The sequence below is a fragment of the Epinephelus lanceolatus genome, chromosome 12 (genome assembly GCF_041903045.1).
Source record: "Epinephelus lanceolatus isolate andai-2023 chromosome 12, ASM4190304v1, whole genome shotgun sequence".
Classification (NCBI taxonomy): domain Eukaryota; kingdom Metazoa; phylum Chordata; class Actinopteri; order Perciformes; family Serranidae; genus Epinephelus; species Epinephelus lanceolatus.
Genome location: NC_135745.1, coordinates 40,696,296 through 40,925,023, shown reverse-complemented (window position 1 = coordinate 40,925,023; position 228,728 = coordinate 40,696,296). Strand labels below are relative to the sequence as shown.

General features: G+C 42.0%; 1 protein-coding gene across 2 annotated transcripts; it reads left to right on the top strand.

Annotated features, from left to right (window-relative positions):
* Positions 1-73,711: 73,711 nt before the first annotated feature.
* On the top strand, positions 73,712-225,460 carry adcy8 (adenylate cyclase 8 (brain)). 2 transcript variants are annotated; one of them, XM_033650784.2, is made up of 18 exons: positions 73,712-75,950; positions 135,532-135,681; positions 148,210-148,340; positions 151,128-151,239; positions 152,699-152,826; positions 159,500-159,658; positions 162,496-162,766; positions 180,849-181,046; positions 184,968-185,068; positions 187,293-187,494; positions 191,405-191,494; positions 192,191-192,363; positions 195,776-195,854; positions 204,409-204,567; positions 216,902-217,048; positions 222,768-222,860; positions 223,760-223,874; positions 224,205-225,460. In XM_033650784.2, exons 1-18 carry the CDS (start codon positions 75,045-75,047, stop codon positions 224,702-224,704), a joined length of 3,714 nt encoding a protein of 1,237 aa, XP_033506675.1. In that variant the 5' UTR covers positions 73,712-75,044; the 3' UTR covers positions 224,705-225,460. The 2 variants fall into 2 exon arrangements, with proteins under 2 accessions (XP_033506675.1, XP_033506676.1); XM_033650785.2 differs by lacking the exon at positions 180,849-181,046 and having other exon boundaries at positions 73,715-75,950.
* Positions 225,461-228,728: the final 3,268 nt, after the last annotated feature.

Genomic DNA, 228,728 nt, shown 5'->3' with positions numbered 1-228,728 from the left:
ACACAAAATGACAGCAAAGAGACACAAATCAACTTCAAAGAGACACAAAATGACCACAAAGAGACACAAACCAACTTCAAAGAGACACAAAATGACCACAAAGAGACACAAATCAACTTCAAAGAGACACAAAATGACCACAAAGAGACACAAAACATCTATAAAGAGAGACAAAACAACTTCAAAGAGACACAAAACATCTATAAAGAGATACAAAACAACTTCAAAGAGACACAAAGAGACACAAAACATCTATAAAGAGACACAAAACAACTTCAAAGAGACACAAAATGACTACAGAGGAACAAAATGGCCATAAAGTGACACTAAATGACTACTAAGAAACAGAAAGCATCTACAAAGAGACACAAAACAACTACAAAGAGGCATAAACATCTATAAAGACAGACAAAACAACTACAAAGAGACACAAAACAACTACAAAGAGGCACAAAACAACTACAAAGAGGCACAAAACATCCATAAAGAGAGACAAAACAACTACAAAGAGACACAAAACATCTACAGAGACACAAAATGACCACAAAGAGACACAAAATGACTACTAAGAGATAGAAAGCATCTACAAGGAGACACAAAATGACTACAGAGGAACAAAATGGCCATAAAGTGACACTAAATGACTACTAAGAGACAGAAAGCATCTACAAAGAGACACAAAACATCTATAAAGAGAGACAAAACAACTTCAAAGAGACACAAAACATCTATAAAGAGATACAAAACAACTTCAAAGAGACACAAAGAGACACAAAACATCTATAAAGAGACACAAAACAACTTCAAAGAGACACAAAGAGACACAAAACATCTATAAAGAGACACAAAATGACCACAAAGAGACACAAAACATCTATAAAGAGACACAAAACAACTTCAGAGACACAAAATGACTACAGAGGAACAAAATGGCCATAAAGTGACACTAAATGACTACTAAGAGACAGAAAGCATCTACAAAGAGACACAAAACAACTACAAAGAGGCATAAACATCTATAAAGAGAGACAAAACAACTACAAAGAGACACAAAACATCTATAAAGAGAGACAAAACAACTTCAAAGAGACACAAAGAGACACAAAACATCTATAAAGAGACACAAAACAACTTCAAAGAGACACAAAGAGACACAAAACATCTATAAAGAGACACAAAATGACCACAAAGAGACACAAAACATCTATAAAGAGACACAAAACAACTTCAGAGACACAAAATGACTACAGAGGAACAAAATGGCCATAAAGTGACACTAAATGACTACTAAGAGACAGAAAGCATCTACAAAGAGACACAAAACAACTACAAAGAGGCACAAAACATCTATAAAGAGAGGCAAAACAACTACAAAGAGGCACAAAACATCTATAAAGAGAGGCAAAACAACTACAAAGAGACACAAAACAACTACAAAGAGGCACAAAACATCCATAAAGAGAGACAAAACAACTACAAAGAGACACAAAACATCTACAAAGAGACACAAAACGACCACAAAGAGACACAAAATGACTACTAAGAGATAGAAAGCATCTACAAAGAGACACAAAACAACTACAGAGATGCATAAAATGACCACAAAGAGACACAAAACAACTACAAAGAGACATAAAATGACCACAGAGAGATACAAATCAATTACAGAGGAACAAAATGACCACAAAGAGACACTAATGACTACTAAGAGACAGAAAGCATCAACAAAGAGACACAAAACAACTTCAAGGAGACACAAAATGACCACAAAGAGACACTAAATGGCCATAAAGATTAGCAAAGCAACTACAAAGAGACAAAATTAGAAAGTGACACAAAACTATAAACAGATAATGACTACAAAGACACACAAAACAACAACAAAAAACTAAACAACTATAAAGTCTCCGTGTCTAGCTCCTATGTGGAAGAGGTCGGGGGGGCTTGTGCATGTCTTTGCCCAGGGGCCCACTGCCTCATTGTCCACCCATGGGTACAAGTATTCAGATCATTCTTACATTAAGGTTTTGTCTTCTCGGCCAACAAGTATTGATTATGTGGTTTTTACCCTCAGTGCTGGTTGGGACGGCCGTGCGATAATAACGTTTTGTGCGGGGAGCTCATTGCTGGTAACTGATTGTGTGATTTTCATGCCCGGTCAGCAGTAGAAAACCCTGATTGATCCGTTAGTGATTGACTGATAGAGCTGCACAAAGATAATAAGAGGGTGTTAGAGTAAAAATCAATATCGTTTAGGTTCATTTACTGCTGTGTTTTCTGCTGATAGATGGACAGACCTGCATGAGGTCACGAGCTCAATCCCCACTGCGCCTCTTTCTGTCACTGCATGGCAACACAATGTGTTTAAGAAAATCTTTTGGCAGTGATGTAAAAGCTGTGATATGCACCCGATGCTCTTGTTTTCCTGCAGCTGCCCCGCATTTCTGCCGTCGTCTCCAGCCAACCGTGCGCTCTGCGAATCTGTCCACATACATTTTGCTCTGGTTGGAGTCAAACTGTGGCGGAGGCAGCGAGCAGGTGGCTGATTGTCAAACAGATGAAGGCGACAGGCTGCATGGCGATGAAGTGGGAAGACGGGCTTCTGGAGCAAATAATTAAGGACTCGCCGTGTATATAAAAAAAAGCAAACACTTGTGTTTAAATTCTACTTACGCATCAATCCTCCGCAAATCCCCTCCACGCTCCGCCAATGGCAGCATTTCTGCGGGTGGAAGTCAAAGCAAGAATAGTAGGAGGGAAACACACGAGGCAGTGATTTTAAATAGAATATTAATATGGTCGTTTTGACTCTGGATGATTGTCAAACTGCAGCTGAGAGTGTCCAGTTCTATTTTCTCTATAACAAGATGCAGATTTGTGTAAACAGTAAAAGCCTACACGGATCCAGTCCCTTCTGGACCAGATGAACACATGAGGACAGTTAAAGACAACCCGGGGGAGTTAAATTAATGTTACAGAATTATCTTTGGTGCATCAGAGAGAGTTGACAAAACTAATACCTGCACACAAACAGAAAAGAGCTGTAAAACTCACAGAGGAGGAGAAGTCCGGTATTTTGCACTTTGAGCCCCATTTCTGGGTTGTTTATGATGAAATAGAGTGGCTAAGACCAAAATAGTGACTATTGCTCATTTTCTGAGAATTTGTCTTTCCCCTGCCTGGCTTAACACTGCTGCCTATGGCCATGTGTGGTCCTGTCCTAAAACCACCCTGAACGTTTGTTTTCAAAGCCATGAAACTCACTGAGTGGTCAGTGGTGTTCGTTGATGTTCTGACATAAAAATCGTAGCAAACTGTGGTGTCAGTGATGATTTATTTGACATTTTGTGTAATCCATTGGTTTTCTATAGAAGCCTCATTGTCCGTTGGTAGTAAACTGCCACTGGAAACAGAAAGGGCGTTGTTTACGACAAGGTTGTAGTCATTGTAGCGTTTTAGCTCAGCGAGTACCGGCTCAACAGTGCTGTGTGCACTCCTGGAGGAAGAACGAGAACGAACGAAAAAGTTTTGTAATAAGTTTAAACAACTGCACAATGGATTACTCGCTTGTAAACAATCTTCGCAGTACGATGCCTTTGAACACAACGCCAACCTTCTGCTTCTTCTCTGTGTTCCATTACATTGCAATGGTTTCCTGCCGGTTGGCGACACCCACGTAAAGGAGCATTATCGCCATCAGGTGGGCTGGAGTGTGTAACGCTTCAGGGTCAAACGTACGATCAAGCACAAGTTTACACACGGGTGTGAGGCAGCTGAAAAAATAGTTCCACAATCGAGATAAAGAGCGAAAACACGGATGGAAACCACAGTTTGCTACGATTTTTATGTCAGAACATCAACAAACACCACTGACCACTTGGTGAGTTTCATGGCTTTGAAAACAAACGTTCAGGGTGGTTTTAGAACAGGTTCACACATGGCCATAGGCAGCAGTGTTAAGCCAGGCAGGTCTGAGTCACTCTATTTCATCATAAACAACCCAGAAATGGGGCTCAAAGTGCAAAATACTGGACTTCTCCTTTAAGAGGAAACATTAATTTGAAGAAACAATGTGTTTGTACAACCAAGAAGAGTCTGTGTATTTCAGTGTGTGAGGTAGAATGGGCTGCGTGATGAGTTGAAACAAATAATCAATTTAAAAAACTATACAAAAGATGTTTTTGGCAGATATATAGACACGGAAAGTTTGTGTTAGGGGAGTGCAAATTTATTTTGTAACACTGGGTCATGTATGTGTTGATCTCTCCCCTCAAGAGGTACAGGTGGTTAGATGATGGATGTACAGATGTCTGGATATCCATCAGAGATAGATCCATTAACAGTAGCACCCTATAGTACATAGATAGAACTGTACTGAATTAATTGCGTTAAACAACCCCACCCATGTTGTAACATTTCACTGTCATGTCGTCTCGGTACAGTTGAAAAAGAAAGTGAGTTCTAGAAAAAAACAGCAGCTGTTGATTTGTAGCAGAGATGTTCATGTTGTTGGAATAAAACAAATAAATAATACATCTCAAACAGTTTTAATAACATTTAGCCAAAACTAAAATGTGCTGGTTGTGCCTCGTCCTCATGAGCTAACTTAAGTGTTAAGAAATATTTTGTTCATGTTTCTACATTTAAAAGTCTGGTGGATCAATTTGTTGTGTTTTTTTTATTTTGTAAAATCCAATGAATAAAAAACGTTGGATTTTTTTTTATTTTTTTAATATTTTTAGAAATTTTCAAGGTTTATTGATTTCCAAAACTTTCAACTTTAAATTGTACATTTTTAAAAAATGTAAAGCATTTGAAGATTCTCCAACAAATGACGTTCAAATGAGTTCAAAGGGTCAAAGTGCTGCGGTTCTGCTGTTGCTCCAGTTACTGTGCACGTGTTGAGGACAGAGTTTCAAACCACAGCAGTAAACCAAGAGTTATCCAGGCTCAGTGAGGGTACATTACGTATGTTGTCAGTGGGAAAACCATATCTGTTCACATTATAGTAAAGTCGCATCAAATCCTGAGCTTAAGGGAAATTTGATCCCGGCCACCGCTCGCCTGTTCCCACCCAGCTCGAGTGTTAAAGATGGATTAAAGACACACATGCTATCTGCAAAGTGAGATTAAAATCATATATGCTCAGCAAAATGAGATTCATGTTGTGGCTGACAAACTGTTTCCCTGCAGTAAATCTGCCCTGTGTGTTATATACGCTCCGTCTCGCACATGTCCTGTTCATCGATGCAGATCAGCCACGCCGAGTGTGTGCGGCGGCTGCTGACACTCCCATCGCCGTTTCAGTGATTTACGGTGCAGATGTTTTGTTTTCGGCCTCAGTGTCACGTTCTGGTGTTCCATCCGTCACATTTCCGACAGCGTTTACGGGGCAGCAGGTAGCAGAGCTGCAGCGTGAGACACCAGCCATTTTAATTATGTGGGCCAATAAATCTGCTCTCAAGGAAATGTCAGTGAACAAAAGATGTGGATGGCTGTAGAGTCTGAGGCGGAGGAGATATATGGTTTGAAAAACAAGAGTTCGATAAGGTAGAGAGGGTCTTCTGATGCAGGGAGGAAAGGGTACTCGACCTGTTTTGCTCCTGGGACTGGCAAACAAACCCAAACTGATACGAAGGGTACGGCAATTTTTTTAATCTTCATGCCATCTGTGTTCAGTATTTAAACGAGGTAAATAAATCCTGCCAGCAGCTGACAACAAAAAGAACACAGAATAGATAAAAATAAACTAATATGTTTAACAGTTTATTTTTGGTCATTTGTGTTCTGACAGTTACACCTGTCGTTAATGTTACAGCAGCATAGCATCATGGGAGAGACAGAGAGTATGGCTGCCTCTTTTCAAAGAAATAGTTTGACATTTGGACTTCACACCTCTTTGCTTTCTTGCTAGGACTAGGATAAGAAGATCAATATCAATCTTGTATCTGCATCATAGACTGAAAAGCATATGGACTCAAGTTCAGCATTTTTGCCGGCGCCATCTTGGTTTTTTGGAGCCGGGCGCAACCGTATTTGGACAAGAACCTGCAGCTGTGAAGGAACGAGGGGTGGATCTGACTGAGAAGCTGAGGACACTACAAGCAGACAGTGTCTCACTCAAAGTGCCCTGCACCTTAATTATGCGTAACTTTAAGCCTCAATAAAATATAGACAGGTGTTGAAATTAGCTACAGAGACCAAAACAATTTTTGTAACAGACTGTAAACATATTTATTTCTGCTGTAAAGTTGGGCACTTTAACGCAGGGGTCTGTGGGGACTGACTGGCTTTTGGAACCAGCCTCAAGTGGCCATTCGAGGAACTGCAGTTTTTGAAACTTAAGTGTTGGCTTAATTTTTCAGCCTTGAAGGTTGCTGCTGAATCTGGACAGTGAGTACTGACCTAATTAGCTTAGCTTAGCTTAGCTTAGCATATACAGACTGAAAACACAGGAAACAGCTGGCTAGGACCCCCCCCCCCCCCCCGAAAAAAACTCAAAACAAAACAACAACAAAAATCAAACAAAATCTCTAAAGCCTGAGGTGACGTGTATCTCATTTGTGTATCAAACAGTCCCTCAGAATCGGATTTCAACTCTTTGCAGATGATGTGGTCCTGTTGGGTTCATCACACCGTGACCTCCAGCATGCACTGGGGCAGTTGGGATGAGAGTCAGCACCTCCAAATCTAAGGTCATGGTTCTCTGCTGGAAAAGAGTAGATTGCTCCCTCTGGGTTGGGAGAGAGTTACTGCCTCAAGCGAAGAAGTTCATGTATCTCAGGGTCCTGTTCATGGGTGAGGGTAGAATGGAGCGTGAGATGGATCGGCGGTGTACGGTGGTGACAGGAGTGATGCGGATGTTGCACCAGACTGTTGTGGTGAAGAGGGAGCTGAGCTGGAAGGGAACACTCTTGGATTCTCACTGAGGTCACGAGCTCTGGGTAGTGATCACAAGAATTAGCTCCAGATACAAGCGTCTGAATTGAGCTCCTCCTGTAGGGTGTCTGGGCTCAGCCTTAGAGAAAGGTGAGGTGCTCAGACATCCGGAGAGCTGCTGCTCCTTTGCGTTAAAAGGTGCCAGCTGTGGTTTTTCAGTCATCTGATCAGGATCCTCCTTGGCCCCTCCTGTTAGAGGTTTTCTGGGCACATCCCACCGGTAGGAGGCCCTGGGGCAGACCCAGAACACACTGGAGGGATTACATATCTTGTCTGGCCTGGGAACGCCTTGGGATCCCCAAAAGGAGCTGGAAAGGACCGCTGGGGAGAGGGACGTCTAGAGTAGACGTCTCAGCCTGCTGCCCCTGCAACCCGGCACCAGATAAGCGGATGAAAATGGATGGATAGATGAAAAGCATTACAGAGCAGCCCACTCTGTAGACTACATTAGATTATAAACAATTGCTTGGTACTTGGATGAGTTGGTGTACCTGTCCCTGCAGGGTGGTCCGACAAGACAGCTGAACCTGCTATAACTTGTGCTGCAATGCTTCATGAGTTCATTGTGTTGGCCACTGCATATTTTTGAAAGGTAACTTTATAATGCAAATGAGGTATTCTACTCTTTACCAAGTCATCAGTGGAGGATGGATGATAAAACAGTTGTCATACCATCCACAGTCTACAAATGGTCGACATCTGCCTTTACAATGTCATATTTACCGAACAACATCGCTCATCCATCTAAATTAAAACAGTTTCATGTTCTGAATTTTGGCAGCGTTGCTCAATCAGACAGTTCCAGTAAATGTAATGTTTGTCTCATCACCATCAGACCTGTGTAAAGAATCTTTGTTTTTTTAGGCGACTGACTCTCCTTCAGTTTGGTTCTGACCTGAATTCAGGGCAGTGAAGACAACTGGAGCAAACTGAAGCTCTTCCTGCTCTTCATGACCTCTCGCCGCTGCAATTCTGCTAAAAGCCTCCAAATCCCACCATCATTAGCAAAGCTCCGAGCTCTCCTCTGATTGTTTTTGTGTCTAGAAATGGAAGAGGTTTATTTCATAATATAATCTCTATTTTTGGAGAAAAGGTCCACAAGTTTAAAATAGCAGCCCTCCCTTGATTAATTATAGGATATAAAAACATGTCTGACTTCTGTTTCTCCAGCCAAAAAAAATTCTGTCAGACAGTTTGTTGGACTTGAGGCTGCTGCTCCATCAGTGCTGACATGCAGCAGGTATATTTCACCTTTGGCAGTATCAGCTGATCTGCCATCAGAAAATTGAAGCCAACAACAAGCATGAGTTGGGTGATCCAGTCTCGTAACACCACCATCAACATCTTTGCTTCTTTAAACATTTTTGCAGACACAGCTGACACAGGAGGAATGAAGCAAAGGTGCAGACTATGACAATCTGAGATTTTATGTTTGCACATTTATTAAAGTAAACAGTTGTGACCAATGTTTGAGGGAATAAATTATTTTCCCTGTGTGAAATGTGACCCTATGTTTTCCATTTTATGAAACTCTGACATGATAATGAAAACTTTCGGATTTCAGATTGTCGACCTCGTCAGATATCGACATTTGGTCACAGACTTTCGTGCAAGGTACCCTGAGTGCATTGGTTGTTGACCAAGTTCTGCCTGTTACATGCATTGTCTTCTTTCAAAATACACTTCAGTTTTCACAGCAAATGTACAGTTTACATACAGTCTCTTTCAAAATAAAAGCATCACATTGGTACCTCGAACTGATGTTTTTCCTTCAACAACAAACACGTGTGGTTATGTTTTGCCAGCACACACACGTTGTTGGGTTTAGGAAAATAAAACAGTTTGGCTTTACAATCTTACGAGAAGTGAACACCAGTCTCCTGGGAGAAGTCGGTGGTTGCTGGAACCCTCCCACCCAGTTAACCATAATGGCGACCTGCTGCATATCATGCCAACGTGAAAGGACGACTTTTTACATTTGTGTCTGACACCAGAGAGCCAGGTGTCACTCCAAAGTTGTCGAAATCTGGTGCTTGGGTAGTGACTTGTGGTGTCAGAAACCAACAAAAAAAAGGCATCCTTTAACATCAGCATGCTGCGTGAATGGATGTCCTTATGGTTTAATGGCGCCTGACGGCATCAGGCGGAAACACAGCAGGACAAGGATGAAAGTTAAGCTGGCGAAAGTCCGACTAGTGGGCAGGAGGGGTGGCGGATGGGTCCAATTGAGACTTTTACCTACGTACCATAAGATTCTAATGCCAATCCTTGTTCTTTTTTCCTAAACCCAACTGTGTTTGTTGTTGAAGGAAAAAAACGTCAATTCACGGTGTTGCATTGCGTAGAAAATTAACCGTTTACATACAGTCAACTGAAGTTCTATTATCCTCCAACAACTAACAGAGCAGTTAGGTATAGGCAACAAAAACACTTTGTTAGGATTAGGAAAAAAGAACAGGGTTTGGCTTTATAATATTACGGGACACAAGTGAACACCGCTCTTTTGCCACCTTAACTTTAGTTCTTGTCCTGCTGTGTTTCCCCCTCACGCTGCCGAGCACTGTTAAACTATAACGGCCACTCGCTGAGTATCATGCCGACTTTAAAAGGATGGCTTTTTTCGCCAGTGTCTGACGCCACAAGTCACTGCCTAAGTGCCAGATTTCAACGACTTCGGAGTGATGCCGGGTTGTTTGAGCATACATAAGCCGCAATTCGGCAGTGTCAGCCTGTTCTTATTTTGAAGTCGTCACATTGCTGGCTAGTGAAACATTCTGGCGCAGACTATTGACTGGAGTTCACCAGCCTGTCGCTCATGTGGCATTTAAAGATAATTACAAACACGGTCGTTCTCAGTTTTCTATGTCCAATAGTCCACCATGAACATTTCCGTCATGTCTCGTCAGTGAAAAGTAAACTTTTCGTCTTATTTTTCATGATCAAGATCTGTTTTAATCTTGTCATCATCTTCTTTTCATTATTGAAAAACAGATGTTGATGAAAAATTTTGCCACAGTTTCGTCAACCAAATGAATGCTGGTGTTGAAACACAAAGAGGGTTTGTTGTACTAAAAGGAATGTGAGTTTTAAAGATACGAACTTGATTTGTCTAAATTTTGTCTAACTTCACATCCAGTATGGGCAGGAGGAGTACAGCCATCAAATGCATGTGAGTGTTGTACAAGGACTGACTTGACATGAAAGAGAAACTACACTTTAACTAAACCCTGGTGTGGATGACAGCTCATGAAGATAAGCGACAGGTGATGGGGCTGGACGGGACTAACAATAAGTTAAACTCAAGGTGAGAAGCATGAACAAAATAAAGGCAGACCAGAGTTTAGCTGCATTTATGTCACAGCCAGTACATTGTGCTTCCTGCCTGAATGAATGTCGATGCTAACAACCAATCAGTCTGAACATAAAGTGACGCTTTGCTTTCACAGCATCAGTTTTATGTTCTGAATTCAAACTGCAAATTACTGGTTGCGCTCTCTGCTGAATACTGTGAAAACAGCTTCTATTCTGTTTGTTCCACAGCTGTGCCAGTCTCTGCTTCACCACAGTCTGACAGTGTGATGTATGCGTCTCTTTTTTCTCAGTATTTTGTATATTTGCAGAGGAAATGTTTGGATTATAGAGAACACTGTTACACTGACATTCAGACCATATAGACCCTGTGTAGGCCACCTGTTTTGTCTCGTTAATTACACCACGAACCAACTTCCTCTCGAAACCCCTTGAGATGTCCACTTTTGAACTTTTGCAATTTGCTCATTGGGATTCAATTCAGACGTGTTGGAGGGTGAGAGGCAGGATTTTACAGCTTCCCTAAAGTGACCGACTTTTTCCATTTCGCTGATTTAGTGCCACTCGTATCCACGGGAGACGAGGGACCACACCACAGACACCGCTGCCTCATTAAGAATGCTGGTGGGTCTGATCAAAGGAGAAAATACTGTTATCCAGCAGACTTGTTCAGCTGAGAGCTAACCTCTGCAGGCTAAACGCACACTGATGTAGTGAATCAGATGTATGCCATGTGACAGACTTTATCATAACTGAGGGTGAAACTACACCCTCACACTTTTTAAGGAACAGTTCAAATGATCCACATTCACATTTTCCCTTAACTGAAATCTAAATGTGACATTATGATCAGCCATCACTTCCAGTCTTTTTATTTTGATGCCGTTAAAGGGTTCTTTACATCTGTTTTTCTGCAACGTGTTAAAACAACAAAATTATCTCCAAGTGCTGATTTATTTCATCAGCATCTATAAACTGTTAGATTATGCACATTGAGTACCCTGCAAGCATGATTTTTGTTGAAAAGACATTAAAAAAAAATTCAATATAGACTTTCTGTAACAGGTTCAATGATACTGCAGTAATATGTGTAACAAAGTCAAATGTACATGTCACACAGTGGTGTGCAGTTCTTAATTATTCCACCAATAAAATATTTCCACTGTTAGAAAGATGACTCCAAGGGTGGCTTTAAGTAATCTCTTCAAAACCAATAAAATCACAGCATTGACTAATGCAGAGATGGGACAGTCACTGAAAAGGTCAAAATATAATAATTAAAATGGGCGATTTAAAATGGCTGAGAGAAATATGAATACGTCCAAATAAAGTCAGACAGAACGCCCAATAAAAGGCCGTCTTTAAAGAGTCCCAGAATGTTTGTGATGCATGTAAAATCATTCAGGAAGGGGAAACTTTTACTTATTGTTTTCAAATGTTCGTCTTCCAGCCGTTTCTTTCGGTCTCCCCGCGTCTCCTCTCCACGCAGTTCTGCTGCCCTTCCTCCCTCAGGCTGCTGTGTAGTGATGTGATGTTCACGAACGAGCCGAGTCTTTGAACCGACTCTTTGAAGTGAACGAGTGAACCGGCTCTTTCGAGTGAACGAGCCAGTTCCTAATTCACGTCGTGTTGATGACCCCCCTCGGTTAGAAACGAACGGCAGGAAGCTAACCCACTATCTGCTAGCATTTGCTTGTATTGACAGGCTTGTTGTTCATAAAGGGCGTTGCTATGGCTACACGAAACTTTATGTGTGCGGAGTCTATTCTGGGTCCATGTTACAATATCCAGATCACGTGATGCGATAAATCCCCCCCCCCCCCCACACACACACACACACACAGCGAAAAAAAACAAAACAAAAAAATGAACGAACGAACCGCATCTTTGAACCGGCTCTTTAAAGTGAACGAGAAATCCCATCACTACTGCTGTGTGAGCCCAGTCTCACTCTGAAGTAATCCAAATCTGGTGCTCAGGCAGTGACTGGCGGCATCGGAAACCAACGACAAAAGGCATCCAAAGATATCCACGGTCTGGGTCTCTTCAACACAACACAGACAACACCAGAGTCCATCAGTTACATTTCAAGTGAGAATCGGGATGCGATTTCTTAATTAGGCTCCAAAATGATGATAGACTTTTATGTGCCCACTGTAGAGGATGAAAAGGTTGGAAAGAATAAGGAGAGAGCAACTGTCTGTGGCCACCCCATTTATAACCATTCCCTTTTGGGGAGCTGTCTTGCTTTTGTCTCTCCATTGCACCTGCTGTCACTTTGAAACTGATTCACGATCACTTGTGCTTCCTAAATGGACAGATTGAAATCCCTGAAGTTCAACTGACCTGGTGTCATACTGTGACCGTTAAGTGTTCCCTTACTTTTTAAGGAGTGTATTTAGCTTTGTACATTACATTCATTTGGTAGATGTCGACTCACATTTTGTTCTAATGAATGCAAACTCTTGCAGGGCCCTGCCACGCTCATTGGGAGCTCTGTGGGGTTCAATGTCCTGCTCAAGGACATGTGGACAGAAGGGAGAGATTGCACCACCAACTCTATTAATGGCTACAGCCACTTTGTACCACCAGCAGTTGAGTTTAACTGTGCTCATGGTTTCTGCTCTTTAGGTCAGTATAGAAATACTTCACCAGACCGCAGTGGTACATACCATAGAAAACAGTTCCTGCACTGTGAGCACGCTTCAGTACCCGGTTCCGCCTGCAGAGACTGTTCATCAGTTCAGCTACTGAAAAACAATCAGTCACTCCGGAGAGCTGCCTCACTGGATAATTCATTCATCATATGCATGCCAATCAAGAATCTTGTTCTTCTCTACATATTAATTCCACAACTTTAATAACAAGGTCACTGGCAACAGCCGTGACGGAGAGCTTTGTGCATTCACAGAGAGCGGCTGAATCAGTGTGACTGTAATGGTTCGATGAGATGAATGTAAAGGGATTGTTGCGTGTAGCATCACATTGACATTAGACATGGAGTATATAGTACGTTAGCATTAAATCAGGGAGACGTTGGCTGAGAACACGGAGGCAAAAAAGCACCCACAGTGTGTGATCATGAAAAGACAATTATGTTTTCATAAAAGCAAAAAAATTGACTATTAAATTGCAAATATTTTAGTTTGTACGATGTTAACGATATTCAGGCTTCGTGACAAAATAATACTGAAAAGCTAACAAACATTTTTGTTCCTCAAACCTGACCAGCTGACTTAAAACGATGAATAATAATGATATTCAAAAATTTGTCCAAGGGCTAGAATCTTTCTCAGCAGACACTGTGGGGGCCAGACTTTAAAATTATACATACGCTCACCGGCCACTTTATTAGGTACACCTTGCTAGCACCAGGTTGGACCCCTTTTGCCTTCAGAACTGCCTTCATTCTTCTTGGCATGGATTCAACAAGGTGCTGGAAACTTTCCTCAGAGATTTTGGTCCATATTGACATGATGACATCACACAGTTGCTGCAGATTTGTCGGCTGCACATCCATGATGAGAATCTCCCGTTCCACTGCGCCAGAGCTAGAGACAGAGAAAACCAGGGTAGTTGCCTTCACTGTCGCAGTTAAGATGTGTGAAGTGATTTCCACCCCCAAATCCAGAGGTAGTAGCCTAGCTTATTTTAGAAGTGAAAAGCACAACAATGCTTTGATGTTTTTCTAGAAAGCTTACCCGGACCCACCGCATCACTTACATTAATAATATGCTGACAGACGGATTTATAAAATCATTCGTACTTTACTTTTTTTGATTGATTGATTTTTATTTTCTCAGAAGAGTGTCGTGCACTGAATTTAGGTGCCCAGCCCACATGGACTTATAAGACACTACAAAAACAAAACAGGTTCAAAACAGGAGACATACATACATAAATGGCTCAAAACATTTGACCACAGCGATGAAGACAAAAGGACTAGAGTCTTTAACGTCTTTAAACATAAAGAGTCTTCTTGCGCAATTGGAAGGCATTCAGGATAAATTGAGCTAGATGGAAAAACCTTGTTTGTAAACAAAAAATGAAGCCTTGACTCATCGGACATAAGAAATAAATCAGGACATTTGGCCGCAATTTTACAAAAAATGCATGTCTAAGATCATGGTATAATGGACAGTAAAACAAAAAATGCATTTCATCCTCAACGACCCCCAGATCACATAGTTGACACTTCCTATCTTCTTCTGGAACAGAATAAAAACGACCAAATTTGTCTAGTGACTCCACTATCAGGCATGCTAATTAATCTATTCCACAGCTGCACCATATCCCCCTTACGCCGCACCTCACCTGGTTCCCAACCCATATCTCCACATACTGCGAGATCGGGGGCCAGTTTATGTACACCAAGAAAACAGCACATAGCTCTGTTCTGAACATATCTGGGGTTGGTAAATCATTCCTAATAAAAATATTTCCATTTCAATATAATATTGGAAAAAATAATGCTAGATATCCTAATTACTGTAATGCATGTTTTCCCTCTCACATTTTCTGAATTAATAAACATCCTGTGGGCCCACAGTCGCCAGTTGATGATCGCTGCTCAAAACTATTGTGAGTTAATTTCTGTTCACAAATAAATCAACTTTTTTTTCAGCATTTGTAAGGAAGAAAAATAGGATTTAGGCTGCATAGATTACAGTCAAAAGATTGTGAACAAATGACATGTTAGTCTGATTTCATTTTAAGTGTATTTCTTGAGAAAGTGACGGCAGCCGGACACGACAAATATTGATCTCTTCATCTCTCTCTCGGAGAGAAAGAAAATAATTGTTTCACCACATGCCGTTGCAGAATCAGATCTGCAGACATCAATGCTAACCCTTATCAGCTGTTCCCATGCACATCTTTCCTCCCTTCCCTGTCAGCAGAACGATTGTGGAAGTGTTCACTAATAAAGATGGAGCGGAAGAACAATAATTGTTTGTGACGTTTAATTACTCATCAGGGAGGTCGGAAAACACAGTGTGAAACAAACCTGATAGGAGCGAGTGATGGCAGACAACATGCAGGAGAGTAGCGAGCAGATAGCAGGTCACTGGAGGCAGCTGTCCTGATTAGATCTTCATCCTCACTACATTGTTTTGGTGTCTCTAATTAAAGAAGTGACATTTGAAACAAGCCTGGGGTTGCTGGAGACTCTCCTTCTCTATCTCGTCCTCGTCTTCACTGGCCCCTCTTTCTCCATGTGGCCGATGTTAACAGTGTGTATCAATCACTGTCCCCAACCTCCGGTCTTCCCCTGGGTCCTCCGTGGCAGCCTGATGTTGAATGTCAGACGGTCTGGTAATGAGTTGTTATTGTGTGAGGATAATGTATCATTGATTGCGTGATCAATGGCTCATATGGGGAGCCCAGGGAGTCGTTGCAGGGCATTTAGTCAAGAGTTGAAGCCCACCGTTGTGTTTGTAATGTCCTCACAGCCTGTGGGAGGCATACCAAGTGTGACATTGACCTCTTTATCAGTGGGTGACTGGATAAAACACAACATGTTCTCAATCATACATTAGCAGTGGTGGACAAAGTACACAACTCTATTACTTGAGTCAAAGTATACACTCACCAGCCACATATTGACATGATGACATCACACAGTTGCTGCAGATTTGTCAGCTGCACATCCATGATGAGAATCTCCCGTTCCAGCACATCCCAAAGGTGCTCTATTGGACTGAGATCTGGTGACTGTGGAGGCCATTGGAGTACAGTGAACTCATTGTCATGTTTGAGATGATGTGAGCTTTGTGACATGGTGCGTTATCCTGCTGGAAGTAGCCATCAGAAGATGGGTACACTGTGGTCATAAAGGGATGGACACGCTCAGCAACAATACTCAGGTAGGCTGTGGTGTTTAAACCATGCTCAGTTGGTACTAAGAAAATCTCCCCCACACCATTACACCACCAGCAGCAGCCTGAAGCGTTGATACAAGGCAGGATGGATCCATGCTTCCATCTGAATGTGGTTTTTCCGACCTTCTATTGTCCAGTTTTGGTGAGAAAACCCGTGTGAATTGTAGCCTCAGTTTCCTGTTGTTAGCTGACAGGAGTGGCACCTGGTGTGGTCTTCTGCTGCTGTAGCCCATCTGCTTCAAGGTTGGACAAGGTGTTGTTGCTTCAGAGATGCTCTTCTGCACACCTTGGTTGGAACCAGTGCTTATTTGACTTCCTGTTGCCTTTCTATCATCTTGAACCAGTCTGGCCATTCTCCTCTGACCTCTGGCATCAACAAGGCATTTTGGCTCACTGGATATTTTCTCTTTTTGGGACCATCCTCTGTAAACCCTAGAGATGGTTGTGCTGAAAATCCCAGTAAATACTCAGACCAGCCCGCCTGGCACCAACAACGATGCCACGTTCAAAGTCACTTAAATCACCTTTCTTCATCATTCTGATGCTCTGTTTGAACTTCTGCTGCCATGTGACTGGCTCATTAACCATTTGTGTTAACGAGCAGTTCAACAGATGTACCTATTAAAGTGGCCAGTGAGTATTACTCCAATACAAGTGAAAGTTGCTGAGTCAGATTTTTACTTGAGTTAAGACTGATTTATGCTTGTTCGTGTGACACTTTTGGAGAGTGTCGCTTGACAGAAATTAAACAGTCGAGAGATGTACATATTTAAATTTATGCTTCAGCAAAAGGTTTCAGTCGTCTCCATGGTAACCACGTAAACCAGTAGAAACTCTGAATAAAGCAGTTTCACATTTACAAAAAAATCTGTTTTTCTGATGTGTTTTGTTGCAGAAAGGCTGCTCACTACAGTGGCTGACATGGAAAGGTAAAAATGCAAATGTCTCTATTAGGGTTGGGATCCGGATCCGGTTCTTTTTTGGAACCGGGTCCAAAGTTCCGGTTCCGGAACCGGTTCCATCACATTTGGAGTAACGGTTCCTGCAAACGGTTCCTAGATTGTAAAAAAAAGGTCACATGCATTTCCATTAGAGTGCGGCACGGGCCGCATATTTCTGTCCGAACCCGACCGAGCCCGACATTATTTAATTACTAAAGCACTGAGTTCGTGTCACACAGTTGTTATGGTTACAGGCTATTTAACAAGCCGGGCGTGCGCCGTGGGTGCTCCGCGGAGAGGGAGACCTCCGTGTTTGAGACGGGAGCAGGTGGTGGAAGGTCCGAGGCTTCCAGCGAGGGGAGCGGTAGAAACAAACAGCCAATGTGTGTGTGTGTTCTGTTTAGGTGTTGTCACGTAAATAACAGTGCCCAAGCATGAATGCATATAAGTATTTTTTATGACATTCCTGTGGTTAATTTGAGGTAATTGTGTTACTGTAGAAATCAGAGAATCACTTTTTGTTGTTATATATTCTCAGGGAGATGATACAAGCTCTAAATCTGAAATACACACCACACACAAATGTGTATTTTCATCCAAGTGTACTGTGCAACAGTTAGAATAAAGTTTTTATATTTGTATGATTGCATTTGTGTTTATTATATACTTGTTTAAGTATAGCAAGTATAATGAATATAATGTAGGAATCGGTAAGAGGAATCGGACCGTTAAGAAGGAATCTGTAAGGAATCGGAATCGTTAAAATCCTAACGAGTCCCAACCCTAGTCTCTATCTAGAGCCAGTGTTTGGTTTGTCCATTCTGGGCTACTGTAGAAACATGGCGGTGCAACATGGCAATCTCTGTAGATGAGGAACCGCTCCCTATGTAGATATAAACAACTAATTCTAAGATAACAAAACCACAATGCTTTTCATTTTAAGGTGGTTATACACTGAAGAAAACAGACCTTTTATATTATATACTATTTCTGCCAGTAGACCCTCTTACTGTAAATCCTACACACTGTACCTTTAAGTTTCGTACTGTAGAGCCCTCTGCCGCATCCCGTCCATCACTCTGTCATGAAAATATGAAAGTCAACAGACAGCAGGAAACTGTACCGTGTTGAAGAGGCAGATTGAGTGCAGCAGTCAGCTGCAGGAAAACATCACGTTCTGCCAACACGCTTGTTTCCTGCCCAGCGTAATTCAAAAGGGAAAGGTCACGGCCATCTTATTTAACCTCCTGTCAGTGACTCACTGGATGGCTCTGTGTGTGTGCAGAGAGCTTGTCCTCACTGCCACGCACACACACACACACACACACACACACACTCACACAGATATTTACTCAGCAAAGGGGAGCAGTGAAAGAAGCGAAGACAAACTGTGGATGTCAGTATCACAAGGACAGTATGTTTAAACTGAATTTTATGTTATTTAATAATGAGTGTATATTTAATCTTAACTTTAGGTAGATGTAATACGGCATCATTGTTTAAATACAACTAATTTTCTTCTACTGTAACCATAACTGGGGCAGAGACGAACAACAGCACAACAGAAGATTCTTTAGTCTTTACAAGTTTTTCTTTAAGAAGTTAAGTCCTGGCAGACATTCAGATTATATTGGTTCTGTTTTCATGCCGTGATGCTGCCTCAGATGTGGGATATGTATTTCTCTGCAGGATCCAGCTGATCGATGTTGTACCCCACCAGGAGCTGACACTCGGCTCCACAACAGAGCATCAAGTTGAAAGATCTGTGGTGGGAAATATTAGCGTTCTGATAAACGGCTGAGTGCAGATGACTGAGCTCCGTGTCCTTCCTCTCTGCACTCAACCCTTTTTATCAACGGTACTAATTTGTTCATTTTCTGACAAGAGATCTACGAGCTGATGTTGACCTTTTTGTCATTTGAAAAATGCGATTGCAGCTGAACTTTTGAGCTGCATCAGCAAACAGCTGAACAGGTAATTTGCCAGAGTTTTAAACATTCAAAAATATCACTCACATTATACTTGAAGTGTAAAATTACCATAAACAAATGAGACCTTTTCTGAAGAGCCCCTGGCCTTTTGTAGATTTTTCCCCCTGAATTTGTTCCCTTAGTTAATGAAAACAGGAATTCCTCAGTAGAGAACTAAATTAAAATCAGCAAAATTTGAAATCTGATAATACAAATACAAGCACAGAAACTTTAACAGACGTTCTGCCTTTTGCTCTTCAGTGTGTTCAGTGGTGCATATGCCACTGCTGTGCATACTAGAGTTTTTAACTGTGTTATGGTGGCTATGGAGGGTCAATTACAGATGCATTTATATTCAGGCTTGTGAGCTGTGGGATGACCCTGACATGTTTAAGCTCCAGTCTGGGTTTTGTTGTCATACTGCAATGTTCACATGTTCACCATAGACTGTAAAAAAATGGACGTAGCTACTGTGATGTCATCGTATGGTTTGTAGACTCCCATTTTGAAGCCTGGAGTTTGGCAATTTGGCGGTTGCCATCTTGTGGCCATATCTTGGCGAGAGGCTGGAGCTGATTGACAGTCGAGGACACTGTCGGCAGACAGATTGTCACTCAAAGCGGCCGCCCTTTAAGATGCGTAACTTTAAGTCTTAATAAAATGTAAAGAGGTGAGACACCGTAAAACTTCATTTAGTAGCCTGGGCATTTATTTGATTAAATCACTGAACTCAACAGGCTTATATCTGGGACAGGCTTTTAATTCCTTTCACACAAAAACCTTTGTTCAACAAAGATCAGAAATACAATGAAATTGTTTATTTTAACTAGTATGAATATTACTTTTTTAAAAATTAGGCTTTGATGACATCAATTATGTCTTATATTATGATACTTGTGTCATGGCACTCTAGGACTACAGCAACACAACACCACTTCATCCTGTTAAATAAATAATCATGACTTTAATGAACTCATATTAATGTGTGTTTAATGTATGTATAAAGTGTGTTTAATGTGTGTGTATTGTGTGTTTAATGAGTGTTTAATGTGTGTGTATTGTGTGTTTAATGAGTGTTTAATGTGTGTGTATTGTATGTTTAATGTGTTTAATGAGTGTTTAATGCGTGTGTATTGTATGTTTAATGAGTGTTTAATGTGTGTGTATTGTGTGTTTAATGAGTGTTTAATGTGTGTGTATTGTATGTTTAATGTGTGTTTAACATGTGTTTAATGAGTGTTTAATGTGTGTGTATTGTGTGTTTAATGAGTGTTTAATGTGTGTGTATTGTGTGTTTAATGAGTGTTTAATGTGTGTGTAATGTGTGTTTAATGAGTGTTTAATGTGTGTTTGATGCGTTGAATGTGTGTTTTGGGTGTTTTGAATCAACTACACTTTACAGCACTTCACAGAAACCTCCACCGTTGACTAGTTTTTTAGAGGTGTGTGACTCAGCAAATTTGTCAAGTTGAACTTTATCTGGTAATAAACCAGTTAAATAAACACAAACAGCCCACTGCGTTGTGAAATACCTGCTGCTTATCTGGATTGTTCAGGTGTGTGTCCTTTGTCAAAGTCTGAATAAATCACATTTCACCTGTAAAAGTTTGATTTTGACCAGAAATTACAGATTTAAAGATCTATGTATCATCAAAAGTAGGTTTTACATTTGACTAGTGAAAATGTTTCTGCCTGAGTCATCGTCTTGTTTTCCTCATGGAAAAAAGCTCATCGACAGAAAACTATTGGCCATGATACGGTGCTTGTTGAGGTTGCTTAGCAACCACAGACGCAACCTGAAAGCTGGCACAGAAAAGGAACAAGAGTAGCGCCCGACCTTGTGTTTTCCAGGTGGTTAAAGACGCGACATGTGTACGTCCTCTTATAGTTAGATAAAGGTCTGTTTTTAAAGTCACCATTTTCTTATAAATATAGTAATAATAAACTCTATAGATATTGCACCTTTCCAAACACAGTTACAAAGTGCTGCACAATAAAACACAAGGGGAATGAAACATTCTCTGAAACACTGATCAGTTTCATTGATCAGTTTCAGAGGTGTTTAAACCATAACTTCTTACACTTTTTACCTTCCATAATGTCATAACATTGTATTTATGCAGTTTGTTTTCATTCAAAGACACAGAAACACTGAACTCCAATTTGATGTCACTTTATTAGGACTAATGATGGTATAGTCTAATGTGATTGACATTGGCGGGAAAACCTGAGTACCAGGAGAAAACCCGTGAGTAGATAATCATAATCTACGGAAGCTGTCAGTGCTATATCGTAGGCAAATGGATTTGCCTGTGTCCCTTTGCCTACAATATAGCACTTATGAGTACCATTACCTGGAGGACACAGACATCTCTGGGAGGCAATTGTTGCCCAGCCTGAGCTGAGCAACAATTGCCTCCTCCTCTACCTCCTTCTTCTAGTCTGCTCTAGTTTGTTCTTCCTTCTAGAGCATTTTTTTTTAAATGTCATTGACATTGACGGGCGAACCTGAGCACCAGGAGAAAACTCTCTGTGGAAGCTGTCAGTGCTATATCGTAGGAAAATGGATTTGCCTACGATATAGCACTTATGAGTACCATGACCTGGATGACTGAGACACAGACATTTCTGGGAGGCAATTGTTGCCCAGCCTGAGCTGAGCAACAATTGCCTCCTCCTCTACCTCCTTCTTCTCGTCCGCTCTTTCTAGAGCATTTTTTTTTCAATGTGATTAACACTGACGGGTGAACCTGAGCACCAGGAGAAAACCCCACATAAATGGAAGAAGCTATGGGAGCTACTGATGCCCAGCCTGAGCTGAACAATCAGCAGCCTCCATTTCTTCCTCCATCTTCTCATCTACTCTTGCTTTTGCTGCCTTCTGCTGCATTTTGGTTTTCAACTTCTGCAGCTGGGTCTCTCTGTCGTCAGAAGACCTCCTTGGGAACAGCAAGAAGTGTTTCCTCTTATTGTTGAGATACAAGCAGAGGTCCTCCAGTTCTGCCTTGTCGGCGTTCAGCTGCGCCACCTCTCTTTCCCAGGTCTGCTGTTTCTGAGCCATGTGCTTTGTGATGTTCTCCAGAACGGCGCTCTTATCCTGCCAGAATGTCTGGCTCTGGAGGAGTTGGGTATCTTTAACGGTCAGCTCTTCTGCTGTCTCACACAGCTTTTGAACGAGGCTAACTTTGTCTTCGGTGAGACGGAGGATCTCAACGTCTCTCTGGTTGATTTCTGCCTCAAATTTGGCAGTCATAGTCAACAGAGACTCCCAGCTCTGTTGACTTTCTTCAACCTCTTTGTAGAAGTTGTCCTTCAGAGTCTTGAGTTCCTCCTCCGAGGACGTCTGGCTCTGGAGGAGTTCAGCAGTTCTACAGGTCAGCTCTTGTGCTGTCTCTGCAAGTTTTTCAATGAGACAGTTGTTGTCTTTGGTGAGACGGAGGATCTCAACATCTCTCTGTTGGATTTCTGCCTCGACCTTGACCCTACCTTGAGTCTGCTGTGACTCCCAGCTCTGTCGTTTTTTCTTCAACCTCTTTGTAGAGGTTGTCCTTCAGAGTCTGGAGTTTCTCCTCCCAGGCTGTCTGGCTCTGGAGGAGTTCAGAAGCTGTAGAGGTCACCTCTTGCGTTGTCTCTGCGAGTTTTTCAATGAGACAGTTGTTATCCTCGGTGAGACGGAGGATCTCAAGGTCTCTCTGATGGATTTGCTCTTCCATCAGAGAGACCTTGATGGTGAATTCATTCTCCTGTGTTTCCCATTTCTTGTTTTTTTCTTCCATGTCCGTTGTGAGTTTCTCACTCAGAGCCTCATATTTCGCCTGCCAGGCTTCCTCACTCTGCTGGAGAGCAGCATCTTTGCTGGTAATCGCTGTGTGTGCGTCTGCCAGCGTCAGAAGGAGACCCTGTTGCTCCTCGCGGATTTTCAGGAGGTCAGTGCCCATCTGATGTATTTTCTTTTCCATCTGGGCTTCCTTCTCCTGGTATACACTCTGTATTTGGCTCTCGATCTCCTGCCTCAAAACTTGGTTGATTTGGTTTGAGGCAGTTTGTCTTTCGGCCTCATACTTTGCAACCATCTCCTCAAATCGCTGCTTGCTCTCCTTCTCTTGGCGTTGGAGAGCCAATGTGAGGTCGTAGTTCTCTGTTTCGAGGTTACAGACTTTCTCAGCTTGTTTTTTGAATTCAGAGCTGAACCCCTTGTCTCTGGCCTCGAGCAGCTCCTCCAGACGCTTGATTTGATCCTTCTTCTTCTTGATGATGTGGCAGAACCTCATGTGTTCCGGTTCATCAAGGTCTCCCCAAGAGGCATTGTTGTGCTGATGGTGGTGATGTTGGGGAGGTCTACGACGGCCCGCAGCATCACCAGCTGGTCTCTGTCTGTTGTTCGTTCTTCTGTCCATCGTTGTCTATATTGATGGCCAACAGACTCAGACTCAACTTGTCTCAGGAATAGTCACTGTGTGTGTAAGATCGTCTGTGTAATAGACTCAGTACGCGACACGAATGTGTGACTGAAATAATATGTGATCTCATGGGCTACTTACCAATTTCAGTTCCTTTGATCTTTTAAACCCTTTGTGACACTTCGTCGCACGGAACACTGATGCCCCTCCCCCCCAACCACTCCACATAGAATTTAAAAGTGGGTGGGGCTATTCCAGGGAGGGCCCCGCCCCCTCCATCCCCTCCACATAGAATTTAAAAGTGGGCGGGGCTATTCCAGGGAGGGTTCCCACAGGTCCTGACAGTTCTTTCAAATTTTTTAATTTGAAGAGAAAGAAATTAAGGTCTTGAAAGGTTTATATAAATAAACACAAATAGACATCTGGTTACTGAAAGTGCTTGAATTCATATATTTGTGCAAAACAACAAATTGGAGTTTTAATATTGTCAGCCATCACTGTGACACATTGATAATCGTTGTCTGTGAGCTCCTGTAAAGCTGCTAGTTCTCATTATAAAAATTCCCAGATATTGTTTTTGAGGCTAAACGCCAACAAAATGGACTGAAGCTGAATATTTTGTCCAATAAAAACATAACATCCATCTTTTTTTAATAACTTTTGAATTTTGGGCTTAACAATAATTTGGACTTAAATGTTTCACTTCACAGTGACGCAGACCTCCTGTCTGTTTCTGTAAGCTGAAACCATTTCCCTCAGTGCAAACAAAGCTTTGATTTACTTTAACTTCACAGATAAGAAACAATAAATTGTGAAGACAATAAAGCCTCCACTAAAATAGCATTTTAAGTCTTGTGTGTGATTTATCCTGGCTTCATATGAGCAGAGGAAATCTCTGCTCGTTGCTAGGCTAATTTATACAATGTAAAATGCCATAGGCTTGTGCTAATAACGTTAGCATGTTGTATTTGTTTGTGAGACGTGTTAACTATACGACAGTTGTTTTGTAGGTGAACCATGTGAGCTCTTTTTAGAGCATTTTGCACTCCGCTATTGCCCACCTGTGGTGCTTGTATAGTAAGAGCAATATGCTGGCATGAGACTGTTTCTAAAACTTCCACAATGGTGCAGTGCCAGCCAAATGTTTGTAAGTGTTGGTGTGCCTACTTGTCCTCTTTAATATGAAAGCTTATATATCGATATATGTGCAGCGCTCTGTCTCAGAGAATAGTGTCATTCAGGCTTCGGTCGACCCTGAGCTGAGCTCAGTCATGTTTTCATCCAGACTGTGGGGCCACTGGCACTCCAGCTTGTTTGTGGGTTTCTTGGACTCTGTCCATTTTCATGAATTTTTATAATGATGTACTGGGTATTTCTTGTCTTTTTTTAAAAAAGATATTTTTATATATTGTATTTATTATATTTTATTTTTTGTACATAGATGATTGTTTGTTTTGTGTGGTGTGCTATGGACCTCCCTGTGTGTCCTTAATAAAGTCATTATTATTATTGCTCCACTGTCTCGCAGGTTAACTTCTATCACAGCGGTGCCTAGTGTGACGTGTGATGTTGTGCTGCTGCTGTGATGTCAAATGCCTCCTGCTGATTCTGTTATCATTAGTATGTATACTATCAGATATTAATATATACTTTCAACATACTGTACCACAATAGCCAGAATTATGACTATAATATTATTACTTTCAATAATGTTGTTGTAAGCTACTGTCATTACCGTCTGTCCTGCATCTCCCTCTGTCTCCCCTTCTGTCTCATTGGGTCCTGAGGACAGAGGGATGTTGTATGCTGTAAAGCCCTGTGAGGCAAATTGTGATTTGTGAGATTGATTGATTGATTGATTGATTGATTGATATCCTCGTCAGTAGTTTGGTTTTCAGAAGCCATCAAAGTTCTACTCCCAAGTCATGGGTTCATTGGCAAAAAATGACCTTGCGTTCTATTGACATTGCTTGTTTTATCGACATTTCGACTCCTACGAATAGGTTAATTCACACTGTCTATGTGAGCTGGAGGCCGACAGCGAGGGTCCGAGGTCCCGCCCAACGCTGCTTGCAGCTTTAATTATTATTAAATGCTGCTGTTGTCCCTGGCTTTTTATAAGTAGAGGAAACAATAAATTGTGAAGACAATAAAGCCTCCACAAAAATAGCATTTTAAGTCTTTTGTGTGATTTATCCTGGCTTCATATGAGCAGAGCTGTTTAGTGTAAGACAGGTGTTTTGTCAGTGAACCTTGTGAGTTGTAATGAGCCCAATTTTGTAATGTTACCTTTGTTACATGTTGCTGTTGTCCCGGGCTTCATATGAGTAGAGGAAAAGATTAATAGCTGCTAAGCTAGTTTTTACAATGTAAAATGCCATAGGCTTGTGCTAATAATGTTAGCATGTTGTATTTGGGGGATGTGTCCAGGTAAAGAATGTCTGTGAATGCTGCGAGTTATAGTGAAGCTGATTTGTTTACTTGTGTTTGAAACTGTCTCTGTTAAGCCATGTTTAATGTGTGTTTAATGAGTGTTTAATGTGTGTATTGTGTGTTTAATGACTGTTTAAAGCCACTTTTGATTCTTTTGATCTGAGGACCCTTACAGACTAAATGAATATGAGTAACTTACAGGGTTATCGAGGAATGGACACATATTGTGAATAATGACAGCTTCAGAGGAAGGGAGTCACCACTTATTTTTCGTCATGCCGGTAAATCTGAATAAATCAGGGTCTTCGGATATTGATCTTACCTGTTTTACTGTATATGTTTATTAATGTTTAATAATGTTTCAGATTCAGTGAACCCGAACTCAAACCCTGCGGTAAACTGCATGTATATTTATACGACTTTTATGTTAATGCACACAACAAAGCAAGAGTGGAAAAGAAAACGGTAGATGCACTAGATGTGTTCAGGACAGTCTTACTCTTGAAATACTAATAGTACAACGTAGAATAAAGAATCTGATCCATATCGTAGTTCAGCCAGGAGAGACAGAAGAATAAAGTAAAGATATTATTCAATACAGAATATGAGTTCACAGATTAACAGATGATTTGTGCTGATTAAGATTTAACAGAAGTGTTTGGTGCTTGGACACCAGAGGGAGTCCAGACACTGGTGGTGGTGGAGGTGGCTGATGAACCCAAGGCTGATGGCTGATGAGGCTGATGACTCTGTGTAGACAAGGTGGAGATGGAGAGGTGCAGGGCGCAAAAGTCTGCAGCAAGTGAGCCATGTTTAAAATGTGGAGCAGTTAGATGATAGGCTGACGGAGAATGTGTGTCGCTGTGCTATTGGTTGATTGTGGATTAGCTGAAGAACAGCTGATGACTCAGTTGGCCCTGGACAATGACAGCTAGAGAACGCTAGAAAATGAGAACATAGTATCTGTAGTGCTGATATTTTGGTATCAAGTCCACCTCTCCAAATTCCTGGCCTTATATGAAAACTGATTTCTGGGAGACAGGGTTTTCAAAGAGACTGAAAAAACAAGTCAGCTAAAAAATTCATTTATATACTGTATGGAGCCATAACAAATAATTAATAACCGCTCCTTCCTCCTCCGTCTTGATTCTGTGTGATCTTTTTATCCAAACATACATTCATGTTCATCCAGCAGTCGCAGTGAGTCATCTCTGCCCTCGCTGCTGTTTCAGCTCAGATTTAACAGCGTTGTTAGCGTGTGAGGGGTTTTCCTCACACTGCAGCAACACTTTTACAGCCACGGAGAAACAAATGACCTCACTGCTCGGTTTTAACCATCCGTGGAGCATAGTCATATATTTCAGTGGTTATTCAGCGAAACAAAAAGGTAAACGTGAAATGAAATAATCAATTCTGAAATAACAGAGATAACTGAATAAGCACAGAAAAGGCTGGGATACAGTTTACAGGTTAATATAGTTTAATATGAGTACTTTGATTTTCTTGTCTTCTGCCTCCTTTCATGACGTCTCTATGTAATTGTTTAACTGAAATACAGGACTGTTACAATGCCAAACCTAATACTACTAACACCTTTTCAAATGTTGTATTCTTGTGCAAACTAACCTGTATTTATGTTTATTTGGTGCGATAATGTCATGATCATGTAATAATTTTATGTGTAGCTCAGCAGCCTGGTAATGACTGCTGGTCAACAATTCAATTCAATTTTATTTATAAAGCCCAATATCACAAATCACAGTTTGCGTCAGATGGCTTTACAGCATACGACATCCCTCTGTCCTTGGACCTTGGATACTTATCCTTGGATGAGTATTTATCAGCCTTGATCAAGTTTCATACTTGTGCAAATATGATAAATTAAAACAGCTGTACATGAATTTGGCCATCAAAGTTGTGTTTTACTTTTGTACTTTCATATAGCCTGCTTTTATTTTGGTGCTGTGACGTATCAAATTAAAGTTTATCTGAGACTCTGCTGTGTATGGATGTGTTTTAAATGGGCACACACGTTTATGGTGATGGAGGTGCTGAGGAGGTGATAATGAGGATGAGTTTATTCTGGGTAAGTAGGTGGTGGTGGTGGGGGTGGGGGTGGATGTGGGGAGGTGGAGGTTGTTCCCGTCAGGTCCTGGAAAGTAACTGGGGTGTGAAACAGAATTACAGAATCAGTTCTGCTAATGCATCAATCAGAATTAATGACTGGCGTTCAGGTTTGTTGAGTTTACAGGTGCTAAATAAAAAGGTTTCCTTATTAAATCAGAAGTTGTTTTTACCATTCATGGAGATAAATAGCACTTTTAGAAAAAGGAGAGTTGGTTAGCCTAATTTTCTGGGAAGGCAGTAATTTTTCCTCCTCTATGTCCATCAAGCAACTTGTGCATTAAAGGGCCAGTGTGTAATATTTGGCATGGTTTATTGTCAAATCTGAAACTGAATCTGAATATTCTACCCTTTAATATGTTTATGTGTATAATCGCTATAAAATAAAATTTGTTTGGTTCTCGTAGCCTTATAATTATGCTTTTTTTTATATATATATATATATATATATATATATAGCAAGGGCCTTGCTTTAGAGAGGTCGCCATCTTGCGCCGCAATGTATTTACGGCAGCCCGAGCAGACAATCCAGCCAGCCAGAGAACGCGTTTCGCGAAGACAGCGGAAGGAAGGAAGAAGGAGGAGGAAACAGCAGAGAGTGTTAGTAGTTCGTCGATAGAGAGTAGTGAAAAGTTTTTTTTAGTTATAAAGTTTGCAAATGGACCACACTTACCACGCAACAGGAGAGAATGAATCGAACCATCATCTGCGAGGAAAAGAAGACGTAACTTCACTCCTTGTGATGCACTCTCTGCTGCGCTTTTCCTCCTGATGAAATATCTCCCCAAAGATGGTAGCAGTAGCACCGAATCCCATTCTGTGCAGCAAAATGGGAGCGGAGGATTCAGCCTCTCGTCTCGTCCGCTCAGCATCCAAGTTCCTCATCTGTATGCTCCGGCTCAAACAGGTATGGCTCTGGATCTGTGTCCGCTACAAGAAACTCTTCAAAATTGCGTTCAAAGTCGTCCATTGCAGCTACTATAGTCCGGAGATATTGCTAGGCTAAATAAACAGCTGAGTTTTGTTTACCAGCTACTCTGTCAGTCAGTGTGCGGGCTGGAGATTGGTGGAGCAGAGAGGGGAGGGGGGTCCCCGCTGGGTACTGCAAGTGAGTATGTGTATATGGAGTGTGTGTGTTACGCTAGAAGAGTCAGAGTTTGGGACAGAGTCTTTTACCCCCTGGAGTGTTACCGGAGTTTTTGGAGTGCTCAAATAAACGGGCCTTTTTCCCGAACGCTCCTCTGGTCTCCTGCTCGTGAGGGATTCATTACAATATCGTAACATGGTTTAGATTTCTAAATAAACATTCACCTCGTCGCTAGATAGAACTACTCCTGAAAAACTTGTGTCTGCGCAAGGCTTTTTGTCACTACAAGGCCACCGTCATTTACCCGACGGGAGGGGTGAGCGAGTGAGCCCTGCAATCTAGAATTTGACCACTGATGTCACTGTTTTCAACAGTTTTCAACCCATTTTACACACTGGCAATTTAAATGGTTTGTTTGATATGTTACGAATTAGCTGCCCAAGAATGACGCAGCATATTTAAAGTTTCACTGAGTAGGATTTAGGAGAATATATTGGCAGAAATACCATTCAATATAACAAGTGCATTTTCTTTAGTGAATATTCACCTGAAAATAAGAATTCACCCTTTGTTGGCCTTCTGATTGGTCTGCTGACCCACCAACCAGAGTGCTTCTACCCATAGCAACAGTTGCTAACGTACTGGGGTTCGCCAAACATTGCCCCAGGCTGTGTTCTCCCAGGCTCGTTGTTAAGGGGGTCACGGTGAAACGCAGAGCTTTCTAGCTGGCAAGCGCGGATAAATCAGTGATTTATATTATTTTAACATGGTTAAAAGGTGTGCTTGGGCTGTCTGCAACAGTGACTTGAGATATCCAGAACGTATTTCCGGAGCAGTTTTTATTCCATTCCCAGAACCTAAGGGAAATCACGAGAAATGTCTCCTTTGGATTCAGCTCTGTGGACGACCACACTGGCAGTTCAACACATCAACTATCGATAAGCATACTTACATATGCTCGAAGGTAAGAGAAGCAATGTGGTTTTCATACTTTATAATAGGTGATGCGATCCAACAATGTTACGCTAGCCACAGACTGTTTTTAGCTCGCTATGCTAACCTGTTGGACAGGCCTCAGTAGGGTTGGGACTTGTTAGGATTTTAACGATTCCGATTCCTTACAGATTCCTTCTTAACGGTCCGATTCCTTACCAATTCCTACATTATATTCATTATACTTGCTATACTTAAACAAGTATATAATAAACACAAATGCAATCATACAAATACAAAAACTTTATTCTAACTGTTGCACAGTACACTTGGATGAAAATACACATTTGTGTGTGGTGTGTATTTCAGATTTAGAGCTTGTATCATCTCCCTGAGAATATATAACAACAAAAAGTGATACTCTGATTTCTACAGTAACACTATTACCTCAAATTAACCACAGCAATGTAATAAAAAATACTTATATGCATTCATGCTTGGGCACTGTTATTTACGTGACAACACCTAAAGAGAACACACACACACATTGGCTGTTTGTTTCTACCGCTCCCCTCGCTGGAAGCCTCGGACCTCCCGCCGCCTGCTCCCGTCTCAAACACGGAGGTCTCCCTCTCCGCGGAGCACCCACAGTGCATGTCCGGCTTGTTAAATAGCCTGTAACCATAACAACTGTGTGACACGAACTCAGTGCTTTAGTCATTAAATAATGTCAGGCTTGGTCGGGTTTGGACAGAAATATGTGGCCCGTGCCATACTCTAATGGAAACGCACATGAGTTTTTGTTTTTTTTTTACAATCTAGGAACCGTTTGCAGGAACCGTTACTCCAAATGTGATGGAACCGGTTCCGGAACCGGAACTTTGGACCCAGTTCCAAAAAAGAACCGGACCCGGATCCCAACCCTAGGCCTCAGACAGGCCCGGCTTGTATTAAACGTTAACTTGCTGGCAATGTTAACGTTTGTAGAGGACAACATTGCTATTTATACAACATCAGCTAACTACTACTGTGGTGTTAATCTTGTAAACACTCTCATTATAACGTTAACGTCGGGCGAGAGAGCTAGCAACCGCGGGGGGTACAGCTCACGTTAGCAGCCATGGCTACCGTCAGACATCGGGACAAAACAACGATTTTCACCAGTTTTCCAATATGTTATGTAATGCCCGTTCACTCAACTGTAGCCACGATTGTTCTCTATTCACTGACACTGCGTTTTGGACAGAATGGTCAATTAAATTCAAATTACGAGAAAGGTAAATTTCCCGGTATTTTCCATTGTCTCCAATGGGAATGAACCCCTGCGAGACTAGATTTGTCGAACCCAGCAACAGTAACCAAGGAGGGCGGGACCATGGGCAGGTCTTGACAAAGGGTGAATTGTTTTTTACTTACCTTAGAATGAGCCGTTTATATCTGCATAGGGAGCAGGTCCTCATCTACAGAGATCTGCATGTTGCTCTGCCATGTTTCTACAGTAAACACTGAATCTATATTTTGCATCAACCACCATAGTTAGCAGGCCCTCCACAATGAGCAATGTTGGGAAAACACAATTTTTTTTTTTAATGTGACAATACTTTCTTGTGTTTTTAACAGTTTTAATCACCTGGTCTGTTTGTTTTGGAGAGGAAGAGACCTCTGTGGGTAATTCAGTTTCGGGTAAAAACGTCCTGAACATCTGCTACGTTGGCAGCTTATCTCCAACATGTCAAACAGCATTAAAGAAACATTAATTTGTAGCATGAAACTGCTTTGTCCAGTGTTGTGAGCACACATTAGCAGGTGCCGCGTAAGCAGTTCATCTGTGGTGTGTCTAACAGGGTACAAGAAACATGATTTGTAGCATTAAACTGCTTTATTCAGTGCTTATACTGGTTATAATCACCTGGGGCCAGTAGCACAAAGCACCTTAAGTTTACTCCTGAGGTATGACACCTAAGATTACTCTGCAGAGCAATCATTAATTATAACGTGGCTGGGAGAGCACAGCTTTTGAATGTTGAGTGATCTAACCCCAGACGGTTTTAATCATAAATTGACTTCTGGTAAAAAAAATTTAAGCACAAAATCAATTGTTCATCATTAAGCGTGTCCATCAGGTTTTCCTGGTTGTGGAACACTCTTCTTGGGATGCCACATTGCTGTTAAGATGCAGTCAGAGGTGCTTCATGTTCTTGTCCTTACTTTGGTTGCTAAGGTCCTCTGTGCACGGTTTAACAACTTTAAGCAGTTCCTTAAGTATAAGACCAAATAAGGAGAAAAACTTAAAGCCATAGGTAAACATTTTAAGGAAACCTTAAGGAGAAGACTTGAAGATGTTTTGCACAACCGATTTTTTTCAAGGAAACTTAACTTAAGGTGCTTTGTGCAACCGGCCCCTGGTCCCTTTATTTTGAAACAGAAGAGACCTCTGCAGAAAATTCAGCTCCCAGTAAAAACCTCCTGAACAATGATCTTCTCAGTCATCCAGGTCATGGTAATTGTAAGTGCTAATAGAGTAGGCAACTGGACTTGCTTGCGTTTCTTGACCCTAACGACTCACATGGTGGCCAGGTGGGTCAACGACTCACATTGTGACCTTAACGACTTTGAAACTAAGAGCTCACGTGACTCCTACGACTCTGCAAGGGTTCCCACCCACACAGGCTTTATAGCCTGCAACTTTGTGCCAGTCATTTAGAACTGAAGAAGCTTCTTGGATGAGAGACGAAACGTCTTCAAGAAACGCAAGCAAGTCCAGTTGCCTACACTAGCAGCACTTATGAATATGTAACCATGTACGTTTGTCACTGTGTTGTACCGTTGTAGTGCTTTTACTTTGAAAGAGACTGTATGCAAACTGTCCATTTCCTGTGAAAACAGAAGTGTATTCTGAAAACAGACAATGCATGTAACAGGCTGAAGTTGACATGGCGTCCCAGAACGTCAACAACCAACACACCCAGGGTACCTTGGACGTCATATGAGGATGTGGAAAGTCGATGACCAATATCGATATGTGACGCAGTCAGAGAGAGAATGTGTTGTGATTGATCCATTCACCACCACCTGCTTCCTTATGAGGACTTTAGGTCTACTTGCTTCTTTACTCCCATCAGCATATTAGTCACATGATCGCAGCCTTCCTGTTTATGTGGGTTTTTTACAGATTGTGGTGCATTACTTTTCATACATACAAAGAGTGCATGACAACAGCAAGCGCTGTGACAGTAGGTTGGTTCAAGATGAGCTCAGTCTGTGCAGAATTGAAGATCACCGCCCACAGCAGTCAGATTTCTGTCTGCCTTGAACCCAACTGTTTCTGATGTCATGTGAACAGTAGCAACAATGACCTCACAACATCAAGGCACCACAGCTGCTTCCCACCAACTCTACAACTCTCATGATAAACAGGAACAAATCAGAAAACAGGTTCTTTGTAATAAAAGAAAAGCTCTGCTTATTATTTGACAATTCTTGGTAAATCAAACTATTATTTAGAAATGTATTAACCTTTATACAAACGTTACTGAACGAGTCCTGTGTTCAAATATTGTAATTTATTTTTAAAGATTAGAAATGAACTCATAAACTCAGCAGGTAAGAGTCAGTCGCTGTGTCAATTTGCTCTTCATAAATGTAATGTACTGAACTGCTGACTGGTTTGATAAGACGAGTGTTGGCCAAATCCCTGATGCTGCAGTCTGTGTGTTATCTGGACAGAGATACACCAGGTCACTGTGTATTTCTGTACACAGCACCAGAGCTGCATGTCTAGACATTACAGTGACCCCGCTGCTTCAACTCTTCCTGGGCAAAACTTGAATCTTACCTCTACCGCTCATTCACATTTTTAGTGTTAGTCTGAAAATGGAGAGATAATTTTTTTTACCTGTATGTAATTCATGTGGAAATAATGACTGTCTTCATGTAATTTGCCTATTCTTTTCTTTGTGTTTGTTTCTCCTTCTCAGAAGTTGAGAATCAGTTTCCACTCAAAATAAATGATTATCCATCATATCATCTTCACTTCGGTATACAGATATTGCACACGAGTGATGATTGATTATCCATAGTTTTAGTCTGTGTGGTCCTCTGGGAGCAGTGCTGGTTGTAAAGTCTGACACCAGCAGGAAGCAAGGACCTGCGGTATCTCTTCTTCAGACACCATAGGTGAAGCAGTGTTGTCAAAGTGTCCTGCATTGGGCTGGGACATGTTGTCCATAAGGGATGATAGCTTGACTATCATTCTCCTTTCTCCCACCACCTCCAGCAGGCCGAGGGAACCTCCCAGGACAGAGCTGACCTTCTTTATCAGTCTGTTGAGTCTCTTCCTGTCAGTTGTAGAGACACTGCTGCCCCAACAAACCAATCCATAGAAGAAGGTCAAAGAAGGTCCTCCAAAGAACCTGAGTCTCCCCAGCAGATAGAGTCTCTGTCCTGCCTTGTATAGTGCATTAGTGTTGTCTGTCCAGTCCAGTTTATTGCTCAGGTCCAGGTCTTTGTAAAGCCCAGTTCAGACCAAAGATTCGCAATGAGACATGTTGAAACGTGCAAGTGCTTGCAATGCGCCGTTCTGCAACGTTCTGGTTCACACTGATACAACTAGATGAGACGGTGTATCTTCTCTAGTCAACAACTCTCTGTACTTCCGTTCTGATTTGCAGCTTTTCAGACTTATTTTGTGGCTGAATATAATTTGTAGCTTCTTAAAATCATAAGCACATACAGCGAGCAGCAGCAGCAACCCAACGTCTGACACCGGCACACCATGAGGATGGAAACAGAGGGCTCGGCGGGGACGGAGCTCTTTGGTTTTTCCTGCATTGATCTGGAGGTGGTTCCTCTGGTACCAGCCCACAACGCCCTGGATCAGTTCTCTGTATTCCCTGTCGTCCCCGTCTGTGATGAGGCTGACAACTGTGGAATCGTCAAAAAACTTTTGTAGATATAGATATTTCTTAATGTCTGTGACAGAAATAGACATCGACACTGCAGCAAAAGGTGGTCTAATGTCAATATGAACATAAAAAGACCAAAAATAATGTACACACAGTGCGTACAGAATTATGGCTGCCGGCACCACTGCACTGACCAACATTTGAGGCTGTGGTTTGTAATTGTCATTCTGATGTAGCTAAGGTGTGGTCTGTTGAACAATGAAACACAAACCAGGGCCTGTCCATTGTGTATCATTGTGTAGAGTTTTATTGTTGTTGTCCTAGGATAAATATTTTTGCATGTAGGCCTGTGCAGTTATGTATACACCTAAATGTGTTCCAAGGTGTAGATTGGTACCGGTCTGTCTTCTGTCTGTCTCCGGATGACTGGGCGTTATCTACGCTGTACTTGATATTCAGGTTTTAGTCTCTAACTTCAGCAAACACTGCCTTTTAAAAGTTGTTCTCTGTAGAGGAAATGAAGGCAGGTGATGAACCAGTGAGGCAGACAGATCACATTTTAATTCATTAAACTGATGATTAAAGCTGCATTAGGACACAGTCGGCTGCTCTTCTTAACCTCACAGAAATCCTGTAAAGTGACTTCAGTCAGCTGCACTCAACACACCTGTCTGTGATCGCACATAGAGCCAAGGCATGCTCTGCTAGAGGAGAGCACATGTTGTACACTGGAGACTGAACAATATGTACTTTTTCTTCTTCCTGTCTGCGGTTTAACCGTGAAGTGAAGCAGTGGTTAACATTGTGCAGTGACAGCTGGCTGGGAAACCTGTCCAGGGCCAGAGACAATATTTACAGGTGTGACCTTGGTGTGTGTGTAGATTTATTCAGCAGAGGACTGACTCAGTGTGTGCTGCATAACAAGACACAGCTCTGAAGGAAGGCACTAACAAGGACTGGGGAAGGGGTTTTATTTCCTGCAGAACCAGGGACTTGTGATACATTCAACCATCATCTGCTTAATTTCTTTACTTCATGTCTTTAGACATAAAAAATAAATTATTCATATCCTGAATTTTTGTATGGATGGTAATGATTGTTCCCTCTTGTCCAGAAATGTCACACGTATACTGGATGGATGACATTCATGGTCCCCAGAGGATGAACCTGACTGACTTTTGTCTATAGCGCCACCAGCGGGTTCCTGTCAAGATACCTTTAACATTAGAGCTCTTTGCAGAGCCTACGACGTAACCTGCGCATGTAACCTACGCTGTTGTGAGCATTTATATTTGTCACTAGTCGGCGATGGGGTTTCTGTGAAGTGCTGTAAAGTTTAGTTGATGCAAAACACAGCTCTAACTGTCTCTCTGTGCTCACTAGGTGCGCTTGCGCGAGACCGTGGGACATGGCCACCGCCTTCATGTGTGTTCACGTGCTTTCGTTGATCTCACGTGCAAGCGTGCACACGTGAGTGCGGTGCACAGAGAGGCAGTCAGAGCTACAGGCTACAATGAGGCTAAAAACAGAGTTCAAATGATGTTTTTCCAAACAACTTTTTATGTCGGGGCTTCAGGACACTTGGATCACTACGGACGAGCAGTATGGAGATATTTTGTGGTTTCAATTATGTGTTTTTGGACGTTTGAATCTGGGGCGCCGTCCGCCTCCATTAGGTGGAGTTGTGTTGCTACCTCCTCTCCTCTTGGATCTCTGCAAGTGTTGTGAGGACTCTAAAACTTCACCTGAGCCTCCCTCGGCATATGGGTGAGTAGATAATGGCTGAATTTTCATTTTTGGGTGCACTATCCCTTTAAAACATGACTGAGATGGATTTGGCATTATGAGCCATATTACTAGTTTATTCCAGTGGACATGTGCAAAACTGCTGCACAAAACTTTCCTATAGCACAAAGATATTTTCTGTAGACAGCAATTATAAAAGACTGTGAAACAGTTGACAGGACAGCACAGACTACGAGACTAAAAACTATAGATTTTTATGTGAAGTTTGTGGCTGGAGACGTGGATGAAATGTGGCTCTGTGAGTGACTCTCTGTCTGTCAAGCAGATCTTTGGGAAAATATCCATCAAAGGCAACTGAAGATCCCCAGATTAAAAAAAATAACCATTTGCATGCTATCTAGCCGTTGCTACACTCACCATTGATTACCCTGACATTCACATAGAGGCACACATCTGAATTTGGGCGATATGCAATTACCAGTTTATGGGTGTATCTGAAAAGTGATATAAAGAGTAGTGTAAAGAATTACTGTTGGCAGGGAGTCATTTTGAAAAGAGTAATGAGTAATATATTACATTTTCAGAGTAGCAAGCCCAACACTGCTGATCTTGTGCCGAAGGTGTGAGAGTTGACAACTCTGGTTGCTAAATGTCAACCTGTTAACATAATTATGGCTCTAGTTGAAATTCATCATGGATATCATGGTCATGAATGATATCAAAAACAGATACTTTATTTAATACAGAGTTCATCATCTTCCACTTGAACTGCCTTTGATTAAATCAATAAAACAACTTCTGCCTCAAAGAAACACTTGCAGAAGTACACACTCAATCAAATAGATAAAAAGCAACGATGTATTTTATGAGTTACACATAATGAGTAACCTTGTGTGACCAGGTTTTTTTCAACCAAGTGATTAAACATGACCAAAATAGGTTTTATTCACAAGTGTAATATTGAAGAAATAAAAAGGCTCTTTCCTTTCCATCGGTGCTGTTTATATCAGTCTACTTTTCAGGTAGTCAGTTAATTTTTCAGTCACATTATTTAAATTGTTCAGGTGTAGGAGTCAGACTGAGGTGATGCCTGTCTTCTGTTGAGCTGCCGGTGATGCTGGTGCAGATCCTCGGCTCAATCAGTGAGACTGGAAACAGGTGTGCATCATTAGGTCCTCTGAGTTGAGTCAGGTGGTGGAGTGAAAACTGAGCCGCAGTCTGTGACCTTTATTGCATATTTAATACTTTTATCAGTCATTTTTTTTAAGAGACACCTGTCGACTGTTTTGTTTTATTCAACATATCATTTATTTGCACATACATGTATAGACAATACAAATTATGAGAGATGTACAATTTACAAAAAAACCCAAACAGAATCAGTGAAGTGTTAAGAGCAAATTAGAGTCCTTTCAGATGTTTTTTGAATAAATTCACTAGATATTTATTAAAAGAAGTCGGACGATATGGACGATAAAAGTTCTCAGAGTGTCTTTATGGATATGAGTGAATGTCCGTGGAAGATTTAAAAAAGTTTGCTCGGAAAGTCATTAATGAGCTGTACATATTTATACATAAATGCACAAGTCTGGTTTGTGTGAACAATAAAAATTGTTATCCAGAGCAGCGCACTCTCAGAGTGGCAGAGCGCACTCTGGACACTCTGTCTGTGGAGACGGAGCAGCAGAGCGCCGAGCGGAGTGAATGTGTGACTAACTTAACCGTTGGTTCATTCATGTAGAAATATAATGCTCCGTTTCTTCCACCAACAGGGCTCTCATTTTAGTGTAGAGCGTCAGACTGAATTTACCAACGCACCATGTCAGGTCACTCACTCTCTGGGACCGCCAGTGTTACTTGAATAAGTAAACACTGACCAACGGGACCAGACTGGCCGACCCGTATGCTCTCACTCAGTGGATGGATGATGTCACAGGAAGCCAATCTTACAAAGGAGGACCACACTTGTTTGTTTTGCTATGGAAGCTAACGTTAGCTAATGTGCTAAAAAGTTAGCGTTGCAGAGAAATCCAATCTTCCTCTTAATCCCTCCCCAGTTTCTGATGAGGTGGACATGATAACCCTTAATACACATAACCTTATTCATCCCTACAACAGGAAATACTTTTTCCCTAACCTGATATGAAGTGTGCGCTGCACATGTGAGCATTTTTGATGATGGCCTCCGTCCAGTCCTTTGGTCTTATCACATTTAACCATCTTTGTTTTTGTTGACGGGCAGTGGCGGCTGGTTTTGAGCCATGACTCCTTCTATTCTGGCTCCCAATAACACAACAAGACAAACACATTTTAACACTCCTATGGAGCCTACAGCCCTGTGGGGGAGTCTTGTTTTGCCCCAGGTAATAAACTCATTGGGACGTCAGCCCTAAAAGAGTCTATTAAAGTTGAAATACAGGAATGATTGACCAATGAACAAAGTCTGCTTAAGATACCAATCGACTTCCTTTTACAGAAAAGTTCATTATGGTATTTCCAGGTTAGTTTTTTTATCTACTATGACCCCTAGAAATTTGAAATTCGATGTTGTCTATGAAAACAGTGGCTTTATCTTTGTGATATTTTTCTTACAAAATATCATGAAGTTCGATTTTTCTATGTTGAGAGTTTGTTCATCTGAAACCATTTAGAAATAGATGATAGCTCTTCATTTGCTTCTCGAATGACTCTGCTAAAATTTTCATGTGAATACCAGACATGTATCATCAGCAGACCCTATAGCTCAAGAGCAAGAGAGGTTTTCGAGAGCTAAATAGCATCCACTGCTTGATTAAAAAAGAAGGAGGCTCATAAAGTCTTTGACTCTCAAACTTCCGGGTGGAGGACCCCTGTACTCTGCACTTCAAATGTGTTGAAATGAAACTTACACAAACATTGCACAGATTGTTCTGGTGAAAACTGAACTCTAGGTGGCATTACTGCACATTTACTCCCAAACACATTTTCCTAGTGCAGAAAACAGATTTAAAACAACAGCGAGCCCAAAGCAGTTTCTTTCTCAGCGACATCAGGCTGCTGACTGTGTGTCTGATTCCCTCTCAGCTGCTCTGGCACATTGTTCCTCGCGCAGCCCAAGCCGTTAATTATGGCAGCCAGTTCACAGTTTCGATAGCAGTGCTTTGGCGCTCCGCGACATCCCAACTGTCAGTTTAATCATAGAGCGGGGTCGACGACACCGACCACGCCGGGCTGGCTCTGCCTCGCCTGGGCCCACGCTGCAAAAAATATCTGTTAGGAAAAGTCACTGCACTCTTCAGCTCCTGTGGATCTATAACAAGAGTCAAATCCAAAAACTTTTTTTGTGCATTTTGCTTAATGCCTCATGTTCTGCAAAACCAAACCATGTGGCACTTATTAAATGTATTCAGTCTGAAATGTCCTAATTTTTTTATTACCTGAATCATTTACCTGGTTTCTAGAATCTTACTTTGAGAGCGTAGGGCAGGTCTCTGCACAAGAATAAAAAAAAACAACCGCAACTTGACTTTAGAAAGTAGTTGAAATATTCTTAGAGCGCCAGTTCCTCATTTGATCAAACTTCACAGTCTCAAATGCAAATTTTAAAAAAAGGAGACTCGATGAGGAGAATTTGCTCGATATCTTTTTTATAGCACTTGGAGCTGGTTAGCCTGAAAAGATCTCAGCTATATAAAGATGATTTTAAAAGGAGAGTTCAGATTCGTTTTTAAGTGGGGTTGTATGAGGTACTTATTTATGAATCCGTGTATAAGTCTGTTACGTACAGTAGATGACAGTCAGTGTGCCTTGAGTTTGGAGAACCAGACAGAATACCGACATGGAAGCTAAGCAGTGTACTGCTGCAGACGGAGGCAGCAGCAAAACGTATTTAGCCACCTCCAAAATGTCCCACCTAAGAAAAACAATCAGTGCTGGTTAAAGTTTATGCTACATTAGGACTATTTTCACCGCCTTACCTTGCCATCAGACAGCCACTGTGTCTGCTTTGTGGCTTTTTATATCATGTTACCTGACTTTGTGGTCTAAACATTTTTCCTCCTAAAATTACGAGTTTAATCTCAACGTATTTTGACTTTAATCTCATAGATTTACAACTTTATTCTCGTAATATTGACTTTATTCTTGTAGATTTGCAACTGTATTGCCCAGACACACAAAAAAGTCTCCGCCACCAATGGTCAACTCCAAACAGGAAGTCACCCATTTTGATATAAACTTTTCATTTTGGTAGCGATTTTTTTTATTTTCACAATTTTGTATTTTAACAAACTCCTCCTACAGATTTTGTACAATCAACTTCAGATTTGGTACAGATCATCCTGAGACCATGCTGATCAAAAGTTATTAAAAGCTTTTCTCTATGTCAAGGGGCGTGGCTGCTATGGCACCTCCCTTGCCACCAAATACGTTTGGCTTCTTGATGGCTTCAGCGATCTCATATCCTCATGAAAATTGATACACAGGTCAAGAATGGCGAGCTCTTACATCTGACAGGGGCATCGCCCATGGGAGGACAAAATGCCCCTTGAAATTTTCAAAAAAAAAACCTCCCCATAGGGGATTTTTTGGAATAGGAAGATGAAACGTCACACCACGTCAGGGTTAATTTACTCTGAGTTTTCATATAACCGCTTCAGTGATGCGTGCTGCTGGCCCCCTGCAATGGCGCGAGAGAGCGAGGGCCCGATCACAGCTGCTTGCAGCTTTAATATGACTTTATTCTTGTAGATTTGCGACTTTATTGTCATAATATTACAACTTTATTCTCAAAATCAATTTTTTTTCTTTTTCTTTCCTAAACCTAACCAAAGGAATTTTACCTTCGTAAACCCAACATCCGTAACTGTACTTTAATTACGGAGCTTTATGTTCAGGGCAAATTGTCATTCGGGGGGCGCTAATTTGTAGGATATCTTACGTGTGTGCATTGTTGTAGGATATCATACAAGTCGTATGAGTATACGCTGCTAAAGAACATTTTTCTGCTGCAGTACATTGCTTAGCTTCCATGTCAGTACTCCTGTCTGCTTCTCCAAACTGGTTGCACACTGACTTTCATCTGCTATATGTAATATTTTTGTCTGTGGACAAATACCTCATGTGACCCTACTACAAAAAAAATTCAAACTATCCCTTTAAGATCTCTGGTTGAATTTGACTTTCTTTACAGTGTGGAAGAGGACTGGCTTGGGAGCCGAAATGTCATTTCATGTGGTGGTGTTCAACCTTTATGCTTCGTGGTTTCCAAAAACAAACACGCAGTACTGTATAGCACGACACAGAGCGCAGCGTGATCCAGTGTGGGCAGACTGTAAACACAGAGATATGATTAAATTTGCTAAAAAAAAAAAGCATCAGATCAGATCATTAACCTCCACAGCTGCTTTTGATTTGCAACCAGCTATATTTGATTCTTGTCACTGAGCAGCACTGATCGATATGCATGTGTCTGTTAAAACCGAGCTAATATTGGTCCTAAAGTAAACATATTTTAGATGTGTAGTTATATAACTGCTGTTTATACAGCCAATTAATTAATCATAAGATGTCTAGAACAACCTTTGATTTTTAGTCATGCTCGCAGCACGACAGCAGGGACAGAGGGTGGTCTCAAACCAAAATATATTTAAAAACTTGGATTGTTTTTACATGTTTTTCTGGACAGCTGACTGTACAGTATGTTTGGAAGTGTTTTTCTTCTCCTGTCGAGATGTGAGTAAAGATACTACAATTATCTCAGAACATTGTGTGATTTCAGGCTGCAGCTCTTAATTTGCAGCAAAGCCTGTTTGCTTTTGTAAATTACTGCTGGTGTTCAAAGACCGCTTGCTGTTCCTGGAGGGTTTTACACTGAGACTTTCTCACACACACGCACACACACACACACACACACACAGCATGCCCAGTGACACATCAGAAGTGCTGTCTGAATTTCGAAGGCTCATTAATGGTCCATTTCTGTCTGTGTTGATTTGATGTGTGCCTCCCATCACCGCATAGTCACGGCAAATACGACATCCTGTCCTGGAGAGGGTCGAAAATAGCTGCTCATTAACTGGCTTCTCCTCCGCACACACACTGTATGTACACACACACACACAAAAAGAAAACTAGGCATACATGTCAACACACAGACTCAAATGATAAAGATTTTCATCTTAAGCAGCGAACACACACATGCTTCTACATGCACATGGATTCACGAACACATCCCTACGATTTGTGTCCATGCAGATGTGACTCCTCATTCACTGACAGGGAAACTTGACATGTCAATAACCAGCACACACACACACACACACACACACGTTTTTCTATCTTGGTTAATTAAATTAATTAAAAGTTCATTTCAGCCTGTTTTCATCATAACTCTTCACATATTGCCACTTGGTCAATGCTGTTTACGTCTATATGTTACGTGCTAGATATCCTCTTGCTCCAGCTGTTGCCGTTCCGGGACACCGCAACCAACGCTGAGACGTCATCAAAAGCACATGGTTAGGTTTATAAAAAAAAAAAAAACCCTCATTTTTTATCTTTACATCCATACAGGAAGTAAACAGCGGCCTCCTGAGTGAAAGTCCGGAGTTTGTTGGACCCATCAACCACCCCTCCCACCTGACCTATAGGGAATTCCCAGCTCCTTGTATTACGTCATTTCCAGCAGTATTTTAAACTGACGCTGACCAGTGGTGTGTCATACCACCATGACACCATGGCAGCATATCATGACACTGTGAAAGGTTCCGTCCAGCCTCGTTACAAAGTGATGCCTCCTGGCAGTGTGCACTGCATTCTGTCATACCTCTCAGTGTGAATGCACGTATGCACTCAAAATAGCAAGTATATGTGCAGAAGTATATTAGATAAACAGTTGTGACTGACCGGATCAGGCCCACTGGAAATCTGTCCACAGAGGAGGCGGAGGAGCTTGCAGGTTGATCAGATTCACACCCCAACATATCCTTACTTACAAATCACGTTAATTTTTTGTCACTAGCAACCTCATACTGACAGATACATAGGGTTAATCTGGATTAAAAAGAGCACCGTCCTTTACTGCCACATCATTAATCATTTTAGAAAACTGAGCATGAAAAACAGACTGATGTTGGGAACAAAAGTTAATCAACAGCACATAAATATAAAAAGTCAACATCTCTCAAATCTAAAATATCAAATCTGCACTTAAAGAGGAAGTGTCTTTTCTATACATGTAAACTGATCAGATATTTATTCAGAGCAGCTGAGTCTGTGATGTTGGAGTAAATCTCCATGCACTGATTTGGCAGCAGGAGCCTGCAGACCAGCAGTGAAGCACAGCGACAGGCGAGGACACTGATGTCGTTTTGGGAAGCGACATGTTTTGTCAGCTGCGGCGGTCAGAGGGGAAGAGGCTTCAGTGTTTGGCAACAGTCCAGACACACGACATGTGACACAGCGTGTGAACACCCAGTGACGCTATACATCAACCTGACAGCATCCAGCCTGGACCCTGACAACTGCTGCCTCTGTGTTCAGTCAGAAAAGACTGGGGAAAAAGATGAAGCAGATAGCACAAACATGGGAGGAAATGCAATTCATTTAAAAATGTGTTTACAAAATGATTACAGAATGGTGAAATATATCAGGAGGAGATAAAAGACCAAACTACAGATGAGATAAATAAGGAAAAAATAATAAAACATTTGATGAACAAATAAGGTACAAACCTTTTGAAAATCAATGTAAAAAGGTTCATCAACCATTTTGATCTCTGCACTTGGACAGTTGGGTCACCTGGAGCGAAGGACAGATAGAGTTGGGTATCATCTGCAAACAAATGGTAAGAGAAACCTTGAGAGCAAATAATCCCAGAAAGAGAAGTGTTTGTATAGAGAACAGAAGGGGTTCTAGCACAGAGCCTTGTGGTACCCCAATACTGATTTAAAACAACAAGGTCAAGCAGTAGTTACCTTCAAATAAAGAGTGAAAACTTCTGAATTAAAACAGTTGTGACAGAAAACAGATCAAAATCAAGCATAAGAGTTTGTCCGAGGTGCATTAACAAGTTGTTTTGTTCATTGTAGATCTTTACAGTAATTCACCAAAAGAACAAAGCAGGCATGTCTTAAAGCACGATCCAAGTCTTATTCAAAACTTGACATTTTCAGCGTGTAGGTAGTTACTGCAGAAGTCATTGCTGTTTCCTGTAGTGAAGGGGATTAAACAGTCAATTGCAGATGTAGCCACGTCCTCTCACGTGACCTCCGCCTGTCATGCTTAGTGTAGGTTATGATGAATGTGGCTTACTAGCAAGGCTGTTATTCTGTCTCCCACTGCCTATGTCAGCTTGCTTGAATTAGAAAAATAAAGAAAGAAAAAAATAAAAAGTTGATGTCCAACTTGAAAGAAATGAGGCGATATCTCTGGTCGTGGCTCTAAAACGGCAGTCCTACGTCACACAGTGAGAGAGGTTCAAGGATGGCCACTGTCACAGTCTGCGATTAAAGACAGGCTGGGATAGAATTCTGACAGTGTCAGAAATTTGGGATGATCATCTCACTGTGTGACTGCTGTTACAACATACATCTGCTCACTAACCAATAGAAATGCAGCATTAAATGACGCACTGGTGCTAAACCCAAACAGACAGGTTGATAGCAGCTTGCACTATAAGATTGCTAAAATCTGACAGTCTGCAGGAGGCTTTATAGACATGTCAAAAGACATTAATTTCCCTCAAAATATTATAATTTTAAGCCTCTTGCATGAGTAATATTTCCTATGTACAAACGCTGTGTGGGAGTCAAACACATTAGCCATTCAGAGTGCCCAGTTGTTGTGTGCTGTAAGTGAAGGTCAGTGGAGTAATACAGTAGAGCCAATTCAATCACATGTTTGAGTATCTGAAGGCCACCATATCTGCTGTCAGCTGAGTTATGTATAGAGAATCAACACTGACACGGAACACACAAATACAGTACAGGCCAAAAGTTTGGACACACCTTCTCATTCAATGCGTTTTCTTTATTTTCATGACTATTTACATTGTAGATTCTCACTGAAGGCATCAAAACTATGAATGAACACATGTGGAGTTATGTACTTAACAAAAAAAGGTGAAATAACTGAAAACATGTTTTATATTCTAGTTTCTTCAAAATAGCCACCCTTTGCTCTGATTACTGCTTTGCACACTCTTGGCATTCTCTCCATGAGCTTCAAGAGGTAGTCACCTGAAATGGTTTCCACTTCACAGGTGTGCCTTATCAGGGTTAATTAGTGGAATTTCTTGCTTTATCAATGGGGTTGGGACCATCAGTTGTGTTGTGCAGAAGTCAGGTTAATACACAGCTGACAGCCCTATTGGACAACTGTTAAAATTCATATTATGGCAAGAACCAATCAGCTAACTAAAGAAAAACGAGTGGCCATCATTACTTTAAGAAATGAAGGTCAGTCAGTCCAGAAAATTGCAAAAACTTTAAATGTGTCCCCAAGTGGAGTCGCAAAAACCATCAAGCGCTACAACGAAACTGGCACCGAGGACCGACCCAGGAAAGGAAGACCAAGAGTCACCTCTGCTTCTGAGGATAAGTTCATCCGAGTCACCAGCCTCAGAAATCACAAGTTAACAGCAGCTCAGATCAGAGACCAGATGAATGCCACACAGAGTTCTAGCAGCAGACCCATCTCTAGAACAACTGTTAAGAGGAGACTGCGCCAATCAGGCCTTCATGGTCAAATAGCTGCTAGGAAACCACTGCTAAGGAGAGGCAACAAGCAGAAGAGATTTGTTTGGGCCAAGAAACACAAGGAATGGACATTAGACCAGTGGAAATCTGTGCTTTGGTCTGATGAGTCCAAATTTGAGATCTTTGGTTCCAACCGCCGTGTCTTTGTGAGACGCAGAAAAGGTGAACGGATGGATTCCACATGCCTGGTTCCCACTGTGAAGCATGGAGGAGGAGGTGTGATGGTGTGGGGGTGTTTTGCTGGTGACACTGTTGGGGATTTATTCAAAATTGAAGGCACACTGAACCAGCATGGCTACCACAGCATCCTGCAGCGACATGCCATCCCATCCGGTTTGCGTTTAGTTGGACGATCATTTATTTTTCAACAGGACAATGACCCCAAACACACCTCCAGGCTGTGTAAGGGCTATCTGACCAAGAAGGAGAGTGATGGAGTGCTGTGGCAGATGACCTGGCCTCCACAGTCACCGGACCTGAACCCAGTCGAGATGGTTTGGGGTGAGCTGGACCGCAGAGTGAAGGCAAAGGGGCCAACAAGTGCTAAACACCTCTGGGAACTCCTTCAAGACTGTTGGAAAACCATTTCAGGTGACTACCTCTTGAAGCTCATGGAGAGAATGCCAAGAGTGTGCAAAGCAGTAATCAGAGCAAAGGGTGGCTATTTTGAAGAAACTAGAATATAAAACATGTTTTCAGTTATTTCACCTTTTTTTGTTAAGTACATAACTCCACATGTGTTCATTCATAGTTTTGATGCCTTCAGTGAGAATCTACAATGTAAATAGTCATGAAAATAAAGAAAACGCATTGAATGAGAAGGTGTGTCCAAACTTTTGGCCTGTACTGTACATGCTAAGCAGGGGATTAATGAGGTGGTTAACATCTGCAGTGATACAAACACACAAAGTAAATGTCTTCAGAGCTCCGCCCACACTGAGTGATTGACAGGTGATCTATGGGAAGTAGAAGAACAAAAATGTAAGAAAGATTGATCGTAAACAAAGTGAGACTCTCTTAAATTTCCACTTGATTTCATTTGAGCTGAACCAATGTGAGCTGAGCGAAACTAAATGATAACAAAGTGGACTGTCCAGCTGTGTGATCGGTAAATTAAACGTCTCCACAGGCAGCGTGGACACTGCATTGAGGCTGATGAGCAGAGTGTCGAGGTAATTTGTGTTGCCTGTAAAAAAGCAGTGACCCGTGGGAAACAGAGGTGAAGGTGGTGCTGATAGACATCATTATACAACCGACCAGCAGCAGCCTGGTTTTAATAAATCACACAGGAGGGACTCCTCTGAATGTCTGCTGCATTCTGATGCCCTCTGTACACATATACATACATTATTAAAAAGTGGATATTTCCCTCCATGTTTTGGTCAACACAAACGTCTTCTAAGGAGCAAATGTTTCATATTAATCTCAATTTGCAGATTGTCATTGTTGCTTCATGTAATGAGCTCCAGAAACAACAAACAACAACATCGGTCTACTGGTTTGTGTCTTGTCGGCACTGTTTGGTCTAATGACTGCTTCACACTTAAATTTAGTATCGCTGCACCACTTCCTGGACAAGTCTTCCCTGACAACGCTTCCCTGCCATTGACGAGAGTCCGTGTTTTCACTGTTATAAGATGGGTGGCGCTGTTACACATCTTGTGACGTAGAACAGCACTGCCATGTCCAAAAACAAATGAAGAGGACGATCCGCTGGAAACCGGAGGAAGATGATGGCTGTGTCCGAAACCACTCCCTACTCACTATATAGTCCACTACATAGTGAGTTCGCCATTTTGTCATGCTGTCCGAATGTACAGTGGAAATTAATATACCCTATATAGTGGAACAATTTCAAGGGGGAGATTTGTTGTAAATGAGGAATGGAGGGAACGTTCACATGTCCAGAGCATCATCCGTATCTTTTAGAGGGCTCCTTTGTTTTTATACTGAAGGGGAATCAATGGTGATGAGATCTCTAAGTTAATTTTGAAATGTAGCCTGTACACTTTACAACCTTCGCATCAAGGGGAGACTGTTGATGACAGCCAACGCCAGCAAGCGCTTTTGTGTTCTCATGGGGTGATATTTTGTATTTCTCCAGTCACCTTGAGGCGTCCTGTTCTACATATCTACCAAGTTTAGTAAAAATCCATATGGCGGTTAGGCCTAGATAAGAAAAGAGCTCTCTAGCGCCCCCATTTTGTTTGATGGGGTCAATAATGGAGGGGTCCCCTCAGATTATGTGTGGTCATATGCCTACAAAGTTGCGTGGTGATGGGTGAAACCCTTGAGATGTTATACACCTTTATGTGATGAGCCACGCCCTCCACAATATTCATTGCCTTATAGAAGCTCAGTTTTAGTAAGTTTTCCAACTTTTGCCAAGAGGGAACTTTAGATATTGGTCCCTAGATTATGTTCACCCAGTTTCATGCAGATCGCTCAAACTTCCTGGGAAGAGATCCATTTGAAGTGTTTTTCAAAAAATTCAAAATGGTGGAAAATCTATATAAGCGGAAGTTATGGGTTCTTGAGGCAAATGTGTTCCTCATGAGGAGAGGCATCTCTGTGCAAAGTTTCATGTCTCTACGACATACGGGGCATGAGATATGCCCATTCAAAGTTTGACATTTCAATTGGTTGCTATAGCGCCCCCCTTTGGCCAATTGATGTAATATTGCTTCATTGGCATCCTCCCATGACCCTCTACCACTGCGCCAAATTTCACATGGATTGACCAAGTCAGTGAGGAGAAAAACGTGGAACACACACACACAGAGTTTGTGTGGACTAGGCCTGAGACCTGAATTGTCTTCTTAAACTTAAAACTTTACATGTGTAGTTACAGTGACGGTGTGCTGGGTACTGAGCGCTGCCAAAATCAGGTGACCTCCCCTCAATACTGTGCCTGAGCTGCTGCAGCTGCTCTGTTGATGTGTTTGTAGCCCTGCATGGTGTAACCACCAATTCATCTCGTGTCACACTGTCACTGTGAACACAGTACGTACTCAAGACCGGATTATAACTAATTTGGAATTGGGTCACAGCTCCAGATTTGCAATATGTGGCTAATTGAAGTGAACTGAGGATGTTTCCTGGATCACTGTTGACTTACTGTTCCTGTGATATGTTAAAGCAAAAAGACATCACAATGTTGTTTTTCTGTCTCTTTAAAACTGACCAAAAAAAACAGGATTTTCTTTTGGGGTGATAATGTATTTTTCCTTATTCAGGATAAATAATTTTATCTCCTTTTGCACCTTTTATGTCATTAAACGTGTTTCAGTGTTTCACAAAAGATGTAAAATCTCCAAAACGCATCAGCCCTTGAGAAAGATCTGGAATCACTGAATATCTTCCTGCTATAGGGAAGAAAAAAAACAAAACACTGTGGCTTGTTTTAATTTCTCTAAATCAATCACAGTCTTCATTTGTCACTGTGTGATTCAGCTTTTAGTGATGGAAAAGACGAGCATAGTTCACTAGACCCGATAAAACCACAGATGATTTGGTGGCTGTATGTGACTCTAGCAGAACATTATTACAAGGATATAACAAGCTCATGTGAAGTGGAACAGATGGGTACATTAGTGAGGTTAATGTCACTGGTGCATGTTGCTGCCAGAGTTAAAAGATGTGACAAATTTAACTCCGACAAGTTGTTTTATTCGTTGTAGATCTTTACAACAATTCACTGAAAGAACAAAGCAGGCACATCTTATTGCCTGATTCAAATCTAAATCAAAACTCGCAATTTTCAGCATGTATGTCGTCATCTTGGAGGCAGTTTCCCATACTGAAGGGGATTTGAAGATGGTAACACACAGATAGAGGGACAAAGGGAGAATGCAGGCTGAGATCAGCCACCGAATGGCAGGTTTATACCCTCAGTGTACATCTGGTGAGTCAAAGAAAAATTACTATGGTGAGATTTCGGAAAAGAAACACGGTGGCGACGTACCTTAAACTGACTCAGAGTCCACTCAAAATTCACGTGGTTTTCAAGGAGGTCTCCTGTGAAAAGACTGAGGGAAAGTCCTGTGCCTCCTTAAAGGGATAGTGCACCCAAAAATGAAAATTCAGCCATTATCTACTCACCCATATGCCGAGGGAGGCTCAGGTGAAGTTTTAGAGTCCTCACAACACTTGTGGAGATCCAAGGGGAGAGGAGGTAGCAACACAACACAACAGCTTGCGCGTGAGACCAGTGAAAGCACAGGAACACACATGAACATGGTGCCCATGTCTCACGGTTTTGCGTACACATGAGCGCGGTGCACAGAGAGCAGTCAGAGCTACAGGCTACAATGAGGCTAAAAACAGTTCAAATGACGTTTTTCCAAACAGCTTTTTATGTCGAGGCTTCAGGACACTTGGATCACTACAGACGAGCAGTATGGAGATATTTTGTGGTTCCAATTATGTGTTTTTGGACGTTTGAATCTGGGGCGCCGTCAGCCTCCATTAGGTGGAGTTGTGTTGCTACCTCCTCTCCCCTTGGATCTCCACAAGTGATGTGAGGACTCTAAAATTTCACCTGAGCCTCCATCGGCATATGGGTGAGTAGATAATGGCTGAAGTTTCATTTTTGGATGCATTATCCCTTTAAGAGGACTGCTTCCTTCTTAACTCCCATCAGCACACTGATCATGTGCTTGCAGCCCTCCCAAATATGTTGGTTATGCACAAAGTACTGGCTCATGACGACATAGGATATGTATGAATTTTGGTGCATTACTTTTCATAGCAAAATATACAAACAGTGCGTAACAACAGCATGGCTTTTCATAAGCTGTGTGTTCCAACACCCACACTACCATACTGTATAGAATGCTAGATAAAGATTTAGTATGCTCCAATACACAGTATGTCAAATGCAGTATGCCAAAAATACCAGGACGTTCTACTACATCTGATCCAGTTTTGCAGGTTGCAAGCCAGCATGCTTTTCTGGCCGTTCTGACCCACAATCCTCTGCACAGCGGATGATATGGCCTATCAGCTGGGCCACCAACAGATGACTGCTTGCTGACAGCCGCAAAGATGGCTGAATTAAAGTAACTGATGACCAGTCGTATAGTCAGAATTGGAATATTAATTGTTTAAATGAACAAAATAATTAAAAGGACATCTCAGAAAATAACAATGTCAGATAATGCAGATGTAATTTTATTGTGGTGAGTATGAATGTACCGTGTATGCAGTTATAACTTCAAAGTTAAACATTGCAAAGTAACAACAGCAGACCTCCGTCTCTGGTGAGCTCGGTGAACGGCATTTTTTTTATGTCCAATATAACAAATATATAAATAACAGGGTCAAAGGCCAGTGCGTTATGTTATAAGACAGAAGAATTTACTGTACTGTACAGTGCGCACCTTTTAAGGGCAGCTGCAGCACCTACTAAAAGGAAAAAGGATGCGATTCAGAATGCACCCAAGGACTTCTTAACAAGGATGAACATGTCTGCTGGTGTGGACATGGAGACATGGGATTCTCCCATCAGGCTTTGCTGCTGTCCTGCGACACTTTGCTTCTTGAAAACGCAGCTAGTTTGTCTTTTGTGAGATGGAAATCAGCTTTTTAAATAAAGTGTCTCCTTCAAAAATCCTCATACAAGAGGAAATGATTTGTTCTTCAGCGCAAACAATAAGAATCATCTGTGTTACTGAAAAATCTAATTATGAATTTCAAGTGAGCCATTTAAACACCAGCAAAGAAAACGGCCTAAATGTGGAGTTTAATTTAGTAATGAATGCAGATGACTTTGTGAGAAATCACAATCATGAATTAAATTTTTTGCTTCCTGCACATCAGCATCTTCACTGTCTTCAGCTCAAGTGGACAATCAGAGAAATGTTTCCGCATTGATCATATTCCAGGATTCTCTGATTACCGACATGATTACAGATGATTAATGCTGCGGCTCGACGCCAAACAACCAGAACCAGCAGCCAAATGGACGACGAGCTGAGCGCAGCAGATTACAAGCCAGAGACTGGAGGAATGAAGAGGAGGAGGAGTAGGAGGAGGAAAAGAGAGAAAGAAAGTCCTCTGGATGACTCATCCCCTCAGGCTGCCTCTCTGATATGATGCCAGCACAGTCGATTATTTGCAGCAGGCTCAAACTGCCGCGTTACCCTCAAACATGATCATTTCCAGAGCCGGCCTCAGTCTCCGTGACTCCCCGACATCATCAGAGTGCAAGAAAAATATCAATGAGTTCTTTAATCTTGTACAGGGGATTAAAAACTTATATCACTTGGAACACATGAAGATGATTTCTGTGTGTTTTCACTGCAGATCAGCTTCTTTCAAGTCTTTTTTTATTAGGTTATGTAAATGTTCATACTAGTAAAGTATAGGATTACTAGGGACATATTTTAGGCTGCTCAGACTTCCACGTTAACATCCTGCTCAGCGAAGATACAGAGCTGATGACGTAAAATGAGTGCGTTTCAGTGGGAATTGATTTTTCTTCTTTTGCATCTCTATTTAAAGGACCAGTGGGTTTGCATGTAGTTAGTGTTGAGGACACTCAGGTCATCTAATCTGTATTATCTGGGGGGATTTGGGGGTTTAGTTAAAAACTCTAAGCTGTTTTTGGTATTTTTAAACCCAATAACTTTAAATTTGACTACTTTTAGGGCCAAAACAATGAGTGAGTTACAAAAGGATTCAGCCTTTATTCAAATGAAATGTTTCCCTGAGAGCAGAGAGGCCTTTGAAACAACATTCAGACCATCATGTTGGGAAATCAAATGGTAGTGCTTCATTTTTACCAACGCTGCCTCCCAGTAATGATGTTTATACGACTCATTTGTTGTTTTGCTGATTATGTTTTCACAGGAAACTTTATCACCGCATGGATGATGTTTATCCAATGGTTTTGTGCAGCAGAGTTGTGTGGTCGGTCAGGTGGGTGTGGGTGCACAAAGTCCTGTGTGTTGCTGGGTTTAGGTAACAGACGCACAATAGTTAAGATTAGGAAAATGTAGTTTAGTTGACTGCTCCTTTCACGTCAGCATGACACGCGGCTCATCGCTGTGATTATTTACCAGTGTCAGGGGACAACGTGGCAGAACAACAATGAGTGCGTTTACATGGACAGTTTAATTCCCTTTTCATTCGGAATGAAAGTTCATTCCTATTAAAAGTGATCCTGTAAACACCTAATTCAGAATGAAAATGGCCAATGTGATTGAAATTCAATCCGATGTAAGGGGCTGGAATATTCCGATTGTAATTCCGAATGAAAGAATTTCTCGCACTTGTATACACTCATTCCTCTTTAAGTTCATTCCGGTCTTTCTGCACATGCTCGTTTCCTTGCCATTCTGGCGCGATGACGTATATAGCGCACATAGCAACGGGCTGAGATAGAGCAGTCAGACTCGTTGCACTCACCGGTTTCCATTCGCCACAGCACGGTCTTCTATCTCCCTTCTTCAACCTTCTACCTCCCTCCTCCTCCTCAACAGACGAAGCATTAGCAGAACAAGGTTGTCGTCGTACTGCTGCTTCAAGAATATAAGCAAAACAAGCCCGAAAAAGGCACTAAGAACGGCGTCGTCAAGCATCTTGTTATCCGGAGCGAGGACTACAGTGTTTTCTTCTGGTAAACGTAAACATGTAACATCCGCCCCGCCCCCTATCCAATCAGAAACCTTCCCTGCCCCAAACCTTGCACGGACCCGAATACAGGCGATTAAACTGATTTCCGTGTAAACCTTCATTGGGAATGAATATTTCCCATGTAAACTACCTGGAAAGACTTTAATTCCGAATGATTTCATTCAGATTTATTTCATTCTGAATGAGAAGCCATCATGTAACCACACCCAATGAAAGTTAAAGGGGCGGAAGTCTGAGTAGGTCGGGCGGGAGGGGTAGTGGATGGAACCAGCAGCCACCGACTTTACCCTGGGAGACCAGTGTTTGCCTCCAGTTTAAATGTAAAGCCAATACCTGTTCTATTTTTCCTAAACCCAACCATGTGTGTTTGTTGTTGAAAAAAAGAAACACGTCAGTTCACGGTGTTGTACCGATGTAGTGTGTTTATTTTGAAAGAGACTGTATCATACTGTACATTTCCTGTGAAAACATAAGTGTATTTTGAAAACAGACAATGCATGTAACAGGCTGAAGTTGACACGGCATCCAAGAATGTCAACAACCAACATACCCAGGGTTCCTTGCACGTCGCATCTTGACTTGGAAAGTCCATGTCTGATATGTGACAAGGTCAGAGTGAGAATGTGTTGCCAGTGTGTAGGATTTAGGGGGATATATTCGCAGAAATATTATATAATAAGCATGTTTTCTTTAGTGTATAATCACCTGAAAAAAAGAATTGTTGTGTTTTGGTTACCTTAGAATGAGCAATTTGTATCTACACAGGGAGCAGGTCCTCGTCTTAGGAGATCGCCATGTTGCACTGACATGTTTCTACAGTAGCCCAGAATACCCAAACCAACACTGGTTGTAGATTGGGACATTAGCATTATGCATCAGCAACTGTAGTTAACAGCTCCTCCCTGACGAGCAGTGATGGAAAAAGACAGATTCTTAACATGAAACTGCTTCACTCAGTGTTTTTACAGTGATCTGAAGCAACAGTGGTCATAATCAACAATCATCAATATACCATCATCATCATCAACATCATCACCATCACTCATCACATGATTACAAGAGTAATAACCAGCTTAAAGAGGTGCCTCAGTGCTAAGTTTCACTTTCCCACTGCCCTGCATTCAAATCAGAATAATAATCAATAAAGGAGTGCTTGTATCTGTTACAACTACCACGAAGGAAACTCATTTTTGGCTGCTTGTATCTGCAGTCGCGTTTTTCTTCAGTTACTACCCAGAGCTCATGACCATAGGTGAGGGCGGGGATGTCGATGGACTAGTAAATCTAAAGCTTTGCCTTTTGGGTCAGTTCTCTCTTCACCACAGCAGTGCGGTGTAGCACCCACATAACTGAAAACGCCGTGCCAAACCGCTGACTCGTCTCACTGGCCATTCTACCCTCACTGGTGAATAAGACCCCGAGATACTTGAATCATGGCCTCAGATTTGGAGGTGCTGACTCTCATCCCGACCACTTCACACTCGGCCACAAACCACCCCAGTGCACGCTGGAGGTCACGGTGTGATGAAGCCAAAAGAACCACATTATCTGCAAAAAGCAGAGGTGCAACTTTGAGGTCATCAAACCCGACCCCTCTCCTCCCCCGGCTGCACCTTGAGATCCTGTCCTTAAATATGACAAACAGAATCTGAGACAAGAAACAACCCTGGCGGAGGCCAACACTCACTGAGAACATGTTTGACTTTGTGCTGAGTATGTGGACTCAGCTCTCACTTTGATTATACAAGGACCCGATAGCTTGTGGCAGCGACCCTGGTACCCCATATTCCCGCAGTATCCCCCACAAGACTCCCCGCAGGACGTAGTCGTAAGCCTTCTCCAATTCCACAAAACACATGTAGACTGGACGGGCAAATTCCCATGACACCTCCAGCAGCCCTGCGAGGGTAAAGAGCTGGTCCACTGTTTCACAACCAGGACAGAATCTGCATTGATCCTCCTGAATCTGAGGTTGGACAATCGGAGCCTCCTTTTCAGCACGTTGATATAATGTAGATATCATTTTGTTGAATATGATTTTATACAAATGTTTTATTTAAAGGTATTTTAGTTATTTTGAATGAATTTTACCAACTTGACTTTGGAGGAACGTGTTGACCTTTTCCCACGTTGTAACAAAACTTATTTGACATTTTCAGTGATGATATTATTTAAACTACTGAGTATACATCATTCAGCAGAGTGGCTTTGGTCAGTCATGAGGCTTCATTCAATGGAGTCAGTTTTTCCTGTACGTATATCCGTATATGATCCGAGATGTTTAACAAAGGCTTTGCTGAAGTTTGATTTGGTCTCTCCACTTTAATTAAATCTGATTGCATTTTGGCCGAGATGGATCTGGAAAATCTCAACTCAGCAGGTTTGAATTAAAGGAGCTGCTGCTGTCGGCCAATCACAGAGCAGCAGAGGACTTAACTGTCCAAAAATATACAATAAAGACCTTTTAAACTAAACTGCAGAGAATTATCCAGAACCAGAGGCAGAGCTGGATTAACCCTCCACCTGAGTCAGAACTGGGGGAAAAACAACCTCAGACACGGAAAAGCGCAACAGAACGTCATTAAAGTCGGATTTCCAAAACCCACGCCAGATCCACTGAGCTCGAGTTTGCCAACATAAACACTCCTGACGTCACAGCAACATATTTCTCACACTTGTAACACATCACCGGCCTGCTGATGGCCGTTTGACTCATCAATGGTGACGTGTGAAGTGCAGGTGAGCGTGGCTGGAGAAGTATGAAGGCAGCAGTGTGTGTGTGACGATCAGACACCTGCAGCCTCTCACCTCCCAGCCTGCCTCTGATCCGTCAGATAAACTGCAGCTGAGTTAAAACCTGCTCGACATCCAGGGAAGCTGCATCCTGTCATCACACACAGGGCGATGACACAGAGCTGAGGTCAGAGGGAAATGTATTCTCATAAAACGGTTTGTATGGTATCTTATGAATTAGCACCCCACGAATGACGTTATGTCCTTAACGTAAAGCTACGTAATTAACGTAAGGGAGTTACAACGGTGCACGCTATTATAACGAGCCCAAAGGCACGATAGTTGCTTGTTATGCACTTAAACAAGCTACTGCATAATACTATCATCACATGATCAAACAGAGACTCAACACTGGATAACACCAACATACATATCACCCAGAAATCATCACCGCATATATGTGTAGGACAAAAATACCAAAGAAAAATTATCAATTGAAAAGTTTTTTACACCTAATTTAAATCTTTATGTAGAGTACGTATATATTTTATATTTTATAGCATATTTTGTTTTAGATTGCTACCGGCTATTTTACAAAAAAAAAAAAAAATCCCTCAAGGCCTTTTTGAGATATTGCATTTACGAGAATTAGACAGACAAGGTCACAGTGACCTTGACATTTGACCTCTGACCACCAAAATGTAACCAGTTCATTGTCTAGTGAACATTTGGTTATCGCTGGCACGGAGCAGCTGACCATTGTGCTAGATTTAAAGCCCCTGAAAAGTTGGCATCAAAAAGTAAAATAAAACAACAAGTTGTTCATGATGTTCATGTTCATTTAGAACTTTTGCTATCTGTCTATATCTGTTTAGTATTTTTGTATTTAACATTGTTGAATATGGTGGAAAAAATGTGATGATGCCATGTGATTGGCTGTTGCTCCTGACAGCGTTTGGTTTAAAGGTTTTTATTTATTGAAGGCCTCAATTGTTCAGGTGTGTGACAGAGGTGTGGCCCATATAACAGATCAGTGTACCTGTGTCTCAGTGTGCTTGTTGATGTTGAAGAAGGCCCAAAGGCCACAATGTCATCAAAATAAAAGAAATGCATGTGGAGCCAGAGAGTGCAACACTTGTTTTCTACAATCAAGTCTACTGCCAGTGATCAGCACCTCATTAAAATTTTTGGTGCATGTTACTTTTATATTCTAAATAAAGTAAACAAACAAACAAAACTGCTACCTGAAAAAGAGTGCAACTCAAGACATGTTGAAAAGTGGATGTGAATACTTGATACTGATGGACAAAAATGAACAAATCTTTTTGAACGACTAGTTTTAGGGCCTGTTTATACGGTTCCATATATGTCTGAAAGCGGGTATTTATCTTTTCATTTACACGTAACCTGCATTTTTCTCGACACGGCTTCCAAAGTGAAAGTTTTTAAAAATATCCGTTTCTATGGAGATGTGTAAACAGGATAGATGGAGATTTTGGCAAACGATGACATTGCAACCCAGTTCGTGCATGCCCATTAGGCGCCCGGTTACCACAACAACAATGGCGTATATATGCCGGGTTGTTTACATTTTGTTAGCACTTTTGGGACTACTTACGAGCTTACAATAAACTTAGCACTGCTGCATCAACATCACCGCTACTTCGGTGCACAAAGACGTTTGCTGTGCCAAATATTAGTAAGTGCATAGCAGCTAACTATGCTACATAATGTTAAAATGTAGTTTATCATTGTTTTTATCACTAGCGCCAAGAGAAAAACAAGTTACTGTGATGTGCAGAACGTTCTTCTATGGTGTTTGACATAGCGTATCGCCACCTAATGGCCTGGCATGCTAATTGCAGCAAAAAGCTGCCATTTTTGTGTTTTCGTGTAAACAGGGATATCGTTTTCACAACTGATTTTGTAAACCCGGATGTTTTTTATACACGGGATAAATAATAAAAAAAACAGTTTTGATTTGTATCGGTATCCGTGTAAACAAGGCCTTAGTGCCCAGCATGTACCGGATTAGCCTGTCAAACACTGAGTGCTTATGAATCCCAGACTTTTTTCAGACTAATTTCCTGATATTTGTCATGGTACAGATGTAACCGGCGGACTTTAGTGATGTCTGCGTTGCGCAGATATGAAGAGGCCCAGACCGTAGACATCTTTGGAGGCGATCTCTGTTTATTTCTGACAAGAGGTGGTAAAAACAAAACACAAAACAAAATACACAACCACACAAACTCCAACCCCTACACAAACTAAGTGACACACAATTATGTTAGCATAGAATTAACTTATAAACAGCTTAACTGCACTAAACACTGAAATTACCATGAGAGCAATGTGGCTTACCTCTCCCACGGAGCAAAACAACAAAAGAGGAGATGCAAGGTGGGAGACCCCTCTTTATAGGTGGGGTACCCCCAAAGGGGAACATAGGGGTACAAAAACTGGTTATCAAACGTTCCACATATTGTGTACAGAGGCCTAAGCATGTCAGGTTATAACAACTGAACCAAATTTTGTGGAATTATAATACTCAACATTACAAATGTGCATTCATCTTGTCATACATATTACTGCAGTATAGTTGACCCTGTTTTACAGAAGTTACTCTTTGTTTGTTTTTTGTCTGTTGCCAGACAATGAACAGCAGAAACCCCTTTGGAGTGATGTATATTTCTTTTTCAAAGTAGTTGAGTAGTTTGTTGGACTATGAACCAAAACTGTACCTCTGTCCTTATGTCAGTGCATTTTCTCTGTGCTGTAAAAAGGGTTGTGTTCACTGTCTTTTTGCTGCTTGTTTTACTTTGAAGGCGTTTGTCTTGGCTGATATTTGGAGTGTGTGACTATAACTCTTTATGCACCCCATAAAATAAAACAGTAGTTGCAGACAAAAGCGTCACAAAACTACTCTCATTTTACATCTAATGCTACAAACATCCCTGGTGTTCAGTCCAGCCCAGAAGGCCTCTGATCAGCTCGGCTGTTTCAGAGGTCTGGAAGCAGGATAACAACATTAGAAATTCAATTCAGCGTCTTTGCAATCCATCAATCTGTTGATCCTCTGCCTGATCCAATGAGCTGAGGTTCGAGTCACTGTGTTCTTCATCTGTTCATCTGCAGTATTTTCTGTGTACAGTCTAAGTTTCCTTGTCGGGGAAAGAGGGAGTCTTACTCTTGGATCATTTGTGACCCACATTCAAAGTCAGTCAGCACAGAACAGAAGCAAAATTAAACAAGACCTCTATTCTTTGGCTGCTTCTCTTTGTTCCATCCACTGATGAGCAGTGATCCTACAGGGAATGAAGTCTGCAGTTCCTCTGCCAGACTGAGCTTCCACACGCTCCATTATTTGCCTTAATAAAAGTCTGTTTTGTTGCAGAGCCTCAGAGTTTAACCCTGCAGGGTCCAGAGCACTGGAGGAGCATTTATCTGTGTAATTATTAACCTTTATTTAACTAGAGAGGGGTGACTGAGCTTTTACACTCTTTTTCCACCTACTCCCTCCTTCAGTCGTACATTAACACATGGCAGCGGGCCAGTACAATCACAGTTCATGAGCTGGAGAGGTTTAGAAAAGCTGATTTTCAAATCTCTTTATTCACATTGAAGCCGTGTAAAAGTGCAGAATTAACAGCTATGGAAAGGAAAATGTAACCTGGTCGGCCACCTCTGTGGTTCAGATCTGGTTAAAGCATAGACTACATAAAATAATGCACGAAGCTACTCGATGTCACCCATTGATTTGTGGAGTGCCACCTTGTCTTTTTTGTAGACAAAAGTGACCATATTTGGACAAGAGGTAGGAGCTGTGGAGGAGTGAGGGATGCATAGACTGACACTCTGCATTTAAACGACCTGCCCTTAAATATCTATCCATCCGTTTTCATCCGCTTATCCAGGGCCAGGTCACGGGGGCAGCAGGCCAAGCAAAGCACCTCAGATATCCCTCTCCCCAGCAACACTTTCCAGCTCCTCCTGGGGGACCCCGAGGTGTTCCCATGTCAGATATGTAATTCCTCCAGCGTGTCCTGGGTCGGCCCCGGGGCCTCCTACCAGTGGGACGTGCCTGGAACACCTCTAAGAGGAGTTCTGAGTTTCGATTCCAATTTCTTTAAAAAAAAAAAAAAAATGGAGGGATATCAATAAGACTTTATTGATACCAATGCCTTGTCTTGATTCTGCTAATCCGTTCAGGTCTTTATCGATTCCATTCTTGATTCTGAACACAGTCTACATTGTATAAACACCATAGAAAAACGACATGGTCCCTTTCTTTCTTTCCGCCATGACTCCATGTTGTTGCAACTTTTCAGTAGCAGAGACATTTGAGGTTTTGCAATGTGTAATTTTCAGAGGGTCAGGGTCAATAATGGAGGGGTCCCCTCAGATTATGTGTGGTCATATGCCTACAAAGTTGCGTGGTGATGGGTGAAACCCTTGAGATGTTATACACCTTTATGTGATGAGCCACGCCCTCCGCAATATTCATTGCCTTATAGAAGCTCAGTTTTAGTAAGTTTTCCAACTTTTGCCAAGAGGGAACTTTAGATATTGGTCCCTAGATTATGTTCACCCAGTTTCATGCAGATCGCTCAAACTTCCTAGGAAGAGATCCATTTGAAGTGTTTTTCAAAAAATTCAAAATGGCGGAAAATCTATATAAGCAGAAGTTATGGGTTCTTGAGGCAAATGTGTTCCTCATGAGGAGAGGCATCTCTGTGCAAAGTTTCATGTCTCTACGACATACGGGGCATGAGATATGCCCATTCAAAGTTTGACATTTCAATGGGTTGCTATAGCGCCCCCCTTTGGCCAATTGATGTAATATTGCTTCATTGGCATCCTCCCATGACCCTCTACCACTGTGCCAAATTTCACATGGGTTGACCAAGTCAGTGAGGAGAAAAACGTGGAACAGACACACACACAGAGTTTTCGTCATATAGTAGGATATGATGTAGTGTGGCAGTGTTTGTTATGGGAAGCGAGACTCTCCTGCATGCGTGTGTAGGAAGGTACAGTAACCAGGCCGGCAAGTGCAACAGAGACAGTGAAGCACATGATTTTGAAATAAAAATCTTATTATTTAAAAAAATGCATGGAAAAGTTTTGAAATTTTATCCATGAAAATGTTAAGGAACCCTGAAAGGAACGACTCCTGTAATGCAGTTTCCTCCTCACTGAGTATATCTGCTCATGATCGACTGCAAGCAATCCAGAATGCTGCTGCAAGATTACTAACTAGATCAAATAGACAGTATCATGTAACCCCTATACTAAAATCTCCTCTGGCTCGTGACACGTGGTGATCGAGCCTTTGCGGTGTAGCACCTACATTTTGGGATGCTCTCCCTGCTCCCTTACGGTCTGCTGACTCAGTGGTTTCTTGTAGTTCATCACTCAAACACTCTGCTGTGTGGCTGTGATTTAACTGACACTAAACACCTGACCAACTGGCATCAAGCTGATTGGTGTCACAGCTCAAGTTTCTTAGTTTCTGTCTTCTATTTTATTCATTCATGTTGTTTCCTGTTTTACTTTGAAACTCACATCTCCTCTTGTGTCAGATCACTTCACTTCGTGCCCCTGTGTGTTTTCCCTCCCTTCTGATGACTTCACCTGTGGCTGATTGTCTGTCCCGCCCTGATCAGCCTCACCTGTGTCTCGTTATCCTTCCTCTCACCACAGTATTTAGTGTGTCTTGTTTTCTCTCAGTGCCAGTTCTTCTTAGCTCCTTGTGTGTCTAGTAATAATAATAATAATAATAATTGATGCGTTGTTTTATGGGAAACCAGTGAAGTTGACGGAGGATGGGAGTGATGTGTTCTCTGGAGGGGGAGTGAGTGAGCAGTTGGGCAGCTGAGTTTTGAACGTAGTGCAGTTTTTGAAGAACAGTGGTGGGGAGGCCATACAGAATGCTATTGCGATAGTCGAGTCTGGAGGTGATGAAGGCGTGGGTGAGTGTTTCGGCGGCAGAGGAGGAGAGAGTGGGGCGAAGGCGTGCAATGTTGCAGAGGTGGAAGAAAGATGTTTTGGTGATGTGGTTGATGTGTGACTTGAAGGAGAGTGTGGGGTCCATGATGATGCTGAGGTTTCTGACCAGGGGGGAGGGAGTGACAGAGTGACCATCGATGCAGAGTGAGAAATCCTGGGGGGATGGATTTTGGGCCAAAGATGATAATTTCCGTTTTATTGCTGTTGAGTTTTAGAAGTTGTGGTTCATCCAGGTTTTGATGTCAGTGAGACAGTCTTTTGTTTCCTAGTGTCCTTGTCTTGTTTTTTTGGATTTAGCCTGTTGATCGACTCTTGGATTTATTTGCCTCCACTGATAGTCCTTCTGAAAACAGTACCTTGCTTTAGACCAGTAAAGACTGTGTTATTTTACCCAGATTGTCTCCAGAGTTGTGTGTTTTGGATGGATGCAAATGAACTCAAATTATTCCCACTTCAAATTAGTGAAAGAAGAAAACAGAGATTTATATTAAATAACCAAAAGTGTGTAGCTCTGGCAGAAAATAGTGTGTTTATGTTGTATCCATCACTTCATGAGCAACTCATTGAGAAAATATTAATATAAAAGTTTTCAGGGCCTTTAAATGTAGGTATTTGAGGCTGCTTACAGACCGAGAGTCGTCTCCTTTGGTCTGAATCAGGGACTCATTTTGTCACAAAGTTGATTCGTGTTCTCACGGCAGCATTTACAAGAGGACCAGATCAAATGCCTTGTGTGAGAAAGCTGCTCTTGATTGGTCAGAATTTCCATGTGGGAAAAATCCAGGAAGTAAAGCAAACGTTGAAGAAGAGTACACTTCGGTCAAAACACCTTCTCACCACAAACCAACCACACCAGAGTTCCTTTGGAACCGGACTGACACCACCTCTTCAAGAAGGTCTCAGTCTGGTTGTTTTAGTGCGTACTCTGGTGCGATTGCTGTGTTCACACCTGCCGAAACGAACCACACTGAGGGGGCAAATGAACGTGAGTTTGATTGAAGCGAAACAAACAGGGCAGGTGTGACAGCACACTAAAAGTACTTGGTTATGGTGAGAAAAAAAGACATGTTTAAAAGAAACTCATGCTGACTTTCAGGCGAGGAACACAGTGTTCCACATCCACTCTGAGAAACATACTTATGCCCAAAATAATATAATCATCTGACAGTTTTTCACTCTGAAACACATTAAGACTCAGACTCACAACTTGCTGTAGAGGAAGCCCTCTGAGACCTCGTCTTCTGTGGGGGAAATGGACCAGAAACCAGCCTGCCAGAAGCATTAATAAGGTTATTACTCAAGCTACGCAAACAACAGCACTGTTTGAACAAAGACAAATAAGTAACATGGAATAAATAAATCATTATGCAGGGAGGGAAATTGTAAGTGGTGAAGTATGAAAAAACATAGGTAGCTGAAGCGGTTTGACAAATGAAGTGGTAAATGACCTTCACAGCAGGCGGCTGCAGTCTGAAGAGAGGAAGAGAAAATGTTTCTGCAGATGACAGACAGGAAAAGATTCAGAACTGCAGCAGGGTCAGAGGTTTGAGTTCCTCTGAGGACACTCGTACTGGAGACATACAGACCATAATACTCTGTGAGGAGATCTGCACATAAACAGTGACTGAGAGAAGTAACACTTAAATAATTAGGTGTTTAAGGTGATGTTGGATTGTTTTAAGAGGAAGGAAAGCTGATGGTCAGATTCAGCCCTCCGAAGTCAGTTTGTTTAGGAATGACGTGTGTGTGTGTGTGTGTGTGTGTGTGTGTGTGTGTTCCTGTGTAGGCTACTGTTTGTCAAGGAAAAAAACGAAACAGTGATTTTGAAGGGCAAAGTCGCTTGACAGTCTCAGAGCATTGATACTTCACAGTGTCCTCAGAGGACGTTTTATTCGTACAGTAATGATAAACTGATTGATTAGTGCCTGACTCATTGAGTTTTTGTTGGATGTCTCACATCATAATGAGTTTGATTTGAACGCAGGGCCTCCAGTAGTGAATCATCCCGGCTGATCTCAGAGCAGTTGTTCTTTATCCCCCCTCTGTGGAGCTGCTCTGGATGACATCATCACCACAGTCTGTCTCTCTGCTGCTTCGCATTCACAGCTTCACACGAAGCCGTCCACTAAAACAGATCCGCTGATCTTAGAGGCGTTCTGGATGTTAAACTTTTTGTTATCGTTGTTTATATTTGACAGTGCACAGTTGGGTTTGATTGAACTGAACCAAACAAGGCAGGTGTGAAAGCACCTTTAGTTTCAACGTAGTGAGTGACTCTTGACTGCCAGTGAGTGTGTCCTTTCTTTTGGAGGGAAATACTTTTTAATACCCTTCATTTATTTGACAGCTGAAGTTAATGGTTATATTGACGAGTCACATTTTCAAATTTAAATATCAAATATTTCCAAAGTAAACTCTGAAACTGGGAACAAGTGTGTTCATTTCAAAAGTTTCATCACTGATGTCTGGTCTCTTTCTCTTTTTCATCTGCTCTTGAATGTTCTGTAGCAAGCAATAGGGAGCGTACAATACCCAATGAAAATGCACACACAATGGTTCATATGATATTCACAAATAGGCGCTCCATGAATGCCGTTACGAGGTCCTTTACCAGTTACACTATTTCTTTGCTGGTGACCCTGCAGGTGTCTATAGGCATCTGACAGGTGCAGGATTCTGCTATACACCACACAGTGTGTACATAACACACTACTAACATTTATGTCTCATAGAACTCAAGAGCTCGTACTTGACATTGCACTTCCTTAGGTCCTCAGTGAATCACTCACCAAGGGTGAAGTCAATGGGATGAACGATCATTGACAAAATCAAAGGACAGACAGAGAGTCATTCCATTTCAGTCACATTTTTTAAATGTACGTATTATTGAGTTCTCCTTCCAACACTATAAATCTTTGCAAATCTTGACTCGCAGCTATGGCTGTCCTGAGTCTTTATTAGATGAGAAATGTGTCTGCTGTGGGCCTTTGGATGATTCAAAGACAAATTAGCTGATAGACTAACGTGTGAAAACCTCAACAAGCAAGAAACAAAGTAAAGTAGAAGCAACATCCTGTCCCTGGCAGGTTGCAACCTCCAGCGGGGACAAATGATGAGAATAAAAGCTCCTGCAGAGCTAAAAACCCTCCCATGTCTCGCTCCATTATTCAAGGTAAGACCTATTTCGGCTTTGCAGCTAGCTGCAGGGCATGGCCCGTGCAGGGACTGCAGCCTTGACACACAGTCAGGTGGCAGCTCGGGGAAAGGACACATCCGTCCCTGCTGCGCGCGCATACTCGCTCTCTGCCGTTAAGCTCTGTGCATATGAGCGAAGGGCGAGCCGTCCCTCATTTCCTGTCATCTCGTCATTGAAACCTCAAATTACGGCACAGTAGAATTGATGACCTGTCATGGGCGACCCCGCAGAGCTGTCAGGGTGCTGACACCCTGGAATGAGCAGGTCCGGGCGAAACAGCAAACAGCTTAATTTCTGACGGGACTGCGACATTTTGATGGCCGAGGGGCCGAGCAGACTGATGCACTTCAGATAATGTATGCGGCCTGTAATGGGACTGGGGGAAAGTAAATGAAGGTTTTCACTCTAAATGGATTCATATTACATTTAAATCAGCACCTGATTTTCATAACTTAGTATGACGAATTAGCACAAAGCAATCTGCTTAACTGTTTTGTAAAGATTCAGGGAAAACAAAAGCTCATAACTTATGAGTTAAGCCAAATAAATCCTATGAAAAATGTCCAGTGTGTCAAAAAACTTTTGAAATGTAAAAATGGCTGTTAAAGGTCCAGTGCGTAGGATCAACAGTTTAATTACTGTAGATTTTCTTTAGTGTAAAATCGCCTGTATATAACAATTGTTGTGCACATTAGACTGAGCTTTATACACTCACAGACCACTTTATTAGGTACACCTTGCTAGTACCAGGTTGGACCCCTTTTGCCTTCAGAATGGCCTTAATTCTCTGTGTCATAGATTCAACAAGGTGCTGGAAACATTCCTCAGAGATTTTGGTCCATATTGACATGATGACATCACACAGTTGCTAGACTCACAAGTCAGTCTTTAGACGCTTTGCTTAACTAAAGACTGATGACTTTCTCCCTGATTTTGTGTTTAGACGGGCGGATACAATTTCAGAGTTTAAAAAAACTCCCTACGTTGCAGAACCAATAGTAAATCTGCAGGGCGGTCCTTCGGTGGCTCACTGAACTCTTGTGCTCGTAAACATAGTCCGACTAGAAACAGGTGCAGCGGTACAAAATGGCTCAAGTCGCTGTAAGTCCTTCATTTCCACAATCTTGTGGACTGAGCACACGTTTGATAAAACGGAGTTAAATCTCTCGGCATCCATTTTCAAGCTCTCTGTGTGTTTGTGTCCTTGGGGACGAGAAAAGGGGAGCGCACATTTCCGGGAGGGTGTGTCCTTTTCAAAAATGCAAGAGGCGTTGCTTTGTTGCCGGCCTTTTCGCCGGTGTGTTAAACACACTTTAGAAAGGAGTGTCCCCAGACTATCAGAAGGCGAAGATCTCTGATTGTCTGGTGGCGAGACTACACAGTTGCTGCAGATTTGTCGGCTGCACGTCAATGATGCAAATCTCCCATGGCCATGATGTTTAAAGAAGTACTTTATATTAGGAAAGAATCATCAGACAATTAAGCTGCATCTCTGTTTTCATCAGGAAAAAAAAGGTTTTGTAGTCGCTGACATGTATTCTAAAAATGCAATGTTTTTACCTCAATACATAAATAAAAGGACGTCTGCACATGAATCACTGCCGTGGGTTGAAGTTTGCATTAATCATGTTGAGATGTACTGCAGAGGCCACAGCAGGAGAGAATCTCACATACAGAGTGGACATGATGATAATGATGATAATAATAATAATAATAACATCCTATGAAGAGCATACACTGTTTGTGCCACAGAGTGAACTATAGAGTTTTTAAGTTAGTGTTAGGAGAGTAATTTGAGGGGTGTCCAAATGGTCCACAGTTGTTTATTTCTCTTGAAAGGAGTTGTTGGACATGGAAGCATCTCAGACTAGCGTTGTAATATGAGCCAATTACGATGTTCATCTCCAAGGAACCTCAGCCAATGGTACGGCGAAGACCCTATGTGCTGGTCGTCTGCAAGACAAGCTTTACACAAGGTCGTTATACCTGGCGGCACAATCAGGTGCTGAGGTGTCTAGCAGCTACCCTAGAGACCAGACGGACGTCTATTGATGCCAAACATCCTTCATCATTCCATCCCACAATTACAAGAGGGTTTGTCAGTGAAGGTGCGAAGCAATGCAAGTGCTGTGCAGTAAAATCAGACACCAGCCAACTGGACGGGGAACGAGACTGGAGGTTACTGTCCGATCTGAATCAGCTGCTATGCTTCCTGTCTGAGATTGCCTCTACTATCCTCACACCAGACCTTGTGCTTTGGTCCTTTTCTCTTCACCTCGTCTACATCAGTGAGCTCACTGTGCCCTGGGAGGATGCTGTGGAGGAGGCCTATGAGCGCAAGAGCCTTAAGTACACCGAGCTGGCAGCTGACGCTGAGCAACACAGCTGGAGAGCGAAGGTTTGCCCAGTTGAAGTGGGCTGCAGAGGCTTTGTAGGCAAGTCAACAACTAGGCTGCTTAAAGAAATGGGACCAACATCAGGCCATCAAAGCCCTCTCTAACACAGCTGGATAGGCAACGTGGTGGCTATGGATTAAGAGGAGAGACACCACTTTGGGACCTGAAATGCCGCTCACAGCAGCAGGGTTCAAGGGAGTAAGAGCAGGGAGGGGCACAACAGCGACGCTAGGTGTTGCCGGTGAGCCCTCTGGAGGTGTTGTGGGCCTATCATCGAAACACCAGGGTACCCACCTGATGACCCCAATGAAGCTTTTAGCCTCCCTAAACCCCCACTCCCTCCTCCCCAGCACGGCTCCAACTATCACTCACAATCGCAAGTATGTGCAGCAACAATTGACCAGTTCGATTAAAGTTTCTCCTCTTAGTTTCTTCTTACTTCTCTATCTACATTTGCTCTTTCCAACATTTCTATCCATCTAACCCTTTGGCTCCCACTCGGAAACCCCCAGTCAGCACTATTACTCCCACTCATGGTGTCAAGTAAGTGCATCAGTGGGGTGTAACATACAGTCCTAAATTGAACTACGCTACATGGCATTAAAGACTTGTGAAATATGCATTGATAAGATTTTCTTCATAGTATCATCTAAAACTGCCTGGTTGAGTCCACAAGGCTACTACTTTTCAATGCATATCAAGAATCATGGATAAAGACAGTTTAATTACCTTAAAATATGCAACAATTTACCGAGACAATGGGCTCAGTAATGTAGCAGATTGGCAAGACAGGCAGCCATTTGTTCTGTAAACAGATTTAATCAGATTTTGGATTCATTTACAGGAAAATGTTTTTACATTCTACACAGAGTATTTTACTTGTTATATAATGTCAGACAGAAACTGGAGACGTGTTTAGTATTTGCTGAGTTTCTCTGACTTGCAGCTTGTCTTTCTGGAGCAGCTTTCCTCCTGAAGCTCAGACTGGAGCGATGTGGGATATGCAGCTTTACAATTTCAATATATTTTCCTATCAGTTTGGACGCCCTACTTATGAGGACAAATAAAGGGCATGCTGAATAATGGCTGGCTCTTTCTGGTAGCATTCAGTGAGCTTCAGTTTGAGGAAGGATTTCAGTAATTCTCTTTTCCTGGGAATCAGCAGAAAAACAGCTACAGTGGAGACGCAGCAGACGAAAAGAGAATAAAAATAGACTGAATAGCAATGAGACAACTTTCCTCTCGCCCGGAGCCATGCGTGAGTCAAAGTGGGGGTTGCTTCTCCTCATAAGGACCTCTTGCAGCTCCTCAAGGTTTAGCAGGGAATAATTTTACCCGATCTAATCCGAGTCCAGCAAGCTCTGACGGGCCTTGGCCCTGCTTCTCTCGGATAAGGGAAAGTGGGACAAGACACTCGCACACGGTGGGGGAGGATGGAGCTTCTGCCGAGCACATTTCCTTCTCCAATTTTCTGTCTACAATTTGGGCATTTTGGTGATGCTCTGAATTAATCTCGCTTTAACCAGAGTCCTCCAGGCTAGACAGTGAGTAGAGATCTGTGGAGGATGACTGTAAAAACATCTCAGGGGAGCTCCCCTTTCATGATTAATTTGAAGTTTGCTGTTTGTGATTAACATGCGAGGGCCTGCATGCCTCAGATTAGATTCTTGATCAGGTTGCATCACCCAGAATATTATTTACATTTTTAGTTTGAGTAAATTGATGCTCTTACCCAGGGTGATTTACACTGAGCAGCAAAAAAAAAATTAAGATTACCAGCATTAAAAATGAGACGCAGTGCAGCAGCCAAAGCCAAACTGCCCTGAAAACAAATGTCAGATACATGAGTGTGGATGCAGAATGATGCCGCATTACAAAGTGTGTTCAGACTGAACGTGAGCTGCATTCAAAGTCACCTGATGGGAGGAAAGTTTTTCTAAACTACTGCGACTGGAACCAGTAGACACGAACAGAACAATAGTTCTTTGGGCCCGAACTTAGAATTGAGCACTCCCTATTTCCCTGTGTTGAAGTGCTGAGCAGCAGTGTCACATGAATCTGATTGGCCCTTCGCAAATACTTATTCTTGGGCTGTTGCACGCTCACGCACACAGGGTTAACCTGTGCCCGGGTTGTTCAGGGTCTAACCTGTGTCACTGTGTATCAAGAGAATGGAACAGAACACAATGGAAGTCAGGGCAGTCCAGGATCAAACCCCTCCCCCGGCATTTGTGCAAGCTGAATTCAAGTTGCTACAGACACGGTCTATAAGCTGCCGCCCATTCTCCTCCCAATGAAGGCCAAAATACACACAACCATAGACTGTAAAACTGCTCCCAAAGTTTTCTTCTGCTACACTTAACTCATATTTGACCAGTATTTATTCTTTGCCACAACAAAATCTTATTTTCACCAGCAAACACCAGACAAACTAAGATAAAGCAATAATACAAACACAAACAAAATGTTAGTAGAAAATAAAATTACAATCACATACCGTGTGCGCCTCCTGAGCAGGAATTAAGAAGTTGTTACAGTCCTTTTATGTCCCTTTATTAATCTTCACCGACAAACCTCTCTTTTTATCTGTGTCAGGCTACGGTCAGTAGCTCCTGGCCGCATACAGTTTCCTTTAATGATCATGTGAACGCTGCACGCTGTCCATTCAGCCCAATACACTCTTTGGCCAGCAGGTTTCAGTAACACTCCAGACAATTTACATTTCAAAACAAAAAAAATCTCTGCAAAAACATTTAAATCTCGACAAAGAAACACATCCTCAGGTACAGCTACAGACTGTGTAAAATAATGGGCGTAGCTACCATGGCGACGCACAGTGGTTTTTGGACTCCTATTATGAAGTCTCTAGTTTGGCATTTTGGCCGTTGCCATCTTGGATTTTTGGAGCCACAATGGATCATATTTGGATGAGAGGTTCAAACTGAGTATGAATCAATTTATTTTCATTGTGAATTGAAAATGGCTGAGGGGCCACCCTATTGTGGGCCAGATTTGGCCCACGGGCTGTAAGATGATTCTGCTCATGCTGAAGCAGTAGCATAAGGTAGTTACGATGGGGCCCAGTGCACTATAGATGTGGTCACTGGCCAGGGGCGTAAATAGAGATCATGCAAGCAGGCTGTGTTATACTGCTGCTTTTATGTTACATCCACCTGCAGATGAGCCGAATGTGTGGCGTCAGTCCGACCACCCTATAGACGAATTCGGCGAGCGATTTGTGTATGCCGCCATCTTGCGGTGGCGCCATTGCTGTGGTGACATGTGTCAGTCATCAATTCATTATGCTGTCATTATGAACTGACTCTCTACAATGACAGCGTAATGAATAGCTGGATTGATGATGTTAGACAGTAGCCTCTGGTAACTGATGAAGGTATCTTAAATGAGTACCGATATTAATATAGAAATTATTTATGATTAAATTATTATTTGAGATCCATTAGTCCGACCTCCCAGTAATCCGACCATATTTGTGTCATGTTTTTAATGATAATTAAAATGGATACCTCAATCAGAGATTCTACCAGATAGTCTGACGTAACTACCTTATATCATACAGGTACAGCTCAGCACCGCATTATAGATACCAATGTTTTCGCGTGTAAACAGCCCTGAAGTTGACCCTCCAATTCTCGCTATTGAGGGAAGTCACTAAACGATATGACACTCTTGGTTACAGTTGCACGCAAAACTAGCCCAGCCCCAACCACAACAATAAAATAGGCTAAACTACAACAAAAATACAATAAAATGGCTATTTTAAGTAGCCTTCAACACGGCCCGAAACGCCCTCTGGGTAATATGCAAAACCACTGGCTGATGTCACTCACCAGCCAGCACACTAGCGAACACGTTGAGTTGTGAGCACCAGACATGTGATGCCGTGGTGCATTCGGTAACACATCAGCAATTAAATAAAAAAATTGCATCCGTAGTGATAAGAACTACCATAGACAGTGTAAAACTGAAGAGAATTAAGGCTTCACCAAAGCCACGTGAGTCTCCACCATATGTTCCGACCAAGGAGGTTTGGTTCTGACAGAACTGAATTTATTGGATTGAATTTATTAAAGGATATACCCCTTGAGATGGACCATCTCATTTTCGAAACTGGGTGGTTGCGTTGTCCCCAGATGAGCCCAGCTCGACAGTCTTGAAAGATTTTGCATCTGAACTAGCTGCTATAAATCATATCATCTTGTGTCATGATTAACCAGATAACATCAACATAAATATTACCCAGCAACTATCATAACATAGCCTATCTGTATATGTCAAAAACTACAAAAGAAAATAGGAAATTATTAGTTTAACTAAACAGTTTTATACAGTCAGATTATACTTTATTTTAATAGTTTATGTACAATAAGCATATACTTTTATTATAGATTAATTCTATTTTACAAAAAACAGACAACTATGATGGAGATCAACCCGGTCTCACTCCAAAGTCGTTGAAATCTGGTGCTTGGGCAGTGACCTGCTGTGTAAGAAACCAACAAAAAAAGGCGTCCTTTAATGTCGGCAGCTGGTCGCCGTTATAGTTTAGCAGCGCTTGGCAGCATCAAGGGGAAACGTGGCGGGACAAAAACAGCAGTTGAGGTGGTGAAAGTCCAAGTAGGGCGGGCAGGACGGGTCGTGGGTGGGTCCAACAAACCATTTTCACCCGGGAGAGCCATGTTCACATCCCATAAGATTGTAAATCCAAACCCTGTTCTTTTTTTCTAAACTTAATAGTTGGTGAAGGAAATAAATGTCAATTAGTACTGATGTAGTGTTTTTATTTTGAAAGAGACTGTATGCAAACTGTACATTTCCTGTGAAAACAGAAGTGTATTCTGAAAAGGTCAACAACCAACACACCCAGGGTACCCTGGACGTCGTATGTGGACGTGGAAAGTCCATGACCAAACGTGGACATGTGACAAGGTCACAGTGAGGATGTGTTTTTCTTTTTGAGGGCACATATAGAAAATCGCACAAATTTTGATTTAATAAGAATTCTTCTTTGAATACAGGTCTATTTCCAGGTTGCAATTGGGCCCCTCCACCCCAGGGGCCCCAGCGCAACAGCTCCGCAGGTGTATACACACCTGTTCTAATTAGCTGTTTAGCTTAGTGCTAAAGTCAAGTTTCACTGGATTGAATTGTGCAAAAGAAAAGCCAGAGGGAGAAGGTGAAATATTTAGTGAAGGGGCGAAAGGGAGAAATATCTGGTGACAGAGGGATGAAACAGAGGAGAGTAAGGAACAGAGAGGATGAGGGATGAAGGATGAAGAAAAGGGGATGAAGGAGGAGAAGAGCGTGGGATGAGAAAGACGGTTAAGACGAGCAGAGGGAGGGAGCACACGCATACACACACATACAGAGGTGACTGTGACGTCAAACCGGAGCCCAGCTGACTCGCTCGCTCCGCCGTGCCTCTCACTGACCAGCCTCGCGCTCTCTGCACATCAACTCCACGCGGCTGCTGCTGCTGCTGCTGCTGCACGCCCTTTGAAACAGCGAGGAGGAGGAGAAGGAGACGAAGAAGGAAAAGAAGAGGGTGAAAAACCGGGAGGACTCGCGCGGAGAGACAGCTCACCGGAGGAAGAGGAACTGGAGGAGGAGAAGGAGGATGAGCCTCCGTTGTCATCCTCGCGCGCAGCACGGGGACACATAAGACATTGTCTTTTGGACACTTTCCACGGACACGAGCTGCTTTACCTCCTCAGAGAGAGAGAGTAGGATTGTGTCTTGGCACCGCTCCCCCCCTCCTCCTCCACAGCCAGGTGTTGCATTCAAGCGCGAGCCCCTCATGTCGATGGAGAGGCACAAGGAGGGTTGATCCGCGCTGCGGAGCTCGCGCACTCGACTCTGATCCTGTCTGCGAGCCTCTCGAGCAACAACAAGTTGATGATTTTTGATCTTCCTCTGGCTCCTGACCGCGTTTAGAGACACGGAGGCTGTGACCGGATTCTTCTTTCTTTGGGCTGCTGACCTCACCGGATTTGTCTTTCTGTGGCATCGTTGATGAACGGGAATTAACGTGATTTGTGCTTTATTTTTTTGGCTCTGCAGCTGCACGCGCAAATAGGGAAAGGATGGCAAAGTGAGCGAACCCAGCTGTGCCAGACGCGCGAGCCATTTTTGGGTTAAATTTGAAAGAGCACATTTTCCCGAAAGCAGCTGCCTGACATCGCGTGCACCCCGAGCCTCGCGCAGTGTTTTTGACGGATCCAGGCTTTCCGTGGCGCCGCGGCACCCTGATGGTGCGGACGGTCGGCGCACGGTGGCTCGAGCTGCCGCTTGGACACAAAGCCCGGTGATTTTTAGCCTTCAGCACGGAGACACGGTGCATGATGATGATGATGGTGATGATGATGATACGCGGTTAATCCGGGAGATGCTTTTCTACTCGAGTCGGATTTATGTTGCTTTTCTTCGCGTGACGATGACCTCCAACCGCGCTTTACCCCGTGCCGTGCTCGCCGCAGCCCGAGAGAGAAGCACGCACCCCCGGTTCAATGCGCACGAGAGGACATCGTCTCCCCAAAATCGCTGAGCTAACTCACAACCGGGAAGGGAGGGATCATTCTAACCGACACAACCGATAAGGAGGAGAAAACAACAACAACAACATCAGCAGCAACAAGCGGCAGCAGTGATGGAGCTGTCCGAGGTCCGGTGCTCCAGCGCGAGCGAGGAGCTGTACACCATCAACAAGACCCCGAGCAGCAGCAACAACAGCAACAGCAGCGGCAGCGCGCGACCCAAACGGCTGCTGTGGCAGAACGCGGTGCGGCACATCACCGAGCAGCGGTTCATCCACGAGCAGGGCGGGGGAGGCGGAGGGGTGAAGGGCATCGGGCCGGACGAGCCCTTCGACCCGAGCCAGGACGCGCGGAAGCAGTCGGCGGGGCGGACGTCGGTGGGAGACCGGCACAACAACGGCGGGACCAAGGTGTTCCCGGAGCGCGCCAGCAGTGACTTGGGCTTCCTGCAGATCGACTGCGCGCCGAGCAACTCCGACTTCTTCCTGAACTGGGGCTACACGTACCGGGGCGTCATCTTCCCCACGCTGCGGAACGCCTTCAAGTCCCGCGACCTGGAGCGGCTCTACCAGCGTTACTTTCTGGGCCAGAGGCGCAAATCTGTGGTGGTGATGAACATCCTGGACGTGGTGACCAAGCTCACCCTGCTGGTGCTGCACCTCACCCTGGCCTCCTCCCCGATGGACCCGATCAAAGGGACCCTCCTGGGCTTCTTCACGGGCATCGAAGTCGTCATTTGTGCCTTAGTGGTGGTGCGGAAGGACACCACGTCGCACAGCTACCTGCAGTACAGCGGCGTGGTCACCTGGGTGGCCATGGCCACGCAGATCCTAGCGGCCGGGCTGGGCTACGGGCTGCTGGGTGACGGGGTGGGGTACGTGCTCTTCACCCTGTTCGCCACCTACAGCATGCTGCCGCTGCCGCTCACCTGGGCCATCCTGGCCGGCCTGTTCACCTCGGGGCTCCACATCCTGGTCCAGCTGCTCATCTCCCAGAATGCACAGCTCTCTACCAACCAGGTAAGCGCTCACCTGTCCTCCTCCATCTTCTCCCCTTCCTCTCCTCCACCCATCCTCCTCCTCGTCTCCTTCATTGCTCTCTTTCTTTACTTTTCTTCCTCCATGCATCCTTCCCTAATCCCCCTCTCCTTCTCTTTATCTCATTTCCAATCTTCCTCAATGCCCCCCCCCCCTTCCTCATTTCCTTTATTGACTTTCTCCTCTTCCTTCATCTTCTACCACCTCCTCCTGATTATCCTGTTTGCTATCTTTCCCCTCCTCTGTCTCCTCTCGTTCCCCCCTTCGCCTCCTCTCCTTGCCTCCCAATTTTCTCTCCTTTCTTCCTCTCCCCTTGTTCCCCCCTTCGCCTCCCCTCCTTGCCTCCTATGTTTTCCTCCCTTTCCCATTTCTCCATCTCCCACAATACCCTCCCCTCCCCTCTCCTCTTCCTATTGACCTTCCCCTCTTCTTTCTTCATCCTCTACCACCTCCTCTATGTCCCCTTCGTTACCCCCTTAGCCTCCTTTCCTTGCCTCCTCTTCTTCTCTATCTCCATCTTCCACTATACTCCCCCTCCTCTTCCTCCTCTCCTTTGCTGACCTTCTCTACTTCCTTTATTCTCTGCCACCTCCCCACTTACCCCCCCTTTTCCATCTTTCCCTTCCTATCTCCCCTTTGTTACTCCCTTAGCCTCCTCTCCTACTCTTTTATCTCCCCTTGCCTCTCCCTCATCTCTCCTCTTCCCTGCTCCCTTTGTCTACCTTATATTCTCCCCTCTTCCTCGTCTTCATCACTGATCATCTCTTCTTCCACCCTCATCTTCTCCTCCTAATCCCCCTCTTTGCCATCTTCCCCCTCCTCTATCGCCCCTTTGTTGCTCCCTTAGCCTCCTCTCCTTGCCTACATAATTTTCTCTTCTCTCCTCCTCTTCCTCTACTTTCTTGACCTCTTCTTCCTCATCTCCCTTTTTCTTCCCGCTAATCCTCCCCTCTTCTCCTCCTGTTGTCCACACTCCATCTTCATCCCTTCTTCCTCTTCTTCTCCCTTCCGTCCTGCTCTTTATCTCAGTGTCTTCCACCCTCTTCTCCTTTTTGTTTTTCTCATCTTCCTCCACTCACAATCGTTTTCTCCCTTACCGATCCCCTCCTCATCTTCCATCTCGACTCCTCCAAACTTGTTGACACATGTCTGCAGAGTGCTGATGAGATGTTGGTGTTAGCTGAAGCTCTCAGCTGTGTGAAGGAACACTGCTTGGGTTTGATATACATTTCCCTCGCTTCATATTTGTGCTTCTGATCATGACACTACGGCCTGGGCAGCAGCAGCAGCTGACACCTGAAACTACACTTGGCTTGCGTTGTTGTGTGTGAACAGGTGTGAATTTGTCAGTTCACCTAGGCTGTTTGTCGCTCCGTGTCAGTGACTTCCTGGTCTTGAATTTGTTTCTTGAAAGCTTTCAGGGTTAATAACAAATGAGGCTGTTTCTGTGTGACATCAGTCTGCTCTGACTGCTGAGCTTTCAGCACTGGGAGCTGTCCCACACACACACACACACACACACACACACACACACACACACGAACAAAGGTCCTGAAATGCACTGCAGCTCGGAATAAGTTCAGCACCCCCTACTGGTGAATATCATAATCATAAACCAGCTCTCATATAACCTGTGTGCATCCCCAACCTTTTCAACATTTAGTATACGATGCAGCACATGAGCTTTGTGATCTGGTACACGGGCTTTAGAATCTAACCAGTGACACTGAGGTTTAAATGCTGACTTTCAGCTTTAACTTGATGCACTTTCCTTGTTTCCTAGTTTTCCCTTACTTGTTTTTTTTTTTTTTTTTACTTTTGAAAGCAGTCAGTGTCTGAAATGTCACATAGTACAGCTTGTGCAGTGCATTTAGTCTGAGTGGGCGGAAGTTCGCTGCATAGATCAGCCGAGCCACCTGCTGAAGTCCCGCCCTACCACCTCCGGTTGTGTAGCAGTTTTCAACCGTTTTCAACACGTCCTTTACTAACTTTTGCAGTGTTTGATCTCGCGGGGATGTAGCCATTTTTCTGCCATGGTTCGCGTCCTGTAGGTGATATTTTTGTGGGCGTGTTACACCAAAACCTGTTTCCCCCCGGCAATATTTTTGCAAGCGCACCGTTGCTGTGGCACCGCCCAGAACGAAAGTGATTGGTTGAAAGAAGTACAAGCAGCCGGGGCGTTTTTTTCTCCAATCTTAAAGTGAGAGTCGGCCCAGCCAGACCTTTCTTTTCTTGAGAAAGGTCTGGTGAGCGAGACTAAGTGCATTTAAACCCTGCAGCACAATGCTGTCTATGCCTGTGTTTGATTCATGGAGGTGTAACAAGAGCTTTTTGAACCATAGATCCATTTTACTCGACCCTGTACTAGGGGTGTGCCATGTCATCTGGTTCACAGTAATACTGGTTTGAGTTTTATACCAGTTGATTCTTGCAGTATTTCAACTTATTGACATATTGATAGGGCTGTAGTCTCCTGGTCGACTAGTCGATTATTTGGTCGCTGTGCTCTCGTTCGACCAAATTCTCATTAGTCAAATAATCGCCGTGTTACTTTCATAAGGAGAAAAGTGCTACATCAACAGATTTCCAGGATAAATCCATTATTTCCTGCGGCGGGGGGACAGGCTAAGTTACCTGTGAAAATGGAGGTGTTTTCAAAACACCACACAACAGACCTCCTGTCAGTTACCAACACCATTTCCCTCAGTGGAAACGAAGCTTGTATTTACTTGTATTTCACAGATAAACAATAAATTGTGAAGACAGTAAAGCCTCCACTAAAATAGCATTTTAAGTCCTGTGAGTGATTTATTCTTCAGGGATTTATACTGCAGGATTTATCCTGGCTTCATATGAGCAGAGGAAATCCCCCTGCTCGTCGCTAGGCTAATGTATACAATGTAAAATGCCATAGGCTGGCGCTAATAACGTTAGCATGTTGTATTTGTTTGGAAAACGTGTTTAGTATAAGACAGTTGTTTTGTCGGTGAATGCTGTGAGTTGTAATGGAGCCAAATTATGTGCCGTTACCTTTGTTACATGTTGCTGTTGTCCCTGGTTTCATATGAGAAGAGGAAAAGATCGCTAGACGGTAGGCTAATTTACACAATGTAAAATGCCATAGACTTGTGCTAATAACGTTAGCATGTTGTATTTGTGGGGAAAATGTGTCCAGATAAAAACAAGTGTTTGTCTGTGAATGCTGCGAGTTATAGTGAAGCTGATTTGTGTACTTGTGTTTGAAACTGTCTCTATTAAGCTATGTTTAATGTGTGTTTAATGTGTGTTTTGAATCAACTAAACTTTACAGCACTTAACACAGTCCTCCACTGCTGACTAGTGTTTTGGAGGTGTAACTGCAGAGTGACACAGACACACCACCGCACAAGTAAAAATAATGTGCAGATTTTTTTTTTTTCCCACGACTAATCGATTAGTTGAAGATTACGTGCGACTTTAGTCGACCAAGATTTTCTTTGGTTGCCTACAGCCCTACATATTGACACCATACTGCATGGCTGAAAGCGAAATTATAACAAACCCCAAGTGGTTCCAAAAAGAGGAGCAGCTTTAGTAGTATCGAATAAACTTTGGCGTCCTTGGTGTTTTATGAACAGCCCCGGACTTCTCAGAGTTTTTAGTGACTTACCGCTCAGAGGGAACTCATTCAGCGGCTCCTCTGGCAGCAGCACAGCGTCTCTCCCTCTCCTTTCTCGCCATGAGTGCACAGGAGTCACAGTCGTCAAGTGATTTTGTCATAAACCTTTGGTGATGTAAACCTACGTGATGCTCGCGGCTTGTCAGAAACTTCCATATATATGAGTGTGTGATAGTTGTGGTATCATAACAGCCTGTCACAGGTTACAGCGTGATGATTAGAGGAGAAATGGCAGAGCATAAAAAAGAGAAGGAAATCAGCTGTTGATTTATATATATAGATCCCAGGGGACATTGTTTGTATTTGGGAGCTGTTTAAATGTGTAATTAGTGGTTGATTTGATTTTGTTCAACTATTAATATTGTGACACAGTCTGAATCTCACTCTGAGTTACTGTTGTTGTTCACAAACTAAAGAAATGAGAGATCGTTTTTTAGTTGTTACTGTTGCGTTTCTATGTTCTTAAATCCATCCATTCCATTACTAATTTGTCATATCATCAAGACAGTAGTTATGGCAAAAATACTCTGAAATATCCTGATATTATTTTATCGCCCACCCCTACTCTGTACATCCAAAAAGCTTTTCGTCTTTGTGCTGAGGAAACTTGAGCTGTGAGAAAAGCCTTCTTCCTCAAAATTCTTTTCTCTCTCAAATAGTACTGCACTAGTGAGCCACATGGGATATCACACTGCAGGTGATGACTGTGTCAACAAAATGTTTTTTTATTGGAGCACGCGGCTGCACACTTGACAGATTGTGCCGTTAAAAATGTTAAGTAGCGTCTCCGTCATGTTTGCTGTCATGGCTAAAAGTGTGTTGAGGTAATAATAAAACCACCAGGGCGCACTTCAAGTGAACAACATAATTATTCATCAGTGAAAAGCTTATTTATTTCTCACTCATTTGTTCTGGCTGGTTTTAATGTGAACAGACGGCTGCAGGCTGTCATCAGAAGTTGTCGTCCACATTCTGCATGTTGGAGAGCTGTTTGTTTAAAATGTCCACACAGTTTAACTGAATGTTTGTTTGATTTGTTCAGCGATGGGTAGATCAAGGACAAACTGCAGAGAAGGAGACACTGTCACTGTGTAGCAGATAAGGCGCTGTGTGTGTGTGTGTGTGTGTGTGTGTGTGTGTGTGTGTGTGCTTCAATAGAAAACTCTCACCTGAAGTGGATTATTCAGAATGTGGAAGTCAGAAGTCTCTGAATATCTTCGCTGTGGCAAAGGAAAACAATCTCAGTGAAGCTCTCAGGTGTTTTAACTTTTAATTAAGCCTTTATTTTCTGTCAAATGTTCTCACGTGCAGCACATATCTCATTTCAGAGTAAAGATCTTCATGTCCACATTAAGCTGTCCACATCAGCAGTTAGCTGTGAAATGTGTTTCCCTGTCAGCTCGCTCATTGGCCCGAGCTGTGAATGTTGTGAGAGGAGCAGAGATGACAACATGTCAGACGCCCTGAGCATCATTTATAGTAGAGTTTGCATCACAACACTGAGGACACATACAGGTTACAGTTTGAGGGTGCACTGGTAACTAATCTAGACAGAACAGAAACATGAAATATAACAGAACACAATAAAAAGGACACTTAATGCTCGACAAACACAGAAAATCGAAGGAACAAAAAAACACCACATAACTGAGGAAGAACACAACAGGAAACACAAAGCAACAGGTCACAGTGTGTACATGTGACCTTAGGCCTAGTCCACACGGACCCGTGAACTTCTGAAACCGCCCCCGAAACCGCGAGTCCAGGGTGAAGTTTTTGGAAGACTCCGGTGCCAGCGGTTGCGTGTGGATAGGATAACCGCAGTATTTTATTACCTGTCTCCATTGTTTGACATCAGAGTGACAGTAAATAGGTAGTGAAATGGCAGACCAAACAAACATGCTGGTGCTAACTTTATTTGTCAGTGTGCTATCTGCTGTCTTTGGCATATCCAGCTGCTCAACCTCACGACCAGCGAAGGAGGCTGCTCCTGTTGCTAGCTACCCCAACTACACTACCATGAAAGCAGCGACGGGCCTGCCAACGGAGGTTCTGGATCCGACCGGGTCGGATCTCCGTTGGCAGGCCTGTCGCTGATTTCGTGGTAGTGTAGTTGGTCGTTGAGGCGCCTCTGCTGTTGAATTAGGTAGCGCTATTTTTGTGGATCGGGTTGGCTTTATTTTCCGCACTTCCCTATTCCGGTATTGACTCTGACTTCTGATTGGTTAAAATGGCCTTTCCGTTAGAAGTTACATCGCCACCTACTGCTTTGGCATGTGTATTACATCACTTGGTAGCAGGTTTTGCGGTTTCATGTGGATATCATATTTTTTTATCACACCACTCATGTGGACGAATTTTTTTGGAAACCGGAGCCTGAAAAACTTCAGTTTCAGAAGTGGACTAGGCCTTAGTATTGAACAAGAATAATTTTACAGGTTAAAATGTCCGACACATTCTCACTCCGACCTCGTCACATATTGATGTTTGGTCATGAACTCTCCATCTTCAGATACGACGTGAACCTGGGTGTGTTGGTTGTTGAGGTTCTGAGACGTTGTGTCAAGTTCTGCTTGTTACATGCATTCTCTTTCAAAATAAATGCACGTACAACACCATGAATTGATGTTTTTTTCCTCCAACAACACATGCACGTGGTTGGATTTAGGAAAAAAGAACATGGTTTGGCTTTATAATGTTATGAGACACAAACACCACTCTCCCGGGTGAAAGTCAGTGTGTGTTGGACCCATCCACCACCACTCCTGCCAGCCCTACTTGGACTTTCGCCACCTTTACTTTCGTTCTTGGCTCGCCATGTGTCCCCCTGATGCCACGGTGACTGGCCACGTATCATTCCAATGTTAAAGGATGGCTTTTTTCATTTTTCAAGACAGTGACTTCATTAATCTAAAAATAAGGCCTTAATTGGTATTAAATTGTCTAAAATAAATTCTTTAAAAGTTTTAAAAATGCCAAGACATGGGAAGAAGGATTTTATGAATGGCCATTTTTTTTGACATTGCATCGTAAAATGTCAAAATAATTGGTAACTTAAAGTTAAAACAATTATCAAATGACTCTCACATTAACGTCACAGAAAAAGTTGCAGTAGTTGCAGTAAATATTGAGGCAAACTGTCCCTAACTCTAAGTTTTAAATATCAGATTATACAACAGTTAGTTCCAACCGAGCATTGTGATTGGACAAGAGGTATTCCATGAGTAGTAATATACAGTATAACAGCACTGGGTCTTTTAACACTGCATGTATCACTCCACTTTATAGGTGTCCAGAGCCATTAGTAATACTACTACTGCTACTACTTTAGGTCTGTATCAGGAAGTCAGATCCAGTTGAAGGCTAAAGTGAGCAGACACCTTTAGCTTTCTTTGAAAAATATTTAGCGAGCTAGCTTCCTTGATATCTAGAGGTAGTGTGTTCCATAGCTTTGGGGTGTCACTCACAAAGGCTGCATCAACAATCTTCTTCTGGCTGTTGCTGGGAACATCTGATAAACCAGCAGCAGGTGATCTCAGTGTTTTTGGAGGCAAATAGTTGCTCGGTTAAATATGTTACTCGTTAATTAGCCAACATTAAGGGTCATTGTAACAAATTTTTCACTGTAAAATGGAACATTAACACAATTACCATTCAACTTGAATAATAAATGGTCAGCAAATGACAAGGGGACAGAAAGAAGCCTGAATACTTGGCTGTAGATCTTCAGCTGTGCTCTTATGACACCAGAATATGACGAAACGTGCTGATTAAGCTGTTCACTCGTCTGCATCACACTTAGGCCACCAAAGCAACTGTCACCAGAGTGATTTCACTGGTTGCAAAATAAATGGAGACACACACTTGTAGCCTACGTGATACAAAGCAGCTGGTCTGTGGTAATGTGTAAACCTACACAAAGTAGCATGCTAATGTGCAGGAATGTTTATGTGTTGCTTGGCAACAGTAGCTGCTTTTTACTGTTGATAAATCGCGCTGGTAGAACTGTTGTATGAAAGCAATATCATGTCAGTGTTTTACTGAATATCAGCACAGCTGCGATTATCTTCAGCACTCAGCCTGCGGCCTCGGGCCTATGACCGCATCACAGCCATGCTGACATACAGTACAACAGCAGCAGCCCTCTGCTACAAACAAAGGACACAAGGCTGTTCACACAGAAGTTTTGAGTCATGCCTGATTTTCAGCATGCACGTTGATGCAGCTCAGAGTCATGCATGTTCACGCATGCAGGAAACTCCCAAAATGCTCCGGAAACCTCCCATACTGCAGCTTAAACACCGAGAAAAGGACACTGAGCGTGCTCAGTGCGACTCACGCTGCCTGATCTGAGGGCTGGATGAACAGAGCCTTGTCTTTCTACTGCTGTCACACTGAATCCCATCATGCTTCACTCCTAAGTCTCAGCTGACCCTCTGCGTGGCCGTGTAGATGACTGTAGATGTGATGGAGCTGACTGTACGCTGCACTGTGTGTCTCTTGTTGTGTAGCTCAGGGGGGATTTCCCAGCTTCCCCTTGTGTGGTTCAGCTGTGCCGCTCTGCTCGCAGCCACCGACCCAGCGAGCTTCTCAGAGGAGAGGTCAGAGGTCGAGGCTGCTGTTAGTTTGATTGGGGAGTCTGACACTCTGCTTCGCAGTGGATGACTGCACGTTTTCTGATGTTTTCAGATCAATAAAACCTCTGATATCCGATAGATTCCACACGACAGTGATTCAGCCTGTTTCAGTCCATAAAAGCTTTTTTCCGTTTGCTTCTGTCTGATTGATTGATCTCCAGTTTGTTTGTTGAAGTGACTGAAACGACAACATATCTGGCTTAACTCAACAGTTATACTGTAATAATACTGTTTTGTGCGCGACTGTTTTTTCCCAGTGAGGAAAAAATAACTTATAGTAACTAATAGTGATATGTTTGAGTTTCCTTAATCGCAACCCAACACCGATCAACACGACTTTGCCCAGCTCAATCTGGAGACACTTATTTTAGAGTGACCAATAATTTATTACAAAATGCACAACGTGTTGAATGTGAAGAGTTGTTTGGCGATTAGACACCGCGAGACGTGAATATTTAGGAGTTAGTGATGCTGTGGCTGATTTAGGAATATTGCCCTGATGGGGTCTAGACACTGGTGGAGGAGGTGAGCAGAGGAAGGGCTGAAGGATGAGGAGCAGGACTTGGCAACGATGAGCCGAAGACTGGAGGTGGATGGGGCGGAGGAGGATCGCATCTGTTCAACCTACATGGACAACTGACAGCAGCAGAGAGCAGAACAGTTTTTAAAAACTTGACAGCAATGACATGATTGTATTGTGGCAAAATGTTGTTGGACTAATTTAGGGTGACGCCTATGTGACATAGGAGCAGAGGACATTGTGAATGATATGAGAGTGTAAACTAGGGCTGCCCCAAAATAGGCAACCAAATGTTAGTCGACCAAAAAGGTCAAGACTTCATTGGTTGCAAATGTGAAACTCTATTAGGAGCTGCGCCATCAAAATAAATCCAAATTTATATGACTGGACCATGTGTGGGAATTTAATGCAAAAGGACAGACACAGGAAGTGGCCACACTCAGCAGTCAGACAGGAAGTTCCACAGGCTAGTTATTAGGCTCGTTCGAGATGAACTGCGCCTCGCCTGAAAAGTAGACGAGAGCAGGCGGCCGCAGCGGGGGGCGGTGACAAAAAGCTGCAGTGAAGTCGGACAGTTTCCCGACAGTTTCCAGCAGCCTTCAGTCCGTACAGGAAGTCACAGACACACTTACATCCTGTCTCGAATGATGTCAGTTCATTAAAAAAGTGATCAGACCCATATATTAGTTTGTTTTCACCATCAGTCACGCAACATGTTTTCTGTTCACAGAATAAACCTTCAGGTCAGACAAATACAATCTTAATCTCTAAAATTCAACACAAATGAGTAGTTTATCTAAAACGTCATATTGTTGAGTCGACATCTGAACCAATCAGCTGTTAGATCAGGTGAGAGCCAGGCGGTGCAGTCGGTGGAGAGCAACTGCAGCGCCTGGCTCTAAAAACTGCGGCCGCCTCGCTCTCGCGGCTTTATTGCCGTCCACTTTTGTAATACGTCAGAGCAAGTCGGGATGAAGTCGGACACAAAACTAACCGGCATGCATTGTGCGCTGATTGCCGGTGATCGAATCTGCGCAGGGCTGGCTCATCTTGAACGAACCTAATAACATGTCGGGCAGGAAATCTAAAGTGCTGGATCATTTTGAGAAGGTGAAGGACAAGCTATGATTATTAAACAGCTGAATAGGAAAGAATTGCTTCTTTAAAGATTTTTGTCAACTTATCCTGTCAAAAGACCAATCCAGTCAGCAGAATAAAGTTAGCTTTGTATGTTTCTGCAAACCACGAATATGTTACATTTATACGTTATTACGTAGTGGATAAGTTGAAACTATGTTTCAACAATGCTGTTAAGGCTTGGTTAAGTCTCAAAAACCGCTTAGTGAAGGATCATGTTTTTGCTTAAAATACCTGGTTTTGGTACCACAATCAGAAAGGAAACAAAGAAACAAAGCAATGTCTTTTCGTGGCACTGTCCTGACAGAACACACAGCTAAGGATTGGTCAAAAACAAACGCTTTCCATGGCACTATCTCCCGTGGAAACACAGCATCATCAGGGCGCTCATGTTCTCATGCTCTTTAACATGTTGATATGTTAGATATGAAACATGCAAATGTAATGTATGTATGTGGTTGCAGAAATGTCTAATGCCAACAGTTCCTTCTGGTGACTGAGCTGCAAAAGACACATTATTATTTAAATATATTTGGATAACATTTTCATTTACCAGAGTTTAGTTTGTCGACACTGATGTATCCCTGCATTCATGTTATGATAATTAAAGTACATTTTTCCATAAATCACACACGACATGTAGAAGTGTTTTTTTGATGAGTCCATTAATTAGCCTCCACTCGCGCTGGGATAAGTCTCAGCTTGTGCCATTATTATAAGTATTAACCCACTGGAAACTGGGGATTATTTTAGCATCGCGTGCTGGTATTAGTCGACCTGAAAATGCTCTGAGATCAGTGCCTTACACGTTCTGTCTTAATTCTGCTGCGATGACATGCAAGCTGTGTCGTGGTCGGGCGCGTGCAGCTGGATGGACACGGCGGCGGAGGGAGGATTAGGACGGCTCATACTGCACTCCTGGGGTTAGGAAGACAGCGCTCGCTGTGAAATTAAACATCCTGGACTCCAGCGGTGCTAATCTGCTCTTATTAACAGTGTTTGGTTAAGGATGTGGTGAACATACATGTTTACTACAGAGAGGACAGACGAGGATATTGAGTGTCAGTTTCATTAAGAAGGGAAGCTCAGAGTTTATCAAACATCTCAGAGTCACAAAGTTCAACTGAAAGTTAAACAGGGACTAGCAGCACTAAGACATACTTGCAGAAGTCATAATTTTAGAAAATGAAGTCCCTATTTCAGAAACCCCAGTGTAACACGTGGTCATTACTGTTTTATTTCCATTCTGTGGTGAAGTAAACTTGATTGTGTTTTTAAGACTGAATCTGGTGCACTGAATCAACCAATGTTTGAACTGTTCAAACAACTTTCTTTCTGATTTGTATGTTTGAAGGCTGTTCTCATGCACTGTTCTTTCGTATACTTATGAAAAGTAATGCACTAGAATTCTTATATAACCCAGTTATTTGTACATAACCTATGTAACTGGGAAGGCTTTGATCATGTGACTGATGCGTTGACGGCTGAACAGAGGGACGTAGTATGAAGAGCGAAAGTTTGTGAGAACGCAGAATGTGGATGGTCAAACAAATGTAGGACTTTCTCCCAGGAGAAAGCTAACCTACACGTTACTTTCCTAAACCATAACCTATGTAACTTTACTTTCCAAAACTACGTAACTTCACTGTCCTAAACCATAACTACGTAAATTTACTTTCCGAAACCATACCTATGTAAATTTACCTTCCTAAAGGATACATACGTAAATTTACTGTCCTAAACCATACATCTGTAAATTTACTTTCCAAAACTATGTAACTTTACTTTCCTTAACCAAACCTACGTAAATGTACTTTCCTAAATCATACATGCGTAAATTTACTTTCCTAAACCATACCTACATACATTTACTTTCCTAAACCATACATACGTAAATTTACTCTCCAAAACTACGTAACTTTACTGTCCTAAACCATAACTATGTAAATTTACTTTCCTAAACCATACATACATAAATGTACAGTCCTAAACCATACCTACGTAAATGTACTTTCCTAAACCATGCATACGTAAATTTACTCTCCAAAACTACGTAACTTTACTGTCCTAAACCATAACTACGTTAATTTACTTTCCAAAATTACGTAACTTTACTGTCCTAAACCATAACTACGTAAATTTACTTTCCTAAACCATACATACATAAATATACTTTCCTAAACCATACATACGTAAATTTACTGTCCTAAACCATACCTATGTAAATTTACTTTCCAAAACTACATAACTTTACTGTCCTAAACCATAACTACGTAACTTTACTGTCCTAAACCATACCTACGTAAATTTACTTTCCAAAACTATGTAAATTTACTGTCTTAAACCATACATACGTAAATTTACAGTCCTAATTGTAAATTTACTTTCCTAAACCATACATACGTACATTTATATTCCTAAACCATTCCTACATAAACTTACTCTACAAAACCATGCCTACATAAATTTACTTTCCAAAACGACATAAATTTTCTTTCCTAAACCATACATACGTAAATGTACTTTCCTAAACCATACCTACGTAACTTTACTTTCCCAAACCTAATCTACCTTTATTTGCTTAAAATTAACCTATGCATTTTTTGTGTTAAGTAAATAACTTTGTGTAATACGTAACATGATGACACCACACCTACAGTATGTCAAGGATTGTGAGGTTTTGCCAGGATTATAATAGTAATAATAGTAATAAAATCTGTTAAAATAATTGTTTTAATCTACAAAACTTTGCAGTAACATTTACACAGTTTTAATAGACGATGAGAAGGCTTTGCTTGGCTTTGTTGTTATCAGTTGTTCCAACAACAAACTGAAAAATGTAAAAGCCATGAAATCAATTTTATCTTCATAAATCTCTAATAATTACTCAGTTTTCAATGGCATTCTGAGCAGCATGCCGACAAAGGCCAGACCAGGGACGTAGCGCTCAGATTGCTACGCTTTCTGTATCTCTTTTATACGTTTACAGCATTATGCTTTTCATGTTTTTATTAAATAAAACATTTCCTCTTGTAACAGTGCCAGTAATCACAGAGTTGAATGACTTCAATCATAAGCTATCAAGGAAGTCCTGCTTTATTTACTGTAATCACTCAGCCTGGCCCTTTCACATCCAGACTGTGGAGGTCAGACAGACAGAAGTGCTATATTAATGTTAATTTTTCCCAGAGCCTGAGTCATAACTAATTTCAGACTAGTGTTTTGAGACTTGAATACCTTCATCTGTCAGAGAAGGCGACTGCCAACTGTGATTAACCCCAACATCTCTGCTTCACTCCACAGTCAGTATAAATGTGTTCAGTTCGACTGTGTTGCTGAAACAGTCGGCAGATAAGTTAATAGACTACATCATGAGAGTGAAGGGAGTTTGGTTTGAATTAAAAGGCGACCTAATATACTCATTTTCAGGTTCATCCTTGTATTTTGTGTTCTCACTAGAACATGTTTACATGCTTTAGTAAAGAAGAACACTTGACTTTGTTCACGCTGTCTGTGCTGGAACACCTGTATTCACCCTTTGTCTGAGATGCTCCGATTTAGCGCCTGTTTCGTTTTAGGTCTTTTGCAGCATTGGTGTCTCCGCACTGTCATTGCAGCCAGGCAATGACTGTAACAGAATAGTGGCACTTTGTGGACATGTCTACAAGACTACAACCAAGATAGGCTACGTTTCCCTGACGTTAGCGTATAGCTACCATAGACTGAATGAAATTATGGGAGTTGGGAGTTTGTGGACTCCTATATTGAAGTTTTGAGTTTGGCATTTTGGCTTTCGCCATCTTGAATTTTTGGAGCCAGAGGTGACCATATTTGGATGAGAGAGAGAAGCTAACCCTAACTTTAGCTGCTAGCTTGATCAGTACGGTGCATTAACAGCTATGGTTTACTGTGATAATGCTAATACTAACTTTTTCAATCAACAAAGAGGCTCAAAACCATTAAAACAAGATGTAGTTACTGAAAAGCTGAACATCCGACCTCTTAGAGGGTCTTTTAGTAAAACCAAAGGCTGAACATGAATTTTTTAGGCAGCAAAAATGTTAAAATGAACTGTCATGAACTGGAAACACACTGAAACAGCAACAGCTACGGCTACACCTACAGTCTGTGAATCTGGAGTTATGCCAAGGTTACCTTACCAACGTTGTCACTGTGGTAGCGACTTGTTAACGGACGGCACCCATCTGTCACTCAAAGCAGCTACTCTTGTAATTCTGCAGAACTTAATTAAATTTAAAGAGGTGAGTTATACTAAGCTTGGTGTTGGTTCAGGCAGGACACAATGTCAAGCTTAGCTCACATCCCAGCTACACCAGCTGATCTCAAACAGTCCAGTCAACTGATGGAGCAGCTGATTGATCACATGATTCCTTTCTATGCAACCAATTGGCAAAACTCATTCAGGAACCCTATTTAAACGAACCGAAATAAAAATTATCCCCGTACAGTTGCTATGGAGGTTGAAATTAGCTATAGAGACCAAACCATTGCTTATACAAGGCTGCAAACGTGTTTATTTGGCTGTAAAGTTGGGTATTTTAACATAGGAGGATTGAATCTCTTTTGGAGCCAGCCTCAAGTGGCCATTAGTGGAACTGCAGTTTTCTGCACTTCTGCATTGGCTTCATTCTTCAGCCCCAAAAGTTGCTACTTGGTAGCTACTAGGGCTGGGAATCGGATATGATATTATCATGATACTTAGGTCAGGATACAATATTATTGTAATATTAAATGTGCTGTGGTATGCAGAGTTTTGTGATTACATATATATTGCGATATATAGAAAAAATGTTGGAAACAGAATATACAGAACGGTCTGAAGCCTGATTTCTGCTCACAGGGATTACTTTTACATAGGTTTACCTCATTGTTTGTGACGTTGGCCACGTTTTTGAGTATCTAATATGATATATATGAATATGAATATATATGCATAACAGGTCCCCTGTACAGATTTATTATTCCCCCACAGCTGGATATTCTCCCATCCTCGGTATTGAAGCAGAAATAGTGTATGCTGTTAAGAGTCGTCCACTTTTCCCTCCCTCTGAGCCTGAGTCTTCCTGTCAGACTCAGAATAGCCTCCATCGATCCACCTCCGTCTCTTAGAGCCTCTCTGTGCCCCTGCTGGCCCCACATCCTTCGTCTCCGGCCCATCAAAGGCTTCGGTATTGGCCGCCACATTTCCCTTAAAGCCTTCACACCAATACGATCACGCCCCATCTTCTCTAAACAATAACCTCATATTGACCTGATGATCGCTTTTTTCTCCTCCTGAAAAGACTCCAAATAGACCTGAATCTGCTTCTTGAGTCAGTGCTGTATTGATGGCTGCCTTTGTGCAGCAGTTATTTAGCCTTTTTACTTGCTGTTAAATGAACGGAGGCGTCAGTAAATAACAGATTAGGTGGTTCTGGGCTGTGGGTGTGTGTGTGTGCGTATGATAATGTGTGTGTTTTGGTGTTAGGGGAGTGCGCTAGAGCAGCTAAGAGCATTATAAAACTGTCAATGGCACTGTGTCTTCTTCCTTGTGTTCATGCTCACGTCCACACACACACACACACACACACACACATACACACACACAGACAGTGTGAGCTTCGCAGCCACCGATTACTCGTCTTTTTTAAGCTCGCTGCTGTTTCCTCTTTCAAGGTCAAACTCAGCTTACCTGGAGCGCCGGCTGCACCGAGGAGATAGAGCTGAAAAAGGGGCACGTGTGGCTTTCACAAAGAGACTGCATGCATTAGCGTGCCCTGATAAACCTTTTGAGCATTTCAACATTTAAATTTTTTTTCGCTGTTTTCTGTGCTGCCAGCCAATCACAATCATGTATATGTCTTTTCAAAGACGTCTACATCGTCTGTGTGCTTTCATTTACATTTTAGATTGTAGGTTTATGGAAGAAAGAACGGATTAGATTTTCTGTGACTGCCACGGGCGGATCACGACCCTGCTGATTTAAATGAACTGTTTCTAGAATTTCTACCTAAAATGAGGCACCAATACACGTGTTAAATGGAGAGATGTCAAAGTGAGAGGGCTGCATTGGACCGGCACCCTAAGCAGGAGCTCTCACACTTACACTTACAATTCCACACGTATACGACACAAACACGTTTATAAAACACAGTCGGTCCGTCAGTGGTCAAAGTCAGTCCGCCGGGTATCATCTTATGTATTGGTAGGTTATCAGATCTTGGATTTCTTCCTTGTTTGTTGTCTTTAGAAAGAGATGCTGCTGCTGAGATGCTTGGGGGTTTGGTGCCTTGCTCAAGGGCACCTCGGCAGTGCCCAGGAGGTGAACTGGCACCTCTTCAGCTACCAGGCCCACTCCATATTTAGAAGTACTGTTGCTTGGAAAAGTGAGTGGCACATGTTTACCCTGCGCTACAAAACACCAGCAGCATGACGAGGTGCTGGGAGTTAACACCGTGCTGAGTGCTGCAGATTAAGAGTTCAACTCTGGGTAAAAACGCCGTGCTTGTCACCATCACTTCAGCCGTTCAATCACAGTGGAGGAAGGACAAATACCACAAAGACAAACTGTCAAATCTTACATGTACAAGCGCTGAACAACAATAATGATGGAGGAGCAATATGTTAATATACTGTGTATATATTATGTTCTGGGTATTTCTGGGCCGACCCAGAACATACTGGAGGGACTATATCTTGTCTGGCTTAGGAACGTCTCGGGATCACTCAGGAGGAGCTGGAAAATGTTGCTGGGGAGAGGTGCGTCTGGAGTTACATTACTCCAGACTTACATTAACTAAATGGTTTCAAGTTTTAATTATAGTAATAAAACATTTGTCAACCAAAAATGACCCCACCATTTTCATTCCTTAAAGGCTCATTCTGTTTGATAGCAATTTAAATCAGTAATACTGTGATACCGTGAAACTGCAGTATTTTCTTGGTTATTATACCATTATAATCTCATACCTTTGCAACCTTAGTCTGGAGTATCTTGCTCAGCCTGCTGCCCCCACGATCCAGCCTCAGATAAGCCATTGGAAATGAATGGATGTATTATGTTCCCTCTCATGAACCCACACAGACCAGCAGGTCTCTCTTTCCCTGCGTGCTTCAGGCTTCCCCTCATCCAAAGCAAGTGCTCTACCTTGCGCAGACATGTTTACTTTCACGGATGTTCTGTATCATAGCAACCACATGCAACCAGTCTCTTGGCTGACAAAATGTTGTGTCTTCAAAGCGCTTGCAAGCTCTCCCAGCTGGGTGTTTCGTGAGCATCGCAGGGCATTTTCAACTGGGAACAAACGTTAATGTGGACATGGGCCCTTAGCGTCACCTTGGTTCCCTCGTCAAACAGCCGAGGGTATTTTTACAGTGGATTTTGATAGGGACTAAGAATTTTCCTAGTCATTTAGGGCCATTAGTCAACTAGTCAGCCGCATGTTTACCATATTAATGTAATTATGAAATGATATATTTTGGTGGTTTGAGTTGAAGGTGTGAGAAAGAATAGTATCAGTAACATTGTTAACACTGTGCTACATTACAGAGAAATACAAAACCGTACTAATGAACCTTCATTAATATAGGCCTATATTTTATCTACAAGTGCACCACTGTTTTACTTTTTGAAGCGTAAATGCAATCACCACAAGTAAAAAGCTACTGTTAGGCTATAAACAAACTACACCATAGTTACACGACACAATGTTGCCCCTACAACAAGGCTGTAAAGCCATGTTCGGCATGATGACGTTTTGTAGACTCATTTCAGGCTGTTTTCATAAACTGTTCGCACGTTTTCGTATGAAAAGTAATGTCCCCAAATTCGTACATATCCCCTGTAAGCATGCGCCAGTAATTGGTGCATAACCTCTGTCTTTTGGAAGATTTGGAAGCCTGCGATCATGTGACCGATGTGCTGACGGGAGTAAAGAAGGAAGATGTCCTGAGGTAGATGGGTCGCAAAACACAGGACTTTTCCCTGGAGATGTGTGTTCAGGACCGTGTGAACTTTGAGTCATTTTAAGATATATAAATATAAATGAACTACACCATTGCATGGCTTAATGTCACCACCACCACAAGGCTGTAAAGCCATGATGATGCTCTACCGTCTCATTCAGCCACTTGTTTGCAACTACCTTTTTAAGACACGAAAAAGCTTCAAAATTCACGAGTGGGGTATTTACTGAGGGATTTTATGTTGTGGAACAAAACGTGAAAGTCTCTTAAGGTTGTGTTAACCACAGACCTTATTTCAGACATCTAACCAAAAACCCAGTGACTTTGAGACGAAGGAACCAAGAGTGCAAAAATGCAACTCATTTCCGGGTTTTAGGGTTCGTTTGTGCGCCACTCTGTAAATAACAGGTTTCATCCACACACAGTAAGTGTACGTGACTGTGTCTGAACATTTGGCCCCTCCACTCTCAGAGGACAAGTGCTGGAAAGGGTGATGAAATGATTGAAATACTGAAACCCTGTAATTTTCCTTGTTTTACCACCTGTGTAGTCACTTGTTACTTGACATCTGAACACTGTGTCAATGATAGGCAGCTGGCCTGATCCTGACAGGGTTTCTGTCACCTGGAGTCGTCGTGACCTTTTAAATGTGGTTACCATTCAGATGACGACTCGCCTCGCTGCCGTCTATCTGCAGCTGTCCTCTCTCTGTCCCTTCCTCTGTGAGCGGCCACGCATCTTGAGACTGACTCAGCCCAATGAAATATCTTTTCTGAGGAAGGAGGGAGACGGGACAAATCAGTGACTCCATCCTCTATCCTTTCTTCCACCCCGTCAGCCTCACCTCTCTTTCACCCTCCTCATCCTCCTCCTTTATCTCGCCAGTTTCATGCGGTTGATCCCAGACAATCTTGCTGTTACCAGACACTGCACTCAGCCACTCTTAATATTTAATGAAGGATCAGGGCCGTCAGCAGCAGCAGCTTTTTGAGCTTTTAATGGCAGAGTTTTCCAGTGACATTTTTGCGCTGTGACCTCCAAGGCATTTCCAAAAATTGCTGCAGACGTAAAAGCTTTTACCGTCCTTCATTCGTATTCATCTGCCATGAATGAACCCCAAAACCCAGGAAGGAAATAAACACTCTTCATCTATGTAGAAACCAGCAGGCATTATCAGAACTTAACCATACAAACATGCTTTCTGCTTTTTCAGAAGGGGACTGCTTGACCTTTAACAAATCCTGCAACATTATAAAAGCTTCCTCCAAATGCAGTTAAATTATGTGAGTCTCAGCTCCACAAAATATTTATTTTGTCACCAGAATATTTTGCCTAAGTACCGTTAACTTCTCAAATAATGTCTGCTGCTTTCTTTTTCCTCAACTGCTAGTGGTAGAGCTCTTGGGATGTCAGTGTCTGTCGTCAGTCTGTTCACCTCCTGTAACTATAGAATGGATAGACATTCATGGTTGTCAGAGGATGGATCTAGACTTTTCTCATGACACCTCTTGCAGGTGAAAGTTTTTACTTGTCCAGTAACATCAACTTGTTGGGCTGATAGAAAATTTGATATGATACGACTGGTTCTCAGATGATGTACGCTAATTATTTTGGTTGTCCCCTGGCTTTTCCTTAAGTGCAACTTCGTGGTTTTGTGTTTAATGTCTTGGCAACTATTAGATTGCATTGAACTTTGGTTCAGATATTAATGTTCCCCTCAAGATGAATTGTTAACTTCGGTGATTCTCTGCAATGAGCTCAGTGGAGACTACATCTTTTGTTTGGTGAAAATGTCATTCTCACCATGACTGAAAGTGCACATAGCACTAGCCTTATACCCCTTTTCGACAGTTGGCTCTCAACTTGAAGGTGTGTCTTTTACTGATGATGGCTTGCGTTAAGTGATGATGTTTAGATCCACATCTTAAGTCTCCTGTTATTTTTGCTGCGTGTGTTTTTCCACAGCAGGCCAGGCAAAGGAAGTTTACCTGTTAGAGGTGAGCTGTTTGCAGAGATGCAGTAAGAAGCTGTTGTCTGTAACATTTTTTTCTGGCATTTTAATTTACAATTGAGAAAATAACTGGCTGATCAATCAGTAATGAAAATAATTGTTGGTTGCAGCCCTAATGCTGACTCATGTAGGCGGCAGCGTCACAGAGCTGCAGCTGTCATTAGGGACTTACCTTTGCTTGTTTGTCCTGGCTGAGCTGAGATTGTTTAAGTGCTGACATTTATTTGAGTATTTATGGTACTAACGATCGATTGCAGTTCTAAAAACGAGTATCCATTTCATCCACAAGTTGAGAAAATACGACAGAAAGTGTCCTGAGAGTCCACACTGTCTATCAGTTTTATGTTGGTGCCTAAGATATTAAAGGCAAACGAATAAAATGGATAAAGCAGTTAAACACAGTTTGGCCATTTTCAGTCGCTCAGGTCTGTTAAAAGGCGGACAGAATGAAGAGCTTGATTTAGTGTCCGGCTCATTGCCATCACAAACTTCGCTGAGGGGATTTTGGCCTTGGCCGTCGTTTGTCAACTTGTTTATTCCTCCGGCCTCGTCCTCGGTGAGACCAAATGAAACGGTCTGTCTGGCAGGATTACAGACCCTGAGTCTGGGCTCTAAAACGATAAAAACGGCGCCTTGCAGCGGCTCATTTCCTCCTGTCTCTCCTCTCTGCTTTGGGCTCTGGAAACCTTTTTGTGGAGTTTTAGTGCCAGAAGAGTGTCCTGACCTGATAAATGACACCCTGCGTAGTTTTACTGCACAGCCAGTCCTGAAGGCGCCTTAGGGGAATATGGAAGCTATTTTTCCACTTTTCTTTTTTCTTTTGCTGAGCTCCACTCCTTTGTTGTTTTAATCTAATTCGTCACAAACTTTGTTCGTTTTATCGTCACGTCTTGAAGTCTAAATGCCCTGAAACGCGTCGGTTTGGATCCAGTGTGTTCAGCAGGGGTGACCGACCTCCAAAGTTACCTGCAAGTCATTCAGTTTTTCTTGCCAAGCGCTGACTCAACCGTCCCCCAACCCTCCTCTTCCTCTGTTATCATCCAGGCAGCCAGACATTCATCTCAATGAAAGCTTCTCTTTGTGGTCCTTTCACTGAACTGCTGACAGAATGGTATTACTGGTTTCTGGTAAATATAAAAGGCTAAATGCTCTGATGTGAACTCTCGGGCATAAATTCAACAAACTCATTGAGTTTTTTTGGAGACCCGGCCGGATGACGCAAGCAGAACGTCAGCAAAATGTTCTTTGTCATGGACCTCATGACGCATTTCTGCTGCACAATGAAAAGCTTCTCATCAACGATTTGTCTTGAAACACAACAAAGTACTTCAGGTGTAGAAAGATGCTTTAAAATAGGGGTGTTAAACATGTGGCCTGGTGGCCAGAACTTGCCCGCCAAGGGTCCAATCTACCACTGGATGACTTTTGATGCACTTGTGAAGGCTGAGAGGTGCCAGGCTTCAGGAGCAATTTAAAGCGAGTAGCTTTCTTCATGTAAGATGCTGCCTCAGAGGCTTTTCCACTCTGAATACAGCTCTCTGAAAAATCAGTGAATACTTCCTGTGGTCATATTTAAAGATATGTAACATTGTGTAAAAAATGTCAACCAGCAGCTTCAGTACAAAAGAATCTGTCAAACTTCAGATTGTAAATGGTTTGTAAGGCAGGGGATAACTTTGACCCGGTCACACAGAAAGCAATTTGCAGGTTGCAAAATGCAAGGTGCACCGCACTACCTTTTTTATTTACAAGTTGAATCCAATAGAAGGTCGGAAAAACCACATTCAGATGGAAGCATGGATCCATCCTGCCTTGTATCAACGCTTCAGGCTGCTGCTGCTGGTGTAATGGTGTGGGGGAGATTTTCTTAGTACCAGCTGAGCATGGTTTAAACACCACAGCCTACCTGAGTATTGTTGCTGAGCGTGTCCATCCCTTTATGACCACAGTGTACCCATCTTCTGATGGCTACTTCCAGCAGAATAACGCACCATGTCACAAAGCTCACATCATCTCAAACATGACAATGAGTTCACTGTACTCCAATGGCCTCCACAGTCACCAGATCTCAGTCCAATAGAGCACCTTTGGGATGTGCTGGAACGGGAGATTCTCATCATGGATCAACTGTGTGATGTCATCATGTCAGTATGGACCAAAATCTCTGAGGAATGTTTCCAGCACCTTGTTGAATCTGTGACACCACAAATTAAAAAGGAGGTCTAACCTGGTACTAGCAAGGTGTACCTAATAAAGTGGCCAGTGAGTCTATGTATGTATGTATGCGCTCGTAGTGAACGGTCCAGCTCCAAAAATAGATGAATGTCTTGGAAACCCTGAGGTCATGAGTGTGGTAAACTAAATGCGTGCTAAAATCACGGATCACTTCTTTGTTCTGAGTCTGGAACCTTTTGGAAAGATTTAGTCAGTAGATCTGAAGAGTTCTGTGCAGAAAATTGATTAAAAGGAATCAAAAATATATGAGGGAGCGAGACACCATGGAGCACTTCAGATCTAATTAACAGGATCTTAAGCTGAACTCAGAAACTCACTGGAAGCCAGAGAGCTGGAGCTGGAGTGTCTGATCCTCGTAATGAGCAAAGATTTAAGACAAACAACAGAACAACAGTTCTTCCCTCCACCTCCTCCGCCCCTCTGTGTTGTTATTCTCCCTATTAGCTGCTCAGTGTTCCTCCCACCCTGTTGCTGCATTGATTAAGTGTAGCTGAGCCTTGAGGCGGGGTCATGAGGTCAAAAGGCGCAGCAGCTCTGTCTGAACAGACAGTGGGGTGACAGGTCTGACCCTGAGACCTCTCCTACGACGTATCCTGAGGTCAAACTGGCAACAAACAGAATAATGAGGCGGAACAGGTGAAGAGCTGACTGATGATGACACATGATTGGGATTGTGACCGCAGGGACACATGTTTGGCATCCCAGTGTCAGTGCAGAGAGCCATCCATCTTCATTAGGTCCAGAGATTCACTCACCTTGTGGGGTTTGATTTAACACACACACACACACACACTCTCCTACACATGTCTGAGCTCCGGTCTTCAGCACTGCACTGACTTGCTGATTTGCTCAAAAGACATCTACTATGTCCTGGTCAATACTGGACTGGATTTATTTAGATATACACTCAGTGGTCACTTTATTAGGTACACATTCGTAGTACTGGTAGGACCTCTCTTTGCCCCTAGAATGGCTTGAATTTTTGGTCTCATGGATTTAACAAGGTACTGGAAACACTCCTTAGAGACCCTGCTCCAGAGAGAACATATAGAAAACAACATGTAAACATGTTGCCTTATTTTCAAGGTCTGGATGTGACCGAGGACGAGACACCTCCACCTGGAGTAGTATCCAGCTGGGCTTTATCTAGAGCTCGCGAGATTTCAGGCACGGTATGAGATCGCTGCTTGTTCTCGTGATATTTCGGCTGCGCTTTGGAAAGCAGAGCTAGATGGTAAACAAACATGGCAGCACATCGGTAAGGTAAGACAACACGTTTACATGTCGTTTTCTATATGTTCTCTGACATTTATCCTAACGATATGAGGCGGTCTTTGTGGAAAAAAAGCTTGTTTAGTGGACTAACTTTGCACTTGAAGGTTGCCCGTTCACTTACGTTTTAACAGGTCTGACGCTACTATGCGCCCCGGCTGTATCTAGGCTAACGACTAACATGCTAACTATTATTTTTATGTCACTAGTCACTTGAAACAAATTTAGGACGATAGGAGACAGGTTGAAATAAACTGAAATTTCCCTTTAAGTCTCATAATAGTATCGTACCGTGGAGCTTCTGGTGATTCCCACCTCTAAAATGAATCTAAAGGATGTTGAGGAGAGCAGCTCTCTGAAAACATGAAGGCCAGAAAAGGTTTGTCAGATGAAAGCAGGATTAGACTCCTCTCTCGTGTCCACTGATCATCACTTTCCAAAAACAACATGATTTTTTGTGAACTTTCTACTCTTGAGATCATCGTCCTGAGCTTCTTGTGTATTCAACCCGCAGATTAATGCGGGTTTGATATGCAACAACATTTGTCCTGTTTGAGTGTGAGAACATATTGAGTGAGGTTTTAGGCTTAAAGTGAGGGTGATTTTCGGCTTATTCTTCACATTGAGGATGATATCAGACAGGATTACCTCCCAGCTGTAATCTATTCATAGCAGCGGACGCCAGGCAGCAGCGCTCACCGCTCTCCTCTGGGGTCAGCGTTTAATGAGATTACTTTTGGATTACTGTTATCTGTTTGAAATGTGGAAAAACAGCAGGTACTCGGGAAAATGAACGGACGGCGTCTGTATTCAGCCCTCGTGGTGAAAATGTTATTCAAAAGCCCTCGAGACACAAGCTGTCAAATGTTTTCTCTGTCCATGTTTAATTTCTGACTTTAGTCAGTGTCTGAAATTTTAAACAGTAATTCAAAACCACTTGAAATTAAAAAAAAGATTGTTTTAATATTTTTATCATCAGCAGTGTTTTGGTCTCAGAGGTAGTTAAGAGATATTTAAGATAAAGATAAAGATAAGATATTTCAGTGTTGACTGATGTCAGTTAAGTTCAAATTTGGCACAAACATCGACTTGAACAATGAACTGATTAGAATTTGGATGGTCAAGAGTCACCGTGACCTCACACCTGTCTCATGCAATAACTCAGTAATGCCTTGAGGGAGGTTTTTTTTTTTTTAAATTTGGCACAAACATTCACATGGACTCAACTGATTAGATTTTGGTGGTCAAAGGTCAAGGTCACTGTGACATTGTGTCCATCTCATTCTTTTGAATGTCTCAAGATGGCTTTGAAGGAGTTTCCTCATATTTGGCACAAACGTCCACTCAGACTCAAGAATAAACTGAGTAGAATTTGGTAGTTGACGTTCAAAGGTCAAAGTTGCTGTGACCTCACATCTGTCACATTCTCATGAACGCAATAACTCAGTAATGCCTTGAGGGAGTTTCTTTAAATTTGGCACAAACATTCACATGGACTCAACAATGAACTGATTCGATTTTGGTGGTCAAAGGTCAAGGTCACTGTGACATTGTGTCCATCTCATTCTTTTGAATGTCTCAAGATGGCTTTGAAGGAGTTTCCTCATATTTGGCACAAACGTCCACTCAGACTCAAGAATAAACTGAGTAGAATTTGGTAGTTGACGTTCAAAGGTCAAAGTTGCTGTGACCTCACACCTGTCACATTCTCATGAACGCAATAACTCAGTAATGCCTTGAGGGAGTTTCTTTAAATTTGGAAAAAAAAAAGTTCACATGGACTCAACAATGAACTGATTTGAGTTCGGTGGTCAAAGGTCAAGGTCACTGTGACCTTGTGTCCGTCTCAGTCTTTTGAATGTCTCAAGATGGCCTTGAAGGAGTTTCCTCATATTTGGCACAAACATCCACTTGGACTCAATTGATAAGATTTTGGTGGACAAAGGTCAAGGTCATTGTTACCTCAAAAAACAACTTTTGGGCCATTACTCAAGAATTCATTTGCTAATTAAGACAAAATTACACACAAATGTGTAACAGGATAAAATAATGAAATGATGACATTTTATATCAAAAAGGTCAAAGGTCAACTTCACTGTGACATCATAGTGTTCTTCAAAAACATTTTTCTAGCCATTACTCAACGACATATCTCAGGAACGGATGGGGAGATATTGAAAACAGTGAAAGACGTTGAAACTGTGCTGATTGTATAGATCTTCTGTGATGGTGGGCTGAAGATGTGTGTGAAGCATCCACTTCATAGCTTCTTTGCAGCAACATTCATACTTTAAAGCGTTGTTTGGATGGCAGAAGAAAAACCAGCACACCAATACGACTGAGCTGGACAGCCACAAAAAAGGTTCATACTCATTGGACAGGTCATTTTGATTTGGTAGTCAATCACTTTATTGAAATAGGGTCTAGGTGCCATGTCTGAAGGGTCACTTTTGGTTCCAAAGGTACTGCAACAACAAAGGTTTGGTGCACATGTATACAGTGCTTTCAACTGACTTAACCAAGCACTTTATACAAGCAACATATTTTAGGAGTTCTGATAATTATTTGATTGACAAAAATGGGAATTATTAATAAATTGTTCTTAGAATAAGAACATGACCACAAATACTGGTCTACTATTCAATTTCAATTCAATTTTATTTATAAAGCCCAATATCACAAATCACAGTTTGCTTCAGAGGGCTTTACAGCATACGACATCCCTCTGTCCTTTGGACCCTCGCAGCGGATAAGGAAAAACTCCCTTTAAAAAAACCTTTAACGGGGGAGAAAGCAAAAAAACGATTTGCCTCTATTTGGAAAGCAGTAAAAGCCGACTGTGTTCCTGAGTGTTCGGCTCAAGTCAGAGCTGCATGCAGAGGGGCACTAAATCCAAACCGAGCAGTTTGACACTTGCCAATGAAATTGCCAGAATTTGCCTGTGGGCCGTGTGCAGGTTGACACCCTGGTATTACACAACAACGACTATCTGTCATGTGTGATAAGATTCTGCCAGCGGGAAAACCATTAGCTTTTAGAAAGTATTAGACTCAGTAGAAACATCATCACAGCCAAATGTTTCTTAACCAGCAGGGAGACACAGACACGGCTCCGCTGGGTGGGATGGACTTTTTTGGACTGCATTTTCATGGATGGGTTATTTGGGATTTTAATTTTCTTGTCTAACAATGAGCCGCGGATCTGTGGTAACTCTGCACACCTAAATATGTCAGGACTGCAGTTTTCTGTGGCTGTAGACTGTTTCTCCAGGACTGTGCGTCAGTGTTGGTCACAAAGCTTTCATTTTCATGCTGTTATGTAACCTCTGGTCCTACATATACTAGTAAACTGTAACTATAAAATGAAAGGATGTTTTGCTGCCTCTCGCAGCAGCTGGAGTCTGAGCAAAAACAATTTAATTCACTGGACGATTTGACCGGCTGCAGGTGACACCATCAGCCGGCTTGAGTCAAGCTCAGACCGATCAGTTCACACCGCTGCAACCTTTCTCTGCAACAATCTAAAACAGTTTCATCTCATCGTGAATCTGTGGTCTGAGACGGAGTTTAAAGCTAATTTCTTATTCAGTAGTTGAATATTTATACATCCAGCAGACACAGAGTAACGTGATCACCCATGATCACCATCCTTGGAGTGATGTTTGTGTCCACCTGATGAATGTAACCCCAATATTATCTCTCTTCTAACTCTGTTTTTGGTCTCCACCAACTCCTGACGGAATCATCTGTCTCCAGCTGCTAAATGTTCCACTGTGTTCACCAGCTAGTCTCAAACTGTGTCTGTTTGCTGCTGAACAGGTAGTGTAGAGCAGCTACCTGCTGCTGCTGCTGAAAACAGAGACTGAGCCAGACAGGAAATGAGCTGTAAAATCAAAAATGAGCTACAAGAGGCTGGTATCTGCAGTCTACATTCCTCACCGTCCTCTATGTTGGTATTCGAGTGCTGTCTCAGGACAAACTGGACAGCGCAGCACATGTTTTTGAGGCTTGTAGTGGCTTGTCGTCTGGCGTGTGTGCTGAGTGTCTCCTGGGAGGACGGGTCTTCGGCGGCTACAGTATCACAGGCTATTTCTTTTCTCCCTCAGGCTGTTGTGTTGAAGCTGCTACCTGCGCTCAGGGATCTGTCGCCCAGACAGTGTCAGGGAATAACCCTCAGCTCGCCTCTCAGGAACAAACACGCCTGCCCACACTGCAAAAAGTGTCTCACAGCCCGACCTCCTTTTAAAGTTTAGATTTACTTGCCTGAGAGAAAATAAAAGTGATTCATGAATTTGTTTTGAAACTCTATGTGATTACTTTTTCATTGCAAAACACTAATGAATAACTACCTTTCCTTGTTGTTGACTACAGGATGTATGAATCATTGTTAAGGCCCTTCAGAGCTGCATGCTTTCTGTTTTCAAAATGATATACGAGCATTTGTTTGAGACTGTGCTTTGTAGCGCTCACTATTGGACTTGTAATGCTGTGGCCTGTTGGTCGTTGTCGTCATGTGTGTTTAATCAAGCTGCTGATGACTGAGCAGGTGCACCTGGGAGAGTATGTGGTGAACCTGTATGCATGCCTCGTTCTGCACTGAGGAAAGTCCAACATGGGCCGAAGTGTTTGCACTTTTTGCACTCTGTGTACATTTGCACATTTTCGCTGTCTGTGCAACATGTAAAATTTTTTTTGTTCTGTGTGCGAGTCTTCTTTTGCTCCATTGTTCAAAATGATGGCAACAGCGCTGTGTGTGTCTCCATCCACCACCATGTGAAAGCAGCAGGCAAAACACACTTGTTAAATGTTCACTGGCATCAGAACTGCAGCCTCAGTCGTGCATTCTGACTGTCTCCACACAGCGTGCCAAGTCATCACACAGAGCTGTGAAAGTGAGAGCATTTTTAGAAATTCTGTGGCTCTGGCATAATAGCATTAAAAAAAACAAAAACATGTATTGTACCTTTGTTTAAGAGGTGAGTCGTCAGCTCTGTTGGATCGATAGAAAATGAGCCTCCTGGTTGAATGGCGCTGTCTGGGATTTAGCCAAGCTTCTGTGAATCAAAGGATATTACAGTTCTGGTTTCCTATGGGAAGCTAGGCTAAGGCTAAGGCTAGCTGGCAGGAGTTGGCAGAAATAGGCTGAATCCCAGACTTGTGGACTTTGCGGCCATGTTCACGTCATACCTGTCAAGTTTTGGATTTGAAAATAAGGGAGATTTTCCGGCGCCCGCCGCGAGCCGTCCCACTACCCCAACCAAGCTCCAGTATCCCTTACATTTTAAGACAGGTGTACAGGAAATCTAAAATAACCACTTGTCAACCACTTACTAACTACAGTTAGGTGATCAGAATCTGATAGGCCTACCTTTGTTGACACTGAAGTGCTGTGAACATTCCTACGTTATAATACAGCCTAAATGAAAACACAAAAGGGTATATGAAGCACATTTATTTATTTTACATATTTTCAGTTTATATACAAGTCAACACATTACATATTTACTGTTCATTTCACATTGCTTGTCTTTAAGTTTAACATTTACATTTTTTTTTTCATTACACATTTTCTTTTAATTTCTCATGTTCACTCGTGGCTCTCTGGCATTTACTAATGACTTATTATACAGATTTATTGCAGACTTTGCATCCTTTAACACTGTTTTGGAAGGAGTGTATTTGTGGGCTGGGCCAGAGTGGTTGATTTTACATGACAGACCCGCTGTCGACACTAACCTCGCGACAAATGCCACCCAGGCTACTGCAGGTGGCAGTTCTCGCGAGGCTAGTGAGAGTTCAGTTTGGAGAGGCAGAGGAATGTTTTTTGTTTTTTCTTTTTTGATTATATTATAATACAGAAGATTTACGGGAAAATACTAATACGGGAGGACGGCGGGAAAGAGGGGTAAAATACGGTAAAATACGGTAGTTTCCCGGCCAAAACGGGAGACTTGACAGCTATGGTTCACGTGAAGTCTGGGAGTGCAAAGAGGTCTGTCCAAATCCACAAGTCCACAAGAGGCCTCAAGCGGGCACTCTGCAGATTTCCAGAGAGTCCGCTTGGGGTGCAGACTTCACTGATTTAATTGTCCACAATTCATTGCAATACAGACATGACGTTGAATTTTTTTTTTTCTCTTCAATAGCGGACTAGAAAAACAAAACTCATGTTAAACAGTTAGTGTAGCCTATTAAAACAACACTTGAATAGTTAAATATGTAGAAATACAGGCTACAGAGGGGAATCAAAATGCATCGTATTATTGCAGCCCACCCTATTGGTCGCACGGTGTAAAGTCAAATATATCGGTGAGAAAAGTGTCCGAAAAACAACAAAAGAAGATTTTCTGATGTAACTAATAAACTTATATAAATTATGTATTCATAGCTCCGTCCTTATTCACAATATACAGAAATGTATTTTGTTCACTCACAAAACACGCCTGTGCATGAGATATATATCTTGTTATCTGCAGGGACAGATGAACAGACAGAATGTGACAGCAATTACAATGATTGAAGTCGCTCAAATGTTTCCATGGCAACGAGTAAAGCAGTCTCAAAGGCTGTCTATCAGCGGCTTGTGGTCCCCGCCCTCGTAGACTTTACATGATGACAATGAACTCGTCACAGTATGTATGACTGAAGTCTGTGAGGGCTCAGTTCGCAAGTCCAGAGGGTGGACATTTGGATGCAGCCGTACTTAGTTGATTTCCTCATCCCGATGAGTAACTTGCAGGCACACGTCACCACCATCCAAGCCGACCAGAAAAAAGCACTGCACCTTTGTAATTTGACACGCTGCACCCTTTTCACATCATACATTAACTTCATTTGGGGGCTGAACTCTCTCCAAATTAAGTCCTGAGCACATTGTCACATTTTTTAGTCGTGTTGTATACATTTAATAATTGCTCTGTCACATGAAAAGAATAAAATTGTTGCATTTTTTAAGGTGATGAGATTTCTCAGGCCCCAAGAGAAGAGAGGAGCTCACATGTAGCATACGTTGACTTGTGCAGACGTCGTCGAGGGAAGCTTCCATTGGAGATATCAATAAATCAGCCTCAGAAGTATACTGATAAACTCTGATACTGTGAGAGGGAACATAAGAAGACATACTGTGGACTGCACATATCAGTCAGATGTGTGTGTCAGCACTCAGTGAATCTGTGCATTCAGGCAGCAATCCATCAAATTTGTTTACTGCCACACAGAGAGCTGATGGAGCTAACCACAACACTGCTCTCTGCTTCTCCTGCTGCTTCTTGCTCTGAGGAAAAAAACAACAAGAGGTTACATCCATAAAGTGACATTAAAGAGCTGCAGGCTGAGCCGTGGGGAAATGTCACAATCACATGCTCAGGAGAAGCTTGGCCAGAGGCCACAACAGGGGAGAGTACACACATGTTGGATATTCTGCTGGACTGAGAGAAGATTTGTCCGGGGTCAGAGGTCGCTGTTATAAAACAACAGCTGTGGTCTACAGCCACGTACATGTGACTCCAGCCTCTGCATTTAGGAAGTCCTTGATGACCTTTCTACCTTTTTTGAAATGTAAGTTTTTTTTTTCATTAAAAATCCAAGCTGTGTGTCATCACTGCTCGATGAAAGTCTTGTGACTTGATTCAAAAGCTTGAAAAAAGGTGGTAGGTGAAACTCTGAGTGGAGTTTAATGTGTCACAACTAGAGTGCTGATCCACGCCAGGTTGCTGTGTCACAGCCGCCGAAGCTGATCGCAGCTTCTGTAGACAATGCACATAGTGCAGCCAGTGGAATTGTCTCTCCCAGCTCCCCTTTTTTTTTAAGATATTTCTGGGGGCATTTTTGCCTTTATAGATAGGACAGTTAAGCTTAAAGGGGAGAGAGAGAGAGAGGGGTAATGACATGCAGCGAAGGGCCACAGGCTGGAGTGGAACCCGGGCCGCTGCGGCAACAGCCTTGTACATGGGGCGCCTGCTCTGCCACTAAGCCACTGACGCTCCACTCCCAGCTCCCTTACACTCCTTACAAAAGCTGCAGTTGATGCAGTTCAAATTTGGTCCAAACTTTTTTTATGGATATGAGTTACTGAACCAAGACCAAGGCTAAATTATGACCTGCAAATGACTAGGTAAGGCTTTTTTTTTTTTAACTGACAATGATCGAAGGAAGTGTCTTTAACTCTGTGCTTTTGCTGCCTGATTTTGTTGATGACTTGTGGCCGGTTAAGAGTAGTGAGGAGTCGGCAGTCAGTGATGGTATAAAACATTCAATAAAACAGGTTTCTAAACATTTGTGAATCACGCAACCACAGGAGGTCCGTGAGCAAACAGTCATAAATGTGCACACAAAATATTAGGCTGATTGGTCCAGTAGTATGCAAGATTAGCTGCAGACAGACAAACACACACTCTCACACTCATCCTCTTGAAGGGGACAATAATGACACAATGGTATAAAACATTATCGGCCATTAAAGGGAACGTTTGCTCTTGTAGCCCAGCTCGTGGTGTGACTTGACGGATGGTCCACCACTTTGTATTCCGTGAATTATCTTAACAAATATTAGTTGCATTGTCATTTGCTTTGGTTCAGACACAACTGTGTTGATCCCTTGACTTTAAAGCTTTTATTGTGATTTTTATACGGGGCATGAGATATGCCCATTCAAAGTTTGACATTTCGGTTGCTATAGCGCCCCCCTTTGGCCAATTGATGTAATATTGCTTCATTGGCATCCTCCCATGACCCTCTACCACTGTGCCAAATTTCACATGGATTGACCAAGTCAGTGAGGAGAAAAACGTGGAACAGACACACACACAGAGTTTTCATCATTATATAGTAACGCTGTCTGAATTTCTAAATACTGGTAATACTGATAGCGCCCCAGCCTATTTGCAGCAGCAACAATGCTTAACCTCACCATGTTAAACATTGACAAGCATAACAATAACAGCAATACTGATTTCATATTGACTTTACCACAAAGGGTTTAGAAACTAACTTTGTTGATCAACTTCTGTTCATCGCACAGTCTGGTTATTTTAGCTTCACAACAGAGTACTGAAAGCAGTCAGCAGTTTGGAGGAAGGTGTCTGCTGATTTAAATGTGATGCAGATGTGTTTTATCCCTGGTGATGTAGAGGAAGTCACACCCGTCCCTCACCTAAGTAAAGGGTGTGAGAAATGAGCTGAATATACAAAAGTAGCAAAAGCAACTCCTTGATAGCAAATTATTGGAATATTGTTTCAACCTGAAAGCAGCTTTTCAGTATTTCTGTTAAAGGTGGAACTGATATTAACTACTTCATATATATATTTGTGTTAAAGTGGAAATGTAGTGGGCTAAAGATATAAAGATGCTCTGAATGGAAATAACCAAGTAAAACACCCAGAAATTGTATTTAATTGCAGCACTTGAGGAAATGGACTTGTCACTGTTTGTCTCAGAGAAACCCATGTTTTGACACATGGATGTGGTTACATTAACACGTGCCTGAGTGTAGAAGCTTCCTCCTGCTGGTGTATAAGCCTCCGCAGCCCCCTCTCTTATTAAAATGTGCATTCAAACACCACACACTGAAAATTCATCATCTGCAGCGCATACAGCGACACAGATGATACACGCAGCAAATCGAGGGCTTCGTCATGGGCTTGCTTCTGATCACACATTCCAAACATATTGGTGAACATCTCAGCTTTCATCGTGTTTGAGATGAGCTGCTGTAACACACACGTCCTCCTGCAGACGTTCACTTGTCATCTCAGTCGTTAGTCCAATTTACACGTTCTGCCTGAGAAAACAGCTGAACTGTGATGCTGGAGGTGCCAAGAAGAGCTGTCAAATCATCCTGTTACACCACTAATGTCCTTATACTATATGATGATGGCTGATGTTTGGCTGGAAATCTGCTGGATTTCCATATGGAACAAAACAGCAGCAAGGTGCTTTCCTTTGAGTTAAAGTTTCCGCTGATGACAGGATGCAAAAAAAAATAACTCCTGGTTAGGGCTGGGTGTTCCCAAGTTTTGATATCTTTCAACATTTCCACTGTAAGTAGAGTTACCAGCCTTTTTTTAATGTGGTGGTCACTGCTGCACTGTCCTCACCTCACCAAGCATGCTTTTTTAAACAAATAATGTGACACATAGGTGCCAACTTGTTTCTTCCTGTCGGTCCTCAAAACAGTTGAATACCCAGCCCCCATGCTTAAGATAAACCTCCTGGAAAAAGTACGTAAAATGCACACTTTTCAGCACCACAGGAAAGTCGCACACCGGCACACACAAAATATTCACAGGGTCCGGAGATTAAAAGTGCAACTAATGATCCACACCATCAAAACTCACAGAAAGTAATAATCAAAGCCATGAGAGGCAAGGCCGTCACTACCATTGAGGACAGCGAGGTCATGACCTCGGTATTTTTTCCCGACCTAAATGAATGAATTAAATGAAAATAAAAATAAACCATTTCCTTTGTGCGGTGAAAATACGTGGGAGGACCGATGGAAGGTGACTGAGTGACTCTCTCTTCTCTATAATAACAATTATTTAAAAAAGAAAATTCTGGTACTCTTGTTTGATCGACGCAGCTTTCATACAGCTTTGCACACACATTATTCTTAGATGGATTACTCACGAATGCAGGGTCGCACAGAAATGCCACACATATCATATGAAAGCGCAGGACCAGAGCTTTCCAATGATACCACACACATCATTGTACTGTCCCATCACGCTATAAATCTAGATTAATTGTCTACAACATAAAAACCTGACAAATTTCTTTACAACCCGTTATACAGATCTTGTTATCAGTCACTTCATATAGTGAGGAATATCGTATCTTACCACGTCTTAGGCTTGCGTGTGTTTCTCCCTGTCTATCCACATTTGTAGTCCGGCTTTCAAGACGCAAATATCTCCATATTGTCCAGTTGACACTCCATCAAACTTTGTATGACAAGACCAGCCACTTCACCTTTGCGCACACAGACAACTGTAGCCTAATTATGCATGCATGACAGGGAGTCTCCCCTCTTCATATATGGCAGAATATGTCAACTTCCAACTTGCTATGGTGAGATACATGTAAAAATGTAAGAATTTAGTAACACGGATTTGTTTTTTTCATTGATATAAAATTGATATAACTGACAACTGACAGATGAAGAGAAGTACTTCCTGCTAAAGAATAAGTGGTTCAAACATAATTATAAATACCCACAAATGAAGTTTGGTGAAAGGCAATTATGCTATAGTATGAAGTGGGAAGAGAAACATGATAAGATGGGATTAATCTAATATGATGTGTGTAGTTCTTTATAGATGTAGCCTCTTAATTTGGCTGTCAAAGTGCACCAGATTGAAGGCTTTTGATATATAATTGACAAAAATTTCTGACCCCCCCACGTGTACCACGACTAAATGACCTCGGTATTTCAAAAATCCTGCGTACAGCCCTGATGAGAGGGTGTGCTTTAAAATCATTTGTAGAATGACAGTGATGCCTACGATACTGATTTGAGCACATTCTTAAGCACAGCTACTGTTTCTAAACAATATTGAAACTGACTGAGAAGTGGAAGTTGAAAGCCGACTCCAGCTTTGCCAATTGTCGCTCCGCTTCGCTATATTTGCGTTTTTTCAGTGATGTGTCCCTCATTTTTGTATCTACCTCTTGCATGCATGCTGGTTCCTGATTTCACCTGCACGCTGTTCCCAGGAACATCCTGTATTTAGTAATATAAGAAGAAAAAACAGGCAGAGGGCAGAGTCTGTGCAGATAAATACATCACCACACACTTCTAGTGGGTCATAGGTGATGAATTTACTTTTATATTGTTTTTCAGGAAATTCCTTTATAACGGACTTTAAAAGTAAAAGTTTGGGTGGACCCACTTGTTTTGCAACATGAATAATGTATAGCGGATAGAGTTTGCTATCAAAACAATATAAGTTTGGCCCCGTCAGTAGGCTGGCACACGTGTGTGCTCAGGCCCAAAGCACTTACTGAATCACATCTATGATTTGACATATACATTGTATACTGTACCCTCAGATTGCATGGCAACAATGCTGGTTACATGTCTGCACTTCTATAAGATAATTCTATAGTAAGTATAGCATTACTTCTTCTTGGTCTGTAGTATGGTTTGTTGTGGTATAGTATGTAATCCTTTGCATTTACCATACTGTGATACGGTACACTTTTTTAACTATTTGAAGACAAACGCCTTTCAAGCTTTTGATTTACTGGTCCATGTATGTCCAACCCTCACCTATGGTCATGAGGTTTGGGTAGTGACCGAAAGAATAAGCGGCCAAAATGAGTTTCCTCTGAGAGTAAGGAGCTCGGACATTTGGAGGGAACTCGGAGTAGAGTCGCTGCTGTATTGCGTTGAAAAGGGGTCAGTTGAGGTTGGCAGGTTGTCTGATCAGGATCCTCCTGGGCGCCGCCTTTTAGAGGTGTTCTGGGCACGTCCAAGTGGTAGTAGACCTCAGGGCAGACCCAGAACACGCCGGAAGGATTAAATATCACGTCCGGCCTGGGAACACCTCGGAATCCCCCAGGAGGAGCTGGAAAGCGTTGGAGAGGAGAGGGAGAGGGACGTCTGGAATACTTTGCTCAGCCTGCTGTCCCCATGACCCAGCTTCGGATAAGCAGTTGAAAATGGATGGATGGACCTTTTACAGCTTGTTCAAATATTTAGGCCTTTATGCTTAATAGTCTTTACTTGCTAACACTAGGAAGAGGCTTGTTTGGAAGTCAAGCGTGCACATTCAGAAACAAGTTTCTCCTGATTGTGTCACACACGTTTGGCGTTATGTGCCTTGACTTATCCCTCAAACAACATAGAATCTCTGCTCCCTGCCTTTGCTTTCACTCATCTCAGTACGAATGGTGACTAAGACAAAAACTGCCACAGCTCCAAAACTGTCTGTGACAGTTGTCTCTGCTGAATGACATCAGATATTGTCATGGTAACAAGTCCCATATAGGTCATATCCCATGGGATTCATATATGTAGCACAGATCCGTGTGGTCTAGACTGGAACTGAAGAATACAAAGTGCTAGAATACAACCTTGTGATGTTCACACAGAAAAGAAAACATCAGATCTGTGTCACAGGAAGAAAAAAATCCTGAAGTGGGACAGTCTGAGCTGCACTGGGAGCAGAGTCTTTACGTCACTGGGAGAGTTGGAGTACAGCATGAAAGGTTTTTTGTTCTCTTCACAGTCACTTGGTTTAACAAAATGTTGATTGAATACTACAGAGACCAGTGTTTGGCAGTTGTGACTACTTTTACTAGTCGTGTCCCAAAATAAAATGTCATTTTAAGGTTTTTCTAATATTTTGTGCAACCTCAACCTCAGAAGTGATCGTAGAGTTGCACTACAGTGCTCAGAGGTCTCTATTTTTCTGGTCGGTCTGCCTGTTTTTTCTTTCTGTGAGCTCCAAGTACATCTTAGGGTGCTTTCACACCAGCCCTGTTAGGTATGGTTCAATGGAAGTCAAGTTCATTTGCCACCGAAGTGCAGTTCATTTGGGCACGTGTGAACACATCAGTCGCATTCGGGTGTGCAACCAGACGGAGACCTTCTTGAAGAGGTCGTCTCAATCCGGTTACAAACTCTAGGTCTAAAAGCACCCTTATATTGCAGTGTATCCTCATAGAACAGTTTGTATGGTATCCTATGAATTAGCACCCTGCAAATGACATTACTTCCCTAACATACAGTTACGTAATCACTGTGAAGTTACGGAGGTTTGGTTTAGGAAAAGCATCATGGTGAGGACGTTCCTTAAAATGAATCAAATTTAAGTCAAAGTTCACAAGGGTCCGAACACATGACTTTTGACCTATCCACCACCCCAACCTGCCTCCTTACTAAACCACTCTGGACTGCTTCTTTCTCTGCTCCCATCAATGTATGGTCACGTGGACAAGGCAAGGCCTTTGAAAATACGTTGGACATGTAGGAAGCATTTGAACTGTTAATGAGAACAGCCTGTTTATTGATAAAGTCAATCCAGCGCAGACACAGTAGGATCAACAGCTGAGTACTTCTGCTTTAAGTCCAGACCATTCTCATTCTGAAGTCGTTGAATACCACTGCTTTGTCAGTGATTTCGGCGTTAGACACCTGATGGCAATAGCCACCTTTCACAGGGGTATGACATGCTGCAGGGCATGCGGCGGGACGTAACCTTTAGCGGTTTTATGATATGTTGCCGGTTGGCCAAACGGCACCTGTTGCAGCAGACTGATTCACTGCTGGACGGTGTCAGGTTGAAACGCTGCCGGTAACAACGTAACATAAGGAGCTGGAAAGTCCCTGTAGGGCTGGCAGGAGGGATGGTGGATGGGTCCAACGAACCCCAGATTCTCACTCTGGAGCCCGCTGTTTGCTTCACCTATGAATGTAGATTCACACCATGACATTTTTTTTCCAAAAACTAACCATGTGCTTTTGTTAGCAGGTATTGTTGGTAAGATAAATGACAAAACATGACTCAACATTTTGGAAATCACAACATGACCTTACAAAAATTCATCTTCATTCATTCTTCTTAACCCTATGGGCCCTAGGCCTTTTGGGGTATTTTTACTGCCTTTACTTTTAAGCTCATATCACAGTCATTATAAAGGCTACATACACATGCTATATCTTGTTTTGTTTTTTCAGGACAATCTATCCAGATTTGCCATCATTCCATGTCCTTCTACAGTCAGGTCCATAATTGTTTGGACAATGATACAGTTGTCGTCATTTTGGCTCTGTACACCACCACAATGGGTTTTAAATGAAACAATGAATACCTGCTTAAAGTGCAGACTCTCAGCTTTCATTTAAGGCTTTTTTCAAAAATGTAGTATGAACCGTGTAGGAATTACAACCATTTCTTCACACAGTCCCCCAACTTTAAGGGCTCATAAGTATTTGGACAAACTAACATAATCATCAATTAAACAGTCAGTTTTAATACTTGGTTGCAAATCCTTTACAGTCAATGACTGCCTGAAGTGTTGGACACATAGGCATCATCAGATGCTGGGTTTCTTCCCTGGTGATGCTCTGCCAGCCCTTTACTGCAGCCGTCTGCACTTCCTGCTTGTGTTTTGGGTGTTTTGCCCTCAGTTTTGGCTTCAGCAAGAGAAACGCATGCTCAATTGGATTCAGGTCAGATGATATGACTTGGCCATTGCAGAACATTCCACTTCTTTGCCTTAAAAATGTCTTTGGTTGCTTTTGCAATATGCTTCAGGTCAATGTCCAACTGCACTGTGAAGCATCGTCCAATGAGTTTTGAAGCATTTGGTTGAATCTGAGCAGATAATGGTGCCCCAAACACTTCAGCTTTCATCCTGCTGTTCTTGTAAGCAAGACAAGACTTCACTAGAATAAATACAGAGGGTTTATCACAAGATGCAAACCATTGGTTAGCCTTAAAAATGGAAGGCCAGATTAGAGTTTGTCAAAAACCATCTAAAAAGCCTGTACAGTTGTGGAACAGCATACTATGGCCAGATAAAACAAAGATCAACTACCAGAATGATGGGAAGACAAGAGAAGGAAGAAGGGAAGGAACTGCTCATGATCCAAAGCACACCACCTCATCAGTGAAGCATGGTGGAGGTACTGTTATGTCATGGCCATGTATGGCTGCCAGTGGAACTGGTTCTCTTGTATTTATTGATGATGTGACTGCTGAGAAGAGCATCAGGATGAAAGCTGAAGTGTTTGGGGCACCATTATCTGCTCAGATTCAACTAAATGTTTCAAAACTCATTGGACGATGCTTCACAGTGCAGTTGGACATTGACCTGAAGCATACTGCAAAAGCAACCAAAGACATTTTTAAGGCAAAGAAGTGGAATGTTCTGCAATGGCCAAATCATATCATCTGACCTGAATCCAACTGAGCGTGCGTTTCTCTTGCTGAAGCCAAAACTGAGGGCAAAACACCCAAAACACAAGTAGGAAGTGCAGACGGCTGCAGTAAAGGGCTGGCAGAGCATCACCAGGGAAGAAACCCAGCATCTGATGATGTCTATGTGTCCAACACTTGAGGCAGTCATTGACTGTAAAGGATTTGCAACCAAGTATTAAAACTGACTGTTTAATTGATGATTATGTTAGTTTGTCCAAATACTTATGAGCCCTTAAAGTTGGGGGACTGTGTGAAGAAATGGTTGTAATTCCTACACGGTTCATACTACATTTTTGAAAAAAGCCTTAAATGAAAGCTGAGAGTCTGCACTTTAAGCAGGTATTCATTGTTTCATTTAAAACCCATTGTGGTGGTGTACAGAGCCAAAATGATGACAACTGTATCATTGTCCAAATAATTATGGACCTGACTGTATGTGCCTGTATTTTATAAAACATCTGTGTTACTGAACTGTTACATTTTTACATGTATCTCAGCATAGCAAGTTGGAAGTTGACATATTCTGCCATATATGAAGAGGAGAGACTCTCTGGAATCTGGCAATATAAGAACCATGATGCTGGGACATTCTGTCACTTCACAGCTGTCCAAAACATGTGGTTTGTGCCAGGCGGACATGATTTTGAATGTGTTTTATCTGAAAGACACATGCAATATTTACATGTAAGATGAAAGAAAAATAGTCAACCAAGTACAATGTTGTCCTCCAAGAAAATATTTGCCACTTTGTTTGCAGTAAAAAAAAAATCGGGATGTGTTTTTGTTGTCGTTTTTCTGTTTCAGTTATATATCCACCTTATTTTCAAACACGGAAGTAAATAGTGATCAACTTCCGTTTGTTTGTGTGTGACTTCCGGTCAGCCGCTTTCCCTTACCGGAGCTAACGGTGCAAGCTAATTTTTTTCAATTTTCAGTTGTTTATGTTAGTCAATCAGTTAGTTAGTTAGTTAGTCTGTGTATTTTATATAGATAACTGTGCCCACGTTTCTGTTATAACAGAAATTTATTCCCTCTAAATGCGAATAAATCGCACGTCAATCATAAACTATGAACCAAAAAAGCACCCTCGACACACAGACACACAGACGATGCTTCTGCATGCCAGCCAAACGTGTGCGCAACTGTGAGAAATAAATATGTGAGGTGTACGCTGCTTTTCTATCTTTTTTTTTCTTTTCTTTCTTTCTTTCTGTCAGCGACATACACTCCTAACACAGGACGGGTTGTTTTAATTGACTGAGTTGATCATTAAGCCATAGTGATGCGCGGATCGGCTCTGATAGCACGCAAATCAGCATGTACGCATCAACCATCCAGCTGTTACAACATGATTGAGCTAGCAAAGCAGTTTTGTGTTGCTATGTGTGGTATTTATTCAGTTTTGGGAAATCACGATGTCTAGAAAGCATCAGTGGCTGCAGCTGACACGGACAGCTAACGTTAGCAGCAAAGCTAACATCAGGACGTCATCTGTTAAAAGCCTCCCGTTGTCGGATACGACATGAAACTACTCCAATTAGCTCAATCATGTTGTAACTAAGACATCCGCTGGCGAAAATATTCTTTCACGGGCCACTTTGTGAGTTTAGTGAGTTATTACAGACACCGCTAACGGCTAACAGCTAACAGTTAGCCCAGCTAATCTACGATAACCATGTTATTAATTACACACACAGAAATACTAATGTTTGTTCAGTCATTGTGTTTATAGACTTTACAAACATCAGATACAGTGACGTGAAAAATGTGATATATACATATATATATAGCTAAACTCAGCAAGGTAAACAACAAGGCGATTCCCATTTACACAGTGGTAAGAGTGCTGGACCGGAAGTGTCGCACAGGCGTTCTGTTTTGCCTCCGTGTGTCCGTGAAAAATAAGGTGGATTGGGGGGACATTTTGGGCGTTGGGGGTGGACGTGTCCCCCTCAATGTATATGGTGACCACGGCCCTGTCATGCATGCATAATTAGGCTACAGTTGTCTGGGTGCGCAAAGGTGAAGTGCACTGGTCTTGTCATACAAAGTTTGATGGAGTGTCAACTGGACAATATGGAGATATTTGCATCTTGAAAGCCGGACTACAAATGTGGATAGACAGGGAGAAACACACGCAAGCCTAAGACGTGGTAAGATACGATATTCCTCACTATATGAAGTGACTGATAACAAAATCTGTATAATGGATTGTAAAGAAATTCATCAGGTTTTTATGTTGCAGACAGTCGATCTGGATTTATAGCATGATGGGATGACAGCACAATGATGTGTGTGATCACTGGAAACTCTGGTCCTGCGCTTTCATGTGATATGCGTGGCATTTCTGTGCGAGCCTGCATTCGTGAGTAATCCATCCAAGAGTAATGTGTGTGCAAAGCTGTATGAAAGCTCTGTTATTTTAGTCATTTTATTGTAATTTTATCATTTTTTTTGTCTGTGCAAACATTGGACTAAGTGCTTGGTCTTGTTGGAAAGCTATGGTTCCGCCGTTTCACGTAATATGTGTGGCTTCTAGCTATGACGCACGGTTGCGGAGAAAATCCATAGAGAAGAACAGGTGTGAATTTGGAAGCACTATGCGTCGTTCGGGCCCATAGGGTTAAGGCCGTATTATGTAGTACTCGCATGTGACGTGTTAAATTACTGGACGGTGGTTAAGTTTGTCGTAAAATCACTTATGTATGTCATGTAACGTGACGTAACCATCGAAAGGACGCAAGTACGTACAGTTAAAGAAAGTCAACATTGACTTTTGGTTTCATGTGGGACACGAACAGCGGCCTCCTGGGTGAAACTCCTGTGTTTGATTGACCCATCCATCCATCACCCAGCCCATCTCCCTATTCAGGCTTTGTCACTCTTATACTTCCTGTGGGGTCGTAACATTAACCACCACCCTTTGAATGACGTCCTCGAGCCACAATAAAGGATCCTAATTGAATTTCCATCGGCATTGTTTCTATAGTGCTGGCACCACGGAATAATGTGTTAGGAGGTCGCGGTTACTTCACGTATTTCTGTGAGACCAAGCTGGGTAATCTAGTATAAAAAATGTGACTTATATATTTGTATAGTGAAGCGTCTATAATATCAGTTGAGTATCAATCTTTAAACAACCTCTATTCATGTGCACCAATAATGAAGCACTGAAATGTGAATGTGGCAGGAGCTCTTTACAGTTTTGTCACCTGGGAACGGTTACTGTAACATGCTGTCAGTGTGGATTTTATTAATTGAAACTTCTGGCTTGACTTGACTATCAGTCATTTGTGTCGCTCAGTCATTCACTCAATGACATCACTGTGTTAGGAAGTGTTTTTAACTGAGCACAAGGAAGTCGTTCTGAGTCGTATTTCATTTTTCAGGTGGTTTTCAAAGATTGATCAGCTCTCTCTTCATTCTGTAGACTGACTTGGAACATCCCTCTTTAATAGGGCTAATTACTGAAACCCAGCGCTGTGTGAAGTTTGTATTGGCAGGAGGTGTTAGATTTATGATCTCACTCATTCTTCATGTGACAGATCCTGGTCCTGTCAGGGTTATAGAAGAGATTTATGATGCTGAGATAAGGCTTGTTCCAGTTACACAGAGAATGGGCATGTGGTTAACAGTCGGATGTAATCCATTATCATGGCAACCAGACTGCCATTCTTTGATAGCATGGATATTAGCATGTATAGCCTTAGCCGTGTCACGCTAACATAAATCAAATGAAGATGCTTGTCAAAGATTTTTTGTTGAACAGTGGCGTTAATCAACTTTGTGGTAGTTTGTTGTTGTCTCTGAAAAATATGAAATCTAAAAATGAGAAAATACTCTGGAGTTAAAATAGAGACACTGACCACAGCTGGAATACATGCTGACAGTCGGTCCACTGAGAGAATACACAGAGCTTTAGTTTGTTTTTCTACAAAGCCTGCCTGCAAACATCAGAGTGATTTTTCCACTCAGTTATGAATTATTAATGGAGGCCGTCCATGTCATGGTAAATTTAAAATGCAATATCTTTTGACGGCTTGTGTTGACTGTGGAATATCTTCATCTAGTCGTCTGCAGAAAACAGAGCGTGTGAACCCGAGTTAATCATTCGCTGTCTCCTCTGTACCTCGGAGCCACGGAGTAAATCCCTTCATTTGGCAGAGGAGTGTTTTCTGCAGAGACCGGCGATGGCGGCGGGACGTTTAGCTCTGCTGCTCAGAGCCAGCTGCTCCTCGAACATGTTTTCATACAGCTGTCATCAGATACTAAGAGCAGGTTAAACTGAGGTGGCCGGACGGCTTTTAAGAGCAGCAATGTTTTCTTCTGCGGTACATACAGTACAGGCCAAAAGTTTGGACACACCTTCTCATTCAATGCGTTTTCTTTATTTTCATGACTATTTACATTGCATTACAAATTTAATACCTACAGCAAATTTACGGTAAATTTAAGACAATTTAAGACCTTAATTACCCGAATTTTAATTTAAGACATTTTAAGACTTTTTAAGGACCCGCGGGAACCCTGGAGTCCAGCTCTTCTGCATGAAAGTCCACACTTCTGACATTACAAATCTTTAAACCTAACGCTGAAGCTAATGCTGCCCTTTTGCTTCATACTTGCGATTACCTGTTGGTAAAATGTAGATTAACTTAACTCACCACTACAGTTGTACTTACCTTTCTACTTACCTGCAATGCTTAAGTAAAAAAAAGCGGATATGTCCAAAAATTGTTCTTAAAACGGTTTGGAAAAGCATTAAATTTAAGCATTTGATACCTGTTGATGCCCTGCAAATAAAGTGTCAAGTACAGTACAGGCCAAAAGTTTGGACACACCTTCTCATTCAATGCGTTTTCTTTATTTTCATGACTATTTACATTGTAGATTCTCACTGAAGGCATCAAAACTATGAATGAACACATGTGGAGTTATGTACTTAACAAAAAAAGGTGAAATAACTGAAAACATGTTTTATATTCTAGTTTCTTCAAAATAGCCACCCTTTGCTCTGATTACTGCTTTGCACACTCTTGGCATTCTCTGTTGGGGATTTATTCAAAATTGAAGGCACACTGAACCAGCATGGCTACCACAGCATCCTGCAGCGACACGCCATCCCATCCGGTTTGCGTTTAGTTGGACCATCATTTATTTTTCAACAGGACAATGACCCCAAACACACCTCCAGGCTGTGTAAGGGCTATTTGACCAAGAAGGAGAGTGATGGAGTGCTGTGGCAGATGACCTGGCCTCCACAGTCACCGGACCTGAACCCAATCGAGATGGTTTGGGGTGAGCTGGACCGCAGAGTGAAGGCAAAGGGGCCAACAAGTGCTAAACACCTCTGGGAACTCCTTCAAGACTGTTGGAAAACCATTTCAGGTGACTACCTCTTGAAGCTCATGGAGAGAATGCCAAGAGTGTGCAAAGCAGTAATCAGAGCAAAGGGTGGCTATTTTGAAGAAACTAGAATATAAAACATGTTTTCAGTTATTTCACCTTTTTTTTGTTAAGTACATAACTCCACATGTGTTCATTCATAGTTTTGATGCCTTCAGTGAGAATCTACAATGTAAATAGTCATGAAAATAAAGAAAACGCATTGAATGAGAAGGTGTGTCCAAAATTTTGGCCTGTACTGTATGTAATTCTGTGTATGGATGTAATACAAGTCCCGTCATTGTGTAACTGATAGCTCTGAAATATTGATGCTGGGTGGGTGTCTGATCTCGCTGTCCTTCTAAATCACTTTGTCACGTTAAAGGGGGACAATCACTAATTATCCTGCTGAGAAGTTCCCACGCTCACGATATGAATATTTTTCAGACGAAACTCGTAACTGATAAAGACCTACTTCTCACGGCCGATAAGATGACAGATTATTTCACACTTTTGTATCTTAAAAATAAGTTTATAACCTGTAGTTTATGCACACCTGAGGGTAAGAAGGCTAAGATGTAGTACGAAAATATGGATGATTTAATATCCCATAGCCCTGATGTGATCACTATTGTTAACGCAACATAAATAAGGAACATTCTCATTATGCAAATGTTCATTTACTTTTTCTGGTAAAGCTTATCAAAAAACCTACCAAACATACTTTGGTTTATATCGAGCATTCTGCCTAAAGGCCCAGACACACCAGTGCGATATCAGAGAACTAGTGGTGCCACAAGCCGACTGTTGCATCACCTCACGTCACCTGTGTCTCTGCCAAAAAATTCAAAAAGATAAACTGTTAGATCGTTGTGATGCTAGTTAGCCAGTTAGCATATTAACACCACAATCCTATGTTGGAACACAGAGCATATTTACTGTGTGCCAGTGAACAGTAACACAAACCATCAGGAAACGGCCCCAACATTGACTGGCTTGGAGTGTAGCAGAATTAAGAATTGAAATTAAATGCTGTGACATAATAAAAACAGACATGTCAGTATTTTATACACAAGTAATTTAAACAAAAAGAGTAGATGCGGCCTCCTTTTCTTCCCTGACAATGTGACACTTCTAGAAATTAGGATTGAAGTCCTCAATTCAAAGAACTGCTTGTGATTTTAGTGTAGAACTTCGGTCACGTCTGAGTTGAAGACTCAAGAAAAAAGCGAGCACATGAAACTTTAGTTCATGTTCCCAAAGTCAAGAATAACCCTCCATGTTCCATCTCTTAAATCTATGATCTATTTATTCATTGTTAGATCTGGAGTGTGGAAACATGTGTGTTTATTTTCCATGTCACACTGTATGCTACTACTCACCCTTGAATCAAATTGAAAACATTATGATAATTATTACTATTATTAACCTTACCTCATTATTTTCCGTGTAGCTGTTTGTAAGCTGTGCCTCTTCCTGGCCCGCTGCTCTTAATGAGGCCTTGTTAAAAACATCCACATCACTGGCATTTTCCTTTAATGAGTGCACCGGCAGTCTCCATGCTGATGCCCTTTATGGCGAGCCGGCGCTGCTCTTTTCCAAAACAACATGGACGCCGTCACAGTTACCGCAGCTGCTGCAGCTTACGGGGTTTTGATTTTGGTCTCCGTGGGAGGAGCAGAGGCCTTCAGGGGGCGACTTAGAAATTGAATCAGTGCTGATGGCGTCCTGGGAGAGATTCACAGTAACACACCATAATGCACTGGGAGGCTCCTCAGCTCTGTAAGATACAGTGAAGAGCCTCAGGGGAGAAGGCTGTGAGAGAGATGGCTCAGTGTGTGTGTGTGTGTGTGTGTGTGTGTGTGTGTGTGTGTGTGTGTGGCTTTAAGGAAACATACTCCTACACATCTTCAGTTTTGCATTTGAAACACACTCCAAGAGATTTCTTTTCTTCATGGCAACAGCATGCAGGGTTTCCTGCAGCAGTTTCTTTAAGCAGAGGCGGGCCGCCTCCACTGAATTAATTAATTAATTAATTCATCTCCGCCATCGTCAGGAGACATTAAAACAGTTTTACTAAATGAAACCTTTAAAGACCCAGCCTGCTATGTTGTTAATTGTGATAATCTGAAGCACATTAACATACATGATTGAGAAGTTTCTCTGCTACAGAAAGAACTGTAAATCAAATCAAATCAAAACAGCATCAGAAATAGGTTGGTGGACATGGCCCGAAAATGATATCACGATATGTAGTTTTTGCGATACCATATTCTTGGTGATGTGAAAAATTAGTAAAAAGATATTTTATTATTATTATTATTATAAAGAATAACTTCAGCATTTTTTGACCTGGACCCTGTCTCCCCGGGTACATTGATCAAAGAGACTGAACATGTTAGACATGGAGATTGCCAGATACAGCGTGTCTCTCAGTTCTGTAATTTTTGATAAAATATGGCAACCATTCATGTCCTATTTATCAAGAATGGCCTGAAGCAGCAGCCCTTTTTAGACAGGAATTGTGCAAATTTGCAGGAAAGCCCAATCAGTCTTTTTTCAGCATTGGCAGTATAAAAACAAAATCGGGGAGTGCAGCAAAATGCCACCTGCCTACGTTTGTTTATACAGAATGTGCCTTTTTCGGGGCAATGGTGGGCGTGAGCAAGTAACAAAACGTGTAGCTCAGCGTGTGACGTAAACAGTGACGTGGGAGGGAAGCCCCGGCTGGTCAGTCCTTCGGTGATTCTCTCGTAAGTCGGCCCGTTCTTCACCGTCCCCGTCATCTGACGGTTAATGGCCTCTTCATTTGTGAGGACAAGGAGGGCGCGCAATTCCTTGTCTCCCCAGTTGCTCATCTTTACAGTGTCTGTCAGGTTTGTGTTTCCCTCTTGCTACTAGCTGCTGAGCTGTTTCCTGTTTATCCACCGCCAGTGGGTCGCAGGTGCGGCGTCATTAACAGCTCCTCCCACAAGTCATCAACAGCCCCTCCCGTTGCGGAAGGCCGCCTCGCTGTGTTTAAACTAAAAGGGTTCCACCAATATGTCTACCCTACGAGGCGGAAAATTGGGCACCTCGGATCAACTCGCCAATCTGGCTCTGTGTGTCTAAATGCTCGCAGCTTGCCGTCAAATTGGCCTAACGTTTGCCAAAAATCTTGCAGTGTAAAAGGGGCTAGTGGGTCCAATCTGTTCCAGCCACGGGATCCAGAGTTCTCCTTAGTCATTATTTTAAGGTCCACACAGTTTAATATATTTGCCGTTATACTTGCGTTCCGCCATGTTGTCTCGTTTACTGTCTCTGTGAGTAGCTCTCCTTAAGTCATTAGTCTCTATATACAGACTCTACATTCAGTGAATGTAGAGACATAATTGGCGTCACTGCAAACTCTGAATCCATTGCAATGGTTCAGCATATTTACTTATATATAAACGGAAGTCTGAAACGGAAATTTGTCTCCTCCGCCCAAATCAAACCGGAATGCCCCCAGAGGCTGTATCGCCGTCTGCCGGAAGTCAGACGCTGAATACAGCCGATGGGTTCCGAGAATGGTAAGTCACTAACTCTACAGCAGGAAACGAAACTCCAAAATAAAAGCTCTGTACCACGAGTTAACTGTACTGTACAAAATAAGGTGTATTTTTTTATGAACTTGGCATGTTTGCGAGTCCAAAAGTCCAAATGTCCAAAAGTAGGTTGCAAGTCCATTCTGAATGGACTTGCAACCTACTTTTGGACCACAATCCACCAGTTAGAAACCACTGGCCTGAAGTGCTTACATGTATGTATATTTACTTGTTAATAACAGTTTATATAAACAACATATGTCTGCTTGTACTATATGTATATTTATATCTCATTTTGTAGACATTCATTCTGTAGTTGATGCTGAACATTCTGCTGGTTGTAAGGCCTATAAGAGCATTTTTCATTTTGTCTTTTTTTTTCCTATTGTTCATCTGTGAGGGCAGAGGGTGGCTCTCTTGTAGATGTATTGTTTTGTGTGTTTGTGCAGAAACTCAAGTATTGTATTAGCATTGCTTAAAAAATTAAATAATAGCCAGCCCAACCCAACTTCCAGAAAAAATACTGGCATTTAACATTTCTGTAAAGCATACATATTTATTATTTGTGCTGGGAATGCAGTTTTGGTGTGTCATCAGTATCGGCCGATATTGGCTTTAAAATTAAGTATCAGAATCGGCCAACATGCTTTTTATTTTGCACAATGAATTAATATTACATGCATTGTAAAGTATTTCATGTCTCCATCTGCTGGTGGGCTGTAACTAAAAGAATATGCAAGTATCATATGATGTTAATTCCACTACAGAAGAGAATTGATGATCACTGAAATTAGGTCGGGTGGACATATCGATATCAGTGTCAGCTATCGGCCAAATAAGATGTTATATATCGGCATATCGGATATCGGCAAAATACCGAATATCGTGCATCCCTAATTTGTGCTGGTCATATGTAGCAGATATGTTAAAACTCTGCATTTCTTGTGGTTAGTAAAAGATCATGTTGTGGCTTAAAATACCTGTTCTTCATGGCTCAAGAGGTTGCAGATGTTTTGCTAAGAAACAACTGGTTTTGTTGGGTGTTGGTCTAAAACAGTGATCTGCAGCTGTATCGTCAAGGCATCACGCCATCCACCATCCCCTCCACCTTCCAGTGACATAGCCAGCTCATAAACATGTAATCAGAATAACTGAGAAATGTTGATATAAATGAAACATACAAATGTAACATACTGTAATTTGCAGAAACGTAAAATGCTGCCAGCCGCAGTACGATGTGTCACACTCTGCTCAGCAGAACCAAATATCTGTTTCAAATGAAGTCCTGAATCTCTCACAAATATTTGAGAATTGATGACAGCTCTTACCACCAGACTCTCCACTCCGGTAACACCAACACCGATCCAGAGCGGTGGAGAGGCCTGCGGGCAGTCGGGGAAAGCCCCCTTATGAAATGTCAACTTGCTCTCCACAAAGCAACGAGCTTTCGAGAGCACCAGAAATCAGAAAATCCCCTCTTCATGTTCAGTGCTTTCCTCTTGAAATGTTGCTCTTAGTGCAGCAATTTTGCTGCCGAGGCAAACAGCAGCGGAGCACTTCAGAGCTTTTCTTTCTGCGACAGAGGACACTGAACTGTCTGTTTGAGGTTTTTATCAGCTGTGACACAATTGTGCCTCGAGTGTGAGAGCGAGAGCAGTTTCTCTTTCTAAAAAATGGAAAACAGAGAGTAGGCAGGGAGCAAGGAAACAGGCTCAAAGTTATTAAATCACCATCACTTTGATTGCCTCATGCTAATCATGCTCCTCTAACTCTGGAGTGAGCCATAAGACACATTTAAATACACACCTCTGTGTTAGGTTTGATAGACACCTTTTCACTGACGAGAGCAGAAATCCACGAGGAACGTGACGTAAAGGGGGAAAACATCTCCACACTAAATCCTGGAACAATAAACCTGCCTTGACATTTATTTATTTTTGGAAAACAGGTTGTTTTTTAAGCTCTGTAGCTGACATGCACTGAGTCACCAACAGTGTGTTTGTCAGCTGAACAGCTCAGTCTGCCTGGGAAACATTGCTTGTGCTAAATAAATCTGCAGTGTACGATTAATACAGGAAGTAGTGGAATATTTTTGTGTTTTCACGGCCATGTCAGTGGATGCATAATGTGTTTGCGTCAGAGCAGACACCCCTGCACACACACTCCTGTGCACTTGGTTCCTATAAAGGAAACTCTTAATGCTATAATTGTATTGAAGACAACAGTGTGCTTCCAACTTTGTGTTTGGGGGCGGGCCTTTTCCTGTTTCAGTGTGACCAATGTAATATTCAGGTGTTCACATACTTTTTGGATATGCAGTGTATTTTTAAGTACCTACCTCTTCACACTCACGATCCATCCTGACTGATTAGACGTCTTAGTTTAATTCCGTTGCACCTTTCAGCACTCAACACTGTTGTTTGTATTTGCACAAACAGTGATGTAAGGTCATTCCCAGTATTGCTCCACCCACATTGGACCTTAAAGGAATACTTCACCCACAAATGATCATTTGTGTATCTATTACTCGCCCTGTGTTGTGCTGCATTTGCGAATAAAACTTGTTTTTCCTGGATGCCTTCATGGTGAACGAAGAATCCAAAAATGGAGAAAAAACTTGATGTATTGTATTAAAAGAAGGCTGCGTTTAATAACAGCAAAACTATATCAAAACTTCTCTTTACAAACTCTCCCACAACACCTGCAGGATAATGCACGGCCAGATGTCAAATGCAAACACTTACCCAGGTGCTCTACTTGTACGCAGAGGTGTTTTGTAGTAGCCTGGAAATCCAGACCCAAATCTAGAAAGATTTAGGGTCTGGCCATGAGTAATGAAAATGGCCCAACTCGAGGGGCGGCAGCAAGCATGCATTTGTAAATATCACTGCACGCAATTGGATAACACTACGACCAATCAGAACAATACACGGGGTGACGTATCCAGAGCTTAGCTACCAGCTGAGCTAACTGGTAGATTAGACTCTTGACGTATCCGGTCGGCAAAACAGCAAAAACGTCCTTCTTGCAAAGGAAAGATTTGAGCGCCGTCTTCTGTTCCTCTTTTAGAGAAAAAAACAAGTCTAACTCGTTCATTGTAGCTGCCAAAGCCGTTTCAAACAACTGGTGTTCATCCGTAGCCATCTTGCAATGTTTACTGACTGATTCCAGACTTCGTCGTCACAGCGCTGTCGTCATCTGTTTAGCTCGCCTCTGGCCCGCCTATATCAGATACACAGATGTGATTGGTGCAGCTTGGCTCCAACGGCATGGGTAATGAGCATCATTACTATTGCCAGAGTGACTGCTGAGCAAATTCAGATTGTGCTCTCACGAGAACTCTGGATTTCCAGGGTAGTTTTGTATAGGCAGGTTCTCCTTAAAACACAGGGGTTGGGATAGGCTGCCCCCTAATAGTTGACCAGATGTCAGTCGACCAGAAAGGTCATTAGTCAGCAAGATTTCATTGGTTGCTTAGTTGCAGAGACAGCCAAATATGAAACTCTATTAGGAGCTGCACCTCATCAAAATAAATCCAAACCTATATGACTGGACCATATGGGACTTTAATCTGAAAGGACAGACACAGGAAGTGTCCTCGTCAGGTTAATTTCCAGGGCTGGTACCTGCGGTTATTCCACAGGCTAGTTAATGACATGTCGGGCAGGAAATCCAAAGTGTGGGATCATTTTGAGAAGGTGAAGGACGAACCCAAGGTGATATGTAAACTTATCTTCATTGGTCGACTACAAACATGACGTATCATCTGAAACATGGAAGTAGCTACATGCCCATTAGCCCACAGCGTCATTAACAGGTGGCTCGCTCAGTGTGTGACGTGCACTTGGAGATAAAATATAGGCCTATATTAATGAAGGTTCATGTCCATGTCATGCTGTTGGTCGACTAGGAGAATTCTTAGTCAAGGTGCAGCCCTAGTTTGAGAAGTATTGAGCAAAGGACTGGATAAATGAGACGTGGACTATACTGCATGAGCTGTGTGATGTGACATGTGGTCCCACTTTACCTCAGTTCATCAAAATTTTCTCCGTTTTTGGATTCTTCGTTTACTGTGGAGGCGTGCGAGAAAAACAAATTTTCAAGAGTTCAAGGTTACATGGGATGAGTAACTAAGAAACAAATGATGATTTTGTGGGTGTACAGCTGTTACCCATATTGCCCAGCTGGTATTCCATCTTTCCTTTGACTTGTCAGAAGACATGTTTTAAAAGCCAAAAAGCTCCTCTCCTGGGCAAGTAATCATGACTTATTGATCGACGGCCTTATCAGCCACCTGCAGGTTCAGTACAGTCTGCTCATTGTGTGGGGCAATAAAACCCGTTTGCAGTGACCTTTTGATAGAGACAGGGAGACACTAGAGATGGTAGCAGATGCTCAGGACCTGTCCAGACCTGTCTGTGACTGTAATTACTCCCAGCGCACACACACACACACACACACACACTGATAAACACATAGATAAACACTCTTTCATTCTCGTCTAAAACAGTTCAATGTAACATCTTCAGCTAGTGTGAAGACTCTGTGTGTGACGCAGGGGAGGGCTTTCATTTGTACGCCATGTTGAACTCTTGGCCAACCTGTTTTAACACTTGCGTCATGTAAAGCTCCGGCAGGCAGGAGAAAGGCGGGCTGGTGGAGGTGGATGAGGTGGTGGTGGTGGTGGTGGTGGTGGTGAAATCCCCCGTGCAGCTGAGGAGGACGGTCATGTTGCAGAGTGTTACATCAGCCGTGCTTTCTGGTGGTTTAATGGGCCGAACTGCTCCTCACTTTAGAGGATCACGGCTGATGAAAACCTCCCGTCTTTATACAGTCATCTTTCAGAGAATGAAGGAGGGTAGCCGTGTTTCTCTGAGTCACTGCTGTGTTTTCTTTTGTACGTTGGGAAGCTGCTTCTTGCGTCGTCTGCTCGGGGAAACATTACCAGTAAATTACAAACCTACAGAGGATGTTAACGGCAGATAAAGTAAAGCTCCAATCACTCATTTGTGCATTCAGGTTACAAATCACACCTTAAACTGATCATTTGTGTCCTCGGTATACTTATTTTGTTTCCTCTGTTGAATAATTTGCACCTTTAAATTACTTGAAACTATGAAATACTTCTGCCTAATTGCTTTATTGTCTGCTCCTCTGTCTCAAAGATAAAACAATGCTATGTTGAACAAAACTTGAATATATATACTCCCATATCTCAGTCCAATTTTAAAATCAAACTGTATTCAGTTAAAGCATAACCTTATAAATAGATGCTGTTATTCGGGCATTAGTGTTTTATTTTATGGACTTAGGATGACAAACTGTGATTTATCGAAACGATTTTCCACTGACAGCTTGCAAGAACATAAATCGGCTAAATAGGAGTTACATGGTTCCCTTTTTCTGCTCCCAAAAATTTGGCAAACATATTTTGTTGGTGCTCTGTGTCCCAGAGCAGCTGCCAGCTTTGCCTGGTTGGTATACAGCTTTTGTTTTGACGCTGAAGTATTAGCACTTAACTGGTAGCAACTCTGAAAGTAAAAAATATCAAATCACTATAATTTTTAACAACTTTAAAGCTTAATTAATTAACATTTAACACCAGAATGGGTCAAATGACTGTGTAAAAGGAGTTGCTTTTATACCCCTTTCAACAGTCACGGGCTGGCTTGGCTTGGTTTGGCTTGGCTTGGTTTGGTTTTGGCTGTCAGCCCAGCATGGCAGGGATTTCCATTTCCATTACCACAGGGCTACCTGCGTGAATGTGTGTCTTTAACTGACAACAGCTTTTCTTGGGAGATGACATGTAAAGGCAGCGGGCTGATCCACAGCTTAAGTTAGTTTTGTTGCATGTGTTTTTCCACAGCAGGTAGGGCTGCTTGATTAATCGAATTTTAATCTAGATTACGATTTGGGCTTTCAACGATTATGAAAACAAAATAATCGACATAAAACGATTATGTGCTTCTTGCCAGTTTACTCTTGTTGTTTTGTGTTGCAAATCAAACGCACCTGGCCAGTCAAGTAGGTGAACTACGAATAATGCAAGGGGCAGGTGATCATGGAAGATTTCAAAAACAGGTGCGGAAAATGGCAGAGGGAGAGCGAGAGAGGTTGGTTTGTGTGTGTGTGTGTGTGTGTGTGTGTCTGTGTCTGTGTCTGTGTCTGTGCATCGGGGCCGAACTTGGGAGTACAAGATACAGAGAGCAGAGGAGAATTGTAAACGTGCGACTATGTAGAGACAGAAATGACATGTCGTCGTGTAATTAATACAAGTCATCATGTGCGCCGCATAATCGTGATTTCAATTTTGAACAAAATAATCGTGATTATGATTTTTTCCATAATCGAGCAGCCAACACAACACAACTTTTCAGTTACATTTTTTTGTATCTTTGAACGTTTCTATCTGAATGAAGAAATGTGGACTGACCATCTGCTAATACCAAAATATTTGCTTCACCCAAAATGGGAAATACCGGTGCAATAAACTGCCGTTTGAAATACCTTCATAAACCCTGCTAAAATATCATCATTAACTGTTTGGAGCTGAAAGTTTAACTCAAAACTACAAATTTAAAGAATTTTACCCCAAGCTACACAATAAACACCTGACTTGACTGTCTGTGTTGAGTGGACCCTTGTGATGAATTTGGATGTTTATCATCATTGCATTGAATTTCAAAGACCTGTGTCGAAAACACACCAAGCAGCGTCGTAGTGTGGCCTGTGGCGAGCCGCCATGCACTGTCTAGGGAAAGCTGCGTCAGCGATCCAAGCTTTGTGGGCTGTGGCGGTTAGATTATGCGGTGAAGCCTGACTAAACTAAAAGTTGGGGGTAGTTTCATAATGCCTGTGAGTCCTGTGACTCCTGTGACATGTTGACTGATGTCACAAAGATTTTCTTCCCGTCTGAAACACACAAACACGCCTCTCGGCTGCAGGAAAATGTAATTATTGCAGCGAGCCACACTTCACCACTGCTTGGGGTGTTTTCAGCATTATGCGGACATATGACCACGACTTCAGTCGTACTTTCTACCCACAGTGTCCTGCAGGTAAAACAGGTGAATTAATGGTTAAAACCTGTGATGGAGGAGCCGTGCAGCTTCAGTGTTCACTCCTTCGATGATGATCAGTGACCTGGTTTATTCTTTTGGCTCTGTTCTCCTGTCTTCTCTGGTTTCAGACGTCTCTTTTCAGTGGACGTCTTGGCTCACTTACTTGTTATGATGGTAGAAAGAAAGCTCATCAGTGATGCCACACTTACCTCTGACATGCATTTTTTATATGTGATCTTGACACACTTTTATTACAGCGAAGATATACGCCACATAACTGCAGGCTCTGTGTGGGTTTTTGTGTTTGATCTCCCGTTCTTGGACACTTGAAAATGGACAAAATTTTAGAAGTAAATGGGATCTCTTGGGAAAATAAAGCTTCTGTTCTTTTTATTTTTGTGCTCATTATTGATTCACTGCAGAAAACCCACCCTGCAATCAGAAGTATTGAGACACATGATCTTTAGTATGTCTTAGTTGAAGAACTTGTGGAGGCTGCTTCTGCTCGCTGTAAACAGAAATATATGTCATTAGATATAGATGTGTGAAAGAGGGAGATGCTAAGAACTAAAACAGGGATTTGAGCCGGAAAACTAACCCCGGCGGCGCTCCAGCAGTTTGCAGGACTTCCCTTCAATAGTTTCATCTTCATTTCATGTCCACATCAGACTGATGTGTTTAGTCAAATGCCTCAAAAGTGAATTAGGACTAGACAATCACTCATGACAGGCTCTCCGGCCTAGAAGACAGTCAAACCAGGTCACTGTTGGTACTGGGCATATTAATCATACAGTATCTAACTGTATCCCTTAAAAGACCAACAAAGTTTAACAAGTCATGTGTGGATAATGAATCAGTTTATCTATGAACACATGAAACAGGGCTCTTTATGCAGCGATCATGCTACAGTGGATGGCAGACTGACGCTTACGTACTCCAAACATAAATGAAGTCTCTGATGTTCCACAGAGGAACAATGATAAGATAAACCATCCTTTCATGTCATCATGTCACATAGCCTCAGGGTGTTGTGTTTCATTTGAAGGAGTCTTTACATCTTTAAGTCACAAGATCAGAAGATAGATGCTCTGTTCACACAGCTCTCAGTGATGGTGGTTTCCATGCTGCTACTGCCACTCAACTCAGTGTGGTATTCAAAGCACCACAACCACAGTGTCAACACCACAACTGTAGTAGAATCAACAAGTAAAAGAAAGTGTAGACACATTAAATGGAAAGACGTACAACTGAACTGGTTCGTTATTTCTGTGTGCGTGGTGTCAGTCCGACCACCCTATAATTCGCCTACCCATTAGTCCGACTACCCAGTTGTCCGACCAGGGTTCTATTTTTTGAGAGCTATTAGTCCGACCTCCCAATAATCCGAACATACTTACGCCATTTTTCCGACCGCCGCTCTTCCGACCAGGTATCATTTGTCAAAGTGGATACCTTGCTCAGAAGTTTTCCTGGATAGCCTAGCGTAACTGCTTTACATTATACAGGCACAGCTCAGCGAGGCATGACAGAACCAAGTGGTTCGCGTGCAAACAGCCATGAAGTTGACTCTACAATTCACGCTATTGAGGGAAGTCACTAAATGATATGACACTCTTGGTTATGGTTGCACACAAAACTAGCCAACCCCAACCACAACAATAAGATAGGCTAAACTACAACAAAAATACTATAAAAGGGCTATAAAAGAACATAAAACGGGCTATTTTAAGTAGCCTCCAACACGGCCCGAAACACCCTCTGGATAATATGCAAAACCAAACGTCAGGTTAACGTTAACAGGACGGAATAGCGGCCGTCAGGAAAATAGCACAAGTATGGTCGGATTATTGGAAGGTCGGACTAATGGATCTCAAAAAATAGGACCCTATGGTCGGACTAATGGGTAGTCGAACTACTGTATAGGGTGGTCGGACTGATTCGTTGTCCCCGTCATTTTTAGCCCCAGTGAGCAACGTATCCTTGTAAAATGGTTTATATGATATCTTACAGATTAGCATCCCACCAGTGGGGTTGCCACGTTGCGTACTTGACGTTAACTTATGTATTTAACTTGAAGTTACATAGGGTTAGGTATCAGCAAGTAAAGTAGGTTAGGTTTAGGAAAAGAAACATGGCTGAGCGTATGTGCACAGTACATGCTTAATGTTAAATTACGCACTTAATGTAAAGTAATATAGGTTAGGTTTAGGAAAAGAAACATGGCTGAGCTCATGTGCACAGTACGCACTTAACGTTACGTTGCACACTTAATGTAAAGTTATGTTGGTTAGGTTTAGGAAAAGAAACATGGTTGAGCATTTTCACGTTACATGCTCAACATAAAGTTCAACCTTAGCGTGAAGTTACTTATGATATGTTCAGAAAAAAGAAACAAGGTTTAGCGTTGTGATGCTATGTACTTAATGTAAAGGTATGCACTAAATGCAAAGTTACGTGGTTAGGCTGAGGAAAAGAAACATGGTTGAGCATTTTCACGTTACATGCTTAACATAAAGTTCAGCCTTATCGTGAAGTTAAGTTTCAGAAAAAAGAAACATGGTTTAGCATTGTGATGCTATGTACTTAATATAAAGTTCCCCATTAATGTAAAGTTACGTAGGCTAGGGTTGGGTCGGTATGAGGAAAAAAACAACGGTCTGGTTTTTGTGAAAAAACGCATCAAGTCGGTAATACCGGATTTTTGCCACTTGGGGGCGCAATTGACTTCCGCATTGTAGTAGTTTCCTGTAAAAATGTCCGTGAAAAATCCCTGCGATGTGAAAAATACATGCAGAAGCAGTCTTTTGTGTGACACTGGTGCGTGGAGCGTAGTCCGCGCGGTCGTGCTTTGCGCACCCAGGGCTTGCGGACGTCCGCTTTTACCGGACGGACGTCTGTAGAGTCTGCTCTGCGTACGTTCCGCCCAAGTATGCGGTCCGGTCGGTCTCAAAAAAAAAAACCCGGTCCAAGACGGAGTACCGAACTGAATCAGTATTACCGAGAACAGACCCAACCCTAACGTAGGCTAGGTTTGAAAAACACCGTTAAGCATTGTCATGTTACTTAACATAAAGGTTCCTAGGTTAGGTTTAGAAAAAAACATGGTTACGCATTGTCACATTACTTAACCTAAAGTTACTTAATTAAAGTAAAGCTACATAGGTTAGGTTTAGAAAAAGAAACATGGTTGGGCATCATCACATTACGTACCTAACAAAGTTACGCACTTAACTTTAAGTTATGTCGGTTAGGTTTAGGAGACAAAACGTGGTGACGACATACCTCAAAATGACTCAACAAGTTCACTGAGGGAAACAAACACCAGTTACCTGAGGAAAAACCCTGTGTTTGTTTGACCCATCCACGACCCCAACCTGCCTCGTTATGCAGACTTATGCTCTTTATACAACTTCTTTCTTTAGTCCATCAGTGTGTTGGTTGGGATTGCAGCCTTCCTGATTACCTGGTTTATATACAGACTCTGCTGCGTGACTCTTTGTCGTTATACATACGAACAGTGCAGAGAACAGCCTGCAATGAGACATCTAGAAGTTGCTTCTTTATTAGTTTGGCTGATTTGGGCCGTTTATCAACAGTAGCAGCAGTGACTGTGAGCCACAGCTCATGGAGACAATTAAGGTACTTTAAAGGAAATAACACCCGATTGCAGCAATTTTCAGATGCTCCATATGACAATCATCATGTTTTTATTTTGCTTCAGTGTCACAGTAATCCAGTGATAGTTGGATCCATCCATGGATACAACACAAACAGGCTTTGTTAATAGCTCATTTGGCACGCTGCTAATGGTGCCAATTTGCTGTTGGTATTACCCAAAGCCCCCAAATTATGGACACCGTTGATCCAAAACTTAGAGCAGGATTATACAAAGGACAAAGAATGGAAGTCTCAGTCGTCCTCCAACAGTGTGACAGTGACACTTTAGCGGAAATACAGGCAAACAATACAAAGTGTATACAGAATTGTTTGATGACCACGACTGGAAGCCGGCTGTTTGTAAAGTCACTGGATCTGTGTTATGAGCTGCCTTTCAGTGAAGAGATATTTGTTTATAGTCGCTGCTTGTGTGAACGGCCTTTGTGAACTGAAATGAACCAAACAGAGGAAATACAGACACCGAGCTGTATGTGTGATCTCACCCTCCGTCCATCTGTCCCTGTGTGTTTCAGGTAGCAGCTCAGGCTGTGTTGTTCATGTGTATGAACACTGCGGGGATATTCATCAGTTACCTGTCAGACCGGGCTCAGCGTCAGGCCTTCCTGGAGACGCGGCGCTGCATCGAGGCTCGGCTGCGACTCGAGACAGAGAACCAGAGACAGGTGAGACAATAACACCGCCGACACAGGGTCAAAACTGTTTTTGGTGCCTGTTGAGTTTGGAGACGAGAGCTGCCACAGTATTTATGCAGGAAACAACAGAGCCCAAAAGCACTTTGTTACTTTGACTGGGGCAGGTTAAAGGTGTTTTTTTCCAGGGAATACAATGGTGGCTCCTGTCCTGTCTGAAATATCTCAACTACTATGAGTTTGTTTGCCATTAAATTTTGTACAGGCATTCGTTGTCCCCAGAGGATGAATCCTAATGACTTTAATGGTTTGCGGACCATGAGTTCGACATTTGTGGCTCAGAGTCAAATATGCCAACAACTATTGGATGGATTGTCATGATGTTTGTTACAGATAATCAAAGTCTCTATTTGGGTGAACCTGTCACGGTTTCAGTAGGTATAAATGTCGACTTTTCCTGTGTCAGCTTACACTGGATGGATTGGCACAACATTTTGATACAGATAATCAGGCCCACACATAATCTGCACCCACAGAGCTCAGATGACATCTCTGTGGATTTTCCACAAATTAAATATTTTGGGGGGTTTGGGTTTTGGTGCGTCATCTGCAGTGATGCCAGCACTGCACTGACCATCATAGTGAAGAGGGAGCTGAGCTGGAGGGCGAAGCTTTCGATTTACTGGTCTATCTACGTCCCAACCCTCACCTAGGGTCATGAGCTCTGGGTAGTGATCGAAAGAATGAGATCACGGATACAAGCAGCCGAAATGAATTTCCTCCGTGGGGTGTCTGGGCTCAGCCTTAGAGATAGGGCGAGGTGCACAGACATCCAGAGGGAGCTCGGAGTAGAGCCGCTGCTCCTCCGTGTCGCAAGGGGTCAGTTGACAATGTGTGTGTGTGTGTAAGTGTGTGTGTAAGTGTGTGACACAGAGTGGCAGAGCTGGCCCCGCCCCTCGCACATGCAGCCTGCTGTGAGGCTCCGACACAGAGAGCTCTCCTCTGAACTGACCAGTAAAAATGCCTCAGTGACGAACATCTTAATTTTATTACAAATTAGAAACAGAGTTTGTAGGATAAAAACTGTACAAGATAACATTTATGTCACCTAAACGAACAAGAAATATATCTCCTGAATTTCTCCAATATTGATCGCAGAACCGTTGTAGCTTATCAATACAACAGTCTTTAATGATTCAGCCCCAGGGCCCGTTTCATTCTGGGTTTCCGTACCCATCCTTATGGACTTGTAGTCTTGTTTGTGTGTGTGATGACTGGGTATTTATTGCTCAATGAGAGTGCATAAGTTGACTGTTTATGTCTTCATATTTATAGTTTGCTGGTTACTTTATAATTTATGTCTCGTCGCATTGGTCAATCTGTTTTTTTCCCTTTGTCTTATTTTGGCGAGAGTGCTCTCAGCCACATGTAAAATGTTCTCTTACCTAACTGAGGAGCAAAAATAAGAAAGCATTGGAGAGTCCCAGAAATTGCTGGTTGCTTAGAAAATAAGAACAAATCATGGGCACAAACAAAAATAAGGAAATTTGTCTATATATCCCTTCCTGCATGAGGCTCAATGACCTCTATGACCTTCAACAACCACTGGAGCATCACAGCAGCCCAAAACACAGCGTCACAGAACAGAACAACGAGTTTTTCCTTCCTGTTGTTTAGTGATGAAGCTCAGTGTGAAGAGACTTTGATAAAAGAAGCAAAGCGATTGATGGATTTCTGTTGACAGGACTGAATGTTAGCTAATGAGCCCGCAGAGACGAGAATAACATGGACGCTGCATCGATCCGCTGCTGTCACGCGAACCGTGCATCAGTGCAGTGGACACAGACACACACAGCTGCAAATGCTGCCCAGCAAGGCAACACACACACACAAATAGAAAGAATACACATAGTCTGAGTCAGATGAGCGCTGAAGTATACACACAAACACACAGAACACACACACAGCGACACACAGAGAGCTTTGTTTACGCAGTGGAGTGGACAGTCGGGCTCTGAGAAGCCACAGAAAGCTTTTACCGTGTTGTGTTTCCTGGAAGGGTACGGCACTGATAAGCTCTGGGATGGTTGTAATGGAGCGAGATGGGGCCCCGCCCCGAGCAGACCACTTTAATGTGGACCAATCAGGGCCTGGTATTTCTGTCAACATGCTGTAAGAACACAGAGCCATGTTTCTGTCCACGCAAGAAACACTCTGTGTGTTTACTCAGAAATACTGTTGTTTTTCCGTTAACCCATTAACCGGGTAACTAGTAAAGTCCGACTGATATATTGGTCAGCAGATATTATCGGCTGATATCGGCCTCTCATAACATACCAGTATCAGTGTACATGTTGTCTGATATGCACTGATATGGAATCTTTTCTCAACTCAAATTTCTTCATAAAGCACATTTAAAAACAAGTCACGTTGACCAAAAGGAATCAGTCGCCAAAAACTCAAACTCAAGAGGTAACATTCAGGGACATGACACACACAGGCACATGTCAGAGAAAGCCACATCAGGGGGGCTCAAACGCCAAAGAATTAAAGTAGGTTTTGAGCCTTAAAGGAGTCAGTGGCGGGGGGCAGATCTGATTCGGAGGGCGATGCTGTTCCACAGTTTGGGGGCAGACACAGCAAAGGCACGATCTCCCCCTGAGCTTGAGTCTAGAGCATGGGACAGCCAGGGGCCCCAGGTCTGCTGAGCTAAGGGTGAAGCTGAGCTGGGGGTAGAATATGGTGTTAGGATGCCTTTGAACCCAGGGCTTAGTAAACAGGAGAACCTTAAAGTCAGTTCTAGACTTTACAGGCAGCCAGTGCAGAGAGACTAAAACAGGTGTGATGTGGTCTGTCCTCCAGGTAGTTGAGAGGAGCCTGGCAGCGGCGTTCTGAACCAGTTGGAGGTGGGACAGAGAGGACTGACTAATATTAGTGTACAGAGAGTAACAGGGTTTTACAGAACATATTCTAGTACGTTGGTTTCCAGCTGGTGGGTTACGGTCTTTAATTTTGAAGTGCAGTTTCCTGCTGTAGAGTGAGCGGCGCCACTAGCTAGCTCCCAGCATACCCAGTGGTGCACAGTGCAGCAAACTGGAGAGTAGAACAAATTATCTGAAATATTTTCAGCAGATTAAAAGTTAACCGTTGACATCCCTAGACTCATTTTATGAAGTGTAGCCAACAGAAGCAGAAGTTCTGAGAGCATCGTCGGTGCAGGAATGTGTCCTAAAACCATTAAATGAGTTAGCATTTTAGCACTCCTCGTCTTGAAGTCAGCAGGTTTTTTTTTTTTTAAAGATTATTTTTTTGGGCTTTTTGCCTTTAATATACAGGACAGTGTGAAATGGGGAGACAGAGAGAGTGGGGGGACGACATGCAGCAAAGGGTTGCAAGCCGGAGTCAAACTCGCGACCGCTGCAGCGAGGCATCACCTCTATACATGGGGCACCGGCACTATCCACTAAGCTACCGACGCCCCAGTCAGTGGGTTTTTGAATGGGTTTTCGGTCTATGGTCAACACAAACTTCAGAGACTTTCACATTGTGTTCTGCGACATAAAATACATCAGTACATACCCCACTTGTTAATTTTGAAGTCTTTCGGTGTCTTTAAAATGGCGGTTGCTAACAAGTGGCTAATACAAAACATCATCATGCTGTACAAGGCTTTAGTGTAGTTAGCTTATAGCCTAATGTTTGCTTTTTACCTTTGGCGATTGCATTTAGGCTTCAAAAATCATGAAAGTGGTGTTAATGCATGAGGACTACCTTGCTGATCAAAACGTGTCGTATACGTGTGTTTGCCACAGAGCTTATTTTCTGCAATTATCCAAAATCCAATGGGAAAAAAATAATAACACATTTCATTAATATAGCACCTTTCATACAAGAAATGAATCACAAAGTGTTTACAATAAGGGCATTATCAGCACTGAGTGTTTGAAAATAGACAGAATGAACATATAATAATCCAGCAAGGCTATTTAAAAATTATTTAAATGATTGGTGGTGGTGATTCTAAGATCCTATTCATGGAAATCTCAGAACATATTTCTCCTTTTGTCACCTTGTAGGCCTCCAATGTCAGCAGCAAAATCCCATTGGCTTTTTGATGAGGGAACCAGGGCGATGCAAACTTCTGCTTCTCAATAACAAAACAGTGCTCTGTGCTCACAGTGTAAATATGAAAGTCATTCTTGGCAGCAATTATGTGCCATTTAAGTCTTTAAAGAAACTGATCTTTATTGTTTTGGAAAAAACCCTTTATGGGTCAGTGCAGAAGCACGATTAATGAATATGGATCGACTTTACACACTGACATTAATCTGGAGCTTAAAGCTGTTCCACTGGTGACATTCAGCCGAAAACTCCCCACAAGTGACAATAAAAGCAAGACGAAGGAACAAAGTGTTTTCTAGTGATCCTTTAAACACGATACAAGTTGTCAGCGAGCTGCTGCAGGGCTTCAGGTCTCGGCTAAAATCAAGCTGCGCTAATGACTTCCAAAGCTAATCTGACACTGAGTCCGCTGGCTCTCAGCTGTCCAAACCAGAGACTGTGTCCAGTGGAGCAAACACACACTGCAGCCGCCGTTAACTGTCCACACTGCAAAAAATGTCCACCTGAGCCAGTCTGTCACTGCTGTGTGTGAATCTATAAAAGAATAAGCACAAACTCCCATGCGAGATGAGATGCAGTTTGACTTGTCTTGAGAGACAGTGAGTTCAAACGAGGTCAGTTCACTCTTTAAATATTGATTAAATGTGAGGCTAGAGAGATGACTGCTTCCTCTATATGATCAAACGTAGATTAAAAGAAGCATGTCGGGTGCTTTTGGGAAAAAAAAACAGGATTAACAGGAAGGCAATTCAGACACTCAGGCAAATATAAGAAGATATCATTCACTTAAAAGCCCCGGCAAAGACCAACAAATTCTCTTTTTGACCTCAAATAATGAATATTCTCACTATTATGGTTTATATTAAATTGATATATAGGATTACACAAATCTCCAATGGCCATTACAGTTGTAAAGTACCTCTGGAACCAGCAGTAACCCTTCAGACATGGTACCCAAACCTTCGGTCTGTTCAGACAGTCCTCTTAAATGTGGGCGGTGCTGCTCGGTGGAACGTGTTTTTATTGACTTTTTGGGTAGTCCTGTGAAAAGGGAATTGCAATAGTCTAAACAGCTGGTAATGAAAGCATGAGTGGGTATAAGTTAAAAGATTAATATAAGCATGGTCCCTTAAAAATCTAATTAACTATTTAAACTTGATTCCCTAAAATGTCCCTTAATTCAGTAAAACATTTCTGTGCAAAGATCCAAATATGATTATTAGAGGAATCATGTAAACACAGCTCCAGTTTGACTGACAGGTGACTCTCTGGGCTGCAGCACAGAAACATCACAGCTCCTCAGAGACTCAAACTTTCAGTGCAAATTCAAGACGACTCTGTAAACACAACATTTCTTGCAGTGAACCTCCACCACCAGCCCCCGGAGCGTTTGGTTGCGATGCAGCAGCCGCGGCATTAGCAACGCTCCGCTGGAATGTTTGTCTGTCTAGACTTTAATTTAGGGATGCAGCGCTTTGCTTTCCAGCACAAATACCAGGTCAACACAACACAGCAGAGCCGAGCTGAAAGCGGCGAGTGCTGAAAACACACCTGCTCTCCTCCGTCACAGTTTACACACTCAGCTGACGTCCAAAGAGGAGCTGTCCAATCAGCTTCAGGTCCTCAAATCACAGCGTCACAAGCTGCAGCTGTGAGTAAACACCACTACAACACTTCCACATTCATTGTTACATAGACAGAATTTAATCTTTACAGCGTAGGAATATTGAAATAAAAGTGTCAGATCATCACGGATGCTGGGTATTTTTGGCTACAACAACATGGTTTATTTTTGGCAGTGATTTTAAATTTTATTCTATATTTCTTTTCTTTGCCGGTTTGTTAATGTTGGATTGAATCTGTCATTTTGGTTTTGTGTATTTGTGAGTTATGTAAATGCTGTCTGTGACGGAATCAGATCAAAACTTATTTATCAAAACAAGCAGTAGACAGTAACAAAGAGTAACCTGGTTCAGTCAGCGCTGTCAGGTTGTCATATCGAATAAAAATCAGGACTTTTCTTTTACAACAGTTTCCCCAGACATCAGACTGGAATCAGAGCAGACAGGACCGTTAAACCAATCAGAGATATTGTTTCAGATTAGACATTTAGATAACTACTGCTGCATTATCTCAATTACAAACTGAAGCAGCAGTGTTTTTCTAATAAGACTTTCTTGATTTGAGCTAGCAGCAGTTCAGTCTGGTTCCCTGTGGTGTGTGTGTGTGTGTGTGTGTGTGTGTGTGTGTGTGTAAACATGTATTACATACATTGTGGGGACATCAGTGTACACAGTGACATGTGGGGACTCTCCTTCCTTTTAGTGACAAATACAAGTTCTCATAATGTACATCAGTACATTTTAGGGTGAAGACTTGGGTTAACTTGGGCAAGGTTAACTTTAGGTCAAAGCTGGAGTGCAAGACTTTTGTCCCCCCACCTCAGGAAGTGGAAATATTTACACAAATGTGATGTGTTGAAGTGTGCGTATGCCTGCAGGTGAGCTCGCCGCATGTCCCCCGCCCCCAGGAGCGCTTTCAAGTCTTAATTTATCTTCAGTCTTTCCTCTGAATGCCAAGTTTCTTTTTTATCTGCAGCATCCACTCCGGAAACACCATGAACATTTTTTAATAGAAGTGAACCGATTTATTGGCCAATCTTTGGTATCAGCTGATATTTGCTAAGTTGACTGCTATTGGCCCATCTGCAAATAAGATGACATTGACAGATGGCAGCAGCCAGTGTTTTTTTTGTTTTGGGACATTAGTGTTATGCAGGCTAAAGAGCAGGGCTTGGTACTAATGGCGTCCTGTCATCCTGGGGACAATAAAACCATGTTTGGGATGAACAAAGATCTTCTCTGGTACGTCTTTGGGATGAAGAACGACAGTAAACTCACTGCTGATGCATCAGGGGATGTACCCTATTGTTTCCCTGATAACGTTACATTGTGAACAATAAATCTGTGTTGACATGGGCAGAAGGACAGCTAGGTTAGCAGCTGGTGGCTGAAGCTAACAGCCAAGGGAGGTTTTTATTCAGTTACATTATGATGCATTCAGGCTCTATTCAGTAAAAATGACTGTTGTACAGTGAACTTTGACTTTCTTCTCTTGTTCAAATCAGTCGTATGAAGGAGAAATTTATCGATGTTTTCACAACACTATAAAATATATATTAGAGAGGGAACTATATATATATATATATATATATATATATATATATATATACATATATTCTGTATATTTCTTTGTTTCCCTGGCACAAAAGGGGGATTAAATATCAACAAAAACAAAATAAGCAACAACAACTACAACTAAAGCTATCAGCCATTTTATTATTTTAAACATATATAAGGTATAGAAGGTATTTCTTTTACAAATCAAATCATTTAAAATAGAAATACAATTCATAATCTCCAGCAAGATACATTTTTGTAAAATGGGTCTCCCTAGTAGCTATTCGTAGCTTGTAAACAGGGGCCCAGACATCAAATAACATACATAAATTATGAAAACAATTTCCTATTTCTACCTAATTCTAACCTAACCCCAAGCATCCTAAGATTATTCCATAGATACTAAGAGCACAGAATTTCAATACAATACAACACATCAGGTATTGGTACATGAAAATAAAGTACAAGGACTCAAGCATACATACAAGTGAGAGGTTTTCATAATTTAAATCCTCAGTCATACAGGGTTTGGAATTTAACATATTTTAATAGCAACTGTTGTTTGAATCTCTTTTTAAAAATAGACAGAGATGCTGACTCTTTTATAGTGCTGTCAACCTCGTACCAAGTCTGTTGACCTTTACAGGTTACACTAAAACATGCACATTTCAGTTTCGGTTTCTTACCCTTTAAAAGTTGTTTCCCCCTTGTGTTGTGTTCATGAGTGGGTAAATAAATTGTCATTGAGTCTAAATGCTACATTATACATTACACAGGCATTGTGGAAAGTGTTGCACTCAGTTTCAGAAGTTTGTAACTATGAAAAGAGGATCAGAGGGATTTAACTTGGTCCATGATATAACTCTTATAATTTTTTTTTGTAAGATCTGTAATTTCTCGAGATAGCTGGGATATGTGTTACACCAGATAATGTTACAGTAGTTTAAATGAAGCTCAAATAGAGACAGATACAAGGTTAGAAGAGCTTCAAGAGGAAGAAGGTGTCTCAACTTAAAGAATAAGCTGACATATTTAGATAATTTCTTTGTCAGTTCATCAGTATGCTTCCTAAAGTTTAAAAATTCATCAATGTACTGTATATTCCCAGAAATTTATTGAATTCTACCTATCTAAATATAGATATCAGTATTGGCCCAGAATTTCATAATAGGTGTATCCTTAGTTATTAGGATTGTCCTCTGTAGCTTCAGCCATACTCCTAGCTGCTGCCTAATTGCTATGGTCCCTACCTGCTCTCTTTTCGCTCTGGCTGGTTGACATTAAACGCATCACCCATGGTGCGCTAGTGCAGGAAGGTTGGCACTAACACCAAACACCACAACTCCGGTCTACTGTGAAATCCAGAGAGCTTCCCTAACAGTGTAAGGCTTTATTGGCATTGTGTGGCATTTATCGACATGTAAAAGTCCTGCACTTCAGCTTCAAGGGTTGAGTTAGGGTTAGACAGGTAGTGGTCAGGGTTTGGTTGAGTCTCCAGGAAATGAATGTGACTCAATGTAATGTCCTCTGAAGTGATGGAAACATGACTGTGTGTGTGTGTGTGTGTGTGTGTGTGTGTCTGGGTGTGTGTATGTTATAAGTGAGACCGAATGCAGCGATGAAACATCATCTCTGAGTTGTTTTTCATTCAGTGTGACATTAATGAATGAAGATAGATGTGTGTTTGCTTTTGTAAAGGGTGAATGGAGAGCAGAGGATGCTGTCGCTCACCCACCTCCCCCCCTCACTGTCTCTTTTTCACTTGTGCTCGAGCTTTGAAGAGACTCTTCAGAGCTCTCAGACAGCACCATGCAGCTTCACTGAGTTCACACGAGGTTGGAGGTTTATTTTTTGCTGGGAAACTGTACAGTCTGCGATACGAGCCAAACACAGGGAGTGATATTATTCACATTAATGGTATAAATATCTTTTTCAACATGGTGTTGGAGTGCAGTGCCGAGTGTGTAGTGACACAATTATTAACTTGCATTTTTATAGATGTTTGACATGTTTCCCTTCTTGTTTCCTGACAAAAGACATTGAATCATTGAGGAGCATAGAACAATACATGAAAACATCTTCCTCAACTGGAGTCATTACCTCAAAGCACTGATGGTTCATAATTCACACAGAAAGACAGTTAATTCTTCACTATGATTTCTCACATTCACATTTTTAAAGACTTGACTTTTCTCTAATCTGTTCACTGATGAATGGGGATGTTTTTGCCTCTTTGTCTCGTCACAGTCATGAGAAATGTTCTGTTTTGCCATGTCATTCGTTTGTTAGCAGAATCCCCCAAATGTATCGTCCTTCAATATACAAAAAGTTGTGCAAACCATGGATATGTTGCATTTTTATTACGTAGCAGATATGATGAAACTTTTCTACAAAGCTGTGCTGAACGTGTGGTTGTGTTTAGGCACAGAAAGTCTTGAATATGGTCAGGAGACATAAAGTTTTGGCCTGAAATACATTTTTACTTTTTATTTATGAACATTTTTTTACATTATAAAGGCAATTAGCACAGAAACAAAATAAATAGGGCGCAATACACACAGGGGAAAAAGAAGGAAAAGATAAGGTCATACAGTACATACATACAGTAATCATGTGAGATCTGTCTCATTGGCTCAATGGATGAAACAAACAACCATAACAGGGCACAGCGATATAACAACTACCTACTGCTGCTTGATTGTGTCAGGTGAGCGTTTGTTTGCTAGATTGTGTGTGAGGTGGATCATCGCTGTTCTTCTTGCTAGTTATAGTCTACTGTGTGTGACGTAGCAACAACACAGACAGTTCATATGCAAGACAGAAAGTGTGTTTCCATTAACCCTAGAAATGCGCAAAACCTAAATATCGCAATAAAAAACTTGTAATGGAAACACCTACATTTCGAAAAAACTCTCAAATATCGAAAAAAAATTTAAACGCTCCCATGAGGTGGTTTTTCAGACGTGTCGATATAGAAGTATATCGCAAAAATGTAATGGAAACATTTTTTTCACAAATATGCGTCACCGGACATTCAAGTCCTCTGTGAATTCCTCTTTCACGATCCTCTCCCAGAAATCCTTTATCCGTGGTCGCTGCCACACATAAGGACTTTGCCTTTGGAATACCACTCGCTCTATTCGCCTTCGGTTGTAGACTACTGCAACAGCAGCAGCGGCAACTGAGATGATTGTTCCAATGGAGTTTCGTAGGACGAGATTTTATTACGGCTCATACGCAAAACACCTTTTAATGGAAACACCTGCAAGTCGCAATTGTACTTTGTCAAAACTTTAAAAATATTGCATTTATTTTGTGCAAAACTGTAATGGAAACGCGACTAATGATAACCTGGACAAAGTGTCTCTCCATTACAGCCAAAAAGATTAACAGCCTAAATAAATAAAAATATTTAAAACACTTTCCAGCACTAGATTCATTTGAAAGGCTGACAGATTGAAAACGACTTCTTTACTCCGCCCACTGATATTTTTAATTGTTACAAACCTATTTGATCCTTTAATAGTCGTGTTATAGTTTAGTGACCTGTGTTGCAAACCTTTAATCCTCTGTAGCTCCAGTGATCTGTGCAAAACGTTAACGTACAGCCCTGCTGTTTATTTGATATCATTTTTCCTTTACATGTTGTGCAGCTGTATATTTTCAAAGAGGGAAAAAATCCCTGTCTTTGCATTTTATTTTGATCACAGTCTGCTTTTATAAAAGTGCTTGTGACATCTCAAATGTGGCTCTGACTTGCAGCTGAAATCGTGTAGCCCATTTCAGAGAAAATACTGAGATACATGTTGTGTATCTATGCCTGTAAATACCAAGGTATGATTTTTTGTCCATATTGCCCAGACCTAATCTGTAATAACAGGACAAGTGCTCTTGGGTAATCAGTGTGATTGGCTGTCCTTCCACTTCTGTTCATTTATGTTGTTCATTGTGCAATGCCTTCCCTCGATGACACATCCTCAATTACAGTGGTTCAGCTCAAAGCTGGTGGAATGAGGGCTGGTTCAGCCGATAGCACCGAGGTTCCAAGAATCCTAAATGGAACCAGTTCAAGAGCCAGAGGTAATTTGGTGGGGAAGGAGGAGTGATAATGTTGTGTACGGATTTTAAATTTGGGGAAAATAAGGAACGCTGCTGTCACACTGATACTCTGTATCAGCAGACATCCTGAATTGAAGATCAGAAAAAGTTTGTTTTCTCCTTAATGTGGGATGAGCAGAATGTAGGGCAGCAAGCGACTTATGTTCAGACACTACTGCAGCACTACTGATTTGTTTGGTGACAGGTGAATCATTGTCACACCGGCACATCATTGATTTGTTTGCAACCACTAAAGTTTCAGGAATCAATAACAGACAAGCTGACGAGTTCAGATTCTTATTAGATGTGTGCCTCTGTCATTCTCTTCATGTGAAGCACCAGAGTCCTGATGGGTTTTTATACATTAGCATGTTCTGTGCTGACATCACTGTCAGACTTCTGGGTGGAGAAACTTGCGTCCTGGTTTGAATGTATTCAGTATCTGAAGGAGGCCGTTGCTTGGCGGCGGAGCAGATCCCCGAGGCCAACAACTACTGAGGGACACTGTGTGGCTCCCACTCCAAATCTGTTTCTGCTTTTGCCAAGTGGCTCTGCGTCAGTGCAAAAACCACAAGACAAATTTGGCTTATTTGTGTTGTTTCTGTGGGCCTGGAGGCTTTGGAGGATCCTGTTAGAGGAGCTTAGGCTGGCAGAGTCAGAGTCATCTTTTAAATCATTTCTTACAGACAAGCCTTTATGTAATTTGTTTTTACAAGATTCTTTTACTCGTCTCTGCCTGTTTATTATTCCGTTTTTTATTATTCCGTTTTTTAATGTCCTTAAATCCACATGTATCAAGTTTCTTAATTTACTAAGTCGAAGTTCCACTTTGCTGCAAACAGTCTTAAACGTCGTTGCTGTTTTAGTTATATTATGTACTATTGTATATACTGTTTGTATATGGAGCCCTACAAATGTTATGTTTTCTTAAAAAAAAGTCGATAAATACTTGAAACGGCAGCGTAGACTTATTTCTCGACAGTGGCTGATTCTTTTCACTTTTTTTTTAAAGGAAAATTAGTAATCAACAAAAGTGTCTTTATAACAATGATATTTTTGCAGTGTAGATGTTTAAAAAAAATCATGCTATTGTCAGATGTCCAGATATTTGATTATAGTCCGTCTTTCTAATACTAATACCATTGCTTTTTCTCCCCCACAGGAGAGACTGGTTTTATCGGTCCTGCCACGTTTTGTAGTTTTGGAAATGATCAACGACATGACAAATGTAGAGGACGAACACCTCCAGCATCAGTTTCACAGAATCTACATCCACCGCTATGAGAATGTCAGGTGAGGCCACCAGTTTGTTCACCTAATTTAATCATCCAGCCAACCTTTGCGGTGACAAGTCTGAAGCGTCAGCAGCAAATTAATGGATGCTGCAGTGGGTCAAGTGTGGCAGTGTGTTTGTGTAAGCTTTCAAAGTCTCCCAGTTGTTTTAAAAGTGAACACAAGACAGGTTGTCTTTCTGAAAAGTTAGGGCCCGTCCCAATACCCCCCCTTAGCCCTACCCCTTGGCCCTACCCCTACATTTGCGCGTTCCTGCGAGGGGTAGTGGTGTCCCAATTCCTTTTTGCGTGTAGGGGTAGGGGTCATAACGAGGGGTAGTGGGTATGAAACTAGCCCTTCGGAGCGAGGGATTTCAGATGCTGACTTGCCAGCGAGGGGTAGACGTCGCCATGGCTACCACCGAGCAAGAGACAGGGAAAAAGTTCATACATAGCTAACGCTACTGTCGTCAGGTTGCTTGTTAGCTAGTTAGCTAGCTCGCACTATCTGGCGTCTGTCATCTGTCCTGTTCTGCAGTATTGTCAGATTTTTCACATTACGATAACACGCCAGCTAGTATAACTATGCTGCCTCGTAATATTAGCTGGTTAGCTAGCTAGCTAGCTAGCAGAAGTCCCCTGTCGTCTGTCCTTCATCAAACGAAGCATGATGAATGTGGCAAACGCGTTCGGTAGGATGAACTCAACTGGAGACTCCATTGTAGATGCCGGTTGGAAATGTAGATGGCTCGCAGCTTCCTGTTTAAAATAGTTACGTATGCGTGAACGTAACCGAAGCGGTGACGTAGTGAGTGGTGTCCCCATTCCTAGGAAAAGATTTCAACCCCTACCCCTCGTTGCTTCATTTCGAGGGCCAAGGGGTAGTGGGCAAGGGGGGGTATTGGGATTGGGCCTAAGTGTTCATATTATATATCTCGATTTAAGAACATACAAATAAAACAGGACTAGAGACAGGAATAGAAATAAAAAATATATTTTTGTCTCACCCACTGCCCGACCGCATATACTTCATTTTTACCTGTAAATTTTCATATACCCGTTTCACAGCTTTTTGCAGATTGAGCAGTAAGTAAGCAGTTCCATGGTGTGATCTCTAATATGGCTGCTGTCAAAAGATCTGTTGCAAAATCCAGTGAGCTTTTTTTTTTTTTAGAATTATTGGAGTAGTATGTTCCATGTTGTGGATAAAACTGTAATCTGATAGAGACTGCTGTGATATTAGACTGAACTTCCCTGCAGAACAGACAGATCAGATTTCCACATCCTCCAGACTGATTTTAGGTGTAACAAAAGTACAGTTTAAAGCCAAAAGTGTGTTGGAACAAAGTGTGTGAACAAGGTGAAGAGGTCTAATCAGATCATCCTGAATGAGTGAAAACACCTGTGTGAGTGAACTGGAGCCTCGATTAGTGTCACCTGTTCTCTTTCTGCTTTGACGAGCCAGACTGTCTCTTGTGAGAAGCTTTAGTCCAAAATCATATGGGATGTTTCTGCATATTTCATATTTTCCAAATAGTTACACATTTTAACCAAATTGTTTTCTTTACCTACATGCAGCTAACTCATAAATCAGCCCTAAATCAATCAGTAATTTTTGCTTTCTTTTCCCCTAAACTGGAACATAATCTTCATCTTAACGTGATTTGTGGCAACATCACACCTGAGTGAAGAGTTTTTGCTCTGCTTACACACTGTCATGAGATGATGTTGGCCAGCTGGTGTCCAGTAACACCTTGTGAAAATCAGCCTCCTGTTTAGCATCCAAGTCTGGTTTCTAGGAGGCTGTATACCCACAGCTCATCAGAGAGAAATCTGATCATGACTTTTGTTACTTAGTTTCCGACAGGCATACTTCAGCTTCAGTAACAGTAGAACTTGATAAACATCAGATCTGTTTACAGAGTCAAAGAGTCAAACTGATGCTGCTGTAAGTTCTATAATTTGTCTGGGAAACTTTCTAAAGCCTGCAGAGAAGTTTTTCATTAATGATGATGATCTGAGGTTACAGTTGGTGGTGTTTATTATCAGTCACTTAAAGGAATAACTCACCCCGAAAAAGTTTATTAGTGTGTCAGTTACTCACCCTGTGTTATGTTGAACTGATGAGGAAAGCTTTGATTTTCTCACATGCCTCCACGGTGAGTGAAGAATCCAATAGTGGAGAAAATTCTTGATGAACTGAAGTCATGGGGGTCCACAGTTAACACCAGCAAACTATATCAAAATGTTGATTTACAAACTCTCACACAGCTCTCATTCATCCAGTCCTGTGTTCAGTACACAATGATGCAAACAAAGTAACTGATGGAGGCAGCGGTAGACCAGCAGCTCCTGTGTTCAATACGGTAAAATTACTATCTTTGTAAATGGAGTCTGGCTTTTTACTTCAGTTTCCACCCAGAACCAGCTGTCTGTTTGTGAAGTACTGAGCATACGACTGGAGGAATAATACTTGGATTATACTGCATGAGTTGTGTGAGAATTTGTTTTGGACAAACTGATTAGTTTTTTCACGAACTCAACATAACTAGGAGTGAGTAATTGATATACAGGTGATAGTTTGAGAGGGGAAGTATTCCTTTAAGTGCTCTGAACTTTGCATACTGATACCAACTGACTTGTTTGGAGGGAAAGATTCACATATCCTCATGTCAAACTGTAAAAAAAAAAAAAAAAAGGACTTCACTTAAACTTTACTTAGCTTATATGTATAAATAGCATTAAATATTATTCATGGTGTTAAAGTACTGACCTGGATATTAAAGTGACATTTCCATATTTTATTCAGCATTCTTTTCGCAGATGTTAAAGGCTTCACAAACCTCTCCACAACGCTGTCAGCACAGGAGCTGGTGCGAATGTTGAATGAACTCTTTGCACGCTTTGATCGCCTCGCACACGTAAGTGATTTAACTTTTGACTTCAGATGTATGTGTAAGTGTTCATGCTTGGAGCATACTGAGTGTACGGACCAACGAGTCCTCACACTGAAATAATCCAGTACTTTGTCAGTGGAAAATCACCATGGTTGCTCCAAAAATGATGCTTATGAGCATTTTCTGATCTGACACATTTCTGGTGAGGGTCTGATTAAAATGAGGTTGTAATGTTTGGGAAAGATCATGGTTAAAAGAAAAGAACCATCGGTCTCTGATGGTTCATCAGTTATGGAAAGATCGGCAGCTTGATTTGACAGAAATGAAGGGTTGTTCAAAAGTGCATTTTTAATTTGTGCACTTTCCAGGAAATACGTTGCCCACTCAAAAAAGATTCTAGGTGGAGTATCACTTGAGAGTTACAACATGTAGCATTTGCTGTTCTTGCAGAGCAAATAGAGCTGTTGGTGGAAGAAACGGAGCATTATATTTCTACATGAATGAACCAACGGTTAAGTTAATCACATGTTCACTCCGCTCGATGCTCTGCTGCTCCGTCTCCACAGACAGTGTCCAGAGTGCGCTCTGCTACTCTGAGAGTGCACTGCTCTGGATAACCCAACGCTACATTCAGACAGTGCTCCCAATTTATGAACACTCCAGTTTGTGTCAAAGTGCGCGCTGGCACTTGGAATGACTATTTCTAAATGCACCACTAGAATCATCTTCCTCCATTGTCTGTGGAGAATTGTCTTGCCTCCAGCTAAGCCCCGCCCACCAAAATATTTACTGTTTACTAACAGTAAAAGGGTCTATTTCATTTTATTTTCTCTCTTATTCTGTCTTTTATGTGTATTTTCTCATTTTAATATGTAAAGCTCTTTGAGTGTATGGAGTGTGCTTTACAAATAAAGTTATTATTATTATGAAAGTTATTACATTGTGTCTACAAAATTTACACTTTTTAAATTTTTCGTTTTCCACGTCTCACAGAAAAATAAGTCTTTAAAATACTTTAAAACCCAGATGCTGCCTTGTTGATTTTTTGTCGCCCCGCTTTTCAGTGACAATCTGTCAGGCCTGCCAAAGCTCATAAAAACTAAAAAAAGAAACCCCGGTACTCGGGTAAATAATTTATTCACAACAACAGAGCGAATAATTGATTCAGCGTTCACTCTGTATGTTTGTCTGATACTAGACTGAAGAGCATTTCAGACTGTCATGCTCGGCCGGACAGGATTTCACAGTTAATGCAGAACCAACCTGATGTGGAAATAGTTTTCACCGCTTTATTTAGTTTCATTTGCCTCTTATATTTCTCTGCATTTCTGTTTTACATCACGTGTTGTATTTTACTGCTTATTTTCTTCTGTTTTTAGGTTTAATTATTTTTTTTCACTATGAAATGTGTATTCTGATAGTTGTTGCTATAGAAAGAGTGTCCCTTGTTTGTCTATGACCTGATGTGATTGGTCTGTTGCAGGAGAACCACTGTCTACGAATAAAGATCCTGGGAGACTGTTACTACTGTGTGTCTGGTCTACCTGAGCCCAGGCAGGACCACGCCCACTGCTGTGTGGAGATGGGCCTCAGCATGATCAAAACCATCAGGTACTGTCTGCGTCCATAGTGTTGTCATTATGGAGACTCTGCTCTGTCCGACACTTTGCTGCAGATTCAAACTGAAATATGTTGACGACTGTTGGATTTCCATCAGATTTGTTTCTCACAGGATGACTTCTCTTGATTTTTCATCTAGTGATGAGTGTGCCTGTCAGACTGTTTTATGTTCTCCTGCCTGTTGATGGGATAAAAACCATTAATCCTTTGGCTTTCTTGGCTCAGGTTTCACTCCTTGTTTGCAGGATTTAAGGCATTGACTGAAATAAGCCAATACCAAATAGTATCAAAACTCCTCCTGTCCCTTGATACCTGCCTTTGATCATTTTTGTACTCAAATCTAGAACAACAAGACTATTTGTATGGTTTTGCCCGTCGCTAATCACAGCTGGCGTTCCTCAGGGATGAGATGCAGCTATCAATTCTTTCTGTACCCAGAGCTAGGAAATAATGACCATTTGTATGGTTTTGCTCTGCAGCCAATCACTGCAAGCGTTCTTCGATTTAATGCAATTGCCCAATGAGGTAATGAGCCATCATGTGATTGGCCCACTACTGCTGCAGCTACAACTTGAAATTTATAAAATTCTTTTCTTGTCTTAAAGTACCTTTATTTCCTCCATTAGCTGTATGTCACAGCCACTGCTGCTCCAGCTGCTGACCGTGTTGAAATGACGGCCGCATCAGCAGCCAAAGTACAATAACTAACTTCCTGTTGTCCCTGTCGTATGCACCACCGTCAACAATCACTCCCCACTTACCCAGTTTATAAAACATGATATAACTTTGCTTTTTGGCATGCTATTTATAATTTTTGAAGCCCAAAATTACATTATTATTAATATTATTTTGTGTAGATAAAGCTGCAGTTTCTTACCACAAATATGTTGAATCAGAGAAGCAGGAGCCCTGTGCTGTTTTCCTGCAACTTGCAGAAAATCGGCTTGAAAAATAAAATAAATGTCTTTTACCTCTGAGGTATTGGACAGCGGTACTCTTATCTGTACATGTCTTTTATCTCATTTCTCACAGCGCTGGGTATGTCAGCTCTGTGATCTGAGAGCAGCTTCCCCTGCAATATTTGCATTTGCAAGAATTTGCCCCCGGCTGTGTTTCTACAGAATATCGCTGACAAATAATGAATACAATTACAAGGTTCAACCATATCACACATCCATGCATCACTGAGACTGGAGAAATATTTTATTCAGTGATGGTATCATACTTTAGAAATTACACAACAGGGATTTACAGATCTCATAAGCTCATGAACCGACTGTGTAATCTTTAGTTCATGTGAGAGAGGAGGTGTGCGGCAGAAATCAAGCTTCCAATCACTCACTTACAACACACTGTCACTCTGCAGTGACTTGTGAAAGGGCTCGCTGACCCTGGTGTTTGTGCTTTTAAAGCCTGAGGCATTTTCATTTCGATTATCTTCTTTGTCGCTGCAGCATTTTGGCCCTGCTGCATCACTTTCAGTATGACAGCGAGGGAGGAGAGGAGGGCTGGTGTTTAGAGGAAAAAAGAGGGATTAGTGATGGATAAACTGTGAGATTTGTACTGTATACTGTTAAGTCAATATGGTGAGCTGCTTACAGTCGACCACTTTGTGCAGCAGAAGTGCAGCTTGGTACATGTTGCTGTCGCTGTATGTGTGCTGAAACATTGATTAAAAGAACTAAAAATAAAAAGGTTGCAACAGACGATGCATGACTTCATGTCTTGGGGGCAGCAGGCTGAGCCAAGTATTCCAGACGTCCCTCTCCCCAGCAACGCTTTGCAGCTCCTCCTGGGGGATTCCGAGGCGTTACCAGGCCAAACGAGATATGTAATCCCTCCAGTGTGCTCTTGATCTGCCCTGAGGCCTCCTACCAGTAGAACATGCCTGGAACATCTCTAACAGGAGGGGCCCAGGAGGATCCGGATCAGACGCCTGAACCACCTCAACTGACCCCTTTGACGTGAAGGAGCAGTGGCTGTACTCTGAGTTCCCTCTGGATGTCCAAGCCCCTCCCCCTGTCTCTAAGGCTGAGCCCAGCCACCCTTCGGGGAAACTCATTTCGGCTGCTTGTGTCCCATATCTCATTCTGTCAGTCACTACCCAAAGCTAATGACCATAGGTGAGGGTTGGGACGTAGATGGGCCAGTAAAAGCTTTGCCTTTTGGCTCAGTGCCCGCATCACTGCGCCAAACTGCCGATCTATCTTATGATCCATTCTACCTTCAGCTACCATCATGAACTCTGGGTAATGACCCCAGGATACTTGAACTCCCTCGCTTGGGGCAATAACTCACTCCCAACGGAGTGGAAAATCTCTAATCCAAACACAAGTGGTCAATCAAGATGCTGCGCCGTTCACACCTGTGTTTATCATGCATCTCCAGCTCACCCCTTGTGTTCAGATGTGCTTACTGCCTACTTCACTTCTGCTAGAATATTTAAGGGCCCCATGCATAGTTATCACACCCTCACTGGTACCTGTCACGTCAGTGGTTGTGTCAGTACAGCTGGAGATATCATTGTCTGCGGAATTCAACACATATTCCATAGTGAAAAACAAAGGACAGTCCAATTCAAGGCAGAGCTTTGGTGCGCTGTCACCAAAACAACCACCACATCTTGCATTGATTTTCTGTAGCAGCCTTGTTGTCAGAAACGCATCAGCACACATTAGCATTTACATTAGCACTACAAAAGATATGTGCTCAAATGCGTCCAAGGCTACCAGTGTTGGGCAGTAACACAGTAACAGTAGTAATGTTACTTTTTCCAGTAACGAGTAGTGTAATTAATTACCTATAAAATTTCAGTAAAAATATTAGTTACTCCAAAGCCAAACAACGTAACTTTTGTTATCACGTTATCCCATTACTTTGATTTTGTCAGGAGGAAAGATGACAAAAAACACTGTTGCTGCAGGTAGTCAGACTAAAACTCTTTCCACTGTGAAACACATGTCCTCAAAGCTCCAGTCTGAAACACCTCAGCTACTACGACGACAGAACAACAACTTGAAGCTCCAGGAAATGCACCCCACCAAGGGTGAGCCCTCCTCAGCCGTGGAGGTCAGCTGTAGTGGTTCACAGACTTAACAACCAAAACTAGATTTTAATCGTGGGCAGCTGCAGCTACAAAGAAGTAATGAAGCTTGTGGGTTGATAAGTGGTGGATGAAATGTTGCTCCAAATACCAATTTTGTGGGGTGTACGAAATACTCTTGGCAGGGAGTAACAAGTAGATTAATGTTACTACTTTAGAAAATGGTAATGAGTAATATATTTCATTTTTAGAGTAATAAGCCCAACACTGCAGGCCACCTCTGCAGGTGGTTTGAATAATCAGATCACAGTACATCTTGGTCACTTTTATTTTCCACTGTCCACTTGTAATCTGATCGACCGAGATGCATTTTAGAACCGAGTGTAAACAGGGTCAGGTTTAGTTTTGTCTCCTTCTACTTCAGTGCAGGGCCTTGTCTCACGGCTCCCTGGACAGAATACGAGGTTACTCTGCTCTGACCACTAAAACAAAATCAGATCAGATGAGTTGAGGTTAAAAGCTATATTTTCAGTCACTCAGTCCGTGTGCCGTTGTACATCTATCTATCTATATCTGCTGTCATCGTGGTGGAAAATCAACACAATTGAAAGGCCAGTGCCTTTGAACATGAACATTTTTGCTCCAGAGGTTTGTCTACTTCACCAAACACTTTGGTGTCAGAGTGACCCAGAACTTTCACACAGTTTTAGTATTGCGTAACAACATTTCATAATTCATATTACTCTTGTGTGACACTTACTGGTGCTCATGCATGCAGGTTAATATCTGCCCTCTTACCAATTTAATTACCTGAACTCAGTGAATATACTTGTTTTCCTCTATTTTCCTGATTTTTATTCTTTTGATGATGATGTTCGTGTTTACAAGAGGTCAGCTAATTACGACTGTGCATAACAACCTAACAAAGAGGTCTAGAGCCTCTCTTATCCACACCACAAATGCATATCAAGATGCAATGTCCCTATTGAAATCACTGCATCGAACACAATAACAGAGCAGGTGAGACATGCTGGACTGTTGTTTGTTATTGAATGATATGGATATAGAGCGATCCGTTGCAGAATTAAATCTCCAGCTCAGCATTTACACCCCAGATTATTCCGCTGTATGTTTACAGTTTGAGTGTGGGACTCAGTGAAAGCTGACAGAGCTGCAGACTGATGGATTTTATTGCGACAGTCTACGGATCATCTGTCATCTCTTAGTTGGTGGGTCGGCCCATCACTTTGGTCCAGACTGAAATTTCTCAACAGCTATTGGATGGATGGCATTGATATTTTGCAAACACATCTATGGACCCCAGATGATGGAACTTAATAACTTTGGTGATCCTTCGTATTCCTGTTGTAGGGATGAATAAGGTTATGTGTATTAAGGGTTATCATGTCCACCTCATCAGAAACTGGGGAGGGATTAAGAGGAATATTGGATTTCTCTGCAATGCTAACTTTTTAGCACATTAGCTAACGTTAGTTTCCATAGCAAAACAAACAAGTGTGGTCCTCCTTTGTAAGATTGGCTTCCTGTGACATCATCCATCCACTGAGTGAGAGCATACGGGTCGGCCAGTCTGGTCCCGTTGGTCAGTGTTTACTTATTCAAGTAACACTGGCGGTCCCAGAGAGTGAGTGACCTGACATGGTGCATTGGTAAATTCAGTCTGACGCTCTACACTAAAATGAGAGCCCTGTTGGTGGAAGAAACGCAGCGTTATATTTCTACATGAATGAACCAACGTTTAAGTTAATCACACATTCACTCCGCTCGGCGCTCTGCTGCTCCGTCTCCACGGACAGAGTGTCCAGAGTGCGCTCTGCCACTCTGAGAGTGCGCTGCTCTGGATAACATACATTAAGACAGCGCTCCAAATTACCAAACGGTCCACTTTGTGCTGGAGTGCACTCTGACGCTAGCAGTATAGTAGTAGTATAGTAATATTTCCAAATGCATCTTCTTGCATCATCTTCCTTCATTGTCAAGAACAAGCCAACAGAACTTGCTAGCTAATGTCTGTGGAGCATTGTTTTGCCTCCAGCTAAGCCCCGCCCACCAAAAAACGTCACACTGTTTACTAACAGTAGCGCTTTTCTAGTCTTCTGACCACTCAGAGCACCTTTACACTATGTGTCACATCCACCCATTCCCACACACTGATGGAACAGCCATTGGGACCAATTTGGGGTTCAGTATTTTGCCTAAGGATACTTCAACATGCGGACTGGATCGAGGAGCCAGGGATCAAACCACCGATCTTCTCGTAGTAGTGCTGATCTTCGTGAGTTGGACTGTTTTTGCAGTGAGGCTCATTTACATAGAAAGGGGCCGATGGTGTGCCAGATATAGCCTTTGCACATTACCTGCTTTAAACACATGCAGCACAGGAGTACAAAGACGCTATTTGCTTTGCAGCTAGTTCCGGGTGCATCTGACCCCTCATGGGTTCATTGGTTTCTTTTGTCTTACTTGTGCAGGGTTGGTGGCCGCAAAGTCTACGCAATCCTTTCCTTATGAATGGGTCAATAAAGGTCAAACGAAGTTAATGCTTGTAAGGTGGATGCGACTGTGACGGCTCTGGTGGTCACATGGGTGAACCGGAGCATGGAGCTGACCTCTGACCTCCACAGGGAGGTGATGGACTTCCCTGCAGAGTCAATAAAGAATTATCATCGTCGTCATGAGTAACTGCAGTTTGTCTGAGTTCATTTCCAGCCCTGGGTGTCATTCAGCAGTCGACTGACTTTAAGCACCTGTCACAAACTCCCAGGATGCCTTTCACCTCACATTCATCACTGCTCTTATGAAGCATGAAATGAGGCCGGGAGGCAGGGATGGGCGTGACAGCGCCGTTTGCTCTTCACAGACTTTCATGAGCCGCAGTTTGTCCTGCTTTTATTGTGTTCGGGGATAATAAAGTATGAAATGAGAAACAAATTTATTAACGAGTGTGAAAAGTCTGCTGAAAATGTTTTTTACCTGTTTTTTTGGGCTCACTGATATGCGTGAAATGTATTGTGCTCATTTCTTGGTGAATTTATGGACAATGTTTGTCTGTCAGCGTTATCTGTGTTCTGTTTCGCCAAAGGTCAATTTCATGTTTATTAATTCTCTGAATTAATACACACAGACACTGGATTGTGCTCACTCACCTAAAGTTACCCCAGGCAGAGAGAGCATAGAGAACAGAATGCCGGACATCTGCCCCTAAAGCTTAAAGAAAAAAATGAAATATATACATTTATTTTAATTGTAGTTCATCATTTAATATTTATTTTCACAGGGCCCCTTTTATCAATTGAAAGATTCCATTTGGTTGCAAGACAATACCCTATTATCAGTAGTATTCAATTTAAAGGGCCACACCAGTGTCTTTGCATGTTTTATACATGTATTACTAATTGTAATTGATCAATCATAATGAAGCCGTAGCTCAGGTAGAGGGGGTTGGCTATTAATCAATGGGCTGGTGCTTCAGTGTTACCTCATCTCTCCCACAATGAACATAAATAACAGTGACAATAAAGTTTGCTGTTAGAGACATTGATTGATCCTTCTGATGGTTCCTTTTTAAAATCTGAGCAGGACTCATTGTGTCTCTTCCAGATATGTGAGATCACGTACGAAACACGACATCGACATGCGTATTGGGATCCACTCAGGCTCTGTGCTGTGTGGAGTTTTGGGACTCAGGAAGTGGCAGTTTGACGTCTGGTCCTGGGACGTGGACATCGCCAACAAACTGGAGTCTGGAGGGATCCCAGGGTGAGTAAAGCCAAAATCATCCTTATCTCAAGATTCCCTGAGGGGAATTTCTTGAAATTTGGCACCAATGTCCACTTGGACTCAACTTAAACTGATTAGATTTTGTTGGTCAAAGGTCACTGTGACCTTACAAATGTTGTATTTTTTTAATGTGTTATCCCAAGAACACCTAGACAAAATTTCTTAAAATTTGGCACAAACATCCATTTGGATTCAAGGATGAACTGATTAGATTTTGACTGATGCAATATCTTAAGAAGGCCTTAAGGGAATTGCTTTAAATTTGGCACAAACACCCACTTGGACTCAACAATCAAAGCTGACTGTGACCTCACAAAACATGTTTTTGGCCCTAACTCAATTTCCCACAAATGTCTAATGAAATAAGATAATGAAGTGATGACATTATATACTTAAAAGGTCAAAGGTCAGCTTCACTTCTGACATCATAACATTGTGCAAAAACACTTTTCTGGCCATTATTCGACATCATAATTCAGTAACAGAAAGGGAGACATTTGGTAAGATGTTGAATTGGTGACACTAATTTTGGGTGTCCACCTTGAACCTGTGCTGCTTGTATAGATCTTCTGTGCTGTCGGGTTGAAGATGAGTGTGAAGCATTCATGTTTTCACACACATGGATGTACACTGCAAATACAACATCACTTTATACAACCACAGAGCAGTAATTTTTGTTTTATACTCTAGGTTTTTGTTTTACAGTCCTATGTGGTGCTTTTTTGCCTTATATGGAAGATTTTCTTTTGGAAACGTTGGATTAAAAGTGTGTTGTTTTCATTAAAGACAGTAATGGGATGTTTTGCTGTCATCAGTTTAAAGTGCTTTTCTGCCAAATTCTATCTGCGTTTTCACTCTGACGTTCCTGTTTGGCCTTGAGGCACAGGGTGGGATTAGTTCCCTAGCTGCTGGTTTTAAACATCCTGCCAGCATCTGTTGTTGAGCCACGCTGTAACCCTGTCCTGTGATCTTTACCGAACACAGTTGCGTAACACGGATGTATGAAGCCACAGTTTCTCTGCCACAGACAGAATATCTCTGAATGTGTCATGATGAGTGGGTCCATCTTATCCCTCACATCAGACACTCTAATAAGTGCCGGAACACGCTGGACCTGAACTTTAAGGTCATCCTCTGACCTGACACAGGATTGGATTCACACCAGCACATTTCACTGATTAGCAGCTCCTCTCTGGCTGAAGGTGTCTGAGTCAATAGAATCACGTGCACACTCTGTATCACTGTAACCCACCATCTGATAGGTATATTTGTGAAACTCCACTGAGGATTTTGTGAAATGAATCTGGGTGATTTTTGAGTGTTGTGTTTGTCTCCAACAACAACATCAAATCACCCAGAGGGAATATCCTGAAGAAAGTTTCTCCAGTAGACGCAAAGACTTGAGAACGACACAACATGGAGCACTGAAGCTGTTCCTGAGGCTTGTGGGGAAAATAACAAACTTTATGTGGGGGTTTAACTTTCATTTATCATCCAGCTGCACCTTGGCAGGTGCCCACAGAGACATCTTTCACTGCACATACCAACTGTTTGTACTGAGGACTGAACTGGAGGGGTTATGTCTCCATGTCAGTGTTCCAAATGGGGGAAAAACTGGGAAAATAAATCAGACTTTACCCTCAGATACCTTACAGGTCTTCACTGTATCCTCTTTTACAAAAGGTCCCACAGGAATATGTTTAGTGATTGTGTAGGTTTTACCGTTTGTTGTGCAGGACAATTTATTGTTCTTTAGGAAACTCTGAGATTTTCTGCAGGGTGTCTGTAAATCCTGCAGGATGGGATCTTGGCAGTCCTGCAGTACATTTTGTAATGTCTTACCAGTTGGCAGCACATGCTTGGTGTTTCTGTTTGTTTGATTTTTTGTTGTAACTTTCACTACCAGAATCATCAGCACTCTACTGCTGATCTACAAAACTGAAGGAAGAGGTGCACCTTCAGACGCACAAAAGAGCTCTCATCTCACATCTATTGCTATGCATATTTCAAAAAGATTTTTATGTCCCTGCACCAGTGATAGCTGTGGCGGGAGGCATAGTCTTTGGTTCCTCAGTCAGTCCATGTGTCAGTCCCATTCTTGTGAACATGATATCTCAAGAAATTGGGGGAATTTCTTCAAATTTGGCACAAACATCTACTTGAATTTTACGTGTTGATTAGACTTTGGTTGTCAGATGTTATATTCGGTGTGACCTTGTGTACAACTTACTCTTGTGAACGTGATATCTCAAGAAGGCAATGAGGAAATTTCCTCAAATATGGCACAAACCTCCACTTTGACTCAGTGACGAACTGGTCAGATTTTGGTGGTCAAAGGTCCAGGTCACTGTGACCTTGTCTGTCTCATTCTCAAGAATGTGATATCTCAAGAAGGCCTTAAGGGAATTTCGTGCGGCACAAATGTCCATCTGAATTTAATTATGTACTCATTAGATTTTGGTTGTCAAAGGTCAAGTTTGGTGTGACCATGTGTTTGTCTCTCGGGGACAAATTTGGCACAAATGTCCACTTGGACTCAAGGATGAACTAATTAGAATTTGGTGGTTAACGGTCAAATGTCAAAGTCACAATGGCCTCACAAATCATGCTTTTTGCCCCAACTAAAGAATTCAATTGCTAATTACGACAAACTGTGTCCAATAGAATAAAATAATGAATTGATGACATTTTATATCCAAAGATCAAAGGTCAACTTCACTTTTACATCTGATTGTTTTGCAAAAACACTTTTTTGGCCATATCTCATTAACAGAGGGGTAGACAATTTGACTGGACTCTTCCTGATACCGTTCCAGGAGGATTCACATCTCCAAAGCAGCTTTAGACTGTTTGAACGGTGACTACGAGGTGGAGGAGGGCCACGGGAAGGACCGCAACGACTTCCTCCGCCGCCACAACATCGAGACGTACCTCATCAAGCAGCCGGAGGACAGTATGCTCACCCTGCCGGAGGACATCATGAAGGAGGCAGCCAGTTCGGCCGACCGCCGGGCCAGCAGCACCACCTTCAATGAAGCATCCTGGAGCCCTGAGCTTCCCTTCGACAACATTGTGGGGAAGCAGAACGTAAGTCCCGCCACTGCTTGAAATTCAAGTCATGTTGTGCACTTTTTCACACTGTGAAAAAAATGTCTTTCTTAACAACAGACTTGTTCTGTAGGTTAGGATTGAAGTGTTATTTCTGTTCTAATGTGATTAAAAATGACAATGACAATAGGAGGACATATGGTGATAAAACCTCACTTCCACCATTTGAAACAAGTAAAATAATCTACACCTGCAGATAGATTCTGTGTCGGCTTCAAACCTCACTGCAGGACAAAGTGGTTTCTTAAGATGGACATTTTTGCAGTGCATGGGATCTTCTCAGTTGCCTCTTTGTTTTGTCTTTTTTTGTTTTCCTTGGAATGAGTGGACAGCTAGCTGTGTTACCGTGGTAACGCATCACTGTGTGTCAGCCTGCCTGTTTGTGAGGATGACGAGCTTCTGATTGTGTGGCCCATCTAAACATCCTCCTCATCCCTTCTTCATTTGTCTGCGTTCTCGTCCTGCCTATGAAAACAAATCAGCCCCCAAAGCATCGTGTTGACATTTGGGGTCTTTTGTCTCTGACAGTTGATTTTTGGAGACAGCAGTGTTAAGTTTTTTTGTTTTGTTTTGTTTTTCATGGAGGGAGGGAGCGAGAGGCACATTAATTTTACCTTCCATAAAGTCAGCAGCAAATTTTGAACCCATTCTTTGAAACATTTGGTGATAAAAAAGTCCAGCCTGCGGACTTTTTCTGATTTAGTGTTGTTATACAACAGCATCCAGTGTGAAGAGAAGAATGTGGCTTTGAAAAATAAACTGCAAAGTGGAGACTTAAGCTTCCCAAACCATTTCTAATTAAGAAAATATTTGAATAGCTTCTTTTGTTTTGTTCAACCGACAGCCCAAAATCTAAATATATTTAATTGAATTTAGGGAAAAGCAGTAAATCCTCACATTTGAGAGGAACAAATAAAGAATCGATCAACTCAGAATTTCAGCTCTAATTTTGTGTCCTTGCCCATCTTCACTACAAGGGGAAAGAACTTTTTGAAAATCAGTTTTCAGTCGGTGCCAAAGTCCTGCATTGGCCCATTTTTGAAAACCTGTATCCACCCTTACCCATAAAGCTCAGTACTAGCATTGACACATTACCCATCATTATGTCCAAGTCAAAGCCGCAACCATTACTAAAAGTCCCACAACCCTACCCGCACCCATGATTGAACACACACAGGCTACAGTCACTCACATTAAACTCAGTTCTTCACTCTTGAATTACAAATCCAGCAGAGGAGCCTTCTCTTTCACTGGCTGTGCTCGATGCTTGGATGGCGAAAACATTCAATCGCTGCCATGTTAGGAAACATTTTAGCATGCTCCTTCCACCACCTTAAAACCTCCAAAGGATCCTCCTTGAGTGTCTTGAACTCAGTGTAGGCTGCCACCTCATCCTCGGGCTGCAAAGTTAAATGGCTGCTGGACTCCTTTACGTTGGTGACAAATGTGACAACGGGGTCAAAGGTTGAGTCACTGACTTACAAAATAAAAGGAATTGCAGCCTAATAATAGTGATTTAGATGTTAAAGTATTACACATATACTGCACATTATTTTCATTTGTTTTATTCAGAAAAACAAATATATTTTTTTTGTTCAAAATCCACTGCCCACCCACGTGTAGTTTATTTTTACCTGTGCCCAGCGTACCTGCGAGTATCCAACCCGGTGCAGGACTCTGGTCATTGCACCTAAAATAACATGCTAGCGTGTCTGCAAGCCTTTCACGGGGTGGTCAAAGTGTCGTAGTCACAAAACAATGCCTATTTCTAGGTTTAAATATGCTTGTCTGAGAATGACTTATAACTAATGTTGATGCATCATAAATTATGTTGGATTACTGTTTCCTAATTTATGAGTTTTTTCGGGGTAGTGGTATAGAAAGATGGCACATTCCAGTACTGATTTGGACGTTGATTACCGTGGTGTTTTTGGTGGGTTGAAAACCAGGAGTGCTGCAGCATTTTGGCCCATTTGCAGAGGTTTTATTGTGCAAGCTTGCAGCGCCACCAGACAGGTGTTACAGCATGTAGAAGGAGTTGATAGACATACTCAGACAGATAGGACCAGATCTTTCTGATGTTATGCAGTAGTATTTCACAACCATTCTTTTATTTGTAGAGGCCCTCCACGATAACATCTGCTGCCACATATTGATTTTTTATTTTCAGGGCTGGACTGTTCCTGAGGATTATTCATTGCACTGCAGTCTCTGAATGCAGAGCGTACTTTGGTCACAGACGGAGTAGCAGAACAGCAGGCGCAGTCAAAGTGAAACGTAGCCATTCCTTGCGCTGGGTGTAAAAGTTTCTGTCTCTGCAGCAGCTGCTCCTCTCATCCATTGATCTGATCTGATCAGCTCTGGTGCAAGTCGAATCCCAAAAACTTATGCAGAGGAAAAAAAGCATTCATAAGGAGTTCTGCCTGTGCTTTGTTCACGGACCCGTGAAAACCTCAGAATTCAGAGAGGGGTCACAGTTTTCAGCTACCACCACACGTAGATTCTAATTCTGTGGTCAACTCTGTGCAGTGCACAGCAACATTTGTCTGTATGGTATGACTTGCTTTGTCTTTTTTGTGATCTAGAATGTTTTTGTATCAACACGTTGTTTTACTCAACTCATAGATGGATGTGAACCCAGACATGAAGCAAAGCTGGTAATGTTTAGGACGTGCAGTTCTACATGACACAGATCAGGCTCTGGGTCAGCTTTATTTATTCTCTTTCCTGGAATTCATTCCAGACAAACTGTCGGTCCAACATAGCCACAAGTCATTTGCAGACTCGTTAATGGAGGTATCTACTGTCGCCCACGCTTCCACTCACAGATATGTCATCACCCAGGGGGAAGTGGGATAAAGCTGAACACTCAGGCCATATTTGCATCCCCAGATTGGTTTGAGGGGACGAGCTGTTGCGTCCTGCCCTGCTGGCAGACACCTAGCACCATAAAAAAAGTCTCCTGGCTGGGACTCAGTGTTCCTCCTCCAGAACCACCGGGTGACTTTCTACAACCTGCTGCTTCTCCTCCAGGCTGCTTAACTTCGCCACGTCTCATCAGGAACATTTCTAAACCTTCGCTGGAGGAGATCAATTGGCTTCATTTTGGGTGTGTTGGCAGGTCGTTCGTGGGTGGAGATACTTGAGATGTTAATTTAGATATGATGCACAGAAGCAGGACTGAGGACATCCTTGTATATACAGAGATTTGGAGCTGATGTGTGTTTCATTGACACTCCTGCAAAAGTAACTGCAACAATACAATATAATACATGCTTTTGGGGAATATTGATCAGTATCAGTTAATCATAAAGCATAATTAAACACACATACTGCTGTTCACAATGTAAGATGAGACAGCATATTTTCAAGCTCTTGTATACAATGTGACATTTCTCTTCTCTCTCAGCTTGTGACAATTGTGCAGAGCCATCGTTTTTTTGTTTCATCTCCAGCAGCCATGAGCGAACAGTGAACTCTACGTTACCTCTTGTGTATATGAGGAGATGTGCAGCTCCCCTGCCGCTGCGGGCCTGTCAGGAGCTGGTAGCATTTGATGTAGCCGTGCGGTTGGATTCAGAAGAATGTTTTTTTATTTATTTTTTTCTGAAAAGTGCCACTTCTTTGTCTCTGGCACAATAAAAGCCTGTCAGGACAGTCATTTCAAAGATGGTCTCTTTGCATATCAAAGGCTTCTCGGAGGAGTTCTGAAGTGTCTTTTATGTTGTCGCTTGGCTCTGCTCGGAGCTGAACTTCTCCCTCTCCGGTGGTTCCCTGTCCTCCCTTCCTGATAGTCTGATTCAGTTTTCAGCATCAGTGGATTGAGGACAAGGTAGAATAATAGGTGTGTGTGTGTCAGAGGGAGAGGAGTGAGTGAGACAGGGGAGTGTGTATTTTATTTTTGTTCAATTATGCAGGATTGTGTGAAAGCTTACACTGTTGTGTCACTGCTGTAGAATCTAAAAAACTACAGTGTGGTCTGCAACTGTGAGTGACATCCATGCATCAAGAAATTAAAAGTAAAAGCTTACTGATACATCGGCCGAGGGCCCACAGAGAGAGAGAGTTTTATTAGTAAACTGTAACTATAAAATGAAAGGATGTTTTGCTGCCTCTCACAGCAGCTGGAGTCTGAGAAAAAAAAACTTCATTCACTGGGCCGACTGCCGGCAACTTTTAAGGTGGAACGTTAACTTGTAATGTTACATGCATGAGTTGATGACGTGAATCCATCAGCACACCTTAAATTTCACTGTGACAACTTTGACCTTTCCATTAGTTTGTCTTGTCTGTCTTGGATGACACACACTTTTAGTAATGAGTGGATCTTTAAGTGTTTAAAAATATATAATAATGTCGACTGGATTATGTGAACTGCAAATTTTCTTATCCTCACTCTGAGAAAAAGAAGTGTCATAGAGCGTTGTTCCTGTGGGCTACAGCAACACTAAACCCCTGAGTTTGCCTGAGAAGGACTAAATGCACAAAGCTGCTATTTTTAAATATCCCATGGAGAGAGACTCTCACTGCAGCCTGTTCTGTTTTGTTCTGAAAATGTCGGCATGCAGCCTCGTTCTGTGGACGATAAACGGAGCAGTGAGTGACAACAACTCCGCCCATGTAAATGAGTACTCTTTGTGGTCGAAACGCTAAACGGACCTTGCGTCTAGGTACCATGTCTGAAAGGTTACTTTTGGTTCCAAAGGTACCGTACTGAAAGTGTTTGGTGGAAATGCGACCTAAGTTGTTTATGGCTAGTTTTAAGGAGACACACACAAACTTGTTTTGAGCAGCGACATAATGTGGAGCTCAGTTCGGTTTCATATCAAGCTTGATCGCTTGATTTAGCAGCTTCTCCTGAATGGAACAAAACAACACCATGCCCCGACAGCAAACAAGCGTCCAGCTATCACGTTACATCATATGAGAGCTCTGTCCACTCTGAATCTGTTAAATATGCACCTCCGCATAGGCTATTTTGCAGCTGTGTGCTTGACTGTAGATGTAACCACATTACAGATGGATGAGCACTTGCAGTCTTGTTAGGTTTGTAGTTTTTAAACATATTTTACATTGTGATATTTACTGGAAACGACATACAATATAGTCAACAGCAAGTAGCCTTGCTAGTTATTAGCACTGGTCATTTACTAGAAACCTTTAGCTCCCTGGTGATCTCCCTCCAGCCAGCTGCCACCTTATTTTATTTAAATAAGAAATAAGAAGGTACCATAGATAATTCCTCATTTCAAATTTATGAATCAGCCATTTCTCGTCCATTATGACATTTTCAAAGTGAGTGACAGGAATAAATAGATGCAGGATGTTCAACAAAAGTCAGCTCAGAACTGCGCAGGGCCAGTCAGGACACCTCTTTTGTTGGCTTCAGATCCAATATGTTGTCATAGTGACACAGTTTAATCACATCCTGTCACCCCAAGAAACACACAAACTGAGCAAAAATTTCTTGGCATGGCTGACGTTGGTACGAGGCAACGCAGACAGGGTTTGGTTAATTTTATGCAAGAAGTTCTTTAAACTTGGCACAGTAGGAAGAGACATTGTTCACTGCAGCAGTTGAACATTTCATCGTAGGAAAAGCAACAGAAACAGTGGTGAAACAGTAAAAGCTTTCTGCTGATAACTGCCATAAAGACCATATTTGTTATCTGTGGCAAACCATTATCTTATTGTGAAGCACACTGATAACCATTGAATAGATGACATCATATCCTGTCCGTCACTGCGTTTACGGGAACTGTCAGCCATCCAGGAGTGATTGCTATTATCAAACCCAGCAGATGGAAGAGACGCTGGGTTTGGAGGACCTGTGAGTCCTGGAAGACGAGCCCTGAAATGAGACTTCCAGCTCTGTGTAGGCTCTCTGTACCGGCTGAGTGGCTCTGTCTTCACCTCTTTCATGCTTCGCTGTGTGCCTGCTGGCTCCCATGATGCACAGCACTGTCACAGTGCTTTCACCTCAAAGGAGGCTGTGCGTTCCTTCAGAAGACCCAGTTACTCAGTGTGTCTACGCTGTGAAATCCAGGCCAAAAAGGAATGGGTTGGTTTTAACATTTGGTTTCAAGTTTGGGTCTGTGCTGCTGCCGGTTTTAGAGACGTTTGCTTTCACGTCTGCTGAAGAAAATCTGTTAAATGTTTAAAATAATGAAAGGTGGCTCAGCCATCTGAGGCACATGGCAGCTCCACCCTTTTCACTCTGACCCCATTTGCCTGCTCACATTATAAAGACATGGTTCCCACAGAACCTTCAGAAGCCTCTAAAAGCATTGAATTCAATAATCTAAAATTAGCCCTTCTGTGTGGAGTTTGCATGTTCTCCCCGTGTCAGCGTGGGTTTCCTCCAGGTGCTCCAGCTTCTTCCCACAGTCCAAAGACATGCAGGTTAACTGGTGACTAAATTGTCCGTAGGTGTGAATGGTTGTCTGTCTCTATGTGTCAGCCCTGTGATTAGTCTGGTGACCTTTCCAGAGTGCATCCCTTTAACAGGATAAGCAGCCACAGAGAATGACAACACGTTCTCAATCTGACCTCAGCACATATCGACATTTGGTCATGGACTTTCCACATCCACATAAGACATGCAAGGTACCCTGGCTATGTTGGTTGTTGACCTTTTGGGACGCCAGCCTGTTACATGCATTATCTTCTTTCAAAATACACTTCCGTTTTTTACAGGAAATGTCAAATTTGCATGTGTCTTTTTCACAATAAATGCACTATGTCAATACAACACCGCAAATTGACATTTCAACCACAAACGCACATGGTTGGGTTTAGGAAAAGAGACCAGAGTTTGGCTTTATCGCCGGTCGCCGTTAAACTATAATGCCGACCAGCCGCATATCATGCTGACGTTATTGGGATAGTTACTTCCATGGATCACTTACGGAGATCCATGGAAGAAGTGGGTAGCAGCACAACGCACACCTAATGGAGGCTGACGGCAACCCAGATTAAAACGTCCAAGAACACAGAATTGGAACCACAAAATATCTCCATACTGCTCGTCCGTAGTGATCCAAGTGTCCTGAAGCCCCGACAAGAGCTACAGGCTGCAGTGAGGCTAAGAACAGACTTCAAATGACATTTTTCCAAACAATTTTTTATGTCGGGGCTTCAGGATAGATAATGGCTGAATTTTCATTTTTGGGTGCACTATCCCTTTAAAAGACGACTTTTTTGACAGTGTCTGATGCTGGAAGTCACTGCCCAAGCGCTGGATTTCGACAACTTGAAAATGAATAAATGAATGAATAATTTCTTATTGGTAAAGACCGCACTTATGACTTGTTTAGGACTTGAGACTTGACTCAGGACTTGCCTGTTTTGACATGGGGCTTGAGTGCACAGACTTGAGACCTTTCCTAACCATAACCAAGTAGTTTTGTTGCCTTAAGTGCCAGCCCTTCTCACCACAGACCACTTCTGCATCAAAATACATTTCATTCATATATTTCATAGCATTTTTTGATAACACATACAGTTATTCTATTGTGATTCCACATTTTGTTCTATCTTACTATATAATGATGAAAACTCTGTGTGTGTGTTCCACGTTTTTCTCCTCACTGACTTGGTCAATCCATGTGAAATTTGGCACAGTGGTAGAGGGTCATGGGAGGATGCCAATGGAGCAATATTACATCAATTGGCCAAAGGGGGGCGCTATAGCAAGCGACTGAAATGTCAAACTTTGAATGGGCATATCTCATGCCCCGTATGTCGTAGAGACATGAAACTTTGCACAGAGATGCCTCTCCTCATGAGGAACACATTTGCCTCAAGAACCCATAACTTCCGCTTATATAGATTTTCCGCCATTTTGAATTTTTTGAAAAACACTTCAAATGGATCTCTTCCTAGGAAGTTTGAGCGATCTGCATGAAACTGGGTGAACATAATCTAGGGACCAATATCTAAAGTTCCCTCTTGGCAAAAGTTGGAAAACTTACTAAAACTGAGCTTCTATAAGGCAATGAATATTGCGGAGGGCGTGGCTCATCACATAAAGGTGTATAACATCTCAAGGGTTTCACCCATCACCACGCAACTTTGTAGGCATATGACCACACATAATCTGAGGGGACCCCTCCATTATTGACCCCATCAAACAAAATGGGGGCGCTAGAGAGCTCATTTCTTATCTAGGCCTAACCGCCATATGGATTTTTACTAAACTTGGTAGATATGTAGAACAGGACGCCTCAAGGTGACTGGAGAAATTTAACTCTAATTGGCAACTGGGTGGCGCTATAACAACAGAAAAATGCTTAAAATGGCTAAAATGCGACCGATCGCTGTGCAATCGTACTATCAAATTCACAAACACTCTGTCTGAATACATTGCTCTTCTTAATGGGTTCAGTTGACTATTTAATCTGCAGTTTCCTATGACCTGTATCCCAAACACACACCATGTGAAACTGTACGTGGGCAACTGTGCACTCAGTGGGTATGGACTAGTGGTTTAGAATTACAGATGTTTGGTACACTACTGAAAAGGAACATAGAAGAAGACTAGAATGAGTCTGTATGTGTACACGGTGCAGTAACAAATAAGGTGTTCTTCCACCACTGCGGTGATCATAGTCTGACCTGTGTAGTTAGCATCCTATCGTGAGAAACAATAACTGTCATTAGTTCTAGTGAAAATGTTGACATGTAGCTGGTGCTTCATGAAAAGTCAAGGGATGAACCTCCATCCAGTACTTGACAAAACATTTCACTTGTTACTCCAGTGTTGGTCCAGATCCTTCATTTGCCTCGCAGCGTGTTCGTGGGTTACATAACAGCCTGCTTGCAATCCTTTGAAGAGCACCGCTTCCAAACAAGTCATGTTGCACTGAATTATACTTTCTGGCTCAAAGTTAATCTGTCACACTACCACACATGTGAGACATCCAGCAAAATCCTCTGATATTACTGTATGCGCTCACATGCTCTGATCTCACCATCGCCCCCCACCTCCACTTCTCACTTGCCCTTTTCCCGGCATCATATGTTGGCATTTCCACAAGGCAAATATGTTCTGTTATTAATACATATCATACATGTAACCCCGTACTGCTGCCCCCATACAGCCAGCCTCTGCTCCGGGCAACATCACACCCAAATCACAAAGAAATGTCAGAGATGGAAGCATGTGCCCTTTAGGCTGTGTGCCTCTTCAGAGACGTGCACGCCAAAAACAATCATGGCTCATAACACTGGTAACCGTCCCCTCTGATCCCTCCTGTCTTGGGTGGAGAGTGGATGGATGAGGTTATAAATGGTCCATAGATACAGAGCTGTGATCCACCGTACTGGGCCCCAAAACAGGGTCTTGTACAAAACGTGCAGGATCAAATAGGGAAAGGGAACTAGTGCAGCATATCTGTATGGTGTATCATCTTGGGTTTGAATACTTTGCTAAATGAAAGAATCTTGAAGTTTGATCAAATCTCTAGATTAGATTTATATCTGACACTGGCTACAGTGTGGAAAATATGTTTTTTTTTTTAAAAAAACTTTTAAAGTACTTCCGATGGAACTCTTTGGGGATATAAGTGTTCTGAAGATCCAAAAGATTTTCTTCAAAGCTTCACCAAGTGAATGTTTTCATGTTTGTTGCTTCTCTGAACTGAGAAGAAACTAAAAAATATCCAGTCTCACGTACTGATGATAAATTATCAGTCTGTGATGTTCAAAGCATTTCAGCAGTTATTTTATATCCAGCTTCCAGTCTGTGGTTTCCTGCCTACTTTTCCCAAAGTGTCTTTTGATGAACCTCACATCAGGGGGTTGTCTGTGCTGCATATATGGAGTGGAGAGTACACCAGCTATAGTGATACAGTTAATGAAAAATGGATTTAGAAGCAAATAAATATGAAGGATTTTGTTAACCTGATCCCAACTCAGTCCAGTTCATTATAGACCAAGCCCAACTTGTCTCCAGTGCTTGCCTAGCAACCTCATGGTGATGACACTAGATCACGAAATCTTCCGGCACGTAATGATGTATTGTTTATCAGTTTAGTTTTTGTATGTATGATACAGACAAGATAGTGAGCTGGAAGGCAGATCTGTTTCCTTTTTTTTTGGACAGAGCCAGGCTAACCATTTCCTCCTGCTTTCAGTCTTTATGCTAAGCTAAGCTAGCTTCTCCAGGCTGTAGCCCAAAACAAATATTTAAACATCAAAACTCTTTTTTTCTTCCTCTCTTTCTCTACATTCCTCAAAGTCTACTAAATAACCAATCAACGTATCCTCATGCAATAGTTCATATAAACTCCTATTAATTAGCACCCCACTGATGATATAACACCCTCAGGGTAAAGTTTTATAATTAAAGCAAAGTTACGGAGGTTAGGTTTAGGAAAAGAAACATAGTGAAGACGTACCGGTCGAATGAGTTGAAGGACTTGTTTGAAAAATGATGACAGTAAGCAAGTCTGCAAACAAACAAGTCTTCCCAATGTTACAAGTCTGACTCTCCGGCTGCAGACTGTGGCTATCTGCTATTGTCTGGCATTCTCCCTCCCCTCCACTATCTGTGTGTTAGCGTTTTCAAATAGGCCTGTCACGATAACAAATTCTGCTGGGTGATTAATTGCGTCAGAAATTATTGCGATAAGCGATAATATTGCGTAATATTGTGCTTTTAAGACCATTTTTATTATTGTTGTAATTTTAAACATTTTTTAAACTTATATAATGATAATAAAGGCATATTGATGCAAGTAAACCCTTTTAAAGAGAAATAAACATGTATTTAACAAGAATATTTACAAATGCAAAAAAAGAAAATTGAAATATCCGAAATAACACATAAAAATATTGAAATAAATAAATAAATCCAAAAAAATAGACTGTCAGTCTCTCACTCTCAGGTGTGCAGTTAAGTTGGTCGTATTCGCTCTTTTTGTTGAGATGGTTTTAGAACAAACCCAGCACACTCCCACACAGGGGCTGTGGTGTTTGGTTTAGGAACAAGTTCCATGTCTTTCTCTTACGCTCAACTGTTTTTTTCTCCACCTCACCTCCCCCTCACGAAGATCGCACTGTGTGTGTGTGTAGCTCATAGCCCCGCCTCCCCCACAGAGACAAAGACACTCGATGACAAGAGCTTTCCCTCCGTTCATTACGCTAATGAACCAACTCACCTGGTTGCCAGACGATGCATGGCAGTGAACGCTCTTGTTGTCCAGTCTTTTTGGTGGAGAGAGACGAGGAAAAAAAACACGCATGAATATGGCAATTAATCGGGGCCGGAAAAGTTACCGTCTCTCTTTTAATTTACCGTGCAATTAACCAACGTATCGCATATCGCGACAGGCCTATTTTCAAAATCCCCTTTGTACGGGAAACCTCTGAGCTAACAGCACGTTTTGATGAAGATTTGGATCGTGCAACAAGGCATGCCTGCTCTTTTCCTTCAGTGAATTGTTGTTAAAATCCACAACAAATAAAACGACTTGTGAACGCACCTTTCAGACTCCATCTCACAGAACTCCATGCCCAATGTCGATCTGTTTTCTAACATGGTCAGTCAGAGTTGATTTGCAACATCTATCAAAATATTTCAAGTCAATTGATACCTTAATACGATTTTTTAGGAGCCGGGGGTGTGATCTCAGGCGGTCCCAACTCCCCGCCAGAACAGCAAACCTTCTGTTGCTGCTGTAAGCCATTCTCCTGCTGGAGAGGAGTCTTGCCAGTTAGCATGAGCCGACGGTCCCAACAAACTCCCACCAATACCGTTAACCCTGAGGTATCGTTAGACATGTGATGCTAACAGTTAGCCCTATCATTGTGTGTGTGTGTGTTCCCCACACTATTTTACAAGGGCACCCCCACTGCATCCTGGGCTTAGCTCCGCCCATGATGACTGTGATTGGTTCAGAGAAACAAAAACAAGCCAGGGTTTTTTATCTCCCTGTAGCAGAATGGTCTCAAGAACTGACACAGTGCTGTGCAGATAGGTCTGGCTCTGTAAGACTACCACTTGATTGATAGATTGTAGGAATACATTATAATGAGTGGAACGTGAGCAGCAACAATTATATTTTAGGCTTGATCCTGACCCAAACCCACAGTGTTGACATTAATATGTGGCCAAACCTGACCTGAATTTGAAGAGCCCAGATCTCCAATCAAACCGCTCCATGTAGCATGCTCCTCTCACATACAATGACACTGTACTCTCCACAGAAGTGAGCAGAGATCACCCTAAAAGGAACTGATAATAGGGTCGACATGGCCCTGGAGCACAATGGAGCTCATCTGATTCCACAAAATGCCGTCCGATTGTCTTCATTTAAATGAAGCTTGTGTGTTTCCTGTGGCTGTTCCAGATATGTTAATGTTTTGACACACAGGCCACACATTTTCATTTATATGCAACAGAGATTTCGTTGAGTTCAAGTTCAACTTCAGTTCAGCTCTTTCTCTCCTATCTCCACTGTGTGTTGGAAAAAAAGGACAATTTGCATTCAGCTGTTACTCAATATCCAGGCAGACACAAGATGATTGGGAAAGTCCAAAGTATTTAGTCACTGGGCAGTATGTTTCCACTGGCAAGACATTTACAACCCAATTCATTAAAGGGGAACTAATGTTTTTTTCAACCTGGGCCCTATTTTCCGATCTACTTTTGTCTAAATGAGTGATAGGATGTTCAATATGTGACATTTCTCCAGTACGAAGCTAGGGCTGACCTGCCTGCAGCCCGTGAGCGCACGCTATATTAAATAATAGGGCACTCAGACAGCGTCAAACAACGTCAAAATACGTCCACTAAAAGTGCATTTTTTTCACACAGATAGGCTCGGATTGTTAGTATAATTATCTGACAACATAACAGAAAGGAGAAATGAACGTCTGTGTTTACCTTTAGCTGGATTCAGACATGTTCCTCTGCCTGTTGCTGCTCCCTCTCTCTCCTCGTCCGCTCTTCAGTTTCAATGAGCTCTGCATCTGTGTACTCCGAGTTCAAATTCAAACGGTCCATCCAGATCCAGTTGGTCAAAATCAGGTAAAAATTCGGACATGTTTGTCTGGCTCTGAAATCTCACGTCTCGCAAGATCTGAGTTGTTGCAGGAAGTTACCGCTGGACTGACCTTACAAACGCGAGGAGTTACTCTGTTTGGAGTAGCCATGGCTGAATTTATACCAGATTTTGACCAACTGGATCTGGATGAGCCATTTGAATTTGATGAGCGCCCGTATTTATTTGAACACGGACGTACACGGACACAGAGCTCATTGAAACTGAAGAGCGGACGAGGAGAGAGAGGGAGCAGCAACAGGCAGAGGAACATGTCTGAATCCAGCTAAAGGTAAACACAGACGTTCATTTCTCCTTTCCGTTATGTTGTCAGATAATTATACTAACAATCCGAGCCTATCTGTGTGAAAAAAATGCACTTTTAGTGGACGTATTTTGATGTTGTTTGACGCTGTCTGAGTGCCCTATTATTTAATAATGTCACATATTGAACATCCTATCACTCATTCAGACAAAAGTAGATCAGAAGATAGGGCCCAGGTTGGAAAAAACATTAGTTCCCCTTTAAATCAACTCTAAATGGATAGCACTTTGAATCTCTGTGCTAAAATTCACTGAGTTAGGGGAACACTGGATGAAAAGTTAAGGCCTCTTGAATTTCACATCGCTGGTTGGTTCATATCAGGCTATCAAAAGCAAAATGAACCAAAACTGAGTATATCTAAAAGTCATCACCAAGTAGTGTTGCTCCAGTTTCTTCAGACAGAAAAATAGGAAAGTTTCATGTCCAACTGCATTTTGAGGAACTTAAGGTGCAGGTCATGCTACTTTACGTCACTGTATTTCCTCAGTAGCTTTTTCTGTTGCTTATCTGATTGGGTAGCATAAAAAATACTGAAAAAAGGTCTAAACAAATAATTTGAATTGCTGGATGGATTTAGCAATTTGACTCATTTAACTTTCCATGTCTCTCAGCATGTGAGAATCTTTCCGTTGACGTTGATAAATGCTGTAGTGTCTTGTGATTTGTGAGGCATGGACTGTTAAACCTATAAATTGCAGTACTTTATAATCAGGTAGCTCTGATTAGATTTAAATCTGCACGTAATGACGGTCAGTGACAGTCAGTGGCCTTGACAGGTAAAAAAAAAAAAAAAAAATCCAGTAGTTAGTAGCCTGACAATGAACTTTTAATGATCTCAGCATGATGGATTTCATTTGTTAAAGTGTTGTATTAACCGAGACGAGGTGACATATTAGATTGGTCGGTGCTGGTGAGAGACATATTGAACTCCTCACACACATCTCCATCATCACACATTTCTCTCGTAATGACTTTAATGGCTGCCGGCTCTACAGGGCTCTCTGACACTCCAAAGGGTAATTTGTCCGGAGTAGCCACGTGGCTGCTTTAACTCACAGTTAATGGTGGAGAGTAAATGTCAATGGCTCGGAGAAAATGACCCTGATTCTCACGTAGGACCTCTATCACTTTTATCTCAAGTTTTTCTGTTGAGCGAGTGTGACGTTCCCCCGAGGACAGACAGGAGCTCACCTTGACTAAGACTAGAATTTATTGACCAGGATACAGCACATCAGTGAAGCACATGGGTGTTTTGATGTTACAGAAAACACCCATGAAGGTTAATGTTAAGTTTCACATTTACTGTGCCTGATGTTCTGCTGCTCCGTCTGTGGAGCAAATAATAACCAAACGGTAAATATATTTCAGAGGTGCACCTGATAAAACTCAGAAATAGAAAATCTAATTACATACAATACGACACAATATGATATTATTGAGATATTGCGATAAATATATTTTGATATATTGCGATTTATTACCTTTTTTCCAACTGCAAATTATTTCCCCAAAGGAAAACTTTGTCAACATCAGTTTTACCTCACAAGATCAAGTTTTCAGTCTGTTCATCGACTTCAATCATTTTTATTGCAGCAAAATGTGACACAAAGCAGACTGACTGACCAACGCCGTCATAAAACCTGTCAGAAATGCTGCATACACCTGACAAACTGAACTGTGGGCAGATTTAACGCCCTCTGAGGACAGATTAAGAGCGTGAGTGAAACACTTCATATGCAGGTATCCTGCTAACTGAATGGTAACACCCATGTTAGAAGTGTAGTTTGTTACAGGAGGTCTGCAGTGTTTGCTCCGGTGTGACGTTGGTGTCCTGCTCTAGTTTGGAGGATGTGAGACAGCAGTCTCCTGCCCTCTGTCAGATAATGTGTCGTTATAGTCACATGTGAATCCACTGACCTTGAAGTCCAGGCGTCACAGGTTAACGCCACCCTTCCTGCTGCACTCAAAGATTCCTCAGCTTTATGCTTCACTACGGCTGTGTTGCTGAAAAAATGTGGGGGCGGAGTCACATACCTAGGTTCATGTGTTTTTAGCATGTAACAAAAGCCTTGGTTTCCAACAGTGCTGTGTGGACGCTAGCCTGGAAATCCAGACCCAGATCTAGACAGATTTAGGGTCTGGCTATGAGTAATGCAAATGGCCCAACTCGAGGGGCGGCACCAAGCATGCATTTGTAAATATCACTGCACGCAATTGGATAACACTACAACCAATCAGAACAATACACGGGGTGACGTATCCAGAGCTTAGCTACCAGCGGAGCTAACTGGTAGATTAGACTCTTGCCGTATCCGGTTGGCAAAACAGCAAAAACATCCTTCTTGCAAAGAAAAGATTCGAGCGCCGTCTTCTGTTCCTCTTTTAGAGAAAAAGCCAAGTCTAACTCGTTCATTGTAGTGGCCAAAGCCGTTTCAAACAACTGGTGTTCATCCGTAGCCATCTTGCAATGTTTACTGACTGATTCCAGACTTCCTCGTCGCAGCTGACGTCATCTGTTTAACTCGCCTCTGGCCCGCCTATATCAGATACACCGATGCGACTGGTGCAGCTCGGTTTCATGGGCATAGGTAATGAGCATCCTTACTGATTGCCAGAGTGACTCGCTGAGCAAATCCAAATTGTGCTCTCGCGAGAACTCTGGATTTCCAGGGTATGTGGACGCAGATCTTTGCACAGGAAGTAGGTGATGGACTGTGTTATTTTCTTGGCTCTCTCAGAATTGGATGGTAGTTTTGTCGAGCTAATAGTATCCAGTGTCAGTTGAATTTTTGGTGGAGCATCAGTGGCTAACACTGCCTCTGGATAGTGGAGTGTGAGGTGAGCCCTCATGTTGGTAGTATTCCCAGAGTATTTTATTCTCATGTGACACTGCTGACAGCAAATTTCTGATTTATTTCTCCGGTGCTTCCGTCGTTGCTCAGTTGAACTTCCTGCCAAATTCTGCTGACTGAGACCTGTGCTGACCTCACCAGGAAAATAAACATCAGCACCATCTAGTGGGCCGAAAAGCAACTAATTTTATTCTTCTAGTACCAAATACTTTTTGGGCCAATTTTGCCTTTAATTGATAGGAAAGCTAAGTATGAAGGGGAGAGAGAGAGAGGGGATGACATGCAGCAAAGGGCTACAGGCTGGAATCAAACCCGGGCAGCTGCAGCAACAGCCTTGTACATGGGACGCCTGCTCTATCCACTAAGCCACCAATGACCCCAGGTACCAAAAGTTGTAGTAAAATGTGCATTTGCCAAAATGAATGATGTATATAATAAGAGATTGATAGTTGGTATGCGTGTATCGATACAATATCGCCACGCAAAATATGGCAGTACTATGCTGTATTGATCCCCCCCCCCCCACTCTACATTACATGGTAAAGAAGCTGCATGTAGTGACCTTTCTGAAAGCTTTCTTTCCTGTTGTGCTGAAAGACACTCTGACATCCAAAATTTGAGTCAGCTGCCTTCTTTTGTAGTCACATAAGTAAACTTAGGAGTACCAAAGATGCCCTTGGTGAAACCACAATGGAAATTTGTTCTTATAAAGGTTGCTCTTCAGTGGCCAGTTCCCAAGATGATGGAGCACCCTCTATTGCGCTGAGCTTTATATTACGTAACTAAAGGAAGGAAATCAAAGTGACAAATTGTTCCCAATGGATTCTCTGTCGGCAGCCAGGTTGAGTCCCAGTGAGGACACTGAGGTCATAAGCTTTTTTTGGGGGGAATTTGGGTGGTTACGAAACCTTGTTGGGGTTCTACCATTAAAAATCTAACACATGTTGGGTATTTAAAAGGCCAATTACAGTATTTATACACTTATCATGAATGAATAAATGAGTCTTTATTCCCCTACCGGAATTATAACAGAATGACAAGGACTACACATGGGAAACCATCAGTGTGGTCCTTTAAAGTTTAAAAAAAGAAAGAGTTACGGAAAGTCACAACCTTCAGTGTATTTTAGTCATAAAGAGAGAAGGAAGGCCAAGCGAGACGGGGAGTGATGAAGTGGTAAATTAAAACCCGAGGAGACCCTTGTAAACCGAAGAACCTTGTGTCATTCAATTACTTTTATTACAATATGGCATTTTAATGTCTTGCAAGGTTGTCCTTGAGGACATAATGCATTTTAAGTTTGTCTCAAAAAACTGCTCAAACATACTGAAGGTTGAATTCATTTTCTTTTTGAGGATCCAGTGTATTTAAATGTGATTGTTTTCTCATCCTTTACTTGGGAAAGATAATTGGTGTATTTGTTCCTGATATTTTGAAAGTCTCAGTTGTGTTTTTCCCTCCATTTCATGCTTTATATTTTTAAATTTTCATCCGTTTTGTGTGTTTTCATTCCCAGTCATTCCTCCTTCCAGTCACAGCCGTGGACATGAATTACAGCTTTGTTTTAACGTGCATAATTGCAAGCTTCGTCACCACTAACATGGATGCAAAGTGAACATGCTCCGAGTGAATGAGAGATGCATGGCTTGCTCTTGTCTGTCTGATAGCGAATGTTGCATTTTGGTCTTCCCTTTTCTTCCTTTTCCTTAACTTTTCTCTTGTTTTTTCTTTTGTGTATGTAATGAACGTAACTGTGTCTGTTCTTTTTCATTTGTAACTTGAATGAAACAAAAGGGGGACAAGCAGGTTCATTCTATGTGCATGTGCTTTCCCCCTAGACTCTGGCTGCCCTAACGAGAAATTCGATAAATCTGCTTCCAAACCATCTCGCACAAGCTTTGCATGTCCACTCTGGTCCTGAGGAAATTAACAAGCGAATAGAGAGCGCCATCGACTTACGGAGTGGCGATAAGTTGAGAAGAGAGCATATCAAGCCTTTCTCACTGATGTTTAAAGACTCCAGCCTGGAAGAGAAGGTAGCTGGGGTTTTAGACAGATAACTGTTTTTTTTTCTTTCTCTCTCCCTCCTCATATCTATTCTTAGATGAAGATTTTCAGAAGCAAAACAAGAACCAACAATTTTTCTCTCTTTTCATGAGTAAGCTAAAGGCACATTAGATATTACTGTGGTACTGCAAAGGGGAAAAAACATTTTTTTTTTTTTTCATTTATTTTATTTTATTTTATTAACACGAGTCACTTTAACAAAAGAGAAACACATACGGTGGAACTGAAAGAAGGAAATAATTCAATACAAAACACATATAGTGATCCAGGGTCATTACTTTGCTCCATTTGGTCTTCAGGTGTGTGGAATCTGAAGTGTGCCACCAGAATATTTATGGACTCACAGTTTTTGATTATAGTCAGTTAATAAATTGATACGTTTTGAAGAGCTGTTACATAAACTATTACAAAAGAACTATTGCATTTAGATGAGTCGTACATTTAAAGTAAATCTGTCAATTAAGAGTTCTATTTCAGTTTTTTTTTTTACCTTTAAATGATAAATTATAATAAAATTTTAATTTTCTCTTTGAATTTAATCCTTTTATTGGTTTCAAAACATCTTGCCAAAGAACTGCAGTTGAAAATTAGCTAGCTGGCTAACACTGGCACATTTACAGAAATGCTGTTGAATGTCCTTACACATAAAATAAATGAAGTGAAATTAAAGGCTTTTACATTTTTTAAATTCTATTTACTATAGGTCTATCATAATCAGTCTTACAATTAATTTTTGTGCTTCCATTTTGTATTCATTTTAATTGATTTCAAATCTTTTTATAACTAATTTTTCAATTTGATTCTTTAATTGAAATAAAGATCTCACCAATCAAAGACAAAGTAAATAGACTGAATGATTAATCTGCAAATACAAATTGTTATTTATTAATGCAGTATTTAAATTAATTAACTGTTTATTAGCAGGTCTTGTTTTAGACAGGTCTAGTCTATGTAGGTCTGTGTTTGCAGATACATTTGAAACTTCTGGAAATGGACCTTGAGTCAAGTCAAACTACCGTTCTCAAGGTCAGGAATGATATGTCATTATTGACTTACTGATCGTTTTTGAAAAATGTATTAATTGATATTAGTTATAATGAAAGGATAAATATTCAGTCGGCACACTTTAGACTCCATACCAGTGAGCATGAACTACCACAGTGCACCTAATCTCTAACAGCAGATACAAACTCATTAACTTTTTTTTTTTTAATTGCTGCCAATGTTTTGCAAACCACGTTTGATTCTGAAATTTAAAAAATTTAAAAAAAAATTTAAAAACACAACTGATTTTTCTTCGACGAGCACAGAATAGTCAGCTGGGCGAAACACTGATGTTTTACTACTCTGATTTGATTTGCCAGGATTGCAGAACCCCCTTCAGTTTACTCATGACCAAAAGTCCATGCCATGGACCTGTTACCCTTTTACAGTCTTGTGGAAAAAGTTGCCTTGTTCAACTTCTTTTTGTCTTTTTTTACAGGAACACATTGCATTCACTGAAGGAAAAAAAACATTTCTGAGATGTTTTCTCAAATTTACGACATGCGTATCCCATATTTCTGACTTTACATCTCATAATTTTGAGACCTTGAGTTTGAAACGTTACTACCTGACTAAATTGCCAGACTACAATAAAAGTACTGCATTATCAAACTCTAACGTACATTACTGATGGAAGTTGCATCGTTGCAGCTGAGCTTTTTTAATCAGCAAACGAAACAAGATAAGGACACTCAGGGGTCGGTCAGAACAGAACAGTGAAACACTGGGGCAAATCATACCCTCATTTTTTAAATATAATATGTACTGTAAAATTACAACAAAAGATCTGAATAACTTGATAAAACAGGACTGTGATGACACCCACCTCATTTAATCCCTTAACATTCAGCTGTTCCAGTGCAGCCAAACAAACTCAAAGAACTGTATTGTAAATTTTATTGGGAGTTTTCAAAGATACCAAATATATCAGGCTAAATTTTGGATAAATGTGCCTAAAATGTTTGTTAATTAGTGTATTTACAGCTGACACAAGTAACCTTGGACAAGTTCATTCAATAACAACCACATTTGATGGAACAGCCTCTAGCAGTAGTTTTACTGATCACCTAACGTTAATAATTTACACTCAATTCTCTTACAATCATGAGATGTTATCAAAGATATATGGAAGTCATAGTTACAAGAAAATCTGTCTGAATGTTCTTTTTCTTCGGTGAATGCAATGAACTCCTGTAGCTTTTTGTCCTCTCCCCCCCCCCCCATTTATTTTGTTCCATGAATAAGCTCACCTTTAACATTTGAGTTGATTCATTTGGGCCCTTCTTCTCCTCCACATCTATGTTCCTCCTCTGAATCCCACCGCCATCTTCAAAACTTTTCCAAGAACCTTATATTTTTGGTTGACCTCTTAACCTCTTCAGTAAATGTGCAGTGATTTGCTGTTGGCCTCCCTCATTTTTTTTTTATTATTTCTGCCAAAGTTGTGCCAAAACGTGAAGCATCCTCTTGCTAATTTCCCAGCACCCTTTGAGAAAGAGACAGAGCGAGGACGGGGCAGCGGGGGTCATCGGGGTGGAAAGTTTAACATTGAGATGAGTCAGGCTGCCGGTCCTGACTGGTGACTCATCAGTCTAGAGTCTTACATCAGCGCTGGGCTTTCTTCAGGAAATGATAATGTGCATGAACTATTTTTTTCCAAGATAACTAATAACACTTCAACTACGTTTATGATGAAAGAGAAAACTGTCAACTAGAATTAAAGTAGAATTTACTGTGCTTCTTTGTACATGTAGCTTACATCTTCTTATCCAACGCTTGTCCTCAAAATGCAACAGATAGGTAGAGAAAAGGGTTGAGACAAAAACAAACTTTTGAATTCAGTGTATTAAAGTAGGAAGTCTTTCAAAACTATCAAAACCTCCACACTGCATTATAGAGTAACATAAATGTACTTGTTTGCTGTCGTTGCTTTTTTTATATTTCCACACTGGCCATCAATGTTGTTGGACTTCGATATTAAATTTAGGTTGTGCCTCTGGGTGACCAAAATTCAATGTCAGGACAACGTCTAATGCCATGTCAGCTGATGTAGGACACTGACGACAGATGACGTCGATATTTTGTTGGTTTTAAGTTGCGTTGTTGAGTAACCAAAGTCCAATGTCTTTAATGTCTCCAACGTCTCATGTCAGCGTCATCTTGACTAGAATACTGACATTTAGTCGTAAGGTATGGAGAACAAAACCCAACAAACAGCCATAATGTTAACGTCCACACAACATGAAATTCTAATGTAGTTTGACATTTCAAATACCGTCAACCAGATTTTCATTGCAACCAAAAGTTAACGCCTGTCTGACATTGGAGTCCATCTTTCCGACATCACTTTGACATTCAGTGCTAGCAGGGTAGTAACATAAACGCACATATTTGCTGTTGTTACTTTTCTAATATTTTCCTGTTGTTGAGTTGCTAGCGCTTTAAAGCCTTGTCAGAAAAAATAAAATAATTGTCCAGAGAATTCACATTTCAGTTAAGCTTTCAAAAACTCTCTTCCACCTCTGCTTAGCTTCACGGTTAGCCTATTTTGACACAGCGCTCTCCGTTTGTTGTCTCTGACTCAGCTAACTGCTAACAGCTAACAGCTAGCATTGTGCTTGTCAGCTTTGCACCTTCCCCAGGACCCCTCAGCTAACCCACCGGCTCCTGTCTCTCTCTAACGCTTGTGGTTGAACCATTGAATGCATCTGTGGCGGTGCGTTTGTGTGTTTGAGGTGCATTTCAGCGTGTTGAGTTTTCCGTTTGTCTGAAAATTTGTTTCTCCATCTTCCCCTCTCCTCCTCTCCCTCCTCCTTTCTCTTCCTCTTCTCCTTTACACGGCGCAGTACTCCCAGATGAGGGACGAGGTGTTCAAGTCCAACCTGGTGTGCGCCTTCATCGTGCTCATCTTCATCACCACCATCCAAAGCCTGCTTCCCTCCGCCAGGTAAAAGAGGACAGAGTGTTACAATGTGGTGGTCAGCTCTGACTGATAACTGAAGCTTATTTCACACTTAACTATGAACCTCCAGGTCAGCTTCTTTTCGACTAGCTTTCACTTCTCAGTGTACTGTCTCTGATAAAGTTGCTTTCAACAGTTTTTCCAAAACACAATAAAAGGACAGCGCAAATTTAACACTTCTGATCAAACAATACTCATTGTTGTTTTTGTCTTTTATGCTGCATTCACATGCTTCTCAGATGGTCCCTTTTCCCAAGTCGCAAAGTCGATTTTCCAACTTTGGTGCATTCATGAGCTTTAAATCGTGATGTAGAAACAACAAGGATGCTACAGAGCAGATGTGTTGTATTTTAGTTCTCAGATCATTTAAACAGTACGTTGATAACAGTTTGAAGTTTCATACTACAAAGCCATTTGGTCCCAGACTTGTTGTTTCACCAGTACATCCCCTAGAACTACTAAAATATCTCTATACCTCACTAGCACCAATAATTAACTTCTCTAATTAATCGTAATCACAACCTAATACCACATTTCTGTTGGTGAAGATTCTCAGTCATCCCGGTCATGCTCATTTTAAGTGCTATATTGAAGACAACTGGACTTGCTTGAGCTTCTTAAAGATGTTTCACCAAGAGGCTCTCTGATGAGAGGTGAAACGTCTTCAAGAAGCTCAAGCAAGTCCAGTTGTCTACAACATAGCACTTGAGATGACCTAACATTTACTCTCAGCTTCCATGTCTCTGAATATACGATGTCAACTCTGCAACATGAGTATCAACATTTTCACTATGGTAGTTGTTGTTCTAACTTGAGTGGGTGTTTACATGAATTCTCCCTGTCAGGAACCCCAAATCGCTAATGAACCAACAAGATGCAAATTTGTTTTTTTCTCAGAAGATGACAACATGTCCTGCCTTACTCTGCCTCTGATTGGTTTACCCTGACAGTATTGGAGTAATATGATCAAATTTACGTGTACGTGTGAGGATTCTGGCTGCTGCGTTTTGAATGACCTGGAGGCGTCCTACTGATTGTTTGGATAATCCTGCGACTAGAGCGTTACAATAGTCTAATCTGCTTGAGATGAAGGCGTGAACCAGTTTCTGAGAGTCAGTTTGAGTCATATATTCTCGAAGTTTTGATATATTCTTAACCAATTCTTAACCAATCTCATTCCTGCTTCCCCAACCTAACCAACCCAATCAATGTAGGCAACCAGTCAATCAGAAGTAGAGTAGGGCAGGTCATGCCTTTGCTATACAAGGAAAAAATTACTTGCCAAGAGTTCATACCAAGCCCCAGAGAACACTGCAGAGCTGTAACGCAAATTCTACACAGTGACCAAAAATGGAATTGCAACTTCTAACTTGCAACTTACAGCTATTTCCTTTAGACTTTCGTTGGATAAGAGACGTCAGTAGTGTAGTTGTTGTAGTCCAATCACAATTTAAAGTCTTGAAGAGCAGCAATTAAATCAATTCATCTCCATTCAGGTTAGATGAGGGTAAACCAGAAGTTAGCAGCTGTAAATCTGTAGTCTGCTTGCTCTAAAGAACAATGGAGAAGATCCAGGTGATTTCATACCGTGAAAATTTTTTGGCTCCACTGCACCACTGAGCAAAGGAATTCTTTATAGGAATTCAGCTTCCAACACTGTAGCCATTTCTTTTTATACATCCATGGCACAGACAGTAGCTGTAGCTAGCAAGCAACATCTGTGTGTGTGCTGTGTTTGTTTGACAGCTTGTCCTCTTGGAAAAGCACAAATTTTCAACTCATACAGACACAGTTTTTTGAATGAAAAGTTATTTAGACTTTTTGTAGAATGGCGAAAGTGAGGTGTACGAAAGTTATCGGAATAGGTAAGCATTTATCTTAAAGTGGGAACGTTTTTCAATAATTCAGAAAGACTGATGAAAGAAACTGTGAGAAAATACATCATCTAGCTGAGTTTAATAAAAAATGTATTTGTTATGTATCTCATATTTAGAAATAAAGTTCTTTTAATAGAGGATATTGATCTAGTTATGCAATTTAAAATAAAAATGTAATCAAACATTTAAAGGTTTTCAATCATACTAATTTCTGTCAGCATGTTTAATATGATGCTTCAGTGTGTTACGATGGTCCACTCCCCACATGTTGTATCATAAGGCCCACAGCTGATGGTATTATTGTTATTTTGCCATTCATTGTGTTTCTGCAGGATGGTAACCATGGTGATCCAGTTCTCAGTCCTCATCGTCCTCCATTCCTGTCTGGTCCTAGTTACGACAGCGGAGGACTACAAATGTCTGCCTCTGGTCCTGCGCAAAGCCTGCTGCTGGATCAACGAGACGTACGCAGCGCGAAACGTCATCATCTTCGTCTCAATCCTCATCAACTTTCTGGCAGCCATGATCAATATAGTGAGTTTGATTTCAACTTTCATATTGTTGTTTGATTCCAGAATATACACTGAGTTGATTTTTGTCTACTAATTACGGTGGCTGATAAAAAAAAACTGGAAAAAGGCATATGGCCCTGTCTAGAGCCAGTGTTTGATTCGTCCATTCAATGGTACTGTAGGAACATGGTGATCTCTTTGGATGAGGACCTGCTCTCTATGTAGGATAAGTCATTCTCTGGTGAGCATTATATCAATTATACTCAAAGTATCACATAGGATGTATAAGTGACTATGATGCGAACATTGAGTATAAATTGTCTATAAAAACTCTCTTTGGCATGTCGGTTCTCTCGCGCTCTCCTGCGGCTCTCTCACAGATATAGACACAAAAAGAAAGACTCACAAACAAGATACATCACACACACACTCCTCAACCATCCAAATCACTTTTTCCTGAGCGATAGTGTGAGCAGGTGTATAGTATGTGTCTTATCTGCAGGGCACCAGAACACTACTATTTAGTCGCATTTTGTGACCATGGAGCACCAGTGCCACTTGCAAATATTTTTAATAAATTCGAGTAGAGAGCTGTTAGTTTGTTTGCAGCTGACAGTGAATAAATCGGCACAATTAACGGCACAGCTGTAGCAGTTTAACTTAATGAGTTTAATGATAAGCAGACGAAGCATGTTTTTGTACCGGCAGGGCTCCAGACTGCGACTATTTGGTTGCACTTGTGACCATGGAGCACCAGTGCAACTTGCAAATATTATCAATATATGAAGAGTAGATCCGTTAATGTGTCTGATTTATATACAGTATAACAATACTCTATTTAACTTTATTAACAGTAGCTACTTTATAAAACTTTATTAGAACTGTAATTAATTTGATAATGTTGTATTTGTAGATGTATCTGTAACATAAATAATTTCCCCTCGGGGATCAATAAAGTATTTCTGATTCTGATTCTGATTCTGATTGTATTTTAGAGGGGATTTCAGTTATACCCAAATATATGTTGTGTTTCGTGATATAGACTAAAAATATCGCAATATTTTTTTCAAGCCACATTGCTCAGCCCTAAGTCATTGTAAGGTGACGAAAACATGATGTCGTATTTGTATATGAGTATAAACACGAGAAAACTCACTTGGTATATTATATGCCGATTCTGCCCATATAGCCCCCCAAATCCTACACACTGGACCTTTAAAGCACGTCTGTAAGATATAAAAAACAGCTTCATATTATAATCAATCACAAAAGGGGACAAATAACTCCAAAGTCGACTTTGAAAAATGAAACTGAAAAGTGGTTTAATTGATGTGAAGGAGATGTGTTTCAAGCATTTATCCATGAAATTAGTTTGAATTTCAAAACAATGAGGATTACGTGATCGGCTTGTTGTTGCGGCATCAAATAACAACCTCTTTCATAATGTTGAGATTAATTAATTTGAAAGCCTTTTTTATTATTACTGTCTGAAAGTCAACCTTATCGACTCCGTTCTACCTGATATGGCAGCGATGTTCTTCTGCAGAGCGGCCTCTGAAAGACACCAGCCTCGCAACTCATTACTTAACTAAAGCACATGAAACAAGCTGATAATTAGCTTTTAGTGTTGCAAGGTCTCTGATTGCATAAAGCGGAGTGGATTATATAGAACCTCCAGGCCTCATCTGGTGAGAAAAGGATCAGTTCCTCAAAGAAAAACAGACCGACTAATCCTAAAGAAACTGACACGACCTTGGAGAGGTTTGTTTGTGTAAAGGAACTCAAAGTGGAGAAACACAAATTGCAATTTGTTGGTTGCTCTTACAAGGGAATTGTTAAATCATCCATTTATATTCTGAGTTATTGATGTTCAGCATCAGTAAGTGTTTTGAGTTGTCGAAGCGGAACCATAAAAATGCTAATTGTGCTTTAGTTGACACAGGGCGATATTGGAGGAAAGGAAATTAAGAGTATTGTAAGGGAACATGTTGCAGATACATCCAGTGTAAACATTGTGTGACTCTTGCAAACACATGTTGTTGTTGCTAATAGAAGCCACTGAAGTGCTTTAAGGGTAAAAGCAATAATCATACATCACGATTTAGTATCCCCACATACCTAAAAGTTGCTTTCTCCTGCTGCACACACAGTGAACACTAAACAATGCTCTCTTAAGAATACAACCTTTTAGTTGCAGAAAGAGACAAAGCTAAGACATCGAAGTTGATCTGTTCTTATGTGTGAAGCACTTTGCATCTTTGAGATAAATTCCCTGCTGATGCTGACATTGTGCTTAGCAAAGCATGAATTCTTCTCCATGTATTCTTTTTCAAGCAAGCAGAATTTAAATGCATCACTTCCTGTGTGGAAGGAAGTAGCTACTACAGAGCTTTTCTCATGAACTGGATACCAACTCAAGTGTGGGCTGCACAATAAATCGAGTATTACCATAAAATTTCAATTAGTAGCCCAGGCTTTTATTTGCTCAAATCACTGAACTCAACGAGCTTATATTATTGAGACAGGCTTTTAATTCCTTTTACACAAAATTGCTGCTCAGCAAAGATGTGAACTTCTATTATAATGAACTGCTTGGCAGCCAGGCCAGGTGTCTAATTGAGACAGGCCTTTATTTGTCGAAATGTGTAGCTACACCAGGTATTACACCAGGAATTAGTAGCTTCTTTGTAGCAACGTCCATATTTGAAGCATGGTTAACTGTCATGGCTACATATGAATCTAAACAGACATGGATGTAAACTGTAATTGCAAGTTGACTCAACCAGGTCTCACTCCGAAGTCGGCGAAATCCGGCACTTGGGGAGTGTCTGCCCGTGTAAGACACAGACGAAAAAAGCTTTCCTTTCACGTTGGCATGATACGTGCATGGTCGTGGTTATAGTTTAATGGCGCTGTCTTGTGGCGTCAGGGGAAATGCTGCAGGACAAGAATGACAGTTAAGGTGGTGGTAGTCCAAGTAAGGCGTCTGGCTGGGTCCAACAACCACTGACTTTCACCCTGGAGGACAGTGTTTTTGCATCCCGCGAGATAGTGAAGCCAAACCCTGTTCTCTTTTCCGAAACCCAACCATGTGTGTGTGTGTTAGCAAAACACAACCATGTGCATTTGCTGTTGAAGGAACAATCAATTTGCGGTGCTGCACTGACGTAGTGCTTTTATTTTGAAAGAGACTGTATGCAAACTATACATTTACTGTGAAAACGGAAGTGTGTTTTGAAAACAGACAGTTCATGTAACAGGCAGAACTTGGCATGGCATCCCAGAACGCCAACAATCAACTCACCCAGGGTACTTTTCCCGTCGTATCTCAACATGGAAGGTCCATGACCAAACATTGATATGTGACAAGGTCGGCGTGAGGATGTGTTGGTTGAATTGTTTGGTGGAGGCATCCAACCGCACAGCTGTAATTCTGATTTGATGTAAAGAGTTGAAACTTGAAAGTTAAGGCAGCGCTCTGTTGATTTAATTTTGGGTAAAAAGAAGGACCTTCTTATTTTGATGCACAACTTTGTACATTAGCAGGAAAGTAGCAAAACATAGAAGTGAAAGTCAAAGTTCATTTAAATGTGAAAGTGCAATGAAAATATTTTGTGTCTAAAATCAATAAATAGTCATGATAAATAATCGTGATCTCAATATTGATCAAAAATAATTAGCATTTTGGCCATAACCGTGCAGCCCTAACTCTGGTAAAATATCAACTGTTTATTAATATGAAAATGTTGCAGCTTCCTGCAGAGATCCGTCTCTCTCCCCGTTCACTCACAGTGAGCTGTGAATTTCTTACACAAACACCTTGAAACATTAAAGGCTGGATGAAAAAATGCATGAAAAGGGAATTTTCACACTGATCCTGCATCAGGTTTATACTGTACAACAACAATAATCCTCCTGTTGGTCTCTCGCAGCTGTGGTGCGACTTCGACAAGTCCAGCACCTTCAGGAACCAGACGTACAACGAATCGGCCTCCATCCCAGACATCTGCTTCTACCCAGAGGTACCGACTAAATGAGGTGTCTGAATTTTGCAGTCAGGTCCATCTGTTGTGTTTTTTTCACTTCAGCGACAGCGGCAAAATGATGAATTAAACATCCACGACATCTGCTCACACCCAGAGGGAGGTCTCGCCTCAGACAACGGCGACTGATGAAGCCATCAGAACGTCACGGAGAAAACATCCATTATGTTACTTTGCTCACAAAATATGCAGCTGATTGATGGACTCAAAGAGGGAGTAACATTTTATAGCTGCAAGCCTGGGTTGAATCACATATCGTTGCATGTATATGTTACAACCTTCTCCCCCCTCGAGGTTCAGGACAAGAGCTTTTGTTTGTAGAAATAAGAGCAGTTTTTGGATCCATAAAAAGAAGTTATTGACTCTTTTTTAGCTGGGACAAATCCAGACTGGAATATTAGATTAGACACACAAACTTTGGAGCAGTTGAATTTCAGATATTCATTGTAATGTTTTACATCCTTAAGGGGACACTCCTTCAAATTTACACATAAAGGTCAGTTTAGTAGTCATGGTTAACACTAATCAACGTTCAACATCTTCTGTGGCTCTGCACCAGCTTTGCCAAGTCTCAGAGAATTTAGCCGTGAAATTTCACACCAGCATGTCCTGTAACCTGTTTAAGTAAAGGATCATGGCCCCACTGATGTTAAGTACATGTCTTTGTTTCCCCAGTATTTTGTGTTCACGGGGGTCCTGGCGATGGTGACGTGTGCGGTGTTCCTGCGGCTGAACTCGGTGTTGAAGTTGGCAGTGCTGCTGGTGATGATCGCCATCTACTCGCTGCTGACCGAAGCCTTCTACACCTCGCTGTTTGTTCGCTACGACACCGTCCACCACAACACAGAGTGAGTGTTCGTTAACAGTATCAGCCTAATGAATCAAGCTTCTGTTAAACTCCACTCATTTCTCAATACAAGATTTTCTCTGAGACTTCTCATGAAATTTAGTGGTACATTGTTATCCCTCTGTGCCGGTGATAGCCGGGGCCGGAGACATTATGTTTTCAGGTTGTCCGTCCAGCCCTGCATATGTACGTATGTGTGTCCCATCCAGGTGAACACTATATCTCAACAACGCCAAAAGGGAATTTTTTGAAATTTGGCACAAACTTCCACTTGGACTCAATGATGAACAGAATTTTTGGTGGTCATATGCCAAAGTTCAAGGTCAATTTGACCTTGTCTGTCTCATCCTCATGAATGTGATATCTCAAAGTGCCTTGAAGGAATGTCTTCAAGTTTGGCACAAACATTCACTTGGACTCGATGATGAAGTGATTAGATTTTAGCAGTCAAGGGTGAAAGGTCAACGTTGCTGTGGCCTTCCATCCATCTCATTCTTGAGAATGTCTCAAGAAGACCTTGAAGGAATTTATTGGAATTTGGCACAAACTTTCCCTTAGACTTAACAATGAACTGATTGGATTTTGGTGGTCATAGGTCAAGGTCAGTGTGACCTTACATTTGCCTCATTCTTGTGAACAGGATATCTCAAGAACACCTTGAAAGAATTCTTTAAATTTGACACAAACACATCCACTTGGACTAAACAATAAACTGATTAGAATTTAGTGGTCGAAGGGCAAAGGTCAAGGTAAATATGGCCTCACAGAATTCATTTTTGGCCATAACTTAAGAATTCATATACTTATGATGACAAAACTTCACACAAATGTATAATAATCATTAGACGTTTGAGTTTTGGTCAGATACTGAATTGGTGACACTTATCTTGGGTGTCCACCTTGAAACTGTGCTGATTGTATAGATCCTCTGTGCTGTCAGGGGGACAGTGGGTGTGAGACATCCATGTTTTCAAAGCTTGACTGGTGCACAGAGGCATATAACTGCAGGGCGGTTATTCTAGTTACAACTTGTTCGTCTGAAAATTTTCAGAAATCCATCTCTCTGCCTGTAGACTTTGTTTTGCATGAACAGTACCTCAAGAAAAAAAAAACATGACCGAAACTTACCACTGTTTTCTACTTGGGACAGAAACTTTAGCACCAGGCAGTTCCCCCAATGATCTGATTAGATTTTATAGCCATTGCTGAACAAGTTTTATAGAAACTAACTCTTTAATGCTTGCAGAGTTCATGTTAAAGTAAAGACAGGTACATTAATATCTCCTCGTTACTCTGCCATTTCCTCACCTCTTCCTATTCAAACACACGTCAGAAAGCCACGTTGACCTTTTTTCCTGCACATAAGGGTTGCAAATGTGAGAAAACTCATCTTGCATGTGTTCCCAATGATAGTACAGTGACCTTTACAGTGACATTGTATGAAGGCAGTCTGAGCATATACGCATGAAAGACCTGTTAAGAAAAATTGGCTTCACAGTAAGCTGATGGAGTCAGGTTCATTTCTTTAAGGCCCTCTGGAGTACGAGAGAGAAGGTCATGATGAAAAGACCTCAGAGGGAGAGAACTGTGTGATTCCACTGCAATAAGTTCCAGACTCGAGTTGCCACGAAAACAGCACTGTGGACCAACTGGAGTGTCCTCAGCAGCCCAATTTGTGTTTTCTTCACTCTTCACTTCAGGGATCAGTGTCTTCTCTCAGCAGCAATTATAACACATTTTGGAGCATGAGGAGACATACAGTTTGGATGAAAATCTGTTTCAATGAACGTCCTTTTAAAAAATCAGAGTATTTTAAGAGAAGCAGCAACTTGTACCCGAGCTGACCCCCTCCTGGCTCCTGTACTTGGAGCAGCACATCGCTCTGGTAATCCTCAGTGAGCTCCTGCAGGACTTCTGGTCCTTCTACAGTCTGAGCTGAAAACAAAAGGTCTTGGAGGAGGGTTTTCTTTTTTCTCAATCAGGCCCCTGCTGTGTGGAACAAACTGAACAGGCAGATTAGGCGAGAAAAATCTGTCTTCTTTAAAAACCCTTCTTTCAACTTTTTGTTGTCACTTTCTCTCAGTTGTTGTTGAATAAGTTTTTGTTTTATAAATATACTGCTGTGATTTGACTTTAGTCTTGAACTCATCTCAAGCCTTGATGGAATTCCTTCAAATTTGGCACAAACATGCACTTAGACTCAGGAAAAGGTCAAGGTCACTGTGACCTGGTCTATCTGATTCTCGTAAACCAGGTATCTTCAGAATGCCTTACGGGAATTTATTCAGATTTGGCACAAACATTTACTTGGACTCAAGGATGAACTGGAGAGGTTTTTGGCTGTCAAAGTTTCAGATCACTGTGACCTTACATCCATCTTATTTATGTAAATATGATATCTCAAGAGGCTTCGAGGTAATTTCCTCCAACTTGGCACCCACGTCCACTTGGACTTCAAAATGAACTGATTAGATTTTGGTGGTCAAAGGTGGTTGACTTATGACAGGTGACTGCTCCATCTCATTATCTTGAATGTAATATCTCCAGAATACCGGAATTTGTTCAAATTTGGCAAGTTCCACTTGGTCTTAAGGTTGAATTGATTTGGTTTTGGTGGTCATGGGTCACTGTGACCTTGCCTTTATCGCATTCTTGTCTCGAGAAGGCCTTGAGGAAATTTCCTTCAATTTGGCACAAACGTCCACTTGAACTCATGGATTAAATTATTAGATTTTGATGATCAAAGGTCACTGTAACATGGTCCGTATGATTCTTGAGAACTCAGTATCTCCAGAACACCATGAGGGAGTTTGTTCAGATTAGCACAAACATCCACTTAGACTCAAAGATGAACTGACTAGGTTGTGGTGGTCAGAGGTTAAGTTCACTTTGACCTTGCGTCCATCTCGTTTTTGTGAATACGATATTTCAGGAAGGCCTCGACGGAATTTCCTCCAAATGAGCACAAATGTTCACTTGGACTCAGGGATGAATTTTTGATTTTGTGGTGAAGCATCCACATTTGTAGCCTCTTTGCAGCAACATCTATATTTGAAGCATTGTCAACTGTCGTGGTTGCATATGAATTTGGACAGACATAGATGTAAACTGTAACTGTAACTGGCAGTAATTGTACTTTGTAAGGCAGTACGTCGTAAATAAAGGTTGCATTTTAAGAGGACTGGTTAACATGTAAAATTAGATCAAAGGAAAATACATCAGAGTACTTAACTGAATTTCAGAAAGTCACACACTGTGTTGTCACATGTAGAGCTGAAGCAAAACAAATAGAACATGACCGTATACTTGTCTTAGCTGAACAGGCTCTACTTTGAATCAATGAGGTGACAGAAAGGGTGAAAATGAACAAACTCCCTCTTTCAGCTGTACTGTCTCTCTTGTTGTACCAATAGAAATTTCCTGGGGACCAAAGAGACGTCTTTGCTCCTGATGGCTATGTTCCTCCTCGCTGTGTTCTACCACGGGCAGCAGGTAAGATCACACCAGAAAATGTTATTTCTTCAATTCTTCGAGCACCACAGTGTAAATTCAGCCGCACTGAAACTGGTGGCAAAACACGTTGTTCTCATGCATGTTTGTCCATTTTCCTATGAGGTGTTGAGGCAAAATTCCTGCATAACCCATGTATTTTGAAAGGCTGTGATCGCATAACCAGTGTGCTTATGGAAGTAAAGACAATAGTGGCCCCAAGCGGTCCAGTAAGGTTGCAGGTTAGGGTGGTGGATACATGACAAAACACAGGTCTTTCCCCAGGAGCCCACTGTTCGGAAGCGTGTGAACTTTGAGTCAGATTTAAGTACGCCATCACCGTGTGTTTCCCTGAACCTAACCTCAGTAACTCAACTTGACTAAACCGTACCTCCGTAACTTTACGTTAAGGACATTACGTGATTCTTGAGGGGTCATTTCCACATTTTCTCATCCCAACTCGTCAAATACTGCTGCCTTGTCTGTGGACATACATGTCAAAATATGATGCCTAGGTACCTTTTTGGACATTCACAGACGGTACATGCATACAGTCTTCTTAAAAATAAACTTAAAGCGCAGGTCAAACACTTCATTTTCAGGTTGAATTCCTTAAGTTTAAGCAACAAAAGCAAGTGGTTAGGTTTAGACCAATAGTCATGGTTTGGCTTAAAATTCACTCGGGAACCAAACAGCGTGCTCCCCGGTGAAAGTCGGAGCTTGTTTTGACACATCAGTCTCCAATTTGGGTTGTTGTCTGCTGCCTCTAAAACTGACGTGCCCTGTGTGTATCATACCGTTGCAAAGGATGCCTCTCTGTGTTGCTCTCTGATACCAAATCACTGACAAAGCAGCAGTATTTGACAAGTTAAAGTTGTAATTCGTAGGATATCTTATGAACCGTTGGGCAAAAACTTAGATATCTTAAAACAAATGAAACCAAAAGTGTCTCTAAGCTGAAATACAGTGTCACTATGACGACAGCTCCCAGTGTGGAGATTTGGAAACATCTCTCCAAGGGGCTCTACACCAAGTCTGAGAGGTTGTAGAGTAAAGGAATAAAACAGAAGAAAATACAGCCTTTGGTTAGACTGCTGGTAAACATATGCACAATATGATGAGAGGATGCAGGTAGACAGCAGCTCCTTTAATGCCAAACAGAAGCATTATATTCATAACACCAGAGAAAAAGCATCCTGTCAGGTGTTACTGCTGTGTAATCTCTGACCTGAGTGATGCATCTTCAGACACATAGAAAAACAGAAACAAACCACTTAGTTAAAACATCTGACACATAATACGAGCCATTTTTCTAAAGATGCGGTCGGAGTCAGCAGCCTGATGGAAACTGGTATCGCCACGCTGCTTTCATGCTCTCTCTATGGCAACCTTTGATCATGCAGTTCAGCAGCTCGGTGTCGGTCAGAGATGGAGGGGAGCCCGCTGTAATTGAGGGTCCTTTGTCGCCCCGTGGAAGTAGAAAGCAGCTGCATTTGAAGTCATCCAGCGGCATATTGATTTTCCCAGGGTCAATTCTGCCACTTGTTTGTCAAAGTAGAGACAATGACAGCTCGCAGCACGAGGCGTGTAACACCCACAGCTCTGAAAAGCTGTTTGTGTGCGATGCATCAGGCCAAGAGAAAAGAGTGCATATAAAAGAGAGTGTTTACTCTCTGCAGGGAGGTCCAGGGTGCAAAATGTGATCCAGCTTTCTTTGTAGTGTGGTGTTAATGGTTTGATGTGCCAGGTTAAATCACAATGTGAGCGCTGTCATTTTCTCCAAAATATTCTAAATTATCTTTGGGGAAAATCGATACTGGGTGAGAGAAAAGCACTTTAGGGTTTTATCTCTCATGCTCAGGCTCACAGCAGCTGTTGTGTTACAACTCTATATCCTAAAATATATGTCCATTTACACATCATTTGCATGCCATATCACCCAACATACTGACTGAATGTTTATGTGACAATCGTATAATAATTTGCATTTTAAAACAGCTCTACAGAGGTGATCAGGGTTATATATTTTAAATGTCAGTGGCAACTTAAAACATGAGACTGGATTGCTTCAACCTTTTGACATTTCTCAGTTGAATGTATCATCGTCAGTCCCTTTGGTGCATTGTTGCTGCCTTAAATGCTGATTTATGGCAGCTTTTCTTATAAATTACAACGTATGCTGAAATGTTTCCGAGCTGTTTTGCAACAAAATTGCAAAAACAGTTTTTATGCCTCCAGGCTGGAGACAGCTTTGGCTGATGGCGTTATGTTTTTGGGTTGTCTGTCTGTCCAATTTTCATTACTGTGATATTTTAAGGACCCCTTGAGGGACTTTGTTAAAATTTGGCACCAATTTCACTTGGATAAACTGTGACCTTGCATCTGTCTTATTCACATGAATGTGATATCTCAAGAAGGCCTTGAGGGAATTTCCTCCAATTTGGCACAAACGTCCACTTGGACTCAACAATGAACTGATTAGAATTTGAGTCACTGTGACCTCACGAAACATCTTTTTTTTGCCATAACTCAAAAATGTACATGCTAATTATGACAGTACTTCACAAGTGGTGACATTATAGATCCAAAAGGTCAAAGGTTAACTTCATGGTGACATCATAATGTTCTGCATAAAACACTTTTCTGGCCATTACTCTGCGTCATATCTGAGGAACAGAAGGGAGACATTTGACCAGATTTTGAACTGGTGACTCTAATCTTGGGTGTCCATCTGAAACTGTGCTGGTTGTATAGATCTTCTGTGCTGTCAGGGGGAAGATGTGTGTGAAGCATCCATGTTTTCACAGACATGGATATAAACTGTATTTAGATCTTGATCTGTTTCATGGAGGCATACAACTGCGAGGTGGTTATTTTAGTTTTGTGTAATTCATTAATTATAAAGGCAACTTGTTGCAGTGACAATAAAATTGCACTGTTCTGAATTTGTGATTAATACCACACTAAAGTTACCACTACGTTCTATCAGCAGTTGCAATAGATCTGGATGCCCCTGTCATAGTGACTGTCTCTACCCATTTCAGTCATTCTCCAGGTGTCTTTTGTGGTAGAAAAGTGTGTCAGTCGATGTTGTGTGTGTTGCACACAGTGCAGTACAGTTTACCTCTTTGAAAAGAGCATAGATGTGGAAAAGGTGAAGCAGTGAAAATTCTCTGAATATATCGAATACTTAATCTGTGAAATATTTTTTTAAGTGGCTAAAATATGTTTCATTGCTGACCCTCCATCCACAGCAGCACATTGCCTAACTTCCATGTCGGCATGCCGACTTGGATATCTGGTGTAGGTAACACGCTTACTATGGACTAGTCCATAGCCATTGGTAGCTTTGTCACCTTCTACCTATGCCAGTCCTCAATGCCTATGTGCAGTTTCACATAGATTGACCACGTCAGTGAGTAGAAAAACGTGGGACAGACAGAATGACTGACTGACAGAATGACACACTGACAGTTTCTGTGATTATGTACAGCATACCATACCATGACTTAGTCATACCAAACATTAGAAAACAACACCAACATTGGTCCACAGGGGGAGCCACAGCGATCGGTCACATTTTAGCCATTTTGAAGCATTTTTCTGTTGTTATAGCGCCACCCAGTTGCCAATTAGAGTTAAATTTCTCCAGTCACCTTGAGGCGTCCTGTTCTACATATCTACCAAGTTTAGTAAAAATCCATATGGCGGTTAGGCCTAGATAAGAAATGAGCTCTCTAGCGCCCCCATTTTGTTTGATGGGCTCAATAATGGAGGGGTCCCCTCAGATTATGTGTGGTCATATGCCTACAAAGTTGCGTGGTGATGGGTGAAACCCTTGAGATGTTATACACCTTTATGTGATGAGCCACGCCCTCCGCAATATTCATTGCCTTATAGAAGCTCAGTTTTAGTAAGTTTTCCAACTTTTGCCAAGAGGGAACTTTAGATATTGGTCCCTAGATTATGTTCACCCAGTTTCATGCAGATCGCTCAAACTTCCTAGGAAGAGATCCATTTGAAGTGTTTTTCAAAAAATTCAAAATGGCAAAAAAAATCTATATATAAGCGGAAGTTATGGGTTCTTGAGGCAAATGTGTTCCTCCTATGTCTCTACGACATACGGGGCATGAGATATGCCCATTCAAAGTTTGACATTTCAATGGGTTGCTATAGCGCCCCCCTTTGGCCAATTGATGTAATATTGCTTCATTGGCATCCTCCCATGACCCTCTACCACTGTGCCAAATTTCACATGGATTGACCAAGTCAGTGAGGAGAAAAACGTGGAACACACACACACAGACAGAGTTTTCGTCATTATATAGTAAGATAAGTACCTCATACAACATTGTTTAAAAACTGAACTATCCTTTTAAGGCTTTGATTTCTTTACGGCTCATCAATACCTGAAGCCAGAAGAAACAAATTTAGGCCTTGATGGGACTGATATCGCAGATGTTTAGAGAGGAACATCAGTAAATAAGATCTGATTGAGTATTGATCTGTTGGATCAAAATAAAGTGGACCACAGCCACTCCTCCTCGTACTGCAGTGAACTACAGCCTCCTGTAATTGACTCAAACAGTGATCACAAATCTCAGAGAGAGGAGTCAGTGTGCTGCCTGGAGCAAAGGTCCAACAGAAACATGTATTGATGGAGTAAAGCAGAGGTGATGTACTGTATAATCAAACAACACAGTGGAATAATGAAACAGCCTCATCACTTGGATTACAGGGAACAAGAAGAGGGCTTTCCAACCCTTTGTAGCTGCAAACTCACAGCACCATCATCTATTGTTGAGAAAATGCAGAGGGTGTGAAAACATTAGTGCTCCTTTCAGAGGAGACATTTTTGTGATTTTATTGTGTTGTGAAGAGGAGCCTATTAGAGCAGAAAGATGGAGGAGACTATTCTTCTTCTCTGCATTTTTCATTACAAGAATCTCATTGAAGCTCTCGTTCAGTGCTTGTTAACTGTGTTAAAGTGTTGTGAATGATGTATTCACAATAACCCACAAAGCAACATTTGCACACATTTTCCCTTAATATTATGTTGGAGCTGCTTCTTATTATGTGAGCCTGAAAAATCTTTGATCAGAGATACAAAGAAACACACTGATAGATGATTATAGAAGGATCTGAAGCACACAGGAAGGACTACTTCTCTCTTTAACTGTATTATTGTACATTTAACTGTAGGTAATACAAGATGAGGTATTGAGTTAAGCCATTTCTTGACACTTTTATGTGCATTCTGCCGTATGATATTGATTTTTGTTTCTTTAAAAGCCGAACACAGTCCTCCTTGTACATAATAAACTAAAGGCAGCAGAGCACTGATGCCAGATGAGGTTGTTCTTCATGAACGCTGCTTCCTGTCAGAGCAGTAATTACATTATCAAGCACAGTGAACATGAAGCATTTCATTACAAGGCTGCAGACAAGGCTCTTATTTTGAAATCATTAGGATTTTTTTTTTTTTTTTTTTTTTTTTTGACACCCTGCTTTTCTTCTGAAACATTTTAAGACCAGTAGATTAGTCAAGCTTACCGAATGGCACAAGTTATAATGAAGAAGTAATGCCACAGAGGAAATAAAATAACAAGTCATCATACTTATCTCCAGTCGGGTCACAGGGGCAGCAGGCTGAGCAAAGCATCCCAGACATCCCTCTCCCCAGCAGTGCTTTCCAGCTCCTCCTGGGGGACTCCAAGACGTTCTCAGGCCAGATGAGATACCAGTTGGATATGCCTGCAACACCTCTAATGGGAGGCGCCCCAGAGGATCCAGATCAGATGCTTGTACCACCTCAACTGACCCCTGACGCAAAGGAGCAGCAGCTCTACTCCGAGCTCTGTCCGAATGTCTGTGCTACTTACTCTATCTCTAAGCCTGAACCTTTATGTGATGAGCCACGCCCTCCGCAATATTCATTGCCTTATAGAAGCTCAGTTTTAGTAAGTTTTCCAACTTTTGCCAAGAGGGAACTTTAGATATTGGTCCCTAGATTATGTTCACCCAGTTTCATGCAGATCGCTCAAAATTCCTAGGAAGAGATCCATTTGAAGTGTTTTTCAAAAAATTCAAAATGGCAGAAAATCTATATAAGCAGAAGTTATGGGTTCTTGAGGCAAATGTGTTCCTCATGAGGAGAGGCATCTCTGTGCAAAGTTTCATGTCTCTACGACATACGGGGCATGAGATATGTCCATTCAAAGTTTGCAATTTCAATCGGTTGCTATAGCGCCCCCCTTTGGCCAATTGATGTAATATTGCTTCATTGGCATCCTCCCATGACCCTCTACCACTGTGCCAAATTTCACATGGATTGACCAAGTCAGTGAGGAGAAAAACGTGACACAGACACACAGACAGAGTTTTCGTCATTATATAGTAAGAGATCCCACTGCAGAAGAGCCATCTTGTGGTAAAACATATTTCTGAATGCTCATTTAGACCTTTTTCAATGTCGATAGGCTAACTGAGACCTAATGTGCAGTGTTACCATAAGGTTCAAATATGTTTCCCTGCTCCAGGCAGACTTCTAAAATGATTTTTGGTCAAAAATGGAAGCTCTAAATTTAAAATGGAAGCAGTAAGCCCAGCTGTCAGATAAATGAAGTCTCGCAAAAATTAAAAAAAAATTCCCTTAGAAATTTAGTGAAGAAAAAGGAAGTCTCCAAAAATTTTAAATTCCTATTTGCTCTCCACATTTGTCCAAATAAAAACACTGTGTCCAGGCTCGTGTCTAAATGTGCTCTGAGTTTAATATCCTTATATATTTTAACCCTCGCTGGGTGAAGGGCTGTCAGAGCAGAGCATATGACGGTGCAGCTGATCATTGCTCTGCAGTAAACCTGATTACACATTGTGAGAGATGACAGCAGCTCTAATGCTGAGTTAAAGCTTTATTAGTGATTTTTGTTTATACTTCTCTCTCGGGTTAATAGAGGCTGTTTTAAACGTCTGTGTGTGCGTGCGCTGCAGAGGTCATGTTGGTAAACGCCTGAACAACCCGTTATTTCACTGGCGACCATCTCATTATCCCGCCGCCACACCAGCCCTGCAGGCTTTGAATTCTTAATTAGAAAAACAGAAAATGAGATTGAAGTTTTCGTATTCACTCATATGATTAAGGGACTAATTGATACCAAGATTAATCACAAAACTGTTTCCGCCAGTCGCCAGAGAGAGATGCTCAGATCCTCACAGGCTTATCTGCCTGCCCTCAAAATTAATTTTCAATATCAGGATTTTTTCCCCCTCCTCTCTCCTGCAAGTGCAGACTAAATGGTCCTGACTTTTGTTTGGCTCTAATGTATTCAAATGACTTTGTATTAATTGTGCATTCAGAAAAGCAATTTATGTTGCATAATAGAATCCTTTTGCTGCACTTCAAATTGATCGCACTCGTTTGCGTTCCATAATTGATCCAACCTTTAACGGATTTTTAAATTTAGCCGTTAATTCCAGAGTGGCGGCTCAGCCTTTCCATCATCTCAACAACAGACTTTCCACTCATCTCTGGTTACATTTTCAAGCAATTATTCATAAAGTGTTCGGCATGGCTGGAAGGTCTGACAAAGGATGTGAAGAAAGGAGGAGTATGGATTTTCAGGTCCTGAGAGGTAGCATCAGATCTTTGGGGAAAATGGGAAATAATGTTGACCAGGTTTTTGTTTCTGAGACAAGTAATCTGTAGTCATAGCAGAGTCAGTGTGAGTATCTTTATTTTCTTACATACAGTATGATGAACTCTCAGCACCGGGTCTAACCTTTGTATGGACAGCAACAGAAAGTTTGCTGATTTCACAGTGAGTCGGGACTCTCTGGTCCCCCAGGGCTGGGGTTTGCGCTGGCTGGACTCGATTTGCTGCAGCCACTGGCTAGAAGTCTCCACTTGGGACCACTTGGTGAGGTGGTCTATTGTATATATACATATATATATATATATATACTATATTTTCACTCCTAACTTGTCACACATGGATTGGAGTGGATTTTGACGTCTAGATATGATGCACTAGGTCTCTTAGGTGTGTCTTTTATTGACATTCTGGGATGCCATGTCAATTTACTCCTTTGTGTCTTCTCAGAATACACTTCCCTTTTCACAGGAAATGTAGTTTCTGCTCATTAGATACAGTCTTTTCAAAATAAACTTCCAACATCATTGTCCATTTCTTTGTGCAACAAAAACATGTGGTATAGTTTAGAAAAAAATGTGATTTGGCTCAACATTCATACGGCAAGCGAACACTGGGCTCCTGGGTAGAAGTCTGATGTATATTGGACCCATCCACCATCCCTCCGGTGGATGGGTTTTCCGGTGGCATTAAAAACTGATGCCGTTGTCTGTTTTCTCTCAGTTCACTTGAATTACAATATGCTCAAAGATTATTGCGAGACTTTTGCTCAGTGAGGCCAAACTTAAACTGCCTTAACAAAAGAAAATTTACCTGCAAAAAGACTGAGGCTCGGAAGAGGTGATGATAACGTGGAGAGCAGTTACGGCAGAGACGCTTCACAAACTTTTTTTGTCTTCCATCTTTAGCTGGAGTACACGGCCCGGCTTGACTTCCTGTGGCGTGTCCAGGCCAAAGAGGAGATCAACGAGATGAAGGAGCTGCGAGAACACAACGAGAACATGCTGAGGAACATCCTGCCCAGCCACGTAGCCCGCCACTTCCTGGAGAAGGACCGGGACAACGAGGTCTGCACAACAGTCACACTGTTTTATCTTTCCTCGCAGCGACAGTCTGTTCAGGTTCACAGACAGCCATGAAACATGCACACATCACATGAATATTTGTTTGCTTCATTTTATATTGTTTTTGTATTTTTTATTTATTTTAGATTGTTTTTGTCACAGTATTGTCAATGAACAGCCAACAAACATGATATTGTTTTTAAATGTTTATCTTCACGTTTTGAGGACACGATACTGCAGCTTATGATGGTGATGCTTTTTAGGAGCTGAATCTCAAAACTCAACTAACACCTGAACACACCAAGGGGGATTTTTTTCTTCAGAAGTATCTCTGACAGCATTACAATGTGACGATAATTTCATTTTGACAAAGAGAAACAAAATGAGTGAGTACAGCCGACTGTTTCCTGTGAGAGATTATCTGTCTAAACTCATTTGAAGTGCCACATTTCATTTTCACCTTAAACTAGTTTGGAAGGCAAAATAAAGTGGGTTTTATATTTCTGCGTCAAACTGACACTCTGCATAGATGCGTACCCTCCGCCGTAGCCTAACGCGCACCTCCCTGGAAATGTAACTAAACATCCCCCTGTTTATTTTTGTGAGCTGAAACCATTTCCCTCAGTGGAAATGAAGCTTTTATTTACTTTTATTTCACAGATAAGAAACAATAAATAGTGAAGACAATAAAGCCTCTGCAAAATAGCATTTTGAATCTTGTGTGTGATTTATCCTGGCTTTGTTTGAGTACAGGAAAGTCAGCGAGTCACCACACTAATTTATGCAATGCAAAATGTCATAGGGGTATGCTAATAACATTAGCATGTTGAATATTGTGGGGAAAATGTGTGTGGCGTAAGACAGTTGTTTTGTCCGTGAACCTTGTGAGTTGTAGTGGAGTCTAATATCGTAACATTACCTTTGTTAAATGTTGCTGTTGTTTCTGGCTTCATATGAGTGGAGGAGATGTTAGTTTGTTACCCTGGAAATCCAGAGTTCTCGCGAGAGCACAATTTGAATTTGCTCAGCAGTCACTCTGGCAATCAGTAATGATGCTCATTACCTATGCCCATGAAACCGAGCTGCACCAATCACATCTGTGTATCTGATATAGGCGGGCCAGAGGCGAGCTAAACAGATGACGACAGCGCTGTGACAACGAAGTCCGGAATCAGTCAGTAAACATTGCAAGATGGCTACGGATGAACACCAGCTGTTTGAAACGGCTTTGGCCGCTACAATGAACGAGTTAGACTTGGCTTTTTCTCTAAAAGAGGAACAGAAGACGGCACTCAAATCTTTCCTTTGCAAGAAGGATGTTTTTGCTGTTTTGCCAACCGGATACGGCAAGAGTCTAATCTACCAGTTAGCTCCGCTGGTAGCTAAGCTCTGGATACGTCACCCCGTGTATTGTTCTGATTGGTCGTAGTGTTATCCAATTGTGTGCAGTGATATTTACAAATGCATGCTTGGTGCCGCCCCTCGAGTTGGGCCATTTGCATTACTCATAGCCAGACCCTAAATCTCTCTAGATTTGGGTCTGGATTTCCAGGCTATTAGTTTGTTGTATCTGTCTAGTATAATACAGTTGTCTTGGTGAATCTTGTGAGTTTTAATGGAGCCAAATTTTGTGACATTACCTTTGTTAAATGTCGTGTTTGTTCCTGGCTTCATATGGGTAGAGGAGAACTCCGCTAGCCGCTATGCTAATTTATGCAATATAAAATGTCATAGGCTAATGCTAATAACTTTAGCATGTTGTACATTGTGGCAAAAACGTGTTCAGTTTAGATAGTTGTCTTGGTGAATCTTGTGAGTTGTTATGGAGCCGAATTTTGTAACGTTGCCTTTATTAAATGCTGCTGTTGTCCCTGGTTTCATATGAGCAGAGAAAATGTCTGCTGGCGGCTAGGCTAATTTTTGCAATGTAAAATGCCATAGGCTTGTGCTAATAACGTTAGCATGTTGTATTTGTGGGGAAAATGTGTCCAGATAAAGACAAGTGTTTGTCTGTGAATGCTGCGAGTATTTGTGTTTGAAATTTGTCACTATAAAGCCATGCTTAATGTGCGTACCACTGCAGAAGTATAGATTCTCACAGTGGTGCAGGCCACTGGTGTAGTGTCTTTTCTTGTTGTGAGTAAAACATATTTAATACTGATAGAAACGATGGACAGAACCAGGAGAATAAGACCCAAGTTCAAGACCTCCTCTGCCAACCTTCAATACGAACAAAGATGAATATTTTCAGTAAACTATCCAGTAGGCTAAATGACAGATCGAAACACAATAGTGACTCTGACGCTCAGTATTTCAGTTCTCAGCACAGAGCAGCATTTCCTCTCACACATCTGCACCTTTCAGCTTATTTTTCACTGCAGACCTGCTCCAAAATTAGTCCCCAATTTGTTCCCTGAGCCTCAGTGTTCCAGCCCGCAAAGAAAAGAAAAGGCTCCATAATTGCTTTTCAAACAACTGTACACAGAGAATGAGGGGGGGTGGGGTGGTGGTGGTGGTGGGGGGGGGGGGGGTTTACTCAGCCAGGGAGCTTTTTTTGTTGCTGTGTGCATTTGATTTGATTTTAATAACATGTTGTCAGTCGGTAGCAGAGAACACATTGATTTGTCTCTCCGAGGCAGGAGTGACTCAGCTGCCCGAGCTCTGCAGAGTCAAACTTCACAGAGTTTTTCTTTCTGTTCACCTCATATGTGCTGCCCTTCTCCTTTTGTGCTTCTAACTTCTGTTGACTTGAGCTGTTCTGTACTCGTTGGAATGGGAGTGCGCAATTAAGATGGGTCTTTTGTAAAGCTAGTGCATGTTTTAACCCATTTACCACTAAATTACATGAATTACATGAAGTTTTTCAAATCATTACATAATGCTTTAGATCCTTAAATGTTTGAATGTGTTGTGATTAATGTGACATGCACTACGTAGCTTAAAGTAGGTGCACAGTGCTGTAGGGATTTGCTCCCAATCAGACATCAGTGATGATTAACACTGATGTCAGGTGATCAGGTGTGGCTCACAGTCCAGTTCACCCTTAAGGTGTTGGAGGTGTTGAGGTCTTGTCTTTCTGCAGATCAGTCAGTTCCTTCACACCAAACTGGAAAACCCATTTCTTTATGGACCTGACTTTGTGTCATGTTGAAACAGGAACAAACTGCTGGCACATATTTGGAAGATTGGGTGTTCCCAGTCGGCTCTCTGGGGTAAATCTGTGCTAAATTTAGGGTCTGAATTTTGCAAGTGTAGGTGGTGCTTTTTGTGGTTGGCTTTGGACAGTGGTTGCGTGTAGCTGCGAGTCACTCACCAGTCTGTAAACTCTCCTCACGCTGACTCTTGCCAGCCAGGTTGAGGTTTTCAAATTTAAACATCAGTAAACATCAAGAAAAAGATGGGTACCAGCTAAACTACCATCCTGCTATTGTACAAGCGTTAGAAAATAAACTGGACTACCTCCCTGCTGGATCCGTTTCCAGGAACTTTAATAATCTTTGATTCACCGAAACCTGGTTAAATCCTTGACAGTGCCATTCAAGATGTGTGCTTTACTGTGAGTAAGGACTGGTGTGACAGTGGGAATGTGAGATGCTGTCCTGTTCCTGCTGCGGATCACTGATATACACCGTTCAGAGGTGGCTGCAGGGCAGAGCTGTCTGTGTTCAAGCACAAGTTTCTGTGACCATATGCCCTCACATCTTACTGAGGTCAGGATGTGTGGACAGTCAAATCATTCCACAAAATGAAACCACAACTTACCAAACCTTCCAAAAACATAAAGCAGAGGATGCAAAAAGGGACTAAATTACAACGCACAAGTTAAAGTAGGTGATGGGATCACATGTCACTGGAGTTGTATAATTCCATGTGATAAATAATGATTTGTTGGTTGATAATTGAATGCTGTAGTTTTGAGATTTCCTTGGACTGTAACTAAGCATCTCCACCAAACTCTACAAGTGGAACTTCGCCTTCAGGCAGGTAGTGTTCTCCCACCAAACCCAGACTGCCAGATAGTGAAGCGTGATTCATCACTGCAGACACCACATTTCCACTACAGCAGAGTGAGCTTTCCATCAGTGCTGCCCACGCTTGGCATTGGTGCTCTGAGTCTCATGAACCGCTGCTCGGATGTGGAAGCCCATGCCACGAAACTCCTGACGCACAGCTCTTGTCCAGATGTTGCTTCCTGAGGCAGTTTAGAACTCAGTAAGTGTTACAACTGAGGACAATTGATTTTTTCCGTTCCGTGAGCTTGTGCAGCTCATCACTTTGAAGCTGTTGTTACTCGTAGACATTTCCACTTCACAGTAACAGCATGTACAGTTGACCCTGGCAGATCTAGGAGAGTAGAAATCTGACAAACTGATTTATTGGAAAGAAGACATCCTGTGGGAGCGCAGAATCCCCAGGTATATCCAACGTATTGGCTGATTCTGCACCTCACGATTTACCTTCATAGCCAATGCAGGAAATCTGAGGTTTTGCAGAATCATATAATATCTGTGTTCTTATGTGGCGACTGGATTGAGCGACCCATTTTACTACAAATATTTTCATGGATGTGTTTTTGATTTTGCGTACCTGGTAGAAATGGGCTGGCTGAGAGAGTGAAGACCACCAATAGGAGGGGGTGTCCAAACACTTTTGGCCATATAGCATAGTTTGATTCAAGAGGCTGTAAAATGCTGCTTCACAGACATCTCAGTACTTGAAAATTTGTGACTTGCTAGAAAAAGTAGAATGAAACACCACTCAAAGCCGTAGTTTCTACTTGTGGACTTGGGGCAAATCCATTTCCCTCAACTTCATAAAGAAGCAGTTGTGTGACGTCAGGACAGTGGCAGCACCTGTGAAAGCGTATATTTCAATCAATAAGTAAAGGGGAGTGGGATGTTTTTGAAGACTACAGTATTTGTGCAGTATTTGTACAATGTTTCCAAATATAAAAGTGCTGTAAAATAAAATATACAGTGGCATCTGTTACCCCTGCGGCGTTTTTTTCTACTCTGTTCAAAGTTCAATGTGGGCACACTTGCCAAAGAAAGGTCAGTCTGTCACATCAAAGGGAAATTTCGGTTAATTTCAACCTGTCTCCTATCATCCTAAATTTGTTTCAAGTGACTAGTGACATAAAAATAATAGTTAGCATGTTAGCCGTTAGCCTAGATACAGCATTGTAGCGTCAGATCTGTTAAAACGTAAGTGAACGGGCAACCTTCAAGTGCAAAGTTAGTCCACTAAACAAGCTTTTTTTCCACAAAGACCGCTTCATATCGTTAGGATAAATGTCAGAGAACAGAGAAACGAAATGTAAACGTGTTGTCTTACCTTACCGGTGTGCTGCCATGTTTGTTTACCATCTAGCTCTGCTTTCCAAAGCGCGGCCGAAATATATCTCGTGAGCTCTAGATAAAGCCCAGCTGGATACTACTCCAGGTGGAGGTGTCTCGTCCTCGGTCACATCCAGACCTTGAAAATAAGGCTGCAGCCGGTCCCATTCCTTGCAACAGAGGCATTCCTCTTCTGTGGGCACTGGGGCACAGCATTCACAGGTACACCACCAATCTCCAGAGCTACGCAGCCTTGCAGCAGCCATTCCTCCTCTCTCGTCCTCTACCTGTTGCACCTCTCTCTCTCTCCTCCTCCGTTCTTCAATTTCACGAAGCTCTTCGTCAGTGTATTCTGGCTCAAATAAATAAGGGCGACCATCAAACTCTGCAAAATCAAATTCCTCCTCCACAAAGTCAAAGTCTGGCAAAAAGTCAGCCATTATTCTATAAATCTTTCATAAAATAAATGAATGAACTTTTCAGGCTACTGTCCGGTTCTGCCTTCCAGCTGTTGCTGCTTGTTTGCGCGAGATTTCAGGCACGGTATGAGATCGCTGCTTGTTCTCGTGATATTTTGGCTGCGCTTTGGAAAGCAGAGCTAGATGGTAAACAAACATGGCAGCACACCGGTAAGGTAAGACAACACGTTTACATGTCGTTTTCTATATGTTCTCTGACATTTATCCTAACGATATGAGGCGGTCTTTGTGGAAAAAAAGCTTGTTTAGTGGACTAACTTTGCACTTGAAGGTTGCCCGTTCACTTACGTTTTAACAGGTCTGATGCTACTATGCGCCCCGGCTGTATCTAGGCTAACAGCTAACATGCTAACTATTATTTTTATGTCACTAGTCACTTGAAACAAATTTAGGACGATAGGAGACGGGTTGAAATAAAGCGAAATTTCCCTTTAAGCCATGTTTTTTGTTAACATTTGGCATTGTGCACCGGAAACGCAACTTGGAGGTAGAAATTTGGGCAACTAGGAAAATCTGATAGGCTCAGTGGAGCTTTGAGTTAAAACTAACATCAGCATGCTAACATGCTCTCAATGACAATAGCTGTGTCTCAAATCGCGTACTTCTGTACTTACACTTAATATTTTGAGTGCATAAGTGCATTCACACTGAGAAGTATGGAAAAAGCAGTGCACTATGAGTACCTGGATGGTGCACTCAAAACGGTCAAGAAGTTGAGTGTGGAACTATGGACACTTCTCGCCCTCAATGGTCGCCATCTTGGCTACGTAGCAGAAGGGGAGGGACCAATTCTCAAACTGGAAATAGCGGCCGAGGACTGTGCGACCGTGAACGTCGCTGCATTGTACAAGTTTTGCACTAAGCACCACTATACAGTTGTCGGGTATAAGCCAGCAGTATGGTTATTGGGATCATTTAGCAGAATGAATGCTAGTTTGCTAACTAGCTAATTGGTGGTCGTCATTTTGCGGTGAGTGCACAACAGCCGTGTTTGGTTTGAGACAACACTACTCTGTCGAAATTTGCGCACTATGCAAATGAGTACATAGTGCACACAGTATACTACATAGAAGTGTACTAACGGAAGTGTGTGATTTGAGACACACCAAATGTTAATATCAAGCAGCAACCTCTGGTGCAAACTGCAGTTCCTCTAATGGCCACTTGAGTCTAGCTTCAAGAGTGAGTCAATCCCCTCAAACTAAGCTAGCAGCTTTTGTTAAGGTAACTCTACCTTCTCATCCAGATATAGTGACGTCTGGCTCCAAAATTAAGATAGTGGCAGCTAAAATGCCAAACTCAAGGCTTCAAAATGGGAGTCCATGAACCATTGGTTGATGTTGTGGGGCGACATCTGCTGATTAAAGTTCATCATGTTTGTTGTCTCAGTTTTAGCATGTAAACATTTGCTAATTAGCAAAATTCCCCTCCCAGTGACACTAGCTCAAAAGTCAGGAGACTAGGTTTCATCCTCTGGGAGTCATGATTGTTTTAAATGAGATTTAAGAGATTAATTACACATTAAAAGTGAAAACCTGAAAATCAAATGGTGACTGATAATTTCAGTGTACGCCTGTAATGAGCTGCCGGCTATTAAGATGAAAGATGAGATGACTTTGGGATGAATCTTGTCAAATATCCATCAGCGGGGTTTGACATTAGTTCACACAAAAAACTAAAGTCAAATATTTCAGCTTTTTTTTTTTTTTTTTGGTGGGGAAAAAAACGGTGACAAGAAAATGGCCTCTTTTCTTTCTTTCTCACTTCAGTTTGGCTGCATTCTTCCTTTTTACCAGCTGGATAATGACTGATTGTGCTGGTCGGCAGAGAGGACGGTTATCACACGACAGAGTCAAATCGCCGTATTGTCCTCGCCTGTCCTCGTAGGGGCTCCTTCATTATCAACTCCTCCAATCTTCCGTTGCCTCCCAAACAAAAGGCTCGCGGCGGATGAATTATGAATGTCAGGAGAGGAGATATCATTCTGCTACCATGCCTGTTCCTAATTAAAAAGGACACGATTAAAAATGCATCCATTAGGATAGGTTGGGTCCTGATCACTTGTTACATTATTAAACAGGCTGATTATTGTTCTGTGATTTAGACACTAGAGCACTGGGTCATTAATAGGCTCTTGGACAGGTGTTGACGATTTTTGGAATTAATCAGGTGACAGAAAGCTGAGTGTCATTTATGTCGTCAGTGTCATTTTGAGACTTGTTTTTGGTAGCTTTTATTGTCAGCAGGCTCTTGCTCAAGGACAAACATCCTGTCATCTGTTAAAGATTCATGTTTCTCCTGCGCTGTGTGATGGCTTGGTGTCTCCGATTTAAATAAGAAAGGTGCTTAAAAGCAGAGAAGTATGGCCTGTGTACAGTCACACTAAATATGTCTTGTAGTCCTGTTTCAATGATCTCTTTTTTCTCTAAATCTGAAATTTGTAAACCTCTCCAGGAATACTTCACCCATAAAATGACCATTTGTAGATCATGCATAGTCATGCTGCTGAAAACTTACTATTTAACACTGAACAGAAAGTTAACCAGTGAAGCGAGACTTCAATACTAAGGGTTTTTTTGTGAAAATGCATGTGTTTGTGAAGTACTGTGCATATCACTGGATAAATGAGCTGGATTACACTGCATGATTTGTGTTTTAGTTTCTAAACTGATGTTTTGATATAGTTTTGGTCCTCAGTCGATCAATGAATCAATATGTTTGCTGTTTTTCATGAAGGCATGCAAGAAGAACAGAGTTTTCTTCATGAATTCAAGGTAACAACACATGACTAATTGATCTACAACAATTGTCAGGGAAGTGTTCCTTCAAGATCATTCTTTTAAGTGTCAGAAGAAATATTAGGAAGCAGTTTGGGTTTGATGTTATAAATGGGACATTCTCGGTAAAAAACAACTCAATTGCTGGGGAAAAAAAATCACTTGGTCATGGTTATCAAAAGATCAGATTTTGGCTTGAAATATCCAGTTTTGGTGGCACAGTCCTGGCGGGAAAGCTGTGATGTCTCAGTAAAGAACAGCTGCTTTTCAAGGCTGGAAAAGCAGCAACAGGTTGCTGAAAGTCAACCTTATTGTTGTTTGTTGGTCTCGAACAATGGCCTGTAGCTTGGTAGGCGTCCCCCCCTACGTGTCACACCATCTACCGTCCCCCCCACCTCCCAATTAAAACAGGGTTCCCAAGGATCCTTAAAAAACCATATAAGGCAATTAGTATTAAAATGGCTCAAATCAATCTTTTAGGAGTCTTAAAAAAAATCTAAAACATTGGAAGTGGGATTTTATTAATAGTTTTTCTGACATTGCATCGTAAAATCTCAATATCTTTCGTGTTATGTTTTTGTTTTGTTTTTTAATTATTTGCCAAATGCCTCTCACGTTAACTATCATGCATGTCAGGATAGAAGAACGTACAACAGTCATATACATTTACCACTTCCAATCTAACAACAAATTGACAAGTTTTTATCAAGCTTTTTCAGCATCTTAAAGGGATAGTGCACCCAAAAATGTAAATTCAGCCATTATCTACTCACCCATATGCCGAGGGAGGCTCAGGTGAAGTTTTAGAGTCCTCACATCACTTGCAGAGATCCAAGGGGAGAGGAGGTAGCAACACAACTCCACCTAATGGAGGCTGACGGCGCCCCAGATTCAAACGTCCAAAAACACATAATTGAAACCACAAAATATCTCCATACTGCTCGTCCGTTGTGATCCAAGTGTCCTGAAGCCCCGACATAAAAAGTTGTTTGGAAGAATGTCATTTCAAATGACGTTTTTCCAAACAACTTTTTGAATTTGAATCTGGGGCGCCGTCAGCCTTCATTAGGTGGAGTTGTGTTGCTACCTCCTCTCCCCTTGGATCTCCACAAGTGTTGTGAGGACTCTAAAACTTCACCTGAGCCTCCCTCGGCATATGGGTGAGTAGATAATGGCTGAATTTTCATTTTGGGGTGCACTATCCCTTTAAGTAGATCGTATTTCTTTCTACTTTGGCCAAAAAAGTCATGTTTTATGTTACAAAAAAATGATTTTGGTTCATGATGATGTTTTTTTTTCCTCTTAAATTTTGGTTATTGTAAAACTGGTGTTAATTTTCGTTCCAAATGGCAGTAAAAAAGTCTTAAAAGTCCCAAATCTAACTTGCTTTAAGCTGTGAGAGCCCTGGACAAAGTCAGCTTATATATCACTTTAGAAACATCAAATGCAAAAAAAATTTCTTAAACGTACAATTCCAACATGTTTTTTCGCGGGTGGCTGGCCTGGGGAAAAAGTAAAGCTGTTTACTTACTTTAGAAGTGATTTGAAGCCATTTTACCACAAAGAAACAAAAAAACAACAAACACTGAGTCATCAGTTTGTTACTCAAGTGAAGCTGGAATCATGCGTCTGTGTAAATATCCGTGAATCTCATAAACGCCGATTGGTTTGATCCAATACAATACAATCTCCATGTGTAAGTATCAAGGAAACAACCACACCAACATCTCAGAGCGCTCCCCGCACACACTCACCTGTGCTCAGCCTGATGAAGCATGCTCCTGCCTTAATCAGAAAAACATCAATTCTAAAATGAACTTCATAATCAGGTGTGTAGCACCAAATTCTCTGCATAAGCAGTCTCTGTGGGCCCCCCCTCCTTCCTGTCTTGATCCATGTCTCTCTCACACACCTTTTGATTTTTTTTTTCCTTTTTTATGTCAGTATACCTTGATTTCTCTTTCTCTGGTGCTCCAGCAGCATGAGCAGTCACTTACTTAGAATAGATAATCCTAGTGCTTGAGGGGACTAAACCATTTTGCAGCTTAAAGGGGTGAGAGGGGCCCCAAAGAGCTTCCACTATTTTTTAAAAACAAAGATTTATTCAGTCAGTTTTAATTTAGTTACGGCACTAATTACTCAGAAGAAAAATCGCATGGTGGTGCAGTCACATTGTCACCCCACAGCAAGAGGGATCATGGTTCAAACCCCAGGATGGTGGAGCCCTTCTGTTCAGAGTCTGCGTGTTCTCCAAGTGTCACCGTGGGTTTTCTCTGGGTACTCTGGCTTCCTTCCACAGTCCAAAGACATGCAGGTTATTTGGTGACTCCAAAGTGCCTGTAGGTGTGAATGCGTGCATAAATGTTGTTGTTTTTTTTTTTGTCTGGCAACGTGTCCAGGGTGTTCCCTGCCTCTCGCCTAGTGTCAGCTGGGATAGGCTCCAGCCCCCCTGCTGCGACCCCTAACAGCATTACTAATATAATAATCTTTGTGCCGTTTGTTTCTTTCATGCCTCCCACGTGAATTCACCTATCTATCACCTGGGCTTCACTCTCAGGATGAAACTGTAAATAACCTCAGAACACTGACAGACGTGATGCTAAAGAGTGAAATTCAATTAGTTTGACTTTTACCAACTTTCACTTTGAAGCATTGACATTTGACTGAGCTCATTAAGTGTGTATAATGCCAGTGACGAGGTCACTATAAAGTCTGAGGCTTATTTTCATAAGTGTAATTAATTTGAAAAGTCACGCAGCATACAGAGAGAGAGAGAGGAAGAGGAGCTTGACTTCTGACTCCTTAATTATTTATACATTATGTTTACCAGCCTATTAGTGAAATATTCCCGTGATGGTGTGATGAATTACATCATGTGACATTAGTATGTGAGGGCATGTTTCATGTCAGCAGACCTGCTGCTCTGCAGCCATGTGTCAACATTGCCCCCTGGTGGTGGAGACTGTGTAGTGCAGCTGCAGCCTCACCTGCTGCAGAATTATTTGCTCTGCTCCTGCATGTACCCAAGCATAGCAGAGCCTTCAAACCTCAGGTTCTGGAGCAGATGGAAGAATTTATTTCAAAGCATTTCTTAACATTGAGTTTTGAGGGATTCTTCAGATTTTTTTTAAAGTGGGGTTGTATGAGGTACTTTACCATAGATAGTGTGTTACAAAAAGTAGATGTCAGTTGGCATAGGTCCAGTTTGGAGAAGCGGACTGGAGTCCAATATGGAAGCTAAGCAATTTACTGCTGTGGACACAGGGCTGCAACAGAACATACTTTAGCCACCTATAAAAAGTCCCTCCTCAATCAATATCAGTTTTAGTGCATGCTATTTCTAGAATGTTTTCACTGCTCTACCTTAATGTCAGACAGTGATTTCCAACAGGCTGTCTGATGGAAAGGTGAAGTGGTGAAAACACTCTCAATATAGCATACACTTAAACTGATATTGATTATTCCAGGTGGCTAAAATATGTTTTGTTGCTGACCCCTCCACAGCAGTACATTGCTGAGCTTCCATGTTGAACTCCAAATAATATAATGCACTAATACGCTGACGATGGATAAGTATATTTATACTACCCTACTTCAGAAAATCCAAACTATCCCTTTAAGTCTTAAAACACATTACATAAAAACACTAAATCAAAAACTCATAATCTTAAAAAACTTTAAATAAATTGTATATGAACAAAAAATGTGACAGTGAGTGTTCAAAGTGTGACGTCTGTCCCCACAGGAGCTGTACTCCCAGTCCTACGACGCAGTGGGCGTGATGTTCGCATCCATCCCGGGCTTCGCTGACTTCTATTCCCAGACTGAGATGAATAACCAGGGAGTCGAGTGCCTCAGGCTCCTCAACGAAATTATTGCAGACTTTGACGAGGTGAGACAGCAGACTTTGAAGTGCACCCACTTCCACTTCAGCCCAACTTTTGAACATGCAGGGGACCGTCTCCGGCGTCAGCGTCGTCCGTTTTTGATTACAACTTCCAGCTTATTCCCCAGAACACTTCAGAACTGATTAATGCAAAGGCAGAGAACAGGGGAGCTTATGTCTGCAGGTTATCAGAAGGCATTTATCTCAGATAGAAAAGACACTAAACACTACAGAATACAGCACTGAGATGAACCCAGCGATGAGCTTCCTTCCACTATTAATTTCCCTGTACAGAAGGATTTGCAGGCTCTGTAATAGAAAGACTCTGGTTTGTCAGTTCAGGATTCTCTCCAAAAATATGTTCATCTCAGGGATTTTCCAGTGACAGAAAAAGTTCAAAGCAAACTAAAATATAAAATCCTCCTGCCTGAGCCATAACAGCAGAACTGCAGCGATAAAAAGAAGTGAAGTACAATACTTTATCAAAAAGTGTTCAAGTTTCAGGAGCTCCAGTCAGTTCTCCATCCTCACATGTAAGATGTTTGGTTTGCCCCACGTCAACACACAAAAGCCCACGACTGAGACCATATAAGAAAAAAAAGGAGAAACATTTATGGACCTAGTCGGTGAAGATTCTCAGTCATCCAGGTCACGGTAATCGTAAGTGCTGCTAGCGTAGGCAACTGGACTTGCTTGCATTTCTTGAAGACGTTTCGCCTCTCATCCAAGAAGCTTCTTCAGTTCTAAATGACTTCTAATGAATGAAATGATGTTCTAATTAATGGTCACAATGTGAGTCGTTGACCCACCTGGCCACCATGTGAGTCGATAGGGTCAGGTGGGACCAGGGGTGAATGGGTGTGAAGTCGTCTGGGGAGGGATCCCAAGACTGCATTGTAGGTGGGGGATAAGTAGTGTCGTTTAATGATGGTCGTTCCAGCTTGACATAGATGGCTTCTTTCACTCCTCTTCGAGACTCCTCGAGTCTTGACCCGAGGAGCTGGCTCTCCTGTGTTGTGCCATGTGCTTGTGGAGTGGTTGTTTTGTCTCCCCAATGTATAAATCTGTGCATTCCTGGCTGCACTGAACTGCATACACTACATTACTCTGCTCATGTCTGGGTGTTTTGTCCTTGGGGTGGACCTAAAACAAAGTGTTTTATACTTCATAAAGGGATAATACAACAACAACAACAACAACAACATACTGCTTAGAAAATCTGTTTTTTTGTAAGTAACTGAAATAACCAGCCAAAGAGGTGATGTGTGCAACAAAGAGCAGTCAACAAGTCAGAGAGAGTCCCAAACTCTGTCCCTTAACTTGTATCATTTCAGTCTAACAGAAAATAATTTCCTGTTCCAAAGTCAGTTTTTACTCACTGAAAATGGGTCCATGTCATTGGTCCGACAGCCCATTGTTCCGACGTCCCGTTGTTCCGATATGTGATTATACTAGGCTATACTGTATTTGTGTACCATAGAGGATCAGCAAGGCAACAAAAGTAGGCTACTGGTCGAGATACAAGTGTCATAGAGAGAAGAGAATGAAACACCATAACCTCCTGTTATTAACTCTGGGGTCCAGGTTGTGTGGGGAGCTCTCCGCGGTGCTGAACGGCTCCCGGCGGGCGTATTTCTACCTTGATGGTGCACCGCGACCGGCTCTGGGTCAGCTGGGAAAGGCTTGAGGTGGAGCAGGCTCACGGCTTATGTGTTTGTTACTTTCTTTTTCATTTTAACCCACACCATGATCTTTTCCTGACCCTAACCAAGTGGTTTTTGTGCCTAAACCTAACCAGACCTTAACCACAGAGCATCATGATGATTTCGGAACAACGGGACTTCGGAACAATGGGTTTAATATGGTCGGAACAATGGGCAGACCCCCTGAAAACAGCAACAACACATACCAGAAACAGTAGCTTTTGCATATGACGTCAAACACTGCAACACTGTCCAGATGGAGGGACTGGAGGCAAAGACTACCAACACTGAACACACGTCTGTGATTTGATCTGTTTACGGCTGTTCACATCGATCAAACTGGGGAAAAACAAAGGCCACTTTAAGTCCTGGTAATAGTAGGCTGTAAAAAGGAGAATTAAAGAAAAGGACTGAAATAACAGCAACAGATACAGAAAAACTCCGCAGTGGAGGAGCAGAGTCGACTAATTTCAAAGCATTGTGTTGAACAGGCCTCAAGTTCCATGTTTTTAGCCACCACAGCCCAGATTTTCAACAGCATTTGACCGGACCTCTAGGAACAGTTGACCGAGCAGGTAGAAAAAAGTAGCAAAAGTTAGCTATCGTTAGCTAGCAACATTAGCCTGACAGCAGGGCATCTATGTGGAGATTTGAGAGACAGTTATAGTGAGGCACATTTACTCACCCGGGCAAAAACAAGACAGCAGTCATTGTAGTCGTGGACCCAGTGGCACATTAAATAGTTACAGTCCACTAAACTGTTGAACGCTTTCATCTGCTCGCTGTGTTCAGATGGGTACTGAAACCTGGTATTATTAAAAACTGTGGTATTGATAAGCTCCGATGGTTCTGCTATCAGTATTGGAGAAATCCAGAAGATATATTTCTTGTTCATTTACATTACATAAATGTTATGTTGTACAGTTTTTATATCACCAACTTCATTTCTAATTTACAATAAGATTAAGACGTTCGTCACTGAAGCGTTTTAGCTATTTAATCCAGAGGAGAGCTCTCTGTGTCGGAGCCTCACAGCCTGCTGCATGTGCGAGGGGCGGGGCCAGCTCTGCCACTCTGTGTCACACATTTACACACACACTTATACACACACACACAGAGGCTGTGCTCTCAGTAACAATGGCAGTGAATAACTCACGACTACATAATAGAGACCAGCTGAACTTTCTTTAAATTCAGGATTCACTCTCCTGCGTAATACCCCGGCCTGTGTCAGTCACGAGAGAGACTGAGATTTGACAGCGCGTAACACGCACACGCTGACGTTTCCTACAGCTCCCACACACCTCAGGTCTCTGTGGACAGACTGAGGTCTGGAGGAACTCACGGTCCTGATTCAGCCTCCAAACTGAGTGTCTGACAGAAAATGTCAAAGTGTCCTAATAAGAACAGAGACAGACAGACACCAGCTGAGCTCTGTGCTGCCTCAGGCCACACTCCTCACTTTCTCCTCAGACGTGAACAGACTTCTCTTTTCTCCATCAGGGAACTCACCGTGAGAGAGAGACAGACAGGAAGATGTCTGCGTGGCGCTTAATATCAGCAGCAGACGTTCAGATCAGAGCTGTTGATCACATGTGAAACTGAATATTTCCCACAATAATTAATCACTGGTACATCTGCTGTTTTGATTCATCTATGCAGGTTCAGATGCTACGTCAGTGCTCATGCTGATTCCTCCTGTGTTCATGCTGCGTGACATAAAGCTGGAGGAGGGAAATTGAAACGGGACATTTTGTCAGGAAAACTGAGCTCGAGGGAACTTTATCTTATTTTTGTGTTTCTCGTCAGAAGTGGAAATTCTTGAGTCCAGTAAGGGTGCTTTCAGACTCGCTAATTTTGTTCCAAAGTTGCATAATTGGACGGAGTTGGTTTGTGTTCTCAAGTGAAAAAGCTGCTCATAATGTGAACAGCATATTTCATTTGGAATTTCAGAATCTGACCTTTTTCTGAAAGTCTCATTTTCCGATCAAGACATGTGGGATGTGCCGATATTATTACCTCCGCCAAGGTGGTTATGTTTTTGCCGGCGTTGGTCTGTTTGTCTGCAAAATAACTCGAAAAGTTCTGAACGGATTTTGATGAAATTTTCAGGAAAGGTTGATAATGGGACAAGGAACAGATGATAATTTTGGTGGTGATCAGTTGAAGCGAAGTGGATAAAATAATAAAATGGCAGGAAATCTGCTCTAGTTTGTGTTTTAATAGCATTCTTTGGACGTGCATACAGCGAGTTCATAATATGTGTCTCAACTGGGATTTTTACTCAGTTGAGACACACAGTATCTTGTCCGTCAGCTCTTTGTGTTGTCATGGATGCGCTGTAAACAAAACAACCGCAGGAAAAACACACCTACTTTCAAACACACACTGTTTTTCAGAAAATGTGCAAATATGGCAATGCCAAGCTTTTCAAGATGGTGACTAAAGGAATGAAAGAGACAGGCTGTGTTGGCATGAATGAACAAGTCCGCCACTGGGAATAAACTTGGAAAAAATCCTGTATGATGCAAAAAAGCACAATAACAAGCAGCTGTAGCTGTTCCAAGTTTCTATATTTTGATGTGATAAATGACATGTTCGGCAGGGGCATAAATATAGACAGTGCAGGCAGGATGGTTGCGCTGGGGCCCCTGGTCTTTCAAACAGGGGAAGCTCACTTTAAGTTTACATCATAAAATGTGTCATATTGTAGCGAGGCAGTAACTTATAAAAGGAGCATTTAATTGAAGCTGTTTTTCAACTATATCGCTTATGGAAATAAGGAACTCTGGACGGCACTCTGTCAGAAGACTCCACTCGCAAATATCCGCATGGGACTGAGCTCGAAATGCGACGATGCTGGTGTGTATTTACAAAGCGCTGTCAATCACAAAGGGGTTCAGCCTTTTAGACAGTTCCTCCAATCATCATGCATAAACCGAGCGTCCTCTCCTACCTACCGCTCCGTTAGGTCCCAGGGAAGCTGAGCCTCCCAGGAAGTGACGATTTTGTCGCATTTATCCAATGAGCATCTCGCTTTGCTGCATGAAAAAAACCTGCTCAGCGCTGTCTCATAGGAATGCTTAGAGGCTCTGCGTCCACCGTGCTGACACGAGAATGTATGACAGGGAGGTCGCGTTTGAAAACTGGTGATAAACAGCTGACGTTTGAACATCATAGTCATGATGTGAAACGCATCCTAGCACACATTTAATGCAATGTAAATTCTTATTTTAATGTAAATTCAATAGTGCATATTTGACCATTTCTTCTATGGAATTTTAGGGGAAGTTCAGCCTCCCTTGTTGTCTCAGAGCAGTCGGCCCTGATGGAAATACGCCTGTTTTTAATAAACAGCTCACGTTAAATCAAAAATGGTGCGATGTTCTCTAAATGCCCCCCAAAAAGGCAAACCCGCCTCAGTCATGGTTTTCTGTTTTTGGAAAATAGCATCACTCTATCACAACATTGCTTATTCCACATAAACTATAAAAATAATTTAACTGTAAATAACCATTTAGTTAAACAAAACATTTCCTATTTTCTATTGTAGTTTTTGTCATGTACAGATATGTAATGATGACTGCTGGTTAATATGGTTGTTGCTGTTGTCCAATATCATGTCTCTGTTTAATCATGTAATGAGACGAGACGATTTACAGCAGCTAGTTTGGGTGTAAAATCTCTCAAGACTGACGAGCTGGGCACATCTGCAAGTGGATACAACATATAAAATATATATACGACTAAAACTCTCTTTCTGTGTACTTCAACTAGTGCAGGGTGCAACAGGTCCTGTCCTAACTACCTTACGCTACTGGTGTTTGGGCTCATTAATCTGAGTATGCACGGCTGCATGTAAACGGGAGTATTGGTGGAATAAGAGCTTAATAGGAATATTGTCTTTTTCAGAATAAAGGCATAAAGCTGAATATTCTGTGCATGTAAACATGGCGACTGATCAAGTGTTGGCATCATTTCATCAGTAAAGTTAACACGTGTCACTGTATGATTTGTCACAGTTACTCGGTGAGGATCGTTTCCAGGACATCGAGAAGATCAAGACGATTGGCAGCACCTACATGGCCGTCTCTGGTCTGTCGCCTGAAAAACAGGTGAGATCCTCCAGGTTTCATCTGAACTCATATCAGTCAGTGTGTTCTAAACCTGCATGCTGTAACAGATGAGCGTGAGCATCAAGGAGGGAATAACGTGTTCTAACGAGGCTCACAAGACACAAACAGAAAGTTGCAAAGAGAAGTCTTTTATGGTTTTCCAAATGTATCTGGTGGACTGACATCAACTCACTGTAGATGGACCTCTTGTCTGTTATGTGTTTTTCTTTATCATTAACTCTCAAAGTATAATGAGTAAAAATTGATTGAATGTATTATGCGCTTGTGTTTTGGGTTTGTGGCATTTGTTACATTTACAAAACTAGATGTCAGAGTTATAGCTGAGCTTGTGCTGAAAAATGACGCCATGCATCTGAGGTAAGGGCACTTCACAAGGTACTTCACAAAACAGAATTTAATGCGAAAAATGAACCAGCATAAACCTTGATAACAGAGGCTTTAACGAAATGAACTCAACTGCATCTTTATTTAGCTTTTATTACAAAGCAGCTTTATGAGAACTTTTATTAAACAAAAGATGGTGTAAAATGAGAAATGTACAATTTAGATGGCTCCATTCATGAATGAAAAATAACTGAAAAGGACTCTGTAGATCTATGGGCAGTATGACGCATGAGTCAGTCCATGCACCCAAAATACGTCAGTGCCTTCCCCGTCCACCGCAGTGACATCAGGACTGTCAGTGTTACACACGAGCAGCAGTTCTGACTGCCAGGTTGGAAACAGTTTTCTCTGACATGGCGACACACTTTATCTCTCAAGTGTCAAATTTCCAGTTTAATCTCTAACACGCTGCCCTCCAGCCGGCCCTGACGTCAGCCCGGTCCTGACGTCCAGCTGACTCAGACTCTTCTTCTCTTCTCCTCTGTGTCCCGCAGCAATGTGAAGATAAATGGGGTCACCTGTGTGCGTTGGCTGATTTCGCCATCGCGCTCAACGAGAGCATCCAGGAGATCAACAAGCACTCGTTCAACAACTTTGAGCTGAGGATCGGTAAGAGCTCTGTGTCATTCAAGGAGATTCATTCTGTTGTCACCTCGACTCCTCATTTGTTGTCTTTTTTTCTGATATAGCAGTAGCGTCTTTTCTAGGATGCTGTGTCTTGTTGTTGTCATGAACTGCTTCATCTCCTCAGCGCTCAGTCAGACATGTTGCATAGTACACAATAAAGTGGTAAATGCAGCTCAGGTTCATTCATTTCAGGTGTGCAAATCAACACCCAAATCTGAACTGTAGCAGATTTACGACTTGTAGAAGCCTGCAGTCCAGTGAGTATCTAAAATGATTGAGCATCCTCTCTAAAGCTGAATCTGTCTTTGGCAGGTATGGCCCACGGCTCAGTGGTGGCAGGTGTGATCGGTGCCAAGAAGCCACAGTACGACATCTGGGGGAAGACGGTGAACCTGGCCAGCCGGATGGACAGCACGGGGGTCAGCGGCAAGATCCAGGTACCCGAGGAGACCTACCTGATCCTGAAGGAGCGCGGCTTTGCCTTTGAGTACCGCGGCGAGATCTACGTGAAGGGCATCAGCGAGCAGGAGGGCAAGATCCGAACGCACTTCTTGCTGGGCCGCGTGCAGCCCAACCCGCTCATCCTGCAGCCACGCAAAATCACCGGCCAGTACTCGCTGGCAGCCGTTGTGCTCGGCCTGGTGCAGTCGCTCAACAGGCAGAAGCAAAAGCAGATCCTCAACGAGAACAACAACTCGGGCATCATGAAGGGCCACCACCACTACAACCGGAGGACGTTGTTAGCGCCCGGTAGCTCCGAGGTGGGAGGGGGTCATCACACGGAAGCAGCTGATAAGACTGAGCTGTCCTGAAGAGCAGACTGGAGTTTCAGTTCCACACAGGTTTCTCAGAGGCAGAGCTGCTCTTCAGGCAAAAACAATCCCAGGGGTTGAGTTAAACTTCAGTGGGTGCAGCTTTCCAGCTACGTAACATTAAAGCAGGTGGAAGTTCTTTAGGAGTCGTAGCAACTTTAGCATTCCACTGAAAGCTTCGCCTGGTTCCAGACGTCTGAATGGCAGCACATAATATCTCTGAGTTCAAGTTGATCTGGTGTTGTGCTCATTGACCAACAGCTCTGTAGGCAGGGCTAATAAAAGGAACATCGTGTTCCTGTATCAGAGCCAGGAATCTATTTCAAACAGAAATGACAAAAGTGAGGATGACACTGATGCTTTGGCAAGTCCTTTAACATTTAGGGCTGACTAGTAACGACTTGTGTGTCAGCTCTATGCAGAGCCTACGCCTACACTACACTGTTGTGTGCATTTATAATTGCGCAGTGGCGTGTCAGTGTCACTCTGCAGTCACACCTTTAAAACACTAGTTGGTGATGGGGTTTCTGTAAAGTTCTGTTGAGTTGATTCAAAACACACATTAAACACACATTAAACACAGATTAAACACACATTAAACACAGATTAAACGCACATTAAACACAGATTAAACGCACATTAAACACAGATTAAACGCACATTAAACACAGATTAAACACAGATTAAACATGGCTTTATAGCAACAATTTCAAACACAAATCAGCTTCACTATAACTTTCAGCATTCACAGAAAAAGTTGTTCCCACATATACAACTTGTTAATGTTATTAGCATAAGCCTATGGCATTTTACATTTTATGAATTAGTGAGAATAAAGTTTTGGTTATCTTGAATTCCATTTATGATATCTGTAATGTAAGAACAATTGCAAATAGTAAGAAATGAATTACTGATATCAACAACTGATATTTCAGTTGGAAAGAACTGAGTTATAAATCTCATTAATTTGACCTGCAACTAGTCAAAATTACATTATTGATATGTTGGCTTGGAATCATTACACAGTGTCGTAACTGGATGTGACGTGAGCTAACGTTTTGTCAGACACCCTGTTTGTATTTTAATTCTGTTGCTTGTGTTGAAAGCACTGCAGTGGACGATCCATGTTGGTTAAATGAGGAGTGACCTACAGGATAACTTCTTATTTCACTACCAGACTGATAAGCTGGCATCTGGCTGAAGGGAGATCATCAAGCAGATGAATGTTTCTGGTTATAATTGTGTGGAATGCTAGCAAGCTAGCTCTTTTACAAAGTAGAGATATAGTATGGAAGCTACAACAATGATATCTTCAAGTTGCCTGCAATAGTATTACTGTGAATATGCATAAGAAGGAGGTACGTCCTCACCCGTCTCTTCAGTGGTTACTCTGAGGCCACAGCTGCCGTGGTTTGTTTACATGACGTGGCGAAGTTCAATATTTAACATATTCAGTTTGGACAGAGAGCGCTCGACGTAATGCGATGCAGCGCGATCGTCTGACACTCACATCCAGTTAGGATGCCATCTAACAGGTCAAAATTGAATAGTTGATAACTGGGACTGAGTTTGAATAGAAGTCAGTGGTGAAAGTTGACAAATTGTAATTAAGTTACAGATATCTGCAATGAAAATTTCCACTAGTAAGAAACTGCTGATTGTTGATATCAAGAATTAACATTTTGACTACCTTCTCTGATTAACATTTGAGACGAGTGAGACTTGTAGATACCTTTAATTAAAATTCCCACTCGTCAAAATGACATTATAGATTTGTTGATTTGAAATTCTTACTAGTCAAAAAGCAGTTGTTGATATCCACATTTGCTATCACCACCTCTGATTAAATTAAGTAAAAGGGCTTGTCATAATGCGCCTTCTATTTCGACTGACAGTGGTGTAGACGAGATAAATACATTCGTCGCTCCTTGTTAGGGTAAAATGGAATCCATTATTAGGTTCCAGCAAACCCTCTGTTATTAATGCTTTAATCATGGTTCTACAAAGGTATTCGTAAACATTGCCATCAGTCTGCACAGAGAAAGGGTTTTATGGGTTGCAGAGGACGGGTACGTCTCCCAAATCCTAAGACTTCGGGCCCATTTTACAAAAGCAGTTTGCGAGAGCTGCTTCCACACAGTTTGCAAATGGCGGTGGCATGGATGGCAAATTGCAGCTCAATTTGTGAATCCTTTAGAGCTCTAATATGCTCATGCATGACTCATAAGTATGGTGTTTGTTTGGTGTGATTAACGATGTAAATTGCAGCTTGCATATTGCAAATTAGGTGAATCAAGCCCCTGAGCATTAAACAAGCTGATTGGATGATCCAACTCCTGTTGCGACATAATGGACAAGAAAACACTGAAGTAATCTGTATATAGATAAAACAAACAACCACACGTCTCCCTGTACGTTCAGCTACGTGCAACCCAGAGAAGCACATTCCAGCTTTGGGGAACTATCAGCGCGATAGAGCCATGTTTGAATGTGTGGGTCCCAGTTTTGTTTGTTCTTGGATGCACATGCATGCAGGTGGCAAAATTAAGTCCAAAGGAACAGCGTCAGGCTTCGAAGCCAATTTTATACGTCTGGATACGTTGCATGATGCCATTGCGCCCAAAAATACTTTTTCCCATAGACTTACATTGTGAAAGAGACATCTGCAAATCAGTGGATACCTTTTTCTGAGTGTCACAAACCCCACAAAATGACTTGTTTCACCATCAGAGTTTGCTCCATTCGGTCTGATAACTTTCCAAAAGTCTAGAAGAACCGAATGATTAAATTACTTTAACCCCATTATGTTAGCAGAGGGCTAAACAGGAAGTTAGCCACATGGCTGGCTAAGTCTCTGTTGCACTTGCTCTATCGGCCCCACAATGTGGAAGATCTGGGTAATTTCACACCCAGGAAGTCGAACAGTTTTGGCTTTATGCACCACTAAGTAACTTTTATAAGAATGAACCGGTACAAAAACACCCGCCTCTCTTGCTCACACACTGTCGCTCAGGAAAAAGTGATTTGGACGGGCGAAGGAGTGTGTGTGTGTGTGTGTGTGTGTGTGTGTGTGTGTGCGTGTGTGCGTGTGTGTGTGTGTTTGTGTGTGTGTGTGTGAGAGAGACGCATCCTGTTTGTGAGTCTCTCCTTGTGTGTGTTTGTGAGAGTGAGAGAACTGAAAATCCAAAGCAAGGCTGTTTGCGATATAGTCATTTTGTACATGGTATGAGGAACAAGCCGAGATACACTGAGTATATTTGATGTATCGCCCGCCCCTTTGTTGATGTAAACAACACAGGTTCTAAATTAAAGAGAAATCAACCTTCCATTTGAGCGTTTGATGAGGAAGGAGTTTGTTAGACCTCAAGGAAACACTCAATGTGTTCTGTTGAGAAACACTGAATGTTAACAGAAACTTGTTTACAGGAAAACTTCACTGGCCTCCATTAATCGTACAACCAGGTGAACGCAAGGTATCGGGAAAGAAAAGTTGCTACTTAGTTATTTCAGATGAGTTGGTTGTTGAGATCAGCTACAGCCTGAACGTGAACCAGTCTCACATCACCTTTCAACATCATGAATATCCTGTCAGAACGAATGAAGTCACTTGCGTATTTTAAAAAAGTTACTTCGTTTTTCAGGTTGCAAGTCAGTTTCTCTGACTCCTCCCACTCAGGTGTAACTCAACCAGTGAGATTGTTTCTGCCTCCTGAAGCTGCTCTGCTTTTGACAAATGTTTGTAGAACTGAAACTCCACTTTGTGAAGGAGGAAGAGGAGAGCGATGAAGAGGAGAGCAATGAAGAGGAGGAGGAGAAGGTGTTGGGGTAGGGAGGGAAGGAGGGGGGGAGTGGACGGGACCACTGCGTTCTGTTTCCATCCTGCCTCGTCTGTTTGATGTCTGTTGGAATGATCCCCTCGGACTGTCCGACGTTCCTCCTGTCGTTTCCCACTTCCCCTTTTTATGTCGCCACCGACCCGCTCCCCGCCCAAAACCCAGAATCCCTGTCCCGCTCTGACCCTCGC

Coding starts and splice junctions, on each gene's coding strand:
- adcy8 (XM_033650784.2), top strand. CDS start 75,045: ATGGAGCTGTCCGAGGTCCGGTGCTCCAGCGCGAGCGAGGAGCTGTAC. Junction 222,861..223,759: donor GTCTGTCGCCTGAAAAACAG/GTGAGATCCTCC, acceptor TGTGTCCCGCAG/CAATGTGAAGATAAATGGGG. Junction 223,875..224,204: donor CAACTTTGAGCTGAGGATCG/GTAAGAGCTCTG, acceptor TGTCTTTGGCAG/GTATGGCCCACGGCTCAGTG.